Source organism: Microtus oregoni, unplaced genomic scaffold (genome assembly GCF_018167655.1).
Source record: "Microtus oregoni isolate MIOR12 unplaced genomic scaffold, Mior012 000032F_ref0000030, whole genome shotgun sequence".
Taxonomy (NCBI): Eukaryota; Metazoa; Chordata; class Mammalia; order Rodentia; family Cricetidae; genus Microtus; species Microtus oregoni.
The window spans coordinates 9,150,676-9,419,439 of NW_024543091.1; the positions used below are offsets into that span (position 1 = coordinate 9,150,676).

Consider the following 268,764-nt stretch of genomic DNA (forward strand, 5'->3'; position numbering starts at 1 on the left):
AGCATACTGCTTGGAAACCTGAACTTTAGTCAGGCGCTAACTAAAAGATGTCAAGAGAGCTACTATCTTCATTTTACAGGGAAAATACCAGAAGTTCAGAAAGATAACGTCTTACTTAATAACCTGCTAGTAGGCAAAGCTGGGTCTCTAGGCTGCTAAGGTCAAAGTCTATGCTTTCTCATATTGTCACTTACCAGCCAGCTTCGGTTGAAAACACTACAAAGGCTACCACCTTTCAAAAGCAAATGAAGGTTTCAAACCAGAGCAAGCAGACACGGGGAGGGCTCCTCCAGTAAAGGCAACAGTCTGGAGATTGGAAGTCACGGTATCTCACAGCTAGAGAAGTTAGCGGTCCATCTGGAAGGCCAAAATGCAGTGTGGATTTGATAAAACAGCTAGTACGAAAACAGTTGCAAATGCTAACAGAGAAAAGAATCACTGTGTGTGTGTGTGTGTGTGTGTGTGTGTGTGTGTGTGTGTGTGTGTGATGCACTCTACATGCATGTCACATTAACTCCCCTCCCTGTGCAGAGGAATCCTACGCCAGGTGTGGAGGCAGTTCTGCTCACAGACAGCAGTAGAAGCTGGCTAGACTTGAGGTATGACCAGAGCCACAGGCTGGTGTCTTGAGGGATTCTGGAATCAGTGTTCTTACTTTTGGACTCAAACTCATTTGAAAACCAATGATTGGTCTTTTAAAATGCTAGGAGATAGGATAGAGGTGGAGATAATCACTCCTGCTGCTTCTGAGGAACAAAGGGAGAAGGACAGTGAAAGAATTACAAACCCTAACAGACTCTCAACGGCAAATGTCTTCTGAGGCCCATGTTCACCTGGCAGAGTCAAGCATGTGCCATCTCAAAATATCATCCATGGTCCACGAACTACTTCGGGCCTGGAGTCATTGGCCTGTGACTTCAGAGAGGGCGCCTTGATCTTTTTCCCTATAGGCAGGGATGTGTGGCAATCCTTTGGGAGAAGGACAGGAACAGCTCTGATCACAGGAGGCTGCTGGTGAGGCTGTGGTGAGAGCAGAGGAACTCAGCAGTAACCCTGAACTTCTGCTAGCCTCCCCCCACTGCCCCGACCCCGCCTCTCCTACAACATGCCCAGAATGAATCTGAACTCTGAAACCTGTGTGTCCTGTCATTCTTTTACAAATGCATTGCCCCTTGTCTTAAACATCTGTGATCACCATGGTTTGGAGCTCGTCTCCTATGGAGGTCTCTGTGTACATGGGTGGTAAGAAAAGGGTTGTGATTTTCTCTTCTCACGTGTTTTCTGCTTTCCTCGGTTCAGAGAGAGTGCAGAAACACTGAGAGCCGAGAGAGGGGATTCCTTGCCCCAGGACCAAGGTGAGCAGGACCCTGGCTGGGACCACTTGTGTTCACAGTCCTTGTGAGTCACAGGGCTATCGCTGCACAACTCGATTTCTGTCTAAATGACTTCCTTTTCCAGCACCTTCTTTACCAATGTGTGTGCAACCGGGTCATTAGTGACAAGGCAGCAAGTGGTTGAGAGGTCACTTTGTGGTCACTGAGTGGAAGGTTTGGAGGACAGCACAGTTCAGAGACATTAACGCACGTGACCTAAATGAGTCCATAGAAGAAAGAGCATCACATAATTACTTTATTATATTAGTTAATAACCCATTAAATAATAATTAATTATTAGTAATTGATTATGACAGGCAGTTTTGCTGCATATAGTAATATAGGTTGGCGATTACTGTCTTTCAGCACTTGGAATATGTCATTCAGTGCTATCCTTTCTCGTAAGGTTTCTGTTGAAAATCTGTTGTAATTCTCATGTGTTTGCCTTTGTATGTGACTTTAATACTTTATTCATGCAACTTTGGATGTGTTCTTTGTTCCCTATGTTTAGTGCTTTAATTATAATGGAACACGGAGTTCTTTCTTGGTTTTGACCATTTAGTGTTCTTTGTGTCTCTTGAGCCCAGACGATCTTCTCTTTCTCTGAGTTTGGGGAACTTTTCTCCTATGATTCTATTGAATATATTGTTTATGCCTTTAGCTTGCTCTTTTTTTATACCGACAGTTTGTAAATTTGGTCTTTACCTGCTGAGAGACATCTCACTGGCCCATCTTTGGTCTTCCAATGGTGTATACTACAAAACCCGAGTGTCCACATACTCTCTTTAGCTGATATTCTATTTTATCTATGTTCTCTTTCATTCCTGGTACTCTGTCTTCTACCTGATCTGTTCTATTTCTGTTTGTTTGTTTTGTTTTGTTTTTTGAGACAAGGTTTCTCTGTGTAGCTCTGGCTGTTCGGGAACTCTCTTTGTAGACCAAACTGGCCTCAAACTCACAGAGATCTGTCTGCCTCTGCCTTCCAAGTGCTAGGATTAATAGGGTATGCTATCACCACCTGGCCTATCTGATCTATTCTATTGGTGAGGCTTTATTGAACTTTTTAAAAAGACTTAGTAAACCTTACATATATAAATTTTCAGTTTTATCTTTTAGCATTTCAGTCTCTTTATTGAAGAGACATTATTTCATATCCTGTATCGACTTTCTCGACTTAATTATTTTATTCAGCTATTTATTTGCATGGTCTTTGAGTTTATTTAGGATCTTATTGCGTAGTCTCTTGTTTCCGTAAACATTCTTATAGCTACATTTTTATTATATCTTTTAATTAACTTATTATTTGTGCATACAAATGCCACTGCATGTATGTGGAGGTCAAAGAACACCTTGCAGGAGTTTGCTCTCTCCTTGCCGTGATGGTTGAAGGGATTGAGTTCAGGCCATCTGCTTGGTGACAAGGGCCTTCACCTACATATAGAAACATGATAGGCAATCGTTAACAGCATAAAGCAAGGAAAAACTCCTCTGCCTCCACTTCAGAAACAAAAGCAATCAATCAAACAAAACCTGGTACACTCTGAGCATGGCAGCTTAACCGGAAGTCTTATAATCATTCCTTAAATTCTTTGTCCTGGATTTTGTCTAATTTGTTCTTTGGGGGGATTAATATGGAATCAGGATGGGGGGGTTACACTGCTTTGATTGTTCATATTTCTTACATTACTCTATTGGGATTTACTCATCTAGGGTTATGTTGTCGCTTAAATTTCTGATGGTTTTGACTTTTTTTATTATGCTTTTTTTCGGATGAGAATTTTCAATGTCTAAGTCTAGACTGTGGCAGAAATGAGGTGTAGAATCTAGACACTCAGTTTATGTGCCCCCGGCAGCTGGTCTGATCCCTGTATTACTCCCAGAGTAAAGCAGCAATTGTCTGAATAACAGCAACTGCTGTGGAGGCCAAGTTGTACCATGTAGTACCCAGTCAAATGCAATGGTCCCTTTAGCTTTAAGGACTGCTGGAAGATAAACTAACCAAGATAGTGTGGTGCATGGGGTAGGAGTTACTAAGAATAGGAGTGGAAGGGAAGAAGACTCTGTAAAGGCAGGGATTAGTGTGGGCCAGCTAGAGGAAAAGTGGGGAAAGTACCTGGAAGGGAAAGTTGGGGTAGTGTTAGAGTCCACGGATAACAAGGACTGGAGAAGAGAGAAAAGAAAAAGCGGTCCGGCATCAGCAGTGTGGGCTGTGGCTGGGAACAGCAGAGTGTACCGTTTCTGCAGGGCTGTGGCTGGGAACAGCAGAGTGTACCGTTTCTGCAGGGCTGTGGCTGGGAACAGCAGAGTGTGCTGTTTCTCCAGGGTGCCTTTGGTACTCAGCAACTGCCTTAGTTGGTTCTTTGCTTTCTTGTTTTGTTTATTTTATTTTATGCTCTTTTCTTAAAATATCTTTTTCTGCCAGGTGGTAGAGGGGCACACCTTCAATCCCAGCCCTGGGGAAGCAGAAGCAGGCAGATCTCTTGTGAGTTCGAGGCCAGCCTGGTCTACAAAGTGAGTTCCTGGACAACCAGGGCTGTTACACAGAGAAACCCTGTCTCGAAAAACAAAAACAAAAATCCTTTTCTTCTATCAAGTTTAAAGGATGGCTTTCTTAGATATAGAAATTTTGATGGGAAACTATCTGCTTTTAGGGCTTGAAATATTTAATTCCCTGAATTTAGATTTTAGAGTCCCTTTTGAGAGCACTGATATTTGTTTTTGTAGATACGTTTATGCTTTTCTTTTATATAGCCTCTGTGTGTGTGCCCACGTGTGTATGAATGTGTCTATACACACGAATGTGCAATTGCCTGTGTGCACTCCTGCAGAGGCCATAGGTGTGTGGTAGGTATCCTGCCAAAGCACTCTCAAAAAAATATTTTAAATATCCATATTTAAAATTATTTATTTTCTTCATGCATTTGTGTGTGCATGCCTGTGCCTGCCTACTGCCCATATCACTGACTCTAAATATACACGTACAGCAAAAGGTGGAATTCAGCATTCTCAAAGTTAGATGGTAAAAATAATCTTAGAAACATACTCTCGCCTTCCTAAGAGCCTGAGTCTCTCCCCAGGAAATTAACATGTTCATTATGATTCAGCAGAAGGAAAGGGAGAGTCAAGTTTACACTAGCAGGTGGTGAGTGAGTACCTGTTGATTACAAAACACTGAAATTCCTTAGTCATTGGCTGAAGGTCACCTTACAAAAGGATCTGAGTGTTGACCGCTAACACTCTTAATCACAATTGTCTTTCTAATAAGTAACTTTTCCCAGTTGCAGCAGGGAGATTGCACTGGCCAGGCCCAGTCAGGGACAAAGGTGGTTTAGGTTTTGCTGAGACAAGACAAATAAGAACAAGAGATTGGACGAAACGCTGTGGTTCACACCCATTCCATTAGCCACTGTGGTATCAAAGAGTGACTCTCCCTTCTGCCAGCAATTTAGGAAAGAGCTAACAGTCTCCTTAGTAGATGAGGGCACTGAAGTTCAGAGGAAAAAAGGAAACTTGAACAGGTTTAAAATCTTTGAGTATCGGGTTCCTCCTCCTGGTTTAAAGTCAGGGCTTTTCTACCCTGGTCTGGAGCCCTATCCATTCTGTGTGCTGTTGTCTAAATACTGTTCCGTATTTATCCCGAGGAACAATTAATCAGCATAATTCCAGGGGCTTGTCACTTGATCCTGTCAAACTGACAATCTGAGCCACCACACAAAAGAATGCGCCTGTGATTCTGGGTTAGTAAACCAAGTCCATTTTCATCCTGAAAATTTTACATTTAATAATCACATTTCTCCTGTCTTATTAGCCATTTGCCTCAAACTCCCTTTCAACAGGTTGTTCTCAAATTTATTTGGCAATCTGATGTGAACACATGTTTGGAGGCCCGTAAGCTTGCTATATGCTACATGCTCTTCTTGTTGGGATTTCAGAAAGGTGTTCCATAGTGCTTTTGACCTCCATTCACTCCCAAAACCTCAGCAATGACTGGTCTGGCAAGACAAGTCACTGACGCAATAGTGGGAGAGCACCGTGGGAGTAGTCAACCTATTGTGTGATCAGATTTAAGTCCCGTTCCACAAGATGAAACCCATACCTGGCACCATTACCTGGCCAAGAACTGGGGGCTAGAAAGGACTTAGGCCCTAAGGGGAAACCTACTGTTCTGATGCTGCTAAGCAGACACAGTATTAAACTGATTCCTGATGCATTATACCCTTAGATGCATCTCTCAACCCTCATTGGAGGAGACTCCATTAACGGTTGGCAGTGATTAACGCATTGACCTACCACTAGTCAAGGTGCAAAGAATAAGAGACCACAGAGTGCTCGGGCCTAAATGGAACTTCCCCAAGTGCTCGGTACCACGCACACACAAAGCTCAGGGGCCAGTGCAGAAGTGAGGGGCTGTAACAGTGAGAGGCGGTGGATGATTAGAAAGAAACAGTGTTCAGCCGGGCGGTGGTGGCGCACGCCTTTAATCCCAGCACTCGGGAGGCAGAGGCAGGCTGATCTTTGTGAGTTCGAGGCCAGCCTGGTCTACAAGAGCTAGTTCCAGGGCAGGCTCTGTATATACAGAGAAACCCTGTCTCGAAAAACCAAAAAAAAAAAAAAAAAGAATAAGGAAACAGTGTTCTGGGACACAGCAGGGTAGCTGTACATATGAACTCACAATGGTTGTAGCAGCATGCACAGAGCCTGCGCAAACTCAAGCCCCAGTCAGAATCCCAGCATGGAGACTTGAGATGGGTGCAAAGTCACACACCTAACTGAGTAGCTACTGGCTATTGACAGCTACCAGGAGAGGGAGAATCAACTCTCTCCAAAAGTGTAACCCCTGGCAAGTTGACCACTCTGTTGATTTGAATGAGAATGACCCTCATAGGCTCATATGTTTGAATACTTAGTGTCTAGTTAGTAAAACTGTTGGGGGTGGGGGGGGTTAGGAAGTGTCACCTTATTGCAGGAGGTGTGTCACTGAGAGTCGAGTTCAAGGTTTCAAAAAATTCCTGCCATTCCCAGTATCTCTTTCTCTGCTTTGGTGTTGGGTCTCAAGAAGTGAGCCGTCAGCTACTTCTCCAGTGCCCTTCCTGCTTGCCTGCTACCACACTCCCCACCGTGGACACTAACCCTCTGAAGCTGGGAGCCCCAAGTTAAACATCTTCTTTATAAGTTGCCTTGGTCATGGCGTTTTATGATAGGAAATTAAGACAACCACTCTCCAGTGGAAGGCCATACATCCAACAACACATGGACAAGGGACTAGGGAGATGGCAAAGTTAAGAGCAAGGCCCAGCTCGCTAATGGCCATGATCTCCCTGCCCTGGCCCTGTTTATACGTTACTTGTTGGAGTGAGAACAGAAAATGTATCATGTGTGACTCTCCTTCATATTGTTCCCATGGAGTTTTTACTGTGTGTGAACGTGGTTGAGAAGGCTCTGATCTGTACTGACCTCTCCCAGCCTCTACTTTGGACCCTTGGTTGAAACAAAAATGTCCCATTTTTTGGGGGGTGGGGAGAGTGAAATGTCTATGGGTCTCAGTCTTTCAAAATGATCAAAATATTTTTTGAAATAACTAATGATAAAAAAAAAAATGACGCTTGTGGTGCCCTGGGCTTAGATCAGTGGTAGAACACTTGCCCAAGTACACACAAGGTCCTTTCTTGTTCCGGTGCCAGCACCAGCAAGAGAGACTTACATAATTACCTGGTAAACTTCCAACGGAAATAGTTTTGTTTTAGCATCATGCAACTCTTCCTTTAACTGTGAACTCTTTTTGAACCTACTATTTCATTGATATTTTTATTTTCCATTGAGATTCACGGTCGCCCCCATGTAGGTTTATGCTGATTACTTCCATTGTGTTTGGGGAAAGAAATTGAGGGGGTTTTCAATGAGGCTTCCAGCTGGATATCATTTCAAATGGGAGGTTCCCAAGGTAAGTTTCATGGCACCCACAGCATCCGAATGATTGCCACGTAGGAGTCCCATTGTATGTCTTTCCAAACCTCCCCTGTCACTGGGATAGTCACTTGTCATAAGCCATAAGAGAAAAAGACCAAGGCAATTACCCCACCAATCTTTACACTGCTGCACGACCTGGCCTGTCCTTGGCGTGGAGAGCAGAGTGAGCTCCAGAAAGAAAGCAGTTTATCAGCATGAGATAAGCTGCACTAGAGAAAGCCCTGGAAGGCCACACACAGGGTGTGGTCCCTTAGTAAACACTCAGGTTTCTCTACCCCATTTGTCCCTGTGGAAGTGGCCAGACCTGACTGGGGAGCCTCGTACCATAAGAGAGTCCAGGAAATATTATCCCCAGCTATCTCAGATAGTGTGGGGAATTACTGAAAGCAGAGGGGAAAACAGGGGCTGGATTTCTTTGCCTGATTCTAAGCAGATCCTCTGGACACAGCCCACTTAGGATGGCAGCTCTGTGTGCAATTCTTGTCTACCAGAGACAATCAACATATCACAGGAGGAGGAGACCCTCTGACCCAGGTTATCTGGATCTATTCATTTGAGGGCCTGTGCTGCCTGGTTTATGTAAACTTGACACAAGTTAGAGTCTTTGGAGAGGAAGGACCCTCTGACTCCTCTAGAGAGGTCTCTTGAGTTCAATTCCCAGCAACCACATGGTGGCTCACAATCATCTGTAATGAGGTCTGTGCCCTCTTCTGTTTTGCAGGCATATGTGCAGGCAGAACACTGTATATGTGATAAATAAAAAAACATATAACCCTTAAAAGTGAAGTCTTTAAAAAAAGAAAATTCTTCCATAAGATCTAGTTGTAGGGCATTTTCTTAATTAACAATTGATTAGGGAGGAGCTAGCCTATTGCTAGTGGCTCCATCCCTGAGCTGTTGGTCCTTCAGTGATGAATAGCAATGTGGAATCATAAGTCCAAGAAACCCTTTCCTCCCCAGCCTTTGCTCGTGGTGTTTCACCAAAGCAATAGAAAGCCTAGACAAGATAGGGACCAATGGTGATGACAGAATTGTTGTCCCAGTACCTTTTGAGCATGACTGAGGATCTCCTGAATTCCAAACCTCTATTCCTGTGGCCATGCAGACTCAGTACCCCACTCTTTAGCCAAAACTCAGATCCTAACAATGGAGAAGGGGAAGTAGAGCCTCAAAAGCTCCTTCATGCTGTTGACTTTTCTGAGATTGGCTTTTCCTCAGAAATCCATAATAACTTCTGTGGGTTTGGATGAGGCTCCACCCAACACATATGGAGCCAAAAATAACCACAGAGGAAGAATGAAGAGGCTCAGGTGGTCCCCGGCTTACAGACAGTCGGAAGTATAGTATTTGACAAGATGAGGAAAGGAATATGTGTTATGGTTTTCTGTCTCTTTAAGAGACAAACCACGCCCACTCCCTCCCTCATCCGCTGAGGCAGGCTGATCTTCAGCTTCCCGCCTGAGCATGCTCTTTCCCATCTTCCTCTCGGAGAGGCAGCTTTGCTTCTGCCTCTCTCCCTACTTCTCTGCTTTCCCCCTTCTCTGTCTTTCTCCTTCTCTCAATCTCTCTCTCTCTCTCTCTCTCTCTCTCTCTCTCTCTCTCTCTGCCCCCCTTCTCCCTTTCCCCTTCATAACTCCCTAAATAAATATTCAACCTCACTCTGCATCTCGTGTCTATCCATGTCTCTGTCTCCTGCCCGCCTGCAATGTGTCTCTCTGCCTGGAACCAGCCACTGCTGGGGGACTGGCAGCCCTTTCTACCTGGGACTGGCTGCTCCCAGGGCCCGCTGTCTGCTGCCACATGGCCCGCTACCATCATTTGGGACCTACAGCATTTCTGCTGCCTACTGCCGCCCGGGATCTTGAAGTATTTTTAAAAAAATATAAAAATATGAATTTAGTAAATTAATTGCTTTGGGTACACATTACAGTTACGCAAAGCTGATGACTACAGAAAACCACTCTGAGGGTAAAGCTCATGTTCACGTGTCCTGGGGTGGGGTCTGCAGAGGGGCCTCGCTGGGGGGTATAGCTCAGTTGTAGAGCATTTGACTACAAAGGGCCTGGCTGTCATATTGATCCTCTCATCAGCGGAAGAAAGGATGAGGAGTGAGTGGAGCAGGGTGTGATATTCATGTAGTTGTGCTCGGTGGTGGCCCCAAGGAAATGGAAGGAAATCCAAATCATTAAGTTACAAGGCATGATAGGCATCAGAAAATGACAGGAGAGGGGCTTGGTAGGATCACTCGGCAGCTGGAAGTCCTTGGACAAGCCTGACCACCAGAGTTCAATCCCTATCCCTCAGGGTGACTCCCAAAGGTTGTCTTTGACCTCCACATGTACTCTGTGTCATATGTATGTACACACACTCACACACACACACACATATAAATGTAATTTTAAAGAATAGACTGGCTGTCTTAGAAGTTTGGAGTTGGTAGTCACATTTCCCCAAACCACTGGCAGAAAATCTCTCCAGACCAAAGAGCCCACCAGAAGTCACAGCTGCTCTGGGGATATCACCAGCTCCTCTAGTCCCATTCAATGTGCCCTGCATGGGATCCAGCTTCAGTGTATGACTTGGGAACAGAATAGTTCCCAATAGCTAAAGAAGGTACATCAAAACCGAGGAAGCTTTTGTTCAGTTTGAATAAGAAAGTATTGCATTGGCTTTGGGTTGATCCCACTGGTCTCTGGAATTGTTTCGACAAAGCAAGACCTGAGTTTCAGTGGCTCTGGTTGAGGGCTGCCTGATGTCCAAGGTTCTTTTCCTTAAAAGGGTTTCAAAACTATCCCAGATATCCTTTTCGCTCCGACTAATGCACAGGGCTTACTAGACAGCACTGCTATTCCAGTATTGATTGTCCTATTTCCAGTCCCTAGTTTCCAGAAACCAGTGTAGGTATTGAAGTGATCCTCTGCTCCCACGTCTGCAGTCTCCCTTCCCCGGTCACCATCCTGCTCTTCTTACAGACACCAATCATGCCCCACATATTCCAGTGTCCTGAGTATGTCTGTCTGCCGGTCACCTCTTCATAAGGACCTCTGGTTTCATGACGTTCAGAGACTGTCATCCACAACCAACAAGCTTAAAACAAACACCAAACCAAACAGAACAATTTTTCACCATATTTAATTGACATGGGTTGCTGATAACAGAAAGGTTTTCCTTCTCGAAGCCTCCTAGGATCTATACCTTGCTTTGGAAAGCTCTGTAGCTGGTCTACGGTGATGCTGAAATTGGATACTCGCTGTGGCCACCTTAAGGCCTGCTGCCACTAGAACTTCAGAACGTTCCTGACCACCTCAATATAGTGGCCATCTGGAGGTGGCTTCCTCTGACTCCCAGGTTGCAGAAACTTCTGAATTGTAGGAATGTTGCTGATTCTTGTCTTAAATGCCTAAAACAGGAAGCAGTGGAGTCAGGAGCTCAATAGCTGTCACAATCGTTAAGAAATCAGTTTTCCCATAAAAGAGGAGCTCAGGCCTTTATATATAGTCTCTCTTCTTTTGTTGCTGTTTTGTTTTTGTTTTTTGAGACAGGTTTCTCTGTAGTTTTGGAGCCTGTCCTGGAGCTAGCTCTTGTAGACCAGGCTGGCCTCGAACTCAGAGATCTGGCTGCCTCTGCTTCCTGAGTGCTGGAATTAAAGGCATGCACCACCACCGCCTGGCTATGGAATCCAGTATATTCTTCTGGTCTCTTTTGGGCACTGTGTGCACATGGCACATAGATTTACATACAGCTAAACACCCACACACATTTTTTTTAAAAAAACAAGGTATTCTAATATGTATATATTCCATACTTTCTTCATCCATTCTTCCATTGAAGGGCATCTAGGTTGTTTCCAGGTTCTGGCTATTACAAACAATGCTGCTATGAACATAGTTGAGCATATACTTTTGTTGTATGATAGGGCCTCTCTTGGGTATATTCCCAAGAGTGGTATTGCTGGGTCCAGGGGTAGGTTGATCCCGAATTTCCTGAGAAACCGCCACACTGCTTTCCAAAGTGGTTGCACAAGTTTGCATTCCCACCAGCAATGGATGAGTGTACCCCTTTCTCCACAACCTCGCCAGCAAAGGCTATCATTGGTGTTTTTTATTTTAGCCATTCTAACAGGGTAAGATGGTATCTTAAAGTTGTCTTGATTTGCATTTCCCTGATCACACTGCATGTACTGGCTTTGGGGGAGCCTAGGCAGTTTGGATGCTCACCTTACTAGACCTGGAAGGAGGTGGGCGGTCCTTGGACTTCCCACAGGTCGGGGAACCCTGATTGCTCTTCGAGCTGATGAGGGAGGGGGACTTGATCGGGGGAGGGGGAGGGAAATGGGAGGCGGTGGCGGGGAGGAGGCAGAAATCCTTAATAAATAAATAAATTTAAAAAAACTATAGAAATTCAAAAAAAAACAAAAAAAACAAAATTGTGCTGCACTTGGAATAAAGGTGATGAAGAGGTCACAGACAGAAAAAAGAAGAAGAAAAGGCATTTCAGAAATTAGGTTTTTTGTTTTTTTTTTTTTTTTGGGAGGGCTCCATAACTGGCTTTAAACCTTGCCTGGGTCTCATTGCGCCCTCTGGTGACCGCAAGTTGAATTGGGTTTGTTTGTTCCCAGACTATGGAGGAGGGATGAGAATTCTCATTCCTGGTGAAAGAGGCCAGGAAACAGCTTTTCATCCACTGGCTCCATAAGGAGGATCAGGGCGGAGCCTGCACAGTGCAAGAGCAAAGGCTAACCCCAGCGCGCTCTGCCTGGAAGGGTCTCCCCGAAAAGGTGTGCAGGTATAGAAAAGAGGGCCCTAGGCAGGCAGAGATATAGAAATGAATACAAATGAGAGGAAATGGAGGCAGAGGGAAAAAAAAAAAAAAACAAGGTATTTTTAAAAATGAAAAGGCAGGTGATCCAGGTGTGATAGCACATGCCCTTAATCCAAGCACTCAGGAAGTCTGTGAGTTCAAGGCCAGCCTGGCCTTTATAATGAGCTCCAGGCCAACCAGGGCTATACAGTGAGAACCTATCATAAATAAGTATATTAATTAATTAATTAATCAATAAAGGGGTGGGAGATTGTCCCTGTCAACAGTCAGTCCTGAATGGTGGAGGACTTAGAGATACTTGGGGAGGGGACCCCATTGTCTTCAGCTATGTAGTCACTGCTGAGCTCACCATGCCCATACGGACTGTTCCACATCCATATTCATGGAATGACCCAGTTAAACTCAGTGGTCACAAAGCAAAACAAAGGGATTTGTGGGGAAGGTTGATGAGGGCAGAGGAGGGATAAGAGTAGTCAGAAAGTAGTATACACGTGAAAGGAATTATCAAAAATAAATTTCATAAAAGAGCCTTTAAAGCAACAAAATACATGAGAAAGGAAAATGGCTACACATATAAAAATGCATACATGAAAACATTTCATGATCACTGTGAAGCTATATAAACAGGCCACAGAATATTTAGTGTAATCCTATGTTTTGGAGCATATAAAATGATACATTTCGTGCCAGTAGCGTGTGTGCAGAGGGATTCATGTGTCTGCATGTGAGTGCATGCATGTGTGCATACAATTCTTAAAGGAAATTTAAGCCAGGAACTCTAAACATAACATATGAAAGGAAAAAAGAGTTCTCTATATTGGTAGATGGAGGAAAATATCTAGAAAGCTTTTTTTTTTTTTTTTTTTTTTTGTAAAAACAAAGGGAGCGGAGAGTTGACTGGTTGCTCTTCCACAGGACCTAGGTTTGATTTTCAGCACCCGTGTGGGAGCTCACAGCCATCTGTAATTCCAGTTGTAGGTGACCTACCACCTTCTTCTGGCCTCTGAGGACATCTGCACACATGTGTACACAGACATACATGCATGTGAAATTAAATTTAAAATGAAGCAAGAGTTGTGTAAGAAAATTATAGCTAGGGCAAGAATACTTTTGTATATTTGCTTATGTCTTATACATAGGAACACTGAGAGAACACACAAGAAAGAGTAAAAGGACAACGGGGACAGGAAGATGGGGTCATTACAGAGATGGGAATTTCTCAACTTGAACCTTTCTTATATGCCTTTGCTGGGGTTTTTTTATATTGTTCTATTGCTCAATGAAAATAAACATTATGCCACAGAAGAATATTTGTTGACATATAGATATATTCATGATTATTGAAAAGAACATTAAAAACAGACCACAAATCCAATGTTTACTATAATCCTATTTTAGGGAAAATACAAAGTGATAGGTAAAGAAGTTTCCTGCCTGTAGAATTATATTTTTTTTCCCCGTTTATCTTTTGGTTTAGATACTGTAGGAGCATAAACACACCTTTTCTTTTGTAATAAGAAGGAAGAAATGCTGGGGTTTTGTTTGTTTGTTTTTATATTTGGTTTTTCAAGACAGGGTTTCTCTGTAGGTTTGGAGCCTGTCCTGGAACTCACTCTGTAGACCAGGCTGGCCTCAAACTCACAGAGATCCACCTGCCTCTGCCTTCCAGTGCACCACCACTGCCAAGTGCTGTTCTTTTTTTTTAAATACACATTTTCATTTATAATTCACAGTACCTAAAATTCTTTACATTAAAATGACAACTAATTCATTTTTAAATATTTTATTGAAAATAGTTATTTTCATACAATATATTCAGATTATGGTTTTCCCTTCCTACCTCCTTCCTCCCAGATTCTCCTCACCCATCCTACTCCAAGCCTTCTCTCTCTTTTTTTTTTAGATTTATTTATTATGTATATAGTTTTCTGCCTGCATGTATGTCTACATGCCAGAAGAGGGCACCAGATCTAATTACAGATGGTTATGAGCCACCATGAGTTAAAAAAAAAAAAATGGAAATTGAATCAAGACCTCTGGACCTCTGAGCTATTTCTCCAGCCTCCCCCACTCCAAGAAAATGAAAGGCAAATAAAAGACAAATAAACAGCAATAAAAAGGAAAAAAACTAAGAAAGAGCCGGAGAAATGCATCACACATACACACATACAAAACCCATAAAAAAATTCTCAAAATCAGAAACCATAATATACAAGCAAAAGACTAGTAAGGTTAAAAAGAAAAACCTCCAAAAATGCCACTGAGTTCATTTGGTGTTGGCCGTCTACTGCTGGGCATGGAGTCCGCCCTTAAATGTGGTCTGTTTACCCGGTAAGACACCCTTAGAGAAACTAATTAAAAACATTGTTCTTAATAGACACAACCTAATGATTCTCTCTGAGAAAAATGTGAGGAGCTAGAGCAGGGGCCAAATAAGTGTGGCAACAGTGGGATTCTTTGTGGAAACTAAGGCAATGTTGACTGAGAGATGACCCAGCATCAGGACCACTAAAAGTGGACACCATCATCTGATAGGAGCTAGGCTAAAAGGACAAAGACTCTCGTCGCGAGTAAACAATGTTAAGAGTGCTGAAAAGGAAGAAGAAAAGACAGTCCTGAATGTTCATTATTTGTTTTGCAACTACCAGGGACTGAATCGAGGACCTCATACATGTGTATAATGTGCTCTGCCTCTGAGCTGTGTGCCCCAGCAGTTTAAACCTTCATATCAGAACCTCAAACACCCATTTTCCCATCATATTAAGTGCCGTTCCCTAACAGATCCTACAGTATAAGTTTGACGATGCCTTTGAGATAGTTTCTCTTCAAGTTTTAAGTCTGGCTTGAAGGCATATCTGTACCGACAAGCATCCTACCTGCAGCAGAGGGAAGTCGGACAGAATGGAAGCGCTGAGTTCCTCCACCATCAAAATGGCTTCTAACAGCTGTATGTCTGCCCAACTGAACCGGTTGCCAACAAGAAAATCCTCCCCGTGGTCTTTCAAAATCTACAGAAAAGAAAGACATACTTTAATGGAAGCAATGATGATTTGCCCGTCTGAACACTGTACTCTGAGGCTCACTGAGGAGTCTTTGATGATCTCCAAAGCTAGCAAGAACGGATGAAGTCAACTCTCTTGCACGTACCGTGAAATGATGGAATCTTCTGGGAATGAGTCAGTGACTATCAAGGCCTATGTGGTGAAGGGCTGGCACTTTCTGGAAAGCATGGAGGGAGTAAAAAAACTGTACCCACCAGTACAGGGACACATGGGAGCTAGGATTATTGGGGACCCAGCTGTTGGGACACAAATCAAAATAAGTCCCCAGTGGAATCAGAAACCCAAACCAGAAAAAAAAAAAAGCTAATTTTTCAGTACCCAGTGGAAAGCGGATATAAAAAGATACCAGAATCAGCTTTGAGTAGCAAATACGTAAACTATAGAATGAAGTCTCATTCTATATATATGAACTTGGGAAGGGGTCTGGATAAGTTACTCAGTGATTAACAGCACATGTGCCTCTGTATCTCCAGTTCCAGGGCATCTGGCGCCCTCTTCTGGCCTCTATGGGCATCAGATACACGCATGATACACAAACATGCAGGCAGGCAGAATAAATTTAGATCTAAAAAAAAATTAATGAAAAGAAAAAGGTCTTAAGCAAGTAAGTAACAGGATTGACATTTGTAAATGCCAAGTAATAGCTCCATAGAAATTCTGCTTTGGAAAATCATCTAAATGATCGAACAGGGGTGTAAGAAACTTCAACAAACCACAATTATCTATAATTGAAAATATCTATTTATTATAAATATCTATTTATATTGAAAAACTGGGCAGAAATATATGAAACCAATTCTTACACTTCTCTTTTGATGATGGGGAATAGTTATAGTTTCTGATTAAGATCTTCAAATAAATTGAGCACAATAAACATTGTGGTGGTTTGAAAGAGAATGACTCCCCCCCCCCCCCATAGATTTGTAGATTTGAATACTTGGTCACTAGGGAGTAGCACTCTTTGAAAGGATTAGGGGCAGTAGCCTTGTTGGAAGAAGTATGTTACTGAGCTTGGGCTTTGAGGTCTCAAAAGCTCATCCCAAGCTCCTCCTACTGCCTGTGGATCCAGATGTAGAACTCTCAGCTATTTCTCCAGCACCACGTCTGCTTGCATGCCACTATGTTCCCCACCATGATGGGGACTACACCTCTGAAACTGTAAATAGCCCCAGTTAAATGTTTTCTTATATAAGAGTTGCCATGGTCATGGTGTCTCTTCACAGCAACGGGACAGCGACTAAGACAAGCATGCGGAAATCTATGAGAGAAAGTAGTATCAAGCTACTTATAAGATAAAACCATAATAATGCCAATAGCACCCTAATTGTTCCTACTTGAATATGCTAAGTAATTATTTTATGTATTAAATAAAAAGAAAGCATGCATCTCCATCTTTTATAGAAACCACACTCCAGAGTAACTAAGTATGTCATGTAGGAGAGAGATTCATGTTCTCTCCGTCTCTGTCTAGCTATGTAGCTCAGGCTGATCTTGAACTCCACATTCTCCTCTGTCTGATCTCCAAAGTTCTGAGAATACAGGAGTGCCCTATTGCACTTGGTTTGGGAGTATCTTTGTGTAGAGAATAGTCTATTTAAATGAGGGAAGAGAGCTGGGCATGGCGAAACACACCTGCAGTCACATACGTAGGGGGAGACAGGAGGACTAAGGCCATAGCCAGCTTGGACTACATAGTTAAATATGAGGCTAGGCTAGAGTGCAGGGAACCTGTCTCAGATAGATAGATAGATAGATAGATAGATAGATAGATAGATAGATTGATTATAGATAGATAGATAGATAGATAGATAGATAGATAGATAGATGATTGAGAGAGAGAGAGAGAGAGAGAGAGAGAGAGAGAGAGAGGTCAATATTTCACATCTACTAATAAACCATCATGGGCTGGCATTGTCTATTGTACAAAGAACAACCATCGGACAACTTGTGCCTCTTGATGATTTACACAGTGCCATCTATGAAGTATGCTGGGGGCCAAATAGTTAGACCTGAGTCCAATCAAGATTATAATTCCAGATTCCAGGACATTGAGGAATAGAGGAATAGGTTGTGTTGACTAAAAATCATGAAACCACATAAAAATGCAATAGAAAAGGAGGGGAGACAAGAAAGGGGTAGCTAACAGAGAAAAAGGAACCTTAAGTCTTCTAATTAGGATTGTAAAGTTAAGCTTGATCCAGATTTGAACAAATGAGTCATTTTTAAATGTTTTGAGAAGTATTGGGTAGACTCCCTGGTTTACAATCTACAGCATAAGCAGACTAAACTCTGTGACATTTAGATGAAAGTGCTTCATGGCCTTGTCCTTGAATCAAAGGAACTCATCTAGAACACTGAAGGACTGACAGAACTCTGCATCTCAGTTTACACAATATCCTACAAAACCTTTAGTTGTGGGCCCTGCCCTAACAGGTCTTCCACACCATTCCACACACTGCCCTAGAGACTTGCAATCTTTCAAGATGTGTTGTGAAAACAGTTTCATTAGCATTTCCCACTGAATGCTGCACAAAAGTTTCCAATTTAAAAGCTTTTGTCTTCTTTATTCAGGCAGTTAGCTTCCAGTACTGGATTCAAGGTGAATTCAAGGTGGTTGATACCTTGGGCTAGTGGCTTATTGATTCTTTAAAAACAGAACAGAAATTGTTTTATTAGAGGTTCCATAATTTTGGAACCCATATTATTAAAGTTTGACCCTAGGGACTAGAAAGATGACTCAGTGGTTAAGAACATTGTTTGCTCTTCCAAAGACCTGGGTTCAATGCCCAAACCCACAACCAACTGTAATCAATTCCAAGGGATCAGATGCCCTCTTCTGGCCTTCACATGTACCAGGCATTCATGAAGTTCATGGCATACTTGCAGGCAAAACACCCAATCACATAAAATAAAAAAGTAAATATTTTCTTAAGTTTTGACCCTGTCTTAGTTACTTTTTTATTGCTAGGAAAAGACACCATGACTAAATCAGCCTCTGATGGAAGAGTTTATTTGGGGCTTATAGTTTCAGAGGATTAGCATCTATGATAATCGTGGCAGAGATCATAGCAGCAGGTAAGCTGGCGTGGTGCTAGAGCAGTAGATGATACCTTACATCTTGAGACAAAAGCATGAGGCAGAGAGAACTCACTAGAAATGGTGTGGGCTTTGAAACCTCAAAGCCTGCCCCCAGTGACATACCTCCCCCCCGATAAGACCACACTGCCTAATTCTTCCCAGACAGTTCCATAAATAGGGGACCAAGTATTCAAAATATACGAGCCTATGAAAGCTACCTCATTCAAACCACCAGAGACCCCACAGCAGGAACTCTCTCACACAGCCAGTCCTTTAATACATGTGTTTTATTTTGTGTGACTGTATACGGGGGGATATGCTTGCCATGGCATGAGGAGGCCAGAGGACAATTTACAGGAGTTGGTTCTCTCCTTCTACCATCTGAGCTTCCAAGATTGAATTCAAGGTTTTAGTCCTGACAGCAGGTGCCTCTACCCACTGGTACCCATATTTCACTTACCTTTTTGAACACTCATTCTTAAATATTCTGCATATTAGGAAGAATACAAGCTTACCTTTTCAAAGACAGGGAAGTAACGGGTTTTAGCTCTCTTCACTATTAAAGCATGGCTCTCCTCTTTTTCCTTCGGGGGTTTAAATGCAGCCTGGGCGATCATTATCATCAGGTCCAGGGTGCCATCAGCATACATGTCAATCCTGAAAGAACACCATAGACTCCCATTGGAAAGGAGCCTTCAAGAGCAGGCTTCCCAGGGCAACACAGGACAGGATACATAGTGCTAGCAAGTGGTGTTTAATTTTCCCAAAAATCTTCCGCTCTCAGGAATGATTTCCAGAACCAAATCTAGCCAGGTGATACAGTAGTATGTTCAATAGCCCCACCCAGTCAGCCATTGGAAATAATATATAAACAATTGCCTAAATCTATAATTTATCATTACATGGATGACATTTTGCTATCTGATTCAAATGTAGATACTTTAGAAAGAATGTCTGAAGAAGTAAAGAAAGAATTGCTTAAATGGGGATTACAAATTGCTCTTGAAAAAATACAAAGGGGAGATTCTAGCAATTACCTAGGTTATAAAATAGGTTTACAGAAAATTAGAACACAAAAAGCACAAATTAGGAGAGACCCATTGTGGACTCTTAATGACTTTCAAAGATTGCTAGGAGACATTTCCAATCTACGACCCACTGTTGGGATAACACCCAATCTAATAATTCATTTGAACAAAACCTTAGATGGTGAGAAAGACTTAAATAGTCCCAGGGAATTAGCAGGTGGAGCTGAGAAAGAATTAACTTTGATTGAAGAGAAATTACAGAAAGCACATGTGGATTAGAGAAATTACAGAAAGCACATGTGGATTTGGTGAATCTGAATCTTAACTGCATTCTAGTCATATAGCCCACCAGAATTTACCCTATAGAAATTTTAATGCAGAGGGAAAATATTATCTTATAATGGATCTTTTTACCACATAAACCAAGTAAAAAATTAAAAATTTATGTGGAAAAGGTCTTTGAATTAATTATAAAAGGACAATTGAGACTTCATCAATTAGCTGGACTAGATCCAGCAGAGATTATAGTACCTTTTACTAATGAAATTAAAAAATTATGGGAAGATGACAAACCCTGGCAAAGAGCTTGTGCCAATTTGTTAGAAGTGATTAATAGCAATTATCCCAAAAGTGATAGACTTAACCTTATAAAGAGAACTACTTGGATTCTTCCCCACATTGTATGTGACACACCAATAACCATAGCCCATACATTCTATACTAATACAAATAAATTAGGAAAGGCAGGTTACAAATCAAAAGATTTAAGTCAGGTAGAATAAAGCCCTTATAATTCTGTCCAAAAGTCAGAATTCTATGCTAGTCTCATGGTACTAAGGGATTTTAAAGAAACTAAATATAGTTCCTGATTCACAATATACAGAAAGAGTTGTTTTGCATATTAAAACCACTTAATTTATATCAAATCATACAGAATTGACTTCATTATTCATTCAGGTTCAAGATATAATCAGGAATAAGCTTTGTCCCATATACATAACACAAATCTGATCCCATACGGGTCTGCCAGGTCCTCTAGCTCAAGGTAATGCAAAAATTGATTGATTACTGATTGAAACTGTGCTGAAGACCTCAGAATTTCATTTAAAAAATCATGTCAATAGCAAAGGTTTAAAGAAAGAGTTGTCTATTACATGGCAACAAACTAAGAAGATTATAATAAAATGTCCTACTTGCTCATTCTATAACAAAATACTGATAACTGCAGGGAATAACCCAAAGGGTACTCAAAGGAATGAAATCTCACAGTTTCACTTTGCAAAATTTGGAAAATTAAAATACGTACATCACACCATTGACACCTATTCAGGTTTTCAATGGGCAGCTATCTTGAGCTCAGAAAAGGCTGATTCAGTAATCACACATTTATTAGAAGTTAGGGCCATCATGGGTATACCTGCACAAATAAAGACAGATAATGGTTCTGCATATGTCTCTAAGAAAATGAAACAGTTTTTTGCTTATTATAATATAAAGCATATTATAGCTATACCAAACAATTCTAGGGGTCAGGCAGTCATAGAAAGATCAAATTGAACTATAAAGGATACATTAAACAAACAGAAAGGGATGGAAAATATCCCCAGAAATAGATTGCATAATGCTTTATTAACCTTGAATTTTCTTAATGCTAATGAGAAGGGAACAATCAGTAGAGAGACATTGGATAATAGAAAGAACTAAATTAAATCATCCAGTGTATTTCAAGGATGTGTTGGCCTCATATTGGAAACCAGGAGATGTGCTATGTTGGGGAAGGGGTTCTGCTCTTGTTTCCACAGGAGAAGAGAGGCTATGGATACCATCAAAATTAATAAAAATTTAGTTCGAAAAAGAGAGACCTCTTGAGAAAGAGAAATGACAGCTCATCCACAAAGGTGACAGTCTTACAGATGGTAAAGAAACCTCATAAGGGTTGGTTCTGATCTTGTCTTTGCAGGAAAATACTCACCTTCAAAAAGTTGAGAGAACTTAGACTTCTAGATGCCTAAAGAAGAAAAGATAGCTATCCAGAAAGAATCACCAACCAAAGAGGAATCTGACTTATGGTACCATATCCTCTACAGTGCAAAATTTTATGATATATATTATTTATTATAAAATTTTATTATATATATTATTTATTATAAATATATATATTTCTTAGTACAATAAAAACATAAATCACTTAAAAATCAAAGGTGACTTTGGAATTGGATAGTGTCTGTTCTTCTCTAAATTCAAGCATGTTGTTAAAAAAAAAATCAGAGTTTCTGTCTCATATCAAGAACTATCTAGTATGGGACAGAAAAGAAAAGAATTTAGGAAAAAATTTACTTCTCCCTGAAGGCGTAAGTCACAAACAATGCCACACCAATTCGGGGTTATGATTATTAGGGTGGTATTTATTAAAAGGGGGAAAAACTTACAGATCACTGTCCCAGGCAACAGCCCTCTATGCAACCAGGAAAGGAGTCTAGTCGCAGGCGGAGCAGGAAGTGAAGAGAGAGAGGAGAGGGAAGTGGCCGCTTTTTTAAAGGGAGAGAAACCACGCCCCAATGGGCTGGTACCTCAGCGGTGATAGGCTGGAGGAGTGGGAGGACCTCCCGCAACACCTCCCCCTTTTGTTTAAATAAGAGAGTTCTAAACCTACTATGAAATTATATACAATAAGTACAAATATCCTATTCTAACTAGCTTAGGTCTTGTATAATAAATAACTTGGCCAAGTCATGAGAGAAAGTAACTACATTTATATAGTCTTCAACCCCATCAAAGATCTGAGAAGGGAAATAATGTTACCTGGGTAATTAGGAAGTTCAGTAAAACAACTTCCAAAACATGCAACAAATCACAGAGACAACTGGCTACCTGGGCAATCACCCAAAATCACGTTAGCAGCGTTGAAGCAACCAACTTTGGCTAAGGCCTAACATAACTGACATACCATTTTCAAAGGCAAGCAACTTTTCAAAACTATCTTACCCTGTCTTGGCAGGATATGACAGCCCTGTTTTATCCACTGATGCATGCTCTGTATCTTTGTCAGTCATTGAGGTATGGGCATTTCTTTGCCCAAAGGCCAGTTCTGCCAAAAAGAAGGCTCCAGGTGGAGTGTCTTTGGTGCTCAACATTCTCTCGGGAATAGAGTGGTGTTGCCAGGAGCAATTGTGTCTCACTACCACAAAACTCTGAGTTAGATTAAAGGCCATTTTCTACAGCTCTTTGAAGAAGTTGAAGATTATCTATCTATACTGAGTATAATCTCTATATATCTAAAGAACCTGATTAGTCTATTATAAATGACAAACTTAGATGACTATTAGTCTATATAATTCTCAATATCTATCTAACTTAAAGACTAAGACAATAAACGACTGTGAAACAAATGAGGACAATGACCTCCAAATATAAACAATGTACAAATAAACATTGCAGTAGGTAAATATATATCAATACACAGTCATTATATAAGTATCTTAATCAGAGGTAGAAATGTACACTGCAATATGGTAAATATATACAATATATATATATATCAATACAATATATGTCAATACATAAAAAAATGTTTTAAACAGAGGTAGAAACATGCATGCGTACAATAGTCAATATAATTTAACTTTGTATCAATATACAAGAATCTATACCAATGTATTTGTCTAAAAACAGTAACTCACAATTACAAATCTATTATCCCATCATCCCTCTTTTTTTTTTTTTTTTCAAAATGATCCCTGAGCGTTTAAAATTCCTCCCCCAACCCTCAATCGTATACTAATTATAATCAACCCCTAAATGATGTCCCTAAACCCAAGGGCAAGTTTTATTGGGAAAGGGGACGTCGTCCTCTAGAATTACTTCCAGCTGTCATGGGGGCGACGTTCTTTCTGGGGGATCCTGTGAAAGTGAAATGATGGTTAAATTTCAAGATCAATGTCTTTTAAAATTGCCAATAGTCTCTGAGTATTTTGTGCAGGTCTGGCCAAAATGTTGTATAAGATGTGCACCATTTCAGCTAACCAAGTTGGAACTGTCTTGTGCAGCTGGTACCAAAAGCAGGTCTTGTAGTAGCGCTATCAGTATCATGACGTCATATCAACCAGGTGGAGTTGTTGTTATGGGGCCCCATCTTCTTCCTGGAAACTTCAAATGTCACTTCAGGAAAAACTCATTGTTCATTATGAAAAACTTAAACATTAATCATATAGACATATATAGACATATATATATATTCAATGAAAGACATGATAGATATATTCAATGAAAAGTATGATAGATATGAAGAAAAGCAAAGATGTTTTCTAAACTCATATTTCTTTCTGTCCCATATCATGGCTCTTGACATGAGACAGAAACTCCAGAAACTCTGGGTTTTTCTCTTACTAACAGGCTTGGAATTGGAGAGGGACTGAGCCAGAGTCCAACTTCAAAACCAGCTTTATAAATTTAGAAATATGGTTTAATATTACTTACACAATCCATTCAGTTGTCTTGATATTTCCTATTGGGCAGGTATTTTTCCATCTGTCAGTATCCAAACATCCAGGGTCCCTTGAATTTCTCAAAGATGAGTGTTTTCCTGTGGAGATAAGAACAGAACCCTGCCCCCATTCTATATGTTTTTCTTACCACCTGTATGAATATCATCGTTGTGGATGAGTTGTCATTTCTCCTTTCCAAGAGGTTTCTCCTCTTCAAATCGAAACTTTATTAATTTTGATGGTATCCATAATTTTTCTTCTCCTGTGGAAACAAGAGCAAAACCCCTTCCCCAACGTAGCACATCTCCTGGCTTCCACTGAGAGGTCAGCACATCTTTGAAATAAATCGGTTGATTTAGTTCAGCAGACTTTTCCATTATCCAATGTCTTTCTGCTGCTGTCGTTCCTTTCTCATTAGCGTTAAGAAAATTCAAGGTTAATAAAGCATTATGTAATCTATTTCTGGGGGTATTTTCAGTCCCTTTCTGTTTGTTCAGCATATCCTTTATAGTACGATTTGATCTTTCTATAACTGCCTGACCTGTAGGATTATTTGGTATACCTGTAATGTGTTTTATATTATAATAATCAAAAAAGCGTTTCATTTTCTTAGATACATATGCTGGACCATTATCTGTCTTTATTTGCGCAGGTATACCCATGATGGCCATAACTTCCAATAAATGTGTGATTACTGAATCAGCCTTTTCTGAGCTCAGGGCTGTAGCCCATTGAAAACCTGAATACGTGTCTATGGTGTGGTGTACATATTTTAATTTACCAAATTCCATAAAGTGGAACACATCCATCTGCCAGATTTCATTTCTCTTAGTACCCTTTGGGTTACTCCCTGCAGGCAACGGTGTTTGATTATAGAAAGAACAAGTAGGACATCTCTTTATAATGTCCTTAGCTTGTTGCCAAGTAATGGAAAATTCTTTCTTTAGGCCTTTACTATTGACATGATGCTTCTTATGAAATTCCGAGGCCTGCAACACACTTCCAATCAATAATTGATCAATCTCAGCATTGCCTTGGGCTAGAGGACCAGGCAGACCTGTATGGGACCGGATGTGTGTTATGTACATCGGACAAAGCCTGTTCCTGATTATGTCTTGTACCTGGATAAACAATGAAGTCAACTCTGTGTCATCTGGTATAAATTCAGCGGTTTCAATATGCAAGATAACTCTTTCTGCATATTGTGAATCTGTAACTATATTAAGAGGTTCTTTAAAATCCCTTAGCACCATAAGAATGGCATATAATTCTGCCTTCTGGACAGAATTATAAGGGCTTTGTTCCACCTTACTCAATTCATCTGACTTGTAACCTGCTTTCCCTGATTTATTTGCATCAGTATAGAACGTACGGGCTCCAGTTATTGGAGCATCACGTACAATTCTAGGAAGAATCCAAGAAGTTCTTTTTATGAGATTAAGTCTATCACTTTTGGGATAGTTGCTATTAATTTCTCCCAAAAAGTTAGCACAAGCTCTTTGCCACGGTTCATTGTCTTCCCATAACTTTTTTATTTCTTCAGTAGTAAAAGGCACTATAATTTCTGCTGGGTCTATACCTGCTAGTTGACGAAGTCTCAGCTTACCTTTTATAATTAATTCAGAGACCTTTTCCACATACGTTTTTAATTTTTTACTTGGTTTATTAGGTATAAATATCCACTCTAAAATAATATCTTCCCTCTGCATTAGAATCCCTGTAGGAGAAATTCTGGAAGGCAATATGACTAGGATGCAGCTAAGATTTGGGTTCACCCTATCCACATGTGCCTCCTGTAATTTTTCCTCAATCATTGTCAGTTCCTTTTCTGCTTCAGCTGTCAGTTCTCTTGGACTATTCAAATCTTTATCACCATCTAAGGTTTTGTTTAAATGAACTATTAGATCAGGTGTTATCCCAACAGCTGGTCGTAGACTGGAAATGTCTCCTAACAATCTTTGGAAGTCATTAAGAGTCTTTAACCGGTCTCTCCTAATTTGTGCCTTTTGCGTTTTAATTTTCTCTAACCCTATTCTGTAACCTAGGTAATTAATAGAATTTCCTCTTTGAATCTTTTCAGGGGCAATTTGTAATCCCCACCTAGGCAAGACTTTCTTTACTTCTTCAAACATCCTTTCTAAAGTATCTTTATTTGAATCAGATAATAAGATGTCATCCATGTAATGATAAATGATGGACTTGGGGAATTGTTTACGAATTATTTCCAATGGCTTACTTACAAAATATTGGCACAGTGTAGGACTATTGAGCATACCCTGTGGGAGGACAGTCCACTGATATCTCCTATTAGGCTGAGAATTATTATAAGTAGGCACTGTGAAGGCAAATTTTTCTCTATCCTTTTCTTGTAACGGTATAGTGAAAAAACAATCTTTCAAATCAATAACTATAAGAGGCCATCCTTTTGGTAACAGAGAAGGCAAAGGAATTCCAGATTGTAGTGGGCCCATAGGTTGAATTACTTTGTTGACAGCTCTTAGATCTGTCACCATTCTCCATTTACCAGATTTCTTTTTTACAACAAACACAGGAGAATTCCAAGGGCTGGTTGATTCTTCAATATGGTGAGCATCTAGTTGCTCTTGCACCAGCTGTTCCAATGCCTGTAGTTTATCTTCAGCTAGAGGCCATTGTTTGGTCCATATTGGCTTCTCAGTTAGCCATTTTAAAGGTAGGGCCGTTGGTACCTCTAAAGGTTTGGTATTTGCTGTATGTTCTTGTACAGCCTGAATGGCTGGTGACCTTTTTCCATAATACCTCATCATATCCTTCCCAGAATTATGAGTTCCTGGAAATACAGGAATGTTAATCTGGGTATTCCATTGCTGTAGCAGGTCACGGCCCCATAAATTTATGGCAATATTGGCTATATATGGCCTTAGTCTTCCTATTTGCCCTTCGGGCCCTATGCATTCAACCCATCTTGTGCTTTGTTTTACACGAGATAGGGTTCCAATTCCCAGGAACTGAACATCTACCTCTTGAAGAGGCCAATTCGGATGCCAAGATTCTGGGGTAATGATACTTACATCCGCACCTGTGTCTAATAAGCCTTCAATAAAAGTGCCATTTATACAGACTCTTAGCTTTGGTCTTTGATCATTAATAGAAGTCTGCCAAAATATACGTTTACTCTGTCCTATTGGGTTTTTTGACTCATCCTCCACACGTAATTCTTCATTTAGACCAGTATTACTTTTTACAGCAGAAATTGGAGCTTTTAATTTTCTTGGTGAGGAACGTTCTCCACTGTGACTGGGAATGACTGGGCCACTGTTGGCTTGGGGGCCTGCGAGAGGCCCCCCAAGGAGTTTCCCGATGATATCGGATTGCCCCGTCTGTCTGTTGTTGACCTACATTCGTTGGACCAATGCCTGCCTTTACCGCATCTCCTACATATACCTGAAGGCCGAGGTCTCCTATTTTTGTCATTCCCAGAAGAGATATTCCTAGAAATTCTTTGCCTGCAATTCCTTTGCAAATGTCCTAATTTACCACAATTAAAACACCTGGCAGTTTGATGTCTCCTCATTGCTTTGGAAATCGCTTCTCCTACCCAAGATTCATCATTATAGCTAAACGTCTCAACATTCATCGCATGCTGAATCCATTCATCCATAGGTGCTGATCTAGACTTTAAAGGCCCAATTATCTTTTTGCATTCTATGTTTGCATTCTCAAAAGCTAGAGATTCAAGAAGTATTCGTCTAGCTTCTGGGTCTGTTACCCCTATGTCCAGAGCCTTAATTAATCTTTGCAAAAAGTCAATAAAGGGTTCTCTCTGTCCCTGCCTAATTCTGGTATATGATTCAACCCTTTTTGCTGGATCTTGTATCCTATTCCAAGCATTTAAAGCTGCTTGGTGACATAGACACAGTACTTCATCGTCATAAAGAGCTTGGACCTGTGGATCAGCATATTCTCCTGCACCAAGAATTTGATCTTGGGAAACCTCAATACCTTTTGCTCTTCCTTGCTGTTCCATATGTTTGGATTCTTCTCTGAAATAAATTCCAAACATCAAGGAAGGTCCATTATCTAAAACTGCAGACACTAACTGATGGAAATCATGGGGAGTAGCTCTAGCATTAGAAGCCCAAGTCCTTATCATTTCCTTTACATATGCATTGTGCAAGCCAAAATTAACAACAGCTTGCTTAATTTCTTTCAGATCATTCATTGCTATTGGCGTCCATCTAGCTTCTCTGACTCCCTTTGAGCCTTTAGAAGTTGATGCTTTTTCAGAATTAAGTATAGGGTATGTCGCTAGAACCCTGGGTAAGCCAGTTCTAATAGCTGGTGGAGGCCTTGTATCCTGTCCTTGTGCCTCCTTACTCTGTTCACCAGCTGCAATAATTTCCCCAATCTTTTCAAATCTTTTTATCATTGTCTCTCTTAAATCCTGAATCTCCTGACCTGTATATATTTCCAGTGATTTCACTGAGGTATCAATTTTTTGGTCCCCATTCTGCACCTGTGATTCCAAAGCTTTAATTTTTTCCTTCAAAGATAACATGTCCTCCTTAAACTTTTCTTGTATATCATGTAGATTCCCATCTTGGAGGTACATTCTGTCTGTTACCTTATCAAAACTTTGTGATAAAGTCTGAACGTCAAATTCAACAGCCTGAACCCTTTCAGGTAACTTTCTAATACCCTTGGATATGGAATCAATTTTGTCTGTCATAGTATCCACTTGTTCAGATAACCTCTGATTTTCAATAATTTTAATCCTGTCAATTAGTTGTTCATTATTAGTTCGTAAAGATTCTATCATTCTTAGGAGTGCCATATTCTTCTGTTCATTATTAGTACGTAAAGATTCAATCGTTCTTAGTAGTGCCATATTCTTCCTTAATGATAGAATATGGAAAAGAAAACTGAAGGCTAGTAACAAGCAAATTATGGTATCCCCATAATCATATAAACCTTGTATGATGTAATTCGTTGTATTAGTAAATATAAATTTACTAATCCATTGTATTAGTGAAAACAAAGCAGTAAAATTTGCGTTAGAAACAAAAACTGCAATATTACCTATTATCCAGCAGGTGGCGCTGTTGCAGAGTCGCGGTGAAAACATGGTCCTGTTTCAGTGCCTTAGTAGATGTTAAAAACTGGAAAATGCAAGTTTCTCAACAAAGTAAATGTAATTAAATCAATTCCTGAGACGGAACCAGAAACCCAGAATCCAGGGGTAGAGAAGAGCAATCTGGAAGCCGCTTATGCCTCCACGTGACAGAGTCACCCTGAGGGGTTGCAGCTTTCAGCAACCACGTGCTCTGGTTCGTGCCACTTAAGAGCTGTACTTGCAAGGGAGATTTAAAAATGACTCAGAAAAGAGCAAACCACGCGGCCAGAGACTACGCGGGCCTGTGGAGTTTAAATCCACGTGGGGAGTCCAAGGCCGCTGGCGGCTGAGGAAGGGGAGGGCTCCCGCCAAGCCGAACTAGAGCCCGCCAAGCCCGCGGCCGCCAAGCTGAACTTGCGCCCGCCAAGCCCGCAGCCGCCAAGCTGAACTTGGGGCCGCCAAGCCGAACTCGCGGCTGCGAGTGGGGAAAGGAGAGGTTCTAAAACCAAACGTTGGGCGCCAAAATGAAGGCGTAAGTCACAAACAATGCCACACCAATTCGGGGTTATGATTATTAGGGTGGTATTTATTAAAAGGGGGAAAAACTTACAGATCACTGTCCCAGGCAACAGCCCTCTATGCAACCAGGAAAGGAGTCTAGTCGCAGGCGGAGCAGGAAGTGAAGAGAGAGAGGAGAGGGAAGTGGCCGCTTTTTTAAAGGGAGAGAAACCACGCCCCAATGGGCTGGTACCTCAGCGGTGATAGGCTGGAGGAGTGGGAGGACCTCCCGCAACATCTCCCCATACTATTTTGTCTCTATTGTACTTTTCATTAAATATATGTCTAGGGCTGGAGAGATGGCTCAGAGGTTAAGAGCACTGACTGCTCTTTCAGAGGTCCAGAGTTCAATTCCCAGCAACTACATGGTGGCTCACAGCCATCTGTAATGAGATCTGGTGCCCTCTTCTGGCCAACAAGCATACAGACAGAACACTGTACACATAATAAACAAATAAAATCTTTAAATAAATAAATAAATGTCTATATGAATAATGTTTAAGTTTTCCACAATGAACAATAAATTCTCCTGAAGTAATCTTTGAAGTTTCCAGGAAGAAGATGGGGCCCCACAACAATGATTCCACCTGGTTGATATGACGTCATGATGCAGATAGTGGTACTTTAAGATCAGTTTTGGGTACCAGCTGCTCAAGATGATTCCAACTTGGCTAGCTGAAATGGTGCACCTTCTTACAACATTCTGGCCAGAACTTCAAATAAGAACTTAACCATCGGGGGCTGGAGAGATGGCTCAGAGGTTAAGAACATTTCCTGCTCTACCGAAGGTCCTGAGTTCAATTCCCAGAAACCACATGGTGGCTCACAACCATCTGCAATGGGGTCTGGTTCCCTCTTCTGGCTAGCAGGCATACACACAGAATATTGTATACATAATAAATAAATAAATATTTCAAAAAAAAAAAAAAGAACTTAACCGTCATTTTAGTTTTTACAGGATCCCATAGAAATAACCTCACCCTCATGACAGCTGAAAGTAATTCTAGAAAATGATATCCCTCTCCCAACAAAGTATGTCCTCAGGGTTAGGTACATCTATTAGGGGTTAATTACAAGTGGTATAGGGTTGGGGTTGAGGTAGAAATTATGTAAGGGGTCTCTTTAAAACAAAAGGAATTGAATGGGATAATAGGTAGATTAGTGTGAGCTTATTCATAATAATAATAATAAGTGAATACTTGTGAGCTACTATTTATAGACAATCTACATTGCTATAAATTCTTATGTATTGCTACAAATTCAAATTATATGCTATATTGAATATGCTTCTATTTTGCTTATATTTGTGAACCTATGCAAAAGTTATTTTGTCATATTGTATGCATGCATGTTTCTACCTTGGCTTAAGATATTTTGCATATTGATACAATTTTAGGATATACATATATCATATTGTACTAGACATTTCTACCTCTGATCAAGATAGTTAGACACTATTTATATTTTGAGGTCCTTGTCTTTATTTGCTGCACAGTTGTTTAAAGATTATCTAATATTCTAGTATAAAGCCTTAGTCTTTAAGCTATATAGGTATTAAGATTATAGGTCAATAGTCATCCATGTTTGTTATATACTTATAGTTAGACTAATCGGATTCTTTAGATACATAGAGATTCTATTCTGCATAGATAGGTAATTTTCAACCACTTCAAAGAACTATAGAATATGGCATTTAAATAACCTAGGGTTCTGTTAATGCGAGACACCATTGCTCCTGGCAGATCCGATGTATTCCCAAGAGAATGATGGGCACCGAAGATACTCCACTTGGAGCTTGTTTTCTTCTTGGCAAAACCAGCCGTTGGGAAAGGAACTGTTGATGCCATGACCACTGACAAAATGCACAGTATCCAAACTGGACAAGCAAGATATATGAAAAAAGACTGCCAAACATTGCCAAGACAGAGTAAGATGGTTTTAAATGTTCCTGCCTCTGAAAATAGTCTGTCAGTTACTCTAGGCCTTAGCCAAAGTTGGTAGCTCCAACATTGCAAATGAGACTTTGGGTAATTGCCCAGATAGCCAGTTGTCTCTGTCATTTATTGCACCTTTTGGAAGGTGCTTGATTGCACTTCTTGTTTACTCAAGTAATATTATTTCCCTTCTCAGGTCTTTGATGGGGTTGAAGACTAGATAGTCATAGTTACTTTCCTCTCATGACTTAGCCAAGCTATTTCTAAGACAAGACTTAGACTCCTTAGGATAGGATAAGTATTGAAGCATTCAGCATATGTTTCATGCTTGATATTGTTTATGCTGGTTGTAATTCTAATTTTTATATTTGATATTTGTTTTTATTGTGTACAGTTTTGTATTAGGCTTAGAACTCTTTTATTTTAGATAAAAGGGGGAGGTGCTGTGGGAATTCCCTCATCCGATAACCTTTAAGATACTGGCCCATTTTAGGCATGGTCAAATGTACTACATATACAGATGTAAAAATGTGTGCGGGCTCCTTGACTTGCTGGATTTGGTTCCTGTTCCCCACAAATGCAGAGTACTGCTGATTTGTGAGACCTTTATTACACTCCATTCTGAGCTTATGTGGGACTATTTTATTGTAATGGACAACAGATAGCAAAATAGATCATTGATAATATGTTCAGGGTTTGTTTGCTGAATCAGTCATTCTCACCTTCATGTAAAATACTTCACTAGGGCAATTTCTGAGATCATAGTTTTCTAGGCATGAATATGAGAATACTATAAGCTGACTAGTATGGGTTATATCCAAAGAGAGGGTAGATATGTGCTCAGAATTCTGCACAAGTCCTGCCTCCTCTAGCAACAGCACCTCCCCTTTGTTCCCTTACACTCCCCCTTCAGTGCCGGTTGAAAGATGCAATCAAATCAGGTTTCTGTTGGTATAAGACCACAGATGCTTGGTTTCAAAATCTAGTAGAGGGATGAGCACTAAGGTACCTGAGTCTCTCCTTCAGGTCCTTCCCGTACAAGTTGTACTTGGCAGCGAGGTAGCTGAGGATGGCTCTAGACTGTGTCAGCGGCATTCCATCAATTTCAACCAAAGGGACTTGATCAAAAAGCAGGCGGCCGTCTGTGACATGAAAGAGAGAGTAAGCTATTCATCTTCAATGATTTCAACGGTTACAGTTCATCTGCAGGATGGCCCAACTGACTCCCCAGAATGGTTTCTTCTTAAAATGATGAATGACAGGTCCCAGTAGGTAAGAAACGACAATCATTTATTTCGTGTCAAATTCAAGCTTTGTTTGATTAATTCATGCTCTTTTTGTGTGTATTGAACAACAGCAATTTAAAAAAGATTTTTCTGGGGCTGGAGAGATGGCTCAGCAGTTAAGAGCAATGACTGCTCTTCCTGAGGACCCGGGTTCAATTCCCAGTACCCATATGGCAGCTCACAACTGTCTGAATATGCAGTTCCAGGGGATCTGACACCTTCACACCAATGCACATAAAATAAAGTTAAATAAAAAAAAAATTTTTTTAAAGATTTTTTCTGTATTGATTCTAATATATACATATTTATAAACTGTTTTATACAAATACATATATTTTATACAATATATTTGTACATATGTTTATACAAATACAGAGTAAATTTTACGTATATATAAAAAGATCTCAAACCTTAAGCTGTGTAACAGTGTTTGGGCATGAAGGTTGCCAAGAATGCCTCATCCTCAGATATTCTGAGCTGGGACGGAGGTCTGAGAATATGAGCAAAGCACATTGCCTGCTTCTGTAGGGCATGACAGCAGGAGGGACACAGGCACAAGAGCACATCACAGGCAGTCATGCATTCTAGCCTTGCACGCTAGAGCGAGCTACTTACCTGAGCTTCGGCATCCTGTCTCTAACAATAATATCTATTTAGCAGGACTTTGAAAAGGGATAAGAACTAGAAAACAATGCCAGGAATCCAAGTAAATCAAAACCAAGTTTTCATTGGTGACTGCTTACATCACTGTAGTTTATTATTGCTCACCAGCAGGAAAACCTTTTGAGACTTGTGTGTTAGGTGATTTTGTCCTTGTGTGGATACTGTAGTGTGTACACACACAGACTAAGATGCCTACAGAGTCACTAAGCAAAATAACCTCTTCAAGGCTTAGGCAGCATCATGAAGGAGGGGCCAGAATGGAAGCAAGAATGAGAGGATGGGGAGGGATGCTGTGAGATGGTGCCTCTGGGTCAATTGCATCCCAGGAATCACAGCAGCTAGGGTTACTGAGACTAGCTTAAGACTGGGCCCATCAACATTCCATCATGGATAGAGGAGGGGCATTAGGGCTCCATTCTTCCCTGAGGGGCCATTGATAGTTAATGGATCCTGGAGGAGGGGGAGTCATTGTCTTTGGTGGTAAGGCCACTTGTAAAACGCCCATGCTCTACTAAACAACCTCTGAACCATGCTCATGCAAACAATTCTAATTAAATTCAGTGAGTCCAAAAAAAAAAAAAAAATAAGAAGGGGACTGGCAGAAAGAACAAAGCATTCAAGCATTCAGTGGGAGGATGGGAGGGATAGGAGAGGGCAATGGGGTGTTATCAAAATCACATACATGAATGGAATTGTCAGAGAATAAAATTTAAAAGTAAAAAAAGAATGGGCATGGTTCAGTCTCAAGTACATCCTGTGTGTCATAATTCGATAAATCTATTAAAAACACAAAGAAAAAATAGGTGTGAACCACAAAACGTAGGGGCTAGCCTCCTTACTCTGCCGCCAGCAACCGGGACAAGGTTAAGCCTCACTAAAGGGAGTCAGGTGCTGAGCCGCTAAGGAACTTATACTATTAATTAATTGAGGCCAGTGCTGTCAGATACTTGGTACGTATGACGGCTACAGAGATCCGATAATATTAGCTTTGCATCAGGAAAACGGGGGTTAATCAGGCAGCGTTTGTAGGAATGTTGGTGCCAGTTCCTTCCAGTAGCAGCCACTTCTGAGACCTGTGTTTTATATGATGACTATATATCCAGAAACAAGTTTTTATTTTTTCCCCATAAGACAGCATTGAATAAATCAAAGCTCACCCTTTTGCAACTTCTCATATTGTTCTCTTGTCTCCAGAAATTCTTCTTCAAACTAGAGTAAGGAGAGAGAGACATGGTTATAACTTTAAGATGGGAAGCAGGAAGACAGAGATTCCGACACCTTTTGGAAATGCCTTAGAGCTTTCAGAATAAAATCTAAAAGGGAACCGCAAAGCTGTCGACTCCTACCTAAAAGTAAGATGGGGCGTGTATTTAGAGATTAACTGTCAGGGGTGTCCAGCCTTTTGACACTGTGACATGATGTTGTCGTCTACTAATATATTGGCTGCATTCATAGCTATCCTGTGTATGCCCACACGCTAGAGGAGGGTTGCAGATCGCATTATATATGGTTGTGAGCCACCATGTGGTTGCTGGGTATTGAACTTAGGACCCCTGGAAGAGCAGCCAGTGCTCTTAACCACTGAGCCATCTCTCCAGCCCAATTTTCCCTCCCCCCTCCCTTTTTCCTATTTGGTTTTTATAATTTTTCCTTCCTACCAGATCAATTTCAGTTTATCTTTGGGACTGATATAGTCAAAGAAAGAGATCCAAAGATCCCACTCAAGTGAGGCTATGGTCATTTCCTGATGGGTTTTCTAAAGCTTTGCTATGGTGGTTTTGTCCTTCACAACTTGAGATGGTGTGGGACAGATGGGCAAGCTAAGGAAGAGTCCTTATAGGGGAAAGTGGAAAACAAAGCCAGCAGTGAGCCCTTACTCCAGAGGGCATGGTATGCAGACAGAGAGAGACCATTCTAGGCCGATTCTATAAAGTCAGGGGCAGGAGTTAGAGATAAGGGAAGAGCCAGTTAACAGATTGCACATCTGGGCTGGGGCTCCAGCAGGCAGCCATGAACATTCCATCAGTGAGGTGCTCAGGTAGGAGTTAAATGGCCTCAGAAAAACCAACCAGTCCAGTAGAGAGAATGGGCTAGATGTACAGTTCTTCCTCTAAGATCTTTTCATCTCTAGGAGCTTCAGATGACCCCAGGCCTTCATCTTCCCTCCACCCCTGCACCGCAGGCTTGACACTAATCTCCCCGCTTTTCTCTTATCTAAGAAAACAGCTGGAAAGAAAGAGAAGGAAGAGCTGAGCCTTAAGTTCCATCCCCAACCAGAAACCAACCTCCACTCCCGCCGCAGCCAACAGCCAGCGGATGGACTCCATCCTGCCTCTGCCCTGAAAGTAGTAGAGCTTGGGCTTGCTTTCCATGATTCCTGGTTCAGTTTCCTAGGGGGAAGCAGTAAAAAGTGCATTTGAACAACAAACTAGTATACAGTGTATGCTTTGTCACCGTTTATAGCCAGGATGAAACAGGATAAGCAAAGTTCTTGTGCAGGGATGCACACATACACGCACATGTGCACGCGCACACACACACACACACACACACACACACACACGCACTCGAGGTAAAGCTATAGAGAAAAAACACAAAGGCAGGACCAAGGATGGCTCTATGAATACCTGACTAGGACTGGGGAGGGGCATTTGAGGCTTCTGGGCTGTCAACAAAGTCCCGCTTCTTGAACAGAAATAGCAGTCTTTAAAATTAGCCACTTAGATGTGTGAAAATTGTTTGCCTTATGCTTTATAAATGTTGTCGCTCACAACTGAGAGACAAGAACAAACTATACTCAACAAGGGTATATTATTTGAGATCACCTCTGATATTTGGAGAAAGGAACCAGGAATTGATATAATGGTTTCCTGAATATCTCTAAAAAAATATCTTTTCTAACATCTGAACTGGAATGCCCAGTGGGAACTTGGAGCCTTTAATTGGTGCCAAAGACTTTATTTTTCCAGGTAATAACATGTCAACAAAATAGCAAAAAATATGTTAATCATGGTGACAAGTTAGAAAATATCAAGTTGGGGCTGGAGAGATGGCTCAGTAGTTAGCAGCGCCGACTACTCTTCTAGAGGACCTGGGTTCAATTCCCAGCACCCAGATGGCAGCTCACAACTGTCTATAACTCCAGTTCCGGGGGATCTGACACCCTCATACCGATGCACATAGAATAAAATTAAATAAATTAGGTTTAAAAAAAAAGAAAGAAAATGCCAAGTTAAAAGCTAGCTAACTTCATTACCCACTTTCTCCAATAGACAGGTCATCTGAACAAAAACTAAACAGAGAAACATCTGAATTAAATGACGTCATAAATCAAACGGACCACAATGTAATAAAGCCTACAATCAACGAATTAGTAGTAGTTATACAAACTCATAGAGATTAAAAACCACATTACTGAATGATGGCTGCAGAAAGATTTTGTTTACCATTGAAGCGTTGTGGCATGCTACGGCTGCCACCTATCTCCTTTTTAAGTAAGAAAACAAAATATTTAAAATTTTTCTAGGGAGGAACAAATATATAGTTGCTCAAATACTAATAAATATTTTTAAATTTTCAGCTTTGTATCTTATGTCAATCAGTCAGTTAAAACCCCACTTAAATCTTACGTACTTACTTTTGAAGCTAGAGTTAATGTATAATGAACGAGGGTGTTTTAGCATGCCCAGTCATATAAAAGCTGTGCACAGACAATGCAAGCCTGTGAGGCCACGGATGGATGTCCATCTGCTAGTTTCTTCAGTTACACACACTTCCGGGTAAGCAGGGAGAGAAGTTAGGACGAGTAATAAAGATGAACTTTCAAGATGGCTGGCTTCTTCTATACCCTCCTGGCTGGAGACAAAGGCAAGGCCCCTTCAAACAAGGCCTTGGAGGCTTTCTTCTCCTACTAGCCGGCCCACTGAAGAAAAACTAGCTCAACAAATTCCAAGCGGGATCAGCACGTGTTTACACAATGGTCGCAGGCCTGCAAAACACCTTTCCTTCCAACTGACCAACCCTAAGTTAGGGGAGGAAAAACAACTCTTCAGAGACTTAAGACCCCAGCCCTGCGGAGGGTCTTTCACTCTGTGTGTGCTGCGTGTGTGTGTGTGTGCGCGCGCGCGGCATCTCGACCCCAGTAAATACCTCTCGACTGCTGATTCTGTCCGCTCCTGCCTGTGGTGTTTGAGATCTCGTCACTGCTACCTCTTGAGGTCGAGGTTTTTCCTGCCTTTTAATAATTTAATTGGCAGAGAAAGCGAACCCTACCAAGACCCCTGGATCGCATCAATCACTTATCTTCTATGCAGAAAAATTTGTGCCTTTTATCTGGCCTATGCAAGCTTTGAAATAATGGCCATCAAATAAATCACAAATTAAAACGATTGCCGATTATAAGCTGTAGATTTAGTGTAACTATTCAGCTCAAGAGGAGTACACACACACACACACACACACACACACCACGCACACTAACCTTATTCTTCTAGAACTGGTCTCCAGGCACTAAAGAAGGAAGCTGCTAAATCTGTTAAATGAAAGTTCAGAGCCCTTCAGATTTGATAGCAATCTTCCCCACCAGCCAGTGAGCTTTTCGGAAGTGCGCAAGCCTCCAAGGCTTCAGTTCTCACTCTCAGCTCAGTTAACTCTTTGTTCCCCGGGGAGAACTGGCGTGCTGGAGAAACTTTCCCTGGCTCATTCAACAGACTTTTCTGAGTACACTCTTTTGGGGGTGTTGGCACTACAGAGGGGGCATGGCGATTCCACTTCTTGTGCTGGCAGTGTTTACATTTGGGGGGAAGCTAGGTAATATAAACATATAGATAAATGCACCGTATTCAAAATAACCATAGCAGCAACATATTGAATGGTTATAGCTTGTAGATCTGTGGATTAATTGTATGTCAACAGAATCATGAAGAACAGTAGAGAAGAAATGGAGAATGGGAACATTATGCTATGATCCACTTTTGTGCTGCTAAAAAACAGAAGCCTTGAGACTCAAGAGTTTATTTTTGAAAACAAACGAAAAGTTTACTGACAGTTCAGCAGGTTGGGCAATCTGAAATTGAGGGGCTTTCACCCAGAAAGGAAGGCTATCTTATTGCCTCATTCTACAGTACAAGGTAAAATGAAAGAAAAAAAGTGTGTCCTCCTTAACGAGAAAGGGAGGGGGCAAAGCCAGGCCTGCATCCTAGGAGTGGATTCCTAAGGACTGCTTGAATTTGCTCCTCCCTCCCTGTCTCTTTAAGGAGGAGCTTTTCTCTTTCATTTTGCCCTATATTGTAGAATGAGGCAGAGGCATAAACAACTGTTTTGAAACAAAGATTGCCATTCCTGGAGCAGCAGTACAGAACCATGTGTAGTCAAGGTTTCAGGTGGAGACGTAGCCCAATCCTTGGGAAACAGTGTTAATCATAAACAGGAATCAACCTAGTTTGTCTTAATATAAGATGACTTTAAAACCGAAGATGGAGGCAGACTGGTTCTTCAACCCATCCTCACTCCTCAGTAAAATTAACCCACTCATGACGGCAGAGCCCTCGTGGATCTCATCACCTCCTAAAAAGTGCTGCCCCTCAAAACTTGCATAATGCATCATGGGTTAAGTTTCCTCCATAACAGGCCTGGCAGAGACAAAGATACTGGAAGATACTTTGTATCTCCAATCTGACTATTGAACAAAGGGCCTCAAAGAAATGGGGCTCTCCCCAGGAATCTCAGAAGGGCCTGGCCAGAACCCGGGAGGCCCTTGCCTTCTGGGAAGTGATTTCTTTCTCACAGTCTCTAACAACTTGTCAGAGCACCTTACAAGATGCCACCGAATCCAGAAAAATGACGAGTCTTCGTGGACAGGACACCGAGACCAAAACTGCTTGATGTGCATGCCTTGGACTCTGTTTAAACTTTGATCTCACTTCAGGACCTAGAAGACAGACTGGGAAGGTGGGGGATGTCTGGATGCCGTGTCCTTCTTCCCAATATGACCATAAATCCCCTTTTTCTGCTTTCCACTTTTAAATAGTCTGTCTTAATGAGCTCATTGAGGGTGGGTGGCTAGGTCTGACTGAGAAAGAAGCTGCCCATCTTGGAAATCTGCCACCTTTCTTATCCTCTCCCTCTCTGTCTGCCTACCGGGGAGTCTGTCTGGAGTGTAGACTCTAACTCCTAGTCTCTCACTTCCACATCAGAATACAGAATTTGGGGTAAACAGAAATCTGTGTTCCCCAGCCTCAGATTTGGCTCTAAAAGAACCATCTTTTCCTCTTCAAGGTGAGAACTGTCTTGTTTTGTTTTGTACTGAAGAATCCTGTACATAGCCTTGACCACTGTCAACTAATTGGTTTATGAATATAAACAGGGTTCCAGTTCAGCTCCTTCTGTCTGTCAGCACCTGGGATGATTAGGCATTGTTTGCCTCTCTCCAGGAAAAGCCAGAAAGCACAGCAGAACCTGCACAAGGACCTACAGATCCAAATGTGTGTTGGGGAGAGGCAGTCCTGTGCTCCCTGCTGTGGGAGCACAAGCTGTCTAAGGGCAGGATAACCTTTTGGGGGACCCCAGGGTGTCTCCTTCTAGGTGTTATGGAGTGACATGCCTCCTTGATGAATGGGATCTACCATGTGAGTACAGGCGTGTCATCCAAACACTGATGGACTAGAGAACCTGTTTCCATCCCTGAAAGTATCATGTGTGGGCTATGATCTTAGGCAGCACTGTGTGCCCACTGCCATGGGAGACAGGAGATGCAGCTGTGGCTGAGTTCTCTGCCTAGGAAACAAGGGAGGACTTACAATGAGAAAGAAGATGCATGGAGGGTATTACACATGCCAATCCGATTTGGTAGGAGAAAGAGAAAAAAGAGTGGAGGAGAAGGAGGAATTGTCTTACTGTGTCTTACAGCTGGTGCTCTATAAGGGAAAGAGAGTACATATTAGAATCTATACTCAAAAGCCCTTCCTTACCATGGTGTCTTCTAGTGTTGTGAAGAGACACCACGACCACAGCAATTCTTATAAAGGAAAACATTTAATTGGGGTGGCTTACAGTTCAGAGATTTGGTTCACTATCATCATGGCAGAACACGGTGACATGAAGATGTTAGGAATACTTCCTAAGGTGAGCTCCCTGCCAACGCAAAATTCCCAAACAAGCCAAATTAAGAAATATCCAGGTTCTGCACTCTCAGGTGGCCCTGAGGGGGAACCGGGAAGCCTCGCAAAAGGGCCCACAGGGAGGAAAGAAAAGGGACCACGTGTGTTCTTCTTTCTGAAGATTACTTAAATACCCTGGGGAGTGGTCCTGACCCCACCCAGGACCTGGCCTACTGGGATTTGGAATCCAGACCAGGCCTGGGGGCTGGGATAGACGCGAGGGGCTGGGGCCTAAGCTCCCAACTTGACATTACAGACTCTTTGGATATAGGGGGTGACAGAAAATTGGAGTGGTAATTATGACAAACATTTAGGCTCTCTTTGGAAAAAAAGGACGTAGACTCAAATCTGGCTACTTCCTGCAGGCATGGGGTGACATGGGGAAGGGAAGAGCTCGGTGTCCACGTTCAGTGAGAGGTGTGGCATCCCATGAACTGTCATCCCGGAGACGGCAGGCGTCTGTTCCTTGGGGGAGATGAGAAGGCAGGTGTCAAGTGTCTTGAGTAGGCGCCCACCTGTTTGAGCCCGGAGAGATGGTACCAGCATGGGTGTCCCAAGAGCTTGGCAGCCAAGGAGGGGGTGAGGATTACTATGTGAGGTCCTGTCCATCGAGGTTTGAGAGGCCTGAGTTCAATGGAGAGCTTGGTTAGTTGTTGTTTGATGAGTCCCATTGTCCAGGAGATGTTGAGAGCTTCTGACACCAGCTCCATGATCCTGAGCCATCACATCTGCTGTTTCCCTGGAGACCGGAAATGCTTCTATCCCTCCTGTAAAAGTGTCCACAAGTGTTAAGAGATAATGGAGTTTTTTATGAGTAGGCATATGGGTGAAATTAACCTGTCAATCTTTGCCCAGTTGGTGTCCACAAAGCTGGTGTATGTGGAGAGCTCCTTGTGCGTTGACCTTGGCACATGTCTGGCAGGAGGAGTGAACCTGTAAAATAGAATCTTGGAGATGGGCGGGGTTAAAGGGGGCTCAAAGAAGTGGAACAAAGCTTTGCGGAAGCAGCTAAGGAGATCTCCATCCAGTGAAGGTGCTGGGCAAGCAGGTATCACTAAGAAAGGATGAGAGAAAAATTGTCCTGCAAGAATGCAGGGCAGTGGCAAAGTTTTAAGTGGGGAACATCCAGAGATGGTGGGTTTCTAGTGTTGTGAAGAGACACCATGACTACAGCAATTCTTATAAAGGAAAATAACTGGGGTGGCTTACAGTTCAGAGATTTGGTCCACTATCATCATGCCAGAACACGGTGACATGAAGACAGGCATGGTGCTTGAGGAGCTGAGAATCCTACATCTTTTTTTGGGGGGGGGGGTGTGTTCAAGACAGGGTTCTCTGTCTTTGGCTGTCCAGGAACTCATTCTGTAGACCTGGCTGACCTCAAACTCACAGATCTCTGCCTGCCTCTGGCTCCCGAGTGCTGGGATTAAAGGTGTGTGCACCACTGCCCAGCTGAGTCCTACATGTTAATCCACAGGCAGCAGAAGGAAGAACAGTACCACACTGGCCAGACTTGCGTTTATAAGACCTCAAAGCCCACCCCTACAGTGACAAACTTCCTCCAACAAGGTCATTCCTCCTAACAGTGCCACTGCTATGGGCTAAACATTCACACACATGAGTCTGTGGGGCTCGTTCCTAGTCAAGCCACCACAGATGGGAGGAATCGGTCCTGAGAAAGCAAGGTGGAAGAGATAGGTAACACCTCTCCAGGTCCGACTTTAATGTGGGGGATGGAGAGACCCATGTTCTGGCACGCAGACGAGGATAGGACTGTTCACAGCAGGACTGAGAAAGAACTTATCTCTGTAGGGACAGTGAGGTTGCTATGGGGCTCTAGTGGTCTGGCTGGGCCCCATGGGGTGTGGTCTTTATGTCATAAGAGAGGCTTCAGGGTTGGTGCAATTTAGACCAGCATACAAACTGGGGTTTATCATGAGAGACTAAAACATTTAGGAGTGGGTGAAGACAAGGGAAAAAAGACAATGGGGCCTGTCCAGGTCACTCAAAAGGACATGTGACGTTCTAGAAAAAGGACTGACCTAAAGTTCTCTGCTCATATGCTCTGGAATGCTAGAGTCTGAATGGAAGCTTCCTAAGGGGGTAAATGGAATAGAAGCTAGAACGGTACAGGTGAACAAGATTAAACTAAATCTACAGGTTAAGTACATCACACACCCAGTGGAAATTGTATACAAGGTGGAAATTGTATACCCAGACCTAAGCCATTTTAGCAGCCGGGGGTGGCTAACCATGGCAATGGCCACGGTCCAGGGCCATGTCCTCTCAGAACCAGGGAGCTGGCTCCAGTAACAGACATAACAGGAAGAGCATAGCCCTCCTCTATCACGATCCTGGACTGAGCTAAGCACATTGAGCCAGGCTTGCTACGCTCTTGTGGTTAGGAAGATGTGTGATGGCCTCCTGACAGCGTGTGAGAATGAGGGTGAGTATCCCTCCAGCCAACATTCCCCTTGTCACAGCTGGTGACAGCAATAACGACATCTTTTCATCCTTTTTTTTTTAAAGAAAGATTTATTTTTATTTTGTGTGTCTGAGTGTTTTGTTTGCATATATGTCTACCACATATGTGCAGTGCCCACATATCCAAGACGAGAGCATCAGATACCCTGGAACTGGAGATACATACAGCTGTGAGCTGCCATTTCAGTGCTGGGAACTGAACCCAGGTCCTCTGCAAGAGCACCAAGTGCTTTGCACTGCTGATCCATCTCTCCAGTCCCCAAGAGAGAGATCTTTTCATTCTATGCTAGACCTTACTAATGCTTACTCTTTAGTATCCCTTTTGTTATCCAAGTCCTTTGCTGCTCTGGAGTGGAGAATGCATTCAGTCCGAACCAGGTTTATCCTGTTGATTTCAACCATGGGCAGTTGCTGAAGGCGCAGGTGGTAACATGAGGAAGAAGTTCAGAGTTACAAGTAACATCTTCACCACACCCTAGCCTCTAAGAAGGTGTTTTAGTGAACAAAGAGGGGCTCATAAAGCTCCACAGGGACAGATAACCTTAGCTTCCTTCAAGGGAGTGGAGCTGGTCATAAAACTTTCCCGCGAAAAACAAGATGCTGCGGCTTGGGTCGTGAGGAGCCAGTTCTCGCCGGAGCAGGAGCTTGGGGAAGGAAGTGTTCGTGTCGGGCTCGGAGGGACGCGCTCGCGCCAGGTAGATGGGCAAGGGAGACCCCAACAAGCCGCGGGGCAAGATGTCCTCGTACGCCTTCTTTGTGCAGACGTGCCGCGAGGAGCACAAGAAGAAGCACCCCTACTCGTCGGTCAACTTCGCCGAGTTCTCCAAGAAGTGCTCTGAGAGATGGAAGACCATGTCTGCAAAGGAAAAATCGAAGTTCGAAGATTTGACCAAGAGCGACAAAGCTCGCTATGACAGGGAGATGAAGAATTACGTTCCTCCCAAAGGTGATAAGAAAGGAAAGAAAGGGCTGGAGAGATGGCTCAGTGGTTAAGAGCATTGCCTGCTCTTCCAAAGGTCCTGAGTTCAATTCCCAGCAACCACATGGTGGCTTACAACCATCTTTAAAGAGGTCTGGTGCCCTCTTCTGGCCTGCAGACATGCACACAGACAGAATATTATATACACAATAAATAAATAAATAAATAAATAAATAAATAAATAAATGAAAGAAAAAGGATCCTAATGCTCCAAAGAGACCACCGTCTGCCTTCTTCCTGTTTTGCTCTGAACATCGCCCAAAGATCAAAAGTGAACACCCAGGCCTGTCTATTGGAGATACTGCAAAAAAATTGGGTGAGATGTGGTCTGAACAGTCTGCCAAAGATAAACAACCCTATGAGCAGAAGGCAGCTAAACTAAAGGAGAAATATGAAGAGGATATTGCTGCATACCGTGCCAAGGGCAAAAGTGAAGTAGGAAAGAAGGGTCCTGGTAGGCCAACAGGCTCAAAGAAGAAGAATGAACCAGAAGAGGAGGAGGAAGAAGAAGATGAAGATGATGAGGAAGAAGATGAGGATGAAGAATAAATGGCTGTCCTAAAATGTGTGGAGTGTATGTGCTCAGGCAACTTATTTTGCTAAGAATGTGAAATTCAAGTGCAGCTCAACATTAGCTTCAGTATAAAAACTGTACAGATTTTTGTATAGCTGATGAGATTCTTTGTAGAGAAAATACTTTTTTAAGAAAGGAGTTTGTAGCTTTTTGGGGGGCTACAACACACAGTTAGAGTTAAAGCTTTTGATGTTGAATGTTCCTAAATATTTAATGGTTTCTTTAATTTCTTATGGTAGCACAGCAAACATACATAGGAATTTGTATTGCCAGTAATTTTTTTTAGGATGTTGCATTTTCTCTTGTTATTTTTTTTAAAAAATTTGTAATAAAATAATGTATATTAAAAAAAAAAAACTTTCCCGCTTCGTTTTCAACAAAGGAAACTACTACGTACCCACAAGGGGAGGGGCAGGAAAGGTGAGCACCCACACTGACATCAACAAGTCACATTTCAAGTGCTCCACAGACTCAGGGCTGCCATAAGGGACAGTGCAGAATAGAACCTGTCTGTCTGCCACTGCAGTCCTAGCGGGCACCAGTCTCTCAAGCATACGTGACTGTTTTTCTCTGCAGAGCACTGACTACTAAGTTTGCTGTCACTGGTGGGAAAACAGCCCAGTACTTTGTTCAACACCTGTGCCCAACCCTTTAACTGCCAAACCCCGGGTGAGGTACAGGTATGGATTCAATTGGGCTTCAGCGGGGTCAGGCATTGAACACAGGTGAAGACAGAAGGCTCATGCCCTGTAAGTAGGAGCTGGTGTTGCACATGAAAGTGGAGTCACAGTTACGGAGATCTGTTGTCCTTCAGTAGAAGTTTAACTTGGGCCTGGCCCCTGCTTATGGTTGGCTGCTGGTGGTCAGCCAAAAAGATGGCTGCCGAGGGAGCAGTCTGCCCACTTCTGTATAGGAAGCTGATAGCATAAAGGAGACAGAAATGGGAGGAATGGGGCACAGGAGAAAAAGGAAGGGGCACAAAGAGGTTAGCTGGAGGTGGATAGTCTCCTAGGGAAGGAGGGAGGGAAGGGAGGAAGCTGTGGGGAGTGGGGAAAGGCCACTTTCATCCTTCAGCTCTGGAATTCCTGAACACAGAGGCACGATAATTTTAAATCTGCATTCCCTCTTGCCACAGAAACATCTTTTTTTTTTTTTTTTTTTTTTGGTTTTTCGAGACAGGGTTTCACAGAAACATCTTAAGCTCTGTACACGGTTGCTTTCACTGCTACACTCATCATTCTGCAACATGTGAGCTGCTCTTCTCACTCCAGAAATTCTTTCTCAAGAGAGATTGTCCCCTGAGAAGGTAAATGTCGTTCCAGGTGAAGATTGAAAATACAAAGTTAAGCTGCTGTCTGGAGAAGCGAGAGAGAAAGAACCCATTAGCACCCATGTCTTGGTTTCCAAATAATACAACCCATGAAGAAAAAGCAGGGCTCCTGTGAGCGAAGACCACTCTGTGCTCCGTGATGACCAGAGAGTGAGGAAGTCTCAATGATGAAAGAAGCACGTTAAAGGCCAAGGCATTATTTAATGAGATTCCCTGGCCACATTTGGAATAATCTGAGAAAAAAAAAACAAACAACAAAAATAAAACAAAAAAGACATAATAATGATGATGCCAAAAGAAGGGAGTAAATAAAAGCTGTTTTGCAGAAGAACTAGAGCTAATTAATGAAAAGTCAGTGCTAATTAAAGATAAAATTACAAAACCACCAGTGTTCTAATGACTTATTTTGGTAAAGATCATAATGGATACTGAAAGTTTGAGGGAATGTCTGGATATCACCCTGGATTTCCTGATTATTATGAAGAGAAAAATGTATCGGGTATCTTTAAGACAGAAAAGCAGAGAGAATTTACCAACTACGTAAACCTTAAACTTAATTTCCAAAGGAGGACATTCAGACGTCCTCCTGTTCCTTCTGTTGTGACACTGAGAAGGACAAAGTAACACCAGAAAAACAAACAAACAACAACAACCCAACACAAACAGTCCTGCAACCGCGAGGTAGAAACAGGCCTATCCAGAACAGGGGACATTCTGTGAGCTAACAGCCTGGACTCAAGGTCAAAGACATGGTGGGAGACAGGTATTATTCTCAGTGAACTCTCTTGATGGTTTCAACACTGTCAAGATGTTGAAATAGGCTGAGAAACCATCGGAGCTTTGGAGAAACCGAGGAAACAAGTCTAAATACAACAGTAGATCTTTGGAATAGCAAGAGGACCTCAGTGGAAAAGCATTGTGAACCCCTAATACAGCCTGCGGTCCATTTACTCACGCACCAGTGACTTTAGTTCTCGGTTGTCGCGGTTATGTAAGGCGTTAGCATGAGGGAAGGGCGGGGGCTCTACAAATCCAACGTTATCCCCGAGTAAGGCTTACAGACCTCGTTCAGTGTACTGTGACATGCTACTAAAGGTTCTGCACAAGACAGACTGCTTTGATGATATCAGCCTGCTAATTTTGGTGGGTGTGATAATCCTTCTTGCCAGAAATACTTATGTGTGGCACTCCCACGGGAAACAATGTCTGGATTAAAATACTCCAGCATATCAAGAAGAGGCAGGAGGCACACCGAACAGGATCAGCATAAGCTGATTACTGTCAATCAGGGTAGGGTTGCACACATAGAATTTATGCAATGTTTTGTTTGCTGGTATCTGAACATGTCCATAGGGAACTAAAAGAATAGAAGCAAAAACAGTAGGCAAGGAACCACGGCTGCCAGCTGGGCACCAGGAACAGAAAACTCGCCTAGAGGGTGTATAATTAATAAAACTGGCAAAATTAACGTTAATTCTCTTTGTCCTTCGTAACCAATAGATATCCATTGGCCATGATTCAGAAACCAAGGGTAACATAAGGGGTGTGTGTGTGTGTGTGAACCTTCCGTTAATTATACTCTATTTTCAAAGAAAATTCCCAGACAGGAAGGATTTTTTGCCTGAATGGGACCTGCTGTAATGTGGATGGGACCTCAAACTCCAGCACCGGCGAATACTCATCTCACGGAATGCAACTATTCCCCTCGGATAGAGGACGTCTTGATGGCTTTCTGACTCTGAAAAATGAAAGCAGCACAGAGCGGCGAGGCTAGGTCCTCCTGTCCTCTACAGTGTTCTGGGCATTATAAAATGTTCAGGATTTGAGAACAAAAGTGTTCTCTTTTATTGTTGCGTTTCCTCTCACACAAAACGTGAAGGAAAGAACAAAACCTTAGCCTTGGCTTTCATATTGTCTGTTTCTTATTCTGGATCCGGGGAAGCCGGGGCCATTCGTTTGTAATGGCATTATCCTGGCAGGGCAGAACTCCTCAAATTCTACACACACGACCGTGGTCCGCACCGGGTCACGTGAGGGTCTCGAGGCCGGAGATTCTCGGGGTCTGCCTTCCGCCGTCCAAACCGCCTCAGCAGAGCTGCCGACCGGCGTCGAGGACACACGGGAGGCGGTGTGGACACCGGAAACGGATGCGGCTGTCACCGTAGAACCAGGGCACAGAGCACGCCACGCGCAGACAAAGCCGAGGGCGGAGCTCCAGGAAGGCCTCACCAATCCAGACGGCTGCGTTTAGCATACTCCGCCCAGCTACAAAGCATTCTGGGTATTTTGAAAACAACCTAAACTTAATCACTTTTACCTTAATAGAGGAAGGGAGATAAAATTCACCTTTTATCACGAGAAACGATTTAGGTTTTGTTATAAAGTTATATGATGGCTAAGAAGGCCAAGCAAAGTCGACCTAGCTGAAAAGAGACAAACTTCCATGGGTTTATAAAGCCGGCACGTTTCCCCGTTCTCTCGGATGTGAGGGCGATCTGGCTGCGACATCTGTCACCCCATTGATCGCCAGGGTTGATTCGGCTGATCTGGCTGGCTAGGCGGGTGTCCCCTTCCTCCCTCACCGCTCCATGTGCGTCCCTCCCGAAGCTGCGCGCTCGGTCGAAGAGGACGACCTTCCCCGAATAGAGGAGGACCGGTCTATCGGTCAAGGGTATACGAGTAGCTGCGCTCCCCTGCTAGAACCTCCAAACAAGCTCTCAAGGTCCATTTGTAGGAGAACGTAGGGTAGTCAAGCTTCCAAGACTCCAGACACATCCAAATGAGGCGCTGCATGTGGCAGTCTGCCTTTCTTTTGTCCCTAAAAGCCTAAATTTTTTTTTTTTAAGGGATATATTGAATGGGATATATTAAATGGGCACATGTTGATTAAATTAAATAAATTTATTTAAATAGCCCTGCTGTTTGGGGAGTCTTGGAGATCTTCTGGGTTTAAAGGCGTGAGCTACCCCACTTAAATGCATTGTTTTTAAAAGCAATGTTACTAGGAAAATATTATACGTGAAGGGGCACACCCCCAGTAGCTGTAACCGTAGTAGCCAAGAAAGTCATCCCATTTAACAAGCCAGACTCGTGGTGAGAGGGGAACTTTAGAGAAAGGGTAAGAAAACCCGAAATGCTGGAGGAGTTCAGAGTATTATGAAAGCTTGAGATATTAAAATGGGGGGGGGGGGAGGATAGGAAAATTTACACTTTTCTGTAGCATTTAGAAAAGCAGGCCGACTTTGAGAGCTGCAGGCATTCTGAGAAGGTAAAGCCTTGTGCCGCCATTCATTGTAAGGCTAATTACTCTAGCTTTTTAGCACGGCTTACAGTACCGCCTCCCTAGGGTGGTCCTATATCCAAGTGATTGACCTGGCCCAAGTAGAATACCAGGTCTCCACCCAGAGGAGAAATTCTATTCTCTTGATTAGGAGTTTTTTCTTAATATGCATCTATTGGTATACACTAATATACACCCCGCCAAGAGGTAACCCTTAATTATTAATATCTGGCCTCTGGCAAGAACTTCGCTGCCAAGAGGCCCCATTGTCATGTCTGACTTTTATTTTTATTACATTACTAATTATTTATTTTTATGTTGATGGACTTTGTCAAGTTGGGAGCGTAGGTACCAGCCCCTCGCACCTATCTCAGGCCCCAGGTCTGGTCTGGACTCCAAATCCCAGCAGGCCAGGTCCTGACCCCTCCCTGGAGGTGGAGTCAGGACCCCTTCACTTCACATCCCCCCCCCCCCCCCCTTATTTAAACGAGCAACCAAAAGAGTAACAGGTGGTCTCCCCTTTCCTTCCTCCCGGTGGTCAGGTTCCCGCGGCTTCTCGGTTCCCCCTCGGGGCCACCCGAGAGCACAGAACTCCCATTAAACCTGGATATTTTAAAAATTGGCTTGATTGGGAATTTTGCATCGACAGGGAGCTCGTATAAGGAAATATTCCCAACAGACTTCTTGCGTATGTGTATGTGTGTGCACCACATGTGTACCTGGTGCTTGAGGAGTTTACAGGAGGGTGTTAGATCTCCTGAAACTGGAGTTCCTGATGGTTGTGAGCCACACATGGGTGCTGAGAACAGAACCTGGGTCCTCCGCAAGAGCGGTAAGTGCTCTGAACCACTCAGTCATCTTGCTAGTCCTTCGTTTCTGGCTCTTAGCCAAGAAGAAATAAACTGGCTACTTTTCTTTGGGATCCTAACCTAGGCAATGTCTACTTCCTGTTCTCATCAGCCCCTTTAAAGAGGTAACCCTCACTGCCACTCGGAATTGGAGTGATGACTGACCTTGCTGCTTCCAAAAGATTGGAAGCATTGGGTGAAGGAACTCTAGCCAGTCTGACAGGCCCCGCCCTTCCCCCCACCCATTCCCTCCGCCTTGCTGAACTGTTAGAGTCCTGAAGCTAGTCTCCAAGGTCTATTCCCTTATTTTCTTTTTGTCCACTTCCTCCTCCTGAGGCTATCAAGTTCCAGCTGTTAGGAAGCTCCATCCTGTCCCACTCCTCCCATTCCAGACCCTGCCCCTGTGTGTGTGTGTGTGTGTGTGTGTGTGTGTGAGAGAGAGAGAGAGAGAGAGAGACAGAGACAGAGAGACAGAGACAGAGAGAGAAAGAGGGAGAGAGAGAGACAGAGAGAGACAGAGACAGAGAGACAGAGACAGAGAGAAAGAGAGAGAGAGAGAGAGAGAGAGAGTCAGTGTGTGTCTCCCCACGCTCAAGAGGTTCTCGTGTTTTTCTCATTCCCTGGGAGTTGCTTAGTTCATTAAACCTGGATTTTTAATTCTGCCTGATCTGATTCATTGCATTGGTGGAGAGACTTAATATCGGGGTACAGAAACCTTTCACCAGCTATTGTTATGCCCAAATCCATGAAGTCCCCGCAAAAGCCAACAAGGAAACCTAGTCCCATATGTAAAAACAAAGAGCCTTTATTTAATCAAGTTTGCAAACTCAGTCTTTCGCATGTCCAATGTATTGGAATAATCGGAGAGCCCCAAGCTCAATTAGAATTGGGTTTTTATAGTAGTAAAGGTGGGGAGTGAGGGGTCTCTGAGGTTTAGGACCCCCGATTGGCTGACATTTGTCTGGGGTGTCCTGGTGAGGTGCGCTGGCAGGTGATCCGGTCTACAGTGGCTGGAATCTTAGGCATTTCCTTTGGACGGTCTGTTCTTGGGTGGTGCTCTTCTGTTTGTGGTTCTTCCTGCAGCCAGGTATTGCTTCAGGGTAAACTACTGAAACTCAGACCTCTTATTAAATTTATCGAGGGCCAGAGTTCTACTCTGGCAGGTGATAATGGTTGGAAATAAAGAACTTCCTAAGGCTGACCTGCCCATACTTAGCTTATCATGGCTGCCCCCACACTATCACAACATTAAAGTCCAGTGTTAGGGTCCAAGAGAAGCCTCCAAAGAAGACCAACAGCCACGTATGCAATAACAAGAGTGCTTTATTAATTCCAACATTGGGTTGGCACTTGGTGACCCCCAAAGAAGGTCATAAGCTCCTTTTAAGTGGAGCTAGGGGAATTCCAGAGAGGAGGGATTAATCTGGGGCTGGCTGATTGGTGGAGGAAGGATTAGCATGGGGGCTGATTGGTGGAAGGTGCTAGTGGTTCCAGGGAAACAGTAGCCGTGGTGGCTCAGAGCCATGGAGCTCATGTCAGAAGCTCTCAACATCTGGACAATGGGACTCATCAAACAACAACCTACCAAGCTCTCCACTGAACTAAGGTTATCTTGGCCCTCGCCTCAGGGCCACCCCGTGTTCCCCTATGGGCCTGAACCCTTTTGAGTTGCTTTATGGCAGGCCCTTTCTCCTTAACCATCACCTCCCAGTTCAAACTCCTCCACTGGCGGGGTACCTACCCTACCTCTCCCTTTTAAGATCCCTTCTCTGTTCACATGCTGACAGTTGTCTCCCTGCCCTCACACCAGTGGACCCTAATGGCCCTAAACCTGCCCCTCTCTCCCCAGAGGACAGAGTACTCCTCAAACAGTTAACTCCTAGGTCTCTCGAGCCTTGATGGACAGGACCTCACATAGTAATCCTCACCACCCCCTCGGCTGCCAAGCTCTTGGGACACCCATGCTGGTACCATCTCTCCAGGCTCAAGCAGGCACCTACTCAAGACACTTGGTCTGCCCAGCAGACAGGACCTTCTACCTTCCAGTTTTCCAGGATGCCACAATGAAGGGCCTACTTGCTCCTCATTCTGGCACACTCATCTTTATCAATAACAATTTTTTTTCCTAGCCACCTGCCTTCTCATCTCCTCCAAGGAACAGCCTTCTCCGGGATGACAGTTCATGGGATGCCTTTCCAGCAACACCTCGCTAAACGTGGACACCTGGCTCTCCCCTTCCCCACGCTACCCCATACCTGCAGGAAGTAGCCAGATTTGAGTCTATGCCCTTTGTTCCTGAGAGAGCCTAAGTGTTTGTCATAAATACCATTCCAATTTTCTGTCACCCCTATAGCCAAAGAGTCTGGAATGTTAGGCCAGGAGCCTAGGCCCCAGTCCCTGGCATCTATCTCAGCCCCCAGGCCTGGTCTGGACTTCAAATCCCAGCAGGCCAGTCCTGACCCCTCCCCGGGGGTGGGATCAGGACCACTCCCCAGGGTACTTAGGTGATCCCCCAAAAGAAGAACACGTGGTTCCCCCTTTCTTCCTCCCAGGGCTCGCTTTTCTGCGGCTTCCCGTTTCCCCCTCGAGGCCACCCGAGAGCGCAGATCTCCCATTAAACCTGGATATTTCTTAATTCGGCCTGTTTTGATTTGGCTTGATTGGGAATTTTTGCGTCATCAGAGAGCTTGGTTAGGAAATATTCCTAACATTAGGGTCCAAGAGAAGCCTCCAAAGAAGACCAACAGCCACGTATGCAATAACAAGAGTGCTTTATTAATTCCAACATTGGGTTGGCACTTGGTGACCCCCAAAGAAGGTCATAAGCTCCTTTTAAGTGGAGCTAGGGGAATTCCAGAGAGGAGGGATTAATCTGGGGCTGGCTGATTGGTGGAGGAAGGATTAGCAAGGGGGCTGATTGGTGGAAGGTGCTAGTGGTTAGGGTTCTTCCAGTAGCAGGGTAGAGAAAGCTCTCTTTAGTTTTCAGGAGACTGGGGGACACCTGCTGAGCCAGCAAAGGGATGTTGTGGGCCTGCTGAGGCTGCAGAAGGGACCATGGGATGCCTGATGAGCCAGCAGAAGGCTGTGGTTTTTCTGAGGATTGCTTGTTTAGCTCTGTCCCATTTTAGTGAACAGAAACTAAATCTTAGATTTCTGTCAGGCTACTAGGGGAGCCTGGTCTGCACCTCCCATCCCCCACATGCCCCAGCTCTTTCACCAGCAATTGGTAGTCCCCTTTTGGCTCATCTATTAACATGTCCAATGAAAATTAAACACTTCATCCTAACATGGGGTTTCCCCCTTTATATTTGCCTGTGGCCACTTTGTCTCCTCTATCCAGAGGCAGTCTTTTGTCCCCCAGGACAAACACCCCTTCACTATTTCCCTTTTGTCCCCCAGGACAAACATCCCTTCCCTATCTCCCTTGTTCCTTTTCCCTTCTATTTCCTGCCTTTTGTCCCTCTGGGGTAAATAAATTTTCTTTGGTTGAGAACTTGGCCTTGGGGGTGTCTTGTGCTGATTTTGAGATCCCTTCATTGGGTGTAACAGTTGGGGTACCCCTAAAAGACCCTATCATCTTTTAGTCCTATCTAAAAGACCCCAAAAGTGCATCAGTGGTTTTGTACAACTTTCAAGTGTAGGGAAGAATGGGTGTCTGGAAACAGACTTAAGGGAGACATGCAGAAAGTCTTTCTCTGTCCCACCAGCCAGTTTCCAAATCATAACACGGAGACTTATTAATTATGAAAGCTCAGCCAATAGCTTAGGCTTATTTCTAACTAACTCTTACATCTTAAACTAATCCATTTCTATTAACTTACTTTCTGCCTGGTGGCTTTATTATCTCATCTCTGTATGAAGAGTCCAAGAATAAGAAAATAAAAATGTAGATTCTAAAAATAAAAATGTAGAAATAAAGAAATATAAAGTTATAAGTCTAGGAGAACAAGAACAGACTATCAGCAGCTTTCTCAGCAGATCAAGGCTCAATCATTCACAGTGAGCTATTTTCTCGGATGCTTGGGAAGCCTCCATCAGTTTAGATCATTTTACAGCTGGCTGTTTTATTTACAAGGTCAGAGCTTCTCCCTGCAAATTGAGATTAGTGTCCTAGCCATCCTTGATAAACGACAGATGTGAACTGAGTTAACCTTTAAGAGACAGAGATGTGTGACCTCTGGGCTAGGCACAGTCTCTGTTATAGGAAACTGGCACCATTTAAAGTGGAGGCATGTGGCTTCAGTATACATGCCTGGAGGTACCATTTTCCTTAGCAAGAATAAAATCCTTAGTGAGAAATAGTCGTGCAAATAACATCTCAAATGGACTTAAGTCTGAGGAATGGGGAGTGTTATGATTTTAGCCACAATTAAGGCTGACACTTCTGGGTTCTAGGGCCATGCATGTGCAGACAAGCCCTCAGGCAGAAGTACCTCGGGGCCCCTTGGATGTTAAAGGACCACGTGTGAGCCACGTGTGATGGTGTTGCATCATCCACGTATGACTCAGCTAAGCACTTGCAAGCATGTGTGAGCCCCGTCATCTGTGTATGACGTAACCATGCGCTAGGTAGCCCTTAAAAGCTGGAGGCACCCCATCTTCAGCTCTCCTCTCTCTCTCTCTCCCTCCCTCCCTCCCACTTTCTCTCTCTGCACACTGACCTTCACCAGGCCTGTACACCTCCCCCAATAAACTCCTAAGTGGGTTTGTTGGTGTTCTGTGTTTCCTTCTCACTCATGCCAGGTAATTTCAGGGAGTTTCATCCCTTGGACTGGAAAGAGACATATCAATCATTTTTGTCTTTGTTTATATTTTTGTTGTGTAATAATTTCCTCTGAGAACCTTCTATCTTTAAACTGCTTATGCCACAGGATATTAAAGGGGAAGGTGAAATATTCTATTCAAGAAGCTCATTAAGTTCAGGAAGTAAACAATTAAGAGGTTTCCAGAAGTCCCTAAAAGCAACCAAATACACTAAGCCCCTCCCTATCCACACACATATATATGTGCAGTAAGACCCACTAAGCCACTTTCAGACAAACTGAGCTGTCTAAAAGACAGCCTCTAGCCAGATGTAGTGGCACTTGGGAGGCAGAAGCAAGGAGGTGACCCTGTGAGTTCAAGGTCAGTTTGGGACCCATGGTGAGATGCTGTCTCAAATGCAGGCCTTTAATCCCACCCCTCAGGAGGTAGAGAAAAGTGGATCTCTGTGAATTCGAGGCCAGCCTGGTCTACAGCATGAATTCCAGGACAGCCAGAAACCTGTTTTGAAAGACCCAAACCAAACCAAACAACAACAAAAACAACAACAGTTAACAATATTTTCTTTTCAGTTACTGGCTAGTGAAACGAACAAAAAAAGAATCAAAACACTCAAATCTATTTTCCTTAAATTGTAGCTTTATTTGGAGGAGAAGTTTCCATATATAATGTTAACACCATCAAACAACTTCGGATAAAACCACTCAAAAAGTAACATTTTGTTTCATAAGGGTCTCTCTTTACTTCCTGTGCTTTGCCTTCTAGTTAAGAGAAGCTCACTTTATAGTCAAATCAGTGGAGCTAAACCCCATTCTGTACTGAGAATATGGGGGATCAGAGGCTTCATCCAGGAGGTGTTCAAGTCACATTATCAGTGTTCAAGGAAAAGCCAATACCAATAAAGACGACACATGCCCCCATTTTGTCTTGATAAATTTACATGAGCCGGTCATCCCAATAAATTAATACAAACATACAGTACATTTGGTTGGAAATTGTAAGAACAATTCTAAAAAATACTTACCCACATATATTAAACAAACACATCGCTACAGTATGCCTAAAACGTAAAACAATGAACATGTCAAAAGTTTTCTTATAAACATATTGCTTCTGATCATACAGTTGAAAGAATCTGTGTCACCCCCCCCCACACACACACACATACACAAACACCCATACCCAAATGGCACAAAGCAATGGCTCAATGTTATGGAAATGGGACTTCATAGGACAATATGGTGCCATTAACTCCAACAGTACTTATACTGGAATTGAAAGTCTTTCTTTGACACGCTTTGGCTTCATATATTCAGGTCTTGGTATTTCTAGAACGTGAGAGTGACGCTCTTAGATGCAGGTGGTCCTTAGGCAAGCACTATGTCTGAAACATTGTTTTAGGATCAGTTTTCTACACTCATGGGACTTAGAGTAGAGAAAACATGATTAACAGTGGTTTTTATACAAATGCAGTTTCCCTTGTCTCTGTGAGGCAAACCCTGGCACCTTAGCACCAAAACTGGCCCCAAATGAGCTACTCGGTACCATTTCCTGACTTGCTAGAAAGCTGGTTTTGGTTTTGGTGGTTTTGTTTTGTTTAAATAATAAATCTCTTTTATTTAAAAAGCATTTGATTTAATGCAGTGTGATTTAAATTTTATCTCGATGGGTGTTTTCTCTGCATTCATAACTGCGCACATGTGCGTGCCTGACCTGACGCCCTCAGGTCAAAAGAGGGTAGATTCCTCGAACTAGAGTCATAGATAGTTGTGAGCCACCTTGTTTGTGCTGGGAAATCTAACCTGGGTTGTCTGGAAGAGCAGTGGGTGCTCCACCTCTGAGCCACTCTCCTGCACCCCCAAAAGCCGTGTGATTGTGAGATCTAGTCATGGCTAGGTGCAGCCTAACTCCTCACTCCTGTCAGTATTAGCTTAACATTGCATAATTCCACAATAGCTAAAAAATACATGCAGCAGGCAAACTCGACTATCACTGTTTAAAGAGGTCTGCTTCCTTCTATAGTACATAGCTTGTATATAATTTCTCCTTTACCCATTTTGATGAGGGAGAGGACTTCTGAGGTGTTCTGCTAGTTCTTTAGAACTTAGTTTTTCGTCATCTAATTTTCTTAGCTACTAGCTGTTTCTTTCATGTAAACCAGTATGTTTAACTCCTCAAGGGACACTTTTGCTAGTAAAGGAAGGAGAGCGAAGGCAGGGCCACAAAACATTAGGAAAACAATTTTAACGTTCCATAACCAGGTAGCTAGGATTTTGTCAATTAAAAAAGAATGTAATGACCTTAGTTAACACTAGCTAGATTACAGAGAATGTGGTGTTAATGATTTATTTGTATAGCTAAGTGGTATCTACAATTTAGAGCCAACTTTCTAGCTAGCTGAACAGGATTTGAGATTATCTTTTTATACATAATATAGAAAAGAGAAAATAAATATTAACCTCACAGTAAAGGACTCATGCCTGAACCCACAGTTTGTTGGTTTTGACTATAATACAGAAACGAATGGTTTCAAGTTGTGCTTGCTTCTACATTTTCTGAAGCCTTGCTGCTAGCTTGCTGACAGGGAAAAACATCCCTATCAAACCCATGCCCACTATGCACCTTCTTTATGCCCCTCACGGTCAAAGTGCTTGGTCAAGTGTATTTTTGAGTCAGATTCTCCAAAGCCTCAATTACTTTCTGATTTTAGGGCAGACAGAGCCCAATGGAAGTCATTACTAATACATCAAAGCTATCATTAACCCATTTATTAAGTTGGACCATACCGAATGTCTGCATTTACCTTACCCTCCCATTTCAACCTCTAGAAATGATCATTCCATATGGTTTCCTTTGCTGTATTTTGGAAATTGTAATCAAAAGAGCCATTTGGGCCCTGGGAGAACATGAATTAATACACCATTGGGGATTGCTATTGCACTCATTGGAGGTGACCCTTCCTTTTGTAAGGTAACCATGAGTGGAGTCAGATGTGCAATACAGAGATGGAAGGACGGGGATCCTCCACATTGTTCTGTCTCCAAACTAGCTTCGTCACTTGCAGAATTGCTGTAAACATTCCTCTCAATGGAATAGCCTGTCCAACAGAGGTCTCACCCTTGAAAGAGACCACGCAAGGTAGGGGTTGAGATGTGGCACAGTCTGGACATGACATTGTCGCAAAATTGACTTCTCAGGTAAGTTGAAATTCTCCCCCGAGTCTTTCCCACGCCTAAAATTGTCCTGAGAAGTTGATTGGATAGTTTAGGAGCTGCCTCTCGTTAGGTGCAGAGAGCTGAATGCAACATTCGTTCTCAGTTAAAAAATGAAATGGCATGTTGGAGCACGCCTTTACTCCCAGCACTCAGGAGGCAGAGGCAGGCGGATCTCTGTGAGTTCGAGGCCAGCCTGGTCTACAGAGTGAGTTCCAGGGCTACATAGAAGACACTTGGCTCTTTTGGACATTCATCTTGGCAGGGATAAAAGTTTAATTGATTATATTGACATATGTTAGGAAATTTTTACAATAAAACAATGAAAAATTATAATAAAAAGATACCTTTGACATAAAAAAGCTTCCCTTTTAAGGGGTTTTAACAAGATTTTATAAAGATTGTATGTGTGTTTGTGTTAGTGGGTGGGTATTTAAACTCATGCCAGTGCCGACAGAGGCCAGAAGAGGGCATCGGATCTCTTGGAACTGTAGTGGCTGAGTCATCTCTCAACCCAGAGTTTTTAAAAATGGAAAAAAGTATGGACCACAGGGGTGGGAGGGAGCCTCCTCTCTGGCTCGAGGGAGGTAGGTGCAGACACCTGCAATGGGCTGCACCTCCCCGCCCAGCCTCCATGGCTCAGCTGACTTTTAGCTAAGTGGTGTTTCCTGCATCTTTAGTCTGCTGTGGGTGAGTTGTGGGTGAGGAAGGCTTGCTGGCAGTGCTGTGGGAAGGTAGGGAAGTCCTGGCTGGTAGGCCCCATGGAGCAAGGAAAGCTCACCTGAACAATGCCTGATGACCACAGTTCCTGCCATCTCCCTCGCTGGCTGTCCCTGCCCAACCCCTCCCTTCACCCTCATCCCAGGTGTGCACTGTGTGAAACTGGAGGACAGTGGAGATTTTAACCAATGGAGAGCAACCTTGTCAGTCAAAAAAAAAAAAAAAAAAAAAAAAAAAAGCAGAAATGTGATAGTTTAGTATGATTATGCTTGGTTTTTATCTGAATATTTGCGACCGTATTTATGAGTGCTATAAAATTTCAAAAAATTCTCTGTTCTGTGACAGCTTAGAGTAGAAGAGTAGAAAGATGGTAGATTGGGGCTGTTAGGCATGTAAAAAGAAGAGTATAAAGATGGTAGATTGGGGCTGTTAGGCATGTAAAAAGCCCTGGGTTTAAAACCAAGCACAGCAGCACTCAGGAAGCTAGAGGCAGGAAGATTCATGCGACCCTCAGCTATTCAGTGAGTGGTTGGTTACATAAGACCATGTCTCAAAACAACAACAACAAAACAATTTCCGCCCCCAGAACAACCAATAAGTGCTGCTAAGAAAAACAGGAGATGGGCCACTGTCCTAAGATCAGTCCAAGAAAGCCTAAAGGGCCAAACGAGCCACATTCAAATGTAGCCACTTCACAATATTCGAATATATCGAGTAATTAATCCCTTATCGCACAGCATTAAACTGCACCCTGTCACAATACTGCAGCAGTATCATATATTTCAAAATCTGTATAAAATATCATGTGGAACAACAAACAAAAATTACGTAATCTTTAAAAAGTCCATTACAAAGTTGACTGTATAAAATGCTAAAACATAATCCATATATACAAAATGTTGTTTAAGAAAATAATGCGACCCAGTTTTAGAATAAAATAATTTTATACAAAAAGAGGGTATTGCATTCAAATCAATATTTTTTAAAAAAAACATTTAAAAGAAATATTGAAATGTGTTAGTTCAGAACAACTGTAAGCATGAGAGCTTTTACACCACCACGCGGTTCCGGTTCTGCAGGTACCATGGGAGCTGAGGGAGAATGGCCTCCCGGCTGAGACAGTCACCGACGGGATGGGTACTTGGAAGACCAGTCTATCCTGCCGTGCACAGGCTGGGCGGCTGGAGGTCGTGGAATCAACCCAGGAGTACTCCTAGGCTGGGTGTGAAAAAAAGGCCGCCCTGGGTGAGGTCTCATGGCCTTCAGGGAAGAATAGCCTGCAATGGAAGAGAAAAGCTAAGCTGACGCACGTGGGACCCAAGCAGGAAAGCGGGGCACAGGGACAAACGTCTGGGGCAACCAGGGGAACATTTGCTTGCCTTCTGCAGGCAACAAGAAATCTTCCAAAGAACACTCGCCTAGTCAGAATCCCAGTGCCACTTTTGGCCACTCTTTTTCTCTCATCTACAATCTGTCAGAAAATCCTGTTGGCCTGGCCCTGGGTCCCCTGTGGACTCAGAATCTGGTGAATTGTTATCAGCCGTTAACAACCCTGGCCTAAGCTATGGCTCCTGCTTCTAACATTGCTCCCCTTTACTCTACTGACAACAATCAGCTGGAGGACACCTGTGCAAATGGTGGTCCCAAGGTCAGCCAAGGACAATCCGCTTAGTCTTTGTACAGGGACTCACTCTCCAGGCTCATCATCCCGGACTTCCTCTAGCTACTCCCTCTGTCTCTTTCTTGCCCCTGTGCAGCCTGTATTTTGGCCTCTCCACTGTTCCCTGGATTTGCTAAGCCTGAGATGCTCAAAAGCCTGTCTACTCAAGGATCCCGTGCCAGTCACAGTGCTCGAGTGCTTGTCTACTAACTTCCTCCCCGTCTTTGGCTTTTTCCTTAGCACTTATGAACAATGGCCTTTAGTATATATAACTATACACACACATTTATGTAATGTAAAAGCAAATGTAAATATGTATTTACATTTATTCATTTCACACGTGATCTACAGACGGGCAGGGAGCGCTGCCTGACTCCTGTCCACACTGTTTCCGCACAAGGCAGCTGTTAGGTAACTACTAGATGACCTTACAGATGTTTTTAAATGTAACTCACCAGGGGAGGGGTCGGCCAGGGGCGCCAGGTGTACCCTCTGCATAACAGAACCGATTTCTTTTTTCAGGAAGGAAGGGATGTAACCTCCAGTCAGTGCGCTGGGACTCGTGGAGCCTGAGCCAACTGAAGCGTGGAAAGGAAAGTCATTACTACAGAAACACACTCGGCGACACCAAGAGTGCACAACAGTTTGTTTTTATTTTTTTTGGGGGGGGGGGAGAAGAATGAGGAGAGTTCTGAGAACGCAATCCACCACACCACAGCCAGAGGCCAGCCCCACACAGTCCACCATACCACAGTCAGAGACGCCAGCACAGGCACAAGAAGAGCCTTCCCCTAAACAGCATCTATGCAGGCGGTTGTTAAACTAAACAAGGAACCTATTTGATAATTTCCATGTTGTTTTCCAAAGAATTTGTTGAAATAGAAGCGGCTGGGCTGCATCGGGTGCCAGGGACGCAGCCCAGCCGCTTCTATTTCAACAGAGTGGCACCCCACGTTGGGCGCCAAAATGTAGGCGGTGTAATAACCAGGCTAGCTTAATATGAAACAGGAAATTTTAATGAAGGAATTGCTTACAACACCAGGGATCCAGCGATGAGCAGGAGATATAAAAAAAAGAGAGCGGAGGGGCTCACACCACTAGATTTATATGTAAATATTAGCCCGAGGCGAACACGCCCCCCATTGGGCGGAGTTTCCCCTACAAGAATTGGTTTAGCCTATTCTGAAACTTTCTTTTTCTACCCGATCCTATGGGATATAATTTATGTCAGTTATACATAAAGTACAGCTGTATCATAATTCACCTAACTGATCGTACACATAGGTAATCTTATTTGTTTAGGTTATACATATAAACCAAATATCCTGTTGATAATTAGAAAAACTAACCAACAATAAAAATAGTTTTAAACTGGGTGGTGGTGGTACACGCCTTCAGTTCCAACACTTGGGAGACAGAGATGCATAGATCTCTGTGAGTTTGAGGCCAGCCTGGTCTACAAAGTGTGTTTTAGGACAGCCAGAGCTGTTACACAGAGAAACCCTGTCTTGAACATATATATACATATATATTTAGATTTATTATTATTGTGTCTGTATGCTGTGTGTGGCAGTATGAATGCCGTAGTGAGCACCTGGAGGCCAGAGGACACCTGCAGGGTTAGTTCTCTCCTTCCACCTTGACATGGGTTCCAGGAATTGAACTCAGGGCTCCAGGCTTGCACAATAAGAACTGTTAGCTGCTGAGCCATCGCATTGGCCCCTAATAAAAATGTCCTAAAAATTCATTGTTTATGTCTACCTGCCATTACTCTTTCCCTCATTCCCTTTCCCTCTCTTTTCTGACATAGAGTCTCACTACAGAGCCCAGGCTGGCCCCAAACGGGCAATCTTCCTGCCTTAGGTTCCCAAGTGCTGAGATTATAGGTGTGTACCATCGGCTCGTTTACATCGTTTTCATCTGAGAGTGGGGTGAGGGCGGACCACAAGCTGCCCTCTTTTGTATTCCAGGGGGTTAATGGTATAATGTGAAATAGGTCACCAGCTAATACAGACAGACGAATGAGTATTTCTAAAACTGACCATTATGACTTAAAAGCATGCAGGGATGATGGAGAATGATATTACTGTCCACTGAGCAGACACAAGTTCCACCTGTGAGGAAGTGGTAATGGTACAGTTGCGTTGTCTTGACAGCAAAAAAGGCATTCAATAATTTCTTAAGTCAGAGTGGGAACATATCCTGGGGTGTACATAGAAGGTTGGTCAGATACAGTCAGTGTGCAGTACTGGTTAATAAGGAGATAGGAAGAAAAACGAGAGGAGAATTTGAACAAGTCTTCAGTGCCCCCCAAGGGGGGAAAATCAATGAACACGAGTGGTGTGGGAGGTCCTTCTGTCTATGTGTTGCTTTTATTGGTTAATGAATAAAGAACTAGCTTGGTCTATAGTATGGGAGGAGGAGGGCAGAGTTAGAGAGATGCTACGTAGCCACTGCTGGAGATAGATGTGCTGAAACTTTGCTGGAAGGCCACGACCACGTAGTGATATACAGATGAATAGAAATGGGTTAAATTAAGATGTAAGAATTAGCCAGTGAGAAACTAGAGCTAATGGGCCAAGCAGTGATTTAATTAATACAGTTTCTGTGTGATTATTTCTGGTCTAAGCTAGCTGGGTGGCCGGGAAGAACAAGTGGGCTCCTTCCAACACATGAGGAACAAACTTCATTCTTAAAGACATACAAATTTAGACACAGGACACCATTTTACATCAGATCAAGACTCACTTTAGTCTTGGGTACCAAATGCCACCAAGGATGAGGCACAACTCCTTCACCTAGCTGGGGAGCAATCTGACAATATCTTTAAAGCCCAAGATGGCACACCCTTCAACCTAAAATGCTGATTCCAGCAGAGAACCTGGTGCCTGTGTGCACAGCAACACGAACACAGTAGTGTATGGTGTGGGGCAGTGCGTGGCAGTGCAGGGCGGTGGGGGAATGGGGTGGTGTGTGGGAGGGAGGACTTAGCTAGACTCTGGGCCTTGTGTTCTTAGGTGGCATGATGGGAACCTGGACACTGTATTCCTAAGTGGAACCTAATGGAAGAAAGGGAGCAGGGAGGGTTAGGTGTACTAGGTGCTGTGGAAGAGGAGCTAGCCCTCAGCAAGGGCTGGGAAACAGCACGGGGAAATTGCACCTGGATATTCAGTATGGAGAACTTTATTTTTTTAAAATGCAAACAGGGGGTGGGTACTGATAACCTGTCCATCTTCCAATCAGAAGGGATTCTGATGCTCTGGGAAGGGCAGGCTTACCAGTTGGAAAGTCCAGTTGGCGTAGAGAAGACCAAACCAACGTTGACCTTAGGGCCAGGTGCCCAAAGCACACCAGAGTGTCAGGGGTCAAATTTGCTAAGTCTTTAAACTTGTTTTTGGCTTTCCCCTGGGTCAGGGACTGCTCTACTTCTCATCTCCCTGAAGGTCAGAGCTGAACCCGTGGGCTACTGTCCAGAAAGGGAACAAGAGAAAAGAAGGGAAGCCCAAGAGATGCCAATGTTTTAGACTAGAAAGGCCTCATCCCACAGTTCTCTATGTACCGTTCCCTCAACCCTACAGCATCCAGAGAACTTGCTTCTGGTCACTCAGGAGGTAATAACCATTACTTACCTGAAGTTATTTTGCTCACTACTGAAACTGTTCCTGAAGATTTTCCAGACAAACCAGAACTGGACCATGGGTTTGATGGAGGAAAGTCCTTGCCTGGATTTGGAAGCACGCCATTTCTTACATTTATTCCTAGTAGAGAAGAAAATGAACTTACAATGCAAAATAAACCAGACAGACAGAAGCAGTGGTACACCTCACAACGGAATATTAGTTAGCCCTAAAAAGAATAGGGCCTTGCCATCTGCTGTGACATGGACTTTAGCCCACAGGAAACAAGCTGACACACAAAGAAAAAGATTGCATGATCTCACTCACACGGGGAAGCTAAAAATAAAAAAAATTAAAAAATACGGAGATTATAAAATAAATACATAGAAATAATTGAAAAAAACAAAACAAAACCTAAAACCCTAAAAACCAAGCCTACAGTTGTTGCCAGGGGGCCCAGGGACAAACAGAAGGGATGTGAAAGTGACAGTCGGAGACCAGAGTAGGATCTGCTATCCCACCATGACTCTAAAAGCCCATTACCTGAGGACCACAGGTAACAAAACTCAACTACATACGAAAGCTCTCCTGAAAGTGTACATTTTTGTTGTTCTTGCCATAAAAACAATTAATGGTACCTCCATGAGAGAGTGGATACTTTGTCACTGTTAGGTCCAAAGCAGCCCCACCCCTGGTGGCAGAACAGCTAACAATGAGGTTGATTACAGTCTGGCTCAGCTCAGGCTGGACTCTGACTAGGTAAACAGAAGGATTGCAGCTGATAACAAAAGCCCCGAATCAGCATTCCTTCGACACGTGTGAAGGGGGTTTCTGTCAGGAAGAGCCAGTATTTCCTTATCCCCCAATACAGTAGACAACCTCTAGTAATGGGTGCCTAGTTCCCTACTAATACATACTGTAACACACATCAAAGTCCCCAGACTAGCTCCCAGGTTATTTTGGCTTGCATGCCTCTCCCACCTGCAGCTACCGGCTGCCCTTAAAACTGGCAAGGCTTTCCCAACTTTTGCTAGTCTCTCTGACTTCCAATAGATAGCCACAGCAGATCTGAATTTCCCCAAACAAACGGTTCCTTCTAGCCATGGAGTGGTTCAGTTTGGGGGTTCCACTGCACCCTTGCTGCGGTGGTTTGAAGAGGAATGGCCCCCATAGGCTCATGTATTTGACTGCTTGGACATTAGGGATTACTGCTACTTGAGAGGGATTAAGAGGTGTGATTTTGTTGGAGGAAGTGTGTCACTGGGGATGGGCTTTGGTTTCAAAAGCACAAGCCAGGCCCAGTGCCCCTCTCTTCCTCCTGCCTATGGATCTGGATGAAGAACCCTTCCAGTTCCTTCTCTAGCACCATGTCTGTCTATGTGCCACCATGCTGACAATAGACTAAACTGCAAGCCAGTCCCAACTAAATGCTTTCCTTTATAAGAGCTGCTGTGGTCATGGTTTCTCTTCATAGCAACAGCACAGTGATTAAGACACTTACAGTCACCCTAGTGTGTTTCTTGCTATTTATGAGTAACCTGTGACATGATGTTAGATGCCTTGATCAGACACAGTAAAGATCATTTGAAGTGTAAAATAAATCTTATATGAAATTTCAAAAATAAAATACAGAACACACGAAACTTCTGTGGTGCAAAGCCCCCTAGAAACTGATGATGATGTCATCTGACAGATGCGAAGGGAAGAGGCCACCTTTGCGTGGACCGCGTTGTCTCATTCGAGAGTACTCTGAGAAGTTTTCTTGGGCCTCAACTAACAGATCAGTCCATGTCTAGACTTTCTGCTGCTCTCCCTCAGCAGGGCTCCCTCAGGACTCCTAAACATTCTCGTTTGTCCTCTTCCCAGATGACTTCTTGTCTGTCACTCACTCAAGTTCTCTCCATTTCCCACCCCCACCCCATGCTCTGCAGCCCTTGGTTTCCTTTTGTGTCTGTTGTCTGAGGCTCCACTTTCTCACGCGGCCTGGACCACCCTCGATGTTAGCTGCTGCTGACTTCACTGTGCCAACAAGCCTCATTAATGCTGCTTCTTCCCACGCAAGGCCACCCAGGACAGAACAGAGAAGCCTTGAAGCTGACCTCAAGACAAACCTCTGCCATGCTCCATGTCCTTGCCAATGCCAGGCTCTACAGCTGTTCTTTAGAGCTGAGGCTCACCCACCCTTGTATCATCCTCCTTCCGCCTAGATCCCTCCACACTCATCACCCCGGGAACTAACGGTCTAGACGTCTAGGACCGCAATGTCAAAACCCTGATAGCTGGCCTGGATTCACCACCCTCCCAACCACAAGGGAACACTTTAATGCATCTGGAGGTTTACTCCTGACTGTATCGCAGACTGGCTCCCCTGCCTCTCACCCAGGTGACAGCTGTAACCTGCAGGCTCAAGTCCTCCAATTAACAACTTTCAAGGATTCTCTTATCTCAATTCTCTGGAAGAGAACCTATAAACACATGCTATCCCGGGGACAAAGACTGGGTATTGGTGACCAGAGGCCAGGCGTGGGCACCCTCTCGGTTACCAGGCAAGTAGCGAGAGTGCTTCAAGTAGTGCTGCTTCGCTGCAGATCGCTGGGTTGGCGTGTCTCTCCTCTGGGAGGAAGCCTGGGTCGAGACACTGGTTCCTGTGCCCACCGGCTCTGATGGCTTCAGGTCCAGAACGCTTTCAAACCTGAATCAAGAGAATGTGGTTTAAGTCAGGAGACAGGCACCGTGATACATCATCAGGGAGACCCTGGTGGCCCCAGATCCGAGCCAGCCTGCTCCCAGGGACAGCAGCACACTTGCCTGCCGAGGGTGTCATCGCTCTGTCTCTTCTTGTTTTTCACATCTATCTTGGTGAGAGAGGGACTGAAATCCAAGTCATCCAAGTCGGCCCATTCGTCGGAACCCTTTGTGGACCTGGACATGAGACCCCATCGTCTCCTGCTCTTTGGCTTGAGCTCGCCATTCTTGTGTTCCAGGCCAGCGAGAGTTTTCTGCATACACAGAAGAAGGAAAAGAAAAACCAACATTAACGGAGTTCATCTACCAATAATCTGTGCATATGCTTGAGAGCGTGAGTGTGTGTGTGTATCTGTCTGTCTGCGTGCATACTGGGGACGGAATCCGCAGCTTGTACATAATAGCTAGGTGCTATATATTACCCTGAGCCGTAACCTCAGCCCACGTGCAATTTCTATTCTGCATTTCCTTTGCTACAGCAGGAAGGACCTGGAGTCCCTGCAGACCTCATTCATCTGCAAGGGCAGCTGTGGAAAGTGCAGACCCAGACTGCCTGCCTCCAACTCATTCTGCACCAACCACAGTTTTTCATTTCTCTTTTTTTGTAAACAAAAGTTCACAAAGTTCCATGGAACAAGAATGTAAGAGAGGAAGATATAATAAAGTATCCCTACTATCCTCCTGATGCTGTGATAGAGTGGAACAATTCCAGGTTCTGGTCTGTCCTGCTGAGGAACCTGAGGCGACAGTCCCGGTCAAGAGTAGACAGCAAAGAACGAATACACGCATGCTCGTGCTCAGCGCACGCTCTCCATGCACAAAGGCCAGTGCCCAGCCCGTGGACTGGTGCACACAGAGGGTGGGGCTTCCCACCTCAATGCACCCAGTTAGGAAAGCCCTTGGCTGGGGAGGTGGTGCTGCGCCTCTAAGCACATGCTGCTCCTGCAGAGGACTGCAGTTCAGCTCTTAGCACCCACATCAGACAGCTTGTAATCATGACCGTAATTCACCAGAGAATTCAACACTTCTGACCTCGGAGCACGCACGCGTGCACATGCACACACACACATTTACAAAATGAAAATAAATCTTAAGAAGAAAAAAAATTCTCTCCTAGGAATGCCCACAGGCTAACCTAATTGAGACAATTCCTCACCAGACTTGGTCCCCGGATGAGTCTACATTGCATCAGGCTGACAAAGCAAACCACCACAGGGCATACGATTCTTTCTGACATATTAGAAAGAAACTTGGGCCTTTGTTATAACAGACAAGCAATTATTGCAAATCTTGATCACCCTGCTGTATTACATCTAATGATGCAAGCAATGGCTTTTCAGTAGCCTGGGAATTATCTCTGGTACAATCTTTGATGTACAGAACTAGTACAACGGGATTTCCAAACAGGTCACTTCCCAGTCTTGAGAAGGTGTAAAGTACCAAGAGATGGATGCCCACAGCCCTGGGACATACGCATTGTATGGGTTGGGATTCTGGTGGCCAGTTGTCCAGAAAAGGGCCCTCTTGTGCATGAAGGTATTAGGACGTGAGACGAGACAGCACTGTGAAGCAAAGGGTAACTCCGGCCCTCTGGCAGGTTGTCATTCTACTGATCCAACACACACTGTGTATTTAAAAATTGGCTGAACAAAGATTTGTGCTCACTTAACAGCCCAGCATTGACATCAATTCATAATAATAATATAAAACAGTCTACAGACAGAAGAATGACTTCAGCTCCTTAGGATTTTCATTACAGGTATTAGGATCTTCCATTGTCACGAACAAACTCGTCTGAGAGAGGGGACATAAGCTAAGGTCTTCTTCCTCATATGAAGAAACCGACTCTGTAGGGACGAGAACAATGCCCAGTGCTTACTGACATATTAGTTAGGGTTTCTTTAGCTGTGAGAAAACACCATGGCCAAAAGCACTGTACGGAGGAAATAGCTTATTTCTTTTCCAATCCATCTCTGAGGGAAGTCAGGGCAGGAGCTCAAGCAGGGCAGGCACCTGGAGGCAGGAACAGGAACAGAAGCCACGGCAACGGTCTTGTTCCTCAAGTTTTGCTCATCTTGCTTTCTTATACACCCCAGAATCACCAAGGGTGGGACCACATATACTGGTCCCTCCCACATCAACCACTAATTAAAAAAAATACACCACAGGCTTGGCCACAGGCCAATATAATGGGGGGTATTTTCTCACTTGAGGTTCCCTCTTCTCAACTAACTCTAGCTTGTATCAAACTGACATAAAATATGCTAGTACTATATATATATATATATTGATATTATATACTAGGTACTATTCTAAATTCTTCTCAAGTATTAACAAATTCATTCCTCAAAACATTTACATTAGGTGAACATTATAATTGTTTCTATTTAACGGGTGAGATATATGGAGAGAAGCCAGGTAACTTACTTAAGGGTACCAAGCCGTTGAAGAGCAGAACTCTGGTTACAGAGTCCAGCTTGCTACCATTACTCCAGGTGCTAGCGGGAGTGTGTGATGGTTTGAATTACAATGTCCATAGGCTCAGATGTTTGAGTACTGGGTCTCCAGTTGCTGGTGCTGTTTGGGTAGGGTTAGGACGTGTGCCCTAGCTGGAGGGAGTATGTCACTGGGGTGGGCTTTGTGGTTTTAAAGTCATGCACCATCCCAGTGTGCTCTCTTTGCGTGGTGTCTGCAGCTCAAGAAGTGAGCCCTCCGCCTCCTGCCCCTACTGCCATGCCTTTGTTCTGCTGTCATGGGCTCTGGAACCATCCGCCCAAATAAACCCCTTCTCTAAGTCACCTTCGTCATGGTGTTTATCAGAGCAACAGCAGAAGACCTAATACAGAACGGTACTGTTAATGGAAAAGGCAGAAACTGAATTCAGATTTTCTATCAAGGGCCTTCTCAAAAATGCCATGGTACTGGGGAAATACATGTATAACATTCCATGCACCGAAAAGGAAAATATTTCACGCAACATTTGTAGCCAGAAGAGAATTAACTGAGACTATAGTTTCTTTGTGAACACGTGACACTTACTGGTTGAAGAGTCTTATTGTGGAGGGATGGGAAGAATGCTGGGCTTGGCTTGCCCTCCTGAAGATGGCTGAGCTGATCTGCCCTGGAAGCTTCACCTTTGTAGGGGTACACAAAATGCTGAGGGGGCTGACTGGTTTGGTTTGGTCGCGAAGAAATCAGTGTATGTGCCTTGGGTGGGGGCTGGGCAGGAGGGGCTGGCTTGATGTGAGGAGGTGGGGCTGCCTTGTCTTGGACATCTTTCTGTGGTTTTCCTGAATCCCGTGTGATGTTGCCCAGTGGGTGTCCAATCTGGAAGTAAGGATACCGAAGTGCCTGGAATGACCAATGGGGCATTAGAAGAAAAGTTCAGAAGGGACAGTAAACACCATCACGACCAGTGACCTGGTTCATGTGGCCTGTTCACTACAGGCTCTTAGCCCCAACTTGCCATAAAATAATATGCTGTATTGGTGACCCCCTTCTGTTTGTCCATATCTGAGTTAATATAAAATTTACATATTAGTGGAATACTTAAAACTATTTGGAAAAAGCAGATGGTATGAATCTGGGAATGGTGGGACATGCCCATAATCCTAGCACTCAGGAAAGCAAAGGCAGGAGGATCAGAAGTTAAAGGCTACACTTGGTCAAACAGAAAGTTCAGGCTGGATTATATATATAAGATTTTGTCTCAAAACCAACTAACCAACAACAAGAACAGCAAAGCAGGCAGGAGGTATCTCTGCCATACCCAGGCTGCACCAAGAGTGCAGGCCTTCCCAGAAGACATGGGTTGGCTGCCAGTTGATCGATAACTGAGTTTCTGGTTAACCAATGCATAAACCTTAAAGTGCAAAAACTTACAATTCTTTATGAAATTCTATATGTATTCCCCGAATTTGCTGATGGAAGCACTGAAAATAACAGCATTTTCTTAATGAGTCTGCATCATAAACATCTATAATTAGTGTGTGTAAATGCAGCTCAGAGGCCTGGACTACGGCACGTAACTAGAAAGAATTCTTTGCAGCCCCTGGCATTTTTGAAAGTCTGATCTGATTTGGGGGCATTTTTAGCTTTTCTGATACCATTTCATCCATTGGTTTTAGTTATATGAGTTTTGTTGTATTTGTTTAACTTAATATTTTATAGGTATCCTATAGAAAATAAAGTGGCTCATCAGAAATTTTCCTTGCTGCCCTAAAACCATTTGTGAATTTTACCATCAGAAGTGCATGGCCTTTCTAACCGTGTCTGACCAACCAGAGGCTGCTGGCACCAGGTTGTGGCTGCCTCTTTAGGATGTTGAGAAAGAACTTTCCACCCATTTAACTATCCCCAGCTGTCACCTCTCCAGCTACCACAGATTCTATTTCCACCCCGGCACTTTCTTCGACAGCTCTGCCGCTTCTAGATAAAGGCTTACAGATGATTTTCTCTGGTCAGAGCTGGTCATTAATTTAATGCTCTGAGCAATGTGATTAATTGTTCACGAGCCAAGCTGACAAAGGCTCAAACAGAACTAATGTAAAAACCAGGCTTGCAGGCGGCAGGTGAGGGACAAGGGCTGCCTTGGCTCTTTTGGGTACATTTCATAATTTAGCAGTGTGGCTCAGGGGAAAGTAGGTGGGAAGACATTTGGAAGCCCCGCCACCTGGATTCTAGGCAGCTGCACTATCTGTACCAGTTACTGAATAAGTGATTAGGGAAAATCATTCTCACTTTCTAAGATTTAATTTTCTTACCTCCAGAAGGGAAAACAAAAATATTTACTGCACAGAATCGTCATTAGGGTGAAATCACATAAAACATACCACGGCATGTACAAAGTACATGAAAATGCCAGCTGCAATTACTGTGTAGCCTGGCTGTGTCTGTCGGCCGCTCTGTCTTTGCTGTCTGTACATGAGGGAGCTGGTTTGGTAAGCTACATTTCAACAGTCAGTGCTGGCTTGTCACCAAAATACTGAACAATCTGAACTCATAGAAAACACTTTTAAAATATCTTCGAAGACAGACAGACACATACATACTTCTCTTCTGAGCATTCTTTATTCCTTGACAGTTTTATGTTTATTTTCTTTATTTGTTATTTTTTTGTTTTGAGACAGAGTTTCTCTGTGTAGCCCTGGCTGTCCTGGAAATCCCCTGTTGACCAAACTGGCCTTGAACTCAGAGGTGTGCCTGTTTCTGGTTCCTGAGTACTGGGACTAAAGGTGTGTGCCACCGTGCCCTGCTGACAATTTTATATTTATTTTCATTTGTATATACATATATATATATATATTGTGATATATATTATCAGATACCAATATTAATGTTCAAAGCAAATAAGACTGTTTAATCTTAACTATTTTAATTATGCCCAACAAGTTTCAGATTACTTTAAATTCCCCCAGTATTTTCAGTCATGTTACCAAATGAAATCTTGCCATGTAATTCACTGAAATACCCAGTGTTAGGCATAGCTTTCCTAGGAAACACTTCAAACAGAACAAAACCAGGCAAACCTGACTAGCGGTTGGTCGTTTCTTGGGATCCCACTGCAGCAGGTCTCTGAGGAGCTGAATGGCTTCACTGCTAGCATTTGGAATCAGAGTCTTTAAGTTATTGGGTATGCACTGGGGCCAGAGGAAATTCATAGCACTTGACAGCTGGTAGCCTTCAGGCCAGTCAGTCTGCAGGAAAAGACAGGAAACGCTTCTGAGCCGGTGCCGTGACTGGGGTTAGGAGTCTTCACGAGTGCCCGGAACCAGAGGCGATGGTCGCGTGACTCCACTGGGCAGGTGTAGATGATGAGGCCCAGCTCCCCTAACACAGACTACAGAGTATGAAATCTGAGAGACGGCGGGAAAGACAGTGACTCGCCACCAGCTCAGCTTGTTTTACAACCTTTACAGGAAACTGTCCACCTCGGAAGGACAGGGGATTGAAGTCCATAGTATTTTCTCTGCTGTGCGCCCTGACACATGAGTTTTAGAAATTGCTAGCATGGTGTCTTTTTAAGGAGGAAGACCAAATAAAATGAAGTAAAGCAAAATACCTATTCCTGGCCCAGTAGATCTGTGAAACTCCATGTGTTCCTGTATCGCCAATGACTAAATATTTACGCTGAGAGGACTAGCAGAGACACAGCTGCCCTCTCCACATCCCGGTTCTCATGTTCCACATTTGGGGCCCTAGAGGTTGGAGTGAACGCTGGGAAATCTGAACGGCGAGGCTCGAGGCTCCTCCAGTCCTAACACTATTGCTTTGTAAGGCATACCCTGATAGAATTTTGACCCCTCCCTGGAGCCAGCAGGCACCATGTACACATTCCACTCAGACAGTTCTTGGGTGAATGCTGAGTGTCCTAAAATAATTCAATATAAACCCTTCTCTTAAAAATGTCACTGACCTTAAAAGACAAAAAATAGGACATTTATTTTAAAATACAGTAATGAAAAATGACAAAGGCCACCAGAGGGGTAGATACGGATACAAAGAGGAAGGAAGCCAGCAGAGGACTTTGAAAGCCTTATCGTTAAAAGGCTTAATGGCAGTAATGACCTATACAAACAATTTTAAAAAAATAAACTTTTTCTAGCATGTTTCAGGCCCTAGATTTGATACCTAGGATACCTAATACCACACACAGATACACACGCACACACACACAGACACACACAAAGAAAAAATGGGGAAGAGGAGAGAGAGAGAGAGAGAGAAAGAGGGAGGGAGGGAAAATAAAGATCGAATTCATAAGAGCAATAGTACAGGGAGCTGGGGAGATAGAGACAAGATGAATCTATTAATAGCAAAGAACACAGATACAGCAGAGACTGGAGAAGCAGTGGGAAGGAGTGCCACTGAGTCCTGTGGAGGAAGAAGGGGTCTTGACGGTCACTAAAGAGACATTCATTCAGGCGAAAGACAGAAATGGGGACATTCCAGGGTACAGAGCCAGGCTGGGCACTGCAATGAAGCAAGGAGTTGAGGGGCTGAGCAATGAGTGAATACTTTCAAGCAAGGACCAGACTGTAACCAGGAAGGAAAATCTCGTTACAGACTGACTGAAAGATAAGCTGGAGGGAAAAGCCTGGAAGATGGGGGAGGAGGCAAGCAATGATGCCCACAGTTCCAGCTCCAATTCTGCAGAGACAAAAACAGCCTCAGCTGAGCATGGCGGTGCATGCCTTTACTCCCGGCAGAGGCAGAGGCAGAGGCAGAGGCAGAGGTAGAGGCAGAGGCAGGTGGACCTCTGTGGAGTCCAGGCCAGTCTGGGCTACATGGTGAGACCTGGTCTCAAAAACACAAATCCAAACTCAAACCCAACAAACTCCAGAGCGATATGAACTCAGTCTCAAGACTGGCCCTCTAAGGACCATGATGAGACCACATGAAGAAAGGAAGCAAGTTAAATGGTAAGCCCTGAGCTTCACGGGATTTCAGTCAAAGGCGATGGAGCAAGAAGAAAGGCCCCAAACAGCGTTAAGGATCTGAACAGCTGTCTAGGAGAGAGAGAAGCAGGGGTGCAGATTGCCTTCGTGCGCATATGAGTGGAGAAATTCTGTAAAGGGATGAGATGATATCCAGAGGAAGTAGAGAGATCCACGACAAACACCGCAGCTGTAAGCAGAACAAAGGGGAGAAGCTGGCTTTGCTAGGGGACCTGGGCAGAGGAGCACGGTCAAGGTCAAGAGAGAGACTCTAGAGCAGTCTCGAGCGAGCGAGCGTTGGTGCTGCAGCACTGTGGAGAGGCAGAGCAGGGAACTGCTGCCTATGGCTCATGGTCTATGGCATACCTTCTTCGGTGTTCCCAACACTTGGCAAATTTTGAAAATCGTGTCAATTTCACTGGCCCCAGGGAAAAGAGGCCGGAGGGTGTACACCTCTGCCATGATGCAGCCCACTGCCCAGACATCAATGGGGGAGCTGTAGTTGGTAGACCTCAGGAGTACTTCTGGAGCCCTATACCTGAAAAGAAAAGTCAACAGCTAGCTATTGCCGTCTACTGGTCAGAAGGTAAATTCATTAACAAGTAACTCTTAATTAAAGTATATATATTTTCCTAAATCCAGTGTGATACATGGGCTTACAAGGACTTGACAACTGTTATGGCCAATAATAAAAAAAATAATAGTTTTAGGTTTGTGGAGATAGCTCAGTGGGTAAGGACACTTGCATGCCAAGTATGAGGACCTGAGTTCAAATCCCTAGCACCCAAGTAAAAAGTCAGCCATGGCTTCATGTGCCTATTACTCCAGCATTCAGGAGCAGAGGCAGGGGATTTCATGCACTTACTGGCTACCCAGCCTAGCCAAAAAGGTGAGCTTTTCAGCTCAGTGAGAGACCCTGTCTCAAGGAAATAAGGCTGACAGTGATAGAGGAAGACACTCAATGTCCTCCTCTAGCCTCTCCATAGGTACACAGTCACTTGTATGTACTATATACATGTATACAATACATATACTCTATACACACATGCAAGAGAGAGAGGGAGGAAGGAAGGACAGAAGAGAAATAAAAGACATTGGGATCTACTCTAAGCCTTCTAAACCTTTTCCATTTCTGACTCTATTTCATGAGATATTTTTATACCTCCTCAGGTATATAGGTATATTAAATAGGCATAAAAATTTAAGAAACTACATTCATTTTAATCAATTCTGTAGTATACACATAATTTTACTATTTATTAAAGATGAAAGCAAAAATTTACCTAATGATTTTTTTTTTTCAAGACAGGGTTTCTCTATGTAGCCTGGCTGTCCTGGAACTTTCTATATAGACCAGGCTGGCCTTGAACTCAGAATCTGCCTGCCTCTGCCTTCCGAGTGCTGGGACTAATGGCGTGCACCATCACATGTGGCGAGACAGAGTGTTAGGTAGCCCAGGCTGGCCACTATCACTCTGTAGCCAAGGGTGACCTTGGACTTCTGCTCCTCCTGCCCCCATCTCCCGGTGCTGGGATTACAGGCATGAGCCAGCACAGCTGGTTGAATGAGGTGCTGAGGGTTGATCCAGGACTCGATGCATGGTTGGTGGGTACTCTATTCGCTGAGCCATAGTCTCAGCCCCATCTAATGTCTTCCTCTTCAAAAAAAAATAGTTATTTATTTATTATTTATTTATTTATTATGTATAAAACATTCTGCTTCCATGAATGCCACATGTCAGAAAAGAGTGCCAGATCTCATTACAGATGGCTGGAGCCACCATGTGGTTGCTGGGAATTGAACTCAGGACCTCTGGAAGAACAGCCAGTGCTTTTAACCACTGAGCCCTGACTTCCTTTAAATGAAACTCAACTAGCAAATCAAACACCAATTTTAAAAGTCAAACTCTCTAACACAATCCAATCCAAAGAGATACTGGGAATGATAGGAAAATATTAAAAGTCTTTGTTTTCTACAGCTAAACTATTACGTTATTCTACAAGAGTAAAAAATCCATCCACATCACTGCAGTTATAACATACGATAGTCTTGAATCTGAGCTGCAAGGCTTTGGGCAGCCTCATTGGCATTGTGTGGCGGGCAGCATACACACCGAAGAGCACATACGCCATGTGTTCGGAGCCAAAGCTGCAGTGAAGTCCTGCATGCAACCTGGGGTCACAGCCAGAAATTCTGAATCATAACACAGTTGATTCTGAGTTAGTTCTCAGTTGTACACTCAGAAGCCTTTCACCATTGCCCGATTTTTCACAACCTCACATTCGGTTACCTGACCACATGCAGGACTGCAGCCCACAGCTTTAAAAGGCTAGACTCGATTCTCCCCGAGTTGTCTACTAAGCATGTGTCTACAGGAGTCTCTTCCCCCTTCTCTTCCAATGCCTTTAAAGAATTCTGAGTGTGGGTGTGTGCACAGGAGACAGGAGGTGTTGGATCCCTCCAGCTGGGGTTACAAATGGCTGGTTATAAGCCACCTGATGAGGGAGGGGGACTGCACTTGGGTCCTCTCTGAGAACAGACAAAATCAAGTGTTCAGCTACTTCTCTTGCATGCAGGCATTCCCTCTGCATCTTCAGAAACACAGGATGGAATTGGGTGGGGAAAAAAGAGAGAGCATGGAAGAAGGTTGTGGGGAAAATACTCTCAGAAAAACTTTCATACAAAAATTATTTAGACAAGGACTGGAGAATTGGCTTGGCCATTAAGAGCACAGGTTGCTTTTGCAGAGGAACCGGGTTCAATTCCCAGCACCTACATGACAGCTCACAACCATTTGTAATTCCAGTTCCAGAGGATCTGACCTGCTCAGGCACCAGGCACGCACATGGTACGTGTACGCACATATATGCAGGCAAAACACTCATACACATAAAATAAATCTAAAAACTTTAAAAATTATTTAGACTGTGGACAGCATGTTGGCTTTCCTTTTAAAATTGCTTTGAACACAAGCTTATATCTTCATTCAGTAACAAAATACCTGCAGTGTTTGAACTATTTGTGTCTTTTTAGTGAGAAGTTAATGCCTATGATTAGTACTGTCCTCAGCATAAAGTTTTCTTGTTTCTGTTGTTTTGTTTTTGAGACAGGGTTTCACTATGTAACCCTGGCCAGCCTGGAACTCACACTATAGACCAGGCTCACAAAGAACCACCTGCCTCCTGAGTGATGGGATTAAGAAGTGTGTGTCACCACACCTGGCCTTATATATAAACTGTATCTTTTGAAAGAAGTCTATTTAAGTAATTTTGAGAGAAAAAGCATTTACCATCTAGTAGACACATAGTCTGTGTACGGAGGTCTTGATCGGATTTCTCGGGCCAATCCAAAGTCTGCAATTTTTACAAGTTCTGGTCCCATGCAGAGGAGGTTCTCAGGCTTTAGGTCCCGGTGGAAGAAGCCTGCAGAGACAGGGAAGGAATCCAAATGTATGCTCCTTTCTGTACCGCACTCTGCAGCTCTAACATCTGACAACATCTGTAATAAACAACTCTAACATTTGACATTTGTAACAAACGACCAGGCCTTCAGACTTTTTGCAGGGTTTTGGTCATTTCCTTATACAACCCCAAGTTGATCTTTATACATCTTGCTTACAAGGAAGTCCTTTTAAGTACTAAGACTCGTGGCCTGAGAAAACCGCAAACCTAACTATCTCAGCGGGAAAAATTCATTCCTATCAAGTCAGCTGAAATAAGTTGAGAATAAAAACATTTAAAAAGACAATAAATTTTACTGGCATTAAATGTATACTCTAACAACAACAAATACATACACACACATATAAAATAAAAAAAAATTAAGAGACAAAGGATTAGCCAGGTGAGGAGGAGCCCACCTTTAATTCCAGTATTTAGGAGGTACAGGCAGGTGGATCTCTGTGAGTTTGAGGCCAGCCTGGTCTACATAGTGAGTTTCAGGACAGTCAAGAGAAAACCTGGTCTTGAAAAACCACAACACACACACACACACACACACACACACACACACACACGCACACACGGGGCGGGGGTGAGGAGAGAAAGAGAGAGAGGATTGATGGGTATGGTCTACTCAGACCTATGATTCTGATATGGCTGTGACACTGTTTAAGAGGATTTACTAATTTGCCCAATGTGTAGCTCACATAGTGAGGAGCAAAGATGGCTCACTGAATGAAAAGTCTCAGCCTCAGTGGTGCTGTGGAGATGCCGCAAGAACGATATTTAATGTGAGAGTCTACCAGGCACACACAAACATCCAGTGACTAGCAAACCCAAACCACCTCCTCCCTGAGGTACCACCCACAAACATCACTCAGGGAGCTTCTCCATCTTACCGGAACACTTGCATGGAAAAGACAACTTAGTTGATGCTATTGACAGTGTTATTAGTTATGCGTTATCATCTCTAATGTTATATCCTGTACCATCCTTGAAAGCTGTATCCTTAATAGGATCCTGACTGGATATCACCATTTTCATCCCTGCATCAGCTTGTCCAAAACTACACAAAAACAATCTCTCCTTCTCAAACTCTAATACTATCACCAAGTACCCGGTAGTTCTGTTGAATCCATTCCTTTGATAGTGATGGGCCGGCCCTGCATTTCTTTTAGAATACCTCCTGGCCTTTCTCCCTTTCATTCCGCCTTCCAAGCTCCTCTTCCTGCCTGGGACTGCACCATTGCTTTTTCATAGTCTCCTTCCTCCAGCTTCTCTGGACTCTACACATTCTAGTAATTTAAACACTGTCTCCCCCCAATAGACACACAGACATACACACACACACACACACACACATACCTTTGCAATAGCCTCTTTAAGTAATTTAACAAATCTGATCTCTGATGTCTTTTATTTCTACCTAAAGAGATAAATGTACTTTCTAACTGAGGAGAGAACTCTGTGGTAAAGGATTTGACTAACCATGATAGGTTCAGTCACCCATACTGCAAAGCCTATTTCCCAATACTGATTACCAGTTACATAGAGTGTTTTTCACTCAGGTGAAATTCGTCATTCTCTTTAAGTTTACTGTATTTATCTGCTGAGGAATAATCCTTCTATACACTGAAAAGATTTGTCACTTGGATTGGTTTAATAAAAGCTGATTGGCCAGGAGACAGAGGAGATGATAGCCAGCCGAGGAAGAAGGACACGTAGAAATGAGATAACAAGGGGACTGGAGAGATGGCTCAGTGGTTAAGAGCACTGACTGCTCTTCCAGGGGTCCTGAGTTCAATTCCCAGCAACCACATGGTGGCTCACAACCATCTATAATGAGATCTGGTGCCCTCTTCTGGCATGCAGGCAGACATGGAAGGAATGCTGTATACATAATAAATAAATAAATAACTTTAAAAAAAAGAAATGAGATAACAAGCCACAAATCACATGGCAAAGCATAGATAAGAAATATGGGTTAATTTAAATGTAAGAGTTAGCTAGTAAGAAGCCTGAGCATTTATTTATTTTTAATTTTTTAATTTATTTATTTATTAAAGATTTCTGTCTCTTCCCCGCCACTGCCTCCCATTTCCCTCCGCCTCCCCCAATTAAGTCCCCCCCCCCCAGCCCGAAAAGCAATCAGGGTTCCCTGTCCTGTGGGAAGTCCAAGGAACCCCCACCTCCATCCAGGTCTAGTAAGTTGAGCATCCAAACTGCCTAGGCTCCCACAAAGTCAGTGTGTGCAGTAGGATCAGAAACCCATTGCCATTGTTCTTGAGTTCTCAGTAGTCCTCATTGTCCGCTATGTTCAGAGAGTCCGGTTTTATCCCAGGCTTTTCCAGACCCAGGCCAGCTGGTCTTGGTGAGTTCCCAGTAGAACATCCCCATTGTCTAAGTGTGTGGGTGCAACCCTCACGGTCCTGAGTTCCTTGCTTGTGCTCTCTCTCCTTCTGCTCCTGATTTGGACCTTGAGATTTCAGTCCTGTGCTCCAGTGTGGGTCTCTGTCTCTGTCTCCTTTCATCGCTTGCTGAAGGTTAATATTCAGGAGGATGCCTATATGTTTTTCTTTGGGTTCTCCTTATTTAGCTTCTCTAGGATCACTAATTATAGGCTCAATGTCCTTGGTTTATGGCTAGAAACCAAATATGAGTGAGTACATCCCATGTTCCTCTTTTTGGGTCTGGCTTACCTAAGCCTGAGCATTTATAATTAATATTAAGTTTATTTTATTTGGGAAGCGGCCTGGTTATTTATTTGGGAGCAGATGGTCAGGACAGGAAAACTCTGCCAATGTTTACCCCCTTAATAATGTGCCCTTGTTCCTTTTTATCTATATCAATCCCAATCTTAACCATTCTCCAAGGTTTATTGAGTTGTCCTTTGTCTAAGAAACCACTTCATAGGTGGGTAGTCATGGCACACGGCTTTAATCCCAGCACTCAGGCCAGTCTGGTCTACACAGTTAGTTCCAGGACAGACAGGGCTATACAGAGAAACCCTTGTTATCAAAAAACCAAAGCCAAACAAATGAACAAACATTTCACATGCTCCCATTCTTGCATTCTTCCACTCTGTCAAGGAATATTTGGAGGCCATAACAAGTAGTGAACTGGGCTCTGTGGATTCAAAGTCACCTATTGTCATGGTTCTTGGTCTTTCCTTCACAGGGAGAACAGGCCTTTCCCCCGATTGCGTGTAGAGGTCTACTGTTTACAGATTTGGTCACCATTTTCCCCGAGTAGAGGGAAGCACTTAATAGTCAAGGCCTTGGGCTGGAGAGATGGCTCAGAGGTTAAGAGCATTGCCTGCTCTTCCAAAGGTCCTGAGTTCAATTCCCAGCAACCACATGGTGGCTCACAACCATCTATAATGAGGTCTGGTGCCCTCTTCTGGCCTGCACCATATTATTGTATACATAATAAATAAATAAATAAATATTAAAAAAAATAGTCAAGGCCTTTTACATTTCTGGATGCCTCGCCTGCGAGAAAAAGCGTGGCAGTCTCACAACATATGACTGAAGGCTGAACTGAGGGAAGAGTGAAGGAACTTCACAGTGACCAAAACTTCTACATGGACCAAATATGCAGGGTCAAGAGAGTGTGGATCAGAGCAGTGAGAAGGATGGAAGAGAGAAAGTCCTAAAAGACTCAACTGAGAACTGAGTGACAAGCGCAATGGCTCAGAAGCAGGGTGGGGACAACGAGGGCTCACTGTTGGATGTCCATGACAGAGGGCATTCCTGTAGCACTAAACAACTAGCCACAGCTGTTTTCCAAGCTTGCGTCCGCTCTAGCAGAAAGTAATTGTGATGTATTTACATGTCAAAGTGCAGAATATGCAATGAATGATGGAAAGTAGCAATGGTTTAATAAAAGGGCACTCCTATGTGCTTGTTATCTGGGAGACAACTGGGCTTAGCATCAGGTCAATTCCCAAATGCACAGTGGCATGGCATAATGATGGGTCTGCAGACCAAGCGGCTGGCTTAGCTGAACTCCATGCCTACATGAAGACTAAGGCACAAAAATGATCACAGACATTCAAGGGGAACACAGGCAAGAGTAAGAAGTACTCCCTTTACAACACAGGGCCACCTGTTTTGCACATCTCAAGGAACTGGGATCAGAGTCAGGTCTGGGTTAGACAAGAAACAAGCACAGCGGGTTGTCTGCTTTACAGCATACATGGATTTGTAGGTATCAGTTTGTGCGCTGAGATTCACTTAGATTTCAGGGCTTCATCTTTATTCTGCCACTGTCCTGACACAGACCCGATGGCCTTCCAAAGACCAGTTTCAAGAATTCTAACCAGCTTTGTAGTAAACCAAATACAAATAATTATAAGAACCAAACTTGAGGTTCTTAGCTCATGAAACTTAAGAGTGATTCAGTATTAGTCAAGAATGGCCTTTTCAATAAAAGAAAAAAATATCTGACTGACATAGCAAAATCCAGATGGTTTATTATCAGCCCAATAAGACAAATTGTCTGCCCACCAGATGAGTGATGTCTGTTCTAAGTCTTGGTATAACTGAGTCACTGTGTTGGGAACCTTTACTCTTGCAAACACCTGCCAGCTCTCAGAAGGCCTGACTGTATGTACCCATCTTGGAAACGAATTAAGAATTATGCAATTATTAGAATCATCTTTTGTCAACATACCTAGGACCCTTGAAAACTGTGAGATAATTTCTCTACCTAAAAGTTCAAACACTCTAAAAACTCTCCAGCGAAAGAAGAAATGGCAGGCATCATTTTCTTCCTGAACAGATGGGAAAACCCAACCATGGACAGGGGGCAAAGAACGGCTCACAATCCCACCAAAAAATGTGTCACAGCCCAACGGTGCCAAGCACTACTACCCCCTCCCTCTCGGCTCCCACACCTAAACCTCTGTGGCTTTGATCCTCTCAAGTCCAGTTCAACACCGAGTCTCCTAGTAGAATTTCCCTTCCTCCTCTAATTTGGGGTAATTATTATTTATAAACTTATGTGGCAGTTCTCTTACAGTGACTCATTTGTTCTCAAACATCCTCCACCCATAACAACTCACTCCGTCTAGAACACCTACACCAGCTCCCATCTTCTCCAGTGCAGTTCGTCCTATCGCACTGGGGCTCACACAGGCCTCACCTTTTCTGCATCCACTGTGTGAGCCACGCTCTTCTGTGCACCCAGCACCCTCACCCGACAGAAGGCTTCATCCTTTCCCTCATGGTTTACTCGTCTTAATTCTAGTTTCGCAAAGAACATGCCCATTAATCAAAAGGGGAATGAGGAATCAAATTCTTCACTTATTCCTCTTTTCATACGTCATCTGTTTCAGTGAAACATGACTATTTCCATTTAAAGAGACAATGCAGCTTAGGATGTGACTGTGTAGACCAGTGAGAACGCCTAGCCATTTAACCCTCTGGTGCCTGAGTTTCCTCATGGGTGAAATAGAGCCTAGCATAGCTCACAGGCTTATTTTGTAGGATGAAGCTTTTAGAGGGTGGTGTCCACACATGAGCCCCTTGCAAGAGCCCGTCATGCGAATGGCTAACAGAAAGTTCTCTCTGGCAACCTCCCCCAAACTGTCAACGTGGGCTTGTGTATACGCTATCATTTTTTACAGACAAGAATTAAGGCTTGTGAGGCTGGTGACAAGTGCCACTTGGGAGGAGGTGGCACTAGAGCTCTGCTCCAATTCCTGCCTGGACCTGTGCTCTGCTGAGGTGTGCAGCGTGGCCCATAAGCCCCCTTCTGCCTCCTAGCCACTAGACATCATGCGGCAGCAGAGTGCTGCCACAGTGAGAACCTTCCTGTTCAAACGCCTTCCGAGCACAGAAGAAAGACCCTTCCTCGGAGTCCAGGGTTCCACCTGCCTGCCCAGCAACAGGAGAATTTCCTCTTTCATTCTGACACAAGATTTTCATGAATAACTTCAAGGAAGAAAGGAAAACCAAGGAAGCCTCAAGGAAGACTTCCCCTTGTCCATATTTTATTACTGATGATTCTGATTAAATAAGAGGAAATGATTAAAGAGTAACTAAATATGAATTTATGTAGCACCTCTTCCTGTTGTAAAAGTGATTTCAGATAATAATATTCACCCTCTTTCCCTTCCTTGAATCTAAACCTATAGTGCTCACACTGAGAGGAAAAGTAGGCCACAGGAGCAGCAGCAGGCGAATAGAGAAGGGCTGTGCTTAAGATTTCGGGGAGGCTCGGAGACACAGCATCCCCTCCAGGGCAAAACACCACCCTCTAAACCACTAAATGCATTTTCAGCACCTGATGGGGAAGTGGGCTCTGGAAATTTTAAGGGTAAGGTCAGGAGGAGATACAAAATTTGTATTATATTCCTGCAAGGACATGTGCCTTGGCATTGTTCAGACATTATCGAGTATGGCCATGTGCTCTTGCCCCATGGGGGTAAAATACTCAGTGACATGAAATATGGCCATAGCAACTACATGCTGTGCTGTTCTTCCCTCTCCGAGGAGTAGACTCCCCAGGGGCAGACTGTACCTTCTCACTGTGAGAATGAGCGATGGGGAAGGGCTGGAACCACTAGACAGTTCTATGAAGTGTATCAGACGGTCCTTTTGTCACGACAGGAGAGGGGTACATGTGCTCGTAACTAACCAAAGTCATCAACACACAAACTCTCTAAATTAAACAAAATCAGATTGATTAGTTGTGTATGTGTACAAGTGTTACCAGGGCATGTGTGTGGAGGTCAGAGGGCAACTCACTCCATTGAAAATGAACTCGTTTTGCCAGGCTTGGTGGTAAGTGCTCTTACCCACTGAGCATCTCTCTCTCTGTCCCCAGACCCTTGTTTATATATAAAAATAATGTAACAAACAAACAAACAAAAGGAGCCAGGACTTCAGAATTTAGTGTCTACTTCATTACCACCGTTATCATGTTCTTCTTCTAAGCCTCCCCAACAGACTCCCCTGCCAAGGCTGCAGTGAGATCTCTGCTGAGCTTTAAAGCCTCTCAGAGATGCAGTTGCCTCTTCTTTGAAAGCCATAGTTACTATCTGTTCTTTCTACCTGTGAAGTTGACGAGGAAATGAGAAAGGTAATAGATGAAGTTAGCTATAATCAGAACTGGGTGTACAGCTGTTTGGATAAATGTCAGCCACCACTCCGGAGATGGCCAGGGTAGTGAGGCTGTGAGCGCAGTCTGACGTCTCCACAGCTGAATCTTCCTCGGCAGTATTTGCACACACACTCTCAGTGTGTAAGGCCTGAAAGTAATGGCGGTACAGAGCTCCAAAGGACTCTTGAGGGGTGCTAAATTGTTAGCTCAAGATAATTATACCAGCCGGGTGGTGGTGGCACACGCCTTTAATCCCGGCACTTGGGAGGCAGAGGCAGGCGGATCTCTGCGAATTTGAGGCCAGCCTGGTTTACAAAGCGGGTTCCAGGACAGGCCCCAAAGCTACAGAGAAACCTTGTCTCAAAAGAAAACCAAAAAAATTGAGAGAGAGAGAGAGAGAGAGAGAGAGAGAAGATATTTACACTAAATCTAGAAATTGCCAAAAAGGTTCAACCCAGTCTCCTTACTGAGTAATGAATCCATTTGTTTGTGTAATGTTTACAGTGGCAGCATCCATAGACTGAGAATGTATGGGCTTCTTCCTATGTCTACATGCTAAGATGACCTCAAATGACCTTCTCGGAGCACTTCTGTCTTCTCTTACAGATGTCCATGTCTTGGCTATGTCTTCATGGGAAAGTTTTCAATCCAGCCTCATCTGATCTGCAGTGGTTAGAACCAGCGAGGTTGCAGGGAGAGAACCAGTGAGGTTCCAGGGAGATTACTGCCTCTATTCACTGCTGCTTAGCTTTTCACAAGCTCAGCAAAGAGAAAAAACACAAACGGAGAGTTTCCTGAAGGGCATACAGTATGCTTCCCTTTGGACATTCTAAATCTCTCTGTGGAATACCCACACCATCCCTGAAGTGAGCCACACTGGGGCAGGGCAGAATTGCTTTTTCTGATCAGGTGAGAGAACTGGCCTACAGTGAAGGCTATCGAACAAAACTGGTCTATGCAGCCTGCCACGTGTTTGTATAAAATCACGTGGCACACTGTCCCCTGCAAAGGGTCCACGAGAAAGTGCTTTCCTGGCCAGGGTATCAGAGGATTTATTGCAAGACTCCTGCAAGCTGTCCTCTGTACCCATGCTGTGACACATGTATGTGCATATGTACACACAAACACACACACGCATGCATGCACAAATTAGATAAATAAATGTAAAATGAAGGTCTTAATTTAAAAAAATAGTAGTTTTGCTTTTGGTAACTAGTCAAGTTTTAAATCAAAAACTACACATGTTCTATCTGATTATATTTCACATTTGCCATTGTATAACAAGCTCAGAAACAAATCTGTTGTCTGCTTTTTCTACTGAAATTTGCTGGCATACTGGACAAATCCTCCAAACATTATAGGCTATTATGAATGCTATTGGTTAGCCTCCATAATCAGAGTATAAGACCCTATTGCTGAAGTCACCATTTACTTATGCCATCAAACATGGAGAAATCAGGCTAGTGTCAACTAGAAGCTTCAACCCTGCAACCTACAACCATGACCTGCCTTCAAAATATACTGGTGCAATAGTGGCACACAGGTATTGGGAACAACCAACCACTGTTTAAAAAAAATGAGATTTTAGGCCTGTTCCATGAGATGGAAGCCACACTTGATCAGACCAATGAGGCCAAGAAACTAAGACTAGATAGGTCATGGGCCCAAGAGGAGACTCTACAACTACAGCAATAAAACAACTTGTAATGACATATTGCTGTATGTTCATAGATCAGTGTGTGGTTACCCCGTATTGGAAATGCTTCTTCTTGCAATAGATGGCAACTGACACAGAGACCCACAACTGGACAGTGTGCAGACAATGGGAGACCTTGGAGCACTCATCCCTGAATCGGATATCTTTATCAAACCCTTCTCCTCAAGGCTCAGGGGTCTAGGCAGAGAGGAGGCAGGACTGTGAGAGCAAGAGGTGGGGGAATGACTCTAAAGAAACAGCATCCTCAGACACAACAGGGCTGACGCACACCATTTCAACTCACAGAGACTGTGACAGCACACAGAAGACCTGTACAAATTCATGACAGACAATATCTGGGCAGAAGTGGACACAAAGTCCCAGTCCTAATCAACGAGCTACATGACACTCGCTAAGTAAGAGAAAATCAATTTTCTCCGATGGAGTGATATGAGATTTATCAACCACACTCCAACTCCAGCCTATTGCTGAGATGCAGGTAGACAATACAAAACAGATTCCACATTTTTATGTGTGCTTTTTTTTTTTTGGTTGTAATTTAGTAATAATTGACCTTTTTTTTTTTTGGAGAAAGAACATGAAACTGGGTGGGTACAGAGGTGAGGAGGATATAGAAGGACTTGGGGGAGGGGAAAGAATATGATCAAAATATATTATATGAAAACATTTTAAAATAATAAGTAAAAAAAAGAGAATTGGGCGTAATATGACTGATCACCTCCCATTCCTCTACCATTCCCACCATAGTGGACTATATCCTTTCTTTTCATTTTTCTTTAGGCAGGGTCTTATTATGTAACCTTGGCTGGCCTCAAACTTGCTATGTAGACCAGGCTGGTCTCAAACTCACAGAGCTCTGCCTGCCTTTGCCTCTGAGTGCTGGGATAGAAGGACTGTGCCACCACACTCAGCCATCTCCCCTCTTAAACCATGAGCCAGAATAAATGTTTGATTCCTCAAAAAAAAGAAAGAAAGAAAAAGATCCCCCCCCAAAAAAAATGAAAGGAAAAGAAAAAGAAAACAAAAAAAAAAGGGAAGAAAGAGAGGTTTTGTCTCCCTGTCTTGTTTTGCCTTTGCCTCTTCTTCAGTTTGCTAAGTTTTAATTTATTTTGCTTTTTCTATATTGTATAAAATTTTAGGACACTCTGGAATATAAATGATATAGAAAAGTGAGCAGCACAGTGCAGAGATGCTACTGTGGGCTACACACAACGCATATGACTACCTCAGAATTCTGATCTGGGGTCTACTATGGGCTACACACCACACACATGACTACCTCAGAATCCTGATCTGGGGTCTAGTATGTGCTACACACAACACATGACTACCTCAGAATTCTGATCTGAGGTCTCTTGTTGATACATCAGAAAATGGTGGGAAATAATTCCTAGATCTATCTATAACTAACAAGTTCAGTGCTAAAACTGAAGAACACACACACACACAGGCAAATTCAGAAATCAAAGTCCCGAGGGAACATCCTCTGAAAGCCACTGTCAGCTTGTTAGCTCTACAGCCATTAATACTTCCTGTGTTATCTACCTGATATTTCACTGCTATTCAGAAGCACAATATTGCAAATAACTTACCATGTTTATGAATGAAAGCCAGTCCTTGCAATATCTGATACATTATATTCCGTATAGCAGACTCTGGAAACAACTTATTTCTGTATGGGCCAGAATAAAACAAAGTTAAAAAGCTGAGTTTCTGTAGTAAAAGGAATCTATTATATAGTATGAAATTAAGAAATTTCTACCAGATCCTTTGATGATAAACAGCAGAGAAAAATAATCTCTTTTTGATACAGTGAAGCTAAGTAATATAACACCAATTCTATTAAGCTCTATTATAAAAAAGAATAAACTTTTTACAATAATAAATAAGAAACCTGTAACACTGTGTCTAAAAATAAGCTAGGCATGGTGGCCACACCTATAATCTCAGAACTCAGAAGGTTCACATAGAAGAATCTTGAGTTTCAGGCCAGCCTAAGAAGGAAACTTTCTCAAAACAAAACAAAACAACAACAACAATACAAAATTAATTTCTGTATTGCAAGCTGCTTCCTGGGAGTTGTCTCAAGGCTCCCGGGCACAGGAATGTGGTTGGATCCTTCACCTACAGATGGTCATAAAATCCAGAGGCATGACTGTTAAAGGACTACAGAAAGATCTAGAAAACTGAAGTAAGTGAAGCAAAAAATACATCGCCTTTGCAATATTAATTCATAAGAATGTTCTGAATACGAGGCTGGAAAGACAGCTCAGAGGTTAAGACACATATTGCTCTCACAGAGGACCCTTGAGAGCTCAATTCCCAGCGCCCACACTGGAGTGGCTTGCTGTAACTCCAGCACTAGTGGGGAGCTGGCACTTCTGGCCATGGTGGGCACTCATACACATATGCACCCCTACACGTATAATTAAAAAGAATAAAAATAAATCTCAAAGACACTTGGTTAAAAACTAAGGTCATGACTGAGGCACACCGTTCTTTAATGAGCTGGTAAAGGTTTTCCTTCATGTACTCGAAGATGAAATAGAGATGATCGTTTTCCCTGATGACTTCTTTCAGTTTTACAATGTTGGCGTGATTGAGCTTCTTTAAAGACTGAAACAAGGCGAGAAAGAGAAACAAACAAAATCAGAAAACAAGTGTCTCTAACAGGGAAAGCCACCCTAAGCACAATTCAAAAGGGATTTCTATTTGAGAACGCAAACATGAATTACATCTGACTGACAATTTAGTAATCAGTACTTCTCTGAAGTCAACATAACCTTATCTAGAAACATGACTTTGATGAATTGACTAGAGGGTAGGCATATGATCACTAGCTGGTATTCCTGGCTGCGCCCAGCCCGGAGCAGTAGGGCAGGACTATTTTTGTGGCAATGGGCCCAGGCTATTTTAGGCTCCCTCCCTCCAGATCATGGAATTCAGGCTGTGCAAGTGGCTAGAGGGGAACCAATAAAGAAAGACATGGCTTTAAATCTTCCAGCGCTGGAGAAGGCAGCCGGTTAAGGGTGAGGTCGCCAGACAGCAGGCTGCAGACAGGGTCAACAGGAAACTCCTCAAAGGCCTGAGGCTGATAGCCTGATTCTCTAGACTTTCTTCAGACTCATGTGCCTGAGACAAAACGTTCCTTCTTACAATGTTTGTGGGAATTCATTCTGCCAATAGTTTTGGGGTATTGGTCTTAGGGGGCGGCTTCTGTGTGTGGATACCATCTCTTATAAGGAAGACGAGGGGGCTCTCTCGCTTTCTTGTGTGTTGGCTGGAGACTGGATTGCAGCATCCATTGACCCCAGGGAAGAATGGAAGACTGTGGTGGTTCTCTACCTTGTTGGTATTTGTAAATGTCCCCTAATAAATCTTTGTTATCCTTTTATTTGAGCTCTTGTGGCTTCACAAAACATTGCCTGCAAATGTGAGTTCTAATTACTGGGGCAGGGGTAGGGTAGGGACGTGAGGGAGGGGATGAAGACATCGTTGACGAAATACTGAGTGAAAGGTCTAAGGGCAATGAAGGTGAGAGAGTCAGGCAGCAGCGGAGGAACATGGACATGATTCAGAAGATGATACACAAGCTTCTGATTTCTCCTCTTACACATGTAGTTTTCTAAGGCCATTTGAGCGTAGCCCTGTACATATGACTTTCCATAAACACCACCTGCTAATGATGAACAAAAAGGCTGCCCTGTTAGTGACCAGCAATCAGAATCCAGAGACACCCAGTCATTGGGAGGGCTACCCGGATGATCAGAATTTGAACCTTAAGGGCTGGAGAGATGGCTCAGTGGTTAAGAGCATTGCCTGCTCTTCCAAAGGTCCTGAGTTCAATTCCCAGCAACCACATGGTGGCTCACAACCATCTGTAAAGAGGTCTGGTGCCCTCTTCTGGCCCGCAGGCATACACACAGATAGACTATTGTATACATAACAAATCAATAAATAAATATTTAAAAAAAAAAAAAAAAGAATTTGAACCTTAAAAAGTCTTTGCCCCTACAGGGCAATGAAGTCAATAATGACAAATTACAGAAGGTTCTCTATCTTTTCTGATGGAGGAGGGTCATCTTTCTATCTGTTGTTTCATTGGTTAAGTAATAAAGAAACTGCTTGGCCTCTGATAGGACAGAAAATTAGGTAGGCGGAGTAGACAGAACAGAATGCTGGGAGAAAGAAGCTGAATCAGGACAGTCGCCATAATTCTCCCACTCCAGACAGATGCAGGTTAAGATCTTCCCTGGTAAGCCACCTCGTGGGCTACACAGATTATTAGAAATGGGTTAGATCAATATGTAAGAGCTAGCCAATAAGAGGCTGGAACTAATGGGCCAGGCAGTGTTTAAAAGAATACAGTTTCCGTGTAATTATTTCGGGTAAAGCTAGCTGTGCGGGCGGCTGGGTGCCAGGAATGTAGCCCGCCGCTCCGATTACTACACTTTTCATTAAAAAGAACATCCTTTTAATAAAACAAACAGAATGTGTGCAGAAGAAAGAGTTAAAGTGACCATCCAAATCCCGAAGGATCCAAATATCAGACCTCGATCCACGTAGCTCAGAAGAGAGAGTAAACACAGGTAGTGGATAAAGACCAGGTTCGGCCCTCAGGCTGTGGTCTGTCTGAAACATGACTGACAGGCCCAGGCCTAGGAGCAGCTTCGAGCTCCAATTTTAGCGAGGGTATTGAGCAAGATAAATTTTCTGTCCATCTAATCTGTAGAGTTCATAGAATTTTACAGTATTCACTTTACAAAGATTTCCAGAAAGAAACATCTTATGTGGTCATAGAAAAGTCCCTGAAGGAGCAGAGACAAACCATTTGTGTAAGAGCAGATAAGCATCAGTAGTGACCTAAAATGAACCAATAGTTCCCACAGTGACATATGCCACAGATGAATCAATAGTATCAATTCTGACCCCTTCAGGGACTGGTCAACACTTTCCTCCCTGTTAAAACTATAATGTATTATACCCTAAGGATAAGCCTGGTGTAAGGCAGTGTCTGATTCTCAGAGGCCAGCAGCTTAGCTGGGAGCATAGCATATGAATTTAAAATGCATGTAATACATGGCTTGGCTTGGTGGTATGTGTTGCACACTTTTGATCATATAGCACTTGATTGGCAGAGGCAGGTGGATCTCTCTAAGACCAAGGCCAGTCGGCATTACACAGTGAGACCCTATCTAAAAATCAAACAAATAATGAATGTAACAAATAAAGAGGACATATTAAAGGTCAAAGGTAAGGTAGAGACAAAAGCACGTGATAGTTAATCCTCACTATCAACTTGATGGGACTTACAATCACTTAGGAGACACACCTCTAGGGCACGACTTTAAGGGAGTTTCCAGAAACATTTAGCTTGGGAAGGAAGCCCTACTCTGAGTGTGGGCAACACCAGGCTTGGGGTCCTGAATAGAATAAAAAGGGAAAAAAAGGAAGGCAGGCTTGATGATGGACACCTATAATGCCAGTATTTGGGAGCTGAAGGCAAAAGAATCAGGAGTTCATGGCCAGTCATGACTACATAGTGGACTTGAGGCCAATCTGATTACATGAGATTTTGTATCAACAAAAAGAGAAGGAAAAGGCAAGCTAATACCAGCATTCATTGCTCCTCCTCCTGATACAGATTTGATACAGAACAATGGCATCACTCTTGCTGCCATACTAATATACTGTGCCTTTGCCTACCAAGTGCTGAGATTAAAACTGTGTGCCACCATGCCTGGCTGCTCTTCTTCTACTTTTTTTTTTTTTTTTTTTTTTTTTTTTAGAAAAAACAAGGTCTTACCATGTAGGTTTGACTGGCCTGCAGCTCACTACAAAGACCAAGCTGGCCTTGAATTCTGAGAGCCACCTGCCTCGGCTTCCTAAGTGCTGGTATTAAAGTCATGCACCACCATACCTGACAGAATATTTTCCACTTGTTACATACACAAACAATATCCTTTGGCTTATGGAGTCTAAAAGAGTTATGACCTTGCCCTTTATGAACAAAGTATGCGTGTCCCTGCTCTAGATTGGAAGCCCTATTCATGTACTAAAGGGTTGGTTTCAAATCCTATGGGGCTTTTCAAACAGCGCTGAGTGAGAGGCCTAACAATGGATGAACCCCTCCAGCACACACGGAAAAGCCTAGTGGTCGGTCTACCTGGGGAGATGCTACAGGAGGACTAAAGCAGAATGGAGAGGAGAAAGGAAGGAGAGAAAGAAGAGAGAACAAAAGCAAAGGTGAAGGGCTGGGTTGGACCTCTGCTCTACAGCACCTGCCAAGTAGGCACGAGGTCCTGGGATTGCACACCAGCACTGGACAGAAAAACAAAAAAACCCAGGCATGGTGGAGCCTGTACGTCAGAGCAGCTGGGAAGTTGCAGAGCTAAGGAGGATTTCTAGCTCAAGGCCATCCTGGGCTACATAGGCACACTTCGTCTGGAAAAAAGAAAGGAAAGAAAGGAACAAAACCAGTGAAGACACACACTATGCAATGCTGTCAAAGCGCTTATGTTAGGCAAAGGATTCCATCACACACTGTAACAGAGGGCAAGGAAACGCAAGAGGTGCTGCTTTGTATCCAGGAAGAACAAGCTACAGGGAGACGGAGTGACACCTACAGAGGCAACAGTCCACCAAATCAACACTTACTGAAAGATACTGGTTGAAGAAATCCAGCAATGACAAAAGTATTCTAGTAATAATATATTCATTAAGTAATGCAGTAATTTTCCACTTTCGGATACCAGCTGTATCATATCCTTTCTCTTTCATAGCATTAGCGAAAAAATGCAAATGGAATGACTACCGCAACTCTAAATCTAGCCATGAATACAGCTATGCTAAGCAGCCAAACAGAATTATTCCCTGGTAAATTCATAAATACCTTAACTTCCCGAAGGTTCATGCATTCTTCCCAGGAGTAAAACTTTCTTTTCATTCTGAAAGAGAGGAAAAAGAAATAGCATGCTTATTCCAAGTGACAGGCCGAACACCATTTCTTGAAAATGTTTTCATCCAGGGCTGCAGAGGTAGCTGTGCTAAGAGCACTGCATGCTCCTGCAGAGAACACATTCAGTCCCACACCCATGCAGGAAGCTCGAGTTGCCTGCAACCCAGCTCCAGGGGACAATGTCATTTTCTGGCCTCTGGGGGGCACACATGTACACACATGCGACAAACATATATGAATGCACACACAAATAAAAATAAAAATTAATTTTTTTCATTCTGAACCTAACCAATGTTGGTTTCAATTTTTATAAAATATTATACCATCTAAAAAGCCCTTATTTTAAAACACAGCAAGTCAGTCCAATCTAAGCCACTAAACTTCCCAGATGCAGTGGGAACCTGGTGCACTGCTAGTTTTTTCCTGACACAAATCCAGATGCATCTGGAAAGAAGGAACCTCAACTGAGAAAAGGCCCCAATTAGACTGGCCTGCAGGTAAGTCTGTGGGCCACTGTCCTGATTAGTCTGTGGGCCACTGTCTTGATTAGTGATGGAGGCTAGTGGGCCCAGCTCACTGCAGGCATCCCAAGCAGCTGGTCTGGGCTGTATAAAAAAGCAGGCCGAGCTGAGCAAGCCACAGGGGCAAGCCTCCTCTCTGGCCTCTGCTTCAGCTCCTGCCTCCAGGATCTGCCCTGACTTCCTTCAGTGACGGAGTGTGACCTGAGAGGTGGGAGAAGAAATAAGCCCTTTCCACAGCAGCTGGTCCTGGTGTTTATCACAGCAACAGAAACCCTAACCAGGCCACCTGGTGGAGTACAAAGAGCCAGGTCTGCTGTCCGACTCTACCACTAGCAAACTAACTTGGCCCAAAGGAAACTCCCTCAGGTTTATTCTATCTAGGCCAGTACCGGCCAACAGAACTTTGGTTGTTGGCGGAAATCTTTGGTGATATCCACAAGTACAGAATAAGGTAGAAAGCGCTAGTTAGGTGTTATAAAAAGAGAAGGGAAAGGAGGAGGAAGAGAAAGAAGGGGAGATGATGAAGGTGGGAGGAACATATATTGGGAAGGTCCATGGGAGAGTTGGGAATGAATAGGACCAAGATACATTGTACATATGTATGAAACTTCAAAGAATCAATTAAATAATCAATTAATTATGTGGCTATATTGAGCTAGTACACCACAGGAAGTGGGTTTTAATGTGCATGCAGATCCAGATATGGTATCTTACCATTTGTAATAGCTGAAGGAGATGTCTATGCCCAATGGTCTAGGATACTGGACTACTTAGTCTCAAGTTGGTGGCTGTTTAGGAAAGTTTAGGAAGTGTGGCTTTGTTAGAGAAAGTATGTCAGGTGGGTAGGCTGTGAGGTTTCAAAAGACTTGCCCCATTTTGGGTGAGCACACTTGGTTTTTGTTTGTGGTTCCAGATGTAAGCTCTCAGCTGCTGGTCTACTTGCCTACAACCTGCTCCCTCAGCTCTGCCACCATGGAAGTAAGAATTAGTACAATGTAGCTAGGCACCTGCAGTAGGGTCAACCACAAGAAGATCTGGGCAGAAAGGTGTTAGGGAAGTTCACCACACTGAAAGGCTGGAGAGGAGAACAAGGAGGCGAGAGGGCAGCGATAAGAGACAAAGCTAGGGAAACAGGCCAACTGCGTCGGAGGTCACAGAGTTTGATGACTCTGAAAGCAAGCGATGTCACATTGGACTCTCCTAGGAAGTTCATTTAGAAGGTGATTCCCTGAAGCCAGGGCAAAGGTCACCAAAACCAGAGGAAAGTTGAAGGATCAAGTAAAAGATACGTGAGTGTGCTGGTGCCAAGAGCAGTGACTGGGCCCAGCTCTGCTGTGGGCACTAAAGGCAGAGGAGACAAGAGACTTGTCTATTATGATGATGAACCGCATGAGCAAAAGCAAGCTGGGGAGGAAAGGGTTTATCTGACTTAAGATTCCACAAACTCTAGTCATTTACTGGAGGAAGTCAGGACAGGAACTCAAACAAAATGGAGACCTGAGGCAGGAGCTGATGCAGAGGCCATGGAAGGCTGATGCTTACTGGCTTGCTCCATCTGGCTTGTTCAGTTTGCTTTTTTTTGTTTCTAAGAACCCAGGACCACCAGCCCAGGGTGGGTACCACCCACAATGGGCTGAGCCTCTCCCATCAAGCGCTTATATGGTTGCCTACAACCTGATCTCATGGAGGCCTTTCTTTTTTTCTTTTTATTCAAAGATTTATTAATTATGTATACAGTGTTCTGCCTGCATGCATCCCTGCCTGTCAGAAGAGGGCATCAGATGGTTGTGAGCCACCATGTGGTTGCTGAGAATTGAACTCAGGACCTCTGGAAGAGCAATCAGTGCTCTTAACCTCTGAGCCATCTCTCCAGCCCTGGAGGCATTTTCTTAGTTGAGGTTTCCTCCTCTCAGATGACTTTAGTTTGTGTCAAGCTGACAGAAAACCAACTAGCACAGGGCTACAAAGAACAGGAAGACAAGGAGAATGTTTAACACTAGTGGTTTTAATGAACTGTCTTTTCAGTTTGGTATGAGCAGTGACGGGACTAGAAGCCAAGAGCCCTATAGAGGACCTGGTGGTCGGATGGTAAATGGTAATAGGTTGGAACTGAGGTTCTAGTAGGAATGGAGTAGGTAGACCAGATGGACATTTAGTACAATTAACAGAACCGGATGAGTGAAGGTCAGGTATGAGTGGGAGCGAAGTCAAGAGAACTCAGGCTTTGAGCTGCTGGAAACAGGGAAACCAGAGTCATAAGGAACACTACATTTCTGTAACCTGTGCTTGGGAGGCAAGGCAGAAGAGTGTGGATTCAAAGCCAGCCTAGACCACAGAGCAAGACTGTCTCATAGAAACAAAACAAAACAAAGATAAGAAGGATAAACAGTCTGGAATAAAAGTGGAACATGCTATGCTGGATGTAAGTTCAGTTTGGATGTAAGAATGATTCTTAAATGGTTACAGGACTTAGTGCCCAGCAAGCAGACTCTAATTTGGTCCCCAAAGACCTCTATCTTCGTCTATTTATAAGTGTGCATACCCTTTCACCTTCAGTAACTCGCTTCTGGCCAGTAAGGGCACATCATCTTAGAGGAAGTCATTTCTATGATTGATTTGTAAGAATAAAAAGATCTGACTTCCATATAAAACTTTTTCTTAAAAGAAAAAAAATTATTTATTTAATGTATATATGTATAATAGGGCACTATGTGTAGTATGTGTGTGAAAGTGGTCATAGAAACCAAAAAAAGAGTATTAGCTCTCTTGCTCTCTTGGAACTGGAGTTACAGGTTGTTGAACTGTGTAGTTCAGCTGGGGCTGAACTCCTATCCACTATAAGAGGAATAAGAGTCCTCTTTTCTTTTGTTTTTTTGGAGACAAGGTTTCTCTGTAGCTTTGGGGCCTGTCCTGGAACTCGCTTTGTAGTCCAGGCTGGCCTCGAACTCACAGAGAGATCCACCTGCCTCTGCCTCCCAAGTGCTGGAATTAAAGGCGCGTGCCACCACCGCCCGGCTGGAATAAGAGTTCTTAACTGCTGAGCCATCTCTCAGCCCCTTATTGCTTTCTTACTGCCTATATCACCGTATTGTGAACTAGTCTTTGGAGCAGTCCACATGGCACAGGACTAAGAGGCAGCCTCCGGCTGACAACTAGCAGAGAACCTAGACCCTCAGGTCAACAATGTACAAGGTTCTAACTGCAACCTAAAGTCACAGGAGTAAGCTTGGAAGCAGAGCCTTTCCCCGCCCAGCTGCCAATAACACCATAGTTTTGAGCAACATTATGATTGCAGCCTCAGAAGAGACTTTGGACCAGATAACTCTGCTAAGTTGTGCTAACGCACAGAAACTGAGATAGAAGGCATGTATGTTGCTCTAATCTACAAGTTTGGAGTGAACTGCTATACGGTCACAGGTAACTAACTCAACAGGTCTGAACTCTGGCTGCAAAAGCTAAGTATAAGTGACACAGACAGCAGGTACCAGATAAACACATTTCCTCTTCTGGAAAATGAATTTATTAACCCTCATCAGAAGTCATACAGTTTCTTTACGACTTTAGAATCATCACCTAATGTTCTTCTTTATGGCTCCCGTCCGTTCCCCTTTAGAAATGTTTCAAAGACAGGGAATGGACAGAACAGAGCTGAAATCATCATGATAGGTAGAACTGACCATGAGCTCACAAGAGCGAAGAAGGAACTTACTTTTTAATGGCGATCAGTTCTCCAGACTCAATGCTTCTTCCCAGAAGGACAGAACCATAGGTCCCATCCCCAAGCTGCTTGATCGTTGTGTATCTATTCATGGTGCGCCTGCTCTGTCAGGACGCTCATCTCAGGGCCGAGATGGTCCAGTCCTGCAGCACTAGCAGGCCTCCCCAGACTGTAACCAGATTTTTCGATGGCAGCACCAGCACAGGGTATTCAATAGAACGTGATTATCTCCCAAATACATATTTTCAAAGGTCAGTCTTCTGCCTGTAGAAAAACATGGAGGATTAGGTCAGATGCTAATGAATGTTTTGGATCTGCATACTTTTGTACTCTAAAACAATGGTTAGTGAACTGTAGTCACTAGACTGTCATTCATTCGTTTAAATAAAGTTTTATTGGGACAAAGCATATATACATTTGCTTGTTATCTCTATCCACAATAGCAGAACTGAGTATTTCTGACATTGTATAGCTGAGAGTAGTTATGTTTTGGAGTCAGAGAAAAGCTGTCAACTCCTGGCTTACATATTCCCTTTCAAATATAAATAAGTACCTTCATAAAATTAGACATAGTATGTTTTGAAATTGAAGAGATGAATTAGCTCCAATTAGGTGCTTCTCTGGTAAAACTGCATAACTATGGTGTTTGAGGGCTGCTGAACTAAGAGGACCCATGCTAAACACGTTCTCTGCACACCAGCTACACTGTAAACATACAGTGTAAACATCCAGACGCCGAGGAAGCCAGTGTCACACTGCAGAAGGAAACTGACATGTGCCTCATGAACTATTTGTAGCTAAGCATCAACAGCTAGATTTTTTTTTTAGATGATTGGAAGCTAAACAGAGAATGAATTATTCAAGGCCTATATAGAAGATATATAGCAACTTCAGTGATACCCATTGTTGTAGGGTTTTTTTAAAAAAATAATGTCATTAATTTTTTTTTCTCAAAACACATAATTGAGAGTAATTTAGTCTGCCTAAAATAAAGCTTTGTAACCCAGGTGGCTACAATGCTCTTAGTCAAACACTCATAACATAAACACTTAATAAAAACAGTAAAGGTATACCACGGCTGCTAAACCAGTACTGTGAAGATTCAAATGATAGAAGACGACTGAAGGACATGCCTTTCTGTATCTAACTCCTGTCTATGCAGCTTCTCCTTCCTAAAGAATTCCAATCAATAAATGGAAAATGAAAGGGGGAAAGAAGAAATGTACAACTAAGTAAATACCGCAGTAAGACTTGTTTATAGTTGCCAAGGCTCACTGATACACAAAGAAACTAATGGGTGGGTCAAAGAGGACATTGTGTAATCTCAAATATACTGGTTAACTACTAGGAAGGGCATAACTTTACAGAAAGAAATCCCAAAACCAAAACTAAACAATAACAACAAAACAGTAACAACCCCCCCCCCCCAACCAAACCCCAAAAACAAACCAAAAATGTCTCCTTAGCTGCTGGTAGTGGTACTCAAGCAAGAAAGGGGCAGATCTCTTGTGAGTTTGAGACCATCCTGGTGTAAAAGGGACTTCCAAGTCAGCGAGAGCTACACAGTGAGGCTGTCTTGAAATAAAACAAAACAAAATCCCCAAATATCCTTGTGCCAAAGGTAATTTCAATATCCTTACTATTATCCTCACTAATATCCTCACGAATGAGCAATGCACGAGAAAGGCACAACACCAGTCAGTGTGCTTAAAAATGCAGACTGCAGCTCTCTTTTCCATCTTCCTCTCGGAGAAGCAGCTTTGCTTCTGCCTCTCTCCCCCCATTTCTCTGCTTCCCCCCTTCTCTGTCTCTTTCTCCTGTTCTCTCTCTCTCTCTCTCTCTCTTTCTCTCTCTCTCCCCCTTCACCCTTCCTCCTCCATAACTCCCTGAATAAACATTCAACCTCACCCTGAAAAAAAAAAATGCAGACTGCAGAATCTCAGCTGGGTGTGGGGGAGCACACTTTTAATCCCAGCACTCGGGAGGCAGAGGCAGGTGGATCTCTGTGAGTTTGAGACCAGCCTGGTCTACAAAGCGAGTTCTGGAACAGCCAGGGCTGTTAGACAGAGAAACCTTGTCTCAAAAAACCAAAACGAAACAAAACAAAAGCAGAATCTCAGTCAATTTATCACAAAGAAACAGCATGCAGACCCCAAATGAGGGACACAGTATAGTCTACAATCAACTGGCCAGTAGTATTCCAAAGAGTCCAGATCATAAGACAGGAGCAGACCGAGAAACTGTAAGGTTACAGGAGCTGAGACAGCTAAATTCAAACACGGGATCCAAGATAAGCTCTTCAGAGAAGGACAGCAATGGGGGCGAGGAAAGGCACCTGCGGTGGGCGGTTTAGTCAGTAACGTTACTATTCCTAGAGTTATTCTCTATTCTTGATCACACTCTACGGTTACCTAAGATGGAGATGCCAAGTGTAGTTTCTAATACTTTACTATTGTTTGCAAATTTTCTGTGTCTAAGATAAGCTCAACACTAAGAAACAACAATAAAAAAATAAACCTAGACTGTGTTCTTGTAAAAAGTTGTGCATGACTTGAGACTCCTTGGGAAATATATCGGCAGTCCTGAGTTTCCTACTCGCTACCACACAACTGAGAGAGCACGTAGCGCTCCAGCTCAGCCCACTCCCACTCCATTCCTTCCCCTGCAAGGACATTTTGTTTCTTCCTGCCCTTCAGGATCAGATTCCCTAGCTTCTTTGTGCTATTCTTTACAGTGAAGTGTTCCACTGCTGGCTGATACATATGCATAAAGCACATAAATATTAATAAATATTTGTAAATAAGAGCCCTTTTTTAAAAGAGCTTAACCATAGTAAGGAATGAGGGGGGTGGTATTTCAAGTAGCCAGAGTACTGGTTATTTGGGAGGGAATATGGAGCAGGGTTAGTTGGCTTGGTTTCCAGATGGGTCCATTCCAATTGGGCTTAGGATAAGAAAAGCAAATAAACTGAGTCATGAAGGAAAGTTAGGTGTGTTGTATGGTGAACAGGAATGCCAGCAGCATGAGGAGCAGCGAGGAAAACATAAGGGTTTAAACTTAGGATAGAGGAGGAAAAATGGGTAACCTAAAGGCATAATTCCAGCATTTCATTATGGAGAACCCCAGATACCTTTGTGTAAGTGTGTGTGTGTGTGTGTGTGTGTGTGTGTGCGTGCATGCATGTGTGTGTGGTGTTTGCATGTGGGCATAGGTCACTGACTCGCGCATGCACTCATGAAGACCAGAGGTCAACTCTAGCCATCTTCCTTTACCTCCCTCCACCTTGTTTCTTTGAGACAGGGTCCCTCACTGAGCCTGGAGCTCAATGTTTTGGCTACACTGGCTAAACAGCGAACTCTAGGATCCATTTTCTCTGCATTTCTCCTTTTCCTAGCACTGGGATCACATCTGCACACCCAGGCTTTATATATGGGTGCTAAGGACCCAAACTCAAATCTTCATGTTTGCACAGCAAACTCTTTACTCACTGGGCTGTATCTTCTCAGCTGCCCATGTTTATAAACATAGCTTCGGCTGGATTCTACTCTGAAAAAGAAGAAAATGCTGTATAAAAAGACATTATCCAGTCAATGGAAGCAACCAGATAAATGCAAGTAAATTAGATAAATATTGTATCTGTCTTAAATTTATTGAAGTGGATGCCTATGCTGGGCTCAGTAATAGCACTTGTGTTATTACTGGAAAATACACAGAAAGATCTGGAGATAAAGGACAATGATGGATGTGATTGCAGTTTCATATGGGATTATGTCCTGATAAAGCCACCATAAGCTGAAAATAATGGGAATTGAAAATGCATCTAATATTCCTAGCCTACCAATGCTATCCTTTAGCCTTGCCCACCTTCTCCTGGCTAAGCACAGCTGGGCTACTTTATCAAGTATTAAATATCTTCTACACACAGAGATGTGCATTTTCTGTAGACGTGAAGGAATGTAAACACAAACACAACGTAATGCCAGCAAGGGAGGTAGGTTTGGGAGCTCCTGTAGCTTTTCTGTAAATCTAACATTTCTACAGCTTAAAAGTTTAAATGTTTCTCCTCAAAGAGGTAGAAAGAGGGGATCTTTTAAAAAGGCACATAGACCACACTGAACAGTTTACCATCATTTAAAACATATGAACGCAGATTTTCTTAGTATGACCTTTCCAGACTCCCTCATTCTTCCATGGATGATCATCATTTGTGGACTATTTGCATCGAGGACTTGCTTCAAGCTGATGCAAAGAACATCTGGCCAGAGCCAAGAAACAGCGGCAGTGCCACGCCTGACCCCTCCTTCACCATGGTCACCCTCATCTACTTGGCAGTGTGCTTACTTTCTATGGGCACCCATAGCTCCTTCTGCAGTGGATTTAGACTCCCAAGCCACCACTGTATGTCATCTTCCAGAAACCAACCAACCAACGCACCCTCCCACTCACCAAACAAACAACAACAAAAGCAACAACAACACAGCTCACTGGAGCTCTGATTTGTCAAGAATCACCGAACTAATGAACTACATTCTTTAGTTTTAAGTTTTTATTATTATTTGTATCTTTGTGCGTGCTGTGTATTTGGAAGGGCACGATGTTGGGGAAGTGGGTAGGTGTGGCGTGGCGTGAGTGTGGAGGTCAGAGGACAGCTTTGTGGAGTCAGTTCTTCTGCCCTTATGTGGGTGGGTTCCTGGGATCAAACTCAGGTCACCAGGCTTGTGCTTTTGCTTTTGTACCTTTACCTGCTGAGCCATTCCACCAGCCCCATAAATAAACATTTATTACTTATTTAGGTTACATCTGCTCTGTTCTTTAGATAATGGTAAGTTGTTGCTCTTTAAAGCTAGGGGCCTACTATGACCAGGCTGCATTTTTGTTGTTACTGTTGTTTTCTAGTTCATTAGATACTTTTCTTCCTCTCCACCCAATCTTGCACGCTGCTATTCAAGCTAATCTCTACATGTTTAGTGTTTGGAAGAAACCATGTCACGAGAGTGTGCATGCACATAAAGTTAGTAATCAAGTGTTGCTTGGCTTCCTGCAGCCTTAACTGCACAGCTTCCCTCATAGGACCCATTTTCCATTCCTTAATTATCTCTGGCACTCACCTCTGAATCCTCTCACGCTTTTCCACCTCCTTGATGAATTGTGTTGACTAAAGCTTAATAGCGATTATATTACAGCGCTGTGTGGGCACCTCCGCTTCTCTTTTTGCAATGGCCTTATACTACCAATTATTAACAAAAGCCTTTGCTTCGCAGTTAATGCACCGCTATTTCCTTATCCACGTAAATTGGATAACTGCAACAATGCCTTTCTGGATCGCTAAGAAAAGGACACAATGAATCAGCCAACACACAAATTCCTTAGCAATTCCTCCTTGTTACAATTTGCCATTATTACCAAGAAACAAAAATGAATTATTGTGACAAGATCTGACTGACACTGTGTCAGGGTAGAAGCTTTGTAGGCTGGCATGTCAAATAATTACATAATGATTGCATGACAGATTAGTTTAGTGCTTCTTCACGCACTGATGTCAAACTGACCATGTACAATTCTAGTCAAATTTTGCTGGCCCACCCACCCCTAAGAAGCAGGTTGAGTGGGAACCAGTTTTGATAGTTTTAAAAGCTCTCCAGGGAAGGCTATGGTGCATGGAAGGCAAGGGCAGTGGAGGGAACTAGCACCTCAGAGTGGGGCCCAGTTATGAAAGTGGTTGTGTATCATATAGGAGCTTTAGTCTTTATCCTGCAGAGGGAAACCTCCAGAGTCTTGCAGAGAAACACAAGAGGAAGATTCCCCCAGAGAATGAATAGTTGTTAGGGCAGAGAAAGCAAAGGCAGAAAGTAGGGGCCACTGCCATGGTTGAGGGACACATGACAGAGGCCTAAACAAAGGCAATCGACCTGACTTAATCAGAAACATGAGTAGACACAGTTTGGGATGTGGAATATATGATTATGTTATTTGGACGATGGAAAGAGATTTATTTTTTAAAAGTCTTACTACCTGGGGTGCTGAATTTGAACTCTACAGAATACTTCTCATCTAAGGATGTAGCTCAGTGGTACAGCATGTGCCTACTTGCACATGGCCTGGGTTTGATCCGTATTGAACTGCAAACTAACTATCAAACAAACTAACAAAAAAACAACAAAACCACCCCTAAAACCAAACATGCTCACTGGGCAACTGTAGATAGCTTTCTAAAAGTTCCACCTCCGCCTCAGAGAGCACACTAGTGGAACCTAATTTAGAAACATAATACTCAGACTAAGCTGATATATTTCGAGATTTCATGACATTTCATTTACATAAAACACAACAGGAATGGTGTCTACTGGGTTGTGCAACATGGCAATGCTGGGCTCAAACCAAGCTGAACTGCTATTCACTTCTAGATGCCAAACTTTAAAGAGATACATTAAAGAACACAGTGAGGGTCCTCAATGAGAGCATAGATTGCTAGAGGCACAGGAGGTTGGGGAGCCATAAAGTTTTCTCAAGTATGCAGAAACAGTGTTAGAGAAAAGGTTAGTTGCATTCTGTATGGATCCTGAGAACAGAGCAGCTCACCACAGGCAGCCGTCCCCTTCTCCAACCTTCATTACTTTCCATACTTAAAAAGCAGAGCAGTGATGGTCAAACTAGCACCACGCAGAAAGCCAAGGAAAAATCAATTCTAAGCATATCTAAGCAAGAAGAGGTTAAACATCTGAGATCAGGATTGTTCAAACAGGGAGTTGTGTTACTCTGGGACACAACGCGGTGACTGGCAGACAACACAAAGAGGAAGAGAGGGTGTTCTGGCAGATGCCTTAGCTGGCCCACTCAACAGCAGCTTTACCCTTCCTTAGCTTATAGGCCCCTGATGTTATGCCAGATCAGCAGATTCAGGTCTAGAAGCCACCTGCTCTAGTCCCAGGCTTTAATTTAAACCCAGCAAAACACGGCACTTCCTACTAAAAACAGTAAGAGATGGGATGATAGCCCCAGCACATAGTATCAAAAGGGAAGTGAGTGGGTGACGGTAGAGGAGGGCTGTAGTCGGAAGGAGACCTGTGACCGAGAAGCGGCCTGAGATTCGTCTTGATTGTAGCTGTATAAAGCTGTGCTGTACTGGAGATGTCAATGCAAAGATGAGACCTCATCTTAAGGGTGAACAGAAAGACAGGAGCTCAGTCCTGTTTGCCACCAGCAGGGCTGCTGTACACTCCCCGAACATACCTGCCTTTGAGTCTTGCTGGATGACTTAACTAAATACCCTTGATGCTGGATGACCTAACTAAATGTCCTTGATGCTGGATGACCTAATTAAATGTCCTTGATGCTGGATGACCTAACTAAATATGTCCTTGATGCTGAACTCACTCTTCTATCAAGAACAGGTAAAGGCGTTCCAGATCCAGCAGGGCAAGGCTACACCGGCATTATTATTGAGTCAGTTTGTCATCACTGTGAAAAAATACTTGACACAAACAACTTAAAAGGAGAAATGATACGTTTTGGTTCAACCCACAGTTGGCTGCCTTTGTTGTTTCTGGACTGTGGAAAAGCTGAGCACTGTGACAAAGGATGCGCTATCAGGCATGTCCGACCTTTAACATTGGAAATGATGTTGTCTACAAAGCTCATACTCAAGAAACACACACACACACAAAATCCAACCAAATAACCCACAAAAATATCTTAATGTTTTAAGCTTATGATTTATGTTGGATGTATGTATAGTTATCATCTGCCATGTATCCTTTGAGTCAAAGAATGAACACACCATTATAGCAAAGTTGTACTTGGGGCTGACAGAAAGAAAGGGATACAGTGGGAACCTAGGGGACACATCCTCAGTCATCCACTTCCTCAGCTAGCACTGACCTCTAAAGATTCCCGTCACCATCTGATGCCGCTGTCAAATTATGAACCCACTAGCTAGGTCAGAACCCTTGGGACCCAACCAGCTCTCAAGGATTGCATCCACTAGCTGGGGACCAAGCCTTGAGATCATGAGCCACTTTCTTTTTAAGCCATAACAGTCATAAGGATTGAAGAGGCTGTAGTCAGAGACATGCAGAAGAGGTTACTGTTTACTTGCCTGGGGTTTGCTTTGTGCTTGAACCTACTGTGTGTTTTCATTTAGAAAGAACACATGACATAAATACAACACAAAGCTTCCATAAGAAATGTCCAGAATTTACTCTGATAGCAATCAGAGATGCCTGGAGAACTAGCTGGCCAAAACAGAGTGTTCCCTTCTTCACCCTGGAGTATTTTTACATACAATTTCCCTTGCGTGGGATCCTTTAAGATCCCTGTGTGGGGTTCAATCCCCAGTACAGCATAAACTGACCATGGTGGTGCGTGCCTGTAAAACCTGGCAGTCCGAAAGTGGTGGCAGGACATTCTGAAGTTCAAGATCATCCTTGACCACCTGAGTTTGAAACTAGTCTGATGCACATGAGACTGTTTCAAAACAACCAAAAGAAACCACAGAACTACTTGGTATCTTTAATTGTTATGGAACCCAAACTCCAAGTCAAGTTTCCCTACTTCTTTCCACATTTACCTATGATTAACTGGAATTTCAGCCTGAAAGCAGAGGGCAGCTTCAAACGGCTGCGTTCCTTACAGTTTGCTTAAAAGACCAACAATTGCTTTTTCCACAGTTGTGAGACAATCCGTATTTGTGTATCCACATTGTTGTACAATAGAGATGGTTGTTGTACTTTTTTTTTTTTTTGGTTGTTTGAGACAGGGTTTCTCTGTAGCTTTGGAGCCTGTCCAGGCTGGCCTTGAACTCATAAAGACCAAGACCGGCCAGGCCCGTCTCTGCTTCCTTAGTGCTGGGATTAAAGGCGTGCACCACCACCACCACTGCCCAGCTTGTATTAGTTAATTCTGCCTTTGTTATAATGTATTTGACTGAAGCAAGGTGGCAAGGAAGGCTCCAAGAACTGCCTCGTCTTGCCCAGATCGGCTCGTGCATCCATTTTGGACCTCCCGTCCTGTCCCATGGACAGACACAGCTACGGATCCTTGCTCACAGTGTCATGTAGCAGCCTGTCCTCATCTGTGCCAGCCCCTGCCCTGTGGTGAGTGACCCAGAGGACAGTCCTCTGCAGGGTGCAGCCCACACCTCTCTACCCTTTGTGCTTTCACAGTGCACACTCCTTTTGCACACAGCGGGTTCTCGAAGGCTGGTCCAGATATGAAGTTTAGACTTCACTATTTATTTTCTGTACCTTCTTGGGTACAGAAAACTCGCAGTGTGTCTGTTTCTTCAGGGCCAAAACAAAGATCAGGTAGTCGTTTGAGCTCTCTGGAAGCATTTTGAAGTTCTAAAGCGGAAGAAGAGTGAACAGCACAGGGCAGCTGGAGCTGTAGGCCTCTTAGGCCTCCAGTCACAGGGAGGTTCTCCCATGCTGTTTGGGGAGCGTTTTGTATCAGGGTAATGCTCTATTTAAACAGAAAAAGGCTTTCTTTCAAAGAGTTCTGGCAAATGTTTGAAATAAACGTTAGCATTTTCCTAGTGAGGTGACATTGGTGCAAACCTTCCTGGACCTGCCCCAGTTCCCTCTTCTCTCTGTTCATGACCGTGTAGCATGCTTATTCACAGCCTGGACACCAGGCCTGGGACAGCACAACTCTAGTCCATTCTTTATTTTGGAACCTTGATGGTCAAGGAGTTGGTGTCACAGTTACATAGGAATACAAACTTATGTACAGACCGGTGATTTCTAGCTGTCCTCTCCAAAGCCACTTACCCTTTCCAGCTCCGAGAGGAGCTCACAGCCTTGGCGGTTTTCTGCCGAGGTTCTGTTGCTTTCCCCTGCCCCACAGTTAAGTCTGCTTGTGTGCAAGCCGCTAAAGACCCTTCTCACAGGCCTTCCGAAGTGCACTGCTCTTACGGGTTTCTAATTACTTTCTGTTTACTAATTACAAGTTACTAATTTGTTCAAATCTGGAACAACTTTCTGTGAAGTTCTTTTATAAGCTGCCTAAAAACAGTCCACATCTTTTCTGTTTCTCTCCCAGGACCTAAGTCTTCCACCCGTACACTCTTAACAAATCTTATAAGCATTTTGACTCTTGGACAGCTACTTTTTCCTGCTAGGAACAGTAGCTGTGAGACTGATGGAAACTTCATTCCGGAGTACTTGCCTTGCCTGCACCTGGACAAAGGAGAGCAATAAAGATGCCTCCGGCCCCTGCACTGACTGCACGGGAGAAGAGGAAACCCATCATCTGCTTGCCTTCTTCTGTGCCTGGGAATTGTGAAGAAAGAGTTCGTTTAGTTTCAGTTTGAAGGTTCAGCTGTCAGATGGGGAAATCATGGCAGAAGGAAGCAAGTGGTCACATGGCATCCTTGGAGGGAAGCAGGAAGAGACAGCCAATGTCCAGCCCTCTTCTCACTTTTATCCTGTCTGGGACTCCAGCCTTGGGACGGTGCCACCCACATTCAGGGTGGGTCTTCCCTGCTAAAGTTTCTGGAAACGCAGCCACAGACTTAGCCAGTGGCATGTTTCCATGGTGAGTCTAAATCCTGTCAAGTTGGAATTCCAACACATTTAACTCAGTTTACATCTTTCACTAAAACACATCAAGGATAAAATGGCAGCTTAATATGAAAATAAGAAAAGAGCGGGGACCAGTAAACGTTTTCTGGGAAGGATCAGTAATACTTGAGGCGCCAAGGCTCCACATCCCTTGCTCACCCATCACTGGAGGAGAGGAGCGGTCACAAATAACATGGCTGCAGTCCACCACAACTTTATTCACGAAAACAGGCGGATGGCAGGACCTGCTTCCCAGGCCATAGTTTCCTAACCCCCCAAACAGGAAATCCCTCTGTAAATAGAAACACTCTTCCTATAAACATTTTACAAGGCCACATTTACCAAAATATAGTCATCCCCAGATTCCACCTCCAGGAGGGTGGAGGTTTTAGCATCATCACAATTGCATCCCTAGTACTGGGATCTGGCCGACTGCAGGTGATCTCCCTGCTTCATTAGTCACTCCCACCACTGTTTCTCCCAGCCCCCTTTCTGGAAAAATGGGTCAACCACATTAGGACTCAAAATATGGACCCTTCTAAAATTGTTGCAGTAATTTTACATGGATATCTTGATAGATCTTGCTTTCTTTTCCTTCAGCTTCACCTGAAATCATTTTCTAATACTTACTTTTGAAGAAAAATAATCCCAAAAGACGCAAGAATTAACCATCATTTTTGTGAACTACAAGTCTATGAAGAAGCATAGTATTTTGGAATATTTGTATATACATGATATTTGTATATACTTTAAACATAGACCACAGCTCACAGGCACACTTAAGAGGGTAATTTCATAGAGTATTTTTATTATGTCTGCATTTCAACCACACTCTATTAAAGAATCAGCTGTGAAAATCATACAAGTTTGTTGGCGGCTGTGGATCCCCAGACCCTGAATTTCCTGTAGACAACTTGTTATGCTTGCAGCTGCTCTGAGCAAAACAACTTGTTTTCCTGTGTTTGCAGCTGCTCTGAGCATGAGACCCTCAGGAGTTCTTGATGGCAGGGGAGTGGTTTCTGGTGGGTTTGGCTGGGGCGTGGCTATCAGTTAAGGATCCCTTTATAAGCTGTCCTATATATTATCCCTATATATAATGCCCAATAAAGGTGGCATTCTTGTTTCAAGGATGACACCTCTCTCTCTCTCTCTCTCTCTCTCTCTCTCTCTCTGAATATGTTTAAATCCCCAGCCCCTTTCCCGGACCGCAAACTGTACTGTAGCATGTAGCATGTAGAACAGGCATAGTTTGCTGCACAAGTTCAACTGTGGGTGTTATGTTGGAGCTTAAAAAGTTTCACATTTGGGGGCTGAAGAGGAGAGATAGCTCGGTGGTTAAGAGCACTGACTGTTCTTCCGAAAGACCAGCACCCATATGGCAATTCACAACCGTCTGTAACTCTAATTGCAGGGGGCTGGACACCCTCACCCAGACATACGTGCAGGCAAAACACCAATGTACACAAAATAAAAATAGTTTAAAAAAAGTTTCACACTTTGAAATACCAGATTTTTGTTGTTTTGGTTAGAGATGGTACGGTCAAGTAGGTAACTGGATATTGTAACCCTTCAACTTAGTTTTGAAGAATTACATTTTTTATTACTTTTTAAGTTTTAGATTTATTTACTTCATGTGGATGAGTGTTTCACCTGCATGTATGCATGTCTCCTAGGTGTGTGCCTGGTGCCCAGGAAGGTCAGAAAAGTATATTAGATCCCCCAGAACTTTGGTTATAGATAATTGTGAACCACCACGTGGGTGCTGGGAATCGAACCTGGGCCCTCTGCTCAAGGGACCAGTGCCTTTAACTGCTGAGTCATCTTTCCTGCTTGTGAGCATTACATTTTAATGTGGTCTCTATGGCCGGCATACTAGCAGCACTCTATCCTGTGTTATGCTATGCCTATAAACATTACATTACAAAACTACTTATAATAATCTTCACTCCAAAAAAAAATATGTTTCTGCTGGGTATGGTAACCGCAGTACTGAGAGGCAGTTCAGGCTCACTATGAGCTTGAGGCCAGTCTAGACAACATGACAAGTTCCAGGGCCAGCACAGGCTAAAGAATAAGACTGTCTTAAATAAATATAAATAAGATAAAATAAAAATAAAACCAACATGTTTTAAATGTGTACTTCTCACATACCCTCAGCCACCACTAGACTGCAGTGGCCACAGAAGTCCTCTACCAATAGGGGAAAGAATCAAATGAAATACGAAGGACTACTGTGCCCATTCCATCTTAAAAACTGAGTATTAAATATTTTATAATATGAGCTATAAAAATCCTTCTCTTGCCCATATCCAATGCCAAGCTCTTGAATCCTGTCATGGGGGAGACAGCTCATGTAGACAAATGGAAAAGCTTGCTTTATTTAATTTGGTATGATGATTTGGGTTGGTGGTCTTTTTTTTGGCATCTCTGGGATTAACACAAGAAAACTGGAAAGTCTTTCTGTACGTAAACTTGAAGACCATCCAGTACCACAACTTTGCAGGAGAGGTCAGAGACTCCACATCAAACCTTTGCCATCTTCAGAGTGGCACACTTTTAAGGCGTGAAAGTGAACAGCCTTTCATCCACGAAAGGTGCACCAAATGCTCCTGCAACCTCTGTAAAAGGCTTGCGGGTTCTTTTCTAATCCTGAATCCTCACCTGATTTCATAGATCTGCACAGTGAGTTTGTGGGTTACTCTTCCTGTGAAGAGTCCACCTCTCAAAGAGGACGAAAGACACTTCAGTAGCTTCATGGGGAAATTAGGAATATAAGGGTTCAGCTTGGGCTGAAAATTTCCCCGAACTGTTCAATAGGGCTCCGTTCCTCACTGGCAGGTAGCTCAGACTGAGCAGAGAGGCGCACGGTGCCACAGCATTGAAGTTACCATCCCTGGTACAGTCTGACCTGCTTCTTTTACTTCCTGGGCTTCAAGTATAGGCAGCTTCAATTTCTTCTTCTCACAATATTTCCCCAGGATTATAATGCAATTTGCCCTAGAAATTGGTTGCTTCACCAAAGTCATTTTACAAAGTAAGTTGTGGGAGTTTTATTAGAGACAGGCTCTCACTCTATAGCCCAGCCTGGCGTAAAGCTCACTGTGTAGTCTAGGTTGATCTCAAGCACAGAAATCTACATGCCTCAGCTCCTTGAGTGCGGGTATTACAGATGTGAGCCACCATACCTGGCCAGAACATGTGTACTTTGACAAGGAAGTTAGCGTTGTAGTCCAAAGGTAAATCCTAACATAAGTAAGAGTATGGCTCCCCTATGACCTCAGAGTAATGTGTCTATCATCCAGCACACGCCTCTGCACACTCTTAGTCAACCACATCATCTATAAACACTAAGGGCCAGCCAGAGTCTGATACTCTAGTCACAGGATGCCCAGGCCAGGTGTGGCATCTTATATGTGAAATGTCAGCACTCAAGAGGCTAAGGCAGGACTGCCTTGAGTTGGAGACAAGCCTGAACACAAAGATCCTGCTTTAAAAAAAGACGGCCATGGAGCCAGGTGTAGTGGTGCTGCATGCCTTTAATTTCAGAAACTGGTACATCTCTGTGAGTTCAAGGCTAGTCTGGCTACATAGCAAGTTCCAGAACTACACAAGGAGACCCTGTCACAAAAATAAGTAAATTAGTAAATAAATTTAATTTGATTGTAAAAAGCTAACATGGCCTTCAAAGAATGCTCATGAAGAATGAACAGTTAAGTGAGATACTGCTTCTCAGTCTACACATCAGCTTGTACGGAAAGGTCACTGTCCCTAGTCAATCTGACACAGAGCCACCTGAGAAGGGAGCATCAATCGAAGGACTGCCTAGATTGATCTGGGGGGACTGTCTTGACTTTTGATATGGGAGGGCCCTGCCCACTTTGGGTGGCACCGTATCCTGAGCAGGTAGTCCTGGGCTGCATTAGAAAGCTTAGCAAGTATGAACTGTGAGCCAGTCAGCAAGCAGTGTTCCTCCATGGTTTCTGCTTCAAGTTCCTGCATGACTCCCTTCAATGATGGGCTGCAAGCCATAAGGGAGAATAAACACCCCCTCCCCTAAGCTGCTTTTAGTCAGTGTGTTCTATCGCAGCAACAGAGGGGAAACTACAATGGTCACCGTACCCAGAAGTGTGTCCAGAAACCACCCAGTAAGTAGTCTTGCCTAAACACACATAGTTAAAGCTGGGTGATGGCTCACACTTTCAATCCCAGCACTTGGGAGGCTGGGGGCTCACCTGGCTCCCTGGCCTAGAGAACAAGCCTGGGTCTTAGTTAGGGTTTCTATTGCTGTGAAGAGACACCATGACCATGGCAGCTCTTGTAAAGGAAAACACTTAATTGGGGCTGGCTTACAGTTCAGAGGTTTAGTCCACTGTCGTCATGGTGTGAGGCATGGCAACATGTGGGCAGATGTGGTGCTGGAGAGGTAGCTGAGACTTCTACATCTGGATTGGCAGGCAAGAGGAAGAGAGCGGGACACTGAGCTGGAAACCTCAAAGCCCACCCCCAGTGACACACTTTCTCCAACAAGACCACACCTACTCCAGCAAGGCCACACCTCCCAAGAGTGCCACTCCCTATGAGCCTATGGGGGCCATTTCCATTCAAACCACCACAGCCTCTGTCTCAAAAGTCAAAACAAATAAATATAAATAGACAAATATATATATAATCATACATCTTCCACATGCAGATAAATACATTGGATAGGTATATTTTTTAACTTGACAAGATCCCACAAAATGAAGTAGAAGAGGTTGCTGATTTTTTCTTTTTAAAGGCAGAAATATTCTTGGCAAGGTTCAGAAGGAAAAATAGCAACAGATCCCAGAAGCAGAGCTGTAGCCAGGAATAATGTAATCTCCAGCATTTTCAGTAAGGGTAAGATTCACTGCAAGGTCAGCGTGGTCCTCCTCTAGGCTCGACTATGAAATGTCTACTACAAATCTACCAATGTTTGTTTAGGACTCTGCCAGGCACTGCGAAGGGATAAGCAGAGCCTGGGCAGCCATCACTGAGTAGGCACTGTAGACCGTCTTCACATTACAACTGGCGTGAAGAGAAGAGCAATGTTGGAAGAATCCAACATAGCCCTGTGACTGAAAAATAAATCAAGCCCAACCGTAATTTTTTCCTGACTTTAAAATCACAAGGACAGACTGCCGTGCATAAAATAAGGTTCTATGTCTCCAAGACTTAAAATACTAAACTAATTAGATAGCAATATAATGACAGGCGAGTGAACAAAGTAAAGAAAAGGAGGAGAAATGAATGATTAAAAAAAATAGGACTCATGGGACTGGGGAGTTGATGAAGAGCTGGCTGTACAAGCAGGAAGACCCAAGTTCGATCCCCAGCACCACACATAAAGCAAAACCAGGCACAGAGGTGCACCACTTGTCATCTAACTGAACCAGTGAGACCCTCAATGTTGACCTCTGGCCATACACATCTACACATACATGTGTCTGCACACACACATGAGCATATTTACAAACACACAAAACGGTATCCTCCTCCAGGGATGGGTACTATTTGCCCAGGAGAGTGTGATTATAGAGAATAATATGATAGTGACACTTGGGTGACCGGAGTCTGGCCCCCACAGTAAGACAATAAAAACAAAGAATTTAGATATGAAGGATGAGGTCCAAAATAAGAGGCCCTGAGATATCAGATGGACTAGCGTAGAACTAAGATAACAGATGGCAGAGATAACTAAAGGCTGCTAGGCCAGGAAAACTATAACAAAGTTATCACATGAAAAACTTAGACAAGGGCAACAGAACGAAGAGACCAGAGAAGGAAGCTTCTCATTCATTCACTCCCTGGGCAAACATTCAATGAGGGCTTACGAACAGGCGTGAGGCGCCAGCGGGGAGGTGATTCCAGTGTCCCAAGATGCAGGAAGGGAAGGGCAGGATTAGATTAGCTATAGAGAAAGATCTATATGAAACACATTTCAAAGGTCTTGATGACTCACTGACACCAAGGATGATGGAGAGATGGTTAAAGATAGTTCAAATGCTTGGAAGTTGAAACAATCCTCAGTGTTACTGGGACCTTAAAAAGCAAGAGGGGGAAGAGAACACGGCAACTATGAAAAGGGCTTTGGTGGGGTTGAACAGCCAGTCAGCAGAATTCCAGATGGCCAGCTCCTCACTCTGTAACAGGGAAGAAACTTCAGCAAGAGAGACCGTTTCTTTGTCACTGGTATAAATGCTCAGTTCCCTTGGCAAGAATGGCAGGAGTCTACCTACTCAGGTGGGCTCCATGGACCTACAGCACACCCCTTCATGATCAGAAACTGGTTGGTCTCACTGAGAATTGAGGCTGCCCTCTTCCCACCCAGTCACCAGTATGACCCAAGAAAGGGATAAGGCAAAGTAGAAAGGGAAGAGCAGAAAGTGTTTGGGGCCACTGTAAGCTTGCACCTCTGAGGCAGGGGCTGACCCAGGATGCCATTTGAAAACAGGGAGGCAGAGGCAGGAGGATCTCTAATCCCAACACTAAGGAGACAGAGGCGGGCAGATCTCTAATCCCAGCACTAGGGAGGCAGAGGCAGGAGGATCTCTGGGAGTTTGAGGCCAGCCTGGTCTACAAAGCGAGTTCTAGGACAGCCAGGGCTACACAGAGAAACCCTGTCTAGAAAAACCAAAAACTCCCATCACTGTCCTGAGTTCTACTCTGACTTCCCAGTGTTCTATAATCGTAGGCCCTTAGGAAGGCCTTAAAGAATCCACCAGATTGTAGTGCTTTTTTGTTCAGAAACTATTTCAGATTTGCATATTTATGCATACATTAACTCCTGGAACAGTCATGCATACAGTACACAGATTTCTCAAATAACTTATATGCTGACCACACTAATTTAAAGCTCTTTTAGATTTGTATGATGCAAGGGCAGCATGCATTCCTGGGACACACCCGAAGCCCCGACTCACCAGGAAATGGGTGCGATGAAAACTGTTATTAAACTCCTCTTACTACAAAGAGCGCTGGGGCCACATTTATAAAACAAAACTGTCAATAGCTCAGAGATCTAGTCGGGTGTGCAAAATCCAGTGTAGACTGTCCTCAGCTTAGTAAAAGCTACTCTTGAGTAAGAAGTGGAAGCGAATACCTTCCCCTGCAGATAGACGCATTAATTTTACCCCCTGTACAAGCCATAAATGCTAGTGTCAAACTTTTAAAAGGTTAACACCACAAAATAAATAGTTGCTCTGAAAAAAAAAAAACCTTTCAATATCTTCCTCCAAACGTCTGAGACGTTCGAGTGGTAGTAAAGAAATCAGAGTAGAAGGAAATCTGGGGGAAAATGGTTCCGAGTAAGTGTTGAGTGTTTTTGCTCAGACCCCTGTGCGGCTGCCACGGGCCTAGTTAGGGAAATGGTAAGCCCAAGTCATCAGCACCGACCCACTCGCATCCCCACCCGGATCCCACCACCCGCGAGGGGTTTCAAGTAGGCTAGGATGCTCAGCTTCTTCAGAAGGAAAGGTAAACACACCCATCAAGAGCCCCGGGGTCGGGAGTTTTCTCGGCAGAGACGAGATCCACAGGAGGGCGAGGTCCACGGAGAAAGCCGCAGTCCCTAGCCTTCCAGGCTGTGAGTTCGCTCGGGTCAGCCGGTACCGCCCAACACCCAGCGACAGGTCGCGGCTCAGCCCTCCAGCCCCAGCCCCACTTACTGGCGGCGATTGCAGCCTGGCGGCGCGTGCACTCGAGCGGCCCGGCAGGCAAGGGTAGTGGGATCCGAGCGGGCGAGCCCGGCAAATCCACACCCGGCAGCGCGTGGCATCCAGCAGGCACCCGCCGCTCCGCGGCCTCCGGTAGCAAAACAAACAAAAGACAGAGAGTGGCTTCTAGTGGGGACGACCGGCCGCTTTCCCTGGAAAAGCTGCCCTGCAGCTCCCCTCGCTGGCCCCGCGCAGCCCTGCACCGCCACCATCTTCCGGACGCTCGGCAGAGGGCAGCGCTGAGCTCCCAGGCTCCAAAGAGCCCACCTTGGCGCTGCAGACCCACCACCTGCCAGGCAGGCTGAACCGGTACACGCAAAGAAGGGGAACCCTGCTGAAAACATTTTCCTGCTTGCGATTAAATTGTATACTCACAACGAATTTTGGTGCCTGTATTTAACCACCGTAGAAAACCGCTTTCAGCATTGTTTTAACTTAAGTTTGAATGATCCGGTGGATACCTTTCCACGTGGGACACCATCCAGTTGCAATCTGTTTGCTCTCCTTCCCATGCAGCTGTAGGAAATCTAGCCCTATTTGCAGCAGTTCTCAACCTGGGAGTTGGAGCTCCTGGGGGGAGGCGGGGCCTACGACCCTTTCACAGATGTCACCGGAGACCATCGGAAAACAGTATTTACGTGCACTGAGGGGATAAAGGCAGGCAGGGCTATGTGGATTCTAGGTCAGTTTGGTCTACATAGTGTGTTCCAGGATAGCCGGGACGATATAAAGAGATCTTGTCTCAAAAATCCGAAAATAAATAAATAATACTGTAGACGTTACCTGAAATCATCTTAAGGGAAGACTCTGGAGCACTTTGAAAGCTCCAAAGTACCCCCTCTCCCCCTGCCCTTGGAGTTCATTGTTCCACAGAGGTACCCTTAAAAGGCTAGTAAAAACAAATGGCTAGGCCTCACACCAGAAGTTCCTGGGGTAGATGCTGCTAGTCTGGAGACCCACACCGTTCTAAAGAACACTATTTTGCCACAGTAGCCGTTTTCCACCGTTGATCTTTGGTAAGTTTAACTCTCCCAGTTTGGGCTTGACCTTGACACTGAGATGGTACAAGCAGAAAGATCAAGCTTACAAAGACAACTCGGCTACACCAGCGCTTGTCTTAAAAATAAAACAAAATAATCCCCAGCTCATCACCATAACAATTTCCTTTCATTACTAACTTACCCCGAATTTACTAAAGCTGCAAGCACTTACTGCGTCTGTTTCTGTTGAAGAAACCTACAAGACAGTCAAGTTCCTGTAGGCTTCTGCCAACATTTATCTATCTCTTTGCTTACTTCTATGACAGCCAACCCACACGGCAAGTGAAAAATCACAGATCATCATCAGTGAACGTAAGACAAAGAGCCGAACTAGTCATATAGTGTCCATAAAAGGCAATTTTAAAAGTAACTAAAATGATTAAGTTTTAGTATAATTTAATGGACCAAGCCAGTCTACCTTGCAAATACGGGAACTATCTTGGTCTACTTTTGGCAGAGGCCCACTGGGTTACTAACTAGCTTGGATTAGTAATTCTGGCCCTCGGGAAATGATAACCCTGTAAATCCGTGCTGAGATAATAAAAACCAGTGATGAGGGCTCCTGGATAGCCCAACTAAAATCGAACAGCAGCTGTGAGTTATAGCTGTGCTTTAATAAAACAGGCTCTCTCACTGTGAAGCAAACAGCGCTTTAATAAAGCAGGTACGCAATTTCTCTTCACAAATATTTATTTTATCAAGCTTTATTATTTCATTAACTTGTTAAGAGAACAGAAAACATCTGTGTTAGTTGGTCAGCCTACCTTGACCATTCAACACTTTTCGATGAAACCGACTACTTCTGAAACTATTTCACATCTTTTTCCTTTGAAAACTGACCTTTAAAAAATTCCAATCTCTTTTGTTATAACCCCCCGCTTTTTTCATTTAGAACCTATTTTAAAAAGAAAATTAGGAGAAAAAAATTTCTTGGAAGACCTAAATTTTAGAGTCCCCTTAAAAACAAAGAGAACCATTGAATTTTTGGCCTCCATTGAATAGAAAGGTAGTTTTAATAGGTGGCTAACATAATGTACAAATAAAAACATCTACAAGAGAGAACCTTTATAAAACATAGGATTTAGGCAAGATGTGTCCCCTGGTGCAGTAGTGGCACTGGTAAAATCAACTGCTTTCTGATTGGCTCTGAGACCTGCTCCACAGGAAGAAAGTCATGTTTGTTATAGTAAGACTTGTCAAAAGTTTATGGCTTAGGAGGTTATAGGTTCTATGGAGGAGATCCATGACTGTTGCTTTACGAAACGGACACGCTGTTAAACTGCCTTTTCAGTATTTGTTTATACCCAGAGACTAGCACTACTCTCAACCTTACCTAGTCAGGGAAGTGTCTTCTGCGGTGGGCAGCAGTTAACGCAGACTCATAACTGGCCTAAGGGATGCTGTCTGGGGTGGAGGGTCAGCATCCTTTCCTTTGCTGACTAAAGAATTAAGAAGCAAGGAGCTGGAGAGACAGTTTGGCCATTAAGCACTTACTGCTTTTGTAGAGGCCTGGATTTAGGTCCCCAGAATCTATATGAAATGGTTCACCACTCACCTGTCCCTCACACATGTGGTGCACATAAACTTACACACACACACACACACAAACATACAAAAAAGTAAGGAAATCTTTTTAAAAAGGGAATTAGCCATGTATGGTGGCACATGCCTTTAATTCCAGCACTCCGGAGGCAGAGGCAAGCGAAACTCTGTGAGTTCAAAGCCAGCCTGGTCTATAGAGTGAGTTCCAGAATAGCCAGGGTTGTTACACAGAGAAATCCTGTCTGGAAAAAAAAAAAAAAAGATTAAAAAAGGAATTAAAAGGCAGGAAAGAAATCTTGGGAAGTCTGAGCAGTGTTATGCCCAGATCCGTGAAGTTTCCCAAAAACCAACAAGGAAACCGAGTCCCATACGTAAAAGCAAAGAGCCTTTATTTTATACAAGTTTGCAAACTTGGTCTCTCCGTGTGTCCAATGTATTGGAATAATTGGAGAGCCTGAGCTCAGTTAGAGTTGGGATTTTATAGTAGTAAAGGTGGGGGTGAGGGATTTTTAAGGTTCAGGACGCATGATTGGCTGACATTTGTCTAGGGGTGTCCTGGTGAGTGTGTGCTGGCAGTGATCCTATCTACAACAGTAGAACATTAGGAATTTCCTTTGGACAGTCTATTCTTGGGTGGTGCCTGGGTAATCTTAGTTAATGTGGTCCTTCCTGCAACCAGGTATTGCCTCAAGGAAAACTACTGAAACTCAGGCCTCTATAAAGCTTATCATGGCTGGGTCCTACACTGGCCAGCGGTAATGGTTGGAAGAAAAGAACTTCCTTTGGGTGATCTGTTTCTGTTAAGCTTATGGTTGGCTGAGTCCTATAAGCAGAGTCATTAATAAAAGAACTTAAAAATGAACCCAAGCAGAAGCTTAAGAACAAGGAAAAGCCTAGGGTTGGCAAGCTGTAAACCCTGAACTGCCAGGAGGAAGAGAACAGAGCAGACTAGCAGGTATGGATGGTGTCTGCAGTCACATGACAGAAAGGGTAACTCTGGAGAAGGAGCAAGGAAGCTCAGAGTCTTAGAGAGTTTAAAAGCATGCTTAGGTTCTGGCTACAATCTTAAAGAAAAAGAAAGGAAAAAAAAAAGTGTTCAGGCAGACCTGAACAGACAGACCCAGGTGAACACGTTATGCTGTCTTCCAGAGAATGTACAGGAGACGGGAATTCTGGGAAGGAAAATTACATTATCTTATGAACCCATCTTCCTTGGGGTGTTCCCTTAGCCGAGTGTCTGACCTATCCCATTAGATTAATTCTTAATGCAGGAGACAAGGACAGTCTCCATGTAGAGGTGGATTCCATATTTACAAAACGGTGGTACACGCTTTTAATCCCAGCACTCTGGAGGCAGAGGCAGGCGGATCTCTGAGTTCGAGGCCAGCCTGGACTACAGCATTCCAGGATGGTCAGCGATACACCACAGAGAAACCCTGTCTCGAAAAAACAAAAATCCAAACCAAAAACCTGGGGGGAATAAGCGTCAGTGCTCGGTACTAAACGGGACATCTCTATCCATTCCCCAGCTCCCACCTCCAGGAACATTAAAGAGGACGGAGTGGAGAGAATGTGAGAGCCCTAGGGATCGGGAGGAGTGCTCGAAAATGCTGCTTTCTGGACATGACATGATAGTTGTCATTAACCCACTGCAGTTATGATTATTCCTACAAAATCAAGTCATCAAGATCGGGCAATATTCCAGCAGGCAACACTAACTGGAATCGGTGGATGACAAACTAAAAGAACAACACACATAGGATTTGCAATTTCTTACTGTAATCAAGTTGTACCCCGTCCCTTTTACCTCCATTTCTTTGCCGAAGACGTACTTCATTTATGAGCTCCAGAATAAAGTAGCACAATAAAATTTTAAATTCTGTGAAGTCGGATGAATGTAGCGTAGCGTCCTGGTGGTTAGGTCCTGACACTTACAGAAACTCAATAAATGTTGTCTAAATGTCTGTGCAAGGCTACGAAGCCCGTAAGTTTTGCTAGCATATGTCTGTAGGTGAAAAAGTTCTAAAACGTGCAATCCAAGTGCCTCCTATTGACGTGGAATCGGATGTTTGGGCTTTAAGAAGTGGCACAGGGCTGGGGGTGGGTGAGTGTAAGTTCCGGCTCAACGTGGTACAGGCGACTACAAATCCCGGCGTGCCTCGTTGCGTCGTCCCCCCCCCCCCCCCTTCAGGAATCGGGTTTCGGGCCTAGGAAAGGCACGTCCTTCCTCCGTGGTATTGTGGGATCTGTAGTTCGACCTGCTTAGCGTTGGCTGGTCCCATTCTCCGGCTGCACGCACGAGCGTCTGTTTTCTTCCGTCCTGAGTCTGTGGGGTGCAATGACTGCTACTACTCTTCGCATTCCGGCGGGGCCCCCAGTGTCCCAGGCCGCCTAAACTTCAGTTCCCTAGCGTCCGATTAGGATCGCTTCAGGGACTCAACTCCAAATTCAGGTTTAAACATTTGGAGCTAACGTCTGCTCCCTGCTGCCTTGGTGTCCTCAGGACCAAAACCAGGCGGGTTGACTGAGGCGGGACAGCCCGGCCACGCGGAGGGCTGCACACAGTAGGCCCATCAGCCTGGCCCGCCACGGGCGGCTGCTAACCCGGCAGGCGGCGGCGGCCGTGCGCATGCGCGGCGCGGCGGCGCAGTTTCCGTAGCAGAGCAGGCAGCTTGGGCGCTGCGTCCAGATCGCTCGTGTCGGGCCGACGCTCGTTTCCTCGCTCGGTGCTCGGCCTCCGCTGGCGACCGGCGACCCCTCCGCACCTCGAGTCCCCGGCCGCCGCAGCGCGCCTACCCCTGACCCCCTGTCCCGCGAAGATGGCTGCCGTACGCCGGGCCCGCAGTTACTGCCGCTGCTTGGTGCGCTTCTCCGACCGAGAACTCTGCTAAGCCCCGCTGCAGCAGACGGACAGGAGTAGACACCGGGCAGCCGCCACCCCTCTGGGAGCCGGGCGCGGGGAGCCCCTCGATTGGGCCGGCCGCCCGCCAGCATGGTAACCGCGAGGGGGCGGGCAGCTCGGGCTGGGCCGTCGGGGCGGGAAGGCGGCCCCGGGTGAGGGTAAGCTTTGACGGCCAGCCGAGGAAAGGCCGGCTTCGGCGCCCCAAGACCGGCCGAGCAGGGAGTGGGGACTGAGGTGCGCGGTCCTGGCCTCTGTGCCAGGGAGGTGGCCCTGGAAAGCGGAGACACTTGTTGATTGCTCCTGTTCTGGCAGCAGGGCCCACAGACGATCTCTGCGTCTTCGGGAGCCCCGAGTTTAGGACGCACGCACGCCCCCGAGGCTTCAGTGGCCCGGCTAGGATGATGATATTGGCCGGCAGTCCTGGCAGACTTGGAGGACTCCGATCTAATTTCGTGGTAGCGAGGGCCTAAGCCGCTTCTCTGTGTGCAGATGGAGCGACTGTGCTAAGCTGCTCTGGTCTCACGGGACTGTGGCATGGAATGTGTAGTCTCTGCAATGACTAAGAAACTAATCTCCGGCTAGGGCTGAACGAATTAAGAATGAAAGGTACAGACTGACTAGACCACCCAGGTGATTGTCGTTCCTTAAGTGAATTGGCTGAGACGATTTATCTTTATGTAACTAATCCGGAACAGAAAACGTACTAATTGATTATTCTTCTAAACTTTCAAAAGTGGTTCTCTGACCAGGATGAAGCCCTTAACCTTCGTATTTAATTGACCCCATCTGTGAAGAAACTGATTCAAGTATACAGTGATGCTTGAGTAATTTTCTATTACGAAAAAACTGAAAATTTCCTAAGCGCCTGTTTCAAGTGGCATTGAAATTGATCAAATGTAGTAAAATCCCAGGTCATACTTTCAAAATCAGGTTAACAGTGGATTCAGTGGGGAAAACTCGGGAGAAAAGAGATGTCTTATTTCAGGTTTCCCATTTTCTTGTCTTTGAGGTAGGCATTCTGTATGGTGTGGGTTTTGGTGCTGTACCTGATCTTCTCCAATTGTCTTTACAGATCTCTCTGTCTCCTTAAATTAAATTGTTTTTAAATTCGTGTGTGAATGTGAGTGTGAGTGTATTTGTATGTGTACAGGATAGTTTTATGTCAACTTGATACAGGCCAGAGTCGGCTGAGAGGAGGGAGCCCCAGTTGAGAAATTGCTGTCATTAAGATCCACTGTAGGGCATTTTCTTAGTGATTGATGGGGGAGGGCCCAGTCCATTTACTGTGGGTGGTGCTGTGCCTTGCCTGATAGTCCTGGGTTCTATAAGAAAGCAGGGTGAGCAAGCCATGAGAAACAAGCCAGTGAGCCACGTTCCTCCATGACCTCTGTCTGCATCAGCTCCTGCCTCCACATTCCAGCCCTATTTGAACCCCTCTTCTGACTTCCTTTGATGATGAATAGTGATATGGAAGCAAAAGCGAAATAAACTATTTCTTCCCTAAGTTGCTTTTGGCCACGGCATTTTAATCACAGCAATAGTAACCCTAACTAAGACAGGGTGTCATGGATGTGTAGGTGTCTGCAGAGGCCAGAGGAGGGTTCCAGTCCCCTGGAGCTGTTGTGTGCTGATGGACATGGGTGCTGGTAACCAAACTCAGGTTCCCTGGAAGAATATCAAGTCCTCAGCTGCTGAGCTCTCTCTCCAGCTCCACAGAGTCCCTCCAAAGAAAATGGAGAGATCCCGGCGTAGTGGCTCACAGTTATAATTCCGTTCCTCCTAGCATTCAGGAGTCCAAGGCAGGAAAATCTCTGCCAGTTCAAGGCCAGCCTAGGCTATACAGAGTGAGACCAAGAATCACGGAGTGTGTTTGGTCCTAAAGATAGCAGAGATGACCAGATATGTTCTTTGTCTTCAGTGCACTCAATCCACTGAAGGGAACAAATACTTTTCAATCCAAAACTAAGGTAACAAAAAGGTAATTGGGAAAAGCTGCTAAGGTGAACTTTTACCTGACTTTTGATGGTAAGTAGGAGCAGCGAAGTGAGGAAAATGGTAGTCCAGGTTCAGAGAACAAGCAGCGCCACCTGGCGTGAACAAGGGAAGCTCTTCAGATGGAGTTAGTTTAGTCTGACTGCCAGGTAATAGCTAGAAGGCTGCCCGACTAAAAGGATACTCTGTTGGACTCTGTATTCTCATATTAGCTCACTGAGGGTTTGCAAGGATAAGTCGACTCTTAAAAAAGAGCAGCATGCTTCCCAGAGGGATCTATGCATCTCAGAGTCTCGCATGTATTTCCTAGTAGATCAGTTTCTTACTGCAACAGAATTCCTGGTATCACTTGTAAAGAATTCATTTTGGCCCAAGGTTCTGGAGGATCAACTCTGGATCCAAGTGCTTTGAGCTTCTAATGAAACAGCACATCATGGCAGAAACACATGAACGGAAATGTTCACCTCAGGAGTCGGGACACAGAAAAGAAAGGGGCCCCACAGTGTGTTTCAAGGATTTATCCCCCATGACTCAGGCGCTCCCGCTAGGTCAGATTCTACAGGTACCTTCAATGTCCAGGAGTGCCAACCTAAGGGACCATGCCTTTTACACAGGGACCTTTTGGAGGGTTCTAAGCCCTTTTATCCAAACCCAGGCTCCAGACTTAGAACTGATGCTGCTTCATTTATGTCTTCACTGATGTAACCTTTATAGAGCAGCAAGCATTTCACTGTGCACCAGCTAGTCAAGTGGTATTGGCCCCCTGCTGGGAGTCTGTTTGCCCGAGATAAGGGATGAGCAGAGCTTGTTTATGTTGCACTGTGTGTGGTGCAAGTGTGGTTGCTCTGTTCAGAGACCTGTGGTAACAAAACCTTTTCTCTCCTGAAATAGTTTACAGCTAAAATTTGCTATTATAAAAGTTGCTATCCTTGGAACTAGATGGAATTGTTTTTGTTTTTGTTTTTTTGGCTTTTCTTTTTTTCTGGGGTGGTGTGTGTGTGCAGGTCCATGTGTGTATGAAACTGTACATGTACCCTTCTGCATGTGTGTATACATACTAGAGGCAGGAAGATTGGTTTTATTATTATTCTTAGCTAACTTCCCTCATTGCCACATTTCTGTGTAGGACCAATCACAGTGAGTGTTGAACAAGTTCCCCTTGCTGGTAAGTTATTAGCTAACAGGCTGAACTGAGGCAATGCTTCACTGACCTGGGAAGTAGGATTATTTTAGTTATTTAGTTTACTGAAACGAAAAGGATACAATGGAAATAGTAAACTGAAACATGTTTTAAGCCCAAAGCTGCATACTATAATTCAATTCACCTTTATTCCACTTGAAGTCACTCCAGTGTAAAAGATTGGGTTTATAATAGATAAAATAGAAGAGGTTGATTTGGTTGGGATATAACTAAGTGGCTCAGTGGTAGAGTACTTGTTTACCATGTGCAAAGCTCTGGACTCAATTTCTCAGCACTGAAAAAAAAAGGAAAAAGAGAAGGGCTTCCTTCCCTCCCTGCTTTCCTTCCTTCCTTCAGACAAGGTCTCACTGGCCTAGACTCACTGTAGACCAGGCTGGCCTCTAACTCAAGGAGATTTGCCTGCCTTTTTCTTTGTGGAGATTAAAGGCATGTGATAGCATGCCAGGCTGAGGTGGATCCCCTGGATGTATGTCACCACGTGGGTGCTGAAAACGGAACCTGGCTCATCTGGAAGTGCAGAATGCTTTTAACTGCAGAATCGTCTTCAGCTCCCAAACTAAAGCCTGGTGGTTGATTCTACGGTATTACAAAAATTAAAGTCCAAATTTTCTTTCATTGGCATCATTTAAACTTACCAAAGTAGTTATCTGGAGAGAAGCAATTGTATTTCATTGGCACGAGACATTGTAGTCCCCTTAACTTGCTGAACTTTATGAACACAAAATTGTTCTGAAAATGTTTTGCTTTTAGGCAGACTGAAATAATTGTGTTTGGAACACTGCTGAAAGGACTTATTAGCTGCATTTCAGGACACCTGGGTCCTGCTGGAGAACACGTCACCTGTGAGGTGGTCTTCAGAGAGCAGCGACTCACCAGACTTTATTCCATTTCCTCTTCTAGATCCAGATACAGTTTATAGAGGCCAAAGAAACATTTATAGATAGCAAAATCTAGACTCAGAATGACTTGTTTGTTTGTAGACAGGGTTTCTTTGTGTATCCCTGGCTGTCCTGAAACTCACTCTGTAGACCAGGCTGGCCTCGAACTCTCAGAGTTCCACCTGTTTCTGCCTCTCAAGTGCTGGGATTAAAAGTGTGTGCCACCACCACCCGGCTCAAAATGACTTTTGCATGAGTGGACTTGATATTACAGTTTTTGAAAAAGATTTTAAGATTGATGGTGATACTACCACACTCCTGTGGTGCAGTAGAGAATATGCTTCTCAGGCTCATTCTCCTTTGCAATAAACAGCAGGGTCCTAAATGCACTGTCCAGCCTCTGTCTTCAGAGTGCATTCCGCAAACTCAAAGGCGTCGTACCGGTTGACAGTTTCTGATGTTGTTCTGGTTTGTTCTCAGGCAGAAGCAGAGGAAGATTGTCATTCTGATGCCGTCAGCGTGGGTGATGATGACAATGAGAGTCCTGCGGAAGGAGACCTGCAGGCACGTGTCTCCAGTTCTGTACTGACCGCTCGTCCCTTGTGTGGAAACTGGTCCCATTGGGAGCATCTGTCAGCTCTTTGCATGGAGCTTAGCTGGACTTTCATATTCTTTTTTGTTTGTTTTTTGAGATGTAGTCTTGGCTCTCCTGAAGCTTCCTCTGTAGACCAGAATAACCTCGCATGCAATACCATTGCCTGGCTTGGATAGCATACATAAATCATACTTCTGTAAAAATAGATATCAATAACTGAAGCTTTGGAGTTCAGTATGTAATTTAAAACTTTTTTTATTACTTTTATTTATTTGCGTGTGCATGTGTGCACGTGTACGCCCATGTGGAGGTCAGAGGACAATTTGTGGGAGTCATTTCTTTCCTTCTACTGTGAGTCTTAGGGATAGAACTAGGGTCAGCAGGCATGGCAGTAAGTGCTTTTACCCGCTGAACTATTGCACTGGTCCCCAGAATGTAGGCTTAAAGTATTCAGTGGTATGTAAGCATGACTCAAAACTTGTAACCTTCAATAACAAGATTGATTTTTGCTCACTTAGAAGTTCCAAGCCTGTGCATAACAAAAGGCATCAGAAGGTTGAAGGAAATAGCTTGAACAACTGCTTGCCGTGTGAACAAAGGTTTAGAATCCTCAGTATATAGATTTTGTGCATAAATCAGAGGAACACAAAACAGAAAGGTGAACAGACAGTTAATGGGAAAATATAAATGGCTGTTAAATATTTGAAGAGATAATATGCCTCATTAATAATTTAACTGGTTTATTGAATAATGTCCATTTCTATCTGGATTGTAAAACCACTTGCACATTACACTTGAGATTATAAATGGCCATTTTTCTTGTAGGTACACAACAATGTGTATCAAAATTAAAAGTATGCCTTCCCTTTTGATACAGCAATTCTCCAGGAAATTAAATCTAAGGAAATAATGGAAAAAATTAGTAAATATACATGTTAAAAGATGTTTATCATAGGGTTACTTATATGGTTGTGAGCCTAGCCTTTAACGGCTGAGCCATCTCTCCAGCCCAGGGTTACTTATATGGAAAAGTGTCACATGACCCAAATAGCCATTACTCATTCTAAGGAATGGTGGAAACATGATATGAAATACACTATTGCCATTTCCAAGGATGAGGTAAATCTTGTATATTACATTAATTACTGTAGTTAATTTAATTATTAAACTTGTAAACTTAATCATACTTGTCTATTTGGTCCATGTCATTTAGTAAATAATGGATGTAGGTCTGCAGGTCAGACATGACTGTAACATGTTAGAGGAGTCTGGGAACCAAAGCCCTGTACAGAACGTTCTTAGAACATCTGTGACACATTTTCTAAAAGTTGCCACAAATAACATACATGGTTCTGGCTTGAGCTCCTTGGGAGGGAAACAGAGAAGTGGAGATTGCTCTTCAGGACACCGAAGAGTCAGTGCCTTGGGAGGGAGGAGGGAAATGGAGACAAGAGGAAGAAGCCCAGCTCTAGTGCAGTCTTAATGGACTTCCTGGGCTGGTCTTGTGGGGTTCTGAGGATAAACTGCTCTCACGGGGAGCCAGGTCATCACGTGGGGAGCCTGAAGGCACCCTGCTGTGGCAGTAGCCAGATGGGGTGAAAACTTGGCTGGTTTTAGAAGTTGGGGTAACAATTTCTCCCTTAAAATCAATCAAGCACATAAGGGGTTTGACTTTGTGCGTGTTTTATATTGAAATGACCTGTGTTTTGAAGGATTTCCTTTTTGGAGTATAGAATGTTTATTTGGGCTGAGCTATAGAACTTCTCAGCTTTGTAATATCTACTGAATGTGCGGCATTCACAAAAGTTCAGGCCCCACGCCAGGGCTTATTCCCCAGTACTTTCAGGCTTTCTGTTATATAGACAGACTCACTTCCAGCTGATACACATTTTTTAAAGTTTTAAGCAGAAAATTATTTTTTTTAAAGTATGTTTATCAGGTATTTGGATAGAGAGAGATTGATTTTCCTGGCCTTAGAATTTCAAGAAAGTACATTGAAATAAATACTGGGCATATTATTAAGTCACTCCAGAGTCTCACTATCTTCTCTTGATGGTTCCTCAACTACCCTTTTGTTACAGGCACAGCTCCAGATGTTCAGAGCTCAGTGGATGTTTGAACTTACCCCAGGCGTAGGTTCTAGTAATTTAGAAACTCGGCCTTGCAGAGCAGGAAGAGGCTCCATACTGAAAGCAGCTGCAGATACCAAAGGAAGGCAGGAACTGGCAAAGGAAGAGAAGGTAAGTGCTAAAGTGATCTAATAATTCATCTCTAGTCAGCTCTGGTGATAGAGAGGTGTATTTGTAAAGTAAAATGACGTTTTCTGATGTGGAGACATTTTTTGACTAGTGTTCCCGCTTACCTGCCCTGCACTGCTTCTGTTTGGGGTGGTGTAATTACTGTAATGAGAAGCGTCCCCCATAGTTTGGGGTGTTTGAGTGCCCCGTCCCTGCTGACACTGTTGGAGGAAGTATGTTGCTGGAGCTGGACTTTGAGAGTTGAAAGACTCATGCCATTTCAATTGTAAAGATGCGAGCGCTCAGTTTCCCGTTCTTGCAGCATGCCTTCGCTCCTCCCGCCATGGACTCCAAGCCTCTGGAACCGTGAACCCAAATAAACTTTCTCTTTTCTAAGTTGATTCGGTCATGACATCTTATCCAGTAATTAATACCAGCTTATTTTCCTATCACCTAACATTTTCATGTAAAGTTTGTTGTTTATTTATTGCCTCTTAAGATTCACCTAGTGTCTGAAAAAATGGATGTCTAGAATTTACAGCAGAAGTCCTAAAGGCAGAGGTGGAAATTTTCAGATGCTCAAGCCTTTTCAAAGGACGTTTGTTTGCTGGCTTTTTTGTTTGTTTTGTGTTTGTCTTGAGACAGGTTCTCCCCCTGTAGTCCAGTCGGCCTGGGACTCCCTGTGTAGGTAGAGTGGCCTAGAGCTTACCGTGCTCTCCCTGCCTGAGCCTCCTGTGTGTGCCTTGCCGCATCTCACTTGGCACCTGGGCACCTGGGCCTTTGGGAGCTACAGTTGCTGTTTTGTTACATTTTAAACTGAACATGTTGTCATGTTACATCAGTCATTACCTTAATCTGGAGAGTTCGTAGCTGTTCACACTGGAAGTACTCTGTGTGCTAGCTGCTGCCTGACCCCTGTCACTGTCTTGCTCTCACGTGGGGCTGTCCCCACCTGTCATCACATCCCAGCAGGGTGCCCCTCAGAGCCTGAGTCTTTACAGGGTGGACTGTGTGTTTTTGTGTCACTCACACAATAAGAGCCACCTATGTCCCCAAGATTTTCATTTTCCCTCAAGTGGTTTTTTTTTTTTTTTTTTTTTTTTTTTTTGGTTTTGTGTTTGAGTTGATAATCCATTTTGAGTTATTTTGTAAACTGAGAAGCTTAGGTCAAAATCCATTATTTTGCTTTGGATGTACAATTCTGTAGCATCATTTGAAAATGTTGTCTTTCTACTATAAATTTACTTCCTATTGTTTATTTATTTATTTATTTATTTTTGTATAGGGTTTCATGAACCCAGGCTGTCCACACATATGGATGACCTACTGCCTCTGCCTCTCGAGTGCTGGATTGAGGTCTTGTGCCATCACACCTGGTTTGTCTGCCTACCATACGGATTTTCAAAGCTTTTTTTTTTTTAAACCTTTTTATTTCACAGGCTCGAGAACTCTTCCTGAAAGCAGTAGAAGAAGAACAAAATGGAGCTCTCTATGAAGGTAAAACCCAGCTTCTAAATTGCAGCTCGTTAGCGATCAGTATTCACTTGTGCTGGAATTTATTTGGTATAGAGCATTCTCCTCCTACCACGGAAGTTATTTCTTTAAATTAAGAACAAAAATTTGGGCACAGTAGTGCATGCCTGCAGCTGGAAGATCCTTGCAGGTTTGAAATGGTCTACAAAATGAGTTCCAGGCCAGCCAGGGCTACAACATAGTAAAGACCCCTTCTCACCAAAATAATTAATTAGTTAAAATGAATGAATTTTATATAACTTGTTTCCAAAATACATTGCAGGACAATATTATCATATTTGTAGAATGAGTAAAATAAATTTTCTATATTTAGTTTTGTGTTTTCATTAGTAAAATAAAAATCACATTATATTCTTTTCATGTGTGAAAGTATTTCAGATGCATGAAATACTACGGATGAAATCAAAGAACACCAGTTGGTCTTTCTAAGCTTGATTTACATTTTACCAAAAAAACAAAACAAAAACCAAAGCAGCAAAAATAAGTTGTGTGGTTCTACAGAGATGTTCAGCAGTGCTCACAGTTCCTGTAACTCTAGCACCAGGGCATCTGATACTCTCTTCTGTCCTCCTTGGGCATCTACACATAGACAGAAATAAAAATAAATTGGGGGAAGGCCAGAAGGCCTCAACTCTGCACACACACACACACACACACACACAAAACAACAACAACAACAACAAAAAAAACTACAGGAAACTAAGATTTTCCGAGAAGGGAATTAAAAAATCATCCCCGGGTTGGAGTTCACCAGCAACAAGTAGTCAGCCCTGAAAAGATACACACAGGTAATATACAGACCAAGCAGCTTATATGTAGGAATATATATGTATTTAACCACTAATTAAAAGAAAGAAGCCATGAATTTGAAACAGATAAAGGAGAGGTATATGTGAGGGTTTGGAGGAAGGGAAGGGAAGAAGGAAATGTTGTAATTATATTTATAGTCTCAAAGAGTAATTTAAAAAGTAGAAATAAAAATTTCACATAAAAATAATAATATTTAAAGTTCATTTAGCTGAATAAGGGCACATTGGGTTGAAGGAAATTGGATTTGAAGGATGAATTATATCCAGCATTTCATTTTCTTCAACTTTGTGATACAAGGAAAAATTAATCCAGAAGTAATTATTTTGATCTATAATAATTGCATTTTTTTTGAACCCCACAAAGAAACACCCACATAGAATCAATCTGATGAGTCATAGATGGTGAGAAAAACATGGGAAGGATGAAAAGATTGTTGTAAAACAATCTTAAGTTACATAACCTCTTAGTCTTGAGAGGATAGGAGCCTGAGCAGCATGGCTTGGAGATGTGTTTGTTCGGTATGCTACCATTGCATGTCTGAAGTATTCAGCTGTTCATAAAGAAGTCTGCCAACCACAGTTAAGGGCAGTCAGAGTAACTGACAGAAATGTGTGCCCATAACTAATTTAGCTTTGTCTCTGCTTTTAGCCATCAAGTTCTACCGTAGAGCTATGCAACTTGTACCTGATATTGAGTTCAAGATTACTTACACCCGGTCTCCAGATGGTGATGGCGTTGGAAACAGCTAGTGCGTGTATAATTTGACAGACAGTAATGTATAAAGATATAAGCTAAGTGCTTTTTGCCATTCTGACTCTGAACTTGCTAAGATGGTGATGCTGTTTCTGTTAGTGTCATGTTTACTGTGTCTACATTTATAAGTAGACTTACTTAGTTAGAAAAATTTTAAGATTTATATCTTGAGTAGATGTAACAAGCATAAGTTGATGAAAGTTTTTATTTTTATTTACTTATTTTTAAAAGATTTATTATGAATACAACATTCTGCCTCCATGTATGCCCACACGCCAGAGGAGGGTGCCAGATCTCATTACAGATGGTTGTGAGCCACCATGTGGTTGCTGGGAATTGAACTCAGGACCTCTGGAAGGGCAGCCAGTGCTCTTAACCACTGAGCCATCTCTCTAGCCTCAATGATGAAAGTTTTTTAAATTAAATTGATGATTATTGAAAAGAATAAATTAAAGAATATCTTTCAACCTTCTGAAATCTATTTGAAGTAGAAAGTACTAAATAAATGTAGTTAGGCTAGTTGATAAGTATGGTAACTATTGCTTGAAGTTGGGTGGTAGGTATATAGAACATCATTAGACTAGTTTCTGTGTTTGAATCTTTTGACATTTCAAAAAATGTATCTTGTTAGGAAAATGCTAAACTATAGTGCTTTCATTCTCTTACTGTATATAGAATGAGCATTATTAAACTTGTCAGATAGCATTGCTTAAAAGCATAGGTGCAAGGTATAAGCATTGAGAGAAGTCGTGTTTCATTGTACCTGACAGCACTTCCATCAGTTATGAAGGAGCAATGATGGTTTAAACTGAGGAAAGATTGAGTATATTTCAAAGCCAGTGATTTTTATCAATATGGTTATAAAATTGTTTTGGCCTAACTTTTCTCCAAAGCCCAACTTGATGGCATTAAAAGGAAAGATGTTTGTGCCCAGGAGGAAATGTCAGGGCATTCAAAATGGGCATTACAGGGCTAGGAATATAACTCAGTTAGTAGAGTGCTTGCCCAGCATGCACAAACCCCAGGGTTTGATCCCCAGCATCATGTAAAGTGGGTGTTGTAGACAGACATTTCTGTCCTGCCCTGTCCCATAGCCATTGAGTCCCAAATAAACACACAAAGGCTTATATTAATTATAAATTGCTTGGCCTGTTAGCTCAGGCTTATTATTAGCTGGCTCTTATAACTTAAATTAACCCGTAATTCTTGTCTTATGTTTAGCCACATGGCTTGGTACCTTTTCTCAGGAAGGCCTTCTCATCTTGGTCGTCTTCATCTTGCTGGTGACTGACTCTGTCTTTCCTCTTCTCAGAATTCTCTTAGTCTGGTTTCCCCACCTATACTTCCTGCCTGGCTACTGGTCAATCAGCGTTTTATTAAACCAATATTAGTGACAAATCTTTATAGTTTACAAGAGCATCATCCCACATTTTTTCTTTGCAAAATAAGAACTTGGAATCTAATCTCCTTTGTTTAGCTTTTTTTTTTTTTTTTTTTTTTTTTTTACCATTATCCATAACAGTTTGTAATCAACACTCTAAACAAAGACAAACATCCATAATCCATTTTTTTTTGGGGGGGGGGAATGTGGATGAAGTTTTCTATGCTACTTCCTGCTGTTTGGTTGTGCTGGTAATCTTGTGGGGACCCAAAGAAAATTTAGGATTATGGTCAAGTCCTGACTGGAATATTCTGTGAGGCTTGATCATCTCACGCAGCAGCCTTGAAACTGGTCTGGATGCAGAAATCAGAAGAAACCACAACAGAGGTGCTCTAAATGTTGGATCATCTGGGCCATCCATTCCCATTGGAGATTTTTCAGGGGTTCTTCCTCCGTCAAACCTTATTATTCTTAACCCAGAATGAATCCACAGCCTTTCATTTTCTGTGGAAATAAAAGCAGAACCTCTTTCCATAGTAACATTATCCTTTGACTTAAATTTTGAAGTCAGGATATTTTCAAAATATATAGGTTGGATTAATCCAGCAGCCTTTATAATCAGATGTCTTTTAGCAACGGTTACTCCTTCCTCAGCAGTCAAACAATTCAAAGACAACACAATAACATACAGCATCCAGACAGATTCTCTCTGTAATTTCCATCTTCACATGGCTTGTTTTTTTTTTTTTTTACTCTTTCTTTTCCCTTTTTATTTTTTAAGTTTTGTTTTTTTGAGACACAATTTCTCTGTGTATCTTTGGCTGTTCTGGAACTCACTCTGTAGACCAGTCTGGCCTTGAGCATTACCACACAGCAGGGTTTGATGGCATATACCTCTGATCACAGCACTTGGAGGGCGAGGTGGGAGTCTGTTCAGCATTACCTTTGAATGTATAGAGAACTGAGGGATAGTTAGAGCTATGAGACTCTTTCTCATTAAGGGGTGGGGAACCATTCCATAGAGGGATGGGTTTTTTGTTGTTGTTGTTGTTTGTCTGTTTTGATTATATTCATTCATTCATTTATTTATTTATTTTGGTGACAGGGCTTCACTGTGTGGCCCCGGCTATCTTAGAACTTACTCTGTAGACTAGGCTGACCTCAAACTCATAGAGATCCACCTGCCTCAGCCCCCCCCCCGGCCCCCGAGTGCTGGGATTAAAAATTTGTGTCACAACCACCTGCTTTATTACATAGAGTTTACTAAGGAGTTATTTGGTGCTTTATTATTTGCTCTGTCATGAAATAATTCACTTACATTTTTCATTATATATGCTTAAAGTAGCAAACAAAATGATGGCCTTCATCTTTGGGTGTGTGCCTGTGGTGTAATTAAATTTTGTTCTTTTTCCTTCCTTCTTGCTGGTCCTCTTCTTCCTCCCAGAACCAGTGTTCTTTAACACAGAAAAAAATCAGCATTTAAGAATTGGATAAGGTGTATTATAGACATCCGCTGAAGTCAGTATTAATTGCCGTTTTAAACTTTACAGCCCCTGAGGGCTCTGCATGGTATACCCTCAGACAAACTCCTCCACACAAAAAAATTCGTTAAAGAATTTATACAAAATTTCAAATCAATGTTTTCTCTAACTCATAAAATATCTACAATTAAACTAATTAAATCTCAATACCTGAGCCTAAAAATCTTAACTTTTTGCATAATTACCAAAACGTTTTTGTTTGGGGAAGCATGGTATGGTACTTTCCAGCAAGGCAGGACACACATCAGCACATCTTTTTACTGTAGTAAGAAGGTGTGTTTCTTAGATGAGTTTCTGAAGCCATTTGCAGGTGCTGTAGCAGTTTTAACTGTGTGCACTTCTGATCTGATGCACTGAGTTCCCTACTCCTCTTGTTGCAGCATGGAAGACAGCGATGATGGCAGCAAGATGGCAGATCTCTTGTCGTACTTCCAGCAGCAGCTCACATTCCAGGAGTCTGTGCTCAGACTGTGTCAGCCTGAGCTGGAGACCAGTCAGACTCACATATCAGGTGTGGCTTCTCGGGGGTTTTCACTCAGAAACACTCCAACCTTGGTGTACAGTCCGATGTGATGGGCGATCTAGTTATAGAAATAGCTAGAGATGTAAATCTGTGCTTTTTAGAACCTGAAACAACAGAACTGGTGATGCAGGAGATTGGGGTGCCATACTTTTTTCAGTGAAGCCCTTTGGAAGCTGGAGGAACACTGAACACTGGGGCTAATAAACATATCAGGCAGAGTATACAGTAGTACTCAAATGTTCAGAAGTTACCATTTTCATTTACTGAATACTGCTTATTTATGGGAGGACTGTTTAAAACTTTCTTAAATAAAAATAACTTTAGTGTTAACTGTAGGCCGAGTTTTTTATGGGGACTGCCTATGATCAGCTCTGTCCTGCCAGCCACCCTCAAATAACCACAGAGACTTATATATTAATTGTAAATGCTTAGCTAATAGCTTAGGCTTATTTTTAGCTAGCTTTTATAACTGGAATTAACCCATTTCTGTTAATCAATGGGCTGCCCTTAGGCTTGTTTACCTCATCTATATACTTCCCACCTTGCTTGCTCTGCAGCTCATGACTCTGCCTTTCTTTTTCCCAGCATCTTCTCTGCCCCCAAAATCCTGCTTAGCTACTGATCATCACAGTGACATATAATCACATTTCCCTTTTTTTGTCTAAATAAAAAAGAAAGGTTTTAATTTTAACATAGTAAAACTACATATAACAAAAACAGTTATCAAGTGAGAATTACAGTTATAATATCCAGTTGATTTGTATTTGGCAAATTTAGAGAAAATATTCTATTATTTATCTTGTCTTTGTGAGTCTAACATTTTATACCTAATTTGCTTTTTATCATGGCTATGAAAAACTTTAATTCTAAATATTTAGTTTTTAACTTGATCAAAGACCCCAGAGAGGTGTAATGTTACCTAGTGACAAGGACATCTGGCTGCCTGGACAGTCAACCAAAGTTCTTTTGTAATGTTGGGACATCCATCTTTGGCTTATCGGTCTTTCTATAATACTTCTTAAAGAAATACTTCTTAAAGTATTTCTGATAGACTTTTCTGAGAAGTAAGGAATGTCCTACCTTGTCTTGGCAAAGTTTGGCAGTTGCTTTCTTTTGAATCCTGCTGGTCCAGTTTGGATAACAACTGAGGCAAGGGGAGGTTTTTTTGCCCAAATTTTGTCATAAAGACAGCAAACTTCATATGGAGGTTCTTTGGTATTTATCTTCTTTTGAAGTAAATTAGTGCTGTCAGGAACAGACATGTCTCACTGTCATGAAAAGCCTTAGGTCATTAAACATCTTAAATGCCACATTACATAGGTCTTTGTAGTGTTTGAAGACCTTTTATCTATCTAAATACATCTGTTTAACCTTAAAAACATAACCTAATGTGACTACAAGTTTGATTATTATAGATGACTACTAATCTATATTTCCTGATTATACATTACATTTTAAAATGAGCTGCATAAGTACAGTACTCCAAATAAGAGTAGAAACACACAAATAGTAAAACAAAATTAACTTTAGATTTGTATCACTAAATTAAAATCCATGCCAATTTAAAATATTTTGAGATCAATAGTTGTTTTTGGATTAAAGTAGATTCAACAATTTACCATTTAATCTCATCATTTCTATATCATATCCTCCTTTTTTCCATTACAGATCTTTGAATTTAACTCCTTTGTTTTTTTCCTGACTATGACTAATAACAACGTGTAACCAACCCCCCAAACATTGGCAACATCCTAATCCATTTTTTGGGAATGGGTATTGTGTTTTTAAGACTACTTCCTGCTCTCAGTGAGTGCTGGTATCTTTGGGGGGAACCTTAGGAAAATCAGGATAATTGTTAAGTCTTCACTGGAGTAGTTTGTGAGGCTGGACCATCTCAGCCAGCAGCCTTGAAGCTGTTCTGGATGCAGACTTCTAAGGAGACTATAGCAGAGGCATTCTGATATGCTGGATCATCAAAGCCACCCATTTTCATTGGTGTCTGGTTCCCTTGTTTTGAAAATACAAATAAACTTTAAAAGATAACATACATGTCTGTATTAATACAAGTATAGACTGTGTGTTGTACACAAGCTAACCAAAGATGATTTTGTTTGTTTTATATTTGAGCAGGTAAAATAAACATTATGTGTTTTGTAGTTTTTCTTGGTTTATTTCTTTATGTCTGTAGCCAGAATTTTCAGGAGTCTTCCCTGATCAAACCTGATCCATATCAATGTGGAATCAACTCATAGCCTAAAAGCATAACCTCTCCCCCAACATAACACACCTTTTGACTTCCATTTTGAAATTGGTAGATTTTTAAAATATATTGGTTGGTTTAATCTAGCAGCTTTAATAATCAAATGTTTCTAAGTTGCTTTCGGTCCTTTATCAAGAGTCAAAAAATTCAAAACAACACAATAACATACAGGATCCAGACCCAGTGTATTTCCCATCTTTACATGACTTAATACACACACACACACACACACACACACACACACACACACACACTTCTTTCTTAAGGACTTTATTACTTTTAAACTATTTTTTATTCTATAACTGTATTTATCCTCCCCCCCCCCCCCCCCCAGCCTGTGTATATTCTAAATTCACTGTAACCTATCTAGAGGTTTCCTTTGTCTGGATTTGTCTTAATATGTATCTGTAATCTTTTTTGTCTGCATGAGCAAAACTTAAACCACTGTGTAACTTAGCTCATGGCATGTTGGCGGCTGGCTCCTCCCCTCTTGATTCCCTGAGAGCTTAGCCTCATGCCATAGGTGCCAGGGAGCCACGTTTATGCCCCAACTCTGGGAAGTTTTGGGGTCCATGCTGCCCCTGAGAAGTGCAGTGTTCAGTAGCAGGACCTCTTAAAAGGGCCATGGCTGTGTTTGCTGCTAGCACTGAGCCAGGAAGCTGCCTCTTATAGGAGCCATGCCTCTGTTGCTAGCACTGAGCCTACCTGAGAGAAGGCAGTTACCAGGAAGCCGACTTTGACTCTGTTTTCATGTGTTTAGAATCTTTTTTAAATCTTGATCTCAGATTTTATGTGGCTCTGTGTTGCCTGACAGTGGGCGCCATTTGTAGGCAAAGTTTCTCCGAATGACCACAGATTAGCTCTGTCCTGCCAGCCACGCCCAAATAACCACACAGAGATAGGAAATGCTTGGATTTAGGATTGTTTTCAGCTAGCCTTTTTTGTCTTGGTTTGTTTTTTGCTTTTGTTTTTGTTTTTTGAGACAGGGTTTCTTTGTGAAACAGTCCTGGATGTTGGAACTCACTCTGTGGACCAAACTAGCCTTGAACTCACAAGAGATCTATCTGCTTCTGGCTCCTAAGTGCTGGGATTAAAGGCATGCACCACCACCACCTGACTTTAGCTAGCTCTTCTAGCTTAAATTAATCCATTTCTATTAATCTGTGTGCTGCCCCAAGGCACACTTACCTCATCTATGTACTTCCCATCCTGCTCACTCTGCATCTCCTGGTGTCTTCTCAGACTCTGTCCTTCTTCCCAGCATTTTCTCTGCCTTGAAAATCTTACCTCACTACTGGCCGTTTAGCTTTTTATTAAACCAATCACAGTGGCATATATTCACACAGTGTGAAGAATATCCACAGTTACCTATATGAATCACATTGTTTTTAATGTATTTTAATAATTTATTTTAATATAAAATGTTTGTGCAGGGGAGAATGGTACTTTCGGTAGCACCAAATCTTTCCCAAAAAATAAAGATTCCCATGTATTGGTGTAAGAGCTATTGTTTCTGCTGGGTAGTTAGGTGTGTTCAGTCTGTGTCTGAGCAGTATGAGGCTGTGATGTACACAGGGTTCTCAGAATGCACAAGTGCACCAAGAGAATAAGGGAGTCACTGAAGGCTGATTTTCTGTTGCAGTCCTGCCTATGGAGGTCCTGATGTACATCTTCCGATGGGTGGTTTCAAGTGACTTGGATCTCAGATCGTTAGAGCAGTTGTCACTGGTGTGCAGAGGATTCTATATCTGTGCCAGGTACTTGTTTTTAGAAATGACTTAGACAGTAAGAAAAAGATGATAGCCTTTTGTCAGTTTTGACAAAAAACAAAACAAAACAAACAAACCTTGATGTTCGGAGTAAGAGCTTAAATAGAAACTGTGCAAAACTGTACTCAATGTGATTTTTCGTGAATAACAACATTTAAAAGTTAGAATGTGCTGGGTTTCCAGAGTATAGACACTGAAGCAGATGTGGTCACATTGACTACTTCCACAGCTCTCATGACAGTTCAGCTGATGTGGAAGAAAATACATTCACAGTGTTCGTGTAATAACTCTAAACCCATTAGGTGTTAATGACTTAAATTTAGCTCTACTAGACTTTTGTTTTGACTCCTTAAATTAACAAGTGCATACCTTAAAATGTTGTTGTATGAAGAGTATCATAGCACAATATGAAGTCATTTGTATCTGATTCTCCAGAGGTTTCTTATACAAAAATATATACTTAGTCCTTAGCATGTGGAATTTATTTTATAACTTTAGTCCTTAGAATTCAAATGCATTATTTTTAAATAGCCTAATTCCATCTAGAATCTAATATTTTGCACAAACTATTTGAATTAAAGCCTGGGTTTGTAATAATTCTGTATTGGTCTGTTGCATAAATATCTACTAAGCAGCATTGGATTGCTGCCTATTCTTTTAAATTGGCCAACCGATCAGTATTACTCCATTAATTATAGGTGGGAAGACATGTCAGTTTGGTAAATAAAGCAAAATTTCTGGAATGAAACTTGATATATCATCATAAAATGAGAAATTATTAAAATAAGGAAACCTGGCGCTGGAGGAATGGCCCAGTGGTTAAGAGCATTAGGACTCTCAGAGGACCTAGACATTTGTATTTCTTTTGAGATCTGTTTAGATTCTTGCCCAAATTTTTAATAGGTAGTTATTTTCTTGGTGTTTAGTCAAGAAACAATTCTTGATGAATTATTTGTGTATTTTAGATACTAACCCTCCTATCAGATACATAGCAGGTAAAGAGTTTCCATTCTGTAGGGATCTCTTTACTCACATGATGGTGCCCTTTGTTCTACAGAAGCTTTCCAATTTTATTAAGTCACATTTATCAATTATTGGTCTTAAAAAAACATTTTTTAAAAACCTTTAAGGTTTTTTATTTTATGTGCATTGATGTTTTGCCTGCATTTATGTCTGTGTAATGGTATTGGATCCCCTGGAACTGGAGTTACAGACAGTTGTGAACTGCCTTGTGTGTGCTGAGAATTGAGCGTTGGTCATCTGGAGGAGCAGTCAGTGCTCTTAACAACTGAACCATCCCTCCAGACATTAATAATTGTTGCTCTTACTGCCTGTACTGTCCCAATCATGTTCAGAAAGTCCTTCCTGTGTCTATTAGTTGGAGTGTGTTCTGTGCTTTCTTCTCTATCAGATCTTACTTGATTGGGGTTCTTGATCCAGTTGGAGTTGAGTTTTGTGTAGGGAAAGAGATAAGGATGTAGCTTCATTCCTCAACATGTAACTATCTAGTTTGACTGGGACCATTTGTTGAAGATGCTATCTGTTATCGAGTGGGATTTAAAAATATTTTGAATTATAACAAAATATGTCTTTTTAATACAGCTTACACTTAGTTTTTTGTATTTATGTGGTGTAGGTGAGTATGTGTTTGCATGTTTTTGAACACGTGTGTCTGCGCATTCACACACCTGAAATTGAGTAAGGAGTCTTCCTCCATCATTTTCTTTTTTCTTCTTTTTTTTCTTTTTTTCTTTTTTGAGACAGGGTTTCCCTGTAGCTTTGGAGCCTGTGGACTCCTGGAATTTGCTCTGTAGACCTGGCTGGCCTTTAACTCACAGAGATCCAACTGTCTCTGTCTCCTGAGTGCAGGGATTAAAGGAGTATGCCACCACTGCCTAGATCCTCCATTATTTTCAACCTTATATATTGGGAACAGGGTCAGTCTAGAACATAGAACTTGCTTAGTCGGCAGGTTTGACTAGCTAGCTTGCTGTGGGGCTCCTTTGTCTCTGCAGGGCTGAGTGTGTCGGGTGTGTGTGGGGCAGCCATGTCCACCTAGCATTTATATGGATGTTGGGAATCAACTCCAGACCTCATAATTGAATGATAGACCCTTCACCACTGAGCCATCTCCTCAGCCTCTCTTACTTTCACTGTAAAAAATTCTGCTGCTATCTTCACAATGTATGTCCAATCAGCCATTTCTCTACTACTGCTACCAATCAGCTTTGGCCACTGTTTCCCCTGGTCTCAATAAATTTGGTGACATTCTCTATGGCCTTGCTTTTATTCCTGGACACATAGAACATTTTTTCTGTAACTACCAGAGGGATTTTTTTTTAACTGACAGAAAGAAATTGCATATATTTATTGTTTATAGTATGATGTTTTAAAATATATTTGCACTGTGGGATGCAGCTTACAACTACCTGTAACTCTGACTCTGAGATCTGATGCCCTCCTCTGGCCTCTGAGGGCACTGACACACCCTGGCACAAGCGCGTGCGTGCGCGCGCGCACACATACACACTTTCTCTCTTTCTCTCATGTGCATACACAAATAAATGCTTTAATTTTTTTAAAAAGATACCCAGTAGTAGGATTGCTAGATCATATGATTGTATTTGTAATATTTTAGCCTTACCCCTTCAGTAGAGACTGTACTAGTGTCCATTCATTCCAGCAGCAGTCCCTTTCTCCCCATAGCTGGCTATTTCAGAATCTAACAAGAGACAAGTGACAGTTCAACATGAGTTTTTAAAATAGTTTTTATCATATTACTTATTTGTGTGTTTGTATGTGTGTGAGTGTCCAAGTACCGCAGCATGAATGGAGGTCAGAGGTCAGTTTGCCAGAGTCAGTCCTCTGTCCAGGCGTCTGTCTTTCAGTTGGAAAGCTGATCTTGTATATAAGAGGCCGGAAGAGGGTATTGGGTCCACTAGAGCTGGAGTTACAGATGGTTGTGAGCTGCTGTGTGTGCTGGGAACTGAGCCAAGATATGCTCCATGAGAGCAGTCAATTCTCTTAGCCCCTATATTCGAGTTCTTGATGTTGTAGTTTGAACATGAGGTATTTGTGTTGTTTATCAGTACTGTTTTCTTCCATCTTAGAAAGATTATGTTCTCTAATGTTCCTGTCACAGGTGTGCTGGGGAAAATCTTCTCTCTCTGGGAACAGCTCTATCTTCCTGTGTCTGAAGGGTCGTTCTCATAGGAACAGGACCGGGTGGCGTTTTTGTTTGTTTCTAAGAGTTTGTTTGTTGGTTTATTTTGGGTTTTGAGGTAAGGTCTGGCCTGGTACTCACTGTGTAGCCCAGGTTGGCCTCAAGTGCAAAGTAGTCCTCTTGACTCAGCCTCCCAGGTCCTGGTTCTATCAGCATACACCTAATTTTATTATTTTAGCTAATGCATGAAAAGGTAAAAGTAATTTCTATATTAATAGTTCTATATAATGTATGATATGTGTATGTTGCATACTGTATAATTACATTAACCATATTCACTTCTGTTTTTGTACTAGGCAAGTACTTTTTATAAAACTATATCTTAGCATTTGTTATTTTGAGACTAGGTATTGCTGTGTAGCCCAGGATGGCCTTGAACTATATCTATTTATTTCAGGTTGTCTTCTAATTCCAAATCTCTATGCTTCAGCCTTTGAAGTGCTAGGATTACAGGTTAATGCCACCATACCTGGCTTATTTCTTTCTTCATGGTGGAAACTCAAAATTCTTGTACTGTTTGAAAATACACAGCATATTGACCTTGATGCCCTCTCTACTATGTCACAGCACTGGCCCTTCCTGTCCTAACTGTAACTTAGTGCCATTGATCAACCCCTGCCCCCCCTTCTACTCCTCTTCCCAGTGACATAAGCAGATAGCCACCATTGTACTCATCTTTTATAGGACTGACTTTTTTAGATCCTGCATAATGAGTGGGATATGTGGCAGTTGTCACTACATTTCACATAACTTAATGACCCGTAGTTCCATCCAAGTTGATACAAACTGCATGATTTTATTCTTTTTATGTCTAAATAGTACTGCAGTGTATATATGTGCTATGTTTTTTATTGATTTTTATTGAGTTTTACATTTTTCTCTGCTCCCCTACCTGCCTCTCCCCTCTCCCCTTCAAGCCTCCCCCAAGGTCCCCATGCTTCCAATTTACTCAGGAGATCTTGTCTTTTTCTACTTCCCATGTAGATTAGATTTATGTACGTCTCTCTTAGTGTCCTCGTTGTCTAAGTTCTCTGGGCTGGTTTTCTTTGCTGTGCTATGGTTTTTAAAGTCCATTCTCCTGCCGTTTGGTATCTATGTGAACAGTGCTGCAGTGAAGTGAGGTATAGATGCCTCTATACATGGATTCATTTCCTGTGGATGCTTACCCATTACTGGGATTGCTGCATCATGTGACAGTCCTATTTGCATCTCTCAAGGAACCTGCATGACTGTACTAATTTGTATTCTTCATATGGAGTATTCTTCATGAAGTATGTGATACCAATGTTTTGTTTGCCTCTCCCTGATGATTGGTGGTATGGAACACTTTTTTTCATGTTCCTGTTTATCATCAGAATATCTGTTTTTGAGAAATGTCTGTTTAGATTTATTGCTCATGTTTTAATTAGCTTATTGGTGTTTTTTTGCTATTGAATATTTAGAATTTCTTATAAATGTCACCTCTCTCATGTGCAGATTTGGCCAGTGTGTTTCTCCCATTCTTTAGGCTATCTCTACATGCTATTAGATGTTTTCTTTCTAATAGCAGGCACAAGGCTTAGGGGAAACAGTCTCCAGAAGCCTTTCCCTAGGCAGCCTGTGTAATAGGTTTGGGACTTCGGAGTTAAAGTTCATTCGCGTCATAGAAACCTTTTAAATTATTATATTTGGTTATGTGTTAGTATGTACATGTATGTGGACAGCATTCGCCATGCCTGTGCAGGCCAGAGACAACTCATTGGAGTCAGTGTTCTCCTCCACCATCTGGGTCCCAGGGACCAAATTCAGGTCATCAGTTTTAGTAGCAAGTGCCATCCCTTCTGAGCCATCCATTGACCCAGAAAGAAACCTTATTTTGAAGTAATCTATCTCATCTCCTTTTGTTTTTATTTCCTGTACTTCTTGGAAATATTTTTCCCCCATTTAGATGGGATATAGAGTCAGCTGGGGTTTTGGCTCTGCTTAGAAGGGAACTTAAATGTATGACATCTTTGTGATTGATCTTTTTTGGCTCTGCTTGATGTCAGCGGTGTCTCTGAGCACCTGATCGTCTAGACTGCAATGAGTCACCAAGGCAAGATACAACTTTACAGTGGGCACAGACTCTTGTGTCCTCAGGCTCCTCTGGGTCCTGATTGTATGAGATGCCCAGAGGGCTGTCCTTAGGTCCATCCTGACAAGCACCAGCAATACCAAAGTCTGTGATGCCCACAGCTGTGGTCCTTGAACCATAGGATTTGAAAAAGACCTTGTCACAACTCTTAGGATAGATGTGGGAAATGCCTGGACTTTGGTGCCAGTGTCCAGTTTTGGGAGCCATAAGGTAGGATGTCACCTTGCCTAGATTCCATGTGATAAAAACCAAATTAGTGGTGAGGTCTGTGACATCAGTAACCCCAGAAGTAATAGGATGCAAAGGGACAATTGTGAGTGGCTCTGGGACTTGGACCTCTGATAGCCGCTTGTGGGAACCAGGTCTCAAGTGACAAATACAAGTTATCTTTTGGCACCAGCAGCTGTGGTCCCATGTACACAGGCCTTATAGGGCTTATGTGGGTAAGAGTGGGGTTTGTGATTCTGGTGTGTCTATACTCTTGGGGATACCGGATGTGGTGGCTGTACTAGATCCTATGGGTTGAGTGTCTATAGTTCTGGGTCTTGTGGTTTTGGTATCTGTTGTCTGCAGGATGTGGATAAAATGTCCCTAGGTTGTGTGGGGCAAACGTTGGTAATCAGTCCTGGAAGTGTAGGGCATGAATAAGACAGGCTTGGGTCCAGGCACTGCCAGTGCTTTTCTGGCCCCAGCAGCTGCAGCACTAATGCTGTGGACTGGGGAGGAGGTCTTTCCTGGTTTCTCTCGGGGAGCCATATGTGTATGACAACTTTGGGGGTTCTAGAGCTGTGGGCACAAATGGAACTTGTGGTAGAGTTCTGTTATGAGGTTTATTTTGGGTGATGGTGTTGGTCTTTGGTCTGTTGCCTCGAGGCCTGCAGCAAGGCAGAACATAATGGTTTGGAATATGTGGTGTGGGCAGCTGTTGACTTGATGGTAGCTGGAAGAAAGAGTAGGAAGAAACTTTAAAGGTCGCAAAGCTTCTGCCTGCTAACATTCTGCCCCCTCCCAGTAGCCCTTAACTGAGGGTCAAGCTATAAACACACAGGGCTTTGGGGAACCTGGGTTGAAAGTGTATCAGGTTTTTTCCCCCAGGTTCTGAGAGATAGTGGTGGATGGTGCTGGGTTTTGGCACTCACAGCTAGCAAGTCTCAAGGCAACAGGCTGGAGAAGAACCCTTGCCCCATTCCCACAGAGTGCAGATGGCACCAAGTAGTGGAACTCTAGGAGTTGTATTCCTGGAGCTGCTGGAAGTGGGCAGACACAGGTAAAGCTGGGACCCTCTCATCAGCTGCAGTGCCAAGAGACCCCCCCCCAAGTACCCCCAGGGAAAATGCAGATGGGACTTTAGCTTGAGGCAGTGCCACCTGCTGATCTGAGAATGCTGAGTGGCTGGGAGGCGCACAGGCCAGGGCTTCCTGCCAGCATCAGATGTTCCGCTTACCCTAAGGCTGAAGGATATCTAACACTGGCTGTTGTTGTAGCAGCTTAGATTCTGCCATCAGGGAACTGTGAGTTTCCTTGTGAAGCATGGCAGCCACTCTTACACCAGCCAACTCCTGGAACTAACTGTATTAAACCCCTGTAGATAGTGCAGTGGCGGTGTGCTTGTGTAGCATGTGCAAGGCCTTGGGTTCAATTCCCAGCATACAGCCCTCCCCCCATAGCCTGTGAGGTCCCACAGTTAGAGCTGCCAGCCTGCTCTTGAACTGCTGCTGCCAACACTGAGCTACTTTCCTTTTCCTGGCAGCACAAAGACAACCTGTCCCCAGCAGCTGGCACTGACAACCTGTCCCCAGCAGCTGGCACCGAAGCTGCAGTTCTTCCATTCTCTGCATTGCCCTTCCATTTAGGGCTCTTGCCACTTCTTGCTGTTTGCAGAGCTCTCCCTCACCCAGTTTCCCTTTGTTTCATGCAGTTTCCCTTTGCTGTTGGATTCTCTGTGGCAGTCCTGGCAAGGACTCTCTCCAGCTCCCTTGGGTCCTTCGTCTTTGCTTAGCAGTTTGTTTCCTTCAGGGTTTAGAATGGGATCCCATGTCCTTGATCTTTAGTAGAAGTTCCTGTTGGAAGTCTGTTGCTAGGCACATTAGAACTTCTTTGTTGTATTCTGGTTGTATTTGGTTGGGATCCTTTGTTCTTCCTGATTCCTGGGTGTTTGTCTGTTTCCAGGTTTGGGAAAGTTTTCTGCTGTTATTTCTTTAAATTGGTTTTCTGTCACTTTATCATCCTCTGTTGTCTTGAATGCACTGACTTTGTTCTGTTGATGCTGTCTCAGATTCTGTCACCTTTCCTTACTCCATTTCTCCCAGAGCTGTCCTTTGAAAGCAGAGTCACGCTCAGTTTCTAGTGGCGTGCAGCTCTGGTAAGCTGGCACTCTCCTGCTGCAGGCTTCCCCCTCCGTCCTGCTCAGCTCCCTCTCTTCTGCAGCCTGCGCTCCTACTGGCTCTTTGCGGATCCCATCATTCACACTCCAACCCAAACCTTGCACTGGCCACACCTGCCAGGATAGTCTTCCCTGTCCCTGTGGTCACCCTGCCCAAAGGACCAGTTTATTGAACAGTGTCATTCCTGTCTAGCTACTTCTGTGGTTGGATTTTACACTGAGCACTCTATCTGCATATTCCTCTGACCAGTAAACAAAAGGTCATCTGCCTGCTGCTTGAGACAGTGTCTCAGAGGAGCTCAACAAATAATTGTCAAATTAAAAAGAAATGCATGGTAGTCAAACTATTCATTGCTTCTAAGGACTTAGCTTTTAACACTTATTGGTGATGTGCTTTCTACCTAGAGACCCTGAAATATGGCGTCTGGCTTGCTTGAAAGTGTGGGGTAGAGGCTGTATGAAACTCGTCCCGTACTCATCCTGGAGAGAGATGTTTTTAGAACGGCCTCGTGTTCGCTTTGATGGTAAGTTCAACTCAGGAGATGTCATGATCTGCACTGTTTTAAGTACATTTCTGTAATAGACTAAAGTATGTATGAGCATAATTAAGGGAAACAATACTATGGTATATGATTCTGACTTAAATTGTATTTATGTACTTTTAAGACAACTTTTTTTTTTCTAGGCGTGTACATCAGTAAAACCACATATATCCGCCAGGGAGAGCAGTCTCTGGATGGTTTCTATAGAGCCTGGCACCAAGTGGAATACTACAGGTAGAGCTGTGTACACGGAGTGCGTGAGAGCTCTCGCCAGTGTCGGCTTCTTAGTTATTCAGTCTGTTTTCTGTTGCTTATGATTTATCCACAGAATGATCCTCAGTATTTTTATCCAGTATTATGACAGGAACTGCACTCGAAAACCAAAAGATTAATATAAATTTTGTAAGTCCTTCAGCCCCTAGTTGCAGTCTAGAGCCCTTTTTCTTTGTTATGATTATAACATACAAGGCTTGCCCCCCCCCAGCGAGTGTTAGCAAGTGTGACTGCTGATGAGAATAAGTAGATTAGTGCTAGTATATTGATTATTGGGTCCCACTTTGTTGGGTATTCATTAGTGTCTTAGGGAAATAGAGAACTTTAACAAAAGAGCCAAGTTTTTTTTTTTTTGTAATTTGTTTTATTGTTTGAAGCTTGCTGCAAACTCACTACATAGTTAAAGATGACCTTGAACTTCTGATCCTCCAGCTTCCACCCCCTGATTGCTAAGAATTGCAGAAGTATACCACCACACCTAGTTTTATGCTGCTGGGGGTCAGCACAGGGCCTTGTCTGTGCTAAGTGACTACTCTGTCAATTAAGCTCCATTCTGGCCTGCATCTGTGGCTTTAAAGAATCTGGGTCGAAAAGATCCAAGTTAATGTTTATCCAGTGAGTAAAATGAAAAGGTCAGCAGATCCCCAAGGGAGTTTATAGAATGCCTTAGTTGTCCTTATAGGCTGACTTTGTCGTGCATGCATTCCTATCTTAGCAGTGCTTTGCTGATGGTATTTCAGTCTGGGTTTCAAAGCTATGACCAAGTGTTGGTACTGCAAACTAATAAGGGCATGTTTTATATTGTGTATATAGTGGTGTTGGTGTTTTTCTTTTTATTTAGGTACATAAGATTCTTTCCCGATGGCCATGTGATGATGTTGACAACCCCCGAGGAGCCTCAGTCCATTGTTCCCCGTTTAAGAACTAGGAACACCAGGTAGTGTTTTTATATAGCTTTCTAGCCAGTCCATATTTTCAGATTTAACCTGCTCTGATTGAATATGTATGACTTAAAAGCAGGCACAGGGCTTCGGGGAAACAGTCTCCAGAAGCCTTTCCCTAGGCAGCCTGTGTAATAGGTTTGGGGCTTCGGACTTAAAGTTCATTCTTGAACTAGTTAGTAACCGTTTGCAGGCGAGTTGATCAGGTGGTGGTGTAGCTCAGTTTCCTAGATTACTCCAGTAACTATAACTGGTTGATTTAAGATGTGTTTATTATTTCTTAGAACGGATGCAATTTTGCTGGGTCATTATCGCTTGTCACAAGATGCAGACAATCAGACCAAAGTATTTGCTGTACTAACTAAGAAAAAAGAAGACGTGAGTATGCCCCCATGGAACTGGTGGTGTTCCTGTTCCGTAGCCCATTCTTCCGTGCGTTCCCAGCTAGGAACACAGTGGTCTTCCGGGTAAGATGGGTGCTGACCTCTAACAGGTCTACCAGCACAGCTGGAGTTTTCTGCTCTTTTATCTGAAACAGTGTGTTTGTCTTTCCAGAACATTATTCTAGGATTCTTACACATAGGAATGTCTCTGTCCATCAGGGGGCCTGCTGCTTCCTGGGCCACCTGCACAGACTACTTATTCTTTTGCCAGTCTTGCAAGGAGAGCATTTTGTTGAGAAAAAAAACTACCCACTTCTGTTTTTGTGAAGAACTATGCTTACTAATATATGTCACCCTCTGCAGTGCTCCAAATTCTTGGCAGATTAAAGAGTTACTATTTTCACACCTTTCTCTAAGTTCCTTTGTCCAGTCCTGGTGAAAAGTCACAGTGCGTATCTGTCACATCTCTTGTGAGGTAGCTGGAACAAGTACGTGTCTGTTGCCTATGTAAGTGGCAGTTTTTGTGGGCTCCTTCTCTCCTCCTAGTGTCATATAGTGAGACAATGCAGGGCTTATCTGTGAGTCCCATCGTCCTGAGACCGCATCCCTGGCTTCCCTGCCTCCTTTGATAGGCTCCTGGAATGTTGTGGTGCAACAATCTGAAGAACAGAGATAATTACTTTGGCTGTGACTGTGTGTTTTCTGATGGCATCATTAGTTTATTTCTAATAAAAACATTTAGGAATTCCCATGTAGCATGTCGGTATCCTTTTATAATGAAACCAGTCACAGTGTTCTTAATTTGCAAAAGTATTATTAGAATGAAATTCATCACACCCATTTGTCTATGGACTATTTTGTTGTTGTTGTAAAAGATGAGCTGTACTCTGTGCTTTTATATATAAACATTATATATATAAATTTTATATAACAATACTATATATAATATATACACATATATGTTTATTGTGTGTAATGCATATATATATATATACATACACACACACACATATATATATATATGATAAGGTCTTACTCTATAACCCTGACTGGCCTGGAACTCACTCTGTAGGTTGGGAATCCTGAGATTCCCAGAGATCCACCTGTCTCTGCCCAGAACTGGGATTAAAGGCGTGTGTCATCATGCTTTCTTTAATAGCCTTCACCAATTTATCACTTACTGCCTTAAGATTTTTTTTTAAATTTTTGCTTATTGTTTGTGTATGGATACTTTGACTGCATGCTTGTCTGTGTACCATGTGTGTGCCTGGTAGCTGCAGAGGTCAGAAGAAGGCATTGAATCCCCTGGGACCAGAGTTGCAGACAATTGTGAGCTGCTATATGGGTGCTGGGAATTGAACCCAAATCTTCTATAAGAGGAGCCAGTATACTTAACTGCCAAGCCATCTCTCCAGCCCTTAAAAAGTATTTTAAAGGAGTATTTCCTAATAGAAGAAACTATTAGGATTAGGAGACAGAAGTTTTATTTCTGAAGCTGCTGGGTTTAACCTCCCTGGTCCTCATTTCTTCAGCCATGTATTTAACATGAAGTTACTGTGATGGTGGGGGCAAACCTGGTATTTTACTTGCTGCTTTTTCAAGTCTGCAATGTGTAACTATTAAGTTACGTGTAGTGTGACTCTGACATCATATGTCCATACACGGTTATCATAGCTCACGAGTCTTTTCTTTTACAGAAACCACTTGACTATAAGTACAGATATTTCCGTCGTGTTCCTGTACAAGAAGCAGATCACAGTTTTCATGTGGGGCTGCAGCTGTGCTCCAGTGGCCAGCAGAGGTTCAACAAACTCATCTGGATCCACCACTCTTGTCACGTTACATACAAGTAGGTGAATGCAGGAAAGACTGCCAAGATTAGGGCCTGGAGAGACAGCTCAGCAGTTAAGGCTGCTTGCTGATTTTTCCAGAGGACCCAGGTTCAATCTGCAGCAGCCGTTTGGCAGCTCACAGCCATCTGTATCTCCAGTTCCAGGGCATCTGATGCTTTCTTCTGGCCTCCACAGGCACAAGACACACACGTGGTGTACAGACACATGCAGGCAAAATAACCATACACACAAGAACAAATTTTAAAATAAAGAAGCTAGGACTAGCATAAAAGTATACTTTATATTCAGCTTGAGAAGCTTGATATGTTTGGAATTCTTCAGTATCTTGTTACAAAGTAAAACCACAGTGTAAAACTACAATGAACCTAAAAAAAAAAAAGAAAAAGAAAGAAAAGAGAGGCTCAAATGTAAAACAGTTGAGCGTGAGTGAGGAAGTGGAGCCCTGCCGCTCCTGCCCAGTCAGTGCTTCCGCTTCAGGAGTCAAAGTGCGGAAGGCCAAGCTTCAGTGTCCACAACCCCTCCATAAGAAGGGGACATTCCTTTCATGGAGCTGAGGCCTGATGCTGTGAACACAGTGCTCCTTCATTGACTGCTGTAGACTCATCTCCAAGGTCGTTTTCCTACAGGTCACGTTAATGCCTTTTACTTCATTTCTGTTGGATTGTTCTTAGAGATTATACAATGGTTTTAAAAATTATATTTACACAATTTTATATCTGTTTTTAAAATATCTGTTTAAAAACTATCTGTTTTTAAAATAGTGCTCAGTATAACCCAAAGCCAAATGTTAATATTAGGTAGGTGATTCCTGTTTAAAACTCTAAATTCTGTGAGCTAGGGTTTAGTCTGGTTACCTAATTGTTGTAGGGGGCCGCTTGTTGGTTCTCAGCTGCCTGGCTAGCTTAGACCTGAAATAATCACACAGAAACTGTATAAATTAAATCAATACTTGGCCCATTAGCTCTAGCTTCTTATTGGCTAACTCTTCATATGAATTTAACCCATTTCTATTTATCTGTATATCACCCCAAGGTCATGGCCTACCAGCAAAGTTTTTAGCATGTCTATCTCTGGCTGCAGCTCCATGGCGTCTCCCTAACTCTGCCTTCTTCTTCCCATACTACTGTAGGCCAAGTCAATTTCTTTATTCATTAGCCAATAAAAGCAACAAAAGGACCTCCCACACCACCTAATTAATTAAGAATATCAAAATGAGCAGTACAGAAATAAAAAGTTCAGAAATGCTAGGTCATGTGACTGCCATGAGAGAAGATTAGTGTTCTGGGGCTCTTGATGCAGGTTGAATCCAGAATTCTGGAAGAGAAGTTTTGAGGCAGGCTCCCATGGATGTGCTCTACAGACTTGAGCATGCAGGGTCAACCTTCCTCAGTGCTCATTTGGAGGCTCCCTCACATGCCAGCCTTTCCCCTCTTGATTCTATCTGTGATCTAATGGTGATGTTTTCTACTTTTCACAGTAACACCCTTAAGTAGAAGGCAGCCAGTGAATGTTGCTACAGTTTGTGCTTGCCCCCGTAGGAAGTAAGAATCACTCTCCAGGAGGGGAGTGCTTTTAACTGCTTTTGGCCACAATCTTGTACTCGTCAGAATCACATGATTTTCTGCCCTGGCTGCTTTCTCTTCAGGAGTGCACTCTTTGGATGCAGTAGCATGAGTAGTGCCCCCTGAGCACGCACACACTTAGGACTTTGCCATTAATCAAATGCTAAATCATTAGTTCTGTTGTATTTAACACTGGCTGCAGGTTTGTCGGTAGCCTTTGACGTGGAAATTCTTTTACATATATGTAGAGGGTCATGATGAAGAATAACACGTTACTTTAATTGCCAAATATCAGAAACAACCTAACTTTCTAAAAAAATTATATAATAAGTTATGATACAAGCAGGGGTTATATGTTATGCAGCTAATACAAATGGTTTCTGAAGGAAGTTTTTAAATGTTTTACAGTGTGCCTTCATTGTTTAGACTTTAAACCCACCCTGTATGAACATGCAGGGATTTCACGTAAACTGGAATTTCCTCATTCCAGTGGTTTTGTACTTTGTTTCTAGATCAACTGGTGAGACTGCAGTCAGTGCTTTTGAGATTGACAAGATGTACACCCCTTTGTTCTTCGCCAGAGTGAGGAGCTACACCGCATTCTCTGAAAGGCCCCTGTGAGCCTCTCCAGCATGCCGCTGCTGCATGAGCAGAGCCGCGCTCCAGAACCCCTAAGTTATGTGTACATACATGGAGTTGGAACTATTTTAAGTTGTTGGAATTCCTTTAAGAAGAGCATAAATTATTTTTTTTATTTAAAGGGTAGTTGATTCCTGGGGTAATTTGTTTTGAAATTAGAAGTTGTTAAGTACATTTATGTTGTAGTAAACTGTAATGTGGGGTTTTAAATCATGTTTTCAAGCAGGTTTCTTAGCAGATCTGCCATGTACACCCACACACTCGCATACGTCAGGGAGCACACTGGATAGTACTTATTCCCGCATGACCTGTGTCCTTGAATCAGATTCAGAATGTGAAACCTGGTCTGGATTTGTTTGAAACTGTTCAATAAAGATCACAAATGTTTCTTTCAAGATGTGGTGGCCTTTAAAAATGGAGAGTATTTAATAAATAGTCCTGGGGTAGCCAGCAAGGGCTTGGGAGCCTCAGTCATCTTGGTTTCCACAGTTAACTCCAAACCCTGGGGACTCGAATCTCATCTGCAAGACTTACAGATATGTAAGTGGGGACAGTTGAATTTGCTCAGGCGGAACCAACAAGCTCAGCCAACTGACTCGGGTCTTTCTTCAGAAGTGAACACTGCAGCATCCCGGGAGTCGTGTACTATGAAAATAAAGGGCAAGTGTGGACCAAGAGGAGAGGTAAGATGCAAGAGCGAAACAGAGCAGATTCTAAAAGAGGAAGAAAACATTGGAAAACAGGTGCTTTTTTAAAAAAAAAAATGATTCTTTGGCAATTTCACATCATACACCTCAATTCCGCTTACCTCCCAATCCCCCCATAGCCTCCCCTCTCCGCTTCAGTGGTCCCCCAAAAGAAAATTTTAAAAAATCAAAAAAAGCAAATAAAAGCAAGAACAAAACAAACCAACCAACAAACAAAAAAACTTCTTTGCTTCTTCTTGCCCCCCTCTCCAACACCTCTTCACTGTTCTGGGGCAGTGTGCCACACAGTAGACCTCTTCATTGCTCTGGGACAGTGTGCACACAGTAGACCTCTTCATTGTTCTGGGGCACTGGGGCAGTGTGCACACAGTAGACCTCTTCATTGCTCTGGGGTACTGGGGCAGTGTGCACACAGTAGACCTCTTCATTGCTCTGGGACAGTGTGCACACAGTAGACCTCTTCATTGTTCTGGGGAACTGGGGCAGTGTGCACACAGTAGACCTCTTCATTGCTCTGGGGCACTGGGGCAGTGTGCACACAGTAGACCTCTTCATTGCTCTGGGGCAGTGTGCACACAGTAGACCTCTTCATTGTTCTGGGGCAGTGTGCACACAGTAGACCTCTTCATTGTTCTGGGGCACTGGGCCGTGTGCACACAGTAGACCTCTTCATTGTTCTGGGGCAGTGTGCACACAGTAGACCTCTTCATTGTTCTGGGGCAGTGTGCCACACAGTAGACCTCTTCATTGCTCTGGGGCACTGGGGCAGTGTGCACACAGTAGACCTCTTCATTGCTCTGGGGCAGTGTGCCACACAGTAGACCTGTGGGTACTGTTCCACAGCACCAGTCCCTTCGCCAGCTTCAGCAGGTCCTAGATGGGGTAGATGTTAGCATGGGCCAATCCTAGGCCCAGCTATGGGTCTGGGTGGTAGCTGAGTTGGTCATTCCAGGCCACTGAGGCCACCCACCTCAGATGACGGGGTGGAGCAAGCTCCCCTACATACCATCAGGGTCAATTCTCTCACCTGTGCTGAGGGGTGGGGCTATCTCTCTGAGAGCATGGGTCAGCTCGCTTGCTGTAGAGTCCTCGAGTTAGTGAAGGGTGGGGCCAGCTCAGCATGGCCCTCTGGTTTCATCACCCATGGTTCCCATGGCCTCCTGACACAGGGCGTAGACATCAACAGATCCCAGCTGCAGCTGGACTATAGACCCAGACCTGGTCCTCAGCAGCAACTCGGGCCTGGACTCTGGGGGGAAGCACTGAACACTCAGATTGGGACTGTTCTGGTGGTGGCCTGGCCCCTGGACACCAAAAAGGCCCCAACCCCATGTTCTGTGTGACCTTTGGTGGCAATATGGGACTTGGACTTGAGCAGAAATGCCAGCTGCAATAGGACCACGAACCCAGACATGGTCCTTGGCAGCAGCTGGATCTGGATGTCACCATTGCTCCAGGTGGCAGTGCAGACCACTCAGGTCTACAAGGCCTCAGCAGCAGTGTGGCCCTCATCACCAATATGGCCTGCGACCTTGGGCGTCTGCATGGCCTTCTATGGTAACACAGAGGCTGGCTGCAGTAAGGCCACAGATCCAGTCACGGCCCTCAGCTGCAGCTGTGGCTCAAATGTCACCATGGCATTGGGTAGCAGCAAAGGCCATTCAGATCTGCATGGCCCTGGCTGCATCGTGGCCCTCGGACACTAACGTGGACTCAGGTGGCTGACCTGACCCTGGACATCCACGTGGTCCTCCGTGGCAGCGGTAGCTGCATATGGGAAGACAGGTTATTAAACATGACAAATATGGCTGATTTTTGAATTTCAGATGAAATGTGAGCTGCCAAAGCTAAAAGTTACCTTAGACATTGTTAATTGCTAACTATCTGTTGCCGGAGGGGGGCTGCTTGTTCTTCCTGGCCGCCCGGCTAGCTTACACCCAAAATAATCACACAGAAACTGTATTAATTAAATCACTGCTTGGCCTATTAGCTCTAATTTATTGGCTAACTCTTACATCTTAGTTTAACCCATTTCTGTTCATCTGGATATCGCCATGTGGCAGTGGCTTACTGGCAAAGAGTCAGCATAATGACTCTGGCAGCTCCAGGTGTCTCTTTTGCTCTGCCCTTCTTTCTCCCAGCATTCAGTTCTGTCTTCCCTGCCTACCTAAGTTCTGCCCTGTTAACAGGCCAAGGCAGTTTCTTTATTAACCAATGAAAGCAACACATAGAAGGACCAGCTATTCTCATGGAGGTAGTGAGGAAAAAATTAAAATAATTTAAATTTAATTTTTTTTTTTTGAGATAGTGTCTCACCATGTAGCTCTGGCTATCTTGGAACTCAGTATGTAGACCAGGCCGGCCTTGAACTCATTAAGCTCCACCTGTCTCTGCCTCCCAAATGCTGAGATTAAAGGCATGTACCATCAGGCCTGGCCATATTTCTTTTATTTTTTTGAGATTATTTTTTGAGATTAATTTTTCTTTTCCCTTTTCCCCCTTCAAAGTCTCCCATAGACCTGTCCTTGCTCTCTTTCAAATTCTTGGTCTCTTTTTATTTTTATTATTGTTATATACATTTATATTCTCCCCCCACCCCTTCTCCCTCTTCCTCTCGTCCATTAGCACACCCTGCTCTGTCTGTACGTTACCCCTGTGTGTGTTTTGCGGGTCGACTGCTTAGAATTGAATAACCAATTGGAGTGCTCTTCCTGGGGAAGACTGTTCTGGTCTCAGCATTTCTCAGCTGCCTGTCATTCTTCCTGTGGGTTTGACATCTCCTGGGCTTTCTGTCATTCGTGTGAGCATGCCTATTCTCTGACTCCTACAATCTTCTGCAATGTTCCCTGAGCCTTGGGTGTGGAAGTGCTTTGTGGTTGTATCCATTGGGACTGGGGCTCACAAATGCATTTTGATTGGTTGTGATTTTCTCTAATGGTCTCTGGAGAAAAGTTTCCTTGGTGACAGTGGCAGACTACTCCTATCTGTGGGAATAAGGATAAATATTTTAGAGTGTAGTTAGGGACTATGCTGGTTTGGTAGACTAGCCTCACCTTCCACAATGTTCTCTGAGCCTTGAGAGTGGGGAGGAAGTTGAAAGAGCCCTCCCCCCCTTTTTTGGAGACAGGGTCTCACTGTGTAGTCTGGCTGGCCTGGAGCTCACAGAGAGCTGCCTGCCTCTGCTGGGATTAATGACATGTACACCTGAACAATTCCTTTAAAACCTTGACTCCAGCGTCATGTGAAAATAACCACTAAGTCGCCTAAGTCTTCCCGTCATTTTACTAAGAAATACAGTAAAGCGTGTTTTCGCCACTAGGTGTCAGTCTTGTCCCAGGTTTTTGATCTTACTTCACGGTGTGGACCAGGGTGCTTGTGTCAGACTGAGGAAATTTCATTAACATTCCAGCTTCTGACTTAGTTCGAATCTCTGTGGCTGTGTTAAAACACCACTACTAAAGCTACTTGGGGCGGAAAGGGTTAGTTCACCTTCCAACTCTCAGGTCACTCCCATCACTGAGGGAAATCAGGGTAGGAACCTGGAGGCAGGAACTGATGCAGAGGCCACGGAGGGGTGCTGCTTACTGGCTTGCTCCTAACATTGCTATCTTATGGCACCCAGGACCACCCGTCCAGGGGCAGCTCCTACGGGGACTGGGCCTTACCATATCATCACTAACTAAGAAGATGCACCACTTCAGTCTTTCATCAGCGATGGCTTCTTTTTCCTCGTTCCTACTATTATTCTCATCCCAGCCTATGAGAGTACAATGCCACAGAGCTCCGCTCGCTTCCGGCGTTCCCGTGAAACTACTTTGTAGGAAGTCACGGCATCTCTCTCACTGCTGTGACTCCGAGGCCTTGGGAACACGCATGACTGAGGTGTTAGGATCGGCTAGCCGCCATTTCCATCCAAGACCCCATGCCGATTTCTTCATTTCTCATACAGTTTCTGAATTCAGTCTGATTTCCTTGATGACTGACTTGGACCAATCCAGGCTTCGGAGACCTTCAGAGACACGGGAAGGCAAGTCTTCGGATAGATTCTTCCGTCTGAGATGACATGATTATAGAGAACCTAGAAATCATAGTTTCTCCCAGGCTTGGGCCAAATCCCATCATTGTGGACATTGCCAAGAAAGGTCTTTCCCTTGTCTTATGATTTGTATTTTCTTTCTTTCTTTCTTTCTTTATTTATTTATTTATTTTTCTGAGACAGAGTCTGCTCAGGCAAGCCTCAAACTCACTATGTGGCTGAGGATGAGTCTGAACTCTTGATCCTTCTGCCTCCACCTCTACATTGCAAGCAAGTTCCACCGTGCCCACTCTGGGCGATGCTGGGGATGGAAAGAAGGTCCTCGCGCACGCTAAGCAGGCACTCTACCAACTGAGCTAGGTCTCCGCCCCGATTTGTATTAAAGTATAAGGCTAAAGGCAAAGTTTCTTCTGCCGTATCCAGCTTCATCCCATGTAAAACAATCATGACTTCAGAGAGAAGGAATCTATGCGGCGTGCACAGTGTGAAAAGCTAGCTGGGTGGTGCAGTGTGAGGACCAGAAGCCTCATCAGAGTGCGTTTGCACCTAGCACCAAATGCCACACTGGTAGATGCTCGATAAATGTGAGCTGATTCCTACTTAGACCCCCATAGTATGCCTCTGAAGTCAAGGAGACTCTGGCCTTCTCTACCAATAGTGTGTCAGAGGAGGGGACCCCAATCTCAAGCTCTCAGGGCTCTTTGCTATTGCTAGTACCACTGAGGGCAAGAGATGCCCACAAACACGGCCTTCTTTAGACTGAAGAAGTTTCACCTATGTCTATGTATCCTTTGACGTTTAAAATGTTTCTTTTGAGTAACTGGGGCGCCAACTAGGAAACACGGGGCAGAGGTGAAGCCTTTTGTTAACTTGGCCTTGACAGAAGTAAGAAAGCAGAAGGCCTGTGAGCTTGCTTAGACTACTCTGGGTAGGACTTCCACTTTTACTAGAATTCACTGTCTCATCAAGCCAGCCTCAAAAACCAGAAAGAACAACAAACAATAAAAACAAGACCCAACTGGAAGAGAAACAAAACCCAACAGGCACAGAAATACAAGAAACACCAAAAGCAAGCAAAGAGACACATTCAGTAGAACAGAGCCTTCAACTCCTCAGAATGCTGAAATAGGTAAACCACAAGAAGAGGACTTCCAAAGTTTTCTAGTAGAAATTGATCATTGACCTGAAAGAGTTTCAGATTCAGGACCCAGGGACAGGTGGCAATGCTGAGGGAAAGTCAGAAAAACAGATAAACAAGGAAGCTCGTGAGGCAGATGAAAACATCAGGCATGCAGGGAAATTTTCAGCTAGGAAGTATAGATTTAAAAAATGATGTAAGTGATTGAGAATCTTGATGAGTCAGAGGCGAACACCAGCAACAGACTCAGCCGAGCAGCAGAAAGAGTATCAGGGATGGAGGATAAAGTCAACAGCGTAGTGCATACAAACACCATCAGGGGAAGAAACAAGCATGGCCACAGCACCCAAAAACCCTGGGCTATTTTAAGGTACCAACCTAAGATCACACAGAGTGCAAGGATGAATGCATAGAGAACCTGCTCCACAAAGCTATAGCCGGAAAGTTCCCAAATCTACAGAAAGAACTAGATATTCAACCACAAGAGACATTTAGAATCCTCTGTAGACGTGACCAGAGAGGAGCCACTGTACAACATATTGTAGTAAAGATGGCAAAAATGCAATGATACACACACACACACACACACACACACACACACACGAGAGAGAGAGAGAGAGAGTCTCCAGGGAATGCAATGGTCACTCTAAAAGGTTTGGGGAAAGGCCACCCTAGGGCAGCAGCCACATTTACAGGAAAAGTCTTTTGCCTCAACAATGACCGTTCAGCACTGGCGCCAAAGGAACAAAAACAAGACTCCGTTTAAAGCAACAACAAAACAAGAAGAACAACAATCACCAAAACAAACACATGCTCCTAAACCTCCTCCAAACTGCTGCTGGGCAGCTCAAGGTCTTGAGTAAACCACGCAGAGACCCAGATCAAGGGGCACGGGGCAGTGCATGGTAACCCGACAAACAGACCCCAGCAGAACAGGCAGGGAAGTAATTTCTAAGAGCATCTGAACACATTTGGGAGGCTGAGAATTAATACCTAACTTTGTTTTAGCGGGTCACCTCACCACCCTGGTTCTAGATTGTACCCTTTTCTTTCACTTGCTTTTAACAGTTTTACTCTCTCTTTTCCTCCCTCTCTTCTATTCTTCCCTTGGTTTGTAGCATAGTTAGGCTTCAGCCTCCTGAGAGATGTGCTTCTCTGTGGTACCTGACAGCACATCTTTAGCCCTCTCTCTCTTTGGTCCACCTTTAGCGCCAACTCCCGCGGCTCCCCAAGTCTTTCTCCCTACATTTCCCTTCCTGTTCCCTTCCCCCACATTCTCCCTACCACCCTACTACTAATTACTAGTCTTACTGTGCTTTCTTTCTTTGTTCACTCTTCTCGCCCCTTCCCAACTTATACCCTCAATAACTAATGTTACCACACACACAGCGCTGCCAATGTCCCTTTACTCCTGAAAAGGACCAGCACCTAAGGAGTGATTGCTGGATGGTTGACTGTGACTTTGCTACCACGGTCGGTCTACCCGTACATAGCCACCGCCACTGCAGGGGATGGCTGGGAAAAAACCTGGAGCCCTATACAGAAGTCATACAAGGGACAGTGACATGCCAACCCGATTATAATCTAGTCCCACCCGAAGGTTACAAATGCTTCTGACTGAAAGAAGAAAGGTGATCTAACTAATTAAGACAAAATTCCAACAACTATCTGACTCTTGACGTGCAAACCCCAGAACAAGCCACAAATGACACGAGAACCACGGCAACAGGTCTCTTACAAGATGTACCAGTCTCAGAGTATAGGACCCAGTGAGGATGACCTAGATGAAATCCTGCACAGAAAGTTCAAAAGAATGATGGGTGTTGAAGGAGCTACAGGCTGTGTTCCGCCGCCCGGCTCCTGGCCACCGGCTAGCTTTAAACCCGAAATAACAACACACAAACTGTATTCATTTAAACACTGCCTGGCCCATTTCTATTAATGTGTGTAGCACCGAGGTGCGCTTACCGGGAAGATTCTAGCCTACATCCATCCTGGGTCAGAGCTTCATCGCGTCTGCCCGGGAGAGGGGAACATGGCATCTGAGCTCACGTCCTCTTCCTCCCAGCATTCTGTTCTGTTTACTCCACCCACCTATGTTCTAACCTATCGGGGCCAAGCAGTTTCTTTATTAATTAACCAATGACCTTCCTCCATCAGATGGGTGATAAGTACATTCAAAGAGATGGATAAATGCCTGAATGAGTTCCAGGAGAAGAGAAACATCTGCATGAAACAAGGAAGCTAATGCGGAATCTGAAAATGGAATTCAAGAAGAGCTAGAGGGTGGAAGAAGACTGTGATATACTTCAAAACATCTTTCCAATAGAGCATTAATAAAGCCCTTTCAGAAAATACTGAAAAGCATTAAGAAGAAGTGAGGAATTGCTCATAAACACAAAGCAAAGGTAACCACTGTTCACATTAGCCAGCCTGATTTCTTTTGTTGGCTGGCTCTGGTTCATGTCTGGCCAGCATGTTCTAAGGAAGATACTCTTAGCATCTCTTTGCCAGGTTTTTTTCTTTTTCTTTTAAAACCAGGAACAAACCTCGTAGGGACAGAGTCTGGAGTAGGAAGAAGGACAAAATGGTGATCTCCACAATAATGAGAGGTGGGATATGGAAAATGAGCAGGGAGAGGTGCACTTAACACACGGTGACTACGGATGCAGCCGCACTAACAGGTGATAAGATTGCTCTTTTAGGGAGTGTCAGTGTGGAGGATAGGTAGCTGGGGACTAGGACCATTGTCAGATTGTGAGGAAAATTATCTGTCAAAGCTTTGTTTCTTCATGTGCAAGGTTGGAAGGCCTCTGTTTATACCAGATTGAGTTTTTGATTCCTGCCGGCTTCAATGCAACTTAATTTCAAAGCCTACGATTTGCTAATTGCCTTTAAACCTTAACTTTGGACTCTCCCCTCCCCCATCACTAAACCAAGTTTCTCTAGGCAGCAAATGATCACTGATTTTTTTTTGACAGAAGGAAGTGATAAAAGAATATAAAAGAAAAACTAGCAACTTTCTATGGTTAGCACTATATCTTATCTCCCCATTCCTCTTTGAGGCAGGGTTTCACTGTAGGAAGCCCAGGCAGACCTGCATGGACCCATGGCCCTCCAGCCTCTGTCTCCATAGTTATGAGATTGCAGGTATACTCCACTATAGCTGTCATTGCTTCCAATCACTAAAATAGTCCCTAGAAATCTTTGATTGGCCCTGGAAAGATATGATCAAGGGAATCAATTCTCAACATGGAGAGGCATTTCAGGAAAAATAATAAACACTGTACAAAGTGATTGAGATGTATTTTACAGAAAGACTACTCCTTTGCAGCTAGTAACTCCTCAGAGTTGACAGTGACTCCCATGATGCCTGAGTTAGGGTTGGCCTGAGACTTCTAGAACTTGGGTAACTGAAGGGAGATTGAGGGGAGCTGCCTCACTCACCAGCCATGAGGATTTGAACTCATTGTTCCCTATCTTGGATTTGTTGTTCCCTATCTTAGCACCATGACATTTGGGCTGGATACTCTGCTGTGATGTACTATTATCCACTGAGGATCTCTGATGACATTGCTCTCCTGAGCTGATGAGATGGCAGTGCTAAGCTCTTCTTGTAGGTGGAAGTTTCTGTCTTGCTAGCAACTCCTAAATAAACACACTAAGGCTTATATTAATTACAAGTGCTCTGCCAATAGCTCAGGCTTATTACTAACTAGCTCTTAAAACTTAAGTTAACCTAGTCTTATTAATCTATGTATTGCCACATGACTCGTGGCTGTCCTCCAGCATCTACCTTCCTCTGTGTCTCCTGGTGACTCCACCGACTCTACCCTTCTTCCTCCCAGCATTCTCAGTTTGGCTGTCCTGCCTATACTTCCTGCCTGGCTACCAGCCAGTCAGTTCTTTATTAATCAGTGAGAGTAACATATATTCACAGTGTACAGAAGGACTATTTCACAGCACCTTTTTCCATTTATGATAACCAAAATTTCTCTACACATCGGTGTATGTCTATTGAAGGATGCTATCACCCCATCCCCACCTTGTTGGGAAACACTAGGGCTAAGGTTAACCCATGCTTAGTCCCTGTCCTTGTAGGTGGAGATACATAGCATTTATGGAAAGCCTCTCACTAATTTCTAAAACTCGGGCAAAACTTGACTCACATTTCCTAGAACGTATTAAGTTTGATCTTTGGCCTCAATAACATCTCTCCATCACTGATGTCACTCAAACTCTTAGACCCTTTCAAATCTTTCTGTGCCATTGTTTTGTTTTCCATGGTTTTGGAAGGGTTTCCTTGTAAGCAGAGTTTTCCTGTCCTGCAGCCACTCTCAAATAAACACATTGAGGCTTATATTAATCATAGATGCTTGGCCAATGGCTCAGGCTTATTACTAACTATCTCTTACATTTTAAGTTAATCCATATTCCTTATTTACTCTTTGCTATGCAGCAGTAAATAAAACTTATTAGCATGGCATGTTCATCTCTTGTTCCCTCTATGTCTGACTGGCAACTCCTGACTCTATCCTTCTTCCTCCCATCATTCTCCCAGTCTGGCTCTCCTGTCTAACTTTATCCTGTTTATCTAATAGCCAATCAGCTTATTTTTTTAAGCCAATCACAGCAATGAATCTTCACAGTGTACAAAAGGATTATCCCACAGCATTTCCTGTGCTATAGGCTGCCTCCTGCAGATGGGGAGGGGTTTTGTGGGTGCTTGCTTATAGCATCATTGGAGTTTTTAGAGGAGGAGGGACTCAAACTGGCTGTCCAGTACTCGCCTCCTCTGCAGAATCCAGCAAAGGCACCAGGTGTGCAGCTGCGTTTGAGGTGAGGAACCATGGGAGAATACTGGGAATCAATGTGAAAGAAAACAGAAGAACTAGAATTCAGAGACTTGGGATCAGCATAGTAAGAGAAACAGAAAGCCCTAGGGACTGCCACCCAGGTCCCCTCCCCTCTGCAGCAGTAATAATGAAAGAGAGGGTCTGAGAAAATGCCATCAACGCAGATGTGAGCAATCCTGGCTGAAAGTTTCACAATGCTACCAGGCTTGTAGCTCACTGAGATAAGTCCCAAAAAAATCTGCATGGTACCTTATTTTAGGGGAAAAAATTATGTCACCTTCCAGGGAATCCTCAGGGTACTGCAGGCAGTCGCTGTCTTGAAGAGGGAACTGCAGACTCTACTCTGGCTGCTTCAAGGTTTAGGAACCCTCGTATACTCCCTTTCCTGGGCTTCTGCAGACATTTCTACTGCACTGACTCGGGGAACAAAGTATCCTCATGACCAAGCTTGACTCAGCCAAGTAAGTGTGATGGAAGCCCAAACACAGCAGATAGGTATCACAACATGGAGGAAAACCAGAGGGGCATTGCTCTCATGAAGCAGGAGTTCACAGCACTTGCTCTTGAGACCAAGGGTGTGGCCAGCCCTATTCAGATGGAGTAGGACCCAGAGCAGATGTCCGTGTGGTCTCTCTACCCTTTCTTCGGTTCCACACTCAAGCAACCATTACTGACAGGATCAGGAGATAATTCTGAGTTCTTATGACTGTCCTTCCCCAGAGGGATTGAGGGGCAGGACTAAACAACCCCATGGCTTTAACATCTCCTCATTTTCAGGCATACAGAACAGAATGGGGCTTTTTATGAAGATTCTGGAAATGGAACTCAGGCATGGGTGACTAGGTTTTACTGCTTAGGCAGCTCCCCAGGTTTCTCCTTTTTAATTTATCTATTTACTTACCAGCCTGCCTGCCTGTCTGTCTGTCTGTCTATCCTGAAACAGTCTCTCACTGAACCTGAAGCTCATCTGTTAGGCTAGTGTGGCTGACCAATGAATATCAGCCCTTGTTCAGACACACGCTACTACGCCAGGCTTTTACAAGGCTCTGGGGCTCTGTGCTCAGCACCAGGGTGTACACATCGCAGGCCCCTTTCTGGATGAATTATCTCCTAGCCCCAGTTTCATTTTTAATGGCTTAAATGAGGCTAGGCATGAGGGCTAGAACAGATAATAACAATAAACTAATGATCAGAAAGAACTGGACACCATACAGAAACTATAAGACTTTATTTATAAGGCTTTGTGACCACCAGCCCAGTGGAACTCATATTCTTAGATCTGTGTTGCATGTTCACCTCTGAGCCTCTTCCCTACTCCTGACCCCAAATCTAATAGAGATCTAATCAGTTTTCTACACTTATTGGAGATGTCATTTCCTTTAAAGTTTACAGACTTCACTCCCCAACCAACCGTATCGGAAACCTGCTTGTTTCTGTAGTAACCTATACTTTCCCACTCAGACCACCCTAGTCTAAACTGTTTGTTTAGTTAGGATCAGAGATGAAATGGCCAGCTGAGAAAGCGGGCTGCTGTCTCAGGAAGGGTTGTGCCTGCTGATGCTTCGGTGGTGCCTCAGGCTGCCTGGCCACATAAAGTGAATATATGCAGCTCTTCAGTCAAAACTCGAAACCCTGCTTCCTGTGAAAATATGTTTTTTACTAAATATCACCCTAGAGATTTAAAAAATAAAGGGTGCAGACTTTCCTTCTTTCTTCTCCCTTGCGGAGTAGCCCCCAAAGCAAGGTGGGTCAACATGATCTGATTAGAAGGAGTACATAGGCCTTTGTTAAGACCTAACTAAGGGGAGCTGGAAGGAGTAGAGGGAGGGGAAACTGGTCAGGATGCATTGTACAGGAGAAGAATCTATTTTCAATAAAAAGATTGAATTAATTATACTTTGAAAATGACATTTTTAGTTGAAAAAGAATTCTATCACTTTCCCCCTTTCTTTGCTTCCTCCAACACCTCCCAGTTACCCTCTCCGCCCCTCCACTCTCAAGTCAATAGTCTTTTTTCTTTGGCTATTATTGCATGCACAATTAAAAATTCAAAATCACATTTATAGGGAGAGTTCCCTTTAAATTATCTGAGTCATGAACTTGTGATATGGTTTATCAGGGAAGGTGATTAAAGATTAAATTACACCAAACGGAATTGTACAGACCCTGAAGATTGAATTTGATCCATAATTACTGTTGCCAGGACAACACAGCATCAGCAACCATGTGCTCACTGCAGTTACCATCACTCTTCTACTGTCCCACTAAACTCCGTTTCTCTCTGCCTCAAATGTTGCTCTCTAGTTCCCATGGTTACCGTCTGTTCCCAAGAGTTCTCGCAATGGCCATGTTCAGCAGAGTCACAAAGCAGGACCAGAGATGGTCTACAGAAGTGTTTTATTTAGCTCAATTAGGAAGATTTTTGTCTTTGAAATCTGAGCTAGCGTTTTAGAGTTGGAAGGCTTTATAGAACCGGTTTTCTTGAAAAGTGGGAAAGTCTAGTGATACTGGGGCTGGGGAGATCATTAAGTTAAGATGAATTGCAGTGACTTCTGGGGAGGGAGGCTGTGCGGTCCAGTCAGCCAGGTCCTCATCCCACACACAGTGGACAGATTCCACATATGCAGCCTGCTTATAGACAGTCAGGCAGTGTCTCACCCTGGAGCAACGATCAACACACTAACAGGCACTGGCCAGAGCTGGCATCAGCTGGGCAGAACAAAAGGCTCTGGGCCTTAGCCCACAATGCTTTCAGACATTTTTTTTACATCATTTATTTATTTATTTATTTATTTATTTATTTGTGTGTTTCCAAGACAAGGGCTCACTATGTTTCTCTGACTGTCCTGGATCTCATTCTGTAGATCAGGCTGGCACTGAACTCGGAAATCCACCTGCCTCTGCATCCCAAGTGCTGGGATTAAAGGTGTGCACTATTATACCTGGCATTATTATTTATTTTTATGCTATGTGTATGAATATTTGCCTGTCTTGCATATGTGTATGGCATGTATCCATGTATGTATGTGTACCTCATGGGTGCAGTGCCTTAGGAGGCCAGAAGAGGGTGTCTGATACCCTGAACTGGACTTGAAGCCAGCTGTGAACTGAACAAAGGTCAAGTGCTTTTCATTGCTGAGCCATCTCTCCCTCACCCCATAATAATAATAATAACACTAATCAATAAAATAAAAAACCAAACAACAACAACAATATATTATATATAATAATATATAATAACATTATTGTTGGGGACCAGTCTTCAAGAAGGGGGTTGTCTGCAGGGAATTCCCATTCTTCCTGGTGATGTTGATTGCCTGCCACCCCCCAACAAGACTAGTCTTAAAATGAAGATTTCATTGGCAACAGCAGCTGCTTCCCTCTCCCTACCCCCAAACAAAACAAAATTGCTTGATTGGAAGTATCAAGAAATAACATTGCCTGACTTCCTTTGGTAGTTAAACAGTGATATTTTTTCCTTTGGAACCTGATTCCCAGGAATTAGGAGATGTAAAATGTTTCAAACATTGAATACCTTGACCTGGGGAGATGACTCAGCAGATAAAAAGCTTGCCCCAAATGCATGAGGGCCAGAGTTCATATGCTCAACCTAGTCTGCCTGCAATCTGAGTACTCAGGAGACAGAGGGCGTCTAGAGCAAGTCGGATAGCTAGATGAACTGAATTAGGGACCTCCAGAGTCAGTGAGAAACTCTGTCTCAACATATAAGGAGGTCACCGCATGCATCGTCACATACATGCATGTTTACCTGCTCTCTCTCTCTCTCTCTCTCTCTCTCTCTCTCTCTCTCTCTCACACACACACACACACACACACACACACAAATACACACAATCATACACACACACACTTGTATCCACACAAACATACACACACTCATACTCACACGTAGGTAGAAAAAATTAATAATCTAAGGATGAGGTGGTGGTGATAAGCTGAAGAGAATATAAATCACTATTCTGACTATGATTCTGTGGGGAAGGGGTTTTTATTTGTGCTGCAATAAAACCTAAGCTAGTTCAAGTAAGAAAAAAAAACAAACAAAAAAGATTGAGGGTGTATAGAGACAGTTCAGCAGCTAAGAACATCTATTATTGCTCCTGCAAAGCACCCAAGTTCAGCTCCCATGCTGACAGCTGCATGTAGCTCCAGCTCCAGAGACTCAGAAGCCTCTGACCTCTATGGATGTCTATACTCGCAGACACATGCATACATATAGTTAAAAACAAACAGATCCTTAAACATAAGATGAAAGACACAAAAAGATAGAAAGACCTTCCATGCTTATGGGGTAGAAGATTTAATGTTGTTAAAATGCACATACTTCCCAACGCACTCTATAGATTCTGTGTAATCTCTGTGAGAATCCCAAAGCACTCTATAGATTCTGTGTAATCTCTGTGAGAATCCCAAAGCACTCTATAGATTCTGTGTAATCTCCGTGAGAATCCCAATGGCATTCTTAGCAGAGTAATAGAAAACAATATTAAGGTTATATGGAAGCCTCACCCCAACTCCCAAATCCCAAACAGCCAAAGCCATCTGGACAAACAGAGAAAAGATGGAGGCTTCACAACCCTTGACCTTGAAACACACTGCAGATCCAGAGTAAACAAAACCAGCATTCTATTGGAATAAAGACAGACACACAGACAGTTGAACAGTACAGGGGTCCCAGAAATAAACCTCCACATTTACAGCTGGCTGATTCTCAACAAAGATGTCAAACGCTTGCACTGGAGAAGCCTCTTCGGCCAACTGGCCTGGGGAAACTGGACATGCACCTGCAGAAGACCTAAACCTATCCCCTGCCTCTTACCCTTACAAAATTCAATACAAAAGCAAGAGTTCAAACTCTGAAACTACTAGAAAGAAGAGCTGCGGAGACATTTCAAGATATTGCCACACGCAGTGGTTTCCTGGATGGAACTCACAAAATCCCAGGAAACAGAAGTATAAAAATGACAATATTAGATGAAACCAGAAAGTTCTACAGAGCACAGAACACAGCAGTGAGGAGATAACCTACCCACTGGGAGAAAATAGTCTCAGACTATTCATTCGACAGACAGTTAATAGACAAAAAGTGTGCAGTACTAAAAAAAAATCAACAAAAAAGCAAGTGTCTACAACTTCTTTTTAAAAAAATAAAAATGGTCTATGAAATATAGGAAATGAATAGGCGTTAGAGAAACGTAGGTCAAAACTGCATTGCAATCCCATCTCACTTCATTTGAAAGGGCAGGGCTTCTTGCTAGTCCAGCTTTCTTTTAACATTGGTCTGTTTATCTACGTGTGTCTTGTCTGTGTGTCTATCTGTGTTCCTCTTTGTGTGTATGCCCCTGTATGTTGCTGCATGTGTCTCTGCATGAGATGTCACTTGCGTTATTGATTTTAGCCCTACTAGTAAGTGTAAGGTAGAATCTCAACGCAGTTTTGATTTGCATTTCCTGGATGGTTAAGGCTATTGAACATTTCTTTAAGGGTTTCTTAGCCATTTGAGAATTCTATTTAGATCTGTATCTCATTTTTAAGTGGAATCATTTGTGGCTTTTTGATATCCAGTTTCGTGAGTTCTTTATATATTTGGGATATTAACCCTTCTATTGGCTATGAAGTTAGTAAAGATCTTTCCCCATTCTGTAGCTGCTGCCTTGTTCTATTGAGTGCTTTGCCTTACATCATCTGCCATGATCAAGTAGGCTTTATCCTAGAGATGCAGGGATGGCTCATTATACAAAAATCAATCAATGTAGCTCATCATACAAATTGAAAGAAAAATAGAAAACACGTCATCATCTCATTAGATGCAGAAAAGGTCTTTGGCAAAATTCAACACCTTTTCTTGATAAAAGTTCTGAAGAGATTAGGAATACAAGGGACATACCTCAGCGTAATAAAGGCAGTTTGCAGCAAACCTATAGCCATCATCAAATTAAATAGAGAGAAACTCAAAGCATTTCCACTAAAATCAGGAACAAGACAAGGTTGTCTGCTGTCTCTGTAACAACTGAAGTCTTAGTTAGAGCAAAAAGACAATTGAAAGAGATCAGGGGGATGCAAATTGGAAAGTAGAAGTCAAAGTATTGTAAGGAGTGAAACTGGGGGGTTGGATTTAGAGGAGAGGAGGGAGTGTTAAGGTGTTTGGTTAGCTTACCTGCTTTCCTGGTCTGCTCGGTTGGAGGCAGGGATGCTGCGATGAGTTGTGGGAAGGAAGGTGGGAGGAGATCTTAGCGATGATCTGTTTGGGATGGTGTCAGGAGGAAAGGGAGGCTGCCGCGTGTTTTGCTACAGAGTTGGGATGAGACTAACGTGGGCACAGGAACTGGAGGAACCGAAGGACGGGTGAAGACCTGCAGTCAGGTCTGCTTCCCGCTTCCCTGGGAGGAGGAAATTGTTCACATTCCTAATACTGTGTGCCCATGACTTAATAGCAACTTTTTTATGGGGGTTAAAAAAAATAAAAGAAGACTGGAAATGTAACTCAGTTGATAGAGTGCTTACCTATCTTGGACAAAGTCCTGAGTTCCACCCCCAGCACCCTACGGATCAGCCATAATGACACACACCTAGAATTCTAGCAGTTGGTAAGTGGTGGCAGGAGGATCTGAAGTTCAAAGTCATCCTGGGTTGCACAGCCTGTCCAAGACTAGTCTGGCTACATGAAACCCCCATATGTGTGTGTGTATGTGTGTATACATGCATATGTATACATATATGTATGTTAATTTCATATGTGTATATATGTATACGCACAACTAAAGAAGAATGCAATAACTCCCGATGAACAGAGTCCAAAGAAACTGAAATGAACAAAAATACCCCCCAAAAGAATGATCATAAAAAGGTCAGTAAGATCCCAGAGAAAATAGGGAATAGGCTATGGATGAAGAGTTCAGGAAAGAGAGATTCTGGATAAGAACCATTAGTTTGTCAAGGAAATGAAGAATTCTGAGACAAAGCCTCAATGGATCAATCAAACAGAAGGAAGAAAATGTGACGCTGAAAAAGATCCGGTCTTTGGAACTGTCCTGCTGACCACTGAAATTTCATCACACACCAGTCCAAGTGGCAGTCATTAAGAAAACAAGACATGTCATTGAGGATGTAGACCAAGGGACCCTTCTACCCTTCTTCCAGGAGTGTGAACTAGTCTAGGCACTGTGGAAGCCAGTGTAGTGGTTTCTTTAAAAAACTAAAGCTAGATCTTCCTGTGACCTGGATGGAAGACAGCACCCGAGAGACTTGCACATCAGCCTTTGCCACAGCGCTGTTCACAGGAGCTAAGCGATGGAACCAGCCTAGGTGGCCAGCAACACAGGGATGGAGGAAGAAATGTGCTCTCTACACACAATGGAAGTTTTTCATTCATAAATAGGAATGAAGTCATTCGTAAGAAAACAGATATGACTGGAGAGAGAATCATATTAAGTAAACTCATTTAGTATCAGAAATACAAATATTGTATATTTTTCTCTCATTGTGGGTTCTCTATTTTATACAGATACTTAAAGCTATGCTTAAAGTATATGTTCACATCTGCTGTGAACATAGAAGTCTGTCTATGAGAACAGGAAGAAATGTCAGCAACTATGTTCTGTCTTGTACAGAAAGCCCAACATTTAAAAAGAAAAAAAGATACGGAAGGAGACAGCAAGAGACGAGAGAGGTCAGTAAAGGGCATGGAGATAAGAGGTCATTAGGAGCCTGTGGATAAGATCAAAGTGAGACTGCATGAAAGTGTCACAGAAACCTGCTATTGCATAGAATTATGTTGTGCTCATAAGTTTTACATGTCTATAGAGTTGAAAGAAATGAACATAATGCCCAACCAGGATTGCCCATCAAGGCTCTCTGAAGAAATAGCAATGAGTTCAAGGAAATAAGACTTTTTTTTGGTGTATTATGAGTGTTTGCCTACATGATATATACGTACATAATACATACATACATACATACAAACATACATACATACATCTCTGCCTGGTGCCCACAAAAGCCAGAAGAGCATGTCATCTCTCCTGGAACTAGTGTCAGATGGTTTTGATTCATCATGTGGATACTGGGAATGAAACTCTGTTCCTCTGCAGATCAGCAAGTGCCCTTAAGCGCTAAGCCATTTCTTTGGGTCATAGAAATTCTGAATATTAATCTTTTCAGATTGTGAGGAAATATTGATTCAACAAATGCCTTTGAGACAATTTAATATCCATATGCAAAATAAAATGCAACTCAACCTTGCCTCATACCTCATACACGAAATTTATGTAGAAGTAGAGCATAGCTTAACTATAATAGCTAAAACCAAAATCTCTCAAAGAAAATACAGAGAAAAATCCTTATGGCCTTGGATTAGATAGGATACAATAACTGGGAAAATATTTGTAAATCACACATTTGATTACAAATGTTTATTTAGAAGATAAAAAGCAGAAAGCCTACAAAACACATCTGACTCGATATAATTCTTAGACCTCATTATCTGTAATCAAACAAAGAGTTTTGAGTAGATACAAATGGTAAATAAAACATAAAAATAAGCCCAACCCTGAAAGTCACTGAGGAAATGTAATATGATGTCTCAATGAGAAGCCAGTTATAGTAGCTCAATCTTGTAATTCCAGCAATTGGGAGTCCTGGGTTACATAGTGAGTCCCAGATCAGTCAAGGCAACAGAGTAAGACCCTGTTTTAAAAAAAATGAAGCCTTAGTGAGAGGCCACTTCTTCTCTCTAAGAATGGCTAGGAGTTAAAGGAGCTTGAAAGTGAAGTCAAAGAAGGGAACTCTCGTGTTTGCTTCTGAAAGGCTGAAAATACCACAGCCACTTTGCCACACAACTTGGCGGTATCTACTAACGCTGCAGCGAGCATTTAACAAGTGATGAAATGACTTCATGTCTAGGTACACAGACTGGAGAAATGTCCACAAGAGCCTTTAATGTGGACATTCGTAGTAGTCATATTTATAATTTATACAGCTGAAAACAACCTGAATGGACAAGGTTGATTTACGGATAAAGTGTGGTCCATTCATATAACAGAGTAAGTAAACTGACTAATATCACACAAGACATTTGTAGATCTTAAAAGCATTGTGCCGAGTGTAGAAAGCAGATTTCAAAGGCCTTGTGATCTCACTGCAGGCCATTTCAAAGAACGCAGCTCTGCAATGACAGAAAGCACACTGGAGCTGTGGGGACTGGGAATCAAGGGAAGAATTGATTGGTGAGGGGCCCAACAACTTTTTAAAAGCTTTTTTGGGAAGTGGGAGAGGTGGTAGTTTGAGTCAAGGTTTCTCTTTATAGTCCTGGCTGTTCTGGAACCCTGTAGACCAGGCTGGTCTCAAACTCAGAGATCCACCTGCCTCTGCCTCCTGAGTGATGGGATTAAAGGTGTACGCCACCACTGGCAGGCAGAAGGAATTTTAATTATGTGTATCTACGTATGTCTGTGTGCATATGAGTGAGGGCATCCCCAGAGACCAGGAGAATGTGCAACATCCCGTAAAGCTAGAGTTATAGGGGTTGTGAGCCACCTGATGTGGGCGCTGGAGACTGAACTGGAGTCCTCTGTAAGAGCAGTGTACACTCTTAACTGCAGAGCCATCTCTCCACCTCTCCCCTAGCCTCACACCAACAGAAGTTTTGTTTTTGTTTTTTTTTTTTTAGGATAATGGCAGTATTCTATATCTTGATTTTGATTTCATTACACAACATGACCAAGTATACTATGGGCAAAAATCATCAAATTATACAGCTTAGATGATGAAGAATGGGGCTGGTACCATTATGATTCTCTGAGATCCTAATCTGTGGTCAGAACACCAGAGACACAAAATGTGAAAACACAGATGTGGACTCTTACTATGCGGAAGTCTAGAGCTAAGTGTGAGAAGCAGCGGAGAGTTAAGAAATAGAAGCCTTTGGAAGGTTGGGAATCAGACTTGGGAGTGGAGATGGTGGTTAATCACATATTCTAGCTTCGGTAAATATCAAAATTATGAATTTTTTTGTAAGTGATAACGTTTGAGATGAAAGGGTACCTTCAGTCTAGTGGAGAAAAATGTTTGCAATACCAAAATATCTCATACCAATAGAAACTAAAACCCAGTGATTCTTTCTTTTTTTTTTCTTTCGGTGCAATTAGAACCTTCTAGGTATAGGAACTCCGTCAGGCCCATAGCCTCGGTGATATTCAATAGGGCCTCACCACAAGGTCTTTGTAAGCAGCTGTAGATGTCAAATAAACTGTGTCTTGTCTGCAAAGTACATTGTTTCCCGGAAGAGAGTGCACACACAGACTCGCCTCAATGTGTTGAGCTACGCACTATGACTTTTGCACTCTTCTTTACATCTGGTATACTTCAACAGTTTCTTATCACATGCGTTGTGTGTGTTTGTGCACATCGGTGTGAGGGCGACAAGCACACGCGGGAGTTAGAGAATATGACTTCACACATACACATCATAATATAGAAAACAATATATTTTTTATATTATGTATAATAATATTCACATGTATATCTAGAAAAGGGCATTACTCTGTGGGGGAGACAAGAAAAAGCTTTTAGTATTGCAGAGGACCAGAGGAACAAGAGACATCATTTAATTTGGATTCTTGTATCATACACATTAACTATGAATCAAATGGCAAAGACCATTTTGAAAACACTTGCTTATGGCAAAGTTAATTCTAGATTTTGGGCTGCCTTTTCTGGACGGTACTTCAGCAGAGCCTGGGGACTGGCCAGCTGATGAAGGAACAGAAACCCCTAAGTTTAGCAGCTTGGGTTTGGAGTAGCGAGGCTAAAGCCCCATTTGGCTCTACATGCTAAACCATGGAGCCATGCCTCCTAGCCTCCACGAAGAATGTTCTAAGTTTGTTTGAGACAGGTTCTCTCTCACTGTGTAGTCTGGGCTGACCTCAAGCTCACGATCTTTCTGCCTCAGTCTCCTAAATACTGGGATAGCAGGTGTTCACTGCCATGCCCACCAAAGCTTTGCTAAGAATTTGTTGCTGGGGGTTGAACCCAGGGCCATTGACATGCTAAGCAAGCTTTGGTCTGTTGAGTCCCAGCGCAGCCCTTCACAAAGACTTTTCATCAAGAACTTCTCCTGACACTGAGATACAACAAAGGATAGGAAAGAACAGGGCAGAAACTCCGACCTTGTGGAAGCAGAAGTCACTGAGAAGAGAAAAGGGAAAGGAGATGTGGATTCCATTCTCCTTCCGCATCCGCTTGTTTTCTGTTCTTTATAAACAGAAGGCGGTCAAGCCTCTTGTTTTGTCAAGTCACAAATCTAGAAAACATGTTTTTGGTTTTTTTTAAATAAAACTAAACAAAGTATTAAATACTTTTTGGTAAAATGTTCAACTCCACACCTCCACAGGTCTTCTGTCTTCTTTCTGTTCCTTCATTTTTGGCTTCCAAAAAGGCGTAGACGAAATGCTAAGCTGACGCATGCCTGCCATAGTAGGACTCTCCAGACAGCCCCACTGAGATGCTGAGTTTCCAGAGCTTGGACAGGGGCACCAGAGAGCATTTTGTCCCACAACACAAGAGTTTCTTTTTCCCTTTTCTTTTTTTCCTCTCTCTCTCACTCTCTCTCTCTCTCTCTCTCTTTTTTTTTTTTTTTTTGGAGGGGAGCTAGGTGGGTGGGTTCTGAGACAGGGTCTCTCTACACAGCGTTGGCTGTCCTGGAACTCACTAGGTAGACTAGGGTGGCCTTGAACTCCCAGAGATCCAACTGCTTCTGCCTCCTGAGTTTCTGGGATTATTCCTGGCACGAGTGAGTTTCTATTCCTGACTACGGGTAAAGGCACTAGCATTGACGAGGTGAAGAGAGGAAGACTGCAAACAAAAGCCTTGTCTACTGCTTATTGTGAGTCCGACACTCCTCTGAGGCTATGCTTCGAAACCCATTCTCGAAGGACATTTTTCCAGCCCTGTACCATATCAGAATGAGGGGAGGGAGGGCTGAGTCATCTTAAGGGGCAGAGGTTGAGAAACATTTCGTTGTTGAAGTGATCCAAGCCCGTGCATGCCATCTCTTCATCAAAATCCCACTTGCTGCTCTTGCTGGGCAGTGAGTATTGCTGCTGAGGCTGAGAGCCGTAGGTGAGCAGGAAGGGGTCCTGCTGAGGGGAGTGGTACGAGAGGGAGGGCGCGTAGCCGCTGAAATCCATAGGTACTTTCTCTTCGTAAGGTTCAACGCCTGGGTTGGACCACAGCGGATGGCAAGCAGTTTGCACTGCAGTTGCTTCCAGCGGAATCTGCTGGGGAAAGTGCTCCAGAGAGTTCTGGGAGGGGAAGAAGTCGCAGGGCCAGCTGGTCACAGGCAGAGGATAGCTGGGATAGCACGCGTCATCGCTGGGATTTCTCCCGAAGGTAGCATTTTTACTCCAGGCTTGCAGATCGTCGTAATCCGTGTAGACCCCGGGGACAGCAGACTGAAACTGATCTTCACTGCCGTAGATCCTACTGCTGGGGAATTTGCACTTCTCATAGAGCGGAGTGGGGTCCAAGGTGGAAGCTGGATCTTCCAGCTCAGTGGTTCCCCCCAAACTGTAGCTCTTGGGGAAGGATAGGCAATCATTCAGGGAGTTCTGCTGGGGAGTGTTAGCTATTAAAGATGTACTGTAACTGCTGGGCAGTTGGACGCCTTCCTGGAATGACCAAGTTAAAGGTAAACTTCCCTGACTTGGTATTTCACCAGGAAGAGCCTGGAAAGGGAAATGAACACTCACATTAATAAGTTAAGCGAATCCACATGGCTACCCCAGGCTCCCCTGAGTTATTCTGCAAATATCCCTCGATAAGATCACCTTCATTCCTGGCATACTACGACCATAGGCACAGCCTCTCCACAGCTTCTGGGAACCGGCGAGAGGAGAGGGAGATTGACTCCTATGCCAGTTTACAACTTCCTAACCTGTGAGGACCCCGGTGCACTCTGGGGACTCATTCGCTCTTTAATGTGCTTCAGATAGCAGATAGCTAACTGCCTTTTTGCAACATTTATAGGAGGTTATCTAAAAAACAAACAACACACACACAGAAACCCCAAACAAAACAGCCCTGCAGGTTCCCAGAGTTGTTGCTAGTCCTGGTACAGCTCTCAGGGCCATCAGTCTGGCCCACATCCACCTCTTCCTTTTCCATCTCTCCCACTGGGCCAGTGCCTAGTGTGAGAGATCATGGTATTGTTGAGCTTAATTTTTAAAGGTTTTTTGTTGTTGTTGTTTTTGTTTTTCGAGACAGGGTTTCTCTGTGGTTTTGGAGCCTGTCCTGGAACCAGCTCTTGTAGGCCAGGCTGGTCTCGAACTCACAGAGATCCGCCTGCCTCTGCCTCCCAAGTGCTGGGATTAAAGGCATGCACCACCACCGCCCGGCTGTTGAGCTTAATTGGTTTTCTCCTTTAGAGGCTTTTCTCTGAGCTCATAGAAACTACACAGAATAGAATATAAACCGGTCAGCACGAATTTCTTTATGTAGATGGAGTAACTATATTAGCCCTGAGAAGAAGAAGCTGCTAGGTCTCTCTTACATGGTTCATTATGTAAACTCTCCCCTCAAAGAGGATAGTCTGAATGGAGGAGAGAAAGATTCTGTCCAAGTAAAGCGTCAGAGATGCACCGGGACTGAGATGAAGGGCGAGAGCCAGTCGTGTGGATTTGGGTGCTCAGGTCCTGTGTCACAGAGTAAATCATGATTCCTTCTAGATAAGGTACCCTTAAAGCTCTCCAAGTGAGAATTGGCACTGTATAAAACAGACAAACCTGCTCTGCTGTGAAGCCCTTGCAGCACTGGGCTTTTTGACACAGGCCACGCTCGCCTCTACGGCTGGAGGGGGCCATCATTTGCAGAAACTTCTTTTTATCTTCCCCCTTTTATAAAAACAGAGTCTCACTATATAGTCCAGGCTGGACTCCGACTCTGCATCCTGACTGCTGGTATATCTCTGTCCCCAGAGCTGGGATCACACTAGAGAACATCCAGCTTAACAGCAGTCTGATTATTTAGATTAACAATTCTCAAACTGTGGGCTGTGACCCCTTGCGTGTTGCGTATCAGATGTCCTGCATCTCAGGTATTTGCATTATGATTCATAACAGTAGTAAAAATTAGAGGTATGAAGTAGCAATGAAAATAACTTTGTGCTCATTACAGCATGAGGAGCTGTATTAAAGAGTCACAGCATTAGGAAGGTTGAGAACCACTGACTTAGAGGAAACTGCTCAGACACATTCAGGGCCCTGTGGCCGTAGACCATCTGATTATTTTGACAAGCTAAGAAAACCATCTGTTCTAGGGATATGGAAACATGAAAACAGAAACTCCAAAAGCATAAGGCTGATAACATTTTGTGGAGATTATTTAGATCAATTCTGATTTTATTGGAACTAAAATATAGAGTTGCCAAATATAGGTTAGATACTGATTCAAGCTCCTTTTTAAAACTTATGATGAGTCTATGACCATACTGAATATTTGCAAGCCTGTTTCAAATGTGGTGAAAAAGGTATCTCAGATTTAGTTTGTCCAGTGGATGCTTGCTTATAGATAGGCCAGATAGAAGAATGTCGGCTGCTTTCATTGGTCAGTAAAAGACCGGGGCCATCTACCAAGCCCATTGCAGGGGTGAGGCCTCCATGCATGGGTGAGCACATTTAGGGCAGCTGACCTTAGTTTCCGGGCTCCCCTTCATCCGCAAGGAGCCAGAGGCGGATGCCATGTGCACCTTCTTCATTGCTCTTCTCGCCTCTGCTTCTAGCTTGGTCTCTGGCTTGGGATGGTCATGTTCTCCTTTTGACTGGAGAGAAAGGCAAAATAGTAGAAATGAAACAAAACTTAGTAACGGGATTGCACTTCACAGGACGTAGCTTTTGTTCTCCGTCCTGTTCTCTCCTTGGTGTTAGCAAGGCCACCTGCTCAGGCAGAACTCTTCCCAAGCCCACTGAGCTCATGCCTGCCTCCTGTCCTGTGAGGTCTCTTCCTAGGTCTGTCTCCTAGGCTGTCCTCGTAGTGTCTGCTAGTCATGCTCATCTTCTGCCACTTAATCTTTGGTGCAATGCTTACATACGTACCGCTATTACCTCTCCAGTTGACAGAGTAAGAAACTAGTGAGACCTAGAGAAAGGCTGCCATCTAGATAACCTCTCTTAGTGGCGCTGGATTTCCACAGCCAAGCTGGGAGTGAAACATTCAGCCCTTGCTTGAGCTGGCATTAACTGGCTGGTAGCTGACGTTCAGCTGCCGTGGTAACAGCCGAGTCACAGCTTGGGAGAGCTGATTTGTCAGCCCTCCATGGGCACTCTGATGCCAGAGCCCACTCCTCACCTGTCTACATCCGGGCCCCACTAGCGTTCCTTACAAACCCTGCAGAAAGCCCAGGTTTCCGGGAGGAATCAACTTGTTTCTGTGGGCAGCGCTAGTGGCTGAGTCAGCTGGGGCTGCGGAAGGCCACGAGCTGAAAGCTAGGCTTCCTCTCTCAGGGGTGGAGGCACTCAGCCTTCCTGGGTTTCCAGGGCTCCACCTCTGGTGAAGTAGGGCGCGTGGGCATTTGCTCTCCCAGAGGGTGGGCACAGTCTCATAGACCTCTACACCCCCAATCACTGATAAACATGGTAGACACCTGGCACTTGGAAGAGAAGTCGAGTAAATAACTCAAATCCAACCTGGAAAAATATGAAGCGACCGTCGTGCCTCCAGAAGTTGGTGACCGGAAAGCCCCCGTGGCCGCGGCAGGGAATGAGCTTCAGAGGACCATTGCAGTTGGGACAGCACTTCCCTAGAAGAAGCGTAGAAGGCAGCTGACTGGACCACCCGGGCTGAGTCTGGGCTGCCCTGCTGGCTTTCAGTGTTGGTTCCAGGACAGTGGAGAGGAACCTCCCCGCACTGTCCCTGCTGCTCCCCTCGGCTGGATCTAACCCGTGATCAGCATTCTCTCTACCAACGGCCAGCTGGGCTCACACACGGATACACTCAACAGCTGCCTGACCGGTGCGATTATTTTAAAGGTCAAAGCACTCCAAAGAACAAAAGTTCCCCCTATTTATTTCCTAATATTAAGTATTCTTTCTAGAGAAAAAGTATTTTATTTCATGATTAGTAATTCAGATTTAAGGGGCAAAGCCACAAGGGAGAGAAAGAACACCATCAATAAATTTCCACTCGGTTGTAAATGATTGAGAGGAAGTTTGGAACACACACTGGGAAAGAACACGAAGTAACTTGAGGTATAACTTGTGGGTTAGGCACAGGAAGACTGGGAGCATCTATTTCACAATCCAGTGAGTATGATATAGAGAAGGGAGAGCAAGCATCTCCGTGGTAACAAGGGCACAAATCTAAACGGGCAAAACTGAGTTTATAAATTCAGTTGTGCCACTCCCAAAGACTGGGTTCACTGAGCTCTCCCAGGGGACTCAGGGGCCATGTAGCAAGTCTGTGAACCAATTTCTCCTGAACTTTCCGTGAGCCGACCTCTCTCCCAAGCAATGGGGGCCTTCATGAGGGGGCTCTGCACACGGGAGGCCTTGCAGGCAGAGATGGGGGGGGGTGATGGGTGCCTCCTACTTAGTGCTCCATCAGAATGCCTGGCCTGTCACCTAACTCCAGTGGGAGGGCTGACTGGGCCCCTGGGACATGTCCACCCTGGCTGGAGCATCTACACAGACTCCCTGCCTCCTGCTGCTGCCCCCCACGCCTCACTCACTCTGCTGCTTCTGCCTGGCTTTGTCACAGATGGCGGGTCTCAGGTAGATCTTGCGGCCCTCCTCGGTGGAGCAGTCCCGGCTGCACACCACCACGCCCAGGCAGGACTTCTTGAGGATGCGGGAATTGTGGTTGTTGGTGTTCCGCATGGCCCAGCTGCTCAAGTGGCGCTGGGCGTTCCTGTCCTCTGAGCTGTAGATGTGTTTCACGTAGGAGTCCGGCCACTCCTGGAACCAGTCAGTCTTTTTCACGTTCTGATGGAAACACAAAGATTCTGTTTACGGTTTTGTCCAGAAAACCCACTCGTCCACCGCTGTAGAGTTAATAGATGTAAAAGATATCTGGGCTGGAACCAGAGGCCATTGGAAGAGCCTTACCTGATTTTAATCCTGGTGGTGAAATCTGGGAACACTAACAGTTTATTCCCACCTTCCCAGTGCTGTGACCCCTTAATACAGTTCCTCGTGTTGTGATGACCCCCAACCATAAAATTAGTATTATTATAATTAAAATTATTGCTACTTCATAACTATACTTTTGCTGCTGTCCTGAATCGTAGCATATCTGTGCCTTTTGAGGGTCTTAGGTGACCCCTGTGAAAGGGTCATTCGATCCCTAGAGGGGTCGTGACCCGAAGGTTGGGAACCTCTGGCAGCACAATGGTGGCAAAGCGTCTGCTGTGTCTATCAAGCGGTTGGTCTCTTGCAGCAAGATGAGCTAGAACTTAGCCCTTCTGAATCCTGCTGTTTCTCCAGTCCTTGGTGACAACAGTCATGGCCACTTCTCAGTGAGAATTTTGCGGGTGGAGTAGTCTCGCCGTGCTCTTTTCTAATGACTACAGAGAGCACAGTGGGATAATGACTGGCTGCCATGCTGGGAGTCTCAGTGGCCAGGCTGGCAATGCAGAGCTCTGGTTCGGAGAGCTCTGGAAGCTCACGGTTCCCTCCATGGGCAGTTTCCTTGTTATCCTCTACTCCCAGACACGCAGAGGACTCCGGCTGAGCCTGTGTGCTTCCCTGCACTGCCTTATTTCCTGCATGTGAACATCTAACTGGACTCTGTTGTGCAAGGTCAGAGCTGTGGCTCAGGGGGTCTCGAGTTCTGATTCGGCAAGAGAAGCAGCTCTGGCAGCAGTGGGTGGTGGTGGCCACTCAGGTATTGCAAAGCAGCTGTGGTGGCAGCTCTCATGCTAAATTTTGAAGCACAATATAATTACCCTAAAAAGAGGTCCCTAGAGCATAAGTCGCTTTGTTTGCTGTTCTGTTCCTGCATGTGTAAAATATGGACGATGAGACTCTCCTACTGCAGGAGTTCTGAGGATTAAATATCATGCATATAAAATACTAGTCACAACCTCTAGCAAGCTGTAGGCTGGAAACAAACATAGTTGCTGGGTGTGGCTCATTTTGCCACGTCCCACAATTGTGACTGATGTTGCATGTGAGAGATCCTGCCTAGCTTCTAGAAGGAGAATCATCCTAGGTTGACTCTGCCCATCATCATGACTCTCAGAGACCTGGCACAGAAATAAGAACAGTTTTCATTTTGACTATTCTTCAAGGTCATGGTAGAAGACTCTGGGAAAACCAGAAAAAGAAATCAAGCTACCAACTCTTTGCTTTCCCTACAAGAACATACAACACAGAATGTAAGTAAGCTAAGCCAAGGAACGTCTGAAGAGAAACGAAGGCAAACACCAGTGCCGGGATGTGTGAGCAATCCCCTGGGTTAACCTGCTGTCCTAGAGGAAGGGGTTCAATAAATCAAGGCCTGTGTTGCCGGAGGCACCCCTTGAGGCCCATAGGGCAGCTACAGTACCTCTCTATTGGTAAGCACAGCCAGAGAAGCTGAGCCCGACTATCTGCTCCTTCGTGGGGACTATGGCCTTGATGTGGTTCAGGGTCCGCGTGAGAAGCCCTCTATAACCTCAACACCTGCCATCTTTTTTTTTCTTTTTCCTTCTGACTAAAAGTGTAATCGGTGCTTCCAGCTTTCCATCTCAGAAAAGCATAGCAGAGTATGTTAGTTCACTTTTAAAAGATTTATTTTAGCTTTTGATTATGCATTTGTGTGGAGAGTGGTGTGTGCACGTGAGTGCCGGCACCCAGTATGGGTGCTGGGAACGGAACCTAAATCCTCTGCAAGAGCACTGAGCACTCTTGATTAACCTCTGAGGCATCTCTCCAGCACTAAGTATTTTACTTTTGAAATAATCAAAATGCAGATTAATATACTAAAATATATATTTGCCTTTAATCATTTTAACTATAAAGAATTGGTGGACTTGATTTTTATTATCCTTTAATGCACACAGGTATCAAGATGAAGAGAGACAGGGGGTCAGATACTTAGAGGAAAGCAGGGATTTCTGTGCAAATGCCCCCCACACCCACTCCCGCAAAGGTCAGAACTACAGAGCCATGAGCCAGGAGAAGTGAAATGTATCCACGAGAGCCCTCTCACGCTCTGACCAAAGCAAAAACTTCATGTGTGCGAGGAGGAGGTGACTCTCAACGCCTTTGAAGCTATTTCTTCCCAAATGGCACCCCTGAAACCCTAGTTTTCTACTTCCCTTAGTGAGGCAGTAGTATGAAGGGAGGGTCTACTAGAGGGAAGCATTAGCCCACAAAGCTCTTCTCTTGGCTGTTGTTTATTTATTCTATAGTTTGCCTGGACCGTCAGTGGAATGTTTGGCAACTTTTTATATTAAAATTGAGACTATGGTGGATCCATCTGGATCCAAACGTTCAAGAATCAGAAGAGTGTGAGGAGGGCATTTCTGAAAGTCCATATAATTCGCCACCAGGGACATAAAGTTTTAAAACTGAGAACACTGATTCTTAACCTTGCTAGCAATTCCAAGAAAAATGCTCTCTCCTTTTTAGAACCTTTGTTAATTTAATTTCTAACTTTTCATAAAACGCTTTCTTCTTTTTAGACACTTTGTTTACTTTAATTTCTAACTTTTCATGAGTAACTCTTTGTTTTTGCTCTTGGTTAAGAAGTTTATAATTGAAAGGGAACATCTTTAAGTTTTTCAACCTGTCACATCTAACAAATCTATATTTTATCATCTCGGGAAGCATCATTAGGAATTTAATTGATATTCCTATGACGTCTCAATACTTCTTTACAAAAAAATTTAATCCTATAATTTACTCAGTACCTCTTAGCCGTATGAGAACACAAGGACACTCTTTATATGACCTTTGTTTTAATTTAATTTAGTCATTTGGAGTTTTAATAGGCTATTGTAAAAATTATTTATTACTATTATATAAAACTAATAAAATCAAAATATTCATATTATGAGTAAGGTGAGATGGATTTCACCTATAATTCTAGCAGCTGAAAGGCAGAGTCCTAAGGGTTGTTTCCAGGCCAAGGCCAGCCTGGGCTACAGTAAGAGACTATTTCGAAAAACAAAAGAAAGAAGAAAAGAAAAAACAAAACCAAAAATTTCACATCCGGTTATTACATTAAATTCATTTTCATTCTTATTATAGTCTACTCTTGTATAAAGCAATTGTCTTCCAGCATAAATAACTTATTATGCATTACTCCTTTATATTAGTATTGCCAAATAGAACAAGAACCTCTCTCTCTCTCTCTCTCTCTCTCTCTCTCTCACACACACACACACACACACACACACACACACACACCACACTAACAAGGGCCCATCTAGCCCGAGTTAGTTTTAGACTCACTATGTAGCAAAGGCGGGCCTTTTCCTAGGGTTATGGAAATACAACACAATACTCATACCCAGCTTTTCAAACACCTTAAGAGAATCAGTTAAAGAAAAAAATTATATGTTACTAAAAACAAAACAAAATGTCAGGTGTGGTGGCACACACCTTTAATCCTAGCATCAAAAAGGCAGAGGTAGACAGAGCTCTATGAGTTCAAGTCCATCCTGGTCTACATAGCAAGTTCCAGGCCAGCTAAGGTTACATAGTAAAACCCTGTAACAACAGCAACAGTAACAAAAGAAAACAAAACAGACTCTCACTTTGACCCTACAGATAACTTTTTGAAGTGAATTTGCCTCTTCTAGGTCAACTATAGATGGATGGAATTCTAACTGCTTCAACAAAGGTCTTTGCATCAGGAATTGCTAGCAATCCTGCTATTTCCCACCTGAGGAGAGAAGTTCCATATTGCTAGGTCAAGTTCCAGCTTTCACACTCTCTTTCACTTCCAACTCCTCTCTTTTCCCTTCCCTTCCACGCTCCTACCTCTCAAGCAAAGGACGTGTGATGGGCAAGAGCCCAGCATCACAGATGCAGGAATGCCCCCACTGCCATTGCACCGGAAGCTCAGGGTGGTAGAACCTCAGACCCAACAACAAGGTCTCCTCAGGTAACCATGGGTGTCCATGTAGTCCCAGGAGAGCTTGGGGTCAAGTAGGAGGCAGACAGAGAGGGTGAAGTTACGAGTGTCTGTGTGAGAGACAACCTGCCATAGCCATGAAAGACAATAGTAATTGATGAAGAATGCAGAATTGGGTTTGCCCGTTGCCTCTTCAGTGCCTCCGCACCTCTGATTGCTTGTGATTACATGCAGGCACCAGGCTCTACAGAGAGTTCAGACAGCCACACTTTGGGGCTTATCCTCTGCGAAGGCAGAAGGAATTTTGCTGACTAAAATTTTGGTCCAGCCATGAACTAATTGGAGCTACAGCCCCTTGATACGCGACCCCTCTGTTATAAAGAATGCTGTCTCTGTGAATTCAAGCCTTGGAACTGGGTTGATGGTACAGCCCAGTGGTAGCCTGGAGCCCTGTGTTTGCCCGCAGTCCTACAGATCAAAACGGAATTAGTTAGGCATCATGAAACTTGAAATCTCATCGAGGGCAAAAGCAAAAGGGTCTTGAATTTGTAGCTACCGTGAGCTACATAATGAATTCAAGTCCAGCCTGGGTTACACAGTGAGCTCTAGCCTCAAAACAAACAGACAATCAAAATAACAACAGGAACAACAAAACCACCACCAAAAAAACAGCCAGATTGGAAGCCTTCATGTTGTTTTGGCCATGGGTTTGACTGGCAACTGCCCAGTACTTGGCAATAAAGTGATTGAGGTCTCTGTGGTGTTTCTAGAACAACCCTTCTTCAGCTCAGGAAAGCCAGTGAGAAGAGTGGGCTATCTATGCCTTGTGAAATGAATGCTGTTTAACAGAAAAGGGCATTGAGTGTCTCCCCAATTTTCAGTCAAAAAGGAAAATAAACGTTACAGTTTTGTCTCTCAGCTGCCACAGTCTGTGGGACAAGTGTAAGACTCCCTGGGACCATGTAATACACATTCTGAGTGAAAGCAAGACAAGACCAACACCGGACATTTGCTGCTTGGGCTCTACAGTGATTAATTTTGCAGGTGCAAATGTAATTTAAGGGGAATAGAACAGGAAAGCGCAACCGGCGTAGTACGCTGTCCTGGAATAAGACTTCCATCCATGATAGTGTAGTCAAGAGCCTGTGCTTCTGGGCTGACACCACAGAATGTGGTGAATGTCTTGAGAGAAATAGGAAGCTGGGCATGTGGGCACACAGCAGTAATCCACCACTCAGGAGGCAGAAGACACCAGTTCAAGACTAGCCCAGTCTATGACATGAAGTCCAGACTAGCTAGGCAAAGCTACACAGTTCCAATTAGCTGGGAGACTGAGGCAGGAGGCTTTCTATGAGTTCAAGGCCAACCTAAGCTACAAAGGGAATTCTAGCCCACTCCAGAGTGAGATCCTGTCTCAACAGCCTGAATAAATAGGACTGGAGAGATGGTTCAATGGTTAAAAATTCTTGTTGCTCTTCCAGAGGAAATGTGTTCAATTCCCAGTACCTACTTGGCTCACTACTGACTGTATCTCTAGTTCCAGAGAATCCACTGACTTCTCTTAGCCTCCGAGGGCACCAGGTATGTACATAGTGCACAGATATACACACGGAAGGAAGGAAGGAAAAAACGCAAATAAACAAGAACAAACAAATAAATGAAACCACTCACCGGGCCCAGACCAACAGTTCTAGAATCCCTGGCAATCAGAATCAATAGGTACAGAAGAGATCACTGCATGCTGCAGCATTTTCAGGAGGAAAAGGGATTTGAGGAGAGGCAGCTAATTCTCAGAGGCCCTACAAGTAGAGAGAGATACAGCTGGAACTCAAATCCAGGGCTGTTGTCTCCAGATCCTCAGTTTCTCATTGAATACCCTCTGCCTTTAGATTGTTCTGAAACACACAAGCCCAATTGCTGAAAGCTTTCTGAGATCTTTCATTTTTCACCTTAACTGGTTGTAGATATGATTTCGTAGTTCGAATCAAGCCAGATTTGCATGGGGTCGTGTCTATTCAGACTGAAAGATGTTTGTACTTTTTTTTTTTTTTTAGTTTTTCGAGACAGGGTTTCTCTGTAGCTTTGGAGCCTGTCCTGGCACTAGCTCTTGTAGACCAGGCTGGCCTAGAACTCACAGAGATCCGCCTGCCTCTGCCTCCCGAGTGCTGGGATTAAAGGCGTGCGCCACCACTGCCCAGCTTGATGTTTGTACTTTTAATTACTGCCCTGAGTTTTACAAGCCGAATAGCTTTTTCCTAAGCAACCTTTCACTTGTTCAGTAACTGCAGAGGGTCTGTTTCCAGAGCAAGAGTACACATGTTTACCATGGGCTTTCCTGTGCAGTGGCCTAAGGAGTCAAGAATGCTATGGAAATTCATGCTGGAACAAGAGCTTTGGGGCCCGGAGTGTCCCTCCAGGGAAATTGTTCTTTCTCTTTGTTTACAGAGCTGATGAAGGATATGAATCCTCCATCCGGGAAAATTGTATGCTTTTTTTTTTCTTTTTAAGATCAGCCTCAGACTTGTGGTGATTTTCCCGTCTCTGCCTCCTGTGTGGTGGGGTTATAGGCATACACCAGCACATCTGGAAAAAACGCTTGTGAGGACACAGGGCTGCCCTGCCTGCCTGCCAAGTTCTTCCATATCTGCTGACCTCAGCTGTACATACTATCTTCAGCTCACATTCTCAGGGTACAAACATGAAATTAAAAATAGGGAGAAATATGGGCCACTGAGCCAACAGCAATTCAAATTGACTCTAAAGTTCCCTAAAATAGCTATTGCAATTGCAGTACAAATCAGGAGCAACTCCCATTGCAAGTCTGGAAAATGGATGTTTGCCTGGCTTAGCGATGGCTTATTTGCCCCCTTGAATGAATGGGCTTATTTTCTGTCTTTTAGTTTTCTCCACATCCACCAAAGGAGATCTTAAGGGAGGAGTTTAGAGAAAACAAAGACACAAAAACAAGTGTCCATTAGAGTGAGAACCCAGAAAAGTCATGAGCTGAGACCAGAATCCCCAGCCCTCCTCCCTGTTTGCTCCCCAGGATCAGACAGACATTTGGGAGTAGTGGACTCCGGGCTTAGAGTTTGTGGTCACAATGTTCAATCAAAGTATCTTTAAATACCAAGAAGAGAGGACAAGATAGTCAGGAATGATAAACATGGTCTTAATTAATGCTTTCCACCAAATTAGAATTCAAAGATCAGTTGCTAGCCGGGCCTGTGATCCCAGCTCTTGGGAGGCAGAAACAAGAGGATTGTGAGTTCAAGGCAAATTTGAGTTCCTTTGGGGTATTTAATGCTAACTTAGGCAGCTGAGTAAGGCCCAGTCTCTCTCTCTTTTTCTCCCTCTCTGTCCTGGGTAGAGTAGAAACCACCCATGAGCCATTCCCTCAAGACTGCCTATGTTGCCCCAAGGGCACCACTGCTCAGAAATTCCAGCTCCAGGGTTAACTGTTTAAAGTTCTACAGCAAAGAGGTGCTATGGGGTCTTATGTGTCACTATAAGTCAGACCCCTGGCAAATACTGTGAACTGAGAGCGAGCCAGCTTCAACAGGGAGAAAACGGTGCTTTCTTTATTTAGGTTTATTCTTGGGGTGTCTAGAAAAGAGGGAGGTACCCAGATTCTAGGCCTTACATCTCCCCTTGAAGAGGGGTTGAAGCTCTGAAGTTGTTTCCCAGCTAGGACCTCACAGGTTCCCTTCTAGAACCTGGCAGGTTAATTGCCAGCCAACAGAGCCACACGCCAGGGGCAGTCCTGCAGGGACATACCTGTGGCAGTTTCATGTCATTTATGTCCCAGCTCAGTATCTCTTTGTCTTCAGGATCAAAGTCGTCCGGTTCCATGATAAGGTCGGGTCACCACAGGCTTCCCTCTGCTCAGCTTCTCAGAGACGTGCTAGAAAGCTCTCGCTCTTGAAACTGTGTCTGGCCACGCAAGCAGCCCAGGGGCTTGTTCTCCAAAGCTAAGAAAAGAGACGATAGCAACGCTGATGATTTAAAAGATTAAAAACTGTGAAGCCAGATGTGTGGTGGTTCGTACCCCAGAGCCTGAGGCAGAAGATTGCCATGAGTTCAGGGCCAGCCTGAGTTACAGTGGGAGACTGTGTCAAAGGAGGGCGGTGGTGGCTGAACAGGCAAAGGTGTTCGCCACCAAGCCTGAAGATCTGAGTTCCGTTCCTGGACCCCACATGGCAGAAGGAGAAAGCCAACTCCCACAAGTTTGTCCTGTACCCTCTGTACTGGTGTACACACACTCATAAATGTTAAAATAAAAGCAAAAAAACAAGTAAAACAATAGAAAAAGCCACTTATCGCCTGTCTGCTAGAAATAGCTAGTCCGCTGACATTTTTGCAAGTACTGACGGCTAACGAAAAACAAACCACCGAAGCCACTAGGCTGGCTGCAGTGAACTTGTCTGGGGTTCCAAGACACCGGCCACAGCTTTTGTCTTCAAATTTGGGTTTCCTTCCTCACTGCTAGATGTCTTAGTTAAGAGAGTCTTTAGAACTGTTATTGTCTGGAGCCAATGGCTTAGACCTATTTTATATAAATGATATAAATTTACATAAAGATACACAGTGAACCTAGGATATATCCCCATAGCGATTTATTTTATTTTATTTTTGTTCCCCCATAGCGATTTAGATTAAGAAATATGTTCATAGATAAACTCCCAGGTACTGTTCCTCACCCTTCCAAGATCAGCTACAGCCCCATGGTAACAGCCCCGAGAAACATGAAGTCCCTTAAGCAAACGCACGTATTCAAGACTGCATGCATACTTGAGAAGGTTTCTGTCTTTCTTATTTTTGTTCCTGAGTCTGTGGTACTGAGGATTGACACCGGGGCCTTACGCTGCACCACAGAGTCCCAGCCACGGCTCATTGCCTGTAACTTCTAAGTAAATTTCTATGTTTAGGAAGAAATTGTTGAGCTGCTGAGAAAAGAACTGGTGGACACCCTAATTGCGATAGCTTAAGTGACAAACACAGAAGGTGTAAATATTAAGTCACGACCGTAACTCCCTTAGCTGAAACTTGGTTTTAGCAAATTAGAATGGATGTGATCCACAGCACACTTTACAGAACAGATGAAAAAAAAACCCCTTTATCTTCAAAACCTAAAAATACCGTTCTTAGCTGAGGCTAGATACTTGCTTTTAAATTAAGAGAAGGAGAATAAAACTTTTACTTTAAAAGATTTTAGCCATTTTTAATACTTTAAAAACCATTCTTCCTTGACACACACTTTTATGGAGTAAGCGTTAATTTAGTATTTCCCTAAAAAGTTAAGAACAAAATACTGAAAAAACAGCTTTATCCCTTCAATAAGTAAACTCAATATTTCCCCAGGATTAAAATAAAAAAAAAAATCAAAGTTGTCAAGACCTCCCCCCCCCCACACACACCTTTTTGAAGCCATTTCACCGTTTTTTACAGACCTTGAGCTGGGGCAAATAAAGCCGCGTCTTAGAGGCCTGCGGCCATGAATCACTTACACTTTCTTCTGTTTGCTCCCGAGTCCTCCCTTCAGGCTTCTTGTCCAGGTGTCATCCAAGTGTCAGCTCTGGTTCAGGTCCTGCAGGCTCTGGTCATCTCGGAGTGGACGCTGTTCCCTAAGCCAGGTCAGGGTACACTATGCTAATGACTCTGGCAACCGTCCAATCAAAATCAAGATGCTTTCTGCTGAGGACAGGTAGGAGCAGCCTGTCTCTTCTCAGGGTGCCAGTCATGTGATGAATATTCTATGGGATGCTTCTGAACTTTCCCCTCTTTTACTTTAAGAGGATGTCTAACTTAAAGTGATGGAGGGAGGGGGGCGGGAATGTCCTGGGAAGATGTACAGATCTTTTTCATTTTTCTTCTGGTAGTTGTGTAGGTCAAGTCCAAGAGCTACCGAGTCACAGAAGATGAGTTTCCCACCATTTGTCCTGCCTGCGTGTGAGAGAAGGCAGCACAGACTCCATGGTGACAGTGGAAATTATTGAAATAGTTTTTAGACAGCTAACATCCCCTGAACCAGAAACATTGAACGCTATCCTACCAACCTAATATGTTAGTGTACCAAGCCTTCTGATTAATTCAATTCTTCCTCAAGATGTCCTCAGCAAGTTCTTTCCTCTAGAAATATCCTCAGGACACCAGGGTGCCTAGCTCCTCTCCTGTGTCAGTCTGGGTTGTCTGCTGTGCTCTGGAGATAGAAAAGAGAATCAAAAGACATTAAGAAGTTCGGTATAGCTCAGGGTGCTGGTGCAGGGCTGTAATTCCAGAAGGCAAATCGAGAGTGTCTCTGTGAGTTCAAGGCCAGCCTGGGCTGGACATCAAGCCCTTCTCTGGTGGATCTTTTCTCACTGCCATGTCTGAACCTTATCCATCTTTCGAAATTTCTAACATGCCCTTCCGATCCCTTCCAACACCGCTCTAAAACACATGACTTCTCATCTTAATAGCATTCCAGAACTCTTCTCTGTATAGCTCAGCGCCAACATTTTTTATAATGACAAAATAAAATCAGCATCTTTTTTTTTTTTGGTCATTGTTGCTAATTCATAATGCAAACTTTTAGGGATCCACACTACTACATTTCGTCATGTCCTCTCAAACTCCCGTTTTGTTCTGTATATTCCAGATGTAGATGCTGTTTTCTTAACCCTAATCCTACTGTTCGTGGGATTGCCTCTCCTTGTGGGCACGGATCTCTGCTGCCTTCCCAGCGAGGATCTGCTTTGAGTTGAGGGGGTTTGCTCATTTTCTTCACAGGGAGCCCTGCTGGGTCCCAGCTGCACTGTCAGAGTCATCCTTGTCCCAAGCACTGGTCCTACCTAGTGACAGCAGAGTGAGCTCCGTATCCTAAGATTGAGGTCTCAACTTGCCACTCCTGGCCTCTGCCTACTGACTCTGCTGGTCTCAGACTCGCTATGTAGCAGAGGCTCACTTTAAACTCCTGGCCCTCCTTGCCTCCTCCCTGTCTCAACCCTTGGGCTTATAGGGAGCAGCACACACAGTGTGTTGATGTGGCTAATGGCAGCATTAGCCACAGTAACCTCCCTTGACTGCGCTCTCCCAATGAATCAGATGCCATGCTGGGCATTTCCCTAACTTACATGTGGTACTCACCGCATCTCTACCAGCCCCCTACTATGCCTCCTTGGCAGGCACTGCCAGCATGTTCACCTAGGTACTGTTCTTATATGTCTTGCTCACAAAGAAGGAGATTAAACCTCAGAGAAACAAAACTGCATGGTCAAGTTTCCCTTGACCATGAACTGCAGGCGACCCTGATAGGCCAGACATCCTGTCTCGTCAGGGCCAGCCTCTTTGCAAGCAGAAGTCTCCATGTCCCCTTCCCACTTCTGCATCCTTCCTGAACAAGGAACCTGCCTTAAGCCATGTGGTTAGAAACCTTTCCTCTCACTGTCCCTGTCAGTCTGCCACCAGTCTATGGGGATTTTTCTGGCTTATTCCATGGGTGTAACAGTGATGCTCTATGCTTGGGGTGGGAATTGTCTCTTGCACGAAATCGCTAGCCATTACATCCCAGCAACATCCCACTCTTGGTGGACTTATAACCCAGGTCTCAGCCGTGTTCGCCATGGTCAAATAAGAATCATATTTGCGAGAATCGTAACGGGGAGAATCATAGTGTGAGCCTTGCTCTGGTTCAGGACCTCTCAGTCACTCTTGGTATTGATGGCTCTGCCTAGCTATGACCTCTGGTTTCTACCCAGTGCAGAGACTTCTTCCACACTTACAACTGTCCTTCCAGAATCTGCTTCAATCAATGCTCCAGAGTCTAATTCTCTCCTTCAGCCATTCCTGGTCTCTTTATGGAGAAGCTTTATTAACACTCATTGTGACTTAGGTATCATACCAGACATTTAATCCTTACAACTGCCTCAGTATACAGATATTATTAAGCTATATTAGTTGAAACTATAAAGAGGCCCAAGGAGGATCAGAGTCAATTTTTATAAGACCATTAAGTAACCAAAAGATTTTTTTTTTATCCCAAAGCACTGATTAAAGGAGGAATATCAACTAGAGAAGGGTGATGTTAAAAAACATCTCCTGGGCTATGGAACAAAACTGCCTGTTATTCTGGCTCCTTCTGGGACCAGCATTCCCGCTGCCTCCTTACCTTACCCTCGTTTAGAAACCTGCCTTCCCCTGAGGCTATCTCTTAGAACTCTTTGTCCCTTCTGGGATGGGACCCAGCCTCACCCAGCTTCTCCCTGGAATTTTCCAAATTAGAGATGGAAAAGGTGAGCCTTTCATCTGGGATGCCAAGTGGAAGGCTGACCTCAGACCTGTTGATGAACATCTCTGCCACACAGCAAAGTAGGAGAGGATGGAGCCGGCCAGAGGAGGGAGTGGCTAGGAGGGGAGCAGAAAGCCTGGACACCAGCCCAAGGCCAGCTGAGTCCTCAAGCATGCCACTGGGTGACACAATACATGTCTTGCATACTTTCAATCCTTAGAACTAGGGTTTTCAACATACACCTGAAAGAGATCTATGAACACACCCCCAGCTTTTAGTCCAGGAGCCTGGAGCTCACCCATGCCTCTAAACGAACCACCCCCCTTTGTCATTACAAGTCTAAAGCTGAGACTGGGTTTGTCTGATGTCCCTTAATATTAGTAGAGGCTTTGTGATGCCTCACACAACTCAGCATGAAGGTACACAGAAAAGTACCGCACTGTTTGCCCCCATAGATGCTCAGCTCCTGCTGATCCAGAAAGGCTCAAGGGATGGTCCAGAGATCCTTCTTCTGCCATGTGCAAAACCGAACTTCAGGGTTTTCCTCTAGGGTTCTTCAGATGTTAAGCGTGTACTACAAACCCAAGTACTACAAACCCCTGCAGTTCCAAAGCCAACCTGGGGCATCTCACTGTGGGTTCTTGCCTGTTTCTGTTCTAAGAAAGGAGAGGTTGGCCTGCGTTCTCTCAGGCTGTCCCAGATGACGAGTCTGTCTGCCAACTGAGATTCCCTAGCTTTCCCTTGGTGTCACAGTGGTCTGTGGAAAATGGTGTGAAGCTGGAAAAATAACAGTTATCAGACTGGAGAACGGTTCTACCAATAGAAACTAGAATTAAGACGTGTGTATCTTCTCTGGAGCCTATAAACAAGAACTATGAACCCAACTGTTCTCCCGTAAAATTGTTCTCTTTTGTTGTTTTTTTTAGATTAAAATAGTAATTTTATTTTATTTTATCATTGCTTTATAAATAATACCATTCAAAATTTCCACCTCCTCCTCTCCTCCTATTTCCCCTCCTGCTCCTCCACTCACCCCTCCCCTCCCCCTCCAGTCATAACAGATGGCAGGGTACCCTGCCCTGTGGGAAGTCCAAGGTCTTTCCCCCTCCATCCAGGCCTAGGAAGGTGAGCATCCAAACAGACTAGGATCCCAAAAAGCCAGTACATGCGGTAGAATCAAATCCCAGTGTCACTATCATTGGCTTCTTAGTCAGCCCCCATTGTCAGCCACACTCATAGAGTCTGGTTTGATCACATGCTTGTTCAGTCCCAGTCCAGCTGGCCTTGGTGAGCTCCCATTAGATCAGGCACACTGTCTCAGTGGGTGGACCAACCCCTCAGAGCCCTGACTTCCTTTCTCATCTTCTCCCTCCTTCTGCTCTTCAAATGGACCTTGGAAGCTCAGTCCAGTGCTCCGATGTGGGTCTCTGTCTCTATCTCCATCCGTCGCCGGAGAGAGAGAAAGTTCCCTCTGGATGGATCTCCTCAGTACAGGAGCAGGAACTCTTGCTGGGCCAAGGTCCTGTAAAATTGTTAAACAAAAGTGGAAAAAACAAAAAGTCAAAACACCTCAGGCACAGTGGAACACACCTGTAACCCCAGTCCTCTGGGAGATGGAAGCAAGAGGATCAGAAGTTCAAGGTTACCCTTAACTGCACATCAAGTTTGAGGCTAGTCTGGACAATGTGAAAATCTGCCTTAAAAAAAAAAGAAAAAGGTAAAGCCCCATTCCTGTACTTTAGATGAATAAATATTTCAAAAATAATTAGTTAAATTTAAAACCCTACCTACAAATTGACAGTTCATTCACTAATAGACTGAAAGTTTTTTAGTCAGTCAGCGCTGAAATTTTTTTGAATTATATTCTAATACAAAAAAAAAACTAGGTTGTTTTGTATATCAGACTGCTTCTGTCTGAAAAGTTATCCAGGTACTTGGAAGATTTACTTTGTCTGGGAGTTCTTAGAGGTCAGAATTGATACCAACCATCCCTTAAAAGTTAACCTTCAAATATTGTTCTAAGTTTTCTTTGGTCAGAAATATTTGAGCCAGGTAGTATTGCCAGGTAAGGATTTTCCTTAGTGCCACTTTGGAAACCAACTGTTATTAGTTCATGTAATGTAGCTAGCAAAAATCCATGTACTGCAGGAGAAGACAGACTTTGCTTTTAAATTCCATGTGCAGGTCTCTTTGCTATCCCTTAATCCATCCTAGCTAAATTGAAGGGAATTCCTTACAGAGATTTACTTCTCTTAAAAGCAAAGGCCGGGACCTATGAGAATGCTCGTTGGGTAAAGATGTTTGCTGACCGATAACCCAAGTTCAAACCCCAGAACATGGTGGACGGAGAAAACTGACTTCCCCAAGTTGTCCTCTGTCCTCTACGAGTGTGACACACACACATATACATACACACACACACACACACCAATATATCGATATTTTTATAAAGAAAAACCTGATGTTTTCAGGTTAAAAACAGCTGAACTACTGAATATAGAAAGTCTTCATCTCCAACTCATCACCAATTGCAGCGTCCTGAGCGGCATCTGTAGTCATTTGTGGTTAGTGGAATAAAAACTGACCAGCTAAAAAGTTTTGTTCATTTTTTTTGAGACTGTGTCTCTCTCTATGTAGTCCCGGTTGGTTGTTCTGGAACTCCCTAGGTAGAGCAGGCTGGCCTGGAACTCACAGACATCTACCTGCCTGTGCCTCCTCGGTGCTAAGATTAAAGATGTGCACCACCTCTTCGGGCAGTCAGCTAAAATGTGTAGGTCCATGTACTTCCTAAATTAAAAAAAAACAAAACAAAACAAAAAAAACAAGGCTGGGAGGTGGTGGAGCACGCCTTTACTCCCAGCACTCAGGAGGCAGAGGCAGAGGCAGGCAGATCTTTGTGAGTTTGAGGCCAGCCTGGTCTACAAGAGTTAGTTCCAGGACAGGCTCCAAAGCTACAGAGAAACCCTGTCTCAAACAAAACAAAACAGAAAATTAAAAAACAAGACAAAACAGAAAATCGTAGTGTCTGTGAGTGGACTTTCAGGCAAAGGAGATACTACCCTGAAAATGTTTGTCAAAGTGTCCTATCCCAGGCCTCCCTTGGGAACCAAAGGGAGAGGTGACTGCCCTATACCCCAAGCAGATCACTGGCTTCATCTGAGATGATCTCATTTCACTTGCTGTACCAATCTTGAAGTAATTTTAGGAATATAAACTCAGGACAAACACAGCAGAAAGGGTAGGCCTAGACTCCCTGCATCTACAAAGCAGAGGCAGGAATGAGGCCTGGGGCCAGCCACTGTGATATCGCAAGCTCTGTCACAAAAGCAAAATGCAACAAAGCAAAACAGGCAAGCAGAGATTTTTCTGATATGGGAACTGCTGATAGAGAGGGCCACGTAAATGAAAGAGCTTTGATGTTCTCAGGCCTTTTTTAAAAGTAAAACCTGGTGATGAATCCAAAGCATTTGCAAACCGTGGCTGTGAAAGACAGTGCAGCTCAGAGGCATTAAGCAATTCACGAGGGGAGATAGCCACTACTTGCCGCCCCTCTCCAGGGCTCTACCCAGCCCACCCCGCAGCCGGCATTCACCATTCCTCTCTAGGAATTGGTGTCCCCGGGTGTGACACAGAAGGCTTTTATGGCTGACTTATGTCCCTTAGCATAATGTGGTCCAGACTCATTCTGGCAGCGTGTCAGAACTTCCCTCCTGTCTGAGATGAAAAAGTTTCAATTTGCATGTGTGTGGCACATAGATATTAATCTGCCACAAAGATATTAATTGTTCCACTGTGGTTAAATTCCAAGCCCTGGTCATCAGAAGGAGGAGCGTTTCAGAGGACCGTACAACTCTGAGCACGTGGTGCCCACCTCCAGCTGCCCTCAGCAGGATGCCAAGGAAAAGGAGAGAAACTGGGCATGGAGATTATTCCTGTGACTTCTGTCCTCTGGAAGCCATGAGACGGGAAGACGATTGGTGTCTGAGCCCAGCCCGGCCTGCAAAGTTCCCAAGCCAACCACTGTGCCAGACTCTGCCTCAGAAACAATCCAGCAGGCAGGATGGCTCAGCCAGTAAAGTGCTTGCGGCCTGAGCTGAATCCTCAGAACTCACACACAGTAGAGGGAAAATCCGACCCCATAAAGGCATCCTATGACCTCCACACACACACCATGGTATAAGAGAGCACAGATGTGCTCGTGTGTGTGTGTGTGTGTGTGTGTGTGTACAATAAATAAATAAATAAATAAATAATCTAAAATCTATACAAAATTTCCATGTGTTCAAAATTCCAGGTCAGCAGGGCTGCATAAAAAGACTATGGGGGAGGAAATTTTATTACTTTTAGTATAAGGTCTTACATACAGCAAGACCTTGGGTCATCCTAGACTGATTCCCCCACCCACTTACTTAGTCCAGCAGCCCCCACTCAATGTGCACTCACTCCCTAGCCTCGCTTCTCATGCTAGGACTTCAGGTATGCCCCACCAGGCAACCAGTATCGACACAGAAAGTTAGAGCAGAGGAGACTGACGGGTGATGTTATGATGTTATGAAGAGCTCCCACTAATAAGTACACTTAAAATGTTGACTAAAGAAAATAGAGCCAGAAGTAGCTTTAGGATAACTGAGGTCTCGAGATGGGGCAAAGGCCAGCAAATCAGCTTCGAGTCCCCATGCCTCCTCATGTAAACTTGCTGCGGGTAGAACCCAGGCAGCAGCTGTTCCTGGCATGGGGGACTGCTGATGTTTTCTTCTTTTTATGTTTACTTACATTTTTTAAAGAGGTGTGTGACCTTTGTAACAGTCTGATACTTGCCTCTTTAAGTCAGAGGTTCTCAACCTGGGGGTTGCAACCCCTTTGGAGTTGCCAAAGACCATCAGAAAACACAGATACTTACATTACAATTCAGAACAGTAGCAAAATTACAGTTATGAAGTAGCAGCAAAAAGAATTGCATGGTTGGGGGTCACCACCACATGAGGAACCGTATTAAAGTGTCGCAACATTAGGAAGGTTGAGAACCACCGTTTTAGGTGACTATAAAGCAGCCAACTACTTTTTATAGGTGCTTTATCTCTGCATTTTTCAAATGTTTTGTCCTTAGGACCAGTTTAGTATCTAAACATAATACAACTCTCCAAGAGCTTTGCTTATATGGTTATATATGATAATATTTACCATGTCAGAAGATGGAAATTAACCTTTTCTTTTTTTTGAGACAGGGTCTCACTATGTAGCCCTGGTTGGCTTAAAACCCCTATTTAGACCAGGTTGCCCTCAAACTCAAAGAGATATCCTGCCTCTGGCTACAAGTGCTAGGATTAAAGGTGTAGATTGATTGCTATACCCACTCAAAGTAAACATTTAAAAATATTTTGTAATATAAATGAACACTGGTACTCATTACTTTTGACAAAAATTCCCATGGGTGGGTGGGTGGGGTAACAATAGCTTCAAAACAAAAATAAACAAAGAAGTACTAGTTTTGAAGATTTTCACAAATGTCTTTAGAAACTGACCCGTCAGAAGACAAGGTGATACCTCACGTAGGCGTTTGTTTTCAGGATGCTACAAATATCATCCATGTCCCATCATCTCTGGACGTGCCTACCTCACAAGACTTGTAGTGAAGAAAGGCAAATACCATCCTGGTGTGTCATAAAAACAGCTCCAATCTTAGCTCCAATCTCCTACAAGGGTGAAAGAGCCCCCCCCCCCAAAAAAAAAAACAAGAGAAGAAGAAAAACTTGGGCAGCATTGTCCCTTTATGTTATAGAAACTCAAACCCGGTCACAGGCAAGTCTCGCTGAGCACTCATAAAGACACTTGGAGGTCGGTGTGTTTGTGAAGAAGGACCCGAGCCCCCGAGGGGGCAGCCTCAAAGAACACACGCTCAGATTCCTGTTAGACCTTAATTCCAGATAACTTCAGAGCCACTGCAGAAGCTTTTCATCACACACCTTTACCCAGATAAACAACTGTCTGGAACACTCAAAAGAGTTTTCGTCCAATGATTAGAATAGCTAACATTCTAGAGTGTGGTAGAGAAATGGAGACCCGTAGAAATCCCACAGAAGGAAGCATGATTGATGTATAGACGTGGCGTACAGAGTGCGGCCTGGGAGGCAGGGAGAGCTTTGTGCTTTACTTTCCTCCTTGTGACTGGCAAAAGGTTTTTCTTTCTACGGCTTGGGGCTCTAGGGTTGCCTCATCTGCAGCGAGAGATGCTATTTGAACTACCTGAGGCACGGAGGGAACCCTATGATTGCCCAAGATGTTGGCTAACGAGAGGTTTTCATTTGCCAAAAATTCCAGTCATCCAGAAGGCCAGGAACACAACTGAACTCAGATGGTTCTTCTTGCCTCTGTTCTGTTTTTGTGTTGGGGTTGCAGGATCAGGGCCTGGAGTCGGCTAGGCCAAGGCTTTCGCCAGCTACATTTTCAGCCTGTGCTCTCCCGTTGAAAGGGCTGAGCTCACAAAGCAGCCTGGAGTCTCATTTTTAATGAAAGCTACCGTCACCATCTATTTTCTAACTGCTTCAATTTTGCCAGCATCGACCACTTCAGACATGAGGTCAGCGGACACATGGAGCCAGAGGTCCACATGGGATATGTTTTGGCCACTTACTGACATAAAGCGCGTATGATGGGAACTCTGGGAAAGCAGGTGCCCCAGTTGCTCATTTACATGTTATTTACCTTTTGTGGCCTGTTGTTGTTGTTTTGGTTTGGTTGTTATTGGTTTTGGGGGGAGCCTGAGTTGACCTCAAACTCTTGTCCTGATCCTCCTTCTGCTACCATTTCTCAAATGTTGGGATCACAAGACTGTACCACACCTGGGTTACTTACCATTTTCTTTCTTTCTTTCTTTCTTTCTTTCTTTCTTTCTTTCTTTCCTTCCTTCCTTCCTTCCTTCTTTCCTTCCTTCCTTTCTCTTTTATTGTGTTAAAAACATATAACATGTCAGATGTGGTGGCAATACTTATAATCCTAGAATTTGGAAGACTGAGGCAGGAGGACGGCCATGAGTTTCAGGCAAGTCTAGGCTACAGAGTAAGACCTTGTCTCAAAAAAATAAAAAATAAGAAATTAAATTAAAAGTTAAAAAAATCAAATGTAGAGGCTTCTGGCATGGTTAAGGGGTCAAGAGCACTTGCTGCTGAACATGGAGTCCAGAGTTCTGATCCCAGCACTCACCACACACACTGGGTGTTTTTTTTGTTTTGTTTTGTTTTTTTTTTTTTTTGATTTTTCGAGACAGGGTTTCTCCATAGCTTTTGGTTCCTGTCCTGGAACTAGCTCTTGTAGACCAGGCTGGCCTCAAACTCACAGAGATCCGCCTGCCTCTGCCTCCCGAGTGCTGGGATTAAAGGCGTGCGCCACCACCGCCCGGCAACACACTGGGTGTTTTGCACATGCCTGTAACTTCAGCTTGGAGGGATCTGACACCTCTTTCTGGCCTCCACGTGTGAAGGTGCACATAACTTCTCTCTCTCTCTCTCTCTCTCTCTCTCTCTCTCTCTCTCTCTCACACACACACACACACACACACACATTTTAAAAGTCTTTTAGAAATGTATACCTATATCACAATATGTCCCCTTGAGCCATCTCAAGTGCACTGGGAGCGACTTCAGCACGGTCACACTGACGCACTGTTGCTACCCCCCACCACCCACTCCAGACCCCTGCAAAGCTACAGCCGTCCACACTGAACAATGCCCCCCATCTCCAGCAACCACCTTTCTGTTTCCTGTCTTCACAAATCTGAGCGCTCTGCGTGTCCTACGTAACTAGAATTGCACAGTCTTTGTCTTTCTGTGGCTTCTTCTACCCTGGTCACACTACTGTCCAGGCTCATTCACACTGTAGAGCGAATCCAGCTTTCTGTCTCTGAAGACGGAATAAGCCCCTTGGACATATAGACCTCACAGATGACTCATCTACCCATCGACAGAGACTCGTGTTGTTTCCACTGCGGCCTTCGTTTACAAGTTTGTTCTTCAAGGGTGCTGGAGTGGACCCAGGGAGTCTGCGCGTTAAGCATTTGTTCAACCACCAAGCTACATTCCCAGAGATGTACAAACTGAGTTATGTCAAATTTGGGAAAAATTCCAATGTTTCAGAAAGGGACCACATTTTTGTCTTTGCTCTCTTTTCTTTAAAGAGGAATTACTAAACTGCTAGTTTCATAATATCAGGGACGTTGCTACTTTTAACTTCACATTCCATGTAATACCAGCCCAGCCCCTTCTCCATCACCTGGTGAGCCCTCTTCCCAGGTAGGTGGGCTGAAAGAGATTTTGCATCAGAGAGAGAGAGAGAGAGAGAGAGAGAGAGAGAGAGAAGTTGATGGGGATGGGGGCACTCATAGTACAGTGTACAATTCAGAAATGTTTTTATCTGATTCACAACAGCCTTAGAAGAAAAATGAATATTTGTGCTTTATTTACTTATGATTTGGAGGGACTGAAATCAAGGCCCTGTGCTTGCTTAGCTACCGCTAACTTCTCAGCCTCTCCAGGCAATTGCACAGACCAAGCAGTGGAAGATCTCAGTTGTCACTGTCGGGCCATGTGGGGTCAGGGATATCAGCTGTTTCAATGACCCCCGTCTCTGTCCCCATCATCTCAGGAGCTGTGACTGAACCGGGAAACCACCACACTACAATGAATATAAGCTAGAGACCATGAGGTCCTTTTGAGCATGTCATGTCACGTGACAGTCATAGCAGTGAGCACTTGTGAATGCGTTTGTGTGAGATCTAAAGCGTATGTTTAGAAAATAATAAAGGGACCCACTGCGTCCCATCAGGGATCTAGCAACAATAAGAGGAAATTATTAAAGGGATGAAAGAAAGAAGATATAAAAATCCCATGCAAAGAACATCATTTTACAAGCCAGTCATGGTAGCCTAGAGACAGTTGATTCCCTAAAATTACTGACCAAGCCAGTCTAGACAATCGGGAGCTCTGGGCCCATTGAGAGACCCTGCTCAGCAAATAATGTGGAGAGTACTAGAATAAGTACCTGATGCCAACCTCTGGCCTCTACCCATGTGCACACACACGTGTGTGGGCACCCACATACATACTCATACACACATATACTATAGACTCACTCAATAAAGAATAAAGTTAAAAGAAAAACAATTATTCTTGGGTCTTCGTGCTTAGAGTGAGTGATCGTGATGGTTGATCCAAGCAGGACTGCCCACAACAAAGCTGAGGCTATCCCCAAAGAGCTGCAGATGCCCCGGTCTTTCTCCCCTGAAGATGGTAAAATTTTGTGGAGGCCTAGCCTGCCTTCCCTCTATCACCATGTGAACCCCATCCCAAATGAGATCTCTCCTCAGATTCATGAAACCTTGACTGATGGGTGTGGTGGTCCAGACACTGAGGAGGCTGAGCCGGGAGGATTTCAAATTCAAGGTGAGCATAGCAAGACCGTGCAGATGTATATGCATTATATGTCTAAGCATTGGCTATGGTAGTGTGTAGTTGGTTTTTTACTCTTTGGGTGCCCACCATCCAGCTCCCAAATAAATACACAGATTCTTACTCATGAATGGCCAGCCTTAGCTTGTTTCTTGCCTGCTTTTCAAACTTAAATCATCCCGTTTCTCTTTAACTACACTTTGCCTCTGTGCTTTTTCTCTTCCTTTTTTTTTTTTTACCTTTCTTTATTCTATATGTTTCTTTCCTTCTTCCTCTCTGGCTGGCTGTGTAGTTGGGTGACTGGCCCCTAGCGTCCTCTTCTCCTCTCACTCCTTGCTCTTCTCTGATCCTACATTTCTCCTCTGAGTTATTCCCTCTGACTGGCAGCCACACCTATTTCTCTCTCCTGCCTAGCTATTGGCTATTCACCTCTTTGTTAAACCAATGAGGTGTTTCAGGTAGGCAAAGTTAAACAAATGTTACATAAAAGAACACAGCACAGCCTTGCATCATTAAACAAATATTCCCCAGCATCAATGAATGTAACACATCTTAAGCTAATACTCCACAACAGTGGGGCCGCTGGCTGTGGCAGTAGGCAGGAAAGGATGAGAGGAAGGGAAGAAGGGAGGGGGACCAAGAGCATAAGCCCAGCAGCCTGGGCTACTTTTGGCTGGGCATGGTGGCACGGAACTGTCGTCTGGCACGTGGGCAATAGAGGCAAGGTGATCAGGAGTTCAAGACCAGGCCAGTTTTGGCTATATAGTGAGTTCAAGGGCAGTGTGGGCTACATGAGATTCAGTGCTGAAAGAAAGAGAAGGGGAGTGAAAAAGAGGAGGGAGAAACAAGAAATAAAAAAAAAAGAGAGAGAGAGAAAAGGAAGCTGTCTATTTTAAACTTTTGGAACTGGAAAGATGCTCAGCAGTTCAGAGCCCTGGCTATTCTTCTGGGCAACTGGGGTTCAGTACCCAGCACCCACACAGCAGCTCACAGCCATCTGTAATTCCTGTCCTAGGGAATCCGGTGCCCTCTTCTGGTCTCCCCAGGTACCAAGCATCCATGTGGTACACAGACGTAAGTGTAGACTAAACACTCATGCACATAAAATAATAATAAAATTGTAAGAACCTGTAGTTGGTCTGCCTGTGCACACTTTCTTCCCCACCCAAACACTTTTTTAAAAAAAAAACATTACACAGCATTTAGAACAGTCCTGGGTGTGGCAGGAGGGTGGGATGAGACCTTGGTAGAAGAAGAATTTGAGAGCAGTTTGGGACACCCAAGAGCCATCTTCTGCTGCAGACTGAGCCAAAGCACATGTGGAGGGAAGGGAAGCGAGCTGGTTCACAAACTTGGTGGAGGACACCCTGACTGACAGGAAAGCCAGTGGAGACAAAAGCACCAGCAAAGGCTGAAGAACTGAACAGTGGGGTTTTATTCCTTCACTGCGTATTAAGCAATAATCCCACCCCGACCCACATTTTCTCTTTGGGAAACAAAGCTTTAGATTTGAATATATTTGGAATTTGAGGCCATAAGAAAAAGGAAAGACTGGAATGGGTACTCAGCTGCAATCAACCAAATTAAATGTATATGTAGTAATGAAACATGGGGACTTCAACCAGTTCCATTCTTGGGATGACTTCGAACTTGTACTTTGACACTTCCGGCTTTCGTGACGACACTGTGACCCTGGAAAGAAGCGAGGATGGCTAAGGGCTCCCAGAGAAGAGGACGTCTCTCTGACAGATGTTTCACAGTTTAGGAGCTGTTCCATTTTTTTGTTTCTTGAGGACTTTTTGATCCTGAGCTGACTGCTAAAGTGGGTGCTTTTTCATGAAAGGGTCACCCCCACCAGTGAAGGAGTGTAGGAAAGAGGGAGGTGACGAAAGGGAGAGCTACTGGGATCAAACAAACAAACAAACAAACAAACAAACGGACCAGCCTTTGGTCTGGTCACGGTTTCAAGGTTTTACTGAGCGTGTGACCCGGGACCTTAAACCTTAAAATTTACCAGTGGGTATGAGATTGACTCGTTTGCTGCTGCAGTCACTGGCCACACGGTGGCACCCGTGTTTTGTGTGGTGACTCAGCTGCAATTCTTTCTGTGGCCATCGGGAGGAGTGCGAGAGCCAGCTGGGCATCCTCGGAGGTAGCAGTTCCTAAGCAACTATTTCGCTGCTATTGGGATGAGGGGAAGCAGGAAGCAAATATTTGAGTCAGTGAAACATTAAGACGACTCTGTGCTTGTGAAGAGGGTTGGGAGTTGGGTGGGGAGGGGAGGGAGTGGAGCTTGCGTCAGAACAGGTGGAGGAGAGAGGACTCTTTCCGGGTCAGTTTTCTCCTACTATAGCGGACCCAAGAATGGACTTCAGTTTTGACTGTGTCTTTACCCGCTGAGCCATCTATGTAGATCCAAACAGGCTCTCTCACTGAATCCAGAACTAACTGGCTAGCTAGGCCGGCAGGCCGGCTAGCTCTAGGACTTCCCCTGTCCCTACCCACCTCCACAGGAGCTGGCTCCCTGAGGATATGAACTCAGGTCCAGATGCTTGCACAGCAGACTCTTTCTTTACCAACCGAATCATGCATGAGCCCAGTCAAGATCACTCCTTTGAATATGGCCTCATTACCCGTACCATAACATTGGGCCGTCACTCTAAAACCAAGTTCAAAGATACCACCCCATCCTTCCACAGTTCGGTCAGGCTGATACTACTAGCTAAATATACATCTCCAATACATCTCTCCAAAGGTCTTCAAACTGCCACCCCGTGGATAGTCTTAACTTCCCACCTCTCTGAATAAATGGAGCCACCAGGCAGCCCTTCCTCAAATACACCGTTACACCACACTCACGTGGCCTGCCTTCTTGTCCCTTGTAGTAGGGCAAACAGTTATGGCTCCAGAGGGCACCCCCTTGTAAGCCTTGAATTTAGAAAAATCCCTATCTCCATGGGAACAGAACTCCCCTAATTTCTACCTTCTCCCCATGGGGACACTCTCATTTCTGTCGGTTATCCCCACTAACACGCAAACCCACAGTTTATTATTCTGGTCCTTCATTGGTCCCAATATTCTGTCAGCGGAGGTCCCATTTCTTTCTTCCTCCTCTGACATTCCTGGGAATTTCCACATTCACTGCTGACTGCAAAGCTTTTGAATCTTTATTGGTTTCATTTCTACAATTAAGCTTTCGCTCAGACCGTTCCAAAGAAACTGTGGGACTTCACAGCCTCGTCCCGGAAACCCGTGGTCAGCATTGTCCAGCGCTGTCCCTGCCCTGACCTTGTCTGCAGAGTGTGCTGCTCCATTTGGGGACTCCCAGGGGCCATCATCTGGCTCCCCTCTGCCTCACTCTAAGGGTGCTCCCTTTTCTCCCCAGTCTATGAGTGGCAGGTGTTAGAAAGTTCAGCTCTCAGGCTTCTTCCTGAACACAAGTGGTCCTTTGATGAGTACCACTCGGTGCCATGACTCCAAATTTACTTCCTGATTTAACCAATCAAACTTCCAAACTTCATAATTTAACCTCCGACCTCCAACATCTCCACGTGGTTGCTTAGCTGACCCCAGAACTGATCCCCTTAGCCCACTGCTCTGCCCACCTTTGCGCAACAGTCTCTGGCAGCCCCATTCTTCCCGTTTCTCAGGCCACACCCCATATCAAATCCCATGGGAAATCTTGTTGGCTCCGACTTCAAAACAGCTCCTTCACCTTGCACTTGTGAAGTTTCACCCCCAGCTCCTTCACCTTGCACTTGTGAAGTTTTACCCCAAATCCCACAATCCAGCATCCAGTGTGATCCTACAGAGGCCAGAGTGTTTCAAGCTCTGCTTAGGACTCAACACATCCCCATCGCTTCCGTCAGAAAAGAAGCTCAGATTCTCAGAGAACCAAACAAGACCTCTCATTGGGTTCATCCAATAGAAAGACAACATGACCCCCTCATTGCCATATTTTACATTTCTTTGGAGCTATAATAATAAAGTCAAAACTGGGGGAAGAGGCCTGTAGAGGCAGGCACACACCGGGAGAAGAGCTCTCCTCAGGAGGGACAGCAGCATGGCCTTGCCATAACCCAGTGTCACCTGGCCTCACCTCGCGGTCATCTGTTTTGAAATCCTGACCTCCAGAATGCATTTCCTAAGGGCGTCTTCCATTCACGTAAGAGAAGCTACTAATCATTGTCTTTTATTTATTCTTAGATTGATTCATTTTATTTTACGTGTGAATGTTTTACCTGCATGCATGTATGTGTACCACGCGTATGCCTGGTGTCTCCGGAGATCAGAACATCGGACTTCCTTATGCTGGAGTTATAGATGGTTGTGAGCGGCTGTGTGGGTACTGAGAATTGAACTCTGCAAGAACAACAAGCATTTTTTGAGCGGGGGGGTGGGGAGAGGAGTGTGGGACTTTGAGGCAGGGTTTCTCTGTGTAGGCTTTGGTATCCTGGAACTAGCTCTGTAGACCAGACTGGCCTCGAACTCACAGAGATCCACCTGCCTCTGCCTCCTGAGGTCTGGGATTAAAGGTGTGCGCCCTGCAACAGGTGCTTTTAACCCCTGAGCCTTCTTTCTAGCCTTAGCCATCGTATTTTAGCTGCTTGGGCAAAGAACTTGGAGTCCAGGGGCACATGCCTTCTATTTAAGGAAAAGCACAGGGATGATGTACATAGCTAACACTCACATTAAGGTGGCCTGTTGGCAGTCACACACCACACTTAACCTTGCAAAAGGATGTCACATACGGTCAATACGTTGGTGGCATTGTGCCGAGCTAAGATTAGATTGTATTACAAGCGCAAAAGAGGGGGTATCGAAGTACACGTAGGAGGTGGCCCTGCCCTCTGGAAAAGAGGAGCTGGTGTCAATTCCCACTCCTAAGTAGCCAAAAACCAAAAACTATCCCCACAAACTGATTTAAAAATCTATTCCCCACAGAACTCGTCGGTCCTTCAGGGAGAGCAGAGGCATCACAGGCATCTGTAAGTCACAGCTTGGAAGCTGCCCAGGTTCACACAGACAAGTCAGTTAGGAAACCAAGCAAAATTCTCCCCTGAAGACAAAGGCTTGGTGAGAAGGTTTTGAACGCACCGGTGGCTTTCTCAGTCAACAGTGCAGTAGGATGCGGGGCAGAGGAAGGATGCACCAGAGAAGGTCAACTTAGAGAGTCTCCCCCCAGCCACCGCGCTCAGAAGTCATCATCGAATGACCCTGTAAAGAGAAACCAGAGACCACTGTGGGCCATTTATAGACAGACACTTATGCATGGGGATTAAATAATAAGAGGTTTTCAAAAGGAATGAGAAATAGTGAAATGTATTTTAATAATAATGTTTGTAAAGTCTTAAAGTTTTATTTATCTTTTATTTATCTATCTGGTTTTTTTTTTTGCATGAAGACTGGTGTGACCTCTCTTCATTAAATGGTCTGAAATATTCCATCCAAAGGCACTTAGTCCACCTTAGTGATTCCTGTATCCTTTGCACACTGATGGAAACACTGCCCATGCATGTTCAACTCACTTTTCCAGGCTGGGGAGTGTGGCAGTTTGAACAGATGCAGCAAGTGTGAGAACTCTACTCTGACTTCCCTGGCTGACTCTAGTATAGCTGCTGGGGACCCATCTATCCTCCCTCTCCCGCCAATGAGGAAAAAGGCAGTAATATGCTTTAGTTAACCCAATATTACTGTTGTTGTCAAATGTCATCCAGACAAAAATAGCGAATCTTATGTTTGCATCCATTCAGCCTTTCAAATGTGAGGTGCCATCTCTTTGGACTAGCCACACTTCACGTACTTAGAGCCTCATCTGGCTAGAGGTGTGGTTGGAGCTGATAACCCTCTGCTTATCTCTCAGGCTGAAATCCAAGCCGCCCCGACCTTGCTCTCTGTTCCAGCCCTCAGGAAGGCTTCCGCTTCAGGGGTGATGTAGCAAGCCTTGGTCTGTATGATCTTTCTGTGGGTGCCCACACAGTTATCTTTTTCATCTCTGTCTGTTCACATGGCCCAATGATTCAGATGGCAGCCATTGCACTTCCCACTCGAGCCTCGAGGTTCTCTTAACCGTTTGACATCCTCCCCTCCCCTCCACACATTTCACCTCCGAAAGATCATATATTCTGTCACAGCTTCTCTGCTTTCTCTCACCAGAAGACAAGCTCTGTTGACGATATGGCCTGAAACCCACAACAGTGCCTGGGACACAGTAGGCACCCCGTGGACACTTCTAGACCGAATGGATTAATGAGAAACTCAGTCTATCTTCCCAGAAGGTTTTCAAGTCAGGGCTTGGAGCCAAGATCTCACCTAGCACAGCAGCGGCAGTGACCTTGAAGTGATGAAATGAGAGCCATCGAATCTACCAAATCTACCTGCTGTCACTGTGGAAAAGGGCAATGCAGCAGAAGGCAAGGCAGGAGGCAGCTGCTAAGTGTCTACTGTGCTCACAGGCATGTGCAGACAAAGCTGTTATGAGAACATGGCTGCTTAAAGGTTGGGGGTCTGTCAAGAGGGACACTGTGTGCTGTGACGGATTACTGGGGACCCCACGCTAGGAACAGGTGGTGTGGTGGAGTCTCTGAAGAAGGTAAATAGGGCCCTGGCGGCAGAAGTGGATCTCTTCTTAGACTTCATGATCATGGGGTGGTTCCGTGGCTGCAGTAAAATGAAAAGATTACATTGTGTGATGTGAAACTAGAGTTGAAACTTCCTTTACTCATTTGTGTGTGTGTGTATGTGTGTGTGTATGTGTGTGTGTATGTGTGTGTGTGTGTATGTGTGTGTGTGTGTGCACATGTGCATGTGTGTGAGTACACGCTCAAGTGCGTCCGGGTGTAGGCCCCTCCATCTGCTATGTTATCCCACGGGCACTCAGCCATGCCTTTTCATGCACACGGTGTCTTACATTACATGACATTACATGGTATAGAAGCCATATGACCTACATATTCCAAAACTCTTTACTCTCTGGCTCCTTAGAGAAAGTCTACTGCCGTCTACCACAGTTTCTCCACACTCCATTCCCACACCCCCCTATTCAAGGATATCATCTTATCTTGCATCATTATCGTTTGACCCATAAAGTCACACCCACTCATACATCAGACTGCCTTTGCTTATCTGGTTTTTAGGGGAGAAATAGGGGAGACAATGAAGGAAGCAACAGCAGACTCTGGGGCTGGGAGCAGGAAGGAAAAGGAGAAAAGAACTCACAACACTTCACCTTGACTGTCACCACCAGGAGGCAGCATTCCCCTCCACAGCAAAGCCTACCACCTTGTTGGATGTAGTAGTACATGCCTGTAATCCCAGATTTAGAGGAACTGGTTCTAAGTCAACCTGGATTACAAAGTGAGACCATCTCATAAAGTAGCAACAAATTCTGTCTCCTTTAAATCTTTCGAATCACCCTGTGGCAGTTTGAATGTAATTGGCCCCATAATCTCATCGGGAGTGGCATTATTAGAAGATGTGACTTTGTTGGAGTAGGTATAGCCTTGTTAGAGGGAGATGTGGGTAGCTCTTGAGATTTCCTGTGCTCAGGATACTGCCCAGTATCTTAATCATCTTCCTGTTGCAAGATGTAGGACTATTCCTCCAGCACCACATCTGCCTGCAGGCCACCATGCTCCCTGCCATGATGATAATGGACTGAACCTCTGCAACTGTAAGCAAGCCACCCCAATTAAAAGTTTTCTTTATAAGAATTACTGTGGACATGGTGTCTTTTTACAGCAATAGAAACCCTAACTAAGACAGGAGTTAGTACCAAGTATGGGGTATTGCTGTGATAGGCTGGACCTTGTTTTTTGGTTTTTTTTTGTTTGTTTGTTTTTTGTTTTTTGTTTTTGTTTTTGTTTTTTTAGAGGAATTTGGACTTTGGTACTTTGGGTTATGAAAACAGTGGAATGCTTTAAGCACCGCTTAATGGGTCATTCTAGTAGGAGCATGGAAGACAGAGGTGCTAAGAGTTATTTGAACTGTCAGGGGGCTCCAAGACATTTTAAAGGAGAAGAATTTTAGTATGTTGCCTAGAGATCATTCTTGTGGTAGTTTGGTGAAGAAAGTAGCCACCTTTGCCCTTATCCAAAGAGTCTGCCTGAGGCTAAAGTGAAGAGTTTTGGATTAATTCTTTTGGTAGAAAAAAATCTCAAAACAACCTAGTATAGACTCTGCCATATGGTTATTACATTAATTTTAATGAAGATTTATAATGAAAAGGAACAAACTGAGCAGGGTAAATTACAAGATGTAAATTTTGAGGAGAAAAAGAGCACCAAGAATTGGAATAGAGTTGGGTCCTGTGTTCAAGAAGATAATCTGATTAAGAGAGAGAATAAAGGGAGTGTTGACCTAATGGCAAGATCCCACCCAGCTAAGTTTCCAACTGTGGAAAGGAATTAAAGAAAAGCTTAGAGTCGGGTTTTTAATCCCAGCATTAGGAAGGCAGAGGCTGGCAGATCTCTGAGTTTGAGGCCAGCCTGGTCTACAGAGCAAGTTTTAGGACAGCTAAGCTTAGGCAGTGAAGGACAGAAAGTTTGTGAAGATGCAGTTAAATAAGGGGCCATGGTCCAGCCCCAGTAAGCAGCAGAAATTGACAGGTTTGGCCACATGCTTCTAGCTTTAGAGTTAAGTATAGCAGAAACAGGTTATGGAATTTCCCTCCTCACCTAAAGAAAGTCGCTGAGACAAGCATGTGTCAGAGGTGTCCCTAAATGGAGGCCTAGTAGAGAGGCCATTATGTGAAGCTGTGAAGCTGAAGCCTGGATTGCCTTGGGGACCCAAGATATTGGAGATGCCAGAGTTGTGGAGCACCTGCCAAGAAGAGCTGCTAACAAGGGGTGGAACCAGCCCAAGAGAAAGACATGTTACAGTCAACAAAGCTGGAGAGTTGGCGATCTGAAGAGCATTTTGACATCAGACATGGATATACAAAATTTGGAGTTTGCCCAACTGGTTTTTGGTCTTGCTTTAGTCCCATATTTCCTCATTGTGCTTCTTTGCCTACATTTTGGAACAATAATGTATATCCTGTACTAGAAGTATGGGATCTGCTTTTTGATTTTAAGTTTTACAGGGGATTACAGTTAGAGTATATGAATCTGTGTATTGCCATGTGGCAGTGGCTTACCGGAAGTTTCCACATGTCTTACTCTAGCGGCAGATCCATGGTGTCACCCTGCCTCTGCCTTCATCCTCCCAGCATTTTGTCCTGTTCCCTCTCCCCACCTACCTAACTTCTACCCTATCAACAGGGCAAGGCAGTTTCTTTATTCATTAACAAATAAAATCAACACATAGACAGAAGGACCTCCCACACCACATGACCAAGAGCACCTTGAGGGGGAAATGGTTTATTGGGCTTACCTATCCTGATTCACAATCCATTGAGAGAAGCCAAGGCAGGAAACCAAACCAAGCAGAAACCTGGAGGAAGAACTGAAGCAGAGGCTATGATGGAGTGCTGATTACTGAATTGCTCATCATGGCTTACTCAGCCTGCTTTCTTATAGAACCCAGCACTGCCAGCCCAGGGTTGTTCCCACTTACAGTGGGCAGGGCCCTCCCACATCAATGGCTAATTTAAAAAATGCCTGTAGGTCTCCTTATAGCCCCATCTTTTGGAGGCATTTTCTCAATTGAGGTTCCCTCCTCCCAGACAGTTCTAGCCTGTGCCAAGCTGACATAAAACTAGCATCACAACCTCCATCTCTACTCTTCTATGGACGTTCTTGCTTCATCTTTCAACTGCTGTGGGCCTCTTCACAGCTTCATCTAATGAACAACACAAAATCAAAATCAAGGGGCAGGGGGGGGGGGCGGGGTAGAACCAAAGAACCAAGCTTAGCGTTTGATTACTACCCTGCCTTCTCTCTCTCTCTCTCTCTCTCTCTCTCTCTCTCTCTCTCTCTGTCTCTCTCTCTCTTTCTCTCTCTCTCTCTCTGACAACCTCTTCTCTGTTTCCTAAAAGGATCGTGTCACTCCTTGGAAGAGTGTATATTTCAACAGGAGATATTCTATTAGGTTCTCTAGGGTGTAGAGAGTCCCAAGGGTCTTCTTGGAAAGGTGAGAAGGGGTTATGAGTTAGAAGATGGGCTAGAGAAATGGCTCAGTAATGAAGAGTGCTTGTTACTCTTACAGAGGACCTGAGTTTTGTTTCTAGCACCCCAATTTTTTTTTTAAATGGAGAGAGATCTAAGAACTAATTAGAAAATGATGGCTGCTCTGGACTGAGCCACCCAGTCCAGAACTGTGAACTGTGAGACAGGTTCACAGTAGAAGACGGTGAGAAGGAAAGAAGGCTATAGGTAGGTTGAATCCGACAAAAGGAGTCATTCAAAGGGCGCATGAGAGAATCTCAGGGGACCGCTCCCTAAATTTGCTAAGCACACTCACCGATCACAGCAGGAGTTATCTGAAGAAAGATATCTATTCCCAAAGTGTGTAAGGTCTGGATATGGTACTGGGCACTGAAACGGAGCCTCACTCACGCTCAGCACGTCCATTGCAGGATGATGAAGAGCGTGATTTTTTTTTTTTTATTTAAAAGCTTCCTTGTGGGCACCAAAACCTGCATTTCACATAGTTTCTGTGTCCTGAAATAGTCTCACTTTGAGTTTGGCAACCATTTGAAAATGTAAATATTATTCTAACTCAAGAGTTCACAAGAGTTGGCACCAGACTTTCTCTATCACTGTGGAAATTTTCTATAGACAGACAGTTCTGGTTAGGTGGGAATCGTCCATCCCTTCCTGGCCTTAGCACCACACAGTCACCGTGGCTCACACCACAGTTCTCACTCATCTCTCCATTGGCACAAACTGCCAGAGTCCTGGTTCTGTGTGACAAATGGACCCTCATTGTGGATGCTGCAGGATGGAAAACATTGGATATCAGTGAGCCTGGGAACAGGCTGACCAATAGGAGCCCACGTCTGGTCAGACAGGAGCAAAAGTGAGGTCTCCCCTGTCTGACTCAGGTCACACAGGAGAGATAGAGTACAGTACATCTGTGGGGGCGGTGGGTGGAACACTTAACTCAGGAGAGGACAATTTAGAAGTTCTTCCAAGCTCAAGTGGGGGACCCGTGGGCACCCAGCCTCAGTCAACAGCTCCCAGGACCTCTGGCAATTGGATATCCAGACCTTGGTTGGTGGAAGGATTGCAGTGGGACCGTGTCTCTCCCAAGAGGGCCACATACCTGAAATGGAGGCTATGACCCAGGGGTAGGGGTCTCAGGTCTCACCTTACATCCTGGTGATGTGAAGTTCTCATCAACCAAACTTTTCTGTGCCACTACTGCCTAGCTCAACCAATGGTTTAAATGGTTTCCTAACTGGCCATTTCTCTCCCCATCTCTCCTCACCTCATTTCTGTACTAAAATCTGACACTCAGGAGGAAGAAGCAGGGTGGTTGTTGCAAGTTCCAAGTCAGATTAGTCTATGTAATGAGTTCCAGGGCAGCCAGGGCTACAGAGTGAGAATCTGTCTCAAATAATAAATAAACAAGCAAATGCCCTAAATATACTTTTAAAAAAAATAGTAGCCGGGCCGTGGTGGCGCATGCCTTTAATCCCAGCACTCGGGAGGCAGAGGCAGGCGGATCTCTGTGAGTTCGAGGCCAGCCTGGTCTACAAGAGCTAGTTCCAGGACAGGCTCCAAAACCACAGAGAAACCCTGTCTCGAAAAACCAAAAAAAAAAAAAAAAAAAAAAAAAAAAAAAGTAAAAAACCCAAGTGCATCTGGCCCCATCAGTGCTGCAGTGGAAAACTCTCATTCCATAATGGGATCCTAGTCCCCTCTCTCACCGACTTCCCTCAGCTACTAGAAACCAGAGCCGCTTTCTGGGCTCAACTCTAAGCAGACTCTGTTCTTCACACTCCACCTGCCAGGTCTCCGAACATCTCATCAGCAACAGCCATTTCTCTCCTGATCTCTCCTCACCTCATCAAGTCGCAGACATTACTGCATGTGTGCCCTCTTCCATCGTCCCCCTGCCTCCATCCTGGCCGGGTAACAAACTCTCAAACAGTAGCTATAAAAACCCTTCTAGACAGAAACCGGGTTAAAACCATCCATCTCCCGGCTTTCACTCTGAGCGAAGTCCCTTTAATGTGGTGGTTCTCAGTCTTCCTGATGCTGAGACCCTTTAATACAGTTCCTCATGTTGTGGTGACCCCCAACCATACAGTTATTTTCGTTGCTACTTCAGAACTGCAATTGTGCTGTTATAAATCATAATGTAAATCACCGATGTGCAACCCCTGTGGCCTCCAAAGCTTTACTTATTCTTGCTCTCAACCCCTCTTACCCTTGACCGTGTCTCTGGCCGTCCTTTATTTCAGGACAGCACACTGGCCTCCACCCTGCCTCTAGAATCAAAAAGGCCCCTCCTATCCTGGGCCATCGCGCTGGTTGTCCCTCTACCCACAGTGCTTTTCCCTGGATAGCTGAGAATTGAATGGTTGGCCTGCCACCTTCAGGCTGCTGTCCTGTCCTCTCTTCATTGGCCTTCCTTAGCCTCTGGATTCCTCTGCCTCGGCTGCTTGGCATTGCTCTGTCAGTGCCTGACAAACTGAACATGCACTGCTGATCAGTCCGTGTAGTAGAATGTGACCTTTTGCGAACCAGTGTGTTTTGGTCTGTGTATTCATTTTATTTCGTTCCAAGTATGTGTAGCCCTTAAATAGCCTTCCCCTGATAACTGTTGAGTGAACAAGGTGTGTGTCACCTGGAGCACACCGTCTTTGTGGTTCCACTTCCTTCCCAGTGCTGACCATCCCCGTAACCCGTGTCACCTACCGGTCATCAAGCCACTTAAAGCCCAAGTTGCGCAAATCACATTAAGTTGAAAGTTGAAACCCGGGCTCTAGGTGTACATGGGTCGGTAAGATGATTTATTGTTTGCTTATCGATCAACTTAGCAGACACGCTTTGATCTGCAAAGGACTTGGGACTGCTGTTTAGGGTGAAATAAACAGGCCATGGTTAGGTAACTGCCCTAATTTGATGGGCGTCCCGAAGAGTTCCGGATTCCAGCCTCTCGAGACAGATGGCATGGTTTGCTGACATCTGAAGGAAATTCCCCTAGCCCAAAGTGCTAGCAGGGAAGGGCTTAGTTTCCCTACCAGCCACCAAGCAGTAGAACAGCTGTCCAGCTGTCTGTCTTCTTTCATTAGCACAGTCGGACTCTATTAAAACTCAAAGGGCTCCAGCCTGCTCCGTCCTGGAACAGGCTGTGCTGGTTAAACCGGCACCAACATTCCAGAGCAGGAGGCTGTCTTCTTCTTTTTTTTTTTTTTAATTTATTTATTTATTAAGGATTTCTGCCTCGTCCCCACAACCGCTTCCCATTTCCCTCCCCCTCCCCCGATCAAGTCCCCCCCCCTCATCTGCTCGAAGAGCAATCAGGGTTCCCTGACCTGTGGGAAGCCCAAGGACTGCCCACCTCTATCCAGGTCTCGTAAGGTGAGCATTCAAACTGCCTAGGCTCCCACAAAGCCAGTACGTGCAGTAGGATCAAAAACCCACTGCAATTGTTCTTGAGTTCTCAGTATTCCTCATTGTCCGCTATGTTCAGCTAGTCCGGATTTATCCCATGCTTTTTCAGACCCAGGCCAGCTGGCCTTGGTGAGATCCCAATAGAACATCCCCATTGTCTTAGTGTGTGGGTGCACCCCTCGTGGTCCTGAGTTCCTTGCTCGTGCTCCGTCTCCTTCTGCTCCTGATTTGGACCTTGAGATTTCTGTCCGGTGCTCCCGTGTGGGTCTCTGTCTCTGTCTCCTTCTTAAGGGCAGAGGAAAGGGTGGGGAGGACCCAGCTCAGGAATGCGACTGCAGCAGAGACTCACAGCAGAGCCACACAGCTTGCTCTCGCAGGGTCCCAAGCATCCTTTCCTCTCCCCTCCCAAACTGCTCCCCCCACCCCCACCTTAATTCTGGGCTTCATTCTAGCTGTGAAAATTTTGTTTTGGGTCTTTGTTGTTGTTTGCTTGTTTTTGAGGCAGGGTCATACTTGTAATCGAGACTGGCCTTTGGACTCACGGCAACTCTCCTGCCTTAGCTGCCCCAGCACTGACATGACGGAAGAGCCACCATCACCAGCTTAAACATCAGACTTAAGAGCATATAATGTACTGGGCTATTTGATGTCTTACTGAATAATAGGGCTTGCTGTGCAAGCCCTGAGAATTTGAGGATCCAATACCCACGAGGAAAGAAGGGCCTTATGCCCACCCAGGTGCTGTGAGGGTCCGAGACAAGAGGGTCGCTGGGGTTAGCTGGTCCTCAGCCTAGATCCAGGTCCAGTGAGTCTCCAAAGAATAAAGTAGGGAATGATAGAGCAGGACACCCCATAACCTCCTTGACTTCTGTGAGCATATGTGTGTGCACACATGTTCATACACCACATATACAAAAACAGCATTTTCATAGAGTAAGCCAAGCCATCTCTCTGACCCTCTTTTGTGTTTTTTGAGACAGGGTCTCACTTTGTGTAGCCCAGACCGGTCTCAAACTCACGGCCTTCCTCCTGCTACAGCTTCCCAAGTGCTAAGACCACTGTCTGTGCCACTAGTCCTGGCAATATTCTACATATAAAAAAAATGCATGCGTGTGTGTGTGTGTGTGTGTGTGTGTGTGTGTGTGTGTGCAGAAGGCGGAACTCAGGAAGAGCAAATCCAGTTTCTCCTTAAGAACTGGAGAATCGTAAGGGTCTTTGGGAGCATCTTCTTCCCCTAACTTAGTGTTAGCTACTTTGAACAAAGCATTTCTGGTTCTGGCTTTGAACATGCCATGCTGGTCCTGGTGCAGGGATGGAGAGAATGGGTGATGGCTGCAGAATAAGTGGCTGGCCTTTGTGTCAGGTCAGCAGGGTAAAGGAGATGCTGGAAGTGTGTCATCTTGCAATTTTTCCATGTTTATTATCTAGCCGGCCTCTCTTCCTATCTATCTGCCTACCAGGATCTGTCTAACTCCTAGACCCCCATTATGGAGGTCAGACCCTGGGAGGACAAACAACCTTATGGGAGTGAAGCCCAGAGTATCAGGGAAAGCATGCTTCTGACAGAGAGGGACCTAACAGATGCTCATGGAGGTCCGATAGCAACTGCACCCAAGTGGAGATTCTGGGAAGGAAAAGTACAGTATCTCGTTAAAGGGATAATTATTCCTCCCATTTCTTTAGCACGGCTGTTGGCATAGCTGGATTAACTCCTAAGGGAGGAGGCAACTGCATGTTTCCACCCAAAGAGAGATCCAATCCCACTCTTTACTGTAACACAGGCACTGGGTACATGTGTTAGGCAGAGGTCAGCCTCACATGGCAGTCCTCAAGCGCCTTAGAGTTTTTGTTTGAGACAAGGAGTTTCATTGACCTGCAGTGCTGACATGCAGTTCAAGCTAGTTAGCCTGTGAACTCTCAGAGTTGCATCTGCCTGAGATCCCATCCTACCATTGTTGGGATTTCAGATGGGCATCATCAACCTGACTTTTTATGTCGGTTCTGGAGATCTGAACTCAGGTGCTCAAGCCTGCCAGGCAAGAGAGCTTTACCAATAGAATCATTTCCCCAGCTCATTTTCCTGATCTCTCTCTCTCTCTCTCTCTCTCTCTCTCTCTCTCTGTCTCTCTCTCTCTCTCTCTCTCTCGTGCCTGTTGCCTGCATGTATGCCTGTGCACCACAGAAGCCAGAAGAGGGCTTCAGATGCCCTGAAACTAGAGTTGAGGTTGTGTGCCTCCGTGTGGATGCTAGGACTCAAACTCGTTTAGCAAGTGCTTGTAACCACGGTGCCATCTCTCCACTCCCTTAAATACATTTTTATTTGTTCTTTGAAATTTTCCTGCCATGTGTTTGAACACATTCACTCCCCTCTGACTCTTCCCAGATCCACCCTCCCCCATCATTTTTGTGCTTTTTAAAAGTGGGTTTAGAGGGACTGGAGAGATGGCTCAGAGGTTAAGAGCATTGCCTGCTCTTCCAAAGGTCCTGAGTTCAATTCCCAGCAGCCACATGGTGGCTCACAATCATCTGTAATGGGGTCTGGTGCCCTCTTCTGGCCTGCAGGCATACACGCAGATAGAATATTGTATACATAATAAATAAATAAATTTTTTTTTAAAAAAAGGAAAATCCTTTAAAAAAAAAAAAGTAGGTTTAGAGGCCTGAGGCTATACCTCAGTGACAAGGTGCCCGAGTGGCATGTGCAAGGCCCTGGGTCCAATCAGCAGCATCAAAAACTTAAATAAAAGTACAATATTGCTAGAGATGGAAACAGATACACAGCACTGTTGTGGGACGACACACGCTCAATAAACACTTGTCATCGTGCTGGGCAGCTTGCGGTTCTGGCTGCCACTTGAGCAAGGACAGATGTATCTCAAACTTGGTTGTTCTCTGGAATCAAGATCTCACCAGCTTGCAGGATTTTATGAGATGAACTGCTCCAGATGCCTGCCTCCCACAAGGTTCTCGTTCTTCAGAAGAGCTACCTGTCTCTCAGAGGTTGACCTTTCAGGTGAGGGGAGAAAGCAGAAAGTAAGAAATGGCAGCTGACACCTCGATTCACCCTCGGTATTCACAAAGCTAAGTAGTGCAGCAAGTGGATCCGAGTCCAGGTTTCCTGGCCTGCAGCCAGAGCTCTCCTACCAGTCTGCACTGTGTGATGTCACAGCAGGCATCTGTTACCTAGTCAGTGCGTGGGCGTGGCCACCTGCGAAGGCTCCATGGAAAGGGTGAAAGCTGAGAAGGCAGTTTAACAGGAAGCACGCTTCAGGGACAGCTGCTTCATTTCCAGTTTCGTTGCATCCCCCCATCCCCACCCTGCACTTCTTCAGGACAAAGCTGGCTTTTCTGGCTTGTATATCTGTGAGGTAGTGCAGGCTGGGCTGGACCCAAACCTAACTACCTGGGTTCAGGAGAAAAACTAGTGCTCCCAGCTCCCATCTGCCCAGCTTTAGCATCCATGTCAAGAGGGAAAGTACACAGAGAATATGGATACTGTATGCTATTGTGTTGTCTTGGAATTGTTTGACTGCTGAGGGAGGAGCAACAGCTGCTAAAAGTCATTCCCCTAAAAATGGATTATGGATGTTTGTTTTGTTTAGTGTACTGGTTACAAGTTGTTATGTATAATGGTCAGGTTAAAAAAGCTAAACAAAGGAAATTAGATTCAAGGTCTTTGTTTCAAAAAGAAAAATGTGGGATATAGCTATGATAGGATAAAAGGGTAGGTTATTGAATCTACTCTGATGTGGGAGTGTCATATATCAATCTGTTGATTTCATTGGTTAAGCAATAAAGAAACTGCTTGGCCCTCATAGGTTAAAACATAGGTGGGTGGAGTAAACAGAACAGAATGCTGGGAGGAAGAGGAAGTGAGCTCAGACTCGACAGCTCTGCTCTCTGGAGCAGAGAGGCCATGCTCCCCTCTCCCGGGTAGACGCACGCAATGAAGCTCCGACCCAGGCTGGATGTAGGCTAGAATCTTTCCCGGTAAGACTGATGCTACTCAGATTATTAGAGATGGGTTGATCGGGATGTGAGAATTAGCCTGTAAGGGCTAGAGTTAATGGGCCAAGCAGTGTTTAAAAGAATACAGTTTGTTTGTTGTTATTTTGGGGCATAAGCTAGCAGGCGGCCGGGGTGCTGGGGACGCAGCCCCACAGCTCCCTATTACTACACTACTCTGAAAAGAAAAAAGGGAGGATATAGATATAAGATAAAAAGATAGATTACTGAATCTACTTTTAAAAAGCAGCTACTAGTTTTAAATGTTTTACATTGGATTGGACTTTTGTATACTGTATACAAATTTTGTATATTGATACAAATTTGAGATTAATTTTGTTAAAACATACTGGACATATATTTCTAATCTTGTTCAAGATGTTGTATGTATACAGCTCATTTAATAATGTAGTAAATTATTAATGCCAACTGTTTAGGATAATAAGGAAATGCAGGTTAGTACTTAGTCACTTATTATAATCAGACTTATAGTCACATTGCGTATGTTTCCAAGGTTAAAGATATATTTTACATAGACAGGTCCTCTTCAAACACTCCAGAGATCTACAGAATATGACATTTAAGATGGTTTAACAACATAGGCTCTTTTTATGACAATGAGAAGTGTCTGCTCCTGGCAGCACCAATCTATTTCAGAGAAGATGATGGACATCAAAGAAACTCCAAGTGGAGTTTACTTTCTTTGTGACAAAAGTAAGCTGCTGGGCAGGAAAATGCTCCTGCCTCAACTGCTGACAGGATTGCCATTTCTGGACAGAGGTAGAGGTAAGAGCCAGTGGCTGGCTGTTTTGCTTTTCTGAACTTTAGGTTGAACCCCAATTTCTGTTTCTGGGTTTTTATTAATCATGCTATAAGAATTAGAGATAATAGTTCTGGACAGGCCCAGTCAGATGCCCAGTGGGTAGAGGCTCTTACTGCCAACCAGACAATCTGAGTTCAGTCCTCAGTGGGCAGGGAAAGCATTGACTCCGGATGTCCACACACATCCCATGTTGTGTAACCACAACCATCACCACCCACAATAAACAAACGCATTTAATAAAAATAACCATGAATAGCCAGGTGATTAGAGACCCACACCTTTAATCCCGGCACTTGGGAGACAGAGGCAGGTGATCTCTGTGAGTTCAAGGCCAGCCTGGTCTACAGAGCAGGTTCCAGGACAGCCAGGGTTATACAGAAAAACCCTATCTTGAAAAACCAAACAACAAAAACCATGAATGAAAGGAGGAGGGGTGCAACTGCAAAGGACAGAAAGTCCCCTGTGAGTAGGCCATCTGGTCATGACTAAATATGGACGGGAATGACACTGATGGGTGACAGAATGAGCAGTTATGGGTAGCAATAGTAAAAAAGATTAGGGGCTCAGTTAATGAGAAAATATCCCTTTGAATGATATATCCATGGCTGTCTGAGGCGAAATCCTGAAAAGGTCACTTTCATTTCCAGATGCCCTGACCTGGGCCATCTCTCATCTGGCAGTACAGAGGACTCTTCAGGATATACAGTGGTGTGGTGAAAAGGGGGGGGGGTGGGGGGAGGCAATTAACTGTCAGAAGTTATCAGAGCAGCCCTGGGCAGAAAAGCTAATCACACCCAGTCAAAATGTAATAAGAAAAAAAGCATTCTTGATCCCTAGACTGAACTCCGTCTCCCATGCAAACTCCATTAGCTGAATGTAATTCTTAGTGTTTTTTTTTTACTTTTTTTTCTTTTTTTTTTATTGAGAAAAGAAGAAAAAAAACATAAACAAAAAACACGTTTCCACCTCTTCCCAGCCTCCCATTTCCCTCCCCCTCCTCCCACCCTTCTCCCCCTCCCCCCACTCCTCTCCCCCTCCCCCACTCCTCTCCCCTCCCTCTCCAGTCCAAAGAGCAGTCAGGGTTTTCTGCCCTGTGGTAAGTCCTAGGTCCTCCCCCCCCCATCCATATCTAGGAAGGTGAACATCCAAACTGGCTAGGCTCCCACAAAGCCAGCACATTAAGTAGGATCAAAACCCCGTGCCATTGTCCTTGGTGTCTCATCAGCCCTCATTGTTCGCCATGTTCAGAGAGTCCGGTTTTATCCCATGCTTTTTCGGTCACAGTCCAGCTGGCCTTGGTGAGCTCCCCGTAGATCAGCTCCACTGTCTCAGTGGGTGGGTGCACGCCTCGTGGTCCCGACTTCTTTGCTCATGTTCTCCCTCCTTCTGCTCCTCATTGGGACCTTGGGAGCTCAGTCAAGTGCTCCAGTGTGGGTCTCTGTCTCTATCTCTATCCATTACCAGATGAAGGTTCTATGATGATATGCAAGATATTCGTCATTATTGCTCTAGGATAGGGTCATTTCAGGTTCCCAATCCTCAGCTGCCCAAGGAACTAACTGGGAACCTCATCTTGGGCACTTGGGAGCCCCTCTAGGGTCAAGTCTCTTGCCCACCCTAAAGTGGCTCCCTTAACTAAGAATTAATGTCATCGTGGCCCCCACCCTTCTCTGTGGCTCCATTGTCTGTGGCTTCAGTTACCTGCTTAAATGGGGTCTGAAAATGTTAAATGGGAAGTTCCCAGCATAACCGACCCCAGTGCTTTTATATAAACTGCATTTTATTCTGAGCAGTGTGGTGAATTGCTATCCTGCTCTAACCTACTCGGGATATGAATCACTCCTGCTTCCTGTCCACCTCACCGTGCACTCTCTGTGGTCATTATTCAGCTGGCAGTACCACCACAGCATCACAGCGCTTGTGCCTGGGTCTCGTGTCAACCCAGCTTCAAGTGTTCATTGAGAGCAGTGAGCAGAGAGGAATCCTAGGCCTCAGGACAGTAAAATATCTTAGAGTATCCATGAGTGCCTATTGAGGGCCTTCTGCAGGCCGTTATAAGTCCTAGGGACACTGTAACAAAATGAAGGAAGTCTCTAACAGTGATGGAGTCCCTAACGGCGATGGATGCACTTTCCAGTAAACAAACACACGGGGATGTTTTTAGGTAACATGAACTGTGAAGAGAGGATGTGACCGGGAGTAGCTTGACAGAGAGGATGCTTCGCCTCTGTGGCAGGGGAGACTTCTCCAGCTGACATTTTGCTGAGGCTGGAGTAGGAGGAGCCAGGGAGAAGAGTGCTTGCGGAAGCCAGGAAGTCTGAGGGACAGAAGGAGGCCACTGCAGCTGAAGCACAGGAGACAGCAAGTACAACCAGTGATGATCTAGGCCAGGAAAGAAGAGTCGCAAACCTTGTTAAAGGTTTGGATGCTGCCTAACGTCTGTGGAGGCCACCGAAGGGGCTATCATTTCTGTTGTTAGGACAGAATACAGGAGACCCTGGGTTGTATGGTCAAAGAGGCTTATTTATCTCATACTTCTGGAGGGTGGAAGTCCAGGGCTGGTCAGCCACATGTGACAGGAGCCTCATGTTCCATTTAATTTGTGGAAAACCAAAAGGACCGTGACACAGGGGACAAAGAGCAAGAGGCAACCTGACCTTACAACAACCCACTCCCACAGCGACGAACTCAGTCCCTACAGTGGTATTTACTCCCTTTTGGGGAAGAGCTGCCAGAAGTGGCTTCTCTTCCTTCCTTCAGACCATTTACAAGATCTTCAGCGGGGTGGGATGGGGCTGTGGGGAGCGGCAGGTGGAGCCCTGCAGCCGGGAGCGGTCTCACTGATGCAAAATAGAATTCTCTGTATGAGGAGGAGAGCATAAGAATATCTTTTTGGGCAAGAAATGCTTGAGAGGTTTCTGCAGTACTCAAGTGTTGTAAGGAGGGACGCTTTTTTTTTTTTTTTGTTTTCTGCCAGCTCAGTAGCTCAGAACCGAAATAGGTGATGTGAGATTCCCCTCTGTATCCTGTAAAGACTATTGGTGAGTAAAGAAACTGCTTTGAGCCTATAGCAGAGCAGGGCAGAACAGAGGTGGAGGGGGAAACTAAATTGAATGCTGGGAGAAAGGAGGTGGAGTCAGAGAGAAGCCATGGAGCTGCAGCCAGGGACAGACGCCAAACCTTGCCAGTAAGCTACAATCATGAGGAAACGAACAAGGGGCCCTCCATAAAACACTCAAGGGAAAAAAAAAAGAAAAAGCACTCAAGGATCAGATTGATCCTTCCTGAACATATGAAGACAGTGGCTTAGATCTGGAGACCAAAGAAACTTCAAGACAAGGCTGTAGATTTCCGTGGGTGAGCAGCTATGGGTGGATACATAGGCCCACAGGGCTTGTAGTAAAGGCGACTAAACCTGCTCAAAAGTGTCTGTGCAGAACTAAGTTGCTGGCCAAGGACCCATCTTATCAGTGTAGATGTTTATTTATTTATTTTAATTTTATTTGAGTGAGTGTTTTGCCTGCATGTATGTCTGTGTACCACTGGATCCCCTGGAAATGGAGATCCAGACAGTGGTGTATCGCCATGTGGGTTCTCTGAGTTGAACCTGGGTCCTCTTGCAAGAGCAGTTTTAAATGCGGAGCCATCTCTCCAGCCCAGTATAGAGCTTTATAATAAGGTTTGCTTCCTGTGGAATGAGCAGAAGAACCATGAGCTCTCGGGGAAATCGTCAATAAGACAAGAAAAGTATTTTAAGCGTGATCTCCAAGTCTGCACAAGAGCTACAGTTGGAGAAGAGACTGCGGACACCACTGAGGGGGTTTGGTGTCTAAGCCAGTTCCTTCCTCAGGGTCTGTCAGAGAGGGCCTGGCCTGCAGAAACTGACACTGTCAACTGGCCCAACGGTCAAACACTGAAGGCACTTTGGAGAGAGAGGTTGCCCACGAGGGCGGACTCACATGATTTGGAAAGATGAGTTAACAAGAATACTAATGTGAGGGTGTAGTAATTCCTGCCTATTCCAAGCAGGTTGCTAAGGCTAGAATATAATCACTTCTGAGGATTTCCCGTGGCTCACTCAGCTGTCCCTGTGTTATCAGACACCCTGTGCTCCAGTCCTTGGTGCAGCCTGCTCCCCACTCCGCTGGAGAACACATGATACAGTAAGAGAAGCAGGAAAACAGAACATGTATTCTGATTCAACCATGTGAAAATTCTCTGAAACTAGAGAAAGACTAGAAAGGAGTATGGAAAAATGAAAACATTTAGTTGGGACTGGAGGTTTCTATGCATGTGTAAAAGTCTAAATGAATCCTATTACTTCTTTAAATTGAAGGTCAGAAAGTTTGTGTTATTGCTTTGAAACTATGTAGCTCAGGCAAGGAGGACTTTTGACTTTGATCCTCTGGCCTCTGTCTCCCTAATGCTGAAATTATAGGTCTTCATTACCGAACTCAATTTTCTGTGGTGCTGGGAATCAAACTTGGGGCTTTGTGGATGCTAGACAAGCACTCTCCCAACTGAGCTACATCCCCAGCTAAGAAGTTCAGGTTTTCAGGCTACTGTTTACTAGCAAATGACAATCTTAATCCACCTTTGTTGTCCTGGCCAATGTCTCCAATCCAGATATTATAGGTCTCAAGTTTAGACTGTGATGGTGTCTGGGGTCTCCTCTACAGAGGAGAGCTGGCTAATTTCCAGCTAAGCCTGTAAGAGCAGGTAGTAGAGAGGCCCTGGGGTGAGAATCCAACCAAAGTGTATTCTTAAGATGGGCAGGCACAGATCAACAAGGGAAGATACAATTTGTCCACTCTAAATGTCATGAGAGGTTGGGCTGCTCTCTCAGTCCCCAGAGGGCTGAGAAGCTGAGGGCTCTTCACTCAGGCCTACCAGAGAGACTGTGGAGGGCCGCCACAGGGCCCATGACAAACTGGAATTTAGGCCAGGTAGATCTTAGATGGTAGATGTTGGATGCTGGTAATGGGGGCGGCTTTCACTGGAGAAGCAGTGCCTATTGCCTTTTCTTTGAGTGTAGGCTAGTCCTGTGACTTGTGCTGACCAGTTTGACACAGGCTTGGTAAGGTTTGTGTGACTCCTGAGACTGAATGTTAAAATAGCCTCAGGCCCTGACTTTATTGTTAGAATGACCCCGTTAGAAGGTAGCTGACATGGTCTAGGGCCACTGTGCTGTGGGAAAGGGCTGTATGGTAATGCAGTGAGGACTCAGGAAAGAACGTGAGTCAGGAGACACAGAGTGAGGCCCTCTATGCTCTTCTTGCCTGTCCTAGCAAGCAGGGAAGTGAGTCAGGGGCTTCAGGGGATCTACACAAAGCAGAAGTGACCTGTGGATTGGTACCTACATTCCTAGTTCATGGAACATGAAAAAATTATAGAATTATGTAGACAGACTTTCTGTCCTGCCTGATCCTGTAGCCATTAAATCCCAAATAAACACACAGAGGCTTATCTTGGTTATAAACTGTTTGGTCTATTGATCAGGCTTATTATTAACTAGCTCTTACAACTTAAATTAACTCATAATTCTTATCTACATTTAGCCATGTGCCTTGTCACCTTTTCTCAGTAAGTCATTTTCATCTTGCCTTCTCTGCATCTGGCTGGGGACTGAGTCTGCCTTTCTTCTTCCCAGAATTCTCCTCATCTGATCATCCTTCTTGCCTGACTACTGGCCAATCAGTGTTTTATTAAACCAGTATGAATGACAAATCTTTACAGTGTACAAAAGCATTATCTCACAGTAGAATTGATATTTAAGTCATTATGTTTTGAGTATTTTATCCCTCAACTGCAACTAGCCACACTGCTGAAGGTGATGTCTGAGCTTTAGCAATAAGCAAGATTCTTAGCATGACTTCACACAGTGGTCTTTTTTTTTAATCTTTTTTTTTATTGAGAAAATGAGAAAAAAAAAACAAGTTTCCACCTCCTCCCAGCCTCCCATTTCCCTCCCCCTCCTCCCACCCTTCTCCCCCTCCTCCCACCCTTCTCCCCCTCCCCCCACTCCTTTCCCCCTCCCTCTCCAGTCCAAAGAGCAGTCAGGGTTCCCTGCCCTGTGGTAAGTCCTAGGTCCTCCCCCCTCCGTCCATATCTAGGAAGGTGAATATCCAGACTGGCTAGGCTCCCGCAAAGCCAGCAAATTACGTAGGATCAAAACCCCTTGCCATTGTCCTTGGCGTCTCATCAGCTCTCATTGTTCGCCATGTTCAGAGAGTCCAGTTTTATCCCATGCTTTTTCGGTCACAGTCCAGCTGGCCTTGGTGAGCTCCCAATAGATCAGCTCCACTGTCTCAGTGGGTGGGTGCACCCCTCGTGGTCCCTCTTGGCTATGGGAAGTAGACAAAGTTGCCAGGGAGAAAATTGAGATCTTGGGGGTGGGGTGGGATGGGGGTAAGGGGAGATGGGGAGAGAAACGGGAGAAGGGGAGGAAGGGGAGAACTTGGGGGAAAAGGAGGATTGGGATAAAGGAAGGTTGGATAGGGGAGCACGGAAGCACAATTCTTAGTTAAGGGAGCCACCTTAGGGTTGGCAAGAGACTTGAACCTAGAGTGGCTCCCAGGTGCCCAAGCCGAGGTCCCCAGTTAATTCCTTGGGCAGCTGGGGATAGGGAACCTGAAATGACCCTATCCTATAGCAATACTGACGAATATCTTGCATATCATCATAGAACCTTCATCTAATGAGGGATGGAGATAGAGACAGAGACCCACACTGGAGCACTGGACTGAGCTCCCAAGGTCCTAATGAGGAGCAGAAGGAGGGAGAACATGAGCAAAGAAGTCGGGACCACGAGGGGTGCACACAGTGGTCTTTAAGCTGAGCTTTACAGAGCCATCGTTGAACTCATACGGAAGAGCAGAGGTAAGAACTCTGACACAGTACCACAGGTGCCAAAGCAACAGATGGAGGCTGTTCACCTGAGCATGGAGACCGTCTTGGAGACTTGAGGTTTCAGTGGTCGTATGATGAATTTGTAGTATCTGAAAGCAAAGAGACTTGAGGGCTGGGATAAGGGAATGAATACATGGGCAGCCCAAAGCATTCTGCAAGCCTGTGAACTTTCATCCTTCTGCCACCGGTCTGTCATTTGACTTTAGTTTCCTGGTTTGCAGAGCGTTTCCCCCCAGCTATAGTAGAACGTTGCACCAAGATAAAAGTTTCTAGAGGACCCAGACCTCCACATCTGCTGCTCTCCTAGCTATAGCACCTGCACGGTCACACCTCCTTCCTGCAGGGCCTCACCCCCTCCTGCAAGGCCCTGCCTCCCTCCTGCAAGCTACAGTAAACAGCCAGGCTTCTCCCTCTAGCTTCCTCAGAGAGAGATCAGAGCCAGAGAATAATGCCTGCAGCTCCATGCTAGTAATATCCATGTCTGTCTATGTTCACTGAGTTCCATGGAAAAGTTTATACTTTTAATGAACCAAGAACATCAACAAGGAAGGAAAATTGGCCTGTGCCATTGTTGTGGAACCGGAGGCACAGAAAGTTTGCCTTTCGACGTAAATACAAATTTCATTGGGTAATAGTAGCAAGAACGATGAGCCTTCTGAAGAGGGATGGATTCTCCCTCTGGCCCATATCACTCAGAAAAAAAAGCCTAGGTTCTTAGGGGGCCTTGTTGGTGGAGGGAACACACATTCTTCCAGTTCAAGCCTGTCTTTGAAGAATAAGGTGTGGGGTGGGAAGAGTTAACACTTGCACAAAGAACAGCTTCTGGAGTGCTGAGCCCAGGTAGGTGGGACTGACCACCTCCCCTCAGTACCTTTCTGTGTGGTGTTACACATGGTGGCCTTAGAATCAGAGGGCCTGAATTCTGCTTGCAATGTGAGCTACAACTAACAAAACTTCCGAGCCCAGTTTCTGTTTCTTCCACTGTATCGCGAGTCTAGTACTCATTCCAGATGCTAAAATGCTGAGGACCAAAAGACAGGCAAGGAGGAGAAGAAAGGAAGGGTCATCGTGGGAGGCAATGAAGGCTCAAGCTTACGAAGGCGATGGGATCTGAGCGGAGGCTCTTCTGCATAAAGGGCACAGAAAACAGGAAGGATGTGCACAAGCTACTGGACACACAGGCTTTCCCGTTCTTCTTGCTTCTCTCAAAACCAGTGACATTACAATTGACAATGGTGCAGGAGAGGAAGGTTACCGACAAGGCTGGCCAGGCTGCTCTTCTGCATCTTTACCAACAGCGGGGTCAGAGCTGCCCCTGAAGCCCCGTGGAGCCGCCACTCAGTTACGTGCCACCAGACTTGTCTGATACATGTCCTTTAGCATTCTCAATTCTTCCAACCTCTGCAGATTCCCCTACCCCGTGCCCTGCTCCCCGCCTAGGCTTGTTCTCAGCTTTGAATGGGAATATCAGCTGCAGAGGGCAAAGGAGTCGAGCTATTAAGCGCTCCAATCTCGCTTCTTGCAGACTGCTTCAGTTTTGGAGAAAGCATTATTTTTAGAATTCCTACTGGCTTTCACCCCATGGCCTGAACGATTTACTCCTAGCATTTCCTGGATGTTTAACCCATTGCTCCCTCCAGTTGCTCCTGGGGAAGCGAGCCTTATCTCCACCCAGAGACTGAGATTAAAAACAAATGGATTTCAAGCCCCTCTCTCTCACCCACCCCTCTTTCAGACCATTTCCTTCAGCCTGTGGCTTATTAGAGGCAGCAGCTCTGTGGTAAGTAATGCTTGCTTTTTTGTTATAAATTGAACTCAGAGTATCACACCAGATAAGCATACAATCTAATCACTGTCAGACCCAAACCTTCAATAATGTTTTAAGTCCACTTTCACTCTCTTGGTCTTTTTTTTTTTTTAAAAAAAAGATTTATTTATTTATTATGAATACAACATTCTGCCTCCATGTATGCCCGGCACACCAGAGGAGGGCACCAGATCTCATTACAGATGGTTGTGAGCCACCATGTGGTTGCTGGGAATTGAACTCAGGACCTCTGGAAGAGCAGCCAGTGCTCTTAACCACTGAGCCATCTCTCCAACCCCTACTCTCTTGGTCTTTAAAGCAGGTGACTTGGTTGAGTTAGAAATAGATGATGGAGGTACTTGCCCATGTCATCAAATACAGAGGCTCCGAGGGTGTGATGGTGGGTAGGTCTGTAATCTAGAACTCAGGTGGTGGAGTGTTAGCATCATGAGTTCCAGGCCAGCTTCCTGGCTCAACGTTCAGGGCTCAAAGTTTATGCTAAGTTACTGTCCTGGTCAGGCTTTGCATTGCTGTGAAGAGACACCATGATCACGGAAATTCTTATAAGAAAAACCTTTAACTGGGATGACTCACTTCCTGTTTTAGAGGTTCAGTCCATTATCATCAGAATGGGGAGCATGGTGGCGAGCAGACAGGCATGGTGCTGGAGTAGCTAAGAATCCTACATCTTGCAGGCAACAGGAAGTCAACCGACTCACTGGGAAGCAACCTGAGCATAGGAAACCCCAAAGTCCACACTCACAGTGACACGTCCTCCAGCAAGGCCACACCCACTCCAACCAAACTACTTCCTAATAGTGCCACTCCCTATGAGCTTATGGGGGTCGATTACATTCAAACTACCACAATTACCCTTGACTAATCATTTCATTTTGGGGGTGTATGTCTGTGTGTGTGTCTGTGTGTGTGTGTGTGTGTGTGATGTATGCACATGCATGTGCAAGAATACATGCATAGAAGCTAGAGAGGCTGTTAGGCGTCCACCTCTGTCACTTTCTGTTTTATTTCCTTGAGACAGGATCTCTGAGTGACCCTGAGCAGGGCCTCTTGTTTTGCTGCTTCATACGTTGGCCTAGTTGTCTGGGTTAGTTTCCAGATTTTCCCATCTCCACCTCCCATCTCCCCACAGGAACACTGGGATTGCTGATGTACCATCATGCCCAACTTCACACAGGTCCTGGGGACTCGAACTCAGGTCCTCACCTTGTGCAGCAGCACACGACTCATTCTCAGCCCCCTCTTTAAAACAATGTACACACTGCTTTCTCATTGTGTTTGGGTGTGCATGAGTGTGTGTCATGGCATGTGTGTACCGTGGCATGTGTGTGCCATGGCATGAGTGTGTGCCATGGCTTGAGTGTGTGCCATGGCACGTGGAGGCAAATGTCTTCTATTGATTCCCCTCTTAGTTTCTGAGACAAGATGGCTTACTAAACTTGGAGCTCACTGATTGGCTGGCTTTCCTGTCCAGTAAGCTCAGCAGAGCTTCCCAACTCTGTCTGCCCAGCTCTGTGATCACAGGTGTGTCCCTCCATGCCAATCTTTGATTTTTTTGTCAGGGCTGGGGATTTGAACTCAGGACTCATGTTTGCACATCAAGCACGTTAGCAATGGAACCATCTCCATGGTTCCCTACTCTTGACTAATCTTTAAAATAAACCCTAAAAAACAGACATTGTAATGTTTCCTCACTGAGTTCAAAACCTGTGAGCATCTTTCAGGTTTTTCTATTTATTTAGAATAAATACTTACCACACCTGGCCTGTGTGCTAAGTACCTTCACCCATCAAGCCATTCCATTACCCCTGTTTTTTTGTTTTTGTTTTTGTTTTTGTTTTTTGGTGTTTTGAGACACCACTCACTCTGTAGCCTATGTTGGTCTGAAACTCACTGTTTGCCCTAGGCTAGCCTCGAACTCACAGCAATCCCCCTGCTTCAGCTTCCCAAGGGCTGAGATCATACTTGAGGAAGCACTATGACTTCAGGTAACATTTCTTGAGAACAAATATATACAAATAGTTGTAATGGGGGATATTTATTTCTAAAACCAGGACTAGATTGCATGGTTGTGGTTAGTAGTTCTTAACATTGGTTTATTTGAATAAACTTGTTATTTTTCAAAAAGAGGTAATTATGGTGACTAGAAAAAGAACCCTAAAGGAGTTAGGGTTTCTATTGCTGTGAATACCATGATTATAAAGAAAAACATATAATTGGGTGGCTTACAGTTCAGAGGTTCAGTCCATTATTTTAGTGGGACATGGCAGTGTGCAGGCAGACATGGTGCTGGAGAAGGAGCTGAGAGCTTTACATCTTGATATGCAGACAACAGGAAGTGAACTGAGATACTGGGTGTGGCTTGAGCATATTTGAGACCTCAAAGCCTTCCTCCAACAAGCCCATATCTACTTCAACAGGGTCACACCTCCTAATAGTGCCACTCCCCTTTGGGGGTCATTTTCCTTCAAACCACCATGGTTTTGAGAATAAATACAAAATCTCAGTGGGCCAGATGAAATGATGTGCATTGCAATGCCAGCACCTGAGAAGATGAGACAGGAAGTTTTAGATCCAAGGCCAGCTGGGCTCCATGGCAAAACTTGATATCAAAAATGAAACCACTTCAGTAGATCTAAAATGGAATTTTCAACGACAAATGGATGCCTTTGGTGATGCTCCTCACACTGGGTATATGCTCATCACTTAAGGCTGCTCTTTCAGAAGACCCAGATTCAACACCTACGTGGTGGCTCCCAGTCATCTGTAACTCCAGTTCCAGCGGATCTGACTCCCTCTTCTGACCACTTTGGGCACAGGCAGCCATACAAGCTTTAAAAATCTTGTTAAAAACTTGCAACAGGTGTGGTCATACCCATCCTGGCTTGGGCTTCAGTCTTCCAGGTGCCAGGGATGCAGGTGGGCGTCACCATGGTTACAGATTTAAACAAGTGTGTCCATTCCGTAAGCTCTCCAAAGCAGGTTCTAAATAAAGTCTCAACCTGAGAAGGAATCGGACAGCCTAGTCTTTAGTCAGTCACAGAAAAAATGTCTCCATTTGTTTGATATGGCTCATGCGAACAGAAATTAGCCTCCAAGATCTAAAGAACACAGCGTAAAGCTCTGTGATACAAATGACTTTAAGCAGAGGACAGGTGAGAAGGAGGTGCCCGTGTGCAGTTTTCAGGGTCACATGCTGACACGATGGTTGTTAAGAATGTGGGGGGAATGTTTGAGGATCTCATCATGAGACACAGAGATAATCTGATGTGGAGGTACACGTCTATAATTTCAGCACTCAGGGGTGCTTAGTTAGGAGGATCACAAGTGTGGGAAGCTGAGGTAGGAGGAGTAAAGACTTAGCTACTATATTGAGTTTGAGGTAAACATGGGCTACATGATAAGACCTTGTCTCCAAAATCCTTAGGTGTTTATTGCTGTAAAGAAACACTATGACCTCAGCAACTCTTATAAAAGAAAAACATTTAATTGAGGTGGCTCACTTAGAGTTTCAGAGGTTTAATCCATTATCATCATGACAGGGAGCATGGTGGCCTGCAAGCAGATGTTGTGCTGGAGTAGCTGACTACATCTTGCAGGCAATGGGAAGTCAACTGTCACATTGAGTGAAGCTTGAGCAAAAGAGACCACAAAGCCTGCCCCCTCCCCCATGGCACATTTCTTCCAACAAGGTCAAACCTACTTCAACAAGGCCACACCTCCGAATAGTGCCACTCCCTTTGGGATTATGGGGCCAATTACATTCAAACTACCACAAACCTTGTCTCCAAAACCCAGTATGGTAAAATAAGAGATGACACACTGGTGGTGAGATTTACATAAAAGTTATCAAAGCTGCTGGGCAGTGGTGGCACACATCTTTAATCCCAGCACTTGGGAAGTAGAGGCAACTGTGAATTCGAGGCCAACATGGTCTACAGAACAAGTTCCAGGACAGGCTCCAAAGCTACAAAGAAATCCTGTCTCAAAAAAAACCAAACCAAAACAAAACAAAAGGTTATCAAAGCTGGGCATCGCTCTTATTTGATTTGTCTCTCACCAAACAATGCCTGTGTCTGTGTTCAAGAAGAAATGTTTGTCAAGAACACCTTCATCCTGATTCATAGGGTGAGGGCATGGTACTAGCACACACGCACACGCACGCACACACACACACACACACACACACAAATTTTTTTCAGTTCTCTAGGAAACTCAAAATAGACCTGTTTGAAACGATTTCTGCAACAATTCTCATGACCTCCAGGTAGATCAGAGCAGCCTTGGGCAAACTGCCCTCCGTTCTTGGTTCCCTTCCTTTTATGGCTTTTGCCTCTCGCCTTGACTTGCAAGCCATGGCCATCGTCTTGCCCTCCTGGGTTTTTCCTGCTCCCTTCATCTCCAGGTTTGACAAACTCTGATCTCTCCTCTACATTTCATTCAGATGCAACCACCTTTTCTACAAACCTTTCTGGACCATCCTGTCGCTCAAGTTCCTGGCCGCCCTGTTCCCACACATGCTGCAAGCCCTTGTACCTCATGGACGCTCAGCATCCGAACAATCTTTCTTTATTTAGGGTTTCTTTTATCATAGTGCAAAGTCTGCCACACGGACACATTGGCCCTTGGCTTAGCCATTGTTCTGTTGCTATGAAGAGACATCATGTTGGGGCTTGCTGCTTACAACTTCAGTCAGCGGTCATCCTGGCCGGAAGCACGGCTGCTTGCAGGTAACTGAGAGTTCTGATCTGCAGGAAGTAGGAAGAGAGACTCTGGGCTTGAAATGGGCATTTTGAAACCTCAAAGCCCACCCCCTGTGATACACTTACTCTAACAAGGTCACATCTCCTAATCCTTTCAAATAGTATCACTTCATGGTGGCCAAGTATTCGAATCTAGGCGCCTATGGGGGCCATTCTCATGCAGACCATCACATGTCATTGTGTGCCAAAGAGGGTGGACAGGTTTCCTTACTGACACTGCTCCTGGCAGGGATCTGGCAATTTGAATACGAGTAAGGAAAAAAGTGATGGTTACTGAGCAGAGGACCAATTTAGATCCTGATTTTCTGCTATGAATTGTCTATTTAGCCCAGGAAGGCTTTAAATTATTTTACTGCATATAACAATAACTGAAATAGCCGGGCGGTGGTGGCACACGCCTTAATCCCAGCACTCGGGAGGCAGAGGCAGGCGGATCTCTGTGAGTTCAAGGCCAGCCTGGTCTACGAGAGCTAGTTCCAGGACAGGAACCAAAAAAAAGCTACAGAGAAACCCTGTCTCGAAAAAAAAAAAAGCACAATAACTGAAATGGATTAAACAGTAATTACATTTAACATGTATATAGCCTGTCTTTAAAGATATTTTATTGTATTTTAGTTGAGTGTGGTGGCATCCACCTTTAATCAGGAGGCAGAGACAGGGGGAATCTCTGAGTTTAAGGTCAGCCTGCTCTACAGAGTGAGTTCGAGGACAGCCAGGGCTACCTAGGGAAACCTTGTCTCAAAGAAAGAAGTATCATTTCTTTGAGAATTTCATAGAATATATTTATATAATATTCACTTGCTTCCCCAAATCTACCTTCCAAATATACCACATCTCTCTTCCCTTACAACTTCATACTCTCTTTTCCCTTTTCCTGAAATATTTGGAATTCATGTTTCCAAATGCACTTGGATAGGGAGCTTGCCAGGGAGAGTGTTCAACGTACCAGGGCCCACATCCTTAAGGAAAACGGACTCTTCTCTCTCAGCAGCTATCAAGATCCAGCAGTTCCTCAGCTGGGGTGGGAGCTCCTTCCTACTCCCCACATCCATGCTGAGAGTGTCTGGCTTGAGCTTCCCTGGGTCTTTCTTGAGATTGTACCTGGGTCTGTAGCCAAGGCTGACTTGAACATCAATCCTCCTGCTCCTGCCCTTTGATGACTAGGATCACAGGCTGTGCCACGCCTAAATGGGCATCAGCTCAAGTCCTGCAATTCAATCGCAAACCCCTACACCCATTCCTTACTCCTTTACAAGCTACCTTATCAGATTTTGCCTGTGGTCATCTCCTTTAGGGCAAATGTCACATTTCCAAAGTTCTAGTGGATATTTGAAGGGAAAACTGTAGGGCAGAGGTCCACTGTACTGGCGGGTTTGGGGTGTCAACCTGACACAAGCTAGAGTCATCAGAGAGGAAGGAGCCTCCGTTAAGGAAAGGCCTCCATGAGATCCAGCTGTAAGGCATTTTCCCAATCAGTAATCCATGGGGAAGAGCCCAGCCCACGGTGAGTGGTGCTATTCCTGGGCTGGTGGTCCGGGGTTCTGTAAGAAGTCAGTCTGAGGAAGCCATGAGGAGCAAGTCAGTAAGCAATACCCCTCCATGGCCTCTGAATCAGCTCGTGCCTCCAGGTTCCTGCCCTGCTTAAGTTCCTGTCCTGACTTCCTTCAGTGATGAACAGTGATGTGGAAGTGTAAGCCAAATAAATTCTTCCCTTCCCAACTTGACTTTTTGGTCATGGTTTTTCATCTCAACAACAGAAACCCTAAGTAAGACACCCAACAATCAGCATCGTTTTAGTGTTGTTGTTCTTATTTTTGAGTCTTATTCTGCTGTCCAGGGTAGTCTTGAACTTACAGCAATCCTCCTGCTTCAGTGTCCCTAGTGCTGGGATTTATAGATGTGACCTACCATACCCAGCCTGAGTTGACATCTGAGGCTGACTTTTGACACCTTCTAATGAACCAAAAAGACCATTAAAAAATTAAAAAGTTATGGAGAATGCCTTTAATCTCAGCACTCAAGAGGCAGAGCCAGGTGGACTTCAGTGGGTTCAAGGCCAACTTGGTCAGCCAGAGCTACATCATGAGAAAGAAAAGGATAACATATTCAAGAAGATGAAACCTGCTGACATTGCTCACACACCCACCTCCACCCACCCTTCACCCCAGCCCTGCACAGCTTGCTCAAACACCCACCTCCACCCACCCTTCACCCCAGCCCTGCACAACTTGCGCAAACACCCACCTCCACCCACCCTTCACCCCAGCCCTGCACAGCTTGTCATGTGGACCTGAGTCTGGGACAGTGCGATCTGCAAGTCAGCAGGGAGAGAGAAAGGAACGATTTTAGAAAGATCCTCTCAGGAGACTTAGCAGGCTTCCTTTGAAGTAATGAGTTTAATGAACTCTTGAACCGGAGAGTGGATGTCCTGATTTCGCTGGTCATTTGGAATGCAGTCTTGACAGTCTCTGTGTAGCTTAGTAGGCAGAGGGACAGAAGTGCTTAGCAGAGGGACAGAAGTTGTGCAAAATCTCATTAGCTGCAATCTCAGCCTGTTTTGGTTAAGAAAAAAAGGAGATACATGTTTGCTTTAATCCTCATGTAATAACGGTAACCATTCATTGGGTATAGTATGATATTTCAGCAGACAAATACAGGGTGCAGTAGTCAGACAGAATAATTGGCTTCACCACCTTCGTTACTAAAAATCTTTTCTTTGCATTGGGTATTTTCAAAAATCTTTCTTCAGTGAATATGGTGGCACAGACCTGTAATCCCAGAATTTAGGAAACAGAGGCAGGAGGATCATGTGTTGAGGCCAGCATAGTCAGACCCTGTCTCAAAACAAAACAAATCCCTTCTTTTCTACCCACTTTGGAATATATAATAAGTTATTGTTAACTTTGTAGATAGAAACTGTTGAGTCAACCCAGAATGTTTAGTTCGATGCTATTTAAAAAAAAATCCCTGTATCAAACATCATTAGTACATTCAAATGAGCACAAATACTTAGAACATTTTACCTTAGCCATCAGCTCTGGATTTCAGACAACCAAGGCCGAGTCTTGCATGGTATTTGGTACAGACCTTCTGAGCTGCGTGATGGGACGGCACTAGAACCCAGTGGTAGTTCAGTCTGCCTTTCTCACCCTGGCCATGTTACTTCACTGTGAACTTGGTTTCCCACTCATTGGTTCGGATTAGTCCATATCCAGATAAATGAGACATGTTTTCTGGTGTCCCCAAATGCCACTTAAATAGTCTTCTCGTTGGGCTAGTACGATGACCCAGCAGGTAAAGGTGCTGGCTGCAAGTCTGAAGACCTGACTTTGCTCCCCAGAACTCAGATGGTGGTACGAGAGAGCCGAATAACGGATCTCCATATGTGTCACATGCAAGCATGTGTGTGCACGCGCACACTCAGAGCTATATAAAAATATATTTAAATGTTTAAAAACGTTCTTAAATAGCCTTCCTGAATCTCAAAGCACTTGGAAGTGCCTCCACCATCCCACCCTGGAAAATTCCAATAAGCAGCCACCAGCTGGCTGACTGGTCTGCAGCCTGGATGGCCCCACGACTTGCAGGCCCTCGGAAGCAACAGGGCCGTGCCACTGTGACTGAGCAAGGGGAAGGGTGAGTGCTCAGATCGCTAGCCCTCACCTAACACATTCTTAGGGAGGACGGGCTGTGAGCAATGGTCCTCGGAAAGACTCCTCCAGGCTCCTAGCTCTCTGAACAGAGCCCATCCCCAGCTCTGGCTCTTCTGCGTCTCTGTTAGCTTTTACCTGCTTTCTAGATGATGCCACGTGCTCCTTGGTGGCTCCTATAGGAGATAATACACCTAAGTCATTCCCTATCACCCTCAACCTTCTGCACATTGTTTGTCTTTAGAACCGGGTTTTATGCAAGGGAACCCCAAAGCCCATGAGACTAGATGAAGGATTCCCAGGCATCTGTTTCATGGACACACCTGACTATTGGGGTGCCTACGACACTCCAGTCCTCTTAGCCTACTTTTTCACAACTGGTATAGGTAAGGCAAGCGATGCGCTTCCAGTCAGTTGGGAAGCATCTGGGAAAACCATACTGTGACATCTGTACCGTGTGCTTGAATGCCACTGCCACCTTTTGAAAATAGAACAATAATCTAATCTTCAGACAGGCTGAGTGGGGCCAGCTGAATTGCCTGGATCCTGGGGGACACAGTGTGCCGCTTGATGTACAACCCAGAGACGTGCTGTCTCCTTGACTTCAGGTCACCGTTGACCGGGAAGCCTAAAGCATCTTCACACTGGTGTGGTGCACTGCAGGAGCCGTGAGGACCTCCCTCTTAGAACCGCGCTGCTCTGGTTTCAAATCTCAGGTCTTCCACTTAGCCGTTGTTATTGTGGGAACAATAACAATTTCAGAGGCTTGAAACACAGCCTTGGCAGCACATTCCAAGAAGCCCAATGGATGCTGGAAACAAAGGCTAGAACCAAACCTTGATACCTCACCGTTTTTGCTGTATCCACACACCTGGAATAAAGTTTTGTTTGTGAAGTCCATATAGTGAGGGACTCAATCATTACTAAGAAAGGAGAATAATTAAACTGCTTTTCATAACTATGAAAGTTATTTAACATGATTTTTTTTTTATTTCTGGAATTTTCCCTTTAACACTCCAGGGTCTTGGTTGCCTGAGAGAACAGGAAGGTGAGCCCACAGGTGGGTGGGGACTCCTGTAGAACTGAGCGTGTATTTTCTCACTTTCTGTGGGTAGCACACTTGGAATGGCTGGGGTCAACCATCGGTGGCTCCAATGCTGTCCTGGTCTGAGGAGTCTCCCGGTGCTGCTGTGATCTGCAGGCTTAGACACTGCTTCTGGGGCTTCTGCAAGGGTGACCTGTTCTCACAGTTCCTAGATCTTTCCAGCTCTTCAAGGCTGCCTCATTCTTTAGCTCCCTTGATAGGGTGGAATTTCTCTTCTGGGTTGAGTGCTAAAGCCTGGTCTCCAGGGTGAGGTACTGGGAAGTGGTGCAAACTAAGCAACGGAGACCAATGAGATACTCAGTGGAGGCCAATGGGATGCTCTTATCTTTGGAGAGACATCCAGGGTGAGGTACCAGGAACTAAGCAGTGGAGACCAATGGGATGCTCTGGTCTTTGGAGAGATGTCCAGGGTGAGGTACCAGGAACTAAGCAGTGGAGACCAATGGGATGCTCTGGTCTTTGGAGGGACATCCTCAAAAAGACACTAAGGTATGTTCACGTGGCCCCTTGTCAGCCCTCACAGGGAGTTTGTGTAAGCTTGCCTGGCCCAGTGTCTCTCAGCTTCTCATCCCTTCCTGCATGGGCGTTGCCATCTGTCGCACGCCCTCACCAACCCGAGTCAGGTCACCCAGGCTTTCATTCTCCAAAGGCACAGCTTAGATTTCTTACCTTGTAAACTAGATTATTTCCTTATAGTCTGAAAAGCTGACTTGTCAAGCATGGTGGAAAATGTCTCTCTAATCCTAGCCCTAGCAGGAAGCTAGGCCAGGAGAAGCAGAACCTCCAGGGCTATCCTCAACTAGCCAGTGAGCTGGAGGCCAGCCTGGGGCTACATGAAATCTTGTCTTAAAAAAAAAAAAAGCTGGGGAGAGGAGTGGGGGGAGGGGGAGAAGGGTGGGAGGAGGAGGAGAAGGGTGGGAGGAGGGGGAGGGAAATGGGAGGCTGGGAGGAGGTGGAAACTTGTTTTTTGTTTATGTTTTTTTTTCTTCTTTTCGCAATAAAAAAAAAAAAAGCTTCCCATTGTGACTCCTTCTTCCGTCCTAAAGCCAGCAGCATTACTTCTGACTGTTCTAGCACCTTCAGTCTTTCACAGTGGCAGCTAGGGCACACTCTCCCTTCTAAGCCACGTAAAGGGCTCAGCAAATGAGATCACTCGTTTTTTTCCCTAATTAATTATGCATGCATATCTACATTCACACACACAGACACATTCACACACACAGACAGACACATTCTCTGTCTCACACACACACAGACACACACACACAAACACACACACACTTACTTACCTGGACAGGAATCGAACTCGGGACCTCGGGCACTGCAGGTGGTGCTTCAACCTCTGAGCTCCGACTGATCACTTGTTGTTCTTGAGAAGGACCTGGGTTCAATTCCTCGCACCCACATGATGGTCCCAAGGGACCTACTGTCTTCTGATCTCCACCAAGCACTCACATGGTGCACAGACATATATGTAGGCAGAAAACTCACACATAAAATTAAATGAATATTTAAAAAAAACCCTACCAAATCCATGACACAGCCATACTAGGTTCCCATTGCCACCTCACTACAGCTGACAAGTCTTCTTTGTCACGGAGGGTAACATATTTATCTCTTCTAGGCCTAGGACAAAGGGACAGCAGAGTGTCATTCAACTTACTGTGTGCAGAGATCAATTTTTCAAAGAACTATAGACGGTATTGAGAATGGATGTCACAAATATTTGGCTTATGATGTGAGGTACACAGTAAAAGGAGAGTTGATAGAAAAATAAAAAATGAAAAGACCCAAACAAGAGAGCTGGAGAGTTGGCTAAGACCACCGCTGCTCTTGCAGAGGAACCAGGTTCAATTCCCAGCACCCACAAGGCAGCTCAGCAGTCTGTAACCCCAGTTACAAGAGATGAAACACGTTCTTGCCTCCACAGGCAACACAGTGTGCAGACTTCCATGCAGGTAAAATACCCATACACATAAAAACAAAGGAAAGCCCCAAGCCAACATGAGCACACACTACTTAGCGAAGCAGCACCAGTTAGCCTGGTGAAGGAGGCAGAACAGGCAGTAAAGGGTTATTATAGAGTAGTCTCAGAACGAAAAAGCTAAAATCATGGTGTGAAAAGCAACACACTAGCAATCACTAAACTGGTTCCACGGTGTTTTGCTTAAAATTTTTTCCTTACAGATGTGTTCTTATTTATTACGTATGTGTGTGTGAACCCAGGCCCTCTTCAAGAGCAGTATGTGACCTTGACCATGGAGACATTCCAGCCTCTCCTTAATTTTTCAGGGTGAGGTCAGAGCAGGCAAGATCCTCACAGAGCTGCGCCACACAAAGAATTTGGAGTTCAAGATGAGGTTAAAAAAGAAACACAATGTCTACATCCAAGGAAGAGTAGATTTGGGACCGTGGTTTTATTGATCGTTTGAGGGTCAATAAAAGAACAAGAGCCAGATCCAAGAGGAGGTGAGCACACGCTAGGACTTTACAGCCTTGGCTGTACCGGTAAGCTGGGACAGAGAGTGGGTGGATCTACACTGATTGCCACAGCAGGGTCGCAGCGTCGCTGGACTTCATCTATCCGACCCTGTGCCTAGACTGTACCTAGGCTGTGCCATCCCAAGCTGTCGGAATCTGGCAAAATTGCTGCAGTTGAGATCCACCTGTATAGTCAAGGAACAGGTCAGGTCAGGCGAGCACGCGCCAGAAGGTGGAGCCCGAGAGTCTGGAGCGGCGTTTTTCAGGAGTTAGTGGGCTGACAAGGCTCCCTGGGACTGTCGCGCTGGTTTGCTCTCTCGCGTGTCCAGAGCAGCTCAAGGTCGGGAGAACTCTAGGACAGTTTATTCAGGCTTGCGCTGTGGGTGGCTGCTCTCTATTACGCCAGCCCCGATTATCAAAGGCAAGTTCACCTGGGCAGGTGATACGCTTGTTTGCAATTTAAACAGTTTGGGACCTATTTGCTTACATGGTTGCTGTACTTCATCTAGGTTAACTGCCTGCTCTCCTGACCCTGGATTTGCAGAGAATGGAAAGAAGACGACAGAGGAGAGGGACGGGGGCAAGCAGGCCATATCCAGCCTGTATTGATGCTTCTATGTGATTTAGAAAGGCTGCAAACCTGAATGTCCCGTTGGGGCGTAGGTAACCGGATTCAGTAGATGGCACCGGCTCTCCAGCAGTCCTGGGAGTGCAGAGGGAATGTCAGCCCCACACAGCCTGGCATCTTGTGCAGTGGGCACCTTCAGGGTTTGTGGGGGGTGGAAGCCCCCGGTCGGACACACACAGCTTATTATAAATCCGTGATGCAGGCTTACACGCAAGCATGAGTGTGGCAGATTGGGCACCCTGTACAAGCGCTGTGAGGCAAATGAACTTCCTGACAGGCCGGATTGGAACTCTGATGCAAAGAATGGCTAGAATACAAAGGCCTTGGGTTCCAAAGGGATGGAGACAGATAGCATTCCGAGAGCGGAAAGGCACAAAGAACCGGCAGCTAGAAGCGAAACCCAATGACCTCACTGGGTCTAGCTGGATAATTTTATTTACTGATAAATTCAGTGTGTAGGTGTGGAGGGAATTCGAAGAGCTATGTTTTAGATCTTACAGTCTGATTTTTGCCCCAAGGTTGGCAACTACATCCAGCTCAGGAGATGTAAGCCATGAGCTGCTGGGTGAATGCCTGGCACTGGGTGCTATGCTAAGAACTTCCTTCATGGTCCTGGAAGGCTGGCCATGCTCATCTTCTTCCTCGGCAGGCTAGGTGAGCAGTGCCGCCATGCGACACAAGGAGAGAGGCTCAGGCAGGTAACACTCCGTGCATGCAGATGTTCCTCAGCCAAGGAGCATCTGAGACCTGTCACAGGATTAGATGCTGGGGAGACACATCAAGTATTTGCCGAAGCAAATGCTGGTTCACACCTGGGAAATGAGCCTTCACAGCAAACAGAAGAGAAGGAGGAATAGATGATTTTTTGTTTGTTTGTGAGACAGGGTTTTATAGAGGTGAAGCTATCCTTGAACTCCTGATCCTCCAGCCGCCACTTCTCAGGTGTTGGGATTGTGTGTGCTTTGGGACACTTGGCAATGTACTGTTTTTATATGACTCTAGGATGTTAAAAGCCGAAAGAAAATGACATCACTGTTGCCCCCTCTTGGATATTCTGAGTAATAACAGACACATCATTCATATATCCCATATTTACCAAAAATTAGTCATGGCTTTCATAAAGTTGCTAATTACTCTGTTATAATCAATATTTTTGAGTCTCTGCTTGGTAATTTTAAAAGCCTTTTTTTCTATTTTGAAAAACAGCACCAAAACAAACAGAGGGCATTAACTGAAATTGTCAATTTAGTTCTTTTCCATTTTTTAAAACTGAGGTGGGGGTCTTATGTAGCCTAAGGATGACCTCAAAACTCCCTTTGTGGCCAGGCCTTGGACTCCTTGATCCTCCTGCCTCTATCTCCCTATGCTGGGATTACAAGTGCTCACCACCATGTCTGGTTTAAAGCAGCCCTCCTTTAAACACGCTGGCATCCCTTGCTTTCTTCACTGCTGCAACAAAAATGCCTGAACAAAGCAACTTGGGGGTTTATTTTGCCCACAGTTTGGGAGGAAGCCCATCACGGTGGGGAAGACACGGCGGCAGGAGTGGAGGACTGCTGCTCACTCTGATCTGCAGACAGGAAGTGCTCACAGTTTGGGAGGAAGCCCATCACGGTGGGGAAGACACGGCGGCAGGAGTGGAGGGCTGCTGCTCACTCTGATCTGCAGCAGGAAGCAGAAGACAACTGATACTGGAGCTTGGCTTGCTTTCTCCCTTTTACTCACTCTAGGGCCCTGCCCCACAGAGAGCCACCATCAAGGCAGTTCCTCCCTCCTTGGTTAACCTAGCCTAGGTAATCCCCTCACGGGCATGCCCAAAGCCTCACATGCCAAGCAAATGCTTTTCTACTGAGCAACATCCCAAGTACCTGTATAACTAGCTTCTAGTTGACAGATAGAGGGTGTGGGGTGTGGTCTGATATTCCAGTCCATGCATGCAATGTATAATGATCAGAACGGGATAGTTGACATATTTATCATCTAGCTGCTTATTGTTACTTTATGACTGGAACATTAAAAGCCTTCACTATTTTGAAATGTATAATTATCAAAGACTGGACATGGTGGCACATGCCTACAGTGTCATCACAGGCATGGGATAGGACTTGCGGGAGATGGAAGCCAGAGGGTCACAAGTTCAAGACTAGCCTCAACTGTATAGTGCATTTAGGTCAGCCCGGAGTACGTGGGAACCTGTTGGAAGAGAGAGGGAGGGGATGGAGAGATGGCTCAATGGTTAAGAACACTGGTTGTCCTTTCAGAGAATCTGGGTTTGATTCTCAGCAAACACATAATGGCTCACAAGCATGTTTAACCTCTGGTTCCTGGGGGATCCAATGCTTCTGATCTCCATGGGAATCAGTACAAGCACATAGTACACATATACGTACAGGCAAAACACTGGCACATATAGAATAAAAATAATGTTTTTTAAAAAGCAGTGGGAAGGGAAACGAAGAGGAGGAAGGAAAAGAGAAAGGGAGAGAGGACCGGGCCCATGAGAGCTGAAGATCAGGTGGATACACATATATGCAGAGATGCATTAGAGCTACAAAGAGGGCCACCATTCGAGTCAATCATCTCGCTACTGGACTTATAGTCAAAACAATGAAAACTAGTGCGTTAAAGAGTTGTCCTGTGATGTTTATTAGACTAACTCAAATTTGGAAATGAATCCTGAGTTTTTCATATCAAGTATTGTAGTTAGGTTGCATATGATACACTGTCATTATGATGGACAAGATAATTTAATATTATCTTTTTAAAAAAAATGTTTGTGTGTTCCGCTGTTGCGTGTCTGTGCACTACATATGTGCAGTACCCGAGGCAGCCAGAAGAGGGCATCAGATCCTCTAGAACTAGCATATGGATGGCTGTGAGTTGCATAACTGGATCCTCTAAAAGAGCTGCCCCTGCTCTTAACCACGGGACCATCTCTCCGGACCAGATACTTTAACCTATGTCATTTGTTTTTTGTCATTGTCGTTTTGTTGTTTTTATCCTATGTCATTTGTATCATGATTTCCAAAATCTCTTAAAAGCCCTTTGTAAAGAGTTTCTATGTTTCATATGTACAATGTATGAACCTAGTGTGTGAACTTCCAGTCACTGTGACAAATACCCCAAGGGACGGAGATGGGAAATGTCTTTGGGCAGTTTCAGTTGTTTGAATCCATGGTTGGCCATGATGGGCCTATGACAAGACAGAACATGGCACATGGTGGCCAGGGAGCAACAAGCAATAACGTGACTACATTGGGAAGCTTCTTCCTCCTCCTCATTTTCGTGCACCGCACTCTGTAGGATGATATGGCCACATCCAGGGTGAGTCTTCCACTTTAGGTATCTTCTTGGGAAATGCCCACACAGACATACCAGATGGTAGGCTGTGCTAACCTAAGTCTCTTTCAACCCAGTCGAGATGGTAACGAGATTAACCGTCACACACGTACAGACACTCAGGAGTGACAAGGACTAGAGTCCCAGCTGCTTGGAAGGCTCAAGGCAAAGGATCATTTCAGCCAAGAGTTCAAGGCCAGCCTAGGCAACATAGTGAGAGTATCAAGCAACAGCAAAGCCCAGGTAAATGACAAAGACCCATAAACTGTTGTCACCATTCTTTAGTGTAACTCCAGAATGGTAAGGTGGAATATGAAGAGAAAGGATCTGCGGCATTCAGTCCCTCAGAGAGGAAGGTTTTGGAAGACTTGGAGCCCCTGTTGCCCCAGGCTTCCTCAGGTTCTGTGTGGAGTCAGCAGGAACCACAACCTACAAACCTTTGCATCATTGGTGATGTTTGCTTTTTGTTTGGAGAAGACAGGGCCAAGGACACAGACTTCTCCTGGGTTGGTTACTATGCCAGAACAGTGTTCAGCATCAGAGCTGGGTGACAAAGAGACAGAGGTCTTATGAAGCAAGAGGTCCAGGCTTTATAAGGGACAAGAGGAGACAGAAGGATAGGAGAAAGAACTGTGGACACAAGACAGTGGAGTGACAGCAAAGCCATCAGAGAAAGGACTTGGGACCCTGAGACTGCGGGGCCGGCAGTATCTTGAGTTTAGGCATCAGGTGCTGTGGAATAGTTTTCTGTTGTCGTAAGCCACAGGTTTGTAGTGTGGCCATCTGAGGCAGGTGGGATCAGTTATGCCCGTCACCCATGATGAGTACCTCCCAGGCCTGACGGTGCAATCACTCTGCTGTGAGCATGCTGCAAGCATTATCTCATTCAAACCTTGGAGCTGCCTAATGGTGGGCGTCATCATTATGCTCAGGTGACCCATGATGCAATAACTTTCAAACAGGCCAAAGGACGTAACCACATGGCCAGTAAATGACAGGGGTGTGATTCAAGACCAGTGTGTCTGACTCCAAAGAGTTCCTCTCATCACCCATGAAAGCATTTCAGCCTGGCCACATGTTCTTGTGAGAAACAAAGCCCACACTTGCTTGTGGTTTCTTGTTCTTTGTCCCTCTACTTAGGTCCAGCTTTTCTTAAGCTTATATTACGTGTGTGTGTGTGTGTGTGTGTGTGTGTGTGTGTGTGTGCGCGCGCACATGTACCGGTGTGTGCATGACATGGCACTCATGTGGAACTCAGAGCACAACTCACAGAAGTCAGTTTTCTCCCTCTATCATGTGAGCCCGAGGGATCAAACTCAGGGTGTCAGGCTGGGTGACAATCACCTTGGTCCACCGAGTCATCTGGTCTAGTTGGTCAAGCACCTCTTCTCTGGCCCTCCACTCTTTACCATCGCGTGAGATGGGAGACGTAAATGATAATCAAGCACCTCTTTAGGTGGGCAGATCACAGGAAAATGGGTTTCTTGCTATAAAGTGGTCAGTGGTCCAGTCTTTTTTTTTTTTTTTGAGATGGAGCTTTACATAGCCCAGGCTGGTTATGATTCTCCTGCCTCCCTCTCCTAACCATAGAGAAGTGTTTTCTGCAGTCACACAAAGTTCTCTGCATCTCTAGGTCATTTGTCCTTATCGGCAGATGTGGGCCAAAGTGAAGCAGAAATCTGGGAAAACAAGACGCCCTTTTGAAGGACAATAGGAGGTGCCTTTTTACTGGTAACTGTTTTTGTTGATTTTGAATTTGTGTGAAGACTATCTCACTGTCACAGGGGAACTATTTAAAGGGGGGGAAAAAAAGGCTTATTTTCTTAAGTTTTAAGATGTTCTCTGAGTCTAGGAACCTCCCCGAGTATTATCCCTGGGCTCTGGCTGACAGCATGATTTAGGAAGTAAGCATTTCTTTCCTTTCTACTTTCACCGTGTCCTTCAGGAAGAGAAGATAGTGTTCTCTTCATCGACAAGCTTAATCTCTCCTCTCTCTCTCTCTCTCTCTCTCTCTCTCTCTCTCTCTCTCTCTGTATACCAATCCTAGATAAGATTGTTAGTTTTGTTAATCTTTTCTTTCATACAAAATCCACATCATTTTACAGGTGGAAACGTAGAGTCTTGGTGAATCTAGAGGATTTTCTCTAAGATGATTCAATCACACACACAAATATAAAGGCTGTGCAATCCTTATGAAAACCCAACCATTCTATTTAGTGAAAACCAGAACCATTATACAAAGAGTTTCGAGGCCAATTTTAATGCAAATCATGTGTCCTTCCCATTGATCTGACTCAAGAACAAAGCAGGGATTCCACTTCGTATGAAAGAGTCCAGGTTAGTGACTAGGCTCTGCATGAGTGACTGGGTTCACTAGAGGAGCACAGGCCTCATTTTCCAGCCATTGCAGTGCTTCCCCCAATGTGAACCCCCACATGTGACCCACGGGGGAAGAAACACAGTCCTCAGCCCGGACTGATTCTACATCACCTGGTTCCTTGGGCCCAGGCTTCCAAGATAGTGAGATGCTAACTAACATCTCACAGAGATGTCTCTGAACTGCACTAACTGATGGGGACGGGAGCAGACAGCACCAGGGCTGCCAATCATCCAAACGGCAGCCTAGGGTTGAGGGGCATGTGTGCTGGCAGAAGGCAACAGCCTAAACAAAATGTTGGTTTACCCCCCAGTTCCATTCTTAGGAACTTTTTTTTTTGTCCTAGGTTTGCAACCCGTGGGCCTCAACCCCTTTGGGGAGCGAATGACTCTATCTCAGGGGTCACCTAAGGTCATTAGAAAACACAGATATTTATGTTACAATTCATAACAGTAGAAAAATTAGTTATGAGGTAGCAATGAAATAATTTTATGGTTGGGGGTGTCCATGATATGGGAAACTGTATTAAAGGGTCACAGCATTAGGAAGGTTGCGAATCACTGCTTTTTACAAGTGAAAGGCGTCCTTCCCCTCTCTTTTCTCTAAATTAAAACCTGCTCTGGTGGTGGTGCATGTCTTTAATCCCAGCACTTGGGAGGCAGAAGCAGGGGGATCTCTGTGAGTTTGAGGCCAGTATGGTCTACAAGAGCTAGTTCCAGGACAGCTAGAGCTAGAGCAGAGAAACCCTCTCTTGAAAAACAAAACAAACAAACAAACAAAAGTTGCTCTGGGGAGATCAGAGTTCAGCTGCACTGTGGTGAGCAGCTGCTTTCTGGCAAACTTGCCTTTGAGGACAATCTGCACCTGAAGCCGGAAACCACAGTCACCGTCACTTCAGGGGCCATGGAAGATGGGCAAGAGGTAGGGCTTGCTCTGGGGGCAGAAGTCCTAGCCAGCAAGAGAGCTGGTGATTCATCAGGGTAAGAAAGGGAGGGCAAGGGGCTAGGAAGAGAGTGGACTTGGAGGAAAGAGCAGACAACCATAAGAGCTCATGCTAGAAGCTATCTGCTTCTTCCTTCGAGAGAAAGACTAGAGAAAGCATGTAGGCGAGTTGCATTTACTTACAATTACATGTATCTGTCTGGACATGCCTCCTCTCTATCCATCTACTTATCCATCCAATCATCCATCTACCATCCACCCATCCCTCCCTCCATCTAACCATCTATCTATCCACCCATCCATCCATCCATCCATGCCGCCTCCCTCCCTCCCTCTATATCTATCTATCTATCTATCTATCTATCTATCTATCTATCTATCTATCTATCTATCATCTTCCATCTATCCATCCATCAATCTATCTATCTATCTATCATCTTTCATCCATCTATCCATCCATCAATCCATGAATCTATCTATCTATCTATCTATCATCTTCCATCCATCTATCCATCCATCAATCCATGAATCTATCTATCTATCTATCTATCTATCCACCCACCCATCAATCTACCTATCTTCCATCAATCTATCCATGTGTCTTTTCTATTGCTGTGACAAAACACCACAAACTTCTTTCAAAGTGTGTCTGATCATACAACATAATTATGCACTGACTTTATGTGATTCTAAAGTTTTTACTGGCTCTTTAATTACAAACAAGAGTACACACACATCCATTGCCTTTTTTTTTTTTTTTAAAGATGTAAAGATGTTTTCACCCAGTCAGTGCTTGGGCCCTTGAAGACACAAAATTAGAAAAAAAGCAAGCTAACAGATACACACTCAGCATCTGCTGGTCTGTTGGAGAAGAGTTGAGGCTGCAGGTTTTAAGTCTCCAAGAGGGTTGTTTCCTGTTTGCTGTCATTTTTGTCTTTTCTAGCTCATCTCTTGCTCTGCTTATTGTCCCCATTTCTGTTGTCATCTCCCAGCCTCCACTTTGTGGCTTTCCCCACTGAACACACCTTCCTGCTTCCTGACGCCATCAGCAAATGCTTTGTGTTTCTGAGAAAGTATTTCCAAGAACAGCTAATAAAGGCTTCTTGTCAGTGTCTGAGGCTGCGCCCATGACCTCTGACAAATCCCTGCACCATTTTGCCTATGGGTACATTTCCACAACAAGTGACCCCAGGAATAATCTTCAGGATGATTAACAACAAGAGGACCTTTGGATTCCTTTCAGCTCTCTCTCCATTATAGGGTCTCATAGAGCCCAGCTGACCTTGAATTTACTATGTATCTGAGGATTATTCTGAACTCCTGATCCTCCGAGGGTTGAGATTACAGGAATACATCACCATTCCATTTTATATGCTGTGGGGGATGGGACCTAGGGGTTTGTGCATGCTGGGCATTCTACCCACAGCTACATGCCCAGCCCTTGGTATTTCTTGCTGGATTGAGTTACCATCCTCCAGATCTCTATTCTCTTCTATCAGAGGTTGTTTTGTGATTCTAACAATTGAGAAAAAACCTGGGGTGAAAATCATTGTCACACTCCAATACGAGAAACAGATGACAGAGGTAATAAAAGTCGTAAAACTCAACTGAGCATCAGTAACACAACTCCCCCCAACACACACACACACACACACACACACACACACACACACACCATCTCATTTGCTGCAGGTTCTAAAAATAGTTTCCAATGCTGTCCTTCACCTTGACAATTCTTTTTGTCTTCAGTTCTAAATGCGAATGGCCTGGAGCGGCAGAATCTGTGCATTGTTTAGAGGAAAACAGAGAGTCCATTAATCTGAACACTGGCCAGTTCTGACTGGTCACCATCATGTGCTCATTCCGAAATAAACCTGGGCACACTCTTCTGGGATGATTAAGTAGTTTTACTGACAACCTCAGGGCTATTAAAAGCAAAACACCCTTCGGATCTGAGACAAGGTGGACGTCCTCAAGGAAGGGTGCAGGTGACATCTATACTGAGCAGCTCAGCTCATCCGTCCATAAGTTAACTTACTCAAGGACAAAGACTCATATGCAGCAAGTCAGGGTCTTCTAGGAGGAAAACAAAGACAGGGCACAAGGAAAAATGCCACAAAGAACAGGAATCTAAGGTGGGAAAGAGGAGGCTAGGGAAAGCCTCTAAGGGTCGGTGGCACTATAGTACAGGGACAGGCCACCCAAGTACGTGCAGAGGAACAGAGCAAAGGTTCCAGCATTGCAAGCAACTCCTCTAGACAGCCCGTAGCTGCGTGTGGCTGAATGTGTGAGAGAGAGGAAGGCAGATCTGAGAAAGGGTGGGCCAGCTCAGGAATAGCATACAGGGAGGGATGGACTGGACTTTATTCCCCATGAAGCAATGACCCAGAGGTGGTTGGAAGGTAGAAGGAAGCATCGTTAGGTATTGCAAGGAAAAGATCCAGGCCTTGTGTAGTGAAGCTGTCTCCCAAGCCTAGCCTATTGGAGGCTTCATCATTCAGGCGAACTGTCCCAGCACCCGGTCAACTAGAAGCAAACTGTATTTACTTACCCCTGACTGCTGCACAGGGATCGAATATCTTGAGTCTGCCCATGTGAATCATGTGAATTGGTATATTGTTTCTCAAGTGCCAGAGATTTTTGTCAAGGAGGTTAGGTTGGGGGACAAGGAAGGCCACGTGTTTGCTGATGGATGGAAGCATTTAAACTCAGCTCTAACAGGGTAGAAAATCTCTTTTCTCGATGTGCACAAGGGTGTTTAGTACCTTCTCAATTCCCTCCATTCATCAGAACATTTCTCAAAGCCAGAGGGATCCGAAGTTTATGAATTCCAGCACATCAGAAGCGGAGGCAGGGGGATTTTAATTCTGAGGCCAGTTGGGTGACCCTGCTTCAGACAGATTTTACTGAACATCTGTTATGTATTGGGTGCTGTGCTAAGTAGACAACGTTGGCGGAGAGGTGGCTGACACGGTTCCTTGTGTCTTGGAATTGAGTGTGTTGTCTAGAATCTGTGTGATCTCCTCCAGGATGGTCTAAGAACCCCCCCCCCCTCCATATTCACACATACAGTACACCATTTTAAATGTCCAGAAACAGATTTATCACATTATCTTTCCCAATAAAGACCTTTGCCAGCTGCTAGGCAGAATATGGTGTGGCTGTCATCTGTGCCTGCGTTAAATCATCTGTCAATACATTTGTCTTTTTGTGACACTCTCATGTAGCTCAGCCTGCTCTTGAACTCCTGGTTATCTTGCCTCACTGACCAAGCTTGGTCCGTTTGTCTTGAATTGACACTAGAAGCATTATTAAGTAGATGTCTTAGCTACCTTTCTGTTGCTGTGATAACACATCATGACCAAGGCACTCATAAAAGAAAGCATTTAATTTGGGCAGCACAGTTCCAGAGGGTTAGAGTCCACGATCATCATGGTGGGGAGCATGGCAGCAGGCAGGCATGGCATTGGAATAGCAGTTGAGCGCTTACATCCCATTCACAGGCAGCAGGCAGAGAGAAGAAGCTAACTGGGATGTCTCAAAGCCCATTCCCAGTGACACAGCTCCTCTAATAAGGACACATCTCCAAATCCTTCTTAAATGGTTCCACCAACTGGGGACCAAGTACGGGTGGAATTCTCTGTCCTGCCAGCTAGTTCCCAAATAACTACATGGAAATGTCTTATTAATTATAAATGCCCAGCCAATAGCTCAGGATTATGGCTAACTAGCTCTTACAACTTAAATTAACCCATTTATTTTAACCTATGTGCTGCCCCGAGGCTCCTGGCTTTTACCTCTCTTGCATATCTTTTCTATCTGGCATGCAGCTCCTCTGATTCTGCCCTTCTTCCTAGCATTCTTTGTGTCTTTCTGCCCCACCTATACCTCCTGCCTATCTACCAGCCAGGCAGCTTTTATTAAACCAATCATAAAGTACCTTGACCAAACACACATCTTCATGGTATACAAAAAGATTATTCTATAACATTTCCCCCTTTTTGTCTAATTAAAAAAGGTTTTAACTTTAACATAGTAAAGCCATATACATTTAATAAAAATAGTCATTAAGTAAGAATACAGTTACAATATCCAGTACATTTGTATTATTTGGCAAAATTAGAGAAATTATTTTCTATATTATCTTTGTGAGTTTCATACTGAATTTACTTTTATCATAACTGAAGAAAACCATAAGTTTAGTTATTTAGTCTTTAACTCCCTCAAAGACCCCTAACACAGGCACATCAGGCTGCCTGGATAGTCACTCAATGCTCTTTTATAACATTGGGGCATCCAGCTTTGGCCTACAGGCCTAGTACATCTGATAGACATTTCTGAGAAACAGGGAATTTTGAAGGACTATCCCTTGTTGTGGCAAATTTTGCAGTTAAGTTTTTTTTATGTGTTCTGCTGGTCCAGTTTGGACAGTGTACTGTCAGCAATTGTGACAAGGGCAGGTTCTTAGCCAAAATAGCTAAGTATTGCCACAAAAGTGATCTCTGAAGTGTTTAAAGACCACCTATCTAAAATATATCTGCTTGACCTTAAAGACAGACCTAACATGACTACAAGTTTGACTGTAACAGGTGACTACTAACCTGCATTTCTTTATTATCCTTAATAGTCTGTAATAATAACTTTCAAGGACTAGATATTTACATTACATTGTTAAATGAGTTGCATAGGTACAATACCTTAAGAGTAGAAACATATATACCACATAACAAAAATAACCTTAAATTTATATAATATAAAAGTATCTTAAGAGTAGAAACATATATACCACATAACAAAAATAACCTCAAATTTGTGTCACTATACAAAAATTCATACCCAACATAAAATATTGAAGACTAGTAGGTGGTTTTTTTTTTGTTTTAAAAGTAGATTCAATAATCTACCCTTTTATTATTATATACGTTCTATATCATTCCCCTTTATTTCTATAGAAAGAGGTCTTTGAATTTAACTCTTTTGTTTAGTTTTTTTTTTTTATGACCAATAACAACTTGTAACCAAACCCTCTTGAATGATAAGAACCATCAATAATCCATCTTTTGGGAATGTGGGCATTGTTTTTTTTTTTTTAAAGACTGCTTCCTATTGTCTGGGGGTGCTGGCATCTCTTGGGGAACCTTGAGAAAAATCAAGATAATTGTTAAATCTTGGCTGTAGCGTTCTGTGAGGCTGGATCAACTTAGTCAGCAGCCTTGAAGCTGTTCTGGATGCTGGATCACCTACCTGGACCATCTGTTTTTATTGGTCTTGTCCCCTTGCTGTGAAAATACATAAACTTTTAAAGGTAACATACATATCTATATTATACAAGTCAGCCAAAGTTGATTTTTTATTTTATGCTATAGAAGGTAAAATATACATGAGTCTTGTACTTCTTTTAGGTTTATTTATGTCTGTAGTCAGGATTTCAAGGGGTCTTCCTTGACCAAACCTGATCATCTTTATGAATGAATCCACACCCTCTCATTTCCTGTGGAAATAAAAGCCTAACCTCTTCCCTAAAGTAACATGTCTTTTGACTTCCATTTTGAAGTAAAGACAGCTTAAAAATAAATACATTGGTTTAATTCAGCAGTTTTCATAATGCAATGTGTCTTAACAGCTGTCACTCCTTTATTAGCAATCAGAAAATTCAAAGATGGCATAATAACATACAGAATCCAGACTTCCTGCATATTTCCCATCTTTACATGGCTTATTATTTTTAATTACTCTATTCTTTTTAAAAGGACTTTATTATTTTAAACTATTTTTAACTTATGACTATCTCTACCCTTTCTTTTTCTCTCCCAAGCCTATGCATGTTTTTAAACATACAGTAACCTAGAGGGTTTTTTTCATCTGGGTTTATCTTTACTGAGCACCTATATTGGTTTTTGATTGTATGAGATGAATCTTAAACTGCTATGTCAGTCACTGCTGGTATAGCTTAGCTGTATGCATGGAAGTAGTGCATGGCAGCTGGCAGCTGGCTCTTCCCACAGGGAGATATGTCTCTGTACTATGGCTGGCATGAGAAACATGAGACCAGGAAATCACATTTGGCTGTTTTTATGTGTTTAGAACCCTTTGAAAGCTTTCTCAGGTCTTATGTGGATGCAGGTGTGCACGTTGGAATGCCATTTGTAGGTGGAATTTTCTGTCCTACCAACTGCTTCCCAAATAACTACATGGAAATGTCTTATTAATTACAAATTCTTTGCTGATAGCTCAGGCTTATTTCTAACTAGCTATTACAACTTAAATGAACCCATTACTTTTGACCTATATGCTGCCCTGAGGCTCCTGGCTTTTACCTCTCTTGTATGTCCTACTTCCTTTCTGCATGACTGGCGTCTTGTCTGATTCCACCCTTCTTCCTAGCATCCTTTGTGTCTTGCTTATACCTCCTGGTTAACTACCAGCCAGTCAGCTCTTTACTAAATCAATCAGAAGGTGCCTTGTCAAAGACATATATTCACAGTGTACAAAAAAGATTATTCCATAATAACCAAGTATTCAAACATATGAGCCTAAGGGGCATGCTCGTTCAAATCACCACAGTAGACAACATGTAAATTTGGATCTCTAAATTATACTTGAAAAACTCTTCAAAGGGAACAGTGCAGCTACAGCACTTGCTGTGTGAGTCTGGCAACTTGTTCCATCCTACAGCCCACATGAAGGCAGAAGGAGAGAACCAACTCCACCAAGTTGACCTCTGACCTCCACACACAAGCCAAGACCTGCACATCCCAACACTCATGCACACATGCACACAAAATTAAAAACAAGAACCCAAAACAAAAAAAAATATCATAGAGATTACGTTATGCTATGCTACAGAGTTAAAATGAAAAGTCCTCAAAATAGGGCGCTGCCTGTGCTGTGCTGGTGATGCAGAAGCAGGGCCAGAAGCTGCCACATCTCCTACTGCCCCAAGAGTGCCAGACCATGGGCAGTTAAGTGAGGTGGGGTTGAAGAACTGTGGCTGAGGTGACAGAAGACAGCTCTATGGTTTACAGGTAACCTTCTGGAGCCATTAAACTTCCAGGGACAGGTCATGGGGCTCAGGGTGTGGCTCAGTGTACAGTGTGTCCTTCGAGGGTTCAAGGCTATGGGCTCAGTCCCTAGCACTGATACAGCAAATGCTCCAGCATCTCTCCATGAGCTTTAAAATCACCTGCATGAGTGGCTAAGCGCACACACAGTTCTGCTGTACTCAAAGAGTACAAAATCCTGAAAGCAAAAGAAAGACTAATGTCTGATGAGACTGATGTGATTACTATGATTTGATCAGTTTGCTTTATACGCGCGCACGCACCCCCCCCCCCACATCAAGATATATCTTAGTTTATTAGATGGCAAAGCTTTAAAATCAGATATAATGATATTTGGGTACTTGAGGGATTCTCCTGCCATTTCTTTCACTCTGGATCAGGCATCCTCATTTGGTAATGCGGGCTTTCCCTGGCTAGAATGGGTACAGGTCTAATGTGCCCAGAGGTACCAGCTGTCTGGTTTCTTTCTCTCACTACCATTGGAGCAGGAACCACTCCGTGATTTCCTTGAACAGCCATTTTCTCATCCACAGTGAGAAGACACCAGTACCTAGATAGTGGTTCTCAACCTTCCTAACATTGCAACCTTTAACACAGTTCTTCATGTTGTGGTGACCCCAGCCACAAAATTATTTTCATTGCTACTTCATAACTGTAATGTTGCTTGTTATAAATTGTCACGTAAATATCTGATATGCAGGATATCTGATACGTGACCCCTGTGAAAGGGCTGTTCAAACCCAAGGGGGTTGCGACCCACAGGTTGAGAACTGCTGACCTAGACAGGGCCATAGGCACACGAAGCAAAGAGCCTCTGCACCACCCTCAGCAGGAACTTGATGATTCTCTTCAAAAAGACTTCCTGTCTGAGTCAGGGAGTCCTGCCAGCAGCTTGATGGCCTCTGGGAGCACCACTGGGAGCACCACTGACAAACTCAGCTCTGAGGGAAGTTCCTGTCTTTAGGACACGCCCATACTCCTTCAGCACTGAACTCAAATTCCAAAGCTTCCCTCTTCACTGTTCTATCCCCACCTCTGCTTCCAAAACCGCATCGCTAGGGGCTGGGACCCAGCCTATGCTCACTTGCTCTGTAGGCCTCTTGATCTCCTTTCCAAAAGGACCACATTTGTAACCTACAGGCAACACACCAGCAATTCTAGCAGTTGAGAGGCTGGGGCAGAAAGATCACAAGTTCGATACCGGATAGGACTATATGCCCTGTCGTTACCCCCTCTCCCCATCCTGGTAACACAGGAGAGGCAAAGGGGTCAGGTGGGTGCTATCAGGGTGAGGGCCAAGGTTTCCACGGTGACTCATTCTTCTCCTATAATTTCACAACTGAAAAGGAAGGAGAGTGAGGTCTGAGCACTCTGCCAGAATTTGATTGAAAGCAGGAGCACACAGCAAAGCAGACACAGATAATTTTCACAGTCAGAGGGCTGGAATCCCAGTCAGCCAGGAGTTTCATGGGTTTGGGAATGAATTCTCTCTTCCCCTGAAGAGGCTGGTTTGGGCTCTTTGGACTAGAGAATGCAGATGAGGGCAGTTGATTAGTTCCTACCACAGGAGCCCCTGACCCCCGGTGACACCCCATTTGAAGATCCCCTTGAACACCTCCCTTTGGAAGAGAAAGGGGAGAGCTCACCAAGCCTGCCCTGGAGAGGCTGCAGTAGCAGGAAGTTGGCCATGCTATACGTCTAAGTAGCCTAGACCCTCAGAGACTCCAAGGCTTCCAATCTGTCTTTGAGTCATACAAATTCAAAGCTGCCTGGGCTACATTACATGAGACTCTCTTAAAAAGAAAACAAAACAAAAACCAAAATGAAACAAAAAAATCCAAAACCAAAGTGAGAAGTTAAAACATGCCGTGATGATGGCTCTAGAAAACATCATATTGAGTGGGGTAACTCAGACCCAGAAAGATAAATATCATATGTACTCACTCATAAGTGGCTTTTAGACATAAAGCAAAGAAAACCAGCCTACAATCCACAATCCCAGAGAACCTAGACAACAAAGAGGATCCTAAGAGAGACATACATGGATCTAATCTACATGGGAAGTAGAAAAAGACAAGATCTCCTGGGAAAATTGGGAGCATGGGGACTACAGTAGAGGATTGAAGGGGAGGAGAGGGAGCTGAGAAAAATATATAGCTCAATAAAATCAATAAAAAATAGTCATAATAAAAATGCTTTGATGAAGTTATACAAACTTCCCTATAAAATGTATTCTATGAAATATTAGAAATGAATTGAAAAGAGAACAATTAGCAGAAAGATGTTTAGTCCAGGGAGATGGGTCAGTAGTTAAAGTGTTTGTTATGGAACAGAGTCTGGGTCTCCAGCACCCACGCCAGGTGGATATGGTGGTCCACCTGTCATTCCAAAGCTGGGCAGGTAAAGATCAGGGATCTCCAGAGCAGGCTAGCCAGATAGGCAAAATCTGGGTTCCAACGAGAGACCATACCTAACCACTGAGCAAGATGTCTAATGTTACCTTCGGGCCTTAATACAAGCTCATACATGTATACATATTTGTACACACAAGTATCCCCATAGGAACATGCATACACATGTACACTCACATATGAGAAAGGCATTTTTAATTAATTATTTTGATTTTGTGTGCATTGGTGTTTTGCTTGCATGTACGTCTCTGTGAACTGGAGTTATAGACAGTTTTGAGCTGCCATGTGGGTGCTGGGAATTGAGCCTGGTACCTCTGGAAGAGAAACTAGTGCTCTTAACCTCTGAGCCATTTCTCCAGTCCCAGAGAACGACACTTTTAAAAATTTAAAAATTATTTATATTTTTTTAGTTGGCTGCTCAGGCTGCTTTTCTGAGAAGCACTCAGACAACTCCAGAAGGGATCGCTGACCAGACAGAGGCCAGGAAATCTGTGAGGGAACTCCTTATCTCTCGGTGCTTGGAATATGATGTCAGAAGCATGTGGGGAGAAAGATCTCTCATGCCTTCCAGAGGAAGGAGCTAGAAGGAAGTAGATGGAAAGAACTGGAACATGCCTGCAACCGCCGCGTTCACTCAGTAGATCCCGGAGTTTTCTGACTCACCTTTACAATTACGTAGCACGCCAGCTATTGTGAGAGCAGCTTATTTTCTGGGAATCATCTGTGATTAGGCAATTCTCACATTCACATATTGTGAGTCAACCAAGTTTAAGACATCTAAAATCTTTCTTTAAAATCCTTTATGAAAAAAGCTAGTAGTAACTACATTTTCATCAAGACAATTGACTAATAATTCGCTTTGGGCAAGAAGAGTGACTAATGTCTATCTTCTTGGCTAAAGTATCATTTGGTAAGAAATGACCCTGATAGCTATCGTGAGGCTGTGTTAGAAGTTCCCTACATCCTGACTTAACTTCAGCCATCTGGGAGTGTCTTAGGTAGGGTTTCTATTGCTGGGAAAAGGCACCACAACCATCGCAACTTTTTTTTTTAATTTACTTAAAAAAAAAAACTATTCTTTCTCATTTTACATACCAATCCCAGTTCCCACTCTCTTCCCTCCCATCCCATTCCCCATCCACTCCTCAGAGTGGGTAAGGCTTCCCATGGGGAGTCAACAAAGTCTAGCACATTGCTTTGAGGCAGGACCAAGGTCCTCCTGCCCACTCTAGCTAGACTGAACAAGGTATCCCTCCAAAGAGAATGGGTTCCAAAAAGCCAGTACAAGCAGTAGGGATTAATCTTTGATCTCACTACCACAGCAACTCTTATAGAGGAAAACATTTAATTTGGGTGGCTTGCATTTTCAGGGGTTCAGTCCATTCTCATCATGGTGTGACATGGTGGCGTGCAGGGAGACACGGTGCTGGAGAAGTAACTAAGACTCCTACATCTTTCAGGCAACAAAAGTAGACTGTCTCACTGGGCGTGACTTGAGCATATATGAGACCTCAAAGTCCACCTCCGCAGTGACACACTTGCTCCAACAAGGTCACACCTTCTCCAACAAAGTCACACCATCTAATAGTGCTACTCCCTCTGGGGACCATTTTCTTTCAAACCACAGCTAGGTATCCAGAGCTCTTTCACAGTTGAAGAGAAAAGCAAGGCTAACTTTCTCGAGGTCCCCAACAGAGGCCTCGACCCTACAGGGTGCTATGCTGCCAGCAAACCCGAATGGATAGACCCAACCTACCATGCGTCCCTTCAGCCCCGGTTCTAAAATAAGGATGCAATTCCGTGTCTCGCTTGGGGCCATCATTTCTCTCCTCCTCTCCTCAGGGAAGCAGCTTTGCTTGCAGGATTTGGCCGCTAGCTGACCGTTTCCTTGTAAGGGCATGCACTGACTTTTGGCCTTGTTCTTAAAATACCTTTAACCCAAATAGCAGAGGGCAGAGAGCCAAAGCTTCACACTTGGCCAACCCTACTCCGTCAGGACTCAACGATGCCTGAGGGTGCAGGGTAGGGCCCACACATGTTGGAACTTGGTGTTGACACACCGTTACATATGAGCACCCACTTCATTGGGAACACTCGCGGAGGAAGGCATGGAGCTTGCTGAGAAGGGCTAGCTTGGTTAAACCTTTGTCAAACTCACTTACGAAGGAGAGTCACATCTGTGTCTGTTACTTCAAACAATAACACTGGCAGCGTGTTGACGTAATCATTGAACAATTTTTTTTTCTTTTTACTTACAGTCAACAAAGAGCTGGCTTATTTACAACCACACACCATCTATCCCCCTTCAGGTGCCTAACAGGTTCAGACTTCAGACGTCATCTCTTGGGTTAGGAGGGACTTTCGGACTCACAAGCCTTCCATAGGTTTGCAACTGATGTCCAAGCCATGGCAATTCTCACCAGCACCAGTTCTATGCTCCCCCTCAGCACCGACGGTGAGAACAGGAGGCACAGGCAGAATGATTCTTTTCCAACATGATTACCCCTTCCCCTCCGGAAGGCTGAGTAAGACACACCTTTCATCAACGAGAACACACCAATCCCACCCTCCTCTCACTTTCCCTATGAATTTTAAAAACTAGCAGTTTCACCCAGGCGCCCACTAACTCCATGCCATGTGCTGTCTTCTACACATTTGCTAACGTGGGCTCCTAGACTGGAAATGCTGGCTCCCAGACAACCTCCAGCCTGCATCACCATTAACTCAGACTGTCGGAAAGCTCAGCTGAAAAGTCCTTCATCATCTTGACTGGGAGAGCCCTCCCTCCCTGAACTCCTAGGAGCTTGCATGAGCCACAAACCATCTCACACTTAGGGCATCAGTGTATATGCTTTTGATTCTAACTGAGAGAAAGCTCCACTGGGGCCTTCAGTTTGCTTCATCCACTCAATGGAGACCCTTGCGCTACTTGCTCCCAATAAACAACCGCACAAGTTTGGTCAACACAGCGATGAAACTGGGCGACAAGACAGGGTCCAGACTATCTGGGGTTAGGAACAACAGGCATCATATCACTGGCTCTCTGCCTCTGTTTCTCATCCCTACAGCCCCTATCCTGGACATCTTCCATGACCTCAGACCAAAGCCACGTGCAGATGTCCTATGTGGACTGTGGCAAAGACGGGCCTGAGAATTATCTCTGATAGACGCTGAGAGGAGAAAGACAGATGAGGTGAAAAACAAAACCCCATCAAGGATGACAGACAGGAGTTTTAAATCTCCCTGGAAGAGGTGGTAGCCAAAGAGACAGGGTAAAGAGCAGAGAGCAACCACTGTTTCTCCTGAGATCACCACTCAAGTCTAGAAGTGTAGATAACGAACTGGTTAGGTCGGTCCAAGAGGATAGTGGGATACATTTGAGTGTCTGTCAGACACCTCAGGCATGGATTGAACCTGACTGGAGTGTTGCTGTCAGAACTCTGGAGAGAAAATGACCAATGGGCCAAGCTGCCATGACACTGTCTGCCAAAGAGCAAGGGAGATCTTAGAAACGGTAAGACTGTTTTGATGGAGAAAGGACATTGGTTAAATAAAAAGAAACTGCTTGGCCCTCATTGGTTAGAAGATAGGTGGGAGGAGTAAACAGAACAGAACGCTGGGAGGAAGAGGAAGTGAGCTCAGACTCCACGGCTCTCCTCTCGGGAGCAGACGCCTCAGAGAGACGCCATGCTCCCAGCTCCCAGGCAGACGCACCCGATGAAGCTCCGACCCAGGATGGACATAGGCTAGAATCTTCCCGGTAAGCGCACCTAGGGGCGCTACACAGATGATTAGAAATGGGCTAAATTAATATGTGAGAACTAGCCTAGAAGAGGCTAGATAGAAATGGGCCAAGCAGTGATTAAATGAATACAGTTTGTGTGTTGTTATTTCGGGCATAAGCTAGCCAGGCAGCCAGGGTGCTGGGGACGCAGCCCCACCGCCCTTATTACTACACTGTTTTGGGTCTGTATGTACTGAGGCTGGAGAGAAGGCTCAGTGGCTTATGAGAGGGCTTACTAAATGACCTGGGTTCAATTTGCAGCATCCATATGGCTTCTAACTCCAGTCCAGAGGTTCAAATGGCCTCTGCTGGCCTCTGTAGGCTCCTGTGTGCATGTGGTGCACTTAAACACACCAAGGCAATACACACATGCTCATTAAAAACAAACAAAAAGAATAGCAAATCTAGACGATGGAGATGGCACATAGGCAGGTTCTGTTTGAGTCTTCAGGAAATAAACTGGGCAAAATCAGATAACAGCTTTGAAAAGAGAGACGCGATACCCAAATAGTTCTGGATTTTTAAACCAACGTAAAAATGGAGAACTTTATAAAGCAAGAAAGTTCAGAATGCACCCCCAAGTGATTGATTGTATCAGCAGGGAAATGCCCTATTCCCAGAGGGAAGGAATGGCAAGCACACACTGTGGGAACTATGGCTTACGAGAGAGAAGCCCAGAGAGTCTGCACTGTTCTTTCAGTAAGAGACAATTTACAGATCAGAAAAAGGCGAACGGGGAAGACAGGAATAGTGATAACTGGCAGAGGGAAGAGAGACGCCAGGAAAAACCTCTTTCTCAGCTCTTGACCGGGCAGCCACGGTGCACCATCGTAAAAGACCCTTGCTGAGTTGGCACCTAGGTGTCCGGAAGCCCGTGGCCCATTATGGACTCTCAGCAAACTCAGAGCAAGTGTCAAGGATGATGCACCAAAACCCAACCAGCCGAAAGGCTCAAGTCTGCAGGAAAGAAGGGCTGAAGAAGAAAAAAAATGCAGTGTTCCATGAGGCAGAAGCCTGGCTGGAGCCAGACTGCAGGGGAGTATCAGCTTGGGTTCCATGTGGTGCATCTCAAAGCCAGAAGACAACTGCTTGGGGGCAGACACTGCGTGGTGACCTGATTGGTGAAGACTGGAATACCATCTGTGAACCCAACCTTGCAATGACCTGCCTGGGGCTATGCCAGCACCCCCAACTAAGGGGGCTACTGAAAGGTGTGCCCAGCATCAGTGGCAGGACCACACAAAGCCAGCCCAGAGGTGAGAAGATTATTTGTGAGGACTTCCTGACTCCTCTGAGACTCAACCTTACAGAGGAACACCCAGGGGGTGTGACAGCCACCTAGGGTGTGACAGACCTAGAAGCTAGGGAAGGAATGCAGAGACTCATACTGGAACCAGCAAACAGGCCAGGCTGTGTTCATAGTCAGAGGTTGCAGCCCATCATGGCCTGGCAGCTTTCTCTGAGCTCGGCAGCATGAAGGACTCCTTCTCCAGTGAGCTGCCTGCTCTCTGCCTCACCTTATTTGGAGGATGTCTCTAGGCCCTGATACCTGACCCATCTCTAGTGTGACCCTCGGCATGAGTCCCTCCTAGAAGCTTTCTGCTTGTTGCCCAGATGCTCACTAAGACTTCCACCAGGAGCCCTGCTATAGGACCTGGCTTTCCATATGAAGCCTTATGATAGGAGTGTGTTGTTTAATGAAAATTAGGGTTTGTTCCAGATTTTCCAGTCCTATATATTTCCTATACTCTGGAATAAAGGTGAGCTGTCTCATTGAAGGCATCTCCCAGAGGGCTGTCTCTGTTGTATCCACAGCCATCCGAACCCCGCTCCCCACTCTGGCTCCCTCCACCCTAGCAGATGACGGCAGCAGCAGATGATGCCACAGAGGAAGAAGCACAATCGTCCACAGCCCTCAGCAGCTCTCCACTGCTCACATTTATTTCTCCTCTGTGTAACATTATTTAATATCCAACGCTAGCCAGCGTGGCTGGCCAATTGCTCTGTTGCTGTTCTCTTCCTCCCCTCCTCCTTTAAATAGTTCCCCCCAAAGAACAAAGCCCTCGTGAATACCTTGTAGCTCAGCCTCTCAGTTTGCCTGTTTCTTTTAACTTCACCTTACTTTTGGCTCAGACGGGTCTTATCTCCCCTGCCCAGTCCCTATCGCTCCCCCTTCTATTCCTATTGCTCCCCCTTTTATTTCTATTTTCTCTCTCTGCTTTTCTCTATAAAGCCTGTACTAATCACTAGTCTCACTCTGCTTCCCCCTTTCCCCCCCAAACTTGCAGAGACTAACATAGCAGTGCACAAGGCAGTACCAGCGTCCCTTACTTCATGAAATGACTGAGGCTAACGGGTGGATGTTTTCAATTTGACTGGATTTTTATAGTGGGCCTACCCTTTCGATAAACGAGTTTTGTGGGGTTTTTTGTTTGCTTATTTTTCCAGACAGTAATCTATTCTCATAGAGTACTGGGAATTGAGCCTGGTGCCTCTAACACCAACTGAGCAGAGAAAATGACACCACGCCTACTACCATCAAGTCCCTCTTGAGCACTGCAAATACTAAAATATTTGTAAAACTCCAAAATGAATTCTAAGAGAACACACACACAGCAAAATGAACAAGCAAGCCTATATTTTAAGACCATAAATAATCAACTCTATTTTAATTCTTGGTGGTTTCATCTAATTTACTTTTATTGGAGCTCCATTGCTCTGGGATCAATACAATCTTTGGAGGAGTCATGCTGTCTTAGATTTTACTGCCTGGGTTCTTGCATTGGAATTTTCGTATATAAGATAAGGTGATGATTTTTTTTGTGTATCACCAATTTTATTAAAAATATTATTATATATAAAGATATAGATTAACCCCAACATAATTAAAGTAGGTGATTTCAGTACCCCAATATTATCAATAGACAAACATGTATTAAACAACATTATAGATCAAATGGTCTTAACAGACTCCTACCGAAAATCTCATCAAATACTGCAGAATACATAACTTTTCTCAGCAAAACTCAAAAGCAGTAGATGGGAAAGAAATAAGATCAGGGCAGAAATTAGATAAAATAGGAATAAGACAAAAAAAAAATCACTACCAAAAAAAACAAAAGCTGTGAAGATAAACAAGATCAAAGATCCCTTATCCAAACCAACCCAAACAGGGAGGAGTCAACTTAATAAAATTAGAGACGAAAAGGGAGACATTACAACAGATACTAATGCAATTCAGAAAACCATAAACATGTAAGTTAGAAATAATATTCCACAAACCTGAAAGGAAGAGATGAATTTCTAGACGGGGACTGACCTACCAAAGCTAAGTCAAGAGTGGGAAATAATTTAAAGAGATCTGAAACAAGCAATGAGGCTCAACTAGTAAAATTCAATCTCCCAACCAAAAAAGTCCAGAACTAGGTAGATCCGCTGCCCCATTCTACCAGACAGACTTCTTCATTCTTTCTAAAGGGAAATAACACCAACACTTCTCAAAGTGCTCCAGAAAACAGAAAGGAAGAAATGCTACGAAGCTTTCTGCAAAGTTAGTACTGTCCTGATGCCAAAACCAGGACATGACACACACACTGAGAGCCAGTTATATTTTAAGTTTTAATTTATTATACCTGGCCTATAAGTCCCTTGCCCAAAGACAGAGCGTTCCTGAAATGCTGGCGTTGTTGTCTATGGGAGATAAAAGCCGCATGTTTTCACTCCCCAAAACAAGCTTGCTTGACCCACCTGCTCCAGATGTGATTGGTCATGTGGGCAGGAGGTTCACAGGCAGGAAACACGTAAGGATGTGTGAAGATATATATATATATATATATATATATATATATATATATATATATACACACACACATACACATGCCAGTACCTCATGGGAAATGGGATGAATTGTGGGGTTTGCTTTTTAAGCCCCTGCAAACCACGACGAGGGGTTATTTTCTGGAAATCCACAGATGGACCTGGCCAGAGCCCATTCACCTGTCCAGTATTTAATTGAAGCTTGCTTCAAATTTGACTTTAAATTGTGGTAGTGGTTTTATTGTCAACCCGTGGGGTTAACAACAACAACAACAAAAAAATTATAGACTAATCTCCCTGATGAAAATAACAGCAAAAATTCTCAATACTTTCAAACTGAATTCAAGAACAAATTAAAAAGATCATTCGTCACGATAATGTTGGCTTCATTCTAAAGATGTGGAAATAATCCAACATATTCAAATCAGCAAATGTAATAAATAGATCAATAAATGCACTCAAGGATCACCTCAATAAATACAGAAAAGGCTTTTGATAAAATCCAATATCCCATCAAGACAAATGCCCTGAAGAAACGAGGGTAACTTTTTCTTTTTTTTTTTTAAAATATTTTATTTATTTATTATGTATACAATATTCTGTCTGTGTGTATGCCTGCAGGCCAGAAGAGGGCACCAGACCTCATTACAGATGGTTGTGAGCCACCATGTGGTTGCTGGGAATTGAACTCAGGACCTTTGGAAGAGCAGGCAATGCTCTTAACCTCTTAGCCATCTCTCCAGCCCGAGGGTAACTTTTTCAACATCATAAAGGTTTTATATACAAACCCATAGCCACCATCTTACTAGGTGGGGACTCAATGCGCTTTCACTGCAGTGAGAAGAGCATGAGCTTTCTCTACTCTTTGTAAATAGGTGCTTTAAGACAAGAAAGGAAACAAAACCAACAGCCTTCCTGTTTACCAAAGGGAAGCACAGGGTAATGGTCTCATTCATAAAACAAAACATCCACCTTGGAACATAAATAACCAAGGAAGCTGAAAACACTAAAGAAAGAAACTGAGGGAAACACTGTGCTTATGAATTAGAGGAATTAATACTGGCTAGACTACCAAAAAGCCCTGTACACATTCAATGCAACACCAATGAAATTACAATGACCTTCTTTATCAACACTGAAAAAAAAAAATCAGTCTTAAGAAATTCACATCCGTCAGGCGGTGGTGGCACATGCCTGTAATCCCAGCACTCCGAAGGTAGAGGCAGGAGGATCTCTGTGATTTGAGGCCAGCCTGATCTATAGAGTGAGTGAGTTCTATGACACCCACGATAGAGACCCTGTCTCAAAAAACAAAAACCAAAACCAGACAAACAAAAAACTCAAAACAAAACAAAAAAAATCACGCCCCCCCCCCAAAAAAAAAAACAAGAAGAAATTCCCATCCTTGACGTTCACCACCAACCTCCAACAGTATTTTCCACGAGACCCAGCTGAACTGCTCTGGGTATTTAACCAAAGGAATCCTAGTCAATATTCGAGAGATTATGTGTATCCCATGCAGCACCGTTCACACAAATGTGTCATGAAGCCAAGCTGGGTGCTGAAAATGTGGCATGTGTGTGTATGTATACAAAATAGAACTTTTAATTTTTAATTGTTTTAGCCATAAAGAATGAAGTCATGTCACTTTTAGGAAATGGATGTAACTGGAAATAAACATATTAAGTGAAGTAAGCCGATCTCAAAGAGACTAAAACTGTGTATTTTCTTTGTTTCTTAGATTTTTGCAGATACACAAATCATTTATACACACACACATATACGGCATGAACACAGAATCATACTGTCCAGGGAAACAAAGAAGACTAAAGGGAAGGGGCATAAATGGAATGAGGGAATATGGTCAATGTATAATATATACTTGTATGGAAAAAAAATAATAAAAAGGGAAATGTGGTAAAATTGGAAATGCAGACTGAACATTTTGACTCGTAAGGCTTTCAACTCTGATTCAACAAAAGAAACGCCATCCCTCTGTGACAGGGAACTGGAGCAGCCAATTAAGGCCCCAGGAGTAAAGTAGCAGCTTGTACTTGAAAGCTGTGATTGGGGTGCTTGGAGAAGATCAGTCTTAGAGGCTAAGAGCCCCTGTGAGCCCCAAGTTGGGCTTCTTCAATTAGGCTACGCCACCTTCCATACGAGTAGGAAGGCTGCGAGGGGGCGGGGAGGCTCTGTCTGCACAGGGAAGAGAACTCAGTAACAGAAAAGGACTGTGCTTGGTCCGGCTCTCTTCCCTTGTCAGCTGAGGAGAGAGAGAGACTGAGAGTAAGTGCCAGGAGACGCAACTGAACACTGTCTTGGCGAGGCAAAGGTCAGCACCTAGAAATGTAAGAAAGGGAACCTATGCAAACAATAGGGCTGACCTTCCACATGTTTTGATAACTTGGTAAGCAGAAGACCAAGCAACCAGTCAGCTCTGGTGTGAAGATGGTAGCCACAGTCCAGGACACTGCTGACAAGGGAGCATTAGACTGTGGCTCACCAAGCTCGTCTTTCCAGGAAGATGTGCTACTACTTCCTTCTCTCCTTTCTGTCCACTGTCTTCTCTCCTCTCCTCACTTGGCTTTTTGGATGAAAGGGCTTTCTATGTGATCCTGGCTGTCCTGGAATGCTAGGCTGGCCTCATTTGCCATCATCTTCCTCACTCTGCCTCCTTTGTGCTAATATACTAGGCTATCTTGCTATAATTCTAATATCTGTGCCTTTGTTCTAGACATAAAGGGGAATCTGATCTGATTCTTTATGACTACTAGCCAATCTCCCCTCGGTAACCCTTTAACATGCCAATGTGGCCTTCAGGTGACATTTCAAAGTATTATTTATATAAAAGCTCCAGCCTACATTTCAGGCCATTGTGTGAAGGGAACAGGAGAACCGGGTGTTTGGGCCACCAGTCTCATTGTGAAAAAAGATGAGGCATTTAGATCATCCACCTCACTGCAGACAAGAATGAAAGATAAAAGCCTGGGGTAGGTTGGGAGGGGCAGGGATGATGGAGCAAGCACATTACTCTCCAGCAGAACTCAGCAATCCATGGCA

At 44.1% G+C, this 268,764-nt stretch overlaps 5 protein-coding genes across 11 annotated transcripts; 2 read left to right on the forward strand and 3 right to left on the reverse strand.

The window, feature by feature from the left end:
* Window positions 1-10,457: 10,457 nt before the first annotated feature.
* Window positions 10,458-37,960, reverse strand: LOC121466100 (glutathione S-transferase A4). Of its 2 annotated transcripts, none has more exons than XM_041679641.1 (7): window positions 37,827-37,960; window positions 35,632-35,736; window positions 34,504-34,555; window positions 32,407-32,539; window positions 18,817-18,958; window positions 15,038-15,169; window positions 10,458-10,740 (listed from the first exon to the last, which is right to left on the reverse strand). In XM_041679641.1, the coding sequence occupies exons 2-7, from the start codon at window positions 35,716-35,718 to the stop codon at window positions 10,618-10,620; spliced, it is 669 nt and encodes a 222-aa protein (XP_041535575.1). In that variant the 5' UTR covers window positions 35,719-35,736; window positions 37,827-37,960; the 3' UTR covers window positions 10,458-10,617. The 2 variants fall into 2 exon arrangements, with proteins under 2 accessions (XP_041535575.1, XP_041535576.1); XM_041679642.1 differs by lacking the exon at window positions 37,827-37,960 and adding an exon at window positions 36,984-37,246.
* A 5,726-nt stretch (window positions 37,961-43,686) lies between these two features.
* Window positions 43,687-44,530, forward strand: LOC121465959 (high mobility group protein B2-like). The gene is made up of 2 exons (XM_041679371.1): window positions 43,687-43,933; window positions 44,154-44,530. Exons 1-2 carry the CDS (start codon window positions 43,687-43,689, stop codon window positions 44,513-44,515), a joined length of 609 nt encoding a protein of 202 aa, XP_041535305.1. The 3' UTR covers window positions 44,516-44,530.
* A 10,861-nt stretch (window positions 44,531-55,391) lies between these two features.
* Window positions 55,392-120,903, reverse strand: Cilk1 (ciliogenesis associated kinase 1). 6 transcript variants are annotated; one of them, XM_041679409.1, is made up of 15 exons: window positions 120,289-120,903; window positions 101,099-101,156; window positions 97,602-97,874; window positions 93,306-93,360; window positions 88,908-89,029; window positions 88,006-88,085; window positions 77,439-77,571; window positions 74,516-74,687; window positions 72,242-72,409; window positions 69,753-70,064; window positions 66,777-66,967; window positions 66,512-66,660; window positions 63,981-64,109; window positions 60,807-60,929; window positions 55,392-59,968 (listed from the first exon to the last, which is right to left on the reverse strand). In XM_041679409.1, the coding sequence occupies exons 3-15, from the start codon at window positions 97,700-97,702 to the stop codon at window positions 59,814-59,816; spliced, it is 1,890 nt and encodes a 629-aa protein (XP_041535343.1). In that variant the 5' UTR covers window positions 97,703-97,874; window positions 101,099-101,156; window positions 120,289-120,903; the 3' UTR covers window positions 55,392-59,813. The 6 variants fall into 6 exon arrangements, with proteins under 6 accessions (XP_041535343.1, XP_041535344.1, XP_041535346.1 ...); XM_041679410.1 differs by lacking the exon at window positions 120,289-120,903 and adding an exon at window positions 115,852-116,072; XM_041679412.1 differs by lacking the exon at window positions 101,099-101,156 and having other exon boundaries at window positions 120,314-120,903.
* Fbxo9 (F-box protein 9) lies at window positions 120,786-153,160 on the forward strand. The gene is made up of 13 exons (XM_041679414.1): window positions 120,786-121,476; window positions 125,935-126,018; window positions 128,131-128,289; window positions 129,726-129,783; window positions 131,278-131,377; window positions 134,685-134,815; window positions 138,730-138,844; window positions 146,981-147,099; window positions 147,261-147,351; window positions 148,232-148,327; window positions 148,616-148,709; window positions 150,412-150,563; window positions 152,642-153,160. The coding sequence occupies exons 1-13, from the start codon at window positions 121,474-121,476 to the stop codon at window positions 152,748-152,750; spliced, it is 1,311 nt and encodes a 436-aa protein (XP_041535348.1). The 5' UTR covers window positions 120,786-121,473; the 3' UTR covers window positions 152,751-153,160.
* A 22,347-nt stretch (window positions 153,161-175,507) lies between these two features.
* On the reverse strand, window positions 175,508-188,426 carry Gcm1 (glial cells missing transcription factor 1). Its single transcript, XM_041679352.1, has 5 exons — window positions 188,352-188,426; window positions 180,244-180,496; window positions 179,204-179,316; window positions 178,210-178,338; window positions 175,508-176,248 (listed from the first exon to the last, which is right to left on the reverse strand). The coding sequence occupies exons 1-5, from the start codon at window positions 188,424-188,426 to the stop codon at window positions 175,508-175,510; spliced, it is 1,311 nt and encodes a 436-aa protein (XP_041535286.1).
* Window positions 188,427-268,764: the final 80,338 nt, after the last annotated feature.

Excerpts from the sequence above, each read along its gene's own strand:
- LOC121466100 (XM_041679641.1), bottom strand. The coding sequence starts at position 35,718 with ATGGAAAGCAAGCCCAAGCTCTACTACTTTCAGGGCAGAGGCAGGATG. Across the intron at positions 15,170-18,816 it reads ACTTCCCTGTCTTTGAAAAG|ATTTTGAAAGACCACGGGGA; the intron begins GTAAGCTTGTAT and ends TCTTTTCTGTAG. Across the intron at positions 10,741-15,037 it reads CCGACTTCCCTCTGCTGCAG|GCATTTAAGACAAGAATCAG; the intron begins GTAGGATGCTTG and ends TTCCTGTTTTAG.
- LOC121465959 (XM_041679371.1), top strand. The coding sequence starts at position 43,687 with ATGGGCAAGGGAGACCCCAACAAGCCGCGGGGCAAGATGTCCTCGTAC. Across the intron at positions 43,934-44,153 it reads GAATTACGTTCCTCCCAAAG|GAAAGAAAAAGGATCCTAAT; the intron begins GTGATAAGAAAG and ends AAATAAATAAAT.
- Cilk1 (XM_041679412.1), bottom strand. The coding sequence starts at position 97,702 with ATGAATAGATACACAACGATCAAGCAGCTTGGGGATGGGACCTATGGT. Across the intron at positions 60,930-63,980 it reads AGTGAGCAAAATAACTTCAG|TTGGCTCAGGCTCCACGAGT; the intron begins GTAAGTAATGGT and ends TCCACGCTTCAG. Across the intron at positions 59,969-60,806 it reads CCTGGCCGACCCCTCCCCTG|GCTATTCTTCCCTGAAGGCC; the intron begins GTGAGTTACATT and ends CTTCCATTGCAG.
- Fbxo9 (XM_041679414.1), top strand. Across the intron at positions 126,019-128,130 it reads CTGCGGAAGGAGACCTGCAG|GCACAGCTCCAGATGTTCAG; the intron begins GCACGTGTCTCC and ends CTTTTGTTACAG. Across the intron at positions 148,710-150,411 it reads TAACTAAGAAAAAAGAAGAC|AAACCACTTGACTATAAGTA; the intron begins GTGAGTATGCCC and ends TTTCTTTTACAG.
- Gcm1 (XM_041679352.1), bottom strand. The coding sequence starts at position 188,426 with ATGGAACCGGACGACTTTGATCCTGAAGACAAAGAGATACTGAGCTGG. Across the intron at positions 180,497-188,351 it reads ATGACATGAAACTGCCACAG|AACGTGAAAAAGACTGACTG; the intron begins GTATGTCCCTGC and ends TGTTTCCATCAG. Across the intron at positions 179,317-180,243 it reads AGCCAGGCAGAAGCAGCAGA|GGAAGTGCTGTCCCAACTGC; the intron begins GTGAGTGAGGCG and ends CGCTTCTTCTAG.